Here is a 219,875-nt window from a genome sequence, read left to right as displayed (position 1 = left end):
CCACTGAAAATTATAATGCTGAGAATATTATTTCTGTCATTTACTATCATTTACAAAAGGCAATCTAGCTGTAGAGTTGCCACCTTGCCTTTTACATTTCATTTACAGGAGCTGTCACCATTTCTGAATTCCATGGCTTAATGGAAAACTGACTATGACAGATTCTTTCAGCTTAGAATACATAGTCAGTAGTCTCTGAATAAATTGGGCACAAATCATTACAAACAGGGGAGACTACAGGAATTCAAGGTTGGTCATGCAAGTTGTCTATTAAATGGCTAATAAAAATTTGGTCTGAGAAATCACCATGAAAAATACTTGTGTAATGCACCAAAAAGGACAATTAACAGGCTTATGCACCCACTTGATGTGGGTGACATGAACTAATGTCTCTCAAAAACAACATTATGTGAAGACATCTACCTATACTGTTTCAGACTAAGACTCACAGGTATCCACCTATATTTTTATCCAACTGTGCCATGAGACAGCTCACCTCAGGATATTACAGCATGTGAACAGCAGTCATTAAAAGAGGCTCCTGCATGCATAATAGAGGCTCTCTTTCAGCATGCAGTCATGCTGAAACTACTGAAACCCAAAGATCTCACTGAAGGTAGCATCTATTCTCACCTTCCACTGTCTCCAAAAACACACAGTCTTTAGGTTGTTTGGTTTGGGGCTTTTACATAGAATACATAGAATACATAGAATAAACCAGGTTGGAAGAGACCTTCAAGATCATCGTGTCCAACCCATCAACCAATCCAACACCACCCAAACAGCTAACCCACGGCACCAAGCACCCCATCAAGTCTTCTCCTGAAAACCTCCAGTGATGGCAACTCCACCACCTCTCCAGGCAGCCCATTCCAATGGGCAATCACTCTTTCTGTATAGAACTTTTTCCTAACATCTAGCCTGAACCTCCCCTGGCACAGCCTGAGACTGTGTCCTCTTGTTCTGGTACTGGCTGCCTGGGAGAAGAGACCAACATCCGTCTGTCTACAACCTCCCTTCAGGTAGTTGTAGAGAGTAATAAGGTCAAACTAACCCTTGAGAAGTTAGTATCCTGAAAGCTTTTAGGGGCAGACATCAGTGATCTGAAGGAAGATTCTGAAATATTTCCTTCATGGCACTGCAAGAGCCATGTTGCCAAGAAACAGCATATCTACAGAAATGTATTTATGACTAGTTCTACTTAAATTGAACATAGCTAGAGAATCGCTGGTGACTTTGAATTAAGATGAGGCACTGAACTTTTCATGCTATAAGGGAATGGCTTCCCATGTCAATATGTTGTATTGGATTGCTTGCAACTGTTTGACTGGGTCTAAGGAGAATATAGAAGGAACAGTTCTCTGAAGGCTAAAATTCAGGGCATGAGAACACCCTGTCAGGTGATACTATGACTCATCATAGACTTCTGGTTAAGCCTATTGAGCTCTTAGTTTCACCATCTATAAAAGAAGGATAACATTTCCTAGAGTCAGAAGGAAGCCCTGAAGAGCAAATACAAAAATACTGAGCCATAGCAGCACTTACTCTGATATTTTAGATGTCTCTTCTCCCAGTCCTTTTGCTATCATGTTAACTTCATTTAACAGATAGAATTCCTTAGGTGAAAACGGTGACAGCGTAAGCTCTCTTGCCAAAAGCTTCTGTGAGCACTCAGCTGGCACAAAGCAGTAGAAACTACTCAGAAAACAACTAGAAGCTTTCCCAGTATCTCTACCTTTTCATTATTCTACTTACCTTCACCTGAGCTTACAGCTTGTGCTGCCCAAGCACAGGACTACATCATCACAAAAATGACTGGGCTACTGCCATTTTGCACAGTCTGTTGGAGAAAATGAAATGTAAATCAAGCCTTTATAAGATCAACTTTTGTCTTATCAAATTTAGAGTGTTTGTTTGGTTTGTTGTTTTTTTTTCCTTCTACAACAGCTTTTATTACCTAAAATAGTGCAATAACAGTGATGCATTTAACAAAGATTTGTGATAGATTTTACAGCATCTATTTACTGGAGGAAAAACAAAATCATAGAATCAATAAGGTTGGAAAAGACCTCAAAGATCATCAAGTCCAACCTGTCACCCAACACCTCATGACTACTAAACCATGACACCAAGTGCCACATCCAATCCCCTCTTGAACACCTCCAGGGCAGCACATTCCAATGGCTAACAGCTCTCTCAGTGAAGAACTTTCTCCTCACCTCAAGCCTAAACTTCCCCTGGCACAGCTTGAGACTGTGTCCTCTTGTTCTGGTGCTGGTTGCCTGGGAGAAGAGACCAACCCCCTCCTGGCTACAACCTCCTTTCAGATAGTTGTAGACAGCAATGAGGTCTCCCCTGAGCCTCCTCTTCTCCAGGCTAACCAATCCCAGCTGCCTCAGCCTCTCCCCGTAGGGCTTGTGCTCAAGGCCTCTCCCCAGCCTCATTGCCCTTCTCTGGACAACGATAATAATGCAACACAGAAGGCAACGTTGAAAGCTCTAGTGTTCTCTTGATTAGGCATATAAAATACTCTAACAGGTAGGTAAAGGAATTCATTTAATAAATATGGCATGTAAGTTTTAAAGATTTAGACTGCTTCAACTCATAGTGGTAAAACTAAAAGGGAAAAAAATCAGTAATCCATCCCTTGAGCCTTTATTTCAGTTCGAAAGTGCTTTACAATATTCTGCAGTGGGAATCTGGACAGAAAAATCCATTTTGTTTAAAAAAAAAAAATCAGTACAAGGACATGACTTTTGAAGTTAGCATTTACTCCTTACTAAAGCAAAAAACTGGGTCATTAGAGTATTAACAGATTCCCAGTCGACAGTGTAGTACCCTCTGTTATTCAGCTAGTCTTAATTAAAGGATTGGTGTGGCTCCCCAGATCAGAAACTCTGTTCAAAGTTTCTCCTCTGACAAAGAACATTCACCAGCACTTTCTCCTAAAATATTTCTGACCAGTTTGTGACTACACAATCTTAGAATCACAGAATTGTTAGGGTTGGAAGGGACCTCCTCCTCTCCAGGCTAAGCAACCCCAGCTCCCTCAGCCTCTCCTCACAGGGCTTGTGCTCCAAACCCCTCCCCAGCTTTGTTGCCCTTCTCTGGACACGTTCCAGCAAGTCAACATCTTTCCTAAACTGAGGGGCCCAGAACTGGACACAGGACTCAAGGTGTGACCTGACCAGTGCAGTGTACAGGGGCAGAATCACCTGCCTGCTCCTGCTGGCCACACTGTTCAACTTCCTACGGCTCAACTTCCACCCATTGCCCCTTGTCCTGTCATTGGGCACCACTGAGAAGAGCCTGGCTCCATCCTCTTTGGCCTGTTAGAAAATAAGAACTAAAATTTATTTAGATTTCTTTCAGCTATTCCTGGGGTGGAGGGGAACCAAAACAAAAAATCAGTTTCCTATCTTGCTAGGACACAAAACCAAGTCTGCTGCTGCTGCTTTGCCCAGCACAGATCTACAGAATTCTGCTGAAAATTTACCTGCACAATGCTGCCCAAGGAAGCCAACGTCTCCAAGGGCTTCCCAGCTACACCTCCTTCTGGTTCTCACACAGCTGGAAAAGCAAAGGCGATAATGCATCACTGTGTGAACCCTGTGGCCCCAAGTATTTGAACTGCTTGAAAGGAGAGGCGTAAACAAAGAGCAACATAACGGTTGCCCTGACCCATATGCATCTGAGAGCTCCTGCATTTTCAGTTACTTCTAGCTTCTACCATGAAAGAGTGTGAAGGCAACATAAATCATTTACCTCTATTACTACTTCTTTTTATACCATTTCTATTTCCAGCTCATAGCCTGCTTAGAGCAGTAGCTCTAGGCAGGCAAAAGGTCTGTAATCCTAGGTGCTTTTATTTGGTTTTTATATGTTTTGTCCCATTTACTGCAAAAGCATCTTAATTCCTGTAATTTATGACTGGCAGAAGTCCTAGGTAACAGCAATTCAGACATCCATTGGATGGTCGGGTTTTATTTCATTTAAAGAAGTGTCAGGTCAGGCTATGCTCCCAAAGCCATACACCTCATACACAAGGAAACAGATGGGTTTGGTTTGAATCACCATTGCTGTCACCTAATCCCATTTGAGGATGCAGTCACACTGAATAGGGGAGCCACATGAAAGGGAGAGCAACGCTGCATGGAGATCTGCTATACTGCTTCAGGCCACAGTTGTGAAGTATTTTACAGTAATACAAAAACTGCAAAGAAGCTAAACTATTTAGAAAGCATGCAATTCTCCCTGAATAACTCACTTTTCCCTCTTGGGTTACAGGATAATGTCCAACACCACCCTTATTTCCAGCAAATAGCAAGTTGAGTGCTCTCTTTCTGAGCTCTGCAATAGAAAAATCATGAAGATCAGAGCCAGGTTCTGCCTGATGCTCAGCTGAACAACAGCAGCATCAGACATTCACTTTCTAACCTCCTCCCTGATGTAAAGTCACAGGGCAGCCTTAAACAAAACATCTCTCAGACCCTGCCAGTACATGTAGGGGATTCAGCAGAAACACAAAGCCATTCTGTGCTGCCTCACACATTTGCTGTTCATTGTGTCACCACACAGACAGACACTTTGCTGGTGGCTGCGTTCTAGGGAGAAAAGGGCGGCACCAGCAGCTCACCAGCAAGGAGCCATGTTATCTAGAGATGCCCTCCCAGAGAAAACTGGGGGCCTGGTATTTAGTGCCTGGCATGGCACTGCAGCAACCTTCCAACAGGGAGGGAAGACATTTCTGTGTTTGCAGTGTCCACACTGGAGCTCAGGACTTGGCCTCACAACATGCACAGGAGCAGACCAGTGTCAGACATATCCACTTCAGGGTATGCTGTGGGACTGGGATTCCTGTGTTCCATTAGAGACTGAAGAAGTCAAATACCTCCATTTCCATCAGGATGCTCAAAGAAAGGCTTCTTCTACCTGAAACTGAAGCTAGAGCAGCCAGGCCTGAACTGTGGGGGGGGGCAGAGGGTACAGAGCCAGACCACATGCAGGGCAGGCAGCAGTGGCCAGCCTGAGAAAGAGCACAGGGGATGGGACCGGGGGATGAGTGAGGAGGGTGGAGGCCAGAGGGCAGCAGTTGCAGAGATGGTGTCTCAGAAGGGGGCTGCATATGGGTGCACAAATATTTGGGAAATCAAACACAGCATGACCAAGCTGGCTGCAGTCACCATGGCATGATGTTGGTGAACAAAATCCTCAGATGGCTCCACTGTCTGCTCAAGTTAGCAGGCAGGCCAGTGGCAAATGGCAGGGCTTCTAAAATTCAGTTGTCTGTAGCTGAAGTTGCCCTTCCTAGATGCAAAATTCTTGCAATTGTGTTGAAATTTTAATTCACCATAAGCTTTCAGAAAGCCTGTCATCTCTGGCAAATGAAGCTTTATTAAGGAGGGGGGGAAGAAACACAGTTATCTGCAGCTATCAGCTTGATTTCAAACTGAGCTTTTGAAGTAATAACATAACAAAAATGAAGTCTTAAACAATGCAACTGACTTACTGTCTGTTCCCATAGCTCTGCTGGTTGTCCACAGCTCACTCCCTCTAACAGACATTTCATGCTGCATATCAAGCCTGAGCCTCTACATCTGCAGGCACAGTTCATTAAATCAGCTAATTCAACTGCACAGTGAGAACTGCTACTTCATGGCTGCAGCATCTTCTGCAGGCTAACCTTTGCATGCAATAGCTGTTTGGGAAGTGAAATCACATCCTACCACAGTCATCTCTGGATTGATGCCTGGTTTGGTTTTGGGTTGGGTTGTTGTTTTTTAAATAACATAACATTCTCTGTTTTGAATGATCCTCTAAAAACCAAACCAAACAAGCAAGCAACTTTCCAATCTTATTTCCTGTCACCCCAGAACAGAGAGAGTCAAGATATTCTTTAACACTAGTAATGAATCTGAAAATCTATAAAGTGGTCACAAGTTCCCACTATCACCTTGTCCATACTGATTCAGTCAAAACCACAGCTGATTTTCATTGCTGGTATAGAACAAGTCCTGCAGGCTCTGAAGGTCACTGTGCTGAGTAGTGTGCGAACAATCTTCATCTGTTTGACATGGGAAGAACTTCATAAGGTGTCTAAAGTCACAGAATCACAGAATCACCAAGGTTGGAAGAGACCTCAAAGATCATCAAGTCCAACCTGTCACCACAGACATCATGACTAGACCATGGCACCAAGTGCCACATCCAATCCCCTCTTGAACACCTCCAGGGATGGTGACTCCACTACCTCCCTGGGCAGCACATTCCAATGGCTAACAACTCTATGAAGAACTTTCTCCTCACCTCAAGCCTAAACTTCCTCTGGTGCAGCTTAAGACTGTGTCCTCTTGTTCTGGTGCTGGTTGCCTGGGAGAAGAGACCAACCCTCTCCTGGCTACAACCACCCTTCAGGTAGTTGTAGACAGCAATAAGGTCTCCCCTGAGCCTCCTCTTCTCCAGGCTAAGCAACCCCAGCTCCCTCAGCTTCTCCTCTCATCAGCCTCATTGCCCTTCTCTCTGGTCTAGTTGTGAGGTCTGTCGAGACAGGTTGGACTTGATGATCCTTGGGGTCTCTTCCAACCTTAGTTATACTGTGACACGTTCAAGTGTCTCAGTGTCCTTCTCAAACTGAGGGGAAGGACCTCACATATAAAAAACCCCTTCTGTCAGAATGAAGTCCTGGTGACTTGAGCGTCACAGGCCAACAGCAGGCACTCTGAGATTTGTGGGACAAAGACTTCCTTTTCCCAATTAGTGTACCTTGAGCACTGTGTTCGAAGAGAAATCTGTTGCTGTTTCAAAAGCTGAGACCACCAGAAGTAATGTCTTCATGCAATATGCATGTAGAATAAACACATTCCACGGTGTAGGATATTACAGACTTAGAAACATTACAAGTATGCATTTGTGATCCGAATAAAGATAGGTCAGCTGCATCTGAGCTACATTTGCTTCTTGCAAAGGTTACAAGTGAATGTCATCTTAACTACATCCACATTGCCTTAAGGTAGGCTCCAAATTACTGAGTGAAGAAACAGGGGGAAATCATCCAGATTTAAAGTGCTTTCTGGAGGGCAGAACTGTCACAAAAACAGTGTTGCAAGATCTACAAGTTGGCCAATGGCAGGACTTACATTGAAAATAATGAAAAGCTGTACCAACAAAATACCCTCTAGTTCTAACTAAAGGCTGGGATAATTTTGCATACAACCAGAGATTTCAGCAGGAGAAGGCCGAACTGGCAAAGCGAGGAGCTGTTAATGAATTAAAATGCCAAAAAAAGAAAACAGACAAGAAGCAGAAACAAGGACAGGCAACAAAGGCTGAGTACAAAAGCATTGCTCAGGCAATTAGGGATTATATCAGGAAAGACAGATCCCAGTTGGAACTCAGACTGCTGATGGGCATACAGGCTGAAAGGAAAATAATTATGCAAGCATGCTAATAGAAAACTGAGGTTCAAAGAAAATGTGAAGCTGCTGGTGAACGGAGGAGACAACGCAGTGACAATGCAGTGATGGCTGAAATACTCAAAGAGATTGTTTTTACCTCAGTCTTCAAAAAATTCCCAGACAAGGAAATGTGAGAAAGGAAATGCAAAAGTAGGAGAATTAAGGACTATTTAGAGAAAGTGGGTGTATTCCTATCTGGGACCCATGGAAGGGTGGTGATGTGATTACGAATCCACATCACCCTCAGAACATGTGACGATCCAGGACCGCCCATAGGAAGGGGCTAAATACTACATTCATCTTTAAGAAGGGTGCTGACAAAGATCTGAGGAACTAAATGCTGACCAGCTTCAACTCAGTCCTCAGAAATACCATGAAGCACATCTTCTCAGGATCCACTTCCAAATAAAGGAGCGTTCTGCAGAATTCTCTCTCGGTTTCATCTGTGCAGATTTGGTCTTGTAAGTTCACCACTTTAAAACAAACTATTTGTCACACTCAGGAAAGTTTCAGCTTATTCCATCAAAATATCTCAGAGCAGTTCTTTGAAGCTATTTATTGAAACATCAAAAAATGCACCCGACAGGTTGCTGTCTTTAGAAGGTTTTTATTATTGTTATCATGGAAGTTCAAACCAAAATAAAATAATAGAACATTGCCATGTTTTTAGGGAGAAAAGAAAAAGATGAAGGGGAATTTAACTCGAAGAGAAGAGAAGAGAAGAGAAGAGAAGAGAAGAGAAGAGAAGAGAAGAGAAGAGAAGAGAAGAGAAGAGAAGAGAAGAGAAGAGAAGAGAAGAGAAGAGAAGAGAAGAGAAGAGAAGAGAAGAGAAGAGAAGAGAAGAGAAGAGAAGAGAAGAGAAGAGAAGAGAAGAGAAGAGAAGAGAAGAGAAGAGAAGAGGAAGAGAAGAGGAAGAGAAGAGGAAGAGAAGAGGAAGAGAAAAGAGGAAGAGAAGAGAAGAGGAAGAGAAAAGAGGAAGAGAAGAGAACACTTGATTACACCAGTAACTAGCAAAATTGGAAACACACCTGGGCTCAAAGCCTCATGCATCTACTGCCCTCTCGAGGTAATGCCAGCAATTAAAATATCCCACTGGGTGGGAAGCTGCAAATCCGTGCTACTGTCTTTTCCTGTAGCTGGCCCCCGCTCCTGCAACCCTACAAAACCACTGAATTGAAGCCTAAGTGTGGCAGGGCTTATCTGTTAGTATTAAGTACTGAAACTCATCTTGGAATGTAATATCTTCTTTAAGCAAAGCTCTGATCCTGCAGGGGATTGACTAGCAATGCATATTTGATCCATACACAGCAAAATAACTGCTCATCCATTGAGATCAAATTTGCAAAAGCAATTTACTCCGTTTCCTTGGGAGATTGGAGCTGTGAAAGTATTCTTTGCTTCTTGTAAGGACATTGGAACTGTCAAGAGCAACATGCAATTTCAAGTAGCGTACAGTATATACATATATCTTTATCAGCAAGCAAGACAGTTGTGTCTGAGATGAACATGCTGCAGGAATCTAAAACAGATGTCCTATTTATTCTGCTCAGCTTAATTTCAAGTTATTTCAGACTTTGCTTAGAGTGGTCAGCTTAGGGTTCCCAGCTCTAGGTGGCCCTGCTTGAACAGGGTGGGGTTGAACACGACCTCCAGAGGTCCCTTCCAACCTGAGACATTCTGTGAGTAGCACGCACAAATGGGACTCACTATCCTGCAGTCTTGGTGGATCACATGCAATTACCAAATCCACCTCATTTTCTGCAGGTATCTATCAGAGCTGTATTCCTGCTTTCTCAAGGAAAATTCCTTCCTATCCCTTAGCCAGAAGGAGGTTATTCTTAATAAATAATAAAATAACTTAATATAAGTTATTTAAACAATCACTTTAGCCTGGAAGATGCAGCCATCAATTTTGAGCACATTGCATCTGTGCTCAGAAGTATCCTCTCAATATGTAACTAACACACCCGGTAAGCACAAAGTGAAGCAATTTTAGTTCTTCCCAAAGGAAAGTTAGCAACAGCAGAACATTTATCCACTAGGACTTCAGCACAACCTTGTTTATTTTAGGGTTTTTTTTTCATTAACAAAATATAAAAATAGCAATCAGTGCACTTGGTTCAATTTACCTTTAATGGGCCACAAATTACAGAATAAAATTGACTAAGCACCTATTTGCCATGAACATGTTGGATAATATATTCTGCAAGGGCTGCAGTAGAATAGAATAGAATTAACCAGGTTGGAAAAGACCTTTGAGATCGAGTTCAACCTATCATCCAACACTATCTAATCAACTAAACCATGGCACTAAGTGCCTCAACCAGTCTCTTCCTAAACACCTCCAGTGATGGTGATTCCAGCACCTCCCTGGGCAGCCCATTCCAATGGCCAATCACTCTCTCTATGAAGAACAACTTCCTAATATCTAGCCTAAACCTCCCCTGGTGCAACTTGAGACTGAGTCTTCTTATTCTGGTGCTGGCTGCCCGGGAGAAGAGACCAGCCCCTACCTGGCTACAACAGGTAGTTGCAGACAGCAATAAGGTCTCCTCTGAGCCTCCTCTTCTCCAGGCTAAGCAACCCCAGCTCCCTCAGCCTCTCCTCATAGGGCTTGTGCTCCAAACCCCTCCCCAGCTTTGTTGCCCCTATTTGGACACGTTCCAGCAACTCAACATCTTTCCCAAACTGAGGGGCCCAGAACTGGACACAGGACTCAAGGTGTTGCCTGACCAGTGCTGAGTACAGGGGCAGAATGACCTCCCTGCTCCTGCTAGCGACACTATGCCTGGTACAGGCTAGGATGCCATTGGCCTTCTTGGCCACCTAGGCAGACTGCTGGCCCAGCAGTTCAGCCTACTATCAACCAGTAACCCCAGGTCCCTTTCTGCCTGGCTGCTCTCTTCTCCTCCACCCAATCCATGGCCCAGCTTTGCTTCTGGGGCATTTTTGTCCCTATAGGATGCCAAACAGGTGTTCATAACACCTGCGTAGAAAGGAAAGCACAGAAAACCTTCATCCATTATAATGATTTATTAGTCAAACAGTACTTAACTGCCAAATATATTGGAGAATTGTTTTATCTGTTTAGGAGCTAAAACAAAACAAAGTCAAGAGGGTTACTGATTTTTTCTTTACCTCCTAAACTGCCACTAGTGTGAACAATTCAGTATCTCTGGAAACTAAACAAGCTCGAAACAGATTATTACATGAATAAAAGTGGTGAACTTATTCCAGGTTTTATCTTTACTACCTTTATTTTCACATCTCCTTTCAAGCACTGACAGAAATCAGCACGATAAATACAAAAAGTGAGAGAAAAACACGTGGTTTATTTGTACCAAGGCAAAAGTATCTCATCTCATGTAGATCAAAGTATTGAAGAGCAATTGACTTAATCAAGTTTTTGAGCATTTTCAGGTAACAGGGAAAAAAACCTTCATGCTTGTCACTCCAGCATATGATTCAATTTCCTATGACAAAACTCTCTTCCTTCACACTTGGAACAATCTTTTATTGCCCACTACCACATTTCACATCTTTACTTATCAAAATGTCCTCTTACCTATGTAAACATGTTTTATGTGTAAACTTCAACGAGCAAGTGGGAAAGCCTACCAATTTCCACACCCCAAAAAAATCAAGTAAGAGCTAAATATGAAATCAATTACATCAGATTTTATGTAATACTGTTTCAACAAGCACTGTAGCCTGTTGATTCATAACAGAAAGGATGCAAGAAACAAAAAGCAGGTATGCAGTGTCATGCATTAGTGTAGTAACATTATAAGGCAATAATAAAACAAGGTAGATATAGATTTAAGTGTATTTGCCAAGACAAAAATCAAGGCTGCACTCTTAGTTCATTTTTTGGTAGTGTAGGCTTTCTTCCTAGCTCAAGCTAGAAGTCTCAACTTTGGAGCATAGTCCTCTGTTAATGCATTTGGCAACAGGTATTTCTGTCAAAAATAGAACATGTGGATTTCAATTTGCAGCAGTCACAGCATTTTTTTTTTTTACTTTTTCAGTTTCAAATTCTTTGTGGAGAAATAAAGAAAGAAAAAAATCTCCTAAGGGAAATTAAATACTCCTACGAGCACAGACAATAACACCTCCGCAGGAAAGAAAAGCTTGGCAGCCTAGGTCAAAAGACTAAGTTTTAGATGCTTTTATAGTTTTGTATGCTTTTTTGTTGTTTCTTTGTTCACTTTGTGCTCAAATCAAGTAAGCAAAAGTAATCACATGGCGGTCTGGAAAGCCCGACATCACCAAAGATTTCCTTTATTGTTCAACGTGCCTTTGTAGTGCACAGCAGAATCCACCTCAACCATTTCAAATGGGAACTGAAATCACATCTCCAAAGTTGTTATAAATTATCTCAGAGTAATTATAGCAACAGAGTAATCAAAATGACTGCCCTTTTTCCTCTAATTATAACTTAATCTATTACCTGTCATTTTTACAAACTGCAGTTCACATTACAGCAGTTGCTGATAATAAAAGCTTTTCTTTGAAAACACTCTTTCACATCCAGTCAGGCAGCTTGTGCATATCAGAGCATTCTGTCAAGAGAGACATGGAAAAGGATAAAGGAGAAAAAGCTGAAATATGGCTACAGCTTATCTGTGCCTTTAATGCACTGCAGAATCTCAGGCAGCACTAGAGACAGCAAGTTTCTTCAGATGATCCATAAATACTTGCAAGCTGACGTCATCAGTAAGAATGGGTGCTCCAGACTCCTATAAAATAAAAGGAAACAATGAGAACCAATTATACTGATTGTGAAGAGAAAAAGCATTTTAAGGCACAATACTTCCCATGAAATAAACACTCCATTGATTTAGAAAGACCTTAGAAGCTGAAATCCTCTGACAAAAAATAGCAGACTGTACATTTACATCAATTTTCCTGTTTACATAAATTCAAGCATGAAATACAGCTACACGGTTTTCCATGTTAATGTACACAGAGTGAGCTACAGTATAGCAAGATATCTACATCAACCATACAGAACTCCAGAGTTTTTGACAGCTGTCAAACACCAACTTGCACATTTTTAACAGCAAGTGAATCTTGATGCCACAATTCCTGTATCATCCCTGCCTCGGTGGAGCCAAGGCGAGACAAACAGAAATGTGCAAGTGACACAAGTAACCAATCAGCATTTGACAGTGATGCTCACACACATCAAAAATGGTGAAAGGAGGAAACAAAGCCACTAAGGGTCTGATTTGACATCAAGTAAAGGTCAATGATCTTTCTCTCAAGGAAAGGGGAGCCAGTTCTCTCCTACAGCTCTGTGTCCCTTCAGAGAAATACCAAAACCAATATCTGAAGGTCATGCCACTACAAAATCAAATCACAGAAGATTAAAAAACACCATTTTTGGGTGGACTTTTTGCAATTTATTTTTTGACCTCAGATGTAATTTTCACAAATCCAAGAAGCTCAAGATGGTCATCTTTTAATCACTAAACAGCTCTGAAGTCCTTTGAAATCAATCTGTCATTGCTTCAATTCGCAAATGCAGGAAGAAATCCTGTAATTCAACAGAAGTACAACCCAGTGAAATCAGAGCTCACTGAATTCTGACAAATATATCCAAAACACAGGCCTGAAAGCCTTAACTAAGATGCATAGAACTGCTGCCATTTTCTGAGAACTGGCCAAAACCAGAGCTCAGCTAATGCTCAAGGGACAAATCCATGAGCAATAACAGTTCCTAGATCACTTCAAAACACTTGACACAATACACAGCCACTCTCAAGGAATGACCACTAAATTATCAGCTGATTGTAGCAAAATGAGAGTAAAGGATGTTCTACTTCCAAGCCTGCCAAATGTAAGCCTGAGCTCTTTTATTTAAGAAGTCACAAGGAAATTGCCAAATAGTTTAATTCTAGGGCAGGATATGATTTGTCACTGTGTCATCCTCCAGAGGAGGATATCTGAGGAGCTGATAGACCCTCATGAAAAAAGAGATCCCTCATGATGACTGCTGGTGGTAAACCAGGGCAATTAAAGCACAGACTCTTACTCCTGAAGCCGAAAACCTCCTCCAACACATGCACACAGGTAGCTGCTGTCAGCACTGCTACCACAAGCAGCAGCAGCTTTCCTGTGATGACTGGGAACCCTTTATTGTAGTAGGTGAATAGAATAGAATCGAATCGAATAGAACAGAACAGAATAGAATAGAATAAACCAGGTTGGAAAAGACCTTTGAGATCATTGAGTCCAACCCATCCACCCATCCATTGAGTCCAACTCATCCAACACTATCTAATCAACTAAACCATGGCACCAAGTGCCCCATCCAGTCTCTTCCTAAACATCTTCAGTGATGGTGACTCCACCACCTCCCTGGGCAGCCCATTCCAATGGCCAATCACTCTTTCTAAAGTAGAGTAAAGTAGCAGAGCCTTTTATATGGGGGGGGAATAAAGTGAAAACTAGCAATGTACAAGCATGAAAAGTACAGGAGAACTTGCCTTGGGTTTTTGCAGACCACCTTAAGTTTTATTTTCTGCTGATTTAAAATTTTGATTTAAGACACACAACCAGAATTTGAACTTAATTAACAGCAATTGGGTGACAGCCAGTTGGGAATTTGCTAAGATTTGTGCCATGGATCTATTGTTTTTTCTTTCTAATGGCAAATTCCCTACAGTCACCAAGACAAAAAAGAAAGCCAAACCATCACACACCCCCCACAATATATATATTTATTTATATATTAAAAATGCTCTTATACACCAATAAAATACGTTTTATGTATGGATAGAAATACATAGAAAGTGTATTTTTAAAGGGCTGAAAATAAGAGTCATTCTCAAATAAATGCCATATCCAATATAATCTGAAAATTTCAACTCTATCCTCAAAGAGTAACCCACATAACAGAGCTGCATGAAAAGCTCACCATTTTCTGAAACATTTTCCATGCCACATAAATCACCCACTTGTTACAGTTTAAAAAAAACAACTCCTTTCCTTAGAACATCAAAACTCACAACTCATCAATTCAGCACCTCCTGAAACATGGTTTCAGCGGTGTGTGGGTGCCCTCTTCAGGTGACCGTGCAGTAACAAATTTAATGTAGCTTTTCAGTTATGCACAAAACCTACATGAACTAATCCATGAAACCCATGAACAAAACAAGCAAAACCAATCCAGTTTAGAACTTTCTCCCAGCAGCTGCACTCCTCATGTCGTTATTTGTACTTGATTCAAGTTTGTTTTCACACCCACACCCCTCCTATCTCCCCTGCAAACACAGCAAGATATTATGTTGAGCACACAGGCTACAATGTGACTGGGCAGATTAACAAACCACCTCTTACCTTACCCTGGCACTGACTCTGGTAACTGGATAAAACTCCCTGACAAAATATCAGTGCCATGAAATTGCTAGAGCTTTCTCACTTGCAACTTGGAGACTGTGTACGCTCTTTAGTAAACTACTCTCAGAGTACAATTAATGTGTAACTGATGTTATTGTATTTTCATGAGAAAATGGCACTCTACTGGCATTCACTCACAGCAGTGTTTCTCTTCTTTCCCATGTGGAAGGAGAACATGGTACTAGGATGCAACTGCTCCACAAACACGACTTCTGAATTCTTAGGTAACTTCCTTGCTAAAGACAAGATCTGAAAAACTGCTGCCCAAGCCACAAAAAACCCTGTCACCAAAATCCTAGTGTACTTAAATACTAATGGGCTTTTCAGTTCTTGCTCACAACTTCAAAATTTATTTCCACTATTGCAAAAGGGCCTCTTAGCCTTTATGTGTCCTCATTCTACACAATTTGAAGGTATCTGTCCAAGAAAGGTGGCTAGGGATGAAAACAGCCTAGCAGAAGCTTACAATACCAAACCAGATCACTTCTGTCTGAAGAAGTGAAATGCATTTCTCTGAACCTTTGCAATTTCTTCTTCAGTTTTAAAACTTGGCATTGTTACTTGCATGTACACAATGTGTCATTTGGGTTCTGAAAGAGGGAAAAAGAAACCTGTGCATACAAGCTACAGCATCCATACTCACCTGTCCCCATGCATACATATTGTTGTGAGTCTGAGAGGGATTTACTTTTGAAAGCAGGAAACGAGCCTTTAAAACACAAAACACAGGCAATACATTAATCAAACAGAAGTTTGGTTTGCTCAGAAAAAAATTTACATGTGCATGAAATATGTAATTTCTATTCTTTGGAGGTAAAACCATGCACAGATAAGCTCTTCAGAAGAGCAAGTAGCATCTCTGTTAAGTAAAGCCCCTGCCTGGATCCTACAGCTGTAATACAGAACTGCTAACAACTTTTCAGTGAAGCAGAAAGTAAGCTTTTGGGATTTTCTAACCACTAGTAAAGCAAATGTTAGTATCAATAAGGAATTAGTTGGTAAGTTTCAAAAAAGTAACACCAAGAATAATTCAGGTACTGACACAGAGACTCTGACAAGGACTGTCTGTTTTTGTCCTGCCACAAAAATGATCAGGGGGTGAGAGCACCTCTGCTACAAGGACAGGATGGGGTAGTTGGGGTTGTTCAGGCTGGAGAACAGGAGGCTCCAGAGAGACCTAATAGCAACCTTCCAGTACCTGAAGGGGGCCCACAGGAAGGATAGAGAGACACTTGACGAAGGCCTGCAGTGACAGGATGAAGGGCAATGGCTTCAGACTAGAGAAGGGCAGATTTAGATTGGATATTGGGAAGAAGTTCATTACCGTGAGGGCAGTGGAACACTGGAACAGGTTGCCCAGGGAGGTGGTTGAGGCCCCTTCCCTGGAGATGCCCTGGGCAACCTGGTCTAGTTGAGGATGTCCCTTCTGACTGCAGGGAGGTCAGACTAGATGACCTTTGGTGGTCCCTTCCAGCCTGAACTATTCTGTGATCTCACACAGGAATCTGAGAGTCCAAGTCAGTATGGTAAAAACCCTAACTAAAAAAAAGATTAACAAACTGGACAAAAATCTACTATTAAATATATGGCTCTGTAAAAGCTTGGAAATTCAAAATATTCCCCCTCAATTTACATCAACTCCAGCACAGAAATGCATGTTTACTACCAAAAAAATCCCACGACATTACTAACACATCACTCCTTAAATTATGCAATATTTGTGTCGCCGTACCTGGCTTCCTCCATGCTCTGTATCAATGTATCTGGGCATTGGAAATCTGGAATGAAGAATTTCTTGGGCATCATCTATTGGAGCTTGCAATAAGTGGTGGAAGTTTTCATATTCTGGCATATCCTGGTAACCTGATTTACGCCACTGAGCTATGGTCTGGGGGTAGGGGGAAGAAAGAAGTTTAGAAGTGATTCACCAAATCTTTCTTAGAGGGTACACAGAGAAAGATGTGTCAACACTCACCTATTCTCTATCACTCATCTCTTTCTGTCCTCTAGAATGGAAGCCTATATTTAAATGCCAAGATTTGCAAGTAACTTGACAACAGATTACTTTCAAACTCCCCAATCTGGGGTCCATCTGTGTCTCCTTTTTGTTGTCATTCTTTGTATGATAAACATTCAGCTCATAAGGTCAAGGACACTGTTTACAGTTCTCTATCTGCATGTTTAGTATTTATCTTTCAGGGCCTGCAGCACAGCCTCCCAACTTTCTACCAATGAAGCTTTCTGATCAGTCAGCTCACTGATACAGGCTGTTGTTAGGAAAGACCTAGAGAAACCCTCAGCAGGGTTAACCCCCTTCTTTGCTTGGCAACAGTTTTAAGCTGAGGCTCTCATTCTTGGCTCCAGTCTGAGCTACATTGCAGCCATGCCTGCACCTGGCCATGCTGCCCACTCATCTGCACCCCAACCCAGAGACTTGGATTCCTGGCTTGAACCAGGATCTGCTTGACTTTCATAATGTAGCACTCCTACAGAAAAAGAGTATCTAAGTAAGAAATGACAAATCTTACCTCTCCATGATAAATAAGGATCTGGAAAAAGGTGTCCATAAGGAGAATGCGATCTGGTAAGATGCTGCTGCTATCCAGAAGAACAGGCTATGATTTAAAAGTAAATTAAAGTTACCATCTGAAGCAGAACTGAGCAATCACAGGGCACTACCAGCTTCTGGACTCACTGAGTATAAGGAACTTTTTCATCACTTACTAAAGCTCCCTGTCTGTTTTCATGTCATGCATCTGCAACCAACACAACCTCATCCTGAAGTTATTCAGATAGTTTCTGGATACATAACTTCAGGAAAGTGATAAAACAAAAAGTACTCAAAAGCTGAAAGCTCTTTCATTATTATGCACTTTCCTAGTCTTTCAAGTACCTACACATTTACCTACCAAATGCCATTAACTAGAATGGTATTTCAATGGATAAAGATTCAGCAGTTATTCTACTACAAGATTTAGGGGTGGTTTGTTGTTTTTTTTCCTTGTCCCAGCAGCTATTATTACTGTGCATAGTAAATACTACATAGACTGTATAGAGTAAATACTCATGACTTATGAAATCTAATGTAGTATTTGACTTTTAATGCATCCCTCTAAGGGCAGGGACACTATATTAGCACTATTTGATTTAACTGCATCAGTACCACACGATTTCACTGGGTCAATTTTATTAGGGATACCCAAAATTTTAACTATTTCAAGAATAATATAACACCCCCCCCCATATTATGAGGTGTCAACTCCATCATACTTCCACTTTGCATCACTCATGTGATTGTTACTCATACATGAATGATCTCATACCTGTGAGCAGCTCTTGATAGACCACCTCATTACATTAAACTCCACCCTTAAGTCTTTTTCCCTCCCCTCTATCCCCATGACATAATTTTAGCAGAAACAAACAAAAGAAAAAATGCTAACAGAAGTTAGAATCCCAACCTGCCCAGATCTTTGCCTACTACGTTTATTTTCACTTCACTGTTTTTTCTCACTCTCTCTTATCTGTCAGACTGCTTTTGTTGTCTCTCGTCTTACAGTTCTTTCCCCAGCTTTATTTTAGGTATATATAGAATGTGGCATGGTTGCATGGTTTAGTTGGTTGGGTGGTGTTGGATGATAGGTTGGACACGATGATCTTGAAGGTCTCTTCCACCCTGGTTTATTCTATTCTATTCTATAAGGTCAGCTGGAAGGCTCTGGACAAAAATCTACACATAGTAGTAAGCACACCAAAATTAGAAACTTTGGAGGAGGGCATTAAGACAGAGGGGATTTTGCACCTTTGGGAGGCAAAAAAAAAAGGGAGAGAAAAAAACAACAACAACAAAAGACAAAACTAAATACAAACACACAAAAAACACCCAAGCTTTTCTTCCAAACTCTAAAGTACATTTTCAAATCACATTTGTGGTGGATCACAGTATCACCAAGGGTGGAAGAGACCTCAAAGATCATCGAATCCAACCTGTCACCACAGATCTCTTGACTAGACCACAGCACCAAGTGCCACGTCCACAGTATCACAGTGTAACTAAGGTTGGAAGAGACCCCAAGGATCATCAAGTCCAACCTGTCTCGACAGACCTCACGACTAGACCACGGCACCAAGTGCCACGTCCAATCCCCTCTTGAACACCTCCAGGGACGGTGACTCCACTACCTCCCTGAGCAGCCCATTCCAATGACGAATAACTCGCTCAGTGAAGAACTTTCTCCTCACCTCAAGCCTAAACTTCCCCTGGTGCAGCTTGAGACTGTATCTTCTTGTTCTGGTGCTGGTTGCTAGAGAGAAGAGACCAACCCTTTCCTGGCTACAACCACCTTTCAGGTAGTTGTAGAGAGCAATGAGGTCTCCCCTGACCCTCCTCTTCTCTAGGCTAAACAACCCCAACTACCTCAGCCTCTCCTCACAGGGCTGTGCTCAAGGCCTCTCCCCAGCCTTGTTGCCCTTCTCTGGACACGTTCAAGTGTCTCGATGTCCTTCCTAAACTGCGGGGCCCAGAACTGGACACAGTACTCAAGGACACAAGGATGTTTACATTCTGTACCCTAAAAACAAAAGCAAAACTCCTACAGCTCTCAAAACCTAACAAAAAAAGTACCATTCCTTAGTCTAAAACATCACCTCTTCACAAGACAACTTGTTCTCAAGACTATGCTACATCAAAATTTTGATATGCCTTGTTCATAGCATGTTCCATAATAAATAAGTGTTCTTTCTCAAGCAATAAACCAATCCATTTAATAACATGTAACAGTGAGGACAACAATCACCTCCCTCAAAACAGCACCTTTTAACCTACTATCAGGTTACACATAACGATACCTCTGGAGGTCCATTGAAAGAGTAGGCATAAAGGATTGGCTGGACCATGATAAGCGACTGGGTTAGATCTTGACGCATGAAATGATGACGATAGTAGGAGCTCTCATCCGGACTGTTGTTAAAAACTTGCAAGAAAGGAGATCTTCTCAAGTGAAACATAAACTGCAAAACAAAGAAATGTTGACAGGTAAAAAGAGGAGTAGTACAATGACAGCAATGTTTTCCACAGACTTCATGAGACCAATGCCACAACGCAGCTGAATTCCAAGTTCTTCAACGTTTCTAACTTACACATGCACCTTTACTAGTTTTTACATATGCTTATGAGAGCAAGGCAGAGATCAGAATGGACAAATCTGCAAAGCAGCTCTGAATTGAGAGAAATGTATTACTCCTTGTTCTCACAAATAGCATGTGACTGAATACTGTCAAATCCTTCCCTTACTGTGAAGTTCTACTGTTCCTATGAGGGAGGCTGCCGTGCTTGAACGCACAAGATGCGAGCAGAAAAAAACAGAACATTAACCACAGCAAACCTGAACATCGTTTGTAAAAAGGAAAAAGCAAATCAAGTGACTGCTGAAACAATCTCCTCACACTTAACACCTTCAGACAGACTGGTAGATTGATATCTCAAACCATAGAAGCCTATGAAGAGACCCAAAGCAACATATCTAGAGCAGTAAGAATGGAGAAATTTATCAGAATAGAATATTAGTGAAGACATTGCTCAATGCTTAATATACTGAAGCTCAAGTTCACTTCACCAGAGAAGTGATTCTTTCAGGTCAGCATTATCCAGGAAACAACAAAGTAAAACTGTATCTTCTTCCATGTTTTCTGAATTCCTTCATGAAAACTGCCCATGGAATAAACCAAGAGTATCATTATCTGAACTACAGCCACAGGTAAGATGAAGATTCCATTATAGAGGGAAAATAAACATACACAGGGGAAGTTTAACTGTAAGGACAGAGGGAAAAATGGGACACAGCAGCACAGACAGTGGAAGTGATTTGATGAATGTCACATGCCAGACAACAACTGGGAGCAGGGGGTCTTTTCATTCTGGTATTCAATGTAAAGCCTTATTTTACTCTGTGCTAGTTGTCTTTTCCTTCACTAAGCATTCTCTGTTTACCATTTAGAGACAGATCTTCCTTTTACTCACCTGTGGGTAAAGTGAAAATGTTTCTGAAAATCTGAAAGAGCTGGGATCATCTTTATGATAGTCTCCAAATTTCTGGCACTAAAGTTAAAGGGAAAATTGTCTTAATTAAGAAACATAATTGCTCAGTCACACCATTACTGTGCTTGTTTCTGAGACACATGATCTGACCTGCTTATGGTTTTGCAAGCAAACAGAAACCTAGCAAAAACACTGGAGAGCATGTTTAGAATTAAATCATTAACAGCTACTTAGAAGAAATGAAATGTTTTTAAACCACCCAAAAAACCAGAAAAGCCACCAAACAACCAACCACCACCAAACCCAAAACCACAGAAAATTGAATTTCTAAAAATAAAGGAAAAAAAAAAGACATTCTATACTTTCTAGGTATTTGACTTCTCTTTTAGTTTTGTCTCACTATTTCATCCACAATATTATCACACAACAGCATCTCAATTATAAGGAAAGGCTAAGAGCTCTGGATCTGTTTAGCCTGGAGAGTACTGAGAGGGAATCTTCTCAATGCTGACCATTACCTAAAGGGGGGGGAGGTGGGGGGGTGGGGAAGAGGACTGGGCCAAACTCTTTCTCGTGGTGCCCAGTAACAGGAAAAGGGGCAACAGGCACAAACTGGAGAGAACTTCCATCTGAACTTGAAAAATTTTACTTTGAGGGTAGAAGAGCACTGAAACAGGCTGCCCAGAGAGGCTGTGGAGTCTCCTTCACTGGAGGTACTCAAAACCTGCCTGGGCATGGTCCTGGACAAGCTTTCTCTAGGTGAAATTGTTTTTAGCAGAAGGGTTGGACTAAATGATCTCCAAACATCCTTTTCTAACCCCTGCTATTCTATCATTCTGTAATATCCATCAGAGGCAGCAGAAAGTAGAGAATTTCTGCTAATCTCATGCTAGAATTCCTCTCAATTGCTGGCAGTTAACAACTGCTGAGAACTGAGGAAACATCAGAAAACAAACTAAAACCAAATCTGCCTAGTTTTCCCATTCAAAGTGAAAAAATAAAACATCTTAGTTAATCCTGCACAGCCACTTGTAGAAATGTAGCATTCAATTTAATTTTGGTTTGGTTTTGAATAAACAGTCACTGAACAGCAGTCACTTAAGGATTACATGTCTGGAGACAAAAAAAAAGCCCAATCTGAGGCTTTTAACATAGTGCTTTTTACCAGTCGTATAAGTTGTCTGTCCAGCCACCTAAGCACGTCAGGCCCCTCTTCTGTCTCTGCCCTATACACTGCCAATCTGGCCATGAGAATTGCAGCAGCCTCCTGGTCAAAAGATGCAGCAATGTTTTGAATCTGTGTCTGTGCATCTGCCCAACTGCAAAAGAGAAGAAACACCACTTTATTTGTATCGGCGGCGGAGATTGGAATCAATACGGCTGACCAATATGATCGAGTATCGATCCTTTATTGTTCCAGTATTGCAGGCCGATGGCACAGGCCTATGGTGTGAGCATAGCACAGTAAAGTAAAGCATAGAAAGAGAAGGGACAGGAAAGGCAGAAGTGCCTAGCAAGGGAACTGCTACAACTTATATAAACTTGGAGTGCCTTGTTGGCATGGACTGATTGGTTCCCTATGAGTGACCACACATCACACTATTAAGAGATTATTGGTCCAACTACGGATGACACACGAGGTTTGTTGATGCAGGTGCATGTCCTGTTGTCCCAAGATAACTTGCTATGTTTATAGCTACCAGTGCCCTGCTTTAGTTACAGTGCTGCAAGACAGCACTGTTTTGGTACACTGATAGCTGGCTCTGCACCCATGCTGAGCATGGCCTACCACCATGTCAGGCTCTAGGCCTGCACTGCCAGATTGCTCACACCACTCGTCGCTGGCATTGCCACATATTTGCACCACAGTGAAAGACAAGAGTTTCAGTCTCAAAATATCTCCTCACAAGGCAAAGAAAGCAGCATTAGCAGTTTGATAAACTCATGCTGGAGTTTCAAAAAGAAAAATACAATCTACGGGATGTAAATGAGCAGCCTCTCAGTTAATCATTCTCTAATTAGAATGATTTTAGAATGTCCCTGATTTGCACAGTTGCCATGCAACCAGTGAAGGAAAATATGCCACTTAGAATACAGTTATTTAAAAAGTCTAAATTACAAAAGATAAGGGGCAGAACACACTGTCCATTAAGCTAATAGCACAATCTCACACTAATAGCTTTCCTGTGCACCTTGCTTATCCTTTCCAATTCACAAGGTAAATTTTTTATCATAGTATCAGTCAGGGTAGGAAGGGACCACAAGGATCATCTAGTTCCACCCCCCCTGCCATGGGCAGGGAAACCCCACACTAGAGCAGCCTGGCCAGAGCCTCATCCAGCCTGGGCTTAAACACCTCCAGGGATGGCACCCCAACCACCTCCCTGGACAACCCATTCCAGGGCTTCACCACTCTCATGGTGAAGAACTTCCTCCTCAAATCCAGCCTGAATCTCCCCACCTCCAGCTTCATTCCATTCCCCCTAGTCCTATCACTACCTGACATCCTGAGAAGTCCCTCCCCAGCCTTCTTGTAGGCCCCCTTCAGATACTGGAAGGCCACAATTAGGTCACCTCAGAGCCTTCTCTTCTCCAGACTGAACAGCCCCAACTCCTTCAGTCTGTCCTCATAGGAGAGGTGCTCCAGCCCTCTGATCATACTCATGGCCCTTCTCCGGACACGTTCCAGCACCTCCATATCCCTCTTGTAATAGGGGCTCCAGAACTGGATGCAGTACTCCTGGGGGGGTCTCACCAGAGCTGAGTAGAGGGGGAGAATCACCTCCCTTGACCTGCTGGCCACACTTCCCTTGATGCAGCCCAGGATTCCAGGCTGCAAGTGCACACTCAGGGCTGCTTTCCAGCCAGTCACTGTCCAGCCTGTATTTGTGCCTGGGATTGTGCCTCGACCCAGATACAGGACCCTGCACTTGGTCTTGTTGAACCTCATGAGGTTGGCTTGTGCCCACCTCTCCAGCCTGTCCAGGTCCCTCTGGATGGCATCCCTTCCCTCCAGCGTGTCTGCTGCACCATCTGTCCTTGTATCAGCCGCCAAGAAGACTTTACTAATGTAAGCAGTGTAAGTTGACAAGACCTTCGTATCGACCGTAAGGGCAGTGATTTTTTTGATAAACACTATTTTCCATCAAATTAACCAACCAATAATTTCCTTCAGCTTAAAGAAAATGTCACTGGATATTGAAAAAAATGCCTGTATAATATTAAACATTACTTTCTAAAGCTGCCAAGTAAATTGAGCCAAGGAAGGCACAGGTAAAGGTTATAGATGGAAGAGCAGGTATTTACACTCACCAGAGCAGCAGTTGACACTATGGAGTTAAGTTGTGATCTTTGCCATTCTCTAAGCTCAACTATCTCTTCAATTTAGACCATAGAATTTTACTCAAATATTCCTCTTCATCTGAAATCATTTGGATTACTTCAGAGCACTCCCACAACATTATACAGCCACTGCAAACTCTCAAGAGAAGAAACAGCCCACGGAACAAGAGAGGCAACTGTCTCAAAGGTATGATCATGCCTTCACCACCTGCGGCACTGCATATACCAGAACCATAGCCCTGTTACAAAATCTAAAGATTAAAAGGCACATAAATATAGCCTGCTTTTTCAAAACTGATTCATCACAAGTAAAACATACTTTCTGGCAACTGTGGTCACTCTGATACGTCTCTGTCCACTGGAATGCTGGTACTGAGTCACAAACTGGATTGCGCCACGTCCTCCTTGAGGAATGGGAGCATTGTGCTAAGTACAGGAGGAAGAAAAATAAAAGGAATCTCAAGATTTCACAGTGTAATTTGAAAATGCATCAACTAATTACTAGAAAATGGTACAATTATTTGGAACATGCAGCTCAAGTTATGTGAATGTATTGTCTGGTGCTTTTACTAGACTATCATTACTAAACATGGCAAATAAACTTGGAGAGTGTTAAGGAATACTGGGAGCAGTTGCTAATTTGCTTTATTATCATATTCATTAAACTGTTAGTGTCCATCTCTAAGCTTTGACAACACCAAATGGCAACATCACTTGTATCCTTGCTACTGTGCTTGAAAGAACCATACAAAAAAGACTGTTTCAGCAGTCGCACAAAGTTAAATTACTACCAAAAAAACCTGACAAGGGAGACAAAGATTTATTACCTGGTTGACCACCTCAAAGTACAGTGCAAGTGTTGTAGTAGGATTAAGTCCACAAATCTTCCACTGACAAGTACCTCCTGTTCCAATCTCCTGTAGAAAGATTTTATAACACTTTAACAAAACAGAAGTATTACCTTGCTCATGAAGTTCAACATCTGGCTATAGGTAATTGTTTACAACTACTCTGTCATAAGTTTTCTCCCTGCTCACTCTGACAGTCTCACCCAAAGCTCTTTCAAAATTGCAGCAGTGGAAGCATTGGGAGGAAAAAAGACAGTTGCAAATGATGCAAGGAGATGGCATCAGAAAAAGGCTGTTCAGAAAGAGGAAAAAGGATTTGACTTTGCTTAAAGAGTCCTAAGAAAAGAGGTAAGCAGCACATCATCTTTAATGTCTTTATCAATGAATCTTGTAGAGAGAGGTTCTCAGTCAGACTTGATGATCCCCAGGGTCTTTTCCAACCTGATGGTTTCTGTGATTCTCTGATTTAAGTGGAATGACTCTTCTAAGGCAAAACTAAGCAGAACTTCAAACAGATTGCTTACACAGTATTTAATATGTACTTACATAGTTTCAACTAACTAACATGGTAACTGTATACAGATAGTGATGCATTTCAAGGGACAGTTCCTTTTTGCCATCCAAACAACATAAATGCCCAAAGAAACCAATTAAAACAATCTGTCACCTATAATGGACTCAGTGAAACCAAACAAAAGATTCAAGGGTAATTATACTGGAGATACAGTCACTGTGCTTGTATTCACTGTTAAAAGCATTATGGCTAGAATAAAGTTACCACTTTAAACAAGCTGCATGTGCCTATAATATAATTTCATTCACATTTTGCCCCAAATATTTTAATTCAAGCAACAAAAAGGTTCTTGAAGTAGAAATAAGTCATGATATGACTGCAAGGCAACAGGCATGAATTCACAATTGAATTGTCTACTACTTCCTATGATTTACATACATAGCTTAAATAACCAAATGTGCATTTAATTGGGGTTTAACTTTTGTTGTAATACATAAGGTCCTGCAGGTGATGAAATAAAATCTGAACCACAGCACTAAGACAAAAAACCCACTGATTATATTGAGATTTTTAGCTCAAAAAGATGCAATCCTCAACATAAGACAAATTTAGATATGAAAAAAGTTTGATTAAAGCATTGGTAAATACTTTCACACTGGAAAGTGATCTATCATGAAGACTGTTAGGAACAAAGTGAGACTTTTCAAATGTAAGATATTTTTGGTTACCTGCAGGAATTTTTCATCATTAATCAAATCCTAAATTAAGTTGTAGTAGCATTATTTGATAAGAAAATAAGTGATTATTTAAGTCTGATGTGCATTTAAAGGAATTACTTCAGCAACTTGGAATAGTTGGACATTCTAATCAATTAATTAAATGTGCATGTGGTGAAACAGCTACACAAATGATAAAGGAAACTATTTCCAGGGTCTTACAGCCTTGTGCCTTGTTGTCTCAGTCTTTCTAAATAAAGTATTTTGATGGTTCCCTTTAGATAAAAGAACATAGCTCTGATTGTAATAATAAAGCACATTAACTCCCTTTCTGCTTGGTTTCTGATGAGCCAGCATGTCACTTCTCTGTAACAAAGCAATCACTCAGTGGACAAAACTGAACACATTACAAGGGATCTGCAAGGCCTAGTACAACTTGAATCTAATCTATCAGTGAACAGAAGCTTACCTCCAAAAAACCAGCCCTTGTGTGCACTTCATTTAAAATTGGTAAAAAGTCAAACTCTTTGTTCCATTTATGGAAAAGTTGAAGCCTCTTTTCAAATCCAGAAATCCTAAATCCTGGGTTTTCCCAGTAGTTTATTACCTTCATTTTCAGCAAAGTTTACTTACATTTTCAGAGACACAAGGTCCTTTAGAGTTGAGGGAGACACAGGGTCCAATGGCTCCAGAAATCTTTACTTCTCTTGAAGTCTTTATATTTAGAAGAAAAACAAGTATTAACATGCCATACACTAAGAGAAATTCCTTCTTATTTTATCATTAGTTAATGAAAAACTCAATGCATATCAGACTCTTGATACCTTTAGGAAACACTATACATAGAATAATGCTTGGTAAATTTAGAGAAACTTTTCACATGCTCACTTTGTACACTTCATCACACATGTTTGCTGTATCAATTAGTACAGCTGAAACAACAGCATGAACATAAATTGGATCCTGGAGAAAAGGTGCTGTTGTTTGTAAACCTTTAACACATTGCTTTAGCATATTCTTAAAAATCCCTTAGAGGGGAAAGATGCCACAGTTTGTAGCCATCCTATTCCAGTGTTTCACTAACACACTGCATTCTTGTATTCTTACCTTTATTTCTAATGTGCCACCAAATCCCATTTTAAATTGGCCTTGCATATCTTTTGTGAATACCCTCTGAAAGGTTTGCTTGAATAAAGATGTATTGAAAGAGTCTCCCATTACCATGTAGCCTCTAGACAACAAAAACAACAAAAGAAACACAACTCTTCAGTTAAAATACATTACTTACTACAGAATAAAATAGAATAGAATGAGCCAAGTTGGAAGAGACCTTTGAGATCATCAAGTCCAACCTATCATCCAACACTGTCTAATCAATTAAACCCTGGCAACAAGCGTCCCATCTAATTCAGCACAGGGAATTTATATAGCTTATTAGAGACTAAAACTAAAGACAATTCATTGCAAGGCTCATTTTTGCCCTCTTTAAATGGATTATCATCAAATTAATATTTTGCTGCAATGTTAGAATTAACTGTTTTACAAGCTTCTTGCCCCACTGGCATCTTAAAGTCACTGTGATTATAATGAAATCTGTCACTACAAAAACTGTAATACTGAACTTCAACACTATGAATGTCTCATAACTCTGCCATGCAAGGTCAGCTTAATTCCAATATTCAATATTTCAGCCTTATTTCCACTTCATTTTATTTTTGTGCGGCTCACTCATCAGTTCAGGCTTAAATCTGCGCTCATGAAGCATAATTTACTTTTATGCTTAGCAATGTTCTGTGGATGTAACTGAAACAGTTGCCACTTACCATGAAATATCAGGCACTACATTTAGGAAATAGTAATGGGAGGTGGTATTTTTATTTATCCAGAAATATCAACTATAGCATGTTATTAAAATACTTCAGTAGGCTAAACACTGCACCCAAAACAAGTTAAGTAAGTTTCCAGGTAGATGCTCAAAGACAGAAGAAAATAGACACAGGCACAAGTAAATTCCTCCCTGTATGCAGGATGTAATCGGACAGAAAATAGCAACAGCTGTAGGAGAAATAAACAAGACTATACATTAAGACAGGTTTTGGTGGGCAAGCAGGGCAAAGTGAGTAATGAGAGCAGACAGGAAGCAAAATTACACTGTCATAAATTGAAAAATACAGCTGGAATTTGATACAGAAAAGCAGCAAAAGTCATAAACTTGAAGCTCCAGAGCAGTGGAAACTCACAAGTTAAGACTATACACACAACTCTGAAAAGAAGCAATCCAGCAGTGATTAGCATGGTCAAGATGGCTTCAAACTCAGTGGCATATATCTACCACAAACAGCAGCTCCATCTCTCATTCTCCCAGGCAACCAGCAACAGAACATGAGGACACAGTCTCAAGCTGGACAGGGGGAAGTTTAGGCTTGATCTTAGAAAGAAGTTCATCATAAAGAGAGCTTGGCCATTGGAATGGACTGCCCAAGGAGCTGTGGAGTCACTGTCCCTGGAGGTGTTTAAGAAAAGTGGATAAGGCACTTAGTGCCATGGTCCAGTTGATTAGATAGGGTTGGGTGATTGTTTGGACTCGATGATCTTGGAGGTCTCTTCCAACCTGGTTGATTCTGTTATTCTTGGTATACCTAACCATTAGCATATGTTTAGTACCCTCTGTCATATGAGAATACTCACAGGCAACTGAGAAGGGCTGTTACCAACAGATACACCAGTTATTAAACTGATAAGCAAAGATGCTACATTTAATTTTACATGAGGATGGTATCGACAGAGCTAGAAGTAGCAAACAAGAAAGATTAGCTTGGCAAAAAAAAAAATCCACACTGGATACAGACATCCAACCTAAAAAAAATAAATCAAATGGTTATGTAAAGCAGGTGATGATAAAGGCAAAGATAAAATATTATGATTGTGGAAGAGATGTTCAGAAAGAAAATACCATCTTTGAAAAAAACACAGAGGAAGAACTGCCAAGATATACAAAACGAATGAGGTCCTGGGCACATGAACTAGAGTCAACAGCTATCCCAGACTGCAGATCTGCTAACAGGAAGGGTGAGACTGTCATCTACAGGGACAGAAAACAGGGGAGCAGTTCCATAAGAAAGACTAGGGCTTGCTTTAATCACATCAAAAGGAACTGATGGCAAGACAAGCTGGAGGGAATAGAAGAACATTTCTGGAATGTAGAACAAAAATCAAGAGCAATGGATGTACCTGATAGTCACAGCAGTTAAACCTATGAGCAACAGCACATAGAAGAAGGGCATAAAGAAGACACACTACCACAGGGGGTTCTACTGCTCTGAACAGCAACAAAAAGGATGACAGGTTCTTATCTTTATTGAAACCTGCAGCTTACATACAGAGACACTGAAAAATAGCAACAGTGCATAGGATAAATTGCCTGTTTAAAAGAAAAACAGCATATTCCCTTCTGATTAAACCCACCAATGTGACAGCAAATTTCTCAGAGGCTGAGAAATTATTCATAGTATCAGTCAGGGTTGGAAGGGACCACAAGGATCATCTAGTTCCAACTCCCCTGCCATGGGCAGGGACATCCCACACTAGATCAGGCTGGCCAGAGCCTCATCCAGCCTGGTCCTAAACACCTCCAGGGACGGCACCCCAACCACCTCCCTGGACAACCCATTCCAGGGCTTCACCACTCTCAGGGTGAAGAACTTCCTCCTCACCTCCAGCCTGAATCTCCCCATCTCCAGTTTCATTCCATTCACTACCTGATATCCTGAGAAGTCCCTCCCTAGCCTTCTTGTAGGCCCCCTTCAGATACTGGAAGGCCACAATTAGGTCACCTTGGAGCCTTCTCTTCTCCAGACTGAAATTCCAAATATCCACTACAAATGCAACCATCACAATATACCACAGAAGGTTTGTGCATTGTGGGTTGCTTTTCTGGGGGAGAGGGGTTGCTGGTTTGTTTTTGTTTTGAAGAGGCACAACACTTTTGGTGTTTCCCATCAGTGCCATTTAAAAAAAACCAAACATTTAAAACTACATATTCATGTACTATTTAAAAATGAGCAGGCACATACCCAGTGTAGTTGGGACAACACTTCATCTCCAGAAGACCAGTCTGATCCAATGCACACGCATATATGTCAATAACATGACCATTTGTGGCAGCCCGATTAGCCAGGGCTTCGAAATGCTAAATCCGAGATGAAAATACAATTCATAGCAACTTAAGACATGAATTCTCCTCACCTTCATATTAAATCCTAAAATTCCTGACATTTTTCTTAAACAACATTATAGCATCATATTCCAATACAAGCCAAAAGACTTTTTTTTTTCCCCTGAAGTTAAAATTGGGGGTGGAATTTTCAACACTTGGGATGTAGTACTGTCCATCTGAGAACCTGACTCGCACTAGACAGACCAGTGGCTGCTATCTAAACTAGAAAATTACCTTGATTTTTCTTCTTCAGTTTTGCATGAATCAGGAGATCCAACACAGAGAATTGAAGTTACCTCCCTGATCTCAAGGATCTATCATGACAGGAGCCCGTGGCCAAACTTGTTGTTTAAGGTCCCATTATAATCAGTTAAGATGAATTCAACAGATTTTGAATGCAGTTCACCAGACCAAGGTACATTTGCAATGAAATATACCTAAAGCCCACCCCCTAAACATCCCCTAACTACAGAGACTGTTTTGAACAGCTGTCTTAGAAGCAGCCTTACTCTAGTTACACCATAAACCTTTCCTGACACAAACCAGAGTAACACTTCTAAAAATTTTAATGGGAGCCAAACAAGAGTCCTAACTCACTAGGCACTGTAATTAGTTAATTACTGGTAAGACATCTCAGGACCACCTCTTACCTTAGTACCCTTTTTAACATATTTGGCATTGTCTTTTTCAATGTCATGCCATGATCTTATAGGTAACTTCAATTCATCCCCTACAACCATGCCAGGTCCTTGGGTGGCTGGTCCTCCAATGAACATCATTATACGCGCACCAGTGTTAGGGAAAGTGCACTGCAGGAAATAAAAAGACAAAGAAAAAGCATCAGGCTTTGCCTTATAAAACTAAGTAAACCCCTGTGATTAACTGTAATTAAAGCCATTACCTCCAGGAGTCCTACAGCTATAGAAAGAGCCACTCCAGAAGAACGTAAGGGCCGTTTTCCCTGTGGAACAGGCCAAGGATCCCGTTGCAATTCACCCAAAAGATCAGTAAGATTCATATCAATTTTCTGCACTGGTTGCAAAAACCTGTAAACAAATACATGAAGTTAGTTTAGAAACATAGAATCATTTCAGTTAGAAAAGATCATCGAGTCCAACCATCAAGCCTACCAGTGAAGTCTCGTGCTAAATCACACCCCTCAGCACCACACCTATGTGTCTTTGCAACACCTCCTGCGATGGAGATTGAACCACCTCCCTGGGTAGCTTATTCCAGTGTTTATTACCCCTTTCAAAGAGGAAATAACTTCTAATATCAAACCTAAACCTCCAGCATTACAATATGAAGTCATTTCCTCCCATCCTATCACTTGTTACTAGGGAGAAGAGACCAACACCCACCTCACTACAACCTCCTTTCAGGGACTTGTAGAGAGCAGTAAGGTCTCCTTTCAGCCTCCTTTTCTCCACACCAAACCACCCTGATTCCCTCAGGGTTTCCTCATAGGAACTGTTCTCCAGATCCTTCACCAGCTTTGTTGCCCTCTCTGGACCCAATCCAGAACTTAAACATGTTTCTTGCAACAAGGGCCCTAAAACTGACCACAGTACTCAGAGTGTGGCCTCACCAGTGGTACGTACAGGGTAGCAATCATTTCCCTGTTTCTGCTTGTGATGCTATTCCTGATAGAGGACAGGACAGTGTTGGCCATCTGGGCACACTGCTGGCTCATCTTCAGCCAGCTGTCAATCAATACCCCTGGGTCTTTCGCTACTGGCAATTTTCCAGCCACTTTTCCTTCGGCCTGTACTGCTGCATGTGGTTTTGGCAACCAAAGTGCAGGACCCCGAACATGGCCTTGTTGAATCTCATACAATTGGCCTCAGCCCATCAATCCAGCCTGTCCAGATTCCTCTGCAGAGCCTTCCTATCCTCAAGCAGATCAACACTCCCTCCCAACCTAGTGTCATCAGCAACCTCACTGAGGGTACGCTCCATCTCCTTGTCCAGATCATTTACATGCAAATTGTTAATAAACATTCAATCAGTTGCACATCAGCAATACATTTGACATACATTAGGAATATTTAATTCTAGATTCTGGCCTGGATTCAGAGCAATGTCTCTGCCTCACCAAGATAACAGAGTTTGGTATTACCACACACACAGCACACTCAGCTTAAGTAGTTCAGCAAACAGCCTGTAAAACAAAATCTTGCTGACTTGAGATGCTGCCACTATCCAGAAAGAATCCTACACAGTTGAAAGAAAGATTAGATGATAACTTATGAGTCTCAAAAAGAAACTCATGTTTCACTACTTCAGTCAAAATCAAAGCCATGAAGAAGACATTCATGCTCTCTGCTACAGGATGCCTTCCAACACACATCTGCACTTGCAGGCAAAGACTGTAAAACTCTCTTTCTTACTTCATCAATTTCTTCTGTCACGATGGCATATAAAGGGAAGATCACACACAAATTCACAATTTCCAAATGAGAGACAGAAAGGAAGGGAAGAGCAGGAGCAGGGGAAGAGCAGAGCAGGGGAAGAGCAGAGCAAAAAAGAAAGGCAGAACTGGATATTCACATAAGAAAGGGGCATTAAAGCAGCTATTAACACTTCCCAGCAGAACAACCAACACAAGCATCATTATTTACAGACCTATAGTCTGCCTACATAATGTTCTCTCAGAACATTTCCAAAGCATGATGCAGGTGATTTTACCATCACTTTTCTTCCAGGTACAAACTGCAGGAAAGAAACAGGCTATAACCATTATTCTCCTAGCAAATTTGTGTCTGTTCAAAAGGGTTGACTGTCAGTTGATTGCCATAAAATAATACATTTCCCAATAAATCAGTGTAGTCAAGGTGTGTGGTCTAGAAGTTTGAAGCACATTACCTGTTAGAAGGTGGTGGCTGCTGCACTTGAGGACCCCGACCAACTTGTGAAACAGCTACTTTTGTAAGCCCTAGCATTTCCTGCAGTCAAATACATAAGATATTATTACAAAATTTGTTTACAAACTATCTGAAGTTCTTCATCATCATCACCTTGCTTTCTGTTGTGTGTTACCTGAAGCTGTTTTGCAGATAGGTCCTTTGTTCCTCTGAACACATAACTTTTGGATATTCCTTCACAGCCGAGCTCATGAACTTGAACCATTCGACCAAAGGTAATGAGACCTACTAATGCAGTTGGTGGCAGAAGACTAAGAGACATTTGCATGGATTCCTTCAGAGCTTGCAAGTCCTCATCTTCCATGCATGTGTCCACAACATAAAGAAATATTAATGGCATCTGAGGACCACGCTTCAGAAACAAAAATAGAATCACATGAGAAACGAATCCTGCAGCATTTACAGCATCAAACATGAACAAAGGACATTTTGCAAAAGGTTTTATTTTAACCATACCAACAGAATAGAATAGGATAGAATAGAATAGAATAAAAATAAACTAGGTTGGAATAGAATAGAATAGATCTTCAAGATCAATTCTATTCAAGAATTGAAGAGATCTTCAAGATCATCATGTCCAACCTATCATTCAACACCATCCAATCAACTAAACCATGGCACCAAGCACCCCATCAAATCTCCTCCTAAACACCCCCAATGATGGTGACTCCACCACCTCCCTGGGCAGCCCATTCCAATGGCCAATCGCTCTCTCTATGAAGAATTTCTTCCTAACATCCAGTCTAAACCTCCCCTGGTGCAGCTTGAGACTATGTCCTCTTGTTCTGGTGCTGGTTGCCTGGGAGAAGAGACCAAGCCCCACCTGGCTACAATCTCCCTTCAGGTAGTTGTACACAGCAATAAGGTCTCCTCTGAGCCTCCTCTTCTCCAGGCTAAGCAACCCCAGCTCCCTCAGCCTCTCCTCACAGGGCTTGTGCTCCAAACCCCTAACCAACTTTGTTGCCTTTCTCTGGACATGTTCCAGCAAGTCAACATCTTTGCTAAACTGAGGGGCCCAGAACTGGACACAGGACTCAAGGTGTGGCCTAACCAGTGCAGTGTACAGGGGCAGAATGACCTCCCTGTCAGTGTTCCATCTAACTTAGCCCTCTCTCAAGCAGCAATCAGTATCCAGGGCTAAAGGGGAATGAAACCCCTACCATAATGAACTCTGCACAAAAATGAAAAGCTTACTACAGAAGGAAAGAAAAAAATCCTTTGAGGATGCCATGTCAGTTTTGAAGCATAGGCCAATTATATAAAGCTTTTAACATGCAAGGAGATTTTATTGCTCCAAGTGAATAGAATAGTTACAAAACTATTCAAAATTACAAAATACTCCAAGCTGATGACATTCTGTGGCATTTCACTTCACAGTTTTGCTCTAGAGATCACCAGTTCTTTGTATTCTTTCTAAAGAACCATGAGCAAATATCCCCTTTTGTTTGCATTACAAAGTTGGCAAAAAAGCAGAACTTCTGTTGACTGTTCACTCCTCATAATCTGAGTGCCTCCCTGAAGCCTTACAGATTTTAATTCTCCAAAATGTAATACAGAAATCACATTTGCAATTGCAAATGTTTGGGATTTGGGGGTTTGGGTCCATTTTTAAATTTCTATTCTATTCAAGGATGACCATTACATTTCAAACAACTGCCCTGAATATAGATGCCTTCTTTAAACCAGCTGTAACTAAAACTCACTCATAGTCACGCAAAACCAAACTTAAATTCAAGTGATTAATGGGAGATGGACCAACAGTCAGCCAAACCTAAACTGAAATCATTTGAGCAAGCAACAGAAGCAAGCAGACCCCTGGCATAAACAATTAAAGTCCTGGTAAATAAACAGGTAAATAACAGAAACCTTGTCTTTAAGACATCTCTCTCTCCACCCCCCCTTGTTGCTGTTTTGGGTTTGTTTGCCACCCTTGTGATCTTCTAAGAATTTTTGGTTTCCCTTTCCAAACAACTAACAAGCACATACAGACTCACAGTCATTAAAGTGCAGTGAAGAAATACACTTGAAATGAATTATTTTTCTTCATTGGAAGGCTACAGATGCTCAAGATTTTATTTAATGATTTTACCTGTACTACGTATTCAATACTGGAGAACTGAGGCAAAAGTTCAGCTGGCTGATTCATTTCAGATATGCCAGCATAGGTAGGAGGAAACTGCAAATAAACACACAGAAATTAACTATAAATAAATAAAAACAAAGTACAACTCCTACAGAACATTACACACTGACTACTTTCCTTTGCAACAAATGTTCACTATCGCCACCATTTAAAGAAAAAACTCAATGTAATCTCTGAAGAGGTAGCTGCACATTTCAGTTTGCTACTACAGCTTGGAAAATTAAGATTCTTCACTTTTACCTTATATGAAAGATTTTCTATATCCTGAACATTTCATTCTCTTACCTGATTTCTCTGATAACAGAAGTTACAAGCCCAGAGTTTTGCTCGATAATCCACTTGGCTATAAAAATACAAAAGGAAAAGTTTACATAGCATGAACAATTCATTTTCCTCCACTGACCCAAGAATACACTCTCCTAACATACTTTCTCCTAGATACTCCCACTGCAAATTCAAAATAACTGCCAGATCAGGTAAATTACTGACTTGACAGAGGAAGAATTGTCTTCAAGGAAAGGAAGCAAATAAGAAAGCTAAAATATCGACTCAACACCTTTATTAGAGATGTGGAGTAGAAGAGAAGAGAATAGAGTAGAGTAGAGTAGAGTAGAGTAGAGTAGAGTAGAGTAGAGTAGAGTAGAGTAGAGTAGAGTAGAGTAGAGTAGAGTAGAGTAGAGTAGAGTAGAGTAGAGTAGAATAGAATAGAATAGAATAGAATAGAATAGAATAGAATAGAATAGAACAGAACCAGACCAGGTTGGAAGAGACCTTTGAGATCATCGAGTCCAACCTATCATCCAACACCATCTAATCAACTAAACCATGGCACCAAGCACCCCATCAAGTCTCTTCCCAAACACCTCCAGTGATGGTGACTCCACCACTTCCCTGGGCAGCCCATTCCAATGGCCAATAACTCTCTCTATGAAGAACTTCTTCCTAACATCCAGTCTAAACTTCCCCTGGTGCAGCTTGAGACTGTGTCCTCTTGTTCTGGTGCATGGGTTTAGGCAAATCATTTTAACTCTCTTTGCCTTTGCATTTTTCTGCTTTCTCAGCCTATACCAATTAGGTGCCAGAGTATGGGACTAGCCTGAATATACATTATGCCCTAAAAAAACCAGGGTCCATTTCAAAAGCTATCTCTTCTGTGAAAATAACTGGGTTTTTTCAATTGAGTCTACCTCCTTTTATCTACACTTTTATCAATATTCAGGTAATTAAAAAATCCTATTTGAATCTTCCTGCCACACAGATGTCTTACAAAGTCCTACTCAAATCTTAAGGGAAAGTAAACTGCACATGCTTTCAATGTACACCTCTTGCTGTCACATCTTCTGCTGTCTACAGGGCCTAAGTCTTTTTAAAGTATCATTAAATCTTTGGGCAAGTCCCAGCATGCTGTAAACACAACACAGCTCTATTGAGATCAAATGACTTATACCAATCTCAGGGGCTGCGGATTATCTACTCAATACAACATGTCACACAGGTTTCAAAAGGTCCCCACAAACTGAGTCTCTAAGCATAGCTTGTTAAAAAACAAAGGAAAAAAAAATCCACTCATGACTTGCATACATGATACAGGAAAAATGTACACAGTTCACTGTAATATCAGTGATCTGACTGGCCCCTTACAGCTTTGTCTTTCCATTGTTTTTCTTTCAGCCCTCAATAAAAGACAATGCTTCTGAAAAAGTTAGCTTCTACTAAGTCAGACTTCCAGTATAATCAGCCACTGTCTCTGTTTGACATTGAAACACAATCTTTGAAATTGTCTTTTTCTCCCAAGCAGGGATAAGTTGTTCACAAAACTGAGTTTGTTTCACAGGATCATCTTCATCATGTCTAATTTCTCACTATCATTCAGTACCTTTCCCGTACCTATCAAACTCCACTACAGAAATTCCTCTGCTTCCAGTCTGAACTTATCCACGACCAGTCTACAATTACTTGTGATTCTGTTAGCACCACCCTGTAGCTTAAACAGCTTTTAGATCAGCAGTAGGCATGAGAGAGTGCTATCTATCAGTCTATCACGCATTTTTCAGCTCCTGCTCTGGTAAACTAAAGCAGCTAATCTGCTTTGGTCTACAAAGGAACTAAGGTGGAGTCACCATCATTGGAGGTGTTCAGGAGGAGACCTGATGGGGTGCTTGGTGCCGTGGTTTAATTGATTAGGTGGGTTGGATTGATTGATAGGTTGGACACAATGATCTTGAAGGTCTCTTCCAACCTGGTTTATTCTATTCTATTCTAAGGTCAGTAATAAATACAGTTTATTGCATTTGAATATTAAACTGTATCAGGACCCACCTGTTAAAAAGCTACAGCCTACAGCCTAGTAACTTAACCCAAGTAAATTTTCTAGAGTCAAAATGCAGTATACTAACTTGCATGATGTGTAATGGCAGAAAAACTACATATCTAAGCATTTACTAAATGAAGTGCATTGAGAAGACTTGTGAAATGAAAGCTACATTTTAAATGTATACATGTTATATATGCAAATCTACATGCAGAAACTTCAAAGACCTGGAAGTCTGAGCTGTACACTCATGTGAGGAATATCTGAACTTACAAACACCAGATCTTTTGCATAGTTTAACTGGCACTATTCTAAAGACTGTATGACATAGCATAGGTATTGGGTTTACCATAATGGATTCAGAACAGCTCGGCACGTGGTCCTACTGCACAGAACTGGCTCATACTGGATAGGAGGCAGGTCTGGCCGTTCCTTCAGTGGCGTGAAGAGGGCGGCCACTGGGACCACCATTCTTGTGGCTTCAAGACGGCTTGAAGGCCAAACATTCCAGCTGAATCGAACTCCATCTCTGTCCTCATTCTGCTGGATAAATTCCAGGAAGGTTGTCATGGTCAACTTCTGTGTTTAATCACTAAAACAGAAAGAGTAACCATTAGCAGAATGTTGAGATCCTGGTATTTTTAACCACTAAACACTGAATGTGCTTAGTGACAGGCACACATTCAAATACTGTAACTGAGATACAAACAGCATGGAGTAGTGCTTCTTAAATCCTAAAAGCAATGCACAGAATTCTAAGGTGAAACTAGAAGAAATTAAAACTCCTCAGAAGCAGCAACTTCTCTGAAGTAACAAATATTTGACATGAGGCAAATTAAATGTATAACATTAGATTAGTTAATTTTCTGATCACTTCTTGACTTAGGTAACAAACTCAGGTAAGGAATATACCTAGAGTAATCACTCTAGGTAGGTCAGAGTACAGAATATGCAGCACACTGACTGAAAAACTAGACTTGTTCAACAAAAGAAAAACACACAGTTTTAAGGACTTTCATTAATGTGTTTAGTTATCCATTCTATTCATTACTCAAGGATCATTCATTCTTGCAAACTGTTTAATCCTCTACCTTGTTTTAAAAAAGCAATGTCCAAAAAGTATTTATACTAAGTGTACAGGTCTTACATCTTCTGCTGTATGAAATTTTCTAAGTTATCTAACCAGTTTTTTGGTAACTCATGGTGTGGCCTACATGCAAGTGTAAAGGAATAACTTGACATACCAAAAGAATACATCCCTACAGCAATGCTAACAAATAACTGTGTAAGAAATACAAGCATCATATTCCACTGCATTATCTACCAGGACATGCCTTGCAACAATTGTTTGAACTCAAATTTACCATTTTGGGCACTGACCAAGGGCTTTCAAACAGTCACCTTGTTACTCTGAAACTGGAGCACTGAGAAACACACACACACATTTGAAAAGATCAACAGGAACCTGTGAGCACCTGGTAAAGCCAGCAAGAAGTGTGCTACCTCTCCCCAAGCCAGAAACCCTCAGCCATGTACACACTGTTCCTGAATACCTGTTGCATGCTTCCCCATAATATCTCCTAATAAATCAAGATCCATCAGTAAAAAATGTGAGGGAATAGTATCTCTGAGAAATAGGGCATTGACACAACAATTTGCATGAGGCAACTGAAAAATCTCTTCTTTTAAAATTGTCTCCGAAGAAGAGAGAGAAAATTGTGATTTAAAAGCCATTTCAGCCATTCCACAGGCATCTGCTACAAAGTCCACCAACTCCATCTCCATGCACTGCAATGTAAACTCCCATATTCTGTAATGGGCTTTAAGGTCTTCTCTCCACATTTTACTCTAGCTACATTTGATATCATTTACATGGACATTACTTATACCACTCAGTGCTCCTCAGAGAGCAATGTACAAACACCAGTGTTCAGTGACTAATGAAGTGCACATATGTACATAAAATTATTTGTTGGCCTTACTGAGTTAAATACCATTACTTTCTAGTAATGTATTTCCTACTCAGAAGACAGAACCTGCTAGTAACCAGATTTTCCTCCATCTTTTCTTCAATCCTTTTCTTCCTTTCCAAGACCAAATACATATTTCATGATTCATCAAATGTGAAACACCATCTGACAAGCTACCTTCAGTTTCATTATAGCTATGCACACACATTTCCTAAGATAGGTGTGGAAATGTACAACCCTAAATCAGAACAGCAAATCCTCCTGACTTACAGGCTGCACTCCAAACTTCATACACCTGAATGACACAAAATACATATTGCCAGCCTCAGAAAACCACAGAGAAGTGATTTTGAGAACAGCTGAAGAGTAACAGCTCCTATGCTGGGACATCACTGCTTTAGCTTTGCTGAAGAACAGGATCCGGAGAAGACCAGCAGTCCTTCCCAGCTTGCTTCTCCTACTACTAAGGCTGAATATGCCTTGCATCCCTGCACTGTGGCAATCTCACTGTGTCACACAAAGAAGCCACACCTGAAATGCAGAAAGTGTCATGGGCTGACTATGCCTGACTATGAAGGCTTGATCCTCAGGTAAGTAATAGTATTAATCTAATTACTCTGACCAGATGCAAGAGTACAGTTAGGGCCTTCTAACCATCACACATATCAAACATGTTTGAGAGACCATTCAGAAAGCTATCCTGTAATTCAAGAGATGGTTTTGAAATACTTTACTTTGAAATGTCATTATTTTGAAATGCCTCTAGAAGCAACTGCAAACAGTAATGGTGATTTCTTCAAAACAGATTGTTCTAAAAGCTCTCCTTTCATTACAACCCCTTTAAACATTTATGCACCACATGTAAATATGTCTCAATACAGAATATCACCAAAATAACATCCACAAATCCTTGGAAACACACACAAACATTTCTCTCTACAGCATAAGAGTTCCAGCACAGATAGATGAGACTCTCTCATATGACCTTGTATTAAAATACCACTAAATCAATGCAGCTCACTGTGTACTTTCCATACACCAAACCTCTTTTTTCCTGTTTATTATGCATTAACACTCTACTAAACCAAAAGAGATTAACAATAAAACTCTGTTTCAGCATTTCAAATACAAATCCATTTCAGCTTCAGGGAGGAACTCAACCAAGAATGACTTAGTACTTACCTAAAGCAACTGGAAACTGTCAAACTGACAATGTAAGAATTTGATTCTCACTACTCAAAACACAGACATCCTACAAACCCAGTTCTGTTCAGTGAGGAGGGTGGGGTCTTTTACAACACAACCAGTGTATGCAATAACTCACATAAATTTAAAACAACAACAACAACATATATTCAAAAGCAGCAAGGCAACTATTTTTGGTTACCTTTACCTATACCGCAAGGCACCTGTCAGCCCCTGGCAGTGGCACAACGTCGGAGTACAGAGGAGCTCCTGGACAGAAAATCTCCAGCACCTGCCAGAATGAGCCGCACTTTACACCCAGTGCAGCGGCGGCTGTGCAAAGGCCGTGCCCCGCCGGCCCTACCCCAGTACCGGCAAACCCAGCTAAGGTCGGGACTCTGCGGCTGATCACGCCACCCCGGCCGGACTCCAGCACGGCGGCAAGGGTGGGTGCTCCCCTCTCTCGAAGGGGTACACAACACCCCTGCTCCGGGGCCCAGGAAGTCGCGGACCGTTCTGGCCAGCTGCCGGCGGCATCCTCGGCCCCTCAGGGCAGGCCGGTGGGGGGCCGAGAACAGTTTCGGGCTGCCACGATGAGCGGGGGAGCGCCCCAAAGCCCAGTGAAGCGAGGCGGGTTGCTCCCCACCAGGATCTCTCCTGGCCAGGCAGCCAAGCGGGCCCCCACCGCCCCGTACCCACGCATCGCGGGGAGCAGAGCTGCCACTATGCTGCCAGTGAAGGGCTCTCCTTCCCGTATAAACCCCAGTTCACGCCGCCGGACATCCCCAGCTCCCCGCGCCCTCAGCTGCCCTCCTCGGCGCCCGCCCTGCCCGCCTTACCCCACGTCCCGGCCGCCGCCGCCGCCTCTCTCGCTCTCCCCCACACGCACGCAGCCTCCCCCGCGCTGCCGACGCAGGCAACATGGCTGATGGGAGCGTCCGCGCCACGTCAAGGGGCAGAGAGCAGCGGGCCGGGGCAGGCGGAGCTCCGCGGATCCCCCCACCGCCGCCCCTTGGCGCAGCGGCAGCCCTCGCGGCGGTCGGCCGTGAACCCGTTCCGCCGGACTCGGCCCGCCTGCGCCCCGCGGCCCTCACCGGCGACCGGAGCGAAAGGGCCCGGCCCTAGTCGCTGCACCCCGCTCACCTTTGCTTCACCGCTTTGACGACTCCTACCGCCGTGGTTACCTCCCTGCTCGGCTTTCAGATTTTTGTCCTAAAGATCGCTTGTCTCAATCTTGCTCCTTTAGGCTTTAGCTTTTCGGGAAAGGCGGCATCCCGGCCACCGGCGTTAGACTTGCCGTCTCTCCCCGCTTCGGCTCTACTCGGCTTCCCCGTGGTGCGCCTGTGTCCGCAGTTACCGGAGCCGTCCTCGCCCCCGCCCGTGGGTGTACCGCTCTGCTGCTGCTTTGTGCTCTGCTTGGGGAAGCTGCTTCGAAGACATTCTCGGGACTAAGCCAGCCGGGCTGCTGGGAGTCCTTCAATTCACCCCGCTTGCTGCCCATCTCTAACCATGCATATTTATGGCAAATTGTTAATCTGGAAGATGGTGTACATGTTTCTTCTGACTTCTGCGGAAAAAAATAGACTGCAATTACATTCCTGGTGGGTTTTAGCCTGAGACAATACCTTATGAATATTAAGAAATTTAACAGGTTTATTTACTGGCTGCACAATAATTTTCATGTAGCCATAATTGTACAGTTTGTTATTTTTTTGTTTGTTTCTGTGGTTATCTTTGCTTTCCCCCAAATCCAAGTTAAGTCATGTGTAGATTTCAGGGCACTTCAAAATCGTTTCAGACAAGCCTGCCACAAAAGGCTAGAAGTGTACCTTCTGTCTTTTCTGAGGTACCTTAGTGCAACCCATCTGGACAGAGGGGAGGACTGAAAAACACAGCTGCCTATAATGTCCTTCACTGCAGCTCTGAAAACACACTATGACCACCAAACAAATGCAAGCAACTAGAAACATCCTTATAATTACATTTCTCATATAAGAAATGAGGATGATAGAATTTCTGTGGCTATTAGTGCTTCCAGTATTGTTTTCCAGTCCTCCTCAGTCTAAAAACACGAGCAGGTAAACAACAGCAGAATTTAAAGGGAGGAGTTTTCCATTTCCACGTCCACAAATCTCACTGCCAGTTGTGGGAGTGCTAAGCAGGATCTTGCCAAGGACACGTAACCTCTAGCTTGAGAAAAACACAAATAAACAAAAACCACCACCAAACCAAAACAAAGGCACAACAAGGCTAACTTCAAAGGGGTGCACAAAGATCAATCCAGTGTTATCATTTCAAAAGTACTCAAATAGTCTGAAACATTTTCAGAAAGTTGAGAACAGTAAAGTTGTCACGTCAGAACTGCGTATTGAACTCTCTACAGAGGTAACAGGCAGTAACATGGAAGAAGGAAGAATAGGTAAGTATGCTAGTTCTGAAAGTTCACTACAAACAAATATATGAAGCATTTTCAACCAGTCATTAGCATTCAATGATTTAAACTTCAAGAAGTGTCTTGCAGCTGTTAAGGTGATGCAAACCACAGAAAGCAAGGAGAAGCAAAACAATAGAGAATAGAATCCTACCATGGTGTATACTCTTAATTTTAGTTTATATATTAATTTTTTTTATTCATCAGTACACACCCACTGATGCCAACTCACCCTTTCTTTGGAAAAGTGAATGCTTAGGCACTTGAGAAGAAAGCATATTAATTTCCAATTTCTTTTTCCTCTTCCTCCACTCCACTCGTATTTCATAGTAGTATCATAGTATGGTTGGAAGGGACCACAAGGATCATCTAGTTCCACCCTCCTGCCATGGGCAGGGACACCCCACACTAGATCAGGCTGGCCACAGCCTCACCCAGCCTGGTCTTAAACACCTCTAGGGATGGCACCCCAACCACGTCCCTGGACAACCCATTCCAGGGCTTCACCACTCTCATGGGGAAGAACTTCCTCCTCACCTCCAGCCTGAATCTCCCCACTTCCAGCTTCATTCCATTCCCTCTAGTCCTATCACTACCTGAGATCCTGAAAAGTCCCTCCCCAGCCTTCTTGTAGGCCCCCTTCAGATACTGGAAGGCCACAATTAGGTCACCTCGGAGCCTTCTCCAGACTGAACAGCCTCAATTTGCTAGGCATTGCAACAACATTGTTGGTACAACTCATTAGGAATAATTTTGTTATCCATAGAAGACTCCCTGCAATAATCAGAAATATCTTGCTTAGTTTAAAAAAAAAAAAAGTATCAATGGAAAGTTCCAGGAAAAGTGATCTAAGGTATATCTAAAATATATTGATAACTGGGGATTCTCTTTCTGTCAACAGTTCTTGACTTCATGGCAAACAGGAAAAGAAAAGAAAAAAGTTCTGAATATTACCACAGAATTAGAAAATAACATGTTACAGCTGGACTCACCACAATTTTTGTCTTGATCATTGGCCAGCCTTTCCAGAGGTATCACTGTGGTTTTACCTAAGCAGGCTTTATTTCCAGTGGTGACTGCAGCTGTTGCGTACTCAACTAGGGCGTTAGATCCGGGTTTCAGAATTAAAAGTGTTACACGTAGGTGAGGTGGCTTTGGGAACACCTTAACAAACAAAAGCCAGGGGAGAGGAGGAGTTAGGGTAGAAGTTTGCTCAGAACTGCCAAGATACAGCCTTGCAGAAAAGCATTGCTTTTTTTTTTTTTTAACTTACATCAGTAGTATTTACAGCTGCTCTGATCTACTAGATGGGACTGTGGGTAGCACTAAACTGACCTTGCATGCAGAACAAATAGGAAAAATGATACATATTGACATTTTCTGAAACAGGAATTTTGTAATACACAACATAAATGATACCAGCATTAGCCATCAATTTTCTGTCTTAAGAGGCCACCCCATTTGGTTTAATGCTACCTTAACAGGCAGATATTGCCACCTAATTGTATTTAATTCACAGTGATTTACAGCGCTGATTTCAACCATCCATCTCAAAGCATTTCACAGAAAGGATTAAGTGTTACTACTACTGGATGTCCACAGGTAGAATACAAAATGGTAAAGGTTAAAGAACCAGTTACAAAAACTAAGCCGTTAGAATAATGGCACAGGGCCTGTTATTAAAGGTTTGCACTAATCCACTGTATAAATAGGCCTAGTTTGGCAGGTACGACCTGGTACAACCCCTTTCTGTACTGCTCTGTGGACAAATTTCCTTTTATTCTCCTCCTTACATTTCTAGGGCAGCCAAAACCTCTAGGGCAGGAAGCCGCCCCGGGCTCGGCGCTTCCCCATAGCACAGCCCCAAGCACATTCACGGTATCGCTTTCACGTCAGAAGGCAGCACCTGCGCACCCTTACCGGGGCGCAAGCACTAAGAGGAAGGGGCAGGGGGACGGCGAGGCGTTTATAACAGCACAGGTCCGAGGATGCTCTAATCCCGAGCGCCCTAGGCCATGCCAGTTCCCATGGGGCAGAAGTCACCACGACGCTGTCGTGATCACCCCCACGACCCGGCTCGATTCCTGTGCTCTCGCGAGAGCAGCCAGTTAGCCCTCCCAGCGCGCCTGCGCGGCGGTGGGACGGCCCCCAGCGCCTCCCCGGCAGGCGGCCCCCGGGCAGGGGCCGGGCCCGAACGCTGCGGGCGGCCGTGGTGGTGTAGCCATGGAGCCGAGTGTGGAGGAGCTAATGCCGCGGCTGCTGCCCGTGGATGACTGTGACTTGGCTGAGGACTTCGACCCCACGGTGCCTCCCAGGACACCCCAGGAGTATCTGAAGCGCGTCCAGTGAGTGGCGGAGGGGAAGGGCTGCCGGTGCCGCCCGGACCGAGCTTCGCGTTGGGATGCGCAAGGGCGGCTGTATCACGCTCACCGGCCATCCGCGGCCAGCAGAGCTGCTTCCTCAACGCTCCCAGTGCGTTGGGAACCCGTCCGGTATCGCGTCTAGACCCATCCGCGCTCTGCCAGGCGGCTGCGTCTCTTGAGCTGCGTAACGCCCGCTGCACGCCGCGGGCCTCGGCGGGCTCGGTTCTGCGCAGCGCCCCGCAGCTCCGAGCGCCGATGCAGCGCAATTTCCCGTAGCAATGGAGGTCCAGTTCTTGGCTCTCCGTACCAGCAGCGGTGGCCTCTCTGCCCCCAGGTCTTGTTGCGGGAAGCGTTGCCGCACTTTGGCAAGTTAAGATGTAAGCGAGCTTCGAGGGGGCGGGAGCAGTCGTGTAGAAACGGAGAACGTTTGGTCTGCGACTCGCAAACCTTCGCTAAGAACTGCCGGTAGAGTCAGGGGTTTACATACCTAAAGATTTACATAGGAGCAATATTTCAGAGACATCCAGCATATAATGACTTGTTACAAAAAAGGAAAAAACGTAGCCACTTGATTTTGTTTTGTAGGATTGAAGCAGCTCGATGCCCAGATGTGGTAGTGGCGCAAATAGACCCCAGAAAATTGAGAAAAAAGCAGACAGTAAACATTTCAGTAAGTCTGAGAGCTCTTACACATTTTGAGGGGGAGGGGGGAAAGGAGGAAAATGTTAGTATCATAATGTTTGTACTAATGTTGGGTACTGGTTGGCATAGTTAAATAGCACTGTTGGCTTTTTAAAACATACAGAATTAAATGTGTGGTATGAACTGCTGGCTAACAAGAGTCTTTATAACTGATTTAAATTGATAATATCCATACTGTTTGATAGACAGCAGACTGATTTACTGAGGAAGTCAAATGTTGCAGTAAATTTTACAAATACTTGATCATAAAACTTGAATGAACTTTAGAAAAAAGGTATCTCCATACCTATATTTAATTATGTACCTAGGGTAAGGGTAGTAAGTGCAGCTGAGCTTTTCTAAAGTTAGATGAAATTATAGCATCACTTCTTTCCTTTTTGGTTGAACTCATCAGAATTTTTCTTTACTAGCCAAGCAGATTTTCCTGTTGTCACACTGCCCAGCCATCTAGGTTTTTAATCCACTTGCAAATAGTTCAAGGCACCAAGTTTGCCACTAGTCTGAAATCTACCTGATTGCTTAAGAAAAGCTGCTAGTGCTGTAACTTCTGTGACCATGCTCTTAATTTTTCTCAGAATTTCTTTCCTAAAATATATTTTTGTGATCCTCTCTGTTCTTGGACCTACTGTCTTGGTGAGTAGAACACTTAAAATCATAGAATCAGTAAGGTTGGAAAAGACTTCAAAGATCATCAAGTCCAACCTGTCACCCAAGACCTCACGACTACTAGACCATGGCACCAAGTGCCACCTCCAATCCCCTCTTGAACACCTCCAGGGATGGTGACTCCACCACCTCCCTGGGCAGCCCATTCCAATGGCTAACAACTCTCTCTGTGAAGAACTTTCTCCTCACCTCCAGCCTAAACTTCCCCTGGTGCAGCTTGAGACTATGTCCTCTTGTTCTGGTGCTGGTTGCCTGGGACTCATTGCATCTGTCCAAGATAAGGAAACAGCACCCTGCTTTTTATAAACAGGGGAATTAAGGCAGAACAACTGGTAAAAACCATGATCTTAAATAATTCTTTTTCAGTGTATGTTGAATACTTAGTTTTCCTGCTTATTTGCTTATGAGAAGAGTCAAACAGAAGCAATATTTTGTCTAAACTAACTGTTAAAGTCAGTCTTCAATGTGGTCATGAAATTATCCTTCTTAAATGAAGATCTAAAGGACATTGTTTATTTGATAGTGAACATTTGTTAGTTCTTTTGTTCTAAGGTTTCTTTTTATAAAGCTTTCTTTACATTATAGTTAATGCCAATATTTTCTTAAGATTTCCAGATGTCAGCCTGCTCCTGAAGGATATTCTCCAACACTGAAATGGCAACAGCAGCAAGTGGCCAATTTCTCAGCTGTTCGTCAGGTACAGAATGGCCTTTGTGAAGGGGGACTTGCACTGTCTAGGTAGAAGGCATCTGTGCTTTATGGGAACAAACTTGTATCTGGGACAGAAATGTTTTGACTTTATAGTAGGACAGATGTTTGCAGGCAAATGTTTTAAGTTCTTGAAAAAGAACACACTCTGTAGCTTTTTGAATCATGTTTAAAATAACTCTTTCAACTTCAGTGAAAACACGTCAATATTTAGATTAAATGATACGTGGAGTAGCTGAGGAAAGACAAAACTCCCTATGATGTTCTGCAGTTTTACTAAAACCTAGTGCTAGCAGGAAAAAGTCTAGAAGACTACTAAAACTTAGTACCTTAACTTTATGTAGTAGATTTCAAACTCTTTCATCTGTAGCATTAACATCCCAAAACCCCAGCATGAGCAACCTACGTTTATATTGAGGCATATAAAATATGTAGCCAGTTATGCCTCTTCATGATTTACATAACGCCGTAAAATATGCTGCTTTGTACATTTTAAGAACAGTGAAGAGCAATTGTGGCTAGACTGAAACAACTGCAAAGTTAAACTGTGATTTGGCTTCGTTTTAATTAACTCAGAGCCTGACCAAGCACAGAAATCACTGGCGGTCACAACATTTGGACAGCAACGTCAGCATGGTGAGTAGAGTCCCTAATGGTGCTGTTTTCATCCACTTACTAAATCACTGCTTAATCTTGTTTTAGTTTAATGCAGGAACTTCTGAATATCATCTTTCCTTCACTGTCTTCAAGACAGCAATATTTCACAGGTTTTCCTTTATTTTTATTTACTTTCAGCCAAAATCAGAGGATGAAGAAGGCTGGAAGAAGTTCTGCCTGGGTGAAAGAGTATACTCAGAAATAGATGCACTATCTGATAATGAAAATCTAGGAGTCAATTACGTAAAGGTGAGCATAGGACTTCTAACTAGTTTTTAGCTGCTGTGTTCTACTGTTTGTTACCACTTTATGCTAACAGGAAGTGCCCTTTGGTGAGACCAGAAGGTGCCATTCTTTTTCCAAGTGGAAACTGAGTGAAGCAGAGAACAAGTCTATCCCTTCAGTCAGAAAGATGATGAATTCCTTCATTTATTATCAGCACAGGACTTTGTTGCTCATCGAGCTGAAAGCTTTCTGCATAGCTTGCTTTAAGTCTTTTGTTGAATAGTGATACATGGTTGCTCTTCTCATACATGCTGTCCTACAAACATATCCTTCACTGTATCACTTTGAAAACTAACAAAACTAACAGTAAAAGCAAGGTTCTCTGATGCCAAATTTGGACCTTACTTGAAGATATCTTTTAAAATACACCTCAAAGCTCAGAACAAAACTTACAAATCACTATAAATGTCTGAGCATCACTTCAGACTATGATAATACACATTTTCCACCTTGATTTTTCTTTCTCTTCAGGTGGGCTTTCCTCCTTTGCTGAGTATTGTAAGCAGAATGAATCAGGTAAGCCTACCCCTCAGAATCACAGAGTAATATTGCATAAATGATTATTTTTCATATTCTATCTGTTGCAAAAACCTTACCTTATTTTTCTGTGCTAGAGTAGGGGATTGTGTATAACAACTGCTACTCATTGTACAGGGAAAACATCATCTCACCTTCAACTGCAAACCACTTTACTAGCAAACACTAATCATGACTAGTTTTAAGAGTGCTTTGTCTTTTCAATTTCTCTGTAAAACCTGTAACACTTCAGCTTTTGCTGAATGCCTCATTAGGTGCCTGACAGTTTAAGATGTCTTATTTATGTTTTAAATACAGTCCTTCAACTTGTGAACCCTTAGGTATCTTGTAAGGCTATAAGAATCACACTTAATCTTTCCTTTACTACTGTTTCCCACAAGTCACCTGTGGTGGATTGAGATTTCCCCCCCAGTATAAACCAAATTTTAAAGGTATAGCCTAAAACTACCACATGACCTCTGTATCATTCCTAATCTGTGGCTACTTATCCATAACTTTAACACAGAAAATAATTTTATATATAAAGTCCTTTCCAAAAAATGGTGCTTAAATACTTTATTTACACTAATACATAGAATAGAATACATAGAATAAACCAGGTTGGAAGAGACCTTCAAGATCACCGCGTCCAACCCATCAACCAATCCAACACCACCCAAACAACTAACCCACGGCACCAAGCACCCCATCAAGTCTTCTCCTGAAAACCTCCAGTGATGGCAACTCCACCACCTCCCCAGGCAGCCCATTCCAATGTGCAATCACTCTTTCTGTATAGAACTTTTTCCTAACATCCAGCCTGAACCTCCCCTGGCGCAGCCTGAGACTGTGTCCTCTTGTTCTGGTACTGGCCGCCTGGGAGAAGAGACCAACATCCGTCTGTCTACAACCTCCCTTCAGGTAGTTGTAGAGAGTAATAAGGTCACCCCTGAGTCTCCTCTTCTCCAGGCTAAGCAATCCCAGCTCCCTCAGCCTCTCCTCACAGGGCTTATGTTCCAAACCCCTCACCAACTTTGTTGCCCTTCTCTGGACTCGTTCCAGCAAGTCAACATCCTTCCTAAACTGAGGGGCCCAGAACTGGACACAGTACTCAAGGTGCGGCCTAACCAGTGCAGTGTACAGGGGCAGAATGACCTCCCTGCTCCTGCTGGCCACACTGTTCCTGATGCAGGCCAGGATGCCATTGGCCCTCTCAGCTGCCTGGGCACACTGCAGGGTCATGTTCAGTCTACCGTCAACCAGCACCTCCAGGTCCCTCTCAGCCTGGCTGTTCTCCAGCCACTCTGACCCCATATATGTAACTTCAACCTGAAATAAATACCAGATAGTGTCACAGTGCAGTAAAAATACATCATGTGTATTTTAAATCCCATTGCTTTTTATATAAACATAATCCTTCGGGTAGCAGGACAGCAAAACAAAACATGGAAGGTATTGTATTGTCTCTTTCTGTTCCTCTTTTGAAGGCAACAGTAACCAGTGTCTTAGAATACCTGATAAGCTGGTTTGGAGAGAAAAAATTTACTCCAGAACTGGTAATTTTTAATTTCTTCTAACTACTTGCACATGAACACATCAGCAAAGGGATAAATTGTCATAGTTTGCTGTGAAGTTATTTTAGTTTCTGAAGAGCTCTCTAGATGCATGTATCATATTCAGTTACTTTCAAAACCTTTTTTATTAGATACTAAAACAAGTATTCCTGTACATTTTTGTAAGGCTTATTAGAAAACATAATGGATACAGATCTACCAAGTACTGCCAACACACCTTTTCCTTTTTTATTGCTCCCCATGCTAACTTGAACCACAAGGTTACATGAGTCTTGGTGCTGGGGAGAGAAGATGCTCTGACTGCTGCACCTTTGGTTCTGACCAGTTGAAGCTGTCAGGGTGCTGAACATTATTTACTGACACCTCAATTTTAGTCTGAAGATGCATGAAAATGTGCTTGCAGAGACACATTTAATATTTCCACATGGAGCATAGACCAGAAACCTGAGCTGTATTAGTGTGGTGACAAAGTAGATTGACTAGCTATGTAATGACATCACAGCCACAAAAGACCTTGGTGGATTCATCTCATTCAGCAGAACAAAGCAAGAGAGTAATGAAAAATTAAATCTGTAATACTAAAGAGTTTCACTATTTGAGTCACTTAAAGGCCTTTCATGTCTGTCCTCTTCAGTAGGCCTCTCTTCAACTAACATGCTGCAGAGAATGTGTATTGACTTTCAGTTTATTCCCATAATGAAAGTCACTAGACACTGGAATGAAGTTAAACTGGTAGGAAAAATTACATTTATAAGAATGCAGGAGAAAGGAAAATGCAAAGGATGTGTCTACACAGTGGTACAAATCTCAAAGCTGATTTAACAGCATTAGTTCCACAAAGATCTGACTTGACACATTCACTTTCCAGGAATGTTCTTCCACTTTGCAAAGTGAAAAAATAGCTAAGTAATAATCTTTAGCCATTACTAAAACTATCCTTCTCTTAAACTTTAATAGTGTAAGCTGTATTATTATATATCTTTGGCAGTATTAAAAAACAATTACCAGGCATTCCAGGAGTACTGCTCACAAGCTTGTCTTGAAATACAAAATTCTACTGTGTAGTGTCTAATTTGGCTTTCAAATGTTTCAGTTCTGGCAGCAGAACTTAAATTTTGTTTTGAGACCTGTGTTCCAGGCTTGCTCTCTATAACAAGAGTTCACAAATCTTCAAAGAAATGCTTTTAATTAAAACTTTGTTATTGGAATCCACACAGGGTAGATGGCTTTATGCACTGTTGGCCTGCCTTGAAAAACCTTTGCTACCTGAAGCTCACTCCCTTATTCGACAGCTGGCAAGAAGATGCTCAGAAGTCAGAGTACTAGAGGTAAGATTTAATGAAACATTGTGCAAAGGACTTGTTGAACTTCAAGAACAGAAAAATCATCCTCCTAGTAATTTGTGAAGTCTTGCCTGAGAGTGAAGGGAAGATTTCAAGCATGTAACAGCTTTTCCATTTGACCTAGGTACCAAAAGAACTGTTCTTCTATTTATTTCTCTTTCAGGAGAACAAGAATGCAGAACAGATATCAGCACTGAACTTGATAATCTGCTTAGTTAGCAGGTAATGCAACCTACATGCCTAAAAGGGTAAAGTATGTCCAGAAAAAAATGTGTGATTACTCTTGGTTTAACCTAGATTATTCTACAGCAGAAGTCAAAGTACCCTGGGCCTTTACAGCTAATGTACTTAGTTAAAAGGATTTAAGCTAAACGTAAGAGTAAAGAAGGTTTACTGATTTCTTCATCAGATGAGCCCCCTCAACTCCAAAGCTGTAATTACTATAGAAACACTGAAAGAAGAGCTAGGAAGCAAGGGGTCTAACAGCTCAGAACAAAGTAGGGAGTATGTTGCATTAGAGGTTTCTTACAGTATTTTACTTCTCTCCACTAGGTACTTTGATCAACGCGACTTGGCTGATGAGCCTTCCTAGACTGTTTCGAGACTACAAAGTATTGTGCAGAGCTAACAGCAAGACCCTGCACTGTTCAGACCTGAAGTACTGTAAAACCCCTTCAGAACACCATCATCATCATGCATTTGGGATAGCTATGAATACCTTAACATGAGCTTTATTTAGCATGAGGTTGTCAGTGTTTCAGATACCATCATCATCATTGTAAAATGGTCAATGAACTGTCTGGCATCATCTCTCCAGCTACTGTCTCTGTAAACTACATTCTTGGTTAGAAACTTCCACCATCTGAGTAATCCTGTGGACACTGCCTTTAGGTGAAGTCTGAAGTTACATTACAAATTGTTGTCCTTTATCTAGAACACACCTATTGAGGGCTTTTTAAAATAAAACTGAAGTTGTAAAGTGTTCTTAAACATTGTGGCTCTTCTCATTCTTCATACTACTTAACAGACTTACTATATATAGAAGTCTACATATTAGGACTGAACATTGGGTTGTGTTGGTTTTTCTGGGGTTTGTTCATTTTCCCCAAGTTTTGCTTCCTAAGCTTAAGCAATGCTAAGCAGTTCACCTCTAGCCAGTAACTTATTGAAACAATTATTTTTAGTAAAACATTACTACTTCTGATCAATAATACTATTTTTTTTTTAGTAAAAAGTGGTAAATTTATGCAGCTGTATTCAATGCTTTTAATAGAAGCATTTCTTAAACAGAACAAACAACCTTACGTTCTCTAGGGTACCTTGACAAATACATTAGCTTCCTTATCTATATATTCAAAGTGGAGTGCTTCACCATGGGTATCAGCACCTACTTGGTACATACATGACTCCCTCAGTCCCTCTGATTCTAATTATCTTCAAAATTTAAACATCCATGTTACAGGAAGTATAAATTCTGGTGACAGCAAATTGATACACAGTATTGACTGACATCTCCTTCCTGTATATTGTAGAATCTAAAAGTCCCTCACCTCACTATTAAAAATAATCATTAACCACAACCTTTATTACGTCTTTGAATGATTGCCACTTCTGCAGGTGGAAGGGTAGTCTTAACCATCAAGTGAAAAATCAAAGTCAATTGTAATAACTACTGGAGTTTAAAGTCTGTAGATGGAAGTTAGCAATGGTTATGTTGATTCTAAATGTCTACCACACTAATGTGATGACATCAAAATATCCACCTATTAGACATACAATGCAAATTATTTATAGTCTCTTTAGAAACATTTTCAGCATGTTGAAAGCAGGATGAGCTGGCAACTGAAGAACCCAGGAAATGCAAGAATAGGAGTTAGGTAATTCTCTAGCTCTACAATTTTGAATAAATTTTGAGTTACAAAGGTAAACAACCACCACAGCCTTTCTATAAACCACCTGTATAAGAACACAGTGTTTTCAGTCAACTGTAGTTTCATCTTTGCTATTTCATAAACAGTGGGGCAGCATTCTGCTACTTTTGAGCTAAGTGTTTCCTGGATTTGTCATACTATTCAGCTACAACTAACTAGCATTCACAGTACCTCAAAAGCTCAGAATTTGGTCACATATTAAGCTCAAGTGTAAAAGCCCTGATTATGTTTACAACCTCTCTAGCTCGCCAGCTTCTAACAGCTAACTAGAAAAGGCTTGCTCAGTTGCAAACTACCCAGCTTCCCCAGAGCTTAGGGAAGAACAGCTTCCACTGTTACTTGCCAACTATGCAACTGGACAACACAAACTTCTCCCAACACAGAAGGTAGTTAAAACAATCAAAGGTGCTATTTTGGCATGTCAGCTGTTCCAGTTAGCCTGTTAGTGGTCTCAAAGGAGAAACCGAATCACTACTACACAGCATTCTTGTACTTAAACACCCTAAGTTTCCATCTTGATTCACCCGAAGCCTGAACTTGCCAACAGAAAAGTCTTACATCAAAAATCATTAAATACTTGGAGATGTTTCCATGCTTACCTACAGCAAGATATGTATTGTTATGAAAATCTTGTTACAAGTAGTATCTAGCAAACCCCCATGTCCTGGAGAGTCTTGATAGCTTCTTGCAGGCCTAATCATCTTCCTGCATACAGTCATGACAGGAGTTGTAGCTAGCAATTAAAAAACAATTCAATTAATACTGAATTTATGCACAATAAGCTACAACAAATTTCCTTCTCTTTCCTACTGTCCCTTATCATTCCAACAAAGAAACTAAGCCTGCACTGCATACTGTTAATTAAGGTTCATAAACTAATGGCTTCCTCACAAAAGCTACTACTGCCTCACAGTTTAGAGGGAAAGGCAGCAGTCAGGCACTCAGGTGACACAAAACACATTAATTTCTTACTCCAATTTAGTCTTGGTCAGGCTTTTACTCAGTTCTCAAAACATGCCTCTGGTCTTCCATCTGTGCTGTTTTGTCAGCTGAAGCCTTTTGCTGAAAACTATATAGGCAGTTTTTACCATGTGGACATCAATACCTTGGTATAGAATCAATTTCATACCAAGACACAAGGATAGTATTATTTTGATGAATATTTATTATATATTTTGGAATTGTGCTGCACACTGCTGTAATTTACAAGCTACAAACAAAGCTGAACCGAGACACTGAATCCACACAAAAAGGATTTGTAAGGTAGATACCCAGCTTGAAATCTGCTCTACATCTTCTGTATCATCACCTGAAATTTACCTGCAAAGAAAAAAAGCAGAATCAGATCAAAGTTATCACCTCTTACAGTCATTTTTCCAAGTAATCATTTTCTTGTAATAATTTTGTTAAATGGAATAGTAAGGAAGTTTTCAATCTTGGGGTCTAATTATGAACAACCTAGCCATTATTTAAAGTGAAGTTCATCTGAACAGATTTCTTTCTCTTCCTTTTTTTTTTGTTGGTTTAAGTTAATCCATATCCCCCCATCCTAACAGTTTTGACAGCTAAATATAAAATTTGTGCACCCTTTGGAAATTTCTAAACCCACCTTAGGCAGCTTGGGCAGCCAGCACCAGAACAAGAGGACACAGTCTCAAGCTGTGCCAGGGGAGGTTTAGGCTGGATGTTAGGAAGAAGTTCTTCATAGAAAGAGTGATTTCCCATTGGAATGGGCAGCCCAGGGAGGTGGTGGAGTCACCATCACTGGAGGTGTTTAGCAAGAGACTGGATGGGGTGCTTGGTGCCATGGTTTAGTTGATTAGATGGTGTTGGGTGATAGGTTGGACTCGATGATCTCAAAGGTCTTTTTCAACCTGGTTAATTCTATTCTATCATGTTCTATGCTATCCTGTTCTAAAGGGCATGTTATCTAGTTGTTTTTTATCTCTACTTGTTCATATAGCCTCCTGGACACACATCCTTATGCATCTGATGCTTTCAAATGTGAATACAATTCTTGATTTTGCTTTCCAGTCAATATAACGGAGGTTCACTCTCTCAGTATTTTCTAAACACTAAAGCATTTAGTGACAAACTACATCCTCCTGTTCAGACTGACTCCTGTGGCACAGCAGCTTCAAAATTCGACCTTCATAAACAGTGGTAAGTCAGTACAGACAGTTACCCAGTGAGCTCAAAATTGAGCTACAAAAGGAACTACTTACATGCCGGCATAGATGAAACTTCAGCTGTTACAATACTCTTTATTCCCAAATTCGAGAGGCCACCTCTGATTAGTCCACAGGTAAATGCTAAATACTAAATACAAAGTTGCACTTTCAATATGTGTCAAGGGTGAAGCTTGTTACTAAAGACAGAAAATAAGTTCTCAAAACTCAGCCTGGATAGCTGGGCAATATAAAACTATGGGGGTCTTGTGCTTGAGAGACTTCATCATGTCTAATAGATTAAAGCTCCAATATTTGGAGCTCACAATACAGATTTCTTGCTAGAGCCACTACCTTGAGTCACTTTTTTCTATTTCCAACAAACTTGCAGGAACTTAATATCCTTAAAACAATTATTCCCAAGACTTGGCTGAAATTATCAACTGCTGTTAAAGTCAATGAAGGAAAACCAGTCCAAGATGGCATTCTTGCACAGACTATGTCTTATGTAAGTCAAGAGCCTGCAGATGTTTTATGTTGCAAAAGGGAGTAAGGATCTCACCAAACACCCCAAGAAAAATAATAATCACAAGGAAAATATTCTGAAACTATGATGACAAAGAGGATCAAGAATTAAGAAACCATAACATGGAACTGCATGCCCAATTTCTTACATTCACCTGAACCAAAGTGCTTGCAAGAAGTTCTGCAGAGGCATTGATTTTACCTATCCTAACTCAGCATTCAACATTCAAAACAGTGGAAGCTCTCTCTGAATGTTCACATAATCTCAGAAGCCTGTTCTAGGTAATAAATAGCATCTTCTTAATATGGTTGGGAAGTGTTAAAAATGTTTCTAAAAGCACATGCCTTACAAAGAGAAAGAATCTGTCTGACAGTGGCAGATAATGGCAGACCAGCTCCTACCACGAAGTAACTGGAACATGACAACAGCAAGTTTCACCACAACTGTGACCACTTCATGAAACATAAATCAGATCCACTGTTGTGAAACAAGGTGAATTTCTACAATGGAGAGGTTTTGGAGACTAAACTTTACCCTGTGAAGACTTCACATCCATTCAATGAGAAAATGCAAAGTTATTATTATTAACAGATAATTCAGATCTGGTAAATCCTAAAGGTGGAACTGAAGAGTACCTTGGGTGCGTGTTCCAAGTACTGCTTTCCCGCAGACATTTGTGTCAAGAGACGAAATTTATTGTCTTGAAGGACATATATACCCTGTTTAAAAAAAAAAAAAGAAAAAGATTTTTTTTTAGTTGAATATGCAGCATCATGAAATCAACAGTTTTGTGAAGAGTTTGGATTTGTTGAAAGAATAGGGCTGTTCTCAGGTTGAAAAAATGAAATTTTAGATTAAGGCTTACGTTTCCTTCTCAAATTCAGTGAAAATTATCTTCCTTGATAACAGTAGAGGCAACAACAGCCAGCAGATGATCAAATTAGAAGTCTAGTGTTTTCTATGTTACAATCTTGTGCCACAATATACATTTCACTGAGCTGAGTATGAACAGAGTACAGCTTAATCTGCACCTATCATTTCAATTCCTTTGCTAATGGCTCTGCTACCTTGGAATTTCATAACCCTTGAAATGAAATTAAGGCTGCACTTACAGTTGAGAACTAAGCTAAATACTCCAGCTCTCCTTGAACTCAAACACAGATTTCCAAGGTAACTGCTAATGATTGAAGACATTGGAATGGGCTGCCCAGGGAGGTGGTGGCGTCTCCGTTCCTAGAGGTGTTCAAGAGGGGATTGGATGTGGCACTTGGTGCCATGGTCTAGTAGTCATTAGGTCTTGGGTGACAAGTTGGAGTAGATAATCTTTGAGGTCTTTTCCAACCTTGTTGACTCTATTCTGTTCTAGTCTATTCTATTCTACTCTGTTCTAGTCTATCTTATCCTATCACTTGATAAGACAGCTCACTGAACAATAGAACCTATTTTATTTGGCACGATCCTTGTTCGTATTTTGATACAACAGGAAAATGTCTATTAATAAAGGGGAAAAAAAAAAAGTCATTCAAAAGGAAGAAGATTTTTCAATTCTAGTAAAATAGCTCCTTAAGTTATTTTGTTCCTGCTTTAAGAACTGTGGCTGGTGATAAAGGGTAGGACATAGACACAGTGCAACGTTTCTGGCTTGAAAATCTGGGAAGTTTTTCAGCAGTTTCTTAGTGCAATTAAGTGTCTTAACTGATGAAAATTAAGTATTCCTTAACAAAAAAAATGCTTTAAGGCAGCCATTCTATTTAAATGGATGTTAAGACAACAATACCATTTCCTCATGCTACTTTTCTACTAAACTAAATTGATTGGGAAATACATTAAAAAGCTCCTGATAAGTGTTAATCAACTGGAACCATTACTGTCCTGTCAGTTTGTAACTCTGACATCATATATGAAATGTAGTCTTTTCAAACAGACTGGTAACAAAGGCATTACAAGCAAGTAGTAAATTGTATTCTGAAGCTACCCTTAAAAATCTGCTTGCTGAACAAATACAGAACATTTTGGATTTCCTATTAGGCAGTCAAATCTATACCAATAGAAACAAAAAACTGCACTAGTAACTCAAAGCAGCTTCAGATTTTTTTTCAATCCCAGACACAAATCCAGGCTGGGTGCAGAGTGGGTTGAGAATAGCTCTGAAGAAAGAGACTTAGGTGTATTAATTGATGGGCTCACCATGAGCTGGCAGTGTGCTCATGCAGCCCAGAAGGCAAATCATATCCTGGGCTGCATCACGAGGAGTGGAGCAAGCGGGGTAAGAGAGGAAATTATTCCCCTTTATTCTGCTGAGACCCCCCTCTCCAATACATCTCTGATGTCCCCATTATAAGAAGGACACAGAGCTGTTGGAGAAAATCCAGAGGAGGGCCACAAAGATGATCCAAGGTATGGAACACCCTACCCTATGAGGATAAGCTGAAGGAGTTGCAGTTGTTGAGCCCTGAGAAGGCTCCAGGGGAACCTGAAAGGTCCCTACAGGAAGGTTAGAGAGGAACTTTTCATAAGGATGTCTAGCAACAGGACAAGAGGAGAGTAGGTTTAGACTGTATCTTAGAAGTTCTTCAGTACAAGGGTGGCAAGACTTTGGAACAGGCTGCCCAGGGAGGTTGTGGATGCCTCCTCCCTGAAGCTCTTCAAGGTCGTGCTGGATGAGGCCTTAAGCAGTCAAGCTGAGTTGTGTGGCATCCCTGCCCATGGCACGGAGGCTTGAGAAGATGATCTCTAAGGCCCCTTCCAACCTAAGCCAGTCTATGATTCCACAGCCATAGTACCTGGTGATTAGTCCTTAGGTTATCGATTTGTTTCTTGAATACAGTTGTCCAAAAATCTTTGCAAATGAACTTCATAATATCTAATTCATCCTTGAACCTGGCAGTATCTTTTGTAAACCTAAGAGGTAAGTGAGAAATACATCAATAACAAAGGTCCACACAACAGAAACAGAAAAATACGGGGGAAAAAAGGACTATTTTTGAGGCTGTTAGAGCAAGTAGTTTTCCAACCATTGTACAGTATCATTCCAGCATCACTCTGTATGTTCATCAAGCATTTTAACAGCACCACAGAGTTATCTTAATACCTGCCACATGACAACTGAATAAATGGTTTTACTTATTGAAGACAGTTGAAGTACAAAAAGATGCAAAGCACTCCGATAAACAAAAAAACTCAGGCCTTGTTATGACTTGGAAGGAGTCCTTCAGACACACAAAAAAGCACTAATGCACAGGGACATAAACCAGGAAGTATAAAAACTTATTCCTGGTTCCCAAAATGTGACCTCTTTTCTCTTGTTTATACCAGAATTCTGTTTATCCTCCTTCAGGATCTTTATCTGGCACCAAAGCACCACTCTGTTCAATGAAAGGACGGCTTTGGAAGCTTAATAGTCTCCACATGACCTCAGAAAGAGGGCAATGAAGTCGGATGTGCAGCAAGTTATCTTGCACCCCTAAAGGGCCTGGGGAAACAAGGAGGCAACCTGCTCGGTCGCAAAGTTCCAGGGACTGAGAATTAGTTAGAATAATGAAACCAATCATAAATTACATTTAATAAATAGATTAGGAAGCAAAGAAAATAACGAAATGCACCAGAAGTGAAACACTACACAAAAGTAGGTCTACACAAAGTGCAGTAAAAATCGTAAGTATTGAAAGCAACTATATAATCTGCCACAGTTTTCATGATGAAAAGCACAGGGGAAATACATAACTGCCCTGTGGTATTCAAACGCAGGTCCTCACAAGCATGAGGTGCCAAAGGAGACGATGCCAGAACGCATAGGAGTAACATACCCACAGAATAGTTCTCTGTCCACCCAAAGCACCCAGCGAACATCCTGCCCCCAGCCGGCCGTGTAAGAGGGGGGTGTGGGCGCCCGCAGGGCAAACGCAGGGGAAAGCTCCCTAGGACGAGCAACACCCTCCGGCTCTGGGAGCAGGAAGACGGGCGCTGAAACGGGCCGAGGCTGCAGCGGGGACTTACCTCTCGATCAGCCCCTGCCCAACGCGGAAGCCCATGCTCTCCAGTTTGGTGGTGCAGCGACCGTTCTCCTGCAAAACACAAGACGCCACCGCCGCTTTACCCCGGCCGCTGCCGGGCGGCCCCCAGGGATGCCCCGGCCCCACTCACCCCTTCGCCCTGCTCGGCGGCGCGGTAGAGCCCCGCCACCATCTCGTTGTGCAGCAAGAGGAAGAGTGCCTCGTCTGCCATCTCCGCTCCGCAGCAGAGACTCCCTCCTGCCGCCGCCTCTTCCTCGCCCTCACCCCCCAAGCTCGCCCGATGCCGCGGCAACCGGCACCTGCCGCCGCGGCCCCTCCGCCGCCGCGCCGCCTCTTCCGGTTGTGCTGAAGGTGCGGGCGGGCTCCGTCGCCCTCTGATGCTCCCGACAGAGGCGGGGCAGCCGGTAGCTGCCTGTAGAGGAACGGCTTGGCGTTCCCGCCAGCCGCCAGGGGAAGGCCTGCCACAGCTGGCTAGCGCCGGCCGAAGCCTCTGCTGTGGAGGAAGAAAGCCTTTTACGTTATCGCCTTCCGGAGCGCGCTGCCTCGGGCTGTGGCGCGAACAGGGGCTGCACAAGCGGGTGTCATGAATGGGAGCTCGGGGCTGGGGCGCCCCCGCACTCCTTACTGCAGAAACTGGACGAGGGGTGGAGTAATTGTTTTTTTCAGTGCCTTCAGAAGGCCGCTCGTTCATTCGCTTTCCATTCTGCTATTAATGGGCGGCGGCCTCCGCGCCCGGGAGCTCTCCCCGACCCTTCCATAGAAATGTCACCGGCTATTCACCGGGAAAGGGCACACCCTAGACGTGACGAATAACGCCCAATAACGGGTATTTTACAGCCGCTGTATAGAAGCCCAAGCCACCAAGTTTCGGGTGACGGCCTGCAGGCATAAGGACCGACGGAGAAGCGACAGCGCCTCCTAACGTGTGGCCGTCGCCGCTTGCCGGCCCGGTTAGTGACCAAGCCTTCAGTAACATCATCGCCTATTGGCTTGCCTTGCGCGGCAGCTTTTGCAGGAGAGCGGTGATTGGCCGCCGCCAGAGCCGCCTGGGTGGTGGCTTGGCAGCCCCATGGAACGTGGGAAGGGACGATGCGTCCTGGGTGGGTGGGGATAAACGTCCTCGACGTGGCTTTCTGATTGGGCTGCAGGAAACTGACGCACGAATTCTCGTTAGCTCTGAGGGATGTCACTCCAGCGGTCCTTTTAGTGATTTGTAGAGCTGGCAGGAGCTATTGGCTGCACCTTCCCTGCCCGCGGCTGCTGGAGTGGTGGGCCACGCCGCGTGTGGGCGGGGCCTCTCCCCGCCGTTACCCAGCGGTGCCTTGCGCTGAGCCCCGGCTAGGCCGCGTTACGGGCGGGATGGCGGTGGCGGTGCGTGCGCTGCAAGAGCAGCTGGAGAAGGCCAAGGAGAGCCTCAAGCACGTGGACGAGAACATCCGCAAGCTCACGGGACGGGACCCCAATGATGTGAGGTGAGAGGAGGCAGGAGGGGCATCGGTGAGGTGAATGGCCTGGCGGAGGGGCGTGAGGAGCGGCCAGGCCCGGGGAGGGAAGAGGAGGGGGTGACGGAGGCTGCTCCGCGGCGCGCTCTTCTCCCAAGGAGGGGAGGGAGTGGTGTGTAAGGGCGCACCAGGGGCGGGCGGCGAGAGGCTGTTCGAAGGCCGCCGCAGCCCGCGCCCTTTTCTGGGCCATCCTCCCTCTTTTGGCGCAGCGTGGGGCGGGGGCTGGTGCGGCCCCAATCCCGCCGGTTTGCTGGCGGCGTGTGGCCCTTGCGGCGAGACACAGCAGTGGGATGCGCGACGGAATGGCCGTGGCCGTGGGTTCCTCTGGCTGTACGAGTTGCAGCAGCCCGGGGAGGCTCTTTGCAGCGGCTCGATGGGCCGGGACAGGTTAACAGCGCTCCCTGTCTCTTGCAGGCCCCCTCAAAACAGACTGTTATCCATCACAGGCCCTGGTGGAGGTAGAGGGCGTGGGAGCTTATTACTAAGGTAAGTAGCTCAGAAACGGGCGTGGAGTTTCATACTCCCGTTACCCTGGCGTTGGTTTGCTGCCCATACACTGGGGTGTTTTCTCTTTCTCATCCGACCCTGTTGCTCACTGTACTGCTGTTTCAGCAAGCAGCCGCCAAAGATGGCCTGCAGGCCATTTGCAGTTTTATGTCACAGCCTGAAATTTATTTCAAGTACCCTCTCGTTCTAACAGTTTTAAATGGGTAGTTTTCCCTAACCTTTTCAGCCATTAGCCTGAAAAATACACAGGAACAGGGAGCTGTTATGTAGTAGCTGAGATCTTGGTGCTTTTAAATGGTCCAAGATCCATCTCTTGATAATTAAGAAAGTGGTATCTTTTTTTCCAGGAAGAATAGGGAAAAGTTGAAGTTCAAAAAAACTTTTAAAACACAAGTTGGTACAACCCACTAGTGTTTTGTTGTGGGATTTCCTTTGGTTTTTCCTTTTTGGTTTTGTGTTTGTTTGTTTGGGTTTGGGTTTTTTTTGTCCTGTTTGTTTGTTTTTTCCACTATCAAGCTGCTGTTTAAGACAGTACATGTTGAAAACTATTGCAAATATGAACACTTGGATGTAATGGGGCTCCTTGTTTGAGTGTAGCTGCACAGCTGGGTAAGGGCAGAAATTTGTTGGTCCACGAGAAGTATGTTTAAACACTTTATTGCAGTATTGACAGTAAGTGATGATAGATTTAAGTGCATTTTTTTGGTTACATCATCACTCCAAAGGCAAAATACGGTTTCATTGTGCAGGTGCTTAAGGTGGACCTGGGGCTTGCCTAACTTGTTCTGAGTTCTCAAGTGTTTTCTTTCTAGGCGTGGATTCTCGGATAGTGGAGGAGGACCCCCAGCCAAGCAGAGAGATCTTGAAGGGGCAACCAGTAGGTGGGTGCAAAAAACTGATGCGGAGAACTTGCTTTAACAGAATGAGAACTGGTAGCAACTGATGATTTTTAGTGTGTTCTTCAGAGATTACATATTTAAGATTTGTTGGAAATGCATCTTTGGATTATAGCAGTGAAATCTTCTGGGTTTTTTCCTTACTACTTTACAGCAATATCAAGATTACAGCAATATTGTAAAAACAGAGCAATACAAAGTTTCTGGGAATTTTCTGGTTTACTTAGCATCCCAGAATTGTTTTACAAGTGGACACAAATTGAATTATGATTGAGATCTTCAATTAATTGAATGCCTGCAGTGTGACAATAGGCTCAGATTTTGAGCTTTCACATCTGGATGCGTATCTGTCAGATGTGACTGACCATGGGGAGTTGCCTTCATTCTATTGGTACTTTAGTGCAGTGGAAGCAAGGCTTGCTGGGGAAATTTTGCATTAACACAAAATGGATGCTCTGAAATGGCTTTACCAGTAGTGAAGTTATGGGCCACAAAGCTGAGAGTGAAAGCTGAAAATAACTTAATACACTGTTTAGTTGTTCTTTGTTAAAGCCTTAGTTTATCAGGTCCTGAATGCTTTGCCCCTTCTCATCTATTTTTTAGTTATTTGGATAGGTTTTGGATAGTATTTCCCATTTGATAAATCATACCAACCTTTATGTTTGGAGGCATTTAATCTCATGATTCTCTGATACCAGCAGTCATTTCAGAGATTCTGGAAGAGGGGAAAGCAGAACCATTGAAAACAAGACCTAAATTCCAAAGGTTTTCTAAAAAGCCAGTGTGGCAGTAATGTGGGTGCTTAATTAAAACTTAAGCTGCTTTGTCTCACTGATTTTTACCAACAGTAGATTCTGCCTGCAGAATGCTTCTTCCTGGTCGTTGTGGGGAGATTCTTAACTGGAAGTGTTTGTTCTTCTGACTAGTTATGCTGACAGTCTCACGTTGGAACATGCTGTCACGCAAACACATTCTCTGGTGTCCACTAATGCTTTTCCTTTTGCAGGCTGGGTGGAGAACGTCGGACAAGAAGAGAATCACGCCAAGAAAGCGACGCAGAGGATGACGATATTAAAAAGGTAAGGCATGATAAATGGAACTGTGCAGGAAGAAACTGACTTATCTGGAACACAAAGAAAGTAGTTTCTTCTTCTTTGTTGTAGCCAGCGTTGCCATCTTCTGTTGTTGCTACCTCCAAAGAGCGAACACGTCGAGACCTTATACAAGATCAAAATATGGATGAGAAAGGAAAACAAAGGTACGCAGAAATCTTCTCTCCAAATACTTCACAGTAGTAACAACGCATCACTTACTCCACACATGGCAGGGATTCTACTTGTCAAGCCACCTACAGGAATAAGTTTGCTAGTGCCATTGTAACTGGTCATCTTTGAGTAAGACGGAAGTATATATCCCCTGGCTGCTTAATTTTTTGACTGCTACAGCTGTCTTAGTACATAATCTATTTTGTTGATTGGAATAGGCTTTTGAGTGTAGGTTTTTCCCTCATTTTTTTTAATGCAGTAGCTCTGTCATGTGTTCTTTTTATCACTTTCAGTGTTGTTTGCGCAGTCTGATCTTTTGTCTACTGCTTCTCATTCTCCTTTGTATATTTGCCTTTTTCCTATATTTGTGTTGAGGTAGCTTATAATTTTTTTGCTGAAATGCAGCTCTATCGGGAAGAGGTGGTGTTGGAAAAGCAAGTTTGCAATTGTGTCCCACTTCTTGGATTTCAGTTTGCAGTGCAGCTGGTAAAATAGTAACCCATACCTCAAATAAACAGAATGAGAGCTGGAATAAGGAACTATACATAACTGCTCAGATAAGGATCACGGATCAGTTATCAACACCACTAACAGACTGATCTGGCTTCCATGACCAAATCCCAGCAGCTTTCCTCGTAGAGAGATTTTCAGCATTCTTAGTAAACTTCCTAGAGATTCAGGCACTAAACTTCTTGTTTCCTTAGAGTTGTAGTTTTACTGTTGTGCACTACAATAGTCTTCTGGGGAGATGAGAAAACCAGTATTGATCTCTCTGTGACTTCTGGTGGAAGGAGGCTTCTGTGGATCCTATCCCCATACGAAGTTTTGATTTTGCTCAGGGTCTTCTGGGATGTTATTCATGTGCAAATAGTAATCTCTATCTCTCAATTACTATTTTTTTGTTCCTATTTCTTTTGTCTAATATACATGTACCTTTATCTTTCCATGTCAGGTTTGTGCCTCTGTAGTAGAGTGGTACTGAGAGAAGAGAGTAGCATTTCCTTTCCCTCTTAACTCAGTAAAAGTTCAAGGCAGATAAGAGAGTGTGCTTCTTGCTGTAAAGCTTAACTTGCAATTGAATGAAAAGAAAGAAAAGGTGCAATTGAAAATTGATTGTTGTTCAAAAGAAGAGAATTCTTTTAAGGATTTTACTTGTATTGTTTTGACAAAATCGAGCTTAACTGGATGAAAGTAGTTCTGATTTTGTCCCACGGTGCAGTGTCTCACTGTAGAAGATACTGTTAGGCAAACTGTGACACTCCTCTGTGTCTCCATTTCTCCTTTACTCTTTGAGCAGGGCTGAGGGTGGGGGTACGTTCTTTTCTCAGAAAGCTCAATGACCTTGCATTTCACTGCCTTATTTACTCAACATTTTCTTCAATACTCTCTGCTTCAGGATTATTTAGATTTTCAGTATTTACTTAGTGTCATTTATTCCCAGATGTAAAATGTGAGAGCTTCCAGTTTTCCCAGTGCTGACTGTGCTGGTTATGGATAAGAGCTGTGTCTTACTCTTCCAAAATACGATATGTCCCTGTAAATTATATCCGTGACTGTTGGCACTGTCAGTACGTGTTCTATTGCTAGTGGCCTCGAGTAATACCCAGTTTGCCAAGGGGGAAAAGTGTTTTGTTTATCTGTTTATGCAAATGCAAATTTCAGTATTGGAGCTGAATCTCACACCTGGTTTTGTTCTTGCTTTTTAGGAATCGACGTATATTTGGCTTGTTGATGGGCACTCTTCAAAAATTTAAACAGGAGTCCACAGTTGCTACTGAGAGGGTACTTGCTTCTATTTCTATCAGATTTTAAATAATAAAGCCAAGCTGTGTGGCTGAGCTGCTTCAAATAGGAGTGAAAATTCCCCATGGTGTAGGTTGCAGAAGCAACAAATTGTTAAGAGCACATGTAGGTTTTTGGTTGGTTTAGTTCAGTGGAATTGGGGTAGAAGGCTGGAAAGGGACTCAACAGTTTCATGACTTCACCATGCTGTTTCTGGCCATTGCAGAAGTGAAAAGGCAATGTTTTGTTGCTTGGGTTATTTTTTAATGACTGTGTATTTTTTTAAATGTGAAATACAAAATAGGTTCTCTTTTTTTCTGTTTACATTATTTGGAGATCATTTAAAGTAAATAGAATTTAACCAGGTAACAATTTAATAGGTCATAGGCTGCTTCTGGAACTATTGGTGATTCAGTACTGCTGAAGCAGTGCCCTCCCTGATGTGTTCCAGATGTTGACGTTACAACCCAGTTGTGGTAGTTTTCAACCCGCCACACAAGTGAAATGTGTGATTGTGTCATGCCACCTGTTTGACTGCAAATGGCTTCCCCCTCCTAATACAGTTAAGAAGAATTCCTGGTTTTAATAAATGGTTATGTGATTGTACTCAAGCCAAGGCTTTGCATGGCTTAATGATAACTTCAGAATAACTTGTAGAGAGCTCAGTGGTACCTTTGCTCCTAGGATGCTCTTTTAAATTGTGGAAGGTATGGTGTTTGTTTACTGTTGCCTTAAATGGATTATTCAATTAATAACCTTTAGATTAAAAACTGTTTGGCTGTTCTGCTTTCAGCAGCTCAATGGAAGCAGATTCAAAGTCTTAAAAACCTTTTCTGTGTAGTGTTAGCATAGCTGGCTTTCAGTGTTGGTATTGATCACATTCAGATTCAGTATTTGGACATCCTGCTGTTTAATCTGACTTCTCATGGAGCACCAGAGAGGGCACCAAACCTCTCTGTTGCCCACTTGCCTTTAGAACAAGAAACTAAGAATAAGGATGGTCTAGAAGCATGGAATCCATGTCTAATTTAACAGTAGTATGTGTACATGAAGAGACTTTGTCAGGTTGCTGCTCTTTGTGGTGTTTTTGGGGAATTTGTGGAGGTATTGTTTTCTTCATACACAAAAATTTGTTATAAAACTCATCAGGCCTCTGCTTTGATTTATGACACACGTTGTGTTATCCAGGTACTAAATTGTGAGGTTTCTATTAGGCAGCTATTGTACAATCTTAACAGCATATGGCTGCCTAGGACATGCAAACAGGGCATTCCTGGATTACAGTAATGTATCTAATTGTGATTAATTTACTGGAAGTATTCACAGTGTAATTTGCTTTGTTGGTCACAAACACCAGTCTTCAGTCCTTCATTTGTTTCTGGGGGGAGCTGACTTTTTTTCCCCCCTCACCTGAAATGCATTCTTTTTTTCTGCCATTGGTGAGGAGCAGGGGAAGCTTAAGCTTGTGTTAAAAATTCAAATCCAAACTGAATGATAGAAAAGCAGACAGAAATCCACAGGGGCTCAAAGTTTATAGTTAACCCATAAAAAAATTAGGTACCAGCAAGCAATGACCCTCTTTTCTTCCAGCACCTGTAAGTTAGGAGATGTTTCTTAATGTGTGTTAGAAATGCCTTTAATGGTGTAAAGAAGGAAAATGCTAATTGAACCAAACTAGAACACTCTGTTAACTTAGAAAAAGTCCTGAAGATACTTGTTTGTTTATCTTAGCAAAAGAGACGACAAGAAATTGAACAAAAACTTGAAGTGCAGGCAGAGGAGGAAAGAAAGCAAGTTGAAAACGAAAGGCGAGAGCTGTTTGAAGAAAGACGTGCTAAACAGACAGAGCTGCGGTTGCTGGAGCAGAAGGTTGAGCTTGCTCAGCTGGTGAGTTTTGCGTTTTGCTCTTCGTGCTTCTCTCGTATAAACCCTTCTTGTGTGTCTTAGGGTGGTTTTCTTTCATTCCTCAGCAAGAAGAATGGAATGAGCACAACGCTAAAATAATTAAATACATAAGAACTAAGACAAAACCCCACTTGTTCTACATACCCGGCAGAATGTGTCCTGCTACGCAGAAGCTGATGGAAGAGTCGCAGAAAAAGATGAATGGTAAGTGGCCTTTGCGATACGGAGGCCCTGGTTCTTGCCTCCCTTTCCATGCTCACAAATTTCTTTTTAAGTATAGCAGCATAAATAGCTGTGTTTCGTGCTTAGGACAAAGTGTTCTTGCATGGGTCTTCATTATAAGTGAACGTTACTCTTTCAGTGGCTTATTTGTAAGTTGGATGTGCTTTGATTCTCTTGCAAGAAGTCCAAAGAGGTGTATGCATTATCTCAGAGGTATGTATTTAAAGTACAATCCTTTTGTATTAGCTTCAGTACCCAGATGTATGTCAGTGCAGCAACTTAGTTTGAGGAAGAGCGAATTCTATGGGTTGAAGGTTCAAGGAAATGCATTTTTTTAATGAAGGATTTAAGAAACATTTGAAGGACAGCACTAGAACTTTATGATGGCTTTGGTTTTTTTACTTTAATGTGTACTCATTTCTGTTTCACAGGATGACTCTTTTTCTTTTGGAAAGCAATTTAAAATACTGCAGTTGATGGTAGTCCTACTGTTCTCTTTTATTAAATTTAAAACATTTTGCACTGTTGGTTTGGGTTTTTTGGGGTTTTTTCAGGAGCCATCATTGTGTGGGGCTGGGGGATAAGAAAAGCTAGCTCACCTGTCTGAACAGCTTAGATTATTTAAGCTTTCTTAATACTTAACAAGCTTTTTGCTGATTCTTAACTGCCTTTTGTTTACCTTAGGGAATATAACCTTGTTAATAACATAAATACTACAAAATTAAGGTGGTGTTTGGATATACTGTTGGTTGTATTGATTTTAATGAAGTAAAAAAACCTGTTCTTGTTAGCTTAGATTTAGGACTTTACTGTTCTGATATGCAGTTGGGCTATCTCCTTTGCTTTGTATCTGTTATCAGAACAGTTGGGCTATCCCCTTTGCTTTGTATTTTTTTAAGGTAACTAGCAGTCTCTTTCCTTATGCATGAATGGCTTGCTCTTTCAGAATGGTTAAGTTAAAACAATTTGATAACTTACTGGCTCACAGTTAAGGGGAAATAGACTTCAGTGTCTGCAGATTATCTGAACCTATTATTTATGTATTTAATCCATAGCACTCTTCGAAAGCAGGCGAAATGAATTTGCAGAGCAGATTAACAAAATGGAGGCCAGGCCCAGAAGACAATCTGTGAAGGAAAAAGAACAGCAGGAGGTGCAGAATGAAGAAAAGAAGGAAGAACAGAACAAGGAGCAGGAAGAGGGTAAGGTGGCTCAGCAGGTGGAAGAGTTGGAGACAGGTAATCAGCACAATGATGTAGAAATGGAGGAGTTAGGGGAGGAAAAGGGAAAATCAGGTTCAGGGCATAGCGATGCAGAGAAAGAACAGGAAGAGGATGAACAGAAACATGAAATTGAGATTAAAGTAGAAGAGACTGCTGAGGTGAGGGAGAATGACATGCAACAGGATGGTCAGCATGAAGAGATCACAGTTCTAAAAGAGGAAAGTGAAAACATTCAGCCAATGGATAATGAGCAGGATATGGCTGAAATGAATGAGGCAGATAGCGTAGAACCTGTAGAAAATGAAAATGGCAAAGTGGAACCAGAAACAGAGTGTGATGCTCAGCCAGAAAAAGTGTGCAATGCTCCTTCTCCTGAGAAGGAGAAAGGTATCAAACAAGAAATTGAAGCTGAACCTGAAGAGAAACAGGAGATAGCACCGGAAGCTCAGACAGAACCTGTAACTGAGGCTCTGTCTCAGCCACAGTCTGTGCCATTGTCACAGTCACCTCAGTTGTCTCAGTCCACTCAGGATACAGAGCCCCAGGCAGACAAGGAGGAAAACGCTGTGGTGTCTGTAAAGGTGATTGAGGCACAGACAGAGCAGAGTCAGGCACCAAGTGTAGAAATTAAAAATAAAACTAGGAGTAGAAGCAGGGTTAGAGCAGGGAACAAAGCTGGTAAAAGTCACAGCCGTAGCAGCAGCAGCAGTAGCAGCAGTAGTACTTCAAGCAGTACTACTAGTGGAAGTAGTTCCAGCACTGGCAGCAGTACCACGCGGAGTAGTTCCACCAGCAGCAGCACTACAAGTGGCAGTACTAGCAGGGACAGTAGCAGTAGTAGCTCTAGCAGTAGTGAAAGTAGAAGTCGAAGCCGAGGAAGAGGGCACAACCGAGACAGAAAGCGCAGAAGGAGCACGGACAGGAAGCGAAGGGATGCTTCAGGAGTAGATAGGAGTCACAAGTCCTCAAAAGGTGGCAGTAGAGATACCAAAAGCTCAAAGGATAAAAGTTCAAGATCTGACAGAAAGAGGTCTATATCAGAAAATAGTCGGTCAGGCAAGAGAACTTCACGGAGTGAAAGAGACCGTAAATCAGACAGGAAAGACAAAAGGCGTTAACAGAAGAGACCAAGCTTCCTTAGCCTAATCTTTGCAGCGGAAGATTATTTGAGTGAAAGGATTCCTTGTGAGGAGGAGGAGAAGGCTGCCTTAAGAATTGCATGCTGTAAAAAATCTTTTGGAAAAATGCAGACTGTTTACCAGGCATTCTTGTACTTTTTACATCATTTTGTAAAAGGTTGCTTACCAAAATTATGTGAAGTTCCTGACAACTGTAAAAATAAAAAGATTAACACTCCTTGGCATCTTTTTTTTTTTTTTTTTTTAAATATATCCTGTACTCATGAAGATCCTCTGTATATTTTAATAGGCAAACCTTTAAGTAGATGTGACCACTTCTGTACCATACACTTTATTTTGTAGAAATAAATGTCCGTTTTAAAGAAATGGTTTGAGACGTCCTGTTGACAATTACATTCCCCCTCTTAGATCGTATGTAGGGAGGCAGTGGTTGCAGGGAATGTAGGATTTTGCTTTTCCTCTCTGTTCCTTATGAGACTGGGAATCTTTTAAGACCCAGTTAAAGGCAGTAAGATCCCAGTGCTGGGTAGGAAGGGAAAGTAATTGATTTGGATCTATACTTACTGTTATCTTCTGTAATCACAAACTCTTACCCAATTCTATCTTCCTGTTTTATAAAACTTTTTCCTATCCATAGGCAAGCAGTGATTTAGTGGGAAATGTTAACACTGGCCAAGAGAGCACAAGTGAGTCTGCAATGCCACCGTTATCTGCCTTCTGCAGGTGCTTTGGTAGCATTTACATCTGTGTTCTGGAGACAGTTAATCTGTTTAACAGTTACTTGCTTTGATGGCCAGTGGAGGAAAGATTTGAGCTTGCATCTTAATCAGGATTTTGGTTTAGTTGCAGACTAATCTTTGATCCCTTCATACCACTAGGAATAATTACAGTGCAGTGTTGGAGTTACCTGGGACTATCTAATACTAATGTTGTGTGCGTGCAAGAATGCTTTCTGAATGTATTTAGTACAACTTCAAGTGGTACAGTGTTATCTATGAAGGTGAATACTGGGTTTATATAATTTTGTATGGAAAACAGTAACATCTGTCTCTCTGTTCTGTACATGTGCAAATAAATGTGGCTTTGTAGACTACTCTCTAAATGCCTATGATGTTTTCTATAATACAGGTGTATTACCTTAGCCTTTCTACATGTAAAGGATGAAGCTTATGTTCTTACAGGTGTTAATTAAGTTAACTGACTATGAAACACTGCTATAATCTGTGTTGTCTTGGCAGGAAGAGAATTCTCAGATCTCATGTGCCACATTGCAGACCAGGAAGGCCCTAGACAGATTTCAGAATAGAAATCACATGTAAGCTTGTTTTAGTGAATCAAATGCCATATATACCTAACTCTTCTGGAACACAGAGCAGTCTATTGTGAACTTTCACTGTGGGAGGGTGTCAGTTTTCAGAGCAGTGACAGACCTCTGTTCTAAAGTGCTGAACTTCCTGGCTTAAAGAAACATGCCTAGCAAGCGATGAAGTAGAGTGTTCTTTCAGCAGAAACTGGGGGAAATCTCAGATTTCTCTCTTCTCCACAAGCTCAAAAACTTTTTTTTTTGCTGCTTCAATACCCTATCTGCCTCAGCATCTCTACAGCTGAGAATCACTTTCAGTTCTTGCCAGTAGTCTCCAACCATATTTGCTTCCCTTTAGAGGAATGTGGTGGTTTAATTAGCTTTCTTTATTGAAGGACAAGCAAAAGTTCATATGCCTTATTGAAGGTGTTAAACCCAGCAGTTTACCACAAAGAACAAGCTCATGTACTGAGTACTTGAGTAAATGTTACTGGTTTGTCAACTTCAACTAATTTAACATTTCCAGTTGCTGTTGGAAGCTGTTCTAGTTTTGTTCACTTGTTTATATTCTTCTGACTTTTTTTCAAGGTATTTACTGTGCAGATTTTAATGGCTGATACTGTAGTCTTTATGCAAAGCTAGAGAAGAGAAGTAGGTTGCTAGTCAGAAGCTGCTGTTTCAGAGCAACATCTTAACAGGATTCCTAAAAACAGTATGTTGGGCCCTGGTAACTGAACTAGGGACTGGATTCATTATGTTGTTTCAGGTCGTATTACAGGCAGCAATGTATTTTTGGTGAGGTGAAACTAACAGGAGTTTTGTGGCAGAGTACAAAGTTAGTGATGTATTTGGCAGTTCAATAGTAGAAGAAATTGCCATGGTTTTAACCTGTGCCATTGGTTAGCCTTGCTAAATCTAAATGGCTCAGTGCAACAGCTGTGCTCCAACCAATATTCCACCACAGAAATAAGTATGTGACAGTAGTAGACCTATCCCACTATTATATAAAGACCTGTGTCTTTATAAAGTAGTAATACTTCTAGTCATTACATTTGCCTTCAAGATCCTCTCACCCTGAAACAATTTCAGGGCTGCAGACAAGGCTAAGACCATAGATGCAGTTTCCTTCCTATTCCCAGTCTGCTGTTACAAATAGCTTAACAATTTCAGGACAAATTGATCCAGCAGTTTGGGCTGAGAATTAAGCACAGACAGCATAGGGGTAGGAAACAATTAAAACATTTCTTATTTCCCTTCCATACAGCAGTGAATAGAGGATCAAATGAAAGATGTCTTCTCTTTTTACTCAAGTGATGCAGAAAAAGGAATGATAGAAAAGGGATAAAACCTAAGAATGAAATAGAGATGTGAGTGGGCACCATACCATGTGTGCCTGTCCTGTGGAGTGCTCCATCAGATGGTCCCTTCTAGCTTTTAACTTCAGCAGGCAGTTCCTGGTTTGGTTTTTTTTTCCCTGAGCTTTTATGTAATCCACTGACTCTATACCATTTACTTGTCTTTTTCTTCAGTCCTGATGCACAGATAAACATGAAGGCTCTAAGAGTGTGTTTTCCCCATGATGCTCCACTTGGAGTCCCTGTCAGAGTAGATTTTATGCAGACTGTTCATAAATTATAAGCTCAAACCTAGCTTCAAATTCCTGCTCCTCAAGGTGATGTCTTTTGTGCTTAGAACAGCTTCGCTGTATGTATTCAGAGGAAACCCAAACATCATTTTCCTGCAGAACTAAACACACCCCTCCAGCAAAATTAATTTCCAAACCCAGTAAACCTGCAAATGGATTTCTAGAACATCCTTTAGCAGAAAAGTAACAGTCTTGGGGTTAGGTGCCAGTTATAACTCTGAGACTTAGGTGCAGCTGCTGGTTTTTGTAGCAATCACTGTGGTACAACAGGACAAACCAATTCATATGTCCCAGATCTTTAAAATTAGTTTCCCTGCTCAAAGAAATGTTTCTCTGAGACTACATTTAATGCTGAGAGCGAACGCTGTCGCAGTGGTGCACGAGTAACACACAGAGACTTGTATTTTGTAGGACGTAATTTTGCTCTGACTTTAATGTCTGGGTTTTTCCTCCCTCTGTATCTCAGAGCACACCTGTGTTTTACCACAGCCCTTGTTCAAGGAGTTGTTAGATGACAGTATTATGACAAAGTGTTAGGCAGTCGACACTTGGAAACACATTGTCAAGATTCAAGGTAATGTTAAGTCACAAGTTGTGATTTTCTAGAACTGCACTGCACGTTGCCATCCTTGTAACTGCCTTCCTGATATGGAAGCAACAATGGATTTCTCTTGGTTATCCTGGTCTAAAAAGTTGGTTTAAATCTGGAGAGTGAATGACTGTTACCTGTTTAGATTTGTCTATCTGCAAGAATGAATTGGTATTCCTTTTCTTCCTTTGACTTATTAATTCTTAGAAGATAAGTATTTTAAGATCAAATAAAATCTTTTTGGCATGAGAGTTGATTCCATGAAGTTGATCTGAATTTTCATCCAAACATCCCAAGTCAAGAGAACCACATTTTTAAAGGTTGGGGGGCTTTTTTTGCTGTGGAATGTGTTCTTCCATGTTTTAGTGCAGTATTCTACACAGTGAAACCCTACATTCAATATGGAGCCTTTTGGAGCTCTCATAAGAATATAACCAAAGCTGTATTTACTGTTATTATAAAATAGATGTTGACTTCAATATACTTAGCAAATCCTAAGTAGGTAAAAATCCCTCTTTGGGATCTATATTGTTAATGCAGACACTAGTCTAGGAAATGCAAAACCTTTCACCTATACAAAACCACATCTGAAAAGACCCATCCAGTGTGCTAGGTTTATTTGAATTAACCATTAATTCTGAGCTGATTCTTCTGTGAGCTTCATGTATCATCATGGATTTCTACATTTCTAGCTCACTAAGCTGTTACTGCAAATAAAAGATTACCAGTTTCATCCAAATGAGAGCTGTTGGAAACATCTTTTCCACTAGCATTGTTTGTCTTTGCATGTGTAATTTACTCACATTTGTTGTTTCAGTTCTGCAGAACAGAAAGTGACTTAAGTTTCACTCCATCTGCTATAAAATATTCAACTTTGTCCTTTGGAAGCTAGCTATTATATGCCCCATGAATCTTTGACTTCAGTTCAAAGGTGATTAGAATTTATGCTTGTGTAACAGCTGCAGGTATAGTATTTACATCCAGGAGAAAAGAGTATTTTATATAAACATGATCTATTATTGAAGTTACTGGAGGAACAAACAACTTGGATCAGAGATCAGCTACTCATCAGCCTTTTAACAGCTTCAAACTTAGAAGAATGATGGTTGAGACTGAGCTGCACAGTGAGCAGTGCCCAGAATAATTTGAGAATTGCAGGTGCAGGTTAAACTGAGTAGCTAAGATGAACTACAACATTTTATCTCCATATAAAAACTTGAGAATTATGAAGCTGAAGTCAGAGCCATTACGAAGCTGAAGTCAGAGCCATTTGCAGAGCTATTTTGATAAATAGAGTAATAATGTGCAAATCTCAAGGTGTAGGTTCCTTAGTTGTTTTCTCCCACACAAACTTGCTAAAGAACATAATTTCAGGTGTCAGAATACCTGCCTTTCCCATTTTTAGGTGAATCAGTTCATGTTACCCATCTCAAGAAGGGACTGCTAACTTTTCTAGGCCCCCTGGGGTTTTTGTGCTACATTACAACAGACTCTTCTGATTAGCTGTTAATCCTGGTGGAACACAATTATTGTCCTTATTATTTTGCAGTACATATAAACCCTCCATGGCATGAATTTCTTGTATGTGCCCTCTCACTAATCTGTAGAGATTTGGGAATGAGAAAATAAGAAAGCCCATCCTATCTTTTTGTTCACCAGGTTTCTTTGCATTTGCCATGTTTTAGCTGCCTGGTACTCTCTTTCTCCCCTTTCATCTCCCACAGGTAAACCTAGAGGACCCTAGGGAAGTTCCCAGATCACAAACTCTTTAAGCAACACATGATTCAGGGGAGTGAAGAGGAGACAATGTTGATGCTGGAGACAGGCCTGCTTCAAAGCTAGTCAGGAGCATGGCAAGGGGACTGGTCTATATTGTCTTTCCTTCAGTGGCTTAACTAGCAGGAGAGGCAACTGGTGTGCTGGGTCATAGGATAGGCCTGTCTGACTATCACACCATGGAGCAAAGGAAGGGTCCAAAGTGTTAGATTGCAACTGGAGACCATGCCATCTACTGATTTTTTTTGTTTGCTGGGCATTGCTGGTTAACGTGACCCTGGCTCACTTTGTGCCCTCCCAAGATCTCACCTTCCAGTAGGTGATCTGTTTGCTGGCTTAGTAGATCAGACTAAGCACCAGTGTCTGGCAGGCTTGAGTTGTAGAGCAGGAGGCAGGGGGAACAGTGCTGCACATAGGAACAAGAAAGCAGAACAATTTCTGTGAGTCAGGACTGAAGGAGGGGCAGGACGATTAGGAAACGAATGACTGTAAACATTATCAGGTTGGGAAGGAATGCAACTTCTTGAGGTGCTATCAGGAAGGGAGAGAGAAGAGACTACCTCATGCAGGAGGGTGGGAAAAGAAAGATGAAGCTCCTTTTGTAGGTAAATTAAGACATAATATTTAGGTTACTAAGGAAGTGCAGGACAATGCAAAGCCTTTGAAGCACAGCTTCTTTCTAATGCAAACCTCTGCAAGACTTCATTTATAGCACAACTTCATACCTATACAACCAGTCCACAAACAGTCCTGCATAATTACTACTTTAAAGCAAAACTTGTATCTGAGAAAAGATTTTTTATAATTCTGTATTAGCTAATAGGTTGTTAAGAAATAGAGACTGTTCCTTGAAAAGCAGAACATTTCACCAGCTTAGCTTTGGTATGTTGCTCTATGATACGTGATGTAGACATAGCACATGGATTTTCTAGTTGTCTGAAGAATCTGAAAACTGCCAAGCATCTTAAAAGACTTTGGAGGTGAGTAAGTATTGCCCATGCTAAAGGATTGGACTTATCACCTAGCAGCTGAGAAAACTCCAAAAGAGTTATGTGGGGAAATTTTCTGTTCTGAGTTTCCAGTGACCACCTCTGAATAATCTAAAAACATATCAGTGCACACCAAATACAGTTTTATTACATGAAAAAGCTAAAATTTGTCAGCAATATTAACAGTCATGCAAATCACTAAAGCATAAAGGTGATAGTTCACCATAAAATCAGATGGGAGATGTATATTAATAATGCATTCATTAAAAAAAACTCCACAAAACAAATGCAACTCTTGTTCTTGTTCTTCCACCAACTCAGCACAAAAGAATCTCTCTGATAGAAGCTAAGCTTTGATGTGCCCAGAACTAGTTTCTTTGTATTCAAAACAACAGTTTAGCTATCAGAACATAGTTAATTATTAAACATATGTGGTATAATCAGGACATCTGACTTTGCAAATTGTTAGCATAGTGTACCTTTGCTTAAGCAGATGAGGGAAGGGAAAATAGGATCTTAAGTTTATTTGCAATGCTTCATTAGGTTAAGAAAAATAACATAAAATATTCACACTAACCCCACATTGATGTGGTTTCCAGAGTTTCACTGCATTCTAGATTTAATCTAAAATGTCAAGGATCTTGGATCAGAGAACTTGGCTGTTAGCAATTTCATTTGTAACAAGTCTGAAGAGTACAAAGGTACTTTCAGAATGGAAGAAGTGTGGCGATCGGGAATGCGAGGGTAAGTAAAAATGGGGTGGTTTTTGGAAAGAGTCTGTGGTGCTGCAACTGTTAGGAAGCAGAATGTCAAAATTAGCAATGAGACTGAAAATGAGTAGCCAGAAGAAACATTTGCTGTCGATATACTGAGTTTATGGGCAAGGGACTTAAACTTTTGAAAGAAAAGGAGACAAATACTGACGTATTCCTTTGTTTGAGTAGATAAAAATCAAAGTTCAATAAAAAGATTTTTGAACAGTTAGTGTTTCTCAGGCTTCCTCAAAATGGCCAGTATAAAATAGCTTTAAAGTATGGGGTTTAAGTCTTTCTTTACAGTTAGAAAAGAAAATAAAAACTAAAAACACAACAACAAAAAAAGGAAGGCTATAAAGAGAAGGCAGGCTGGCTTGTGTTCATACTACATTCACAGCCCATTCTGCAAAACTCTTATTTTTTCTGCTGTCAGTAAACTGTTTGGTTTGGGGTGTTTTTGGTATTAAAAAAACCCTGTTAATATATCCTCTTTACTTATTGGTTTTCTTCTTTTACATGAAGTGAGAGCAGCAACTGGTTACAGAATTCCTGGGGAGCGAAATAGCTCTGCAGGTGTCAGAGTCGCTGCATGACAAGTGGGCAGCAGTAAATAATGCCCTGTTTGTTACCTGTCAATTACCATCGTGAAACCTGTCCTAATTGGATGTAGTTGAAGCTATTTCTAAGCTCTTTCCATTGGTTTGGCAGCCTTAACTTTTGCTTTTTCAATGTGGATAATTTGTCCTGGCATAGAAGAAAGCTTTGATTTCCCCACATGATGGATCTTTATTCTCCTGTGGAGCCATACTCACTTCAGTGGCTTCTTGATGCTCAGAGATGTGGAACTGTGCATGGGATGGATTCCAAACTGACCAGAGCAAATCACTAGGGGTTTCTCTAAGGGAATAAGGGTGGAGAGAGAGAATTTGAAGTCATTTAAAATTAATTGGGAACATTGTTTTTGAAAATGTGTTTAAGGTTTACTTTGCTTAAACTTGGCTATTTTCTTCTTAATATAAATGTGTTCAAAACAGAGGACAAAGTCCCTGCAATAACAACTAGATTTAATGCAGGCTTTCTACATTATACAATTATGAATGTACCTCTGAAATACTTCTAGCTGTTGAGATGTGGCTTTAGCAGTTGAACTTGCTAGTTCTCCACACACATTTCAGCACTGAAAGCTTGGCTCAACAAGGACTGGGCTATGCCCACACAGGACAGGAGCTTTTCTGCCTGTAATAAATAGGAAAGAAAAGAAGATAGGGCTGCTTTTTTTTCCCCGTTAATTGCTTTCCACTTGATGATATAAATGGATTAGTATCAAAATAGATCATGTATCAATGTACTGACAAACATTTAAATGTATTTTATGTTCTTCAGTAGCCTGACTTCAGACAAAATGCCTGCTGTACTTGTCTTTTTCTTTCTCTGTACTATTCCAGCGGCAATGAGCAGAGTTCAAGCCACCACAGACTACGTGGGGCCTGATTGCCGGTATCTTAACTTCAAAGCAGGGGAAGAGATAATAGTATACTCCAAACTTTCAAGGATAAATGAAAACTTTTGGACAGGAAGTGTAAGTATTTCAGTCTGGAAGGCTTTCCCTATAAATAATTTAGATGGCACGATAATAACAAAACGAACGCAGTCTGTTTGCTTCTAGGGATCTGCCGTCTCATTTGTAACCAGTCACGGAGTCTCCTCACTAGTCCAGTGAGGAGATAGGTCATTGCTACTACATTTATATAGGAAGTAAGAAAATAAACCTTGGCAAGGATCATTCAAAGTCAACATTAGAGTCCAAGTTTTCTATTTCCTTCATCTAATTGTTTGACTATAATGAGTTCATCTGGTTCCCTTTAAAAAAATCAGGTCGGCCTGGTCAGGCATCTTCTTACAGGTCTGCGGGTATGAAAGTTTTACAGTTACTTAATGCCCAGTATTGGGACATGACTTCACACCTCAGTGCTTAAGAAAGGTTCCCAGAGAAGTTACCACACATATTTAACAATTCAGAACAGGGGACAATGAAAAACAACCATGTAGTTATGTTGCAGTTAAAAAGAAACAGATGCACTGCTAGATCCAACTGCTAGTAAAACTGTGCTTCAAAACCAGAAGATATTGGTAAATTTGTGGTTGGTTTTGTTTTTCAGTAACTAATCTATCACATTTATAGTTTAACAGTGAAATTCTGACCTTCTTTTTTTTTTTTTTTTTTTTTAATCCTAGAGTATCTTTGCAGGTAACTCACTCCCCTTTGCTTTCCAAAATGCATCCCTCCATTAAAGGCTACGTGCCATGGTTTGGAGTAAAGCTAGTGGTCAATTTCTTGGTCAGACTGACCCTTGATTCTTTCGGGCATCACCACCAACTTATTTTCTGTAGTGTTGCCATCTTCATTTCCATTTCTCTTCAGCTGCAGCTGGCTTCATACCTAGATTACAAGCCCTAATTTTCTTGTAGGTTAATGGGTCCTTAGTTATTGAGGCACAATTTTTCTCCCTCTTCAGTCAATAGAAAATTTGCATCTGATTTTGGTGGGAGCTGCCCGAGCCCATCTGTGCACGCAACAAGGCCTTCATCTGAAGCAGTGTTAATGCTGCTAGTTTGGTTCTGAACAAACACATGTTCATAAACATAACACAGAAAATAATAGCATGGAGTAATATATTTCTCCTTGCTTTTTGAAGTGGAAAATGGAAAAACAACCCAAACTTCTGGCCAAATAAAAAGCAGGCTGTAAGGGGCACTACTGTAATCTTACTACTTGTTCAGTCATACTTTTCTAGCATATATGCAAGCACCTAATGTACTTCTCACTGAAGTTTAAACACTCTCTTTCCTTTTCTGTATTTTCTAGAAAGGAAAGGATTTTGGCTATTTCCCCAAAGATGCTGTGAAGATTGAGGAAGTTTTTATTGAAGAAGAAGTTGAAGTGCTCGCTAAGGTAAACCCGCATCACCAGATTTTCCAGTGTAGTTCACAGCAATTGAAAATTGAATATCTAGACAGAAATTTGAGTGTCAATGCAGATTTTATTTCAGATTATTCAAAACATGCTTTTTTTTCCCCATCATTGCTCCAATTGCATGCTTATTGTCCTCTAAAATAATTTTTATCTCATAAATTGTACAGAACCGTTAGGAGTAATACCTTTACTTGCAGTCCTTTGTGTAAAGTTATGCCCACACAGAACCACACAGAAAGACAGACAGACAGACATACTTCTGTGCTACACAGTGCTGTAGAAAATTACACGTGGAAACATTTTAAAAGTTAATACTGTTCTTCTAGGAAAGTGATTTCCTTTGCCTTCATGGAGATAAGTATACTTTTGAAAACGAAGAGAGCATGTTACATGATCACAACAAAGAAAGTGAATATTCATCACCTGATGCAGAATCAAAGCTGCAGGAAAATGAAGTCTTAAAATATACAAAGGATTCCATGCAAAAGGAAGGAGGAGTTGAATCAGTTTCTGAAAACGATTCCGAGGAATCTCACACTCGGGAGGAGTCTGCAAGCAAAAAGTTGCTCAGAAAAGATGAGAACAGGAGACATGATACTGAAGACTCACAAATGCAGAATAGTCTCCCAGTGGAACCCATTCCAGCTCAATCCAGTTGGATTACTGGATGGTTCACCACAGAAAGTAAAAATGCTGAAGAGCCATCAGAAGGCAGTACTGAGTACTTAGCAGAAAATACATATAGAGGCAGAAAAATAGTAGTAACTGTTGAAAACGAGGAGCCAGATGATAAGGAGGAACAAGAACCCTCAGCATCTGCTTGGTTTCAAGGTGGACTGACAGACTTTCTGTATTTTGGTGAAGAGAACGTGGATTTGGCATCAGAAAAAAATGATCAACAAATGCTTGACGTTTCCGGTGTGCCTGGGCAAGAAACAGCAGGCACAGAATTACCGACAGAAGAGAGTGAAAGCCAAGAATCCAAATCAAATTGGTTCAGTTTGGGTTTAGGTGATGTTCTTAATTTTGGCCATTCTGAGAAAGATCCAATTGCCATGGAAGACCAGAAAAGCAGAGAAACAGAAGATGAAGCAAATGAGAATGAAGTAGTGCAGACTTTAGACCAGAAAGAATCACACACGGGTGAAGAAACAGAGGGGAGACTTAAAGCAGTGACAGGTGAAGAAGATGAAGAGAATTGTGCCCAAGAAATAATAGTTTCAAACAGTAACATACCAAATCCTGGGGAGATGCCAGCAAGTGTGGGTACTCTTAATGACACCAAAGGCACATCAAATAGAACAAAATCATCTTTTGATATGCTAACAAGTGACAGAGAGAAGCCAACTGAACCTTCCCATTCAGAACAAGACTTGGTATCAGAAGGCCAGCTGCTGAAAAACACTGAAGCTAAAAAGAGAAATCAGGAGTCAGAAAGCAAACATGGACAGTCAGGTTGGTACATAAATCTCTATAATAGCTTTATTAATTATAATATGGACACACATGATAATCAACCGGGACATGAATCAATTGTATCAGATGAGATTTCTTCTTTTCCTAGCTTACCTCAGAACTGTGTTCCCTCAGACACAAAAAAATAAAGAAGAAAAGCCTGACATAGCTGAAAAACAGAGCCATTTCTTCTCTTTTAGTCATTTGACAGACACTCTGAAGTTTCAGAGTTCAACAGCCAAAGAGAAAGTGCAGACTTTGCAAGATCATGTGGGTTTTACTGAAGAAACCCCTCAAAATGAATACTATGATGAAATATTACAAGGAAATAATAACAGATATATGAAAGTACAACTGAATCAGAGAGTTAGTGAGGAGCTGTCTGAGAAAGATGAGGGTGCAATCCAAAAAAGCAATTTGTTTTCCTCACTAGCTGTGCACAATAAGGAACACAGTAATGAAAAAGCAATAGATCTTGTCAAATTACTTAGCAATAGTGATGCTTCACAAATTTTATGGGCTGAAATGCTAGTACAACCAGAAGCACCTCAAAGACAGTCTGTACCTTTATTTAGTTATTCCAGTACTGAAGAGTAGTGAAAGTCAGGAAAGCACCAATATGAAAGGTTATTATAATGGCTCTGTCTCCAAAGATTCTCTACATTTACCTTCAAATTTACATTTTGAAAATACAGCAAAAATTGGAACTTGTCTGCAGGGAAAATCAAAACTGGAAACAGTTGGCACAGTGCAAAAAGCACAAAATAACCCAAACACTTGTATTCAAGAATGTGTAAATTCAGAATATGAATTATCAAGTTATGGGGAACTACCAGGTACTGCAGATAATCATCTGGATGTCAAGACCTCATGTTTCTGTGAACTTATTCTGGAAGCACCTGAGAAAGGCAAACCAGTCAAATGCTGTGATATAGAACAAAACTCAGCATCAAAAAGCCAGTTCAAAATGGATGATGATGTAAACCAGAAAATTCACAATCCAGAGAATAAAAATGACCCACTGGGGTTTTATGAAAACACCATTAAAGATTTCAGTCAGGGTATTTTTAATAATGAACAGGATGAGAAATCTGTGGAGTCCTCAAAACTGACTCCAGGCCAACCTTTATGTCCACACTCCTCACCTCTCAGCTTCAGTTTAACAGGCATGGAAACTTCCAAAGAAATTGACCACCTGGAAGACATATGGAGTTTCAGGATGGAAGGTAAAACCTGCTAGCTGAGAAGAGAAGAACTAAGTTTCTATGATGAAAAAGGTCCTCAGTATAAGCCTTAATAAAATAATACAGGGAAAAGAAACTGAAGGTGCCCCAAATCAGAAGGTTAAACATAAATCAGATAACAGTAATGCAGGTATCTCCCAAGAGAATCATCCTTCTCTTCAGCAAACAGTGCAAAACACAGCAATGGAGAAAAGAAAAATCCAACAAAATCTGCCAGATTAGTCAAAGGCAGGACAACACTTGATGCTCTTACTGATACCTTGTCAGGAGAAAAGCTACAAACCGAACAAATTTCTATGGTTATGCAACATCGTCAGAAAGGTGAAGCAGAAACAACACAAGAAAACTGATGTTTTCTGCAGCCAAACCAATTCTATGTTCCCAACATGAGCTTCTGGTTTTAGCATGAGTCAGGGGACAGTCTTAATATAGATCTTAGAAAGAAACAGAAAAATCACATTTGATACAATAAAAGATTCTCCTGGATCCTCAGATTTAGGTCCATCAATTCAAATCGTTATGACAGTGCAAGATACAAAAACACACTTCAAAAGGCACAGTAATACCAAAGTCTTTGTCTGAATTAAAACAATTTATAAAGAAAATTTACTGATGATAAGAGAAACAGAGCTGTCACATGGTATTAGTCTGACTGCATGTGAACTTTAAGCCTAGAAGCTCCCTAAAAGACAAGACTATTTTAAACAAAACCAGCATTACAGTTAGTGCCTCCTAAAACCCTCCGACTGGAAAGCCAGACTGCTATTAAAAAACCTCCAAATTAATTACATCTTGGCAACCTGGGAATGCTCAGAAACCTGGCTGATAAAGTGTATGTTGAAAAATGTTGTAGCTAATAATGAAAAATTAATTGTTGCTACTGAAAGAAGAAGAGGGAAAGGGAAAAAAAAGCGAATCTGAAAATCAGAGAGCCAAATTTGAGTAAACTTGAGTAATAAAAATTATATTCTATCAGAAAGTGTTGCAGGTAATATTTTTAACAGACTATGACAGTTCTTTGCAAATATATTTAATAACATTAACAATTAAGCCTGCAGAAATAAACACTATCTGAGTATACATGCTTTGTCCAAAAAAACCCTCAACAAAATAAAACGGGGATGATACTTGGAGCAGTAGAACTGAACACTGCCACAGAAGAATGAAAAGGCAGTTCAGAGGAAAAGAATCTGAGCAAGAAAAACGTGCTACTAAATCTGAAGATGATGCAGAAAATTAAGAAATTAATTAAGGAATCATAGGAGATGAATTTGAGGAAGGACAGCTTGGCATTTGGGAAAAAATACTGCTGCAGAACCCACCAAACCCACGGAATCTGACAAAATAATAGTAGGGCAGATGGAGTGCACACACCTAAACCCAAGGAAAAGCAGGCAAATATTGTATGACAAACACTCAGATTTACCAGACCTATCGATTAGATTCCAATAAATTCATTTAATTAAAACAAGATTGTAAGCTATCCTTAGAGCATCTGTGTGAGGGAGGCTGCACCTGCAATTTGAAAAGATCCATCATGAAATCACAGCTTCCTCACGTACAGACAATGTTATGCAAGGCAAACAAGGGATGGTGTCTGCACAAAAGGGCATGATTTAACACTGGGCAGTAAAAATGTAGGGTTAAAAAACCCAATGTTTTTCTAGAGCTGCCAGAGCTTTTGTCTGATGTAACAATTAAGTGTGCAGCCCAAACTGCAGCTAAAGGTACTGGAGGAATGCTTAACTAATTGTGATCTAGCAAGAACAAAACATGCTTTGAGGAAAAAAATGTAACAGAGACAACACTGTCTGCTTCTGGTGGTTTAAAATCAAGAGGTAACAAACCTTACTCATAGTATTTAATTAATGATTTATGGTATTTTGAGGATCTCTTAATGCAGACTCAGTTAATACAATAGCAACGGTTTAAGAGTCAGTTACTCTGAGGTTTGATTGTTGGGCTATTTGTGATGGGTATCTTTGATCAGTACTGGCTTGAAGCACAGAATTAAATTGCATGTTTGTTTCTACAAGGGTAAGCAAGGCATGGGGTTTTTTTGAAAGCAGTATTTTTATTGGCTTCAGGAAATTTAAGTTACTGAAACTGAGGCAGCTAGGTGCTCTTAGTCATACTTCTGTATGAGCATGCCTGTGGTATCTTGTATTCTACAGTGGAGTTTGTTACCTTGTTGGGGGAAGTTGTAAATCCTTGATCCTATATGGCATATTTAATTGTTCTTTTTGTAAAACTTTTCCTACTTGTATTTGAGTAAAATATAAGAAAGAATCCTACTAATCCTGAGCAGCAATTAGATAGGCTAACTATCAGAAGATAGGCTAACTAGATAGGCTATCAAAACCAAGCATTTTTCCCCCCTGAACATTAATTTGCATTACTATACTCTATCACTAGTTTTGCTTAAACCTTTATCCTCCAAACTCTGTTCTGAGACCATTATTTGAAACAATTATTTCTCAAATCATAAATCTGAGTGTATTTTTACTCTGATCTACCATCCCAGTGTTTGGAAAATAAATTAAACAAAATCAAAATCTCTATAGAGGTTAACATCTTTAAAAAGTGAGAGTGTGTGTGTGTGTGTGTGTGTGTGTCTGTGTGTGTGAGAGAGAGAGCACAAGTTGAATCCTTTGAAAGTAAGCATGATTTCCCTTCTCAATTATTTGCAGGGGTAGGCAGAAGGAAGCTGCTAGAAGAAACATCAGGGAAAGAACATGAAATGGATACAGCTGTAGACAATGAACATGACAGTGACCAAGATTCAGTAAATTCTGAAGAAAAAATGGACAGTTCAGTAGCTGACTCTCCACTGGATGATACACAGCCTATCTCAGATGCCATCCAGACCTATGTGCCTAATAATGGTAAGTGTTAAGTTTCTTAATTTTAAGGAAAACAAATTTGCAATCTTAAAAAGAATTAGTTGGAACTGTATTAAGTTGATAATTGTAACATAAAACCTTTTCTTTTTTTCCCTTATGAACAAACCAGAAGGAGGATGGATATATCAGATCCTTCTGTGCTTGAATGCACTTGAGATCGGGGAATTGATAAAATCTGTGTTTTCAGCAGTGCTGAGTATTATCAAAGAGGTAAGTTGGGTTTTTTTAGTGTGTGATATATTACAGAATCACAGAATATATCTGGTTGGAAAAGACCTCCAAGATCATCCAGTCCAACCTTCGACCCAGCACTGAAGGGTCAACACTAAACCATGTCCCTAAGCACCAGGTCCACAGGCTGCTCAAACACCTCCAGGGATGGTGACTGCACCACTGCCCTGGGCAGACCATTCCAATGTTTGAGAACCCTTTCAGTGAAGAACTATTTCCTAACATCCAGCCTAAACCTCCCCTAGTGCTGCTTGTAACCATTTCCTCTGCTCCTGTAGCCCGCCATCAAGGAGAAGAGGCTACCTCTTCTTCACTCCAACTCCCTCCAGATAATTGTAGAGAGCAATGAGGTCTCCTCTCAGCCTCCTCTTCTCCAGTCTGAACAATCCCAGCTCCCTCGGATGCTCCTGACAGGCCACATGCTCCAGGCCTCACTGAGCCTCATTGCCCTTCTCCGGACAAGCTCCAGCACCTCAATATTGCTGACACTAGTACAAAATTAAACCAGTTATTGGTTATGTCCTACAATGAGGTTCCTGGGTGGGGAGGGATCCTTTTAAATAAACCTTCTGCACTCCCCTTGGTGCTGGGGGTGCGACAGAGATGGAACAAAATAACTGTCGTTAGCTGCTGTTCATCTGCTGCTGCTCTTTGCATTGCAGAACCTAATGAAATTAGTGTGTTTGGTTGGGTTGTTTTACAGAACAACTATGAAACACCTCAGTGGTCAAAAAGAAACTCAGATTCCCTCTAATTTCAATGACTGGGGAAAAAAAACACCAAACCACCAAACCCAAAACCATTTAAAGTTTGGGTTAGAACAAGTAAAATACTCAGAATACTTCCAACTTGAACCCTTGCAGCAGACTGTCAGGCACTGAATCTCATTAAGAAAAAGTAACAGAAGGTTGTATCAGCAGGGTCAGCTCAAGCTGGGTGCTTCCAAAGAGGGATCCCCTATTTCCCTGTGACTCAGTCTCATACATAAGCTGTTTATGCACCTGTTCACACAAGCGTCTGTCTTGTGTTTCAAAGTGTTTAATGGTTACTTGTCCTCTTCAGTGGCTGGAGTTTCGGTGTAGGTGACTTTACTTACACTGTTTCGTAATCTTTGGTTCCATCTGCACTCAGATTTCATTATTTTGCTGATTCCAGGGAGAATGGTCTCTTTCATCATTTCCCTGAATTGTAGTTCCTCTTCCTTTGATTGTAAGGGTCACTCTAGTTCATATTGCAAAACATACAATCTTCATTAATATTACTTCTACAATCTGCTTATGTTAGCCTAGTTACAATATATCAGGATATACATACAAACATATATATGCATAACTACTCCTGGCTGTTCTTCTTGTGTCTGAGAAAGAGTTCAGACTGAGTTCACCAATCTCCAGGTTACAGCTTGTGGCCTAAAGCTAAAGCAATCTAGCTAAGCAAGCTAGTTACTCATGTTAACCAAGGCACCTAAGTCCAAGAGTCAGATTTAAGATTACTTTAACTACCAACAGAGATGAAAAGAAGTCCGCTGCTGTGTGGCATTGCAGCTACCGTTTCTTGCACCTTCCCTTACATTCTCCTTCAGCAACTCATGCACAAGGCTTAGATAAATGTACTCTGCACTGGATAAAAAAACTGTCTGGCTGGTCGGGCCCAAAAAGTGGTGGCAAATGGAGTTAAATCTCATTGGTGCCCAGTCAGTAGTGATGTCCCCCAGGGCTCAGTCCTGGGGCCTGTCCTCTTTAATGTCTTTATTAATTATCTAGATGAGGGAATTGAGTGCACCCTCAGTAAGTTTTGAAGATAACACCAAGCTGGGTGGCTGTGTTGATGTGCTAGAGGGTAGGGAAGTTTTACAGCGAGATCTGGACAGGTTAGACCGATGGACCAAGGCTAACTGTGTGAAGTTCAACAAGGCCAGCAGGTACAGGGAGGTCATCCCCTTGTACTCTGCACCAGTGAGGCCACACCTTGACTACTTTGTGCAGTTCTGGCCCCCTCATTATAGGAAAGACATTGAGATTCTGGAGCATGTCCAGAGAAGGGTACTGAGGGTACTGAGGCTTGTGAAGAGACCAGAGCACATGGGATATGGTCTAAGGGAGCTGGGGTTGTTCAGTCTGGAGGAGGCTGAGGGGAGACCTCATTGCTCTCTACAACTTACTTGAAGCGGGGCTGGAGCGAGGAGGGGGCAGCCTCTTCTGTCAAGTGACAGGACTAGAGAAAATGGTTACAAGCTGCACTAAGGGTGGTTTAGGCTGGATGTTAGGAAACATTTCTTCACTGAAAGTGTTCTCAAACATTGCAAAGGTCTGCCAGGGCAGTGGTGCAGCCACCGTTCCTGGAGGAGCTCGAGCACCATGTGTAGGGACATGTGGTTAGCACCATGTGGTTAGTGTTGACCCTTCAGTGCTGGGTGGAAGGTTGGACTGGATGATCTTGGAGGTCTTTTCCAACCAGATATATTCTGTGATTCTGTGTGCCTGCAGCCCCGGCAGGGTCATTTTTTAACAAAGAAAACTTAGCCGAAGCAATCTGGTTTAAACGACGTTGCGCGACTGCCAAGCCCAACGCGGCTCGGGCCAGGGCCTCACTTGCGCAGGTGAGCGGCCGCCGCCGGTCGCTGATCCACCTGTTACACCCCCTGCCCCGCCCCGCCCGGCCGGGCAAATGTCAGCTCCAGCTCTCCGCCAGGGAAGGCGAGCGGCCAGGTGCCATGTCTGCCCGCCTGGAGCCAGACCTTTGCCCGGGAATCCTGCCCAGAGTGTTATTTTTGTAAAGAGCTGCTGCTGCGCGGGCACAGATGGAGGCGAACGACAGCACAGGGCAGGTGAGTTTCCCTGCCCATAACTTCAGGAAGGAACAGTAGTAGGTTCGTGGCCAAAAGGCCACGTCGGTACCGGCGGACGGGGACACGGCGTAGGCAGAGGGAAGGTGGCCAATCTTTCCCGCCTGCGAGCGTAAGCCAAAGGAGGGTCTGCCGGGAGGGGTCCTGAACACCAGCGGCTCCCTAGATCCGTAACACCCCCTACCCCCGGCGCCGAACGGCTGCACGGGGAGGGAGGGGAGACAGCACCCATGAGGCACACCTACCCCTTGGACGCTCCAGCTCTGGAACTGTCAGCCGCGTCTGTGAGGCACTGCCGATCTGGGCCGAGGCAGGGCGGTGAGGCCCTGGGCCCGCTGCCGCCCTCTCGCATTGCCCAGCAGTTGTATCTCCCGCGCCCCCCCGCCCCGGCCGTGGTGTAGCTCCCCCATTCGGGTCGCAGTAGTCTCACCCCCGTCGGGTGCCAACGGCTGCTCCCACCTATGTCCCCCGCTGCTTCTCCCCCTTCCTGCGACGGTAGTGGTTCATTCCCCTTCGCCCCGCCGCGCAATGGTACAGGCCGGTTGTCAAGCGGCTGGCCGGAAGGGGCCGCGCGTGGTGGGCCCGTGCGCTGCCGCCCGCGGTAAGATGGCTGCCGGCGGCCGCGGAGATGCTTCGGACGCCGCTGCTGCCAGTTTGTGGCTGGGCCTGCGGGAAAGTGCGCAGCACTACTGCGGGTTAGCATTGGAAGGGGTGCGGACGGTGAGTGCGGGACCCGCCTCCGCCCGGGGCCGGGGTCTGGTGTAGCGGCGCTTTGGCGTGGAGGGAAACGGCGCTGCTGGGGCTTGCGAGGGGCTCGGGTCAGAGAAACGGCCCCCGCACCGGCGCGCACAGCTGCGGTACCGTGCTGGGCCGTTCCTTGTCGGCGTGCGTCGGGGCCCGCCTGCCTACTGAGAGCTGCGCGTCCGGGACCGGCGAGCCGCCGGGCCGTTGGGGGTCCTGTTGTAGGTGGCCGTTTCCTCGAGAGTAGCAGAGGTCTCAAAATCCCAAACCGGTGTGACGAACGCTCCCCGATTCCACACTCGCACATCCCTCTTGGTTTGAGCTGGGGGTAGCCTGGCCGTTCTGTTACAAGAAATCGAGATGAAGACTCCGCTGCAAAGTAATGAGTTCTTAAACGCGAGTTCACACGTAGTAAATGCGAGCAGGTTGTATCTTTGAGAAAATAATGATAGCCGTTTACATTATGTGAGTGTGTTTAAGCTTTTAAAGCGTGTTAAACCATTGACTGCGTTAAGTATGTTATTTCAGCAGGAAGTTGGGTCAGCAGGTTCTTCTACCGAACAAATTTTCTATCAATAAATCAGGATTAGTGCTGGCTCTTTCAAGAGTGAAACGTGTATGCAGCGCAAAGGGCAATTTGCCGTAACTAGTAGGTTCAGAAGGAAAAGTTCTCAAGAGCTTTACCTAGCCATCATCCCATCTTGTTGTAAATTTTGTTTGTTTGTTTTTTTCCTGGTAAATACGGAATTTAAACCCCCAAAGCTTCTGTTCAACCATTTTTTCAGAGTTTTGAAAAAACTCTATGCAAGCCTTAGGTGGAAACCAAGTCAAATGTATAATGTCTGTTTCTGTTGAAAATATTTCTCTTCCTTGAGTTGAAGCCTTTCGCTTTATTTTTCAGGCTATGGCTTCACTGCCTGAAGATATGAGACCTGGTCCTGATTTGTATGGTTTCCCTTGGGAAATAGTGATTTGTGCTGGCGTTGTTGGAGCCTTTGCAGTTCTCTTGTTCCTCTATCGAAGTTATCAATCAGTAAGTGTGCAAATTGCATGCAGATAAGTAGAGTGCACTAATGGTTTGAATTTAAATTGTAACCCTGTTCAAGATATGGAATGCTTCAGAGTTTTCAAACTGCTGTGAGTGAATTTAAAATCCCACTAAAAGAGAAATTGAGAATTAAGGCTGATTTTTTTTTTTTTTTCCAAGACCTTAAATGCTTGGATGTGTACTGAATGACTGTTACCATTAAAGGAAATGCAGTGGAACTCTTTGTTTCTACACCAGCCTTTCAAAGTTGGTCCTTAAATTATTTTTGAGGGCTAGAGAAGTTTTCCACAGGGTATTTATTGCAGTATGTGTTGATATGTCTGTGACTACCCTGGCTATAGCTAGACCAGCTCAGCCCTTTAAAGGTAACAGTAAGCAAAAGTAATTTGGGTGGATTCCTGAAGGCCTTTTAAAACTCTTTAGAGAGGGACCTTGGTTCTGTTTATTGGAACACTGAACCAATTTTGCTGTGTGCCGTTCCTGAGCACTAAGCTGATGACTTTGGGAAATGCAATACTGAAACCTTTTAATGCACAAATCAGATTATATTTTTTGAGGTGGGGGTTGTCTTTGATGGTAAGTAAGAATCTGAGTGGTGGCAGCTGCCTACCATAGTCTCTGCTAGTGAAGTAGGGTCAGTGGCCATGGTTCAGTACCTCAAATTTCTCCCCCTGTTTTTGCATAGAAAGTGATTCTGGCACTGGCTGTGGTGATGCTCATATTTGAAGAGTGGTTGCATAGTGATTTAGTTTTTCATATGCAAGCAACTGCATTTTTAGGATTCTGACATCAACTTGGATCTGGAAAAATGCCATCTTACTCTGCAGCAGCGATTCAGTCTGGAAAGGGATCTGTATTTGTATAAATGCATGTTGCAGTTTGGGTAATTCCTTCTGTTTTCTGGCAGCATCCTCGTAGATGGTACAAATGAGGTGTTTCAGCTGAAATCAGTCAGGCAGCAACTCTAATACTGTTTTCCACCTGCACATGTCACTAAGCATGAAATATTGCAGAGGTTCTTGATAGCTTTTTCAGTCATCATGGAATTCACTGACTGCTCTTTGAAGAATTAATGGTTTACTTACTCAAAAGTAATGGGGTTTGGGGTTTTTTGGGGTGATAGGATAAGGTGTGCTTATGACTTTTTTTTCCTCCTTTTTCTCTATTACTCAGACTCCTTGGCCATCCCATGGCTTTAAATGTGGAGGGGAAAAAGAGGAAAACAGGTTATGTTAGGCACATAATCTGTGCTCAGCCTTGAGAGGAGCAGTGTGTGTTTTAAAAGTCCTTGAAGTTCAGCCAAGTTCTGCATCTCCAGGCCATTTGTGACAATTTTTGTCCCACAGTTTGTTAGATTTTGGTTCTAGGGCACTCTAGCCCATATGGCATCTGCTGATTGGCACTCATACTGAGTTGCATCTGGGCAGCATGCCCAGCAAGTAGTACCCTCATTGCAGTTCTGTTACACGTTATAACATGGGGCTTTTTCCCCTCACAGGAAGTTAATTCTGGGCTGTCATGATGAGCTTCCCCTTTCCTTGCTCTTCTGGCTGTGCACATTGACTACCACTTTGTGTTGGCAGTCCTGGTTATGTGATTACTGTTCAGAAGTGTGTTCTAAAAGTGATCCAGGTGAAAACTAACTTCCTCTCCTCTCTTTGTTTAATTAGAGTGGGAAAGAGGACAGGCTAAACACACATGCATAAAGGGGGTAAAAGCAGAGGATGCAATTGCTTAATTTAAACAGCAGCCTGTATTTATATTCCTTTTTTTGAAGTTCCATGGTTAAATTGGTCATGGAACCACTGTTTAGTTTTCAGATGCTATGAAAGAGTGATTGAGGAGAGATTTTCAGTGTTTATTCTTTTTGTTCCAGGTTAGAAGTCGGCTTTATGTAGGTAAGCTTATTTTTCATACTGTCTCTTTGAAGCGTGACTTTTCTTTTTCTTCCTTTATGTCCCCCCTCCGTTATTTGGATATTGCAACACATAACTGTCTGTCTTCCTTTAGGGAGGGAAAAGCAGCTTGCCAAAAAAATTGCTGAACTAGTTGAAGACAAATGCAAAATTCTTCAAAAACTCAGCCTTTGCAAAAAAGAGGTAATGGTCCTTATGTATTGCTTTCAGATGTGGCTGCATTTATCAAGTATTTAAAGTATTAAACTTATATAAAACTTTTAAGAGTGATTCTTCCAATGCCTTTTTTTTTTTCCCCTATCAGTGGCTTTAAGTGCAGTGAAGGTGCTAGCAGGTTCTGCCTCTCATAATACAATGTATTGCACTGGAAACTATTTGAAAGTCTCTTTGTTTTATGCCACAGGGGTAGTTTGGTAGGGCTAAGGCTTTTCTGTTTCCCAGCAAGGTGCATTTTTGAATGTTTTTGTTGTGGCTGTGTTCCAGACCAGGGCATCATAAATTAATGCTATGACTTAAACAATTCTTTACATGCTCCAAACTGGTGACACATGGGTTTGATGTGTGGACCACTAGATGGATAAAGAACTGGCTTGATGGCTGCACCCAAAGAGTGGCTGTCAATGGGTCCATGTCCCAGTGGAGGCCAGTGACAAGTGGAGTCCCTCAGGGATCAGTCCTGGGACCAGTCTTGTTCAACATCGTTGTGGGTGCCATGGACAGTGGCATTGAGTGCACCCTCAGCAAGTTTGCTGATGACACCAAGCTGTGTGGTGCAGCAGACACGCTGGAGGGAAGGGATGCCAGCCAGAGGGACCTGGACAGGCTGGAGAGGTGGGCACAAGCCAACCTCATGAGGTTCAACAAGACCAAGTGCAGGGTCCTGCATCTGGGTCGAGGCAATCCTAGGCACAAATACAGGCTGGGCAGTGACTGGCTGGAAAGCAGCCCTGAGGAGAGAGACTTGGGGGTGCTGGTGGAGGAGAAGCTCAACATGAGCTCTCAGTGTGCACTTGCAGCCCGGAAAGCCAACCAGATCCTGGGCTGCATCAAGAGAAGTGTGGCCAGCAGGTCAAGGGAGGTGATTCTCCCCCTCTACTCAGCTCTGGTGAGACCCCACCTGGAGTACTGCGTCCAGTTCTGGAACCCCTATTACAAGAGGGATATGGAGGTGCTGGAACGTGTCCAGAGAAGGGTCAAGAGGATGATGAGAGAGCTGGAGCACCTCTCCTATGAGGACAGACTGAAGGAGTTGGGGCTGTTCAGTCTGGAGAAGGGAAGGCTCCGAGGTGACCTAATTGTGGCCTTCCAGTATCTGAAGGGGGCCAGCCTGATCTAGTGTGGGGTGTCCCTGGCCATGGCAGGGGGGGTTGGAACTAGATGATCCTTGTGGTCCCTTCCAACCCTGACTGATACTATGATACATTCTGACACTCTTTTCTTTTCAGTTTGAAGATCTAGAATTGTCTCTGAAGGATAACAATGTTATGGGAGAATCAACAGATGCATCTTTTTTTGAGGTAAGAAGAGAAGTGAAAATTATTTCTACAGCTTAAAGCAGTCTTTCAGGAGAATGCTGCCTGCCTTTAAAAAAACCACCCCAAACAAACCCACACCAAAAACAACAACAAAAAATCCAAGTCAAAACTCCCCAAACCTTCATTGTGTTAATGAAGAGCACGATTATTTCCCTTGTTTTCATTATATAGTATATGTAAATAATAATCTATAATCAAGAATGCTGTGTATTAAGACTGTTATTTTATGACTGTATTATTATTTTGGTCTGCACTACTGGAAATGACCCAGAAGCAAGGTATTTAAATTAAGAGAAGTTACCTTAACAATTGCATTCAAGATGATTGACAGAAGAGCAAATGGCATGTTAGGCAATATTTAATTCTTTCCAAAGTAAATCACACTTATTACTAGGAGGGAGAGAGAGAGTAGTGCATGAAGTATTTTTTTTTTTCCTTACATCTGATTTAATTCAAGTCAAAATTGAATTCCAATTCAGATCCAGTATTGTGCAGAACACTGGAGCACAGTTGTAAACAAGTTACACTACATTTTTACTCCCCAAGCTGAGAATACCTTTGCAGAGGACTTCACAAAAGGCTGAGTATTTGATTCATGCCCTCAATATCAGTAAGGGCTAAAAAGTCAATACCTAATGTAACAAAAACACCCCAAATAGATTAATTTTGTTCTGTACCCCAGATCCTGTAGACCTACGTGTTACAGGTTTTGTTACCGTGCGAGAATCTCTAGAGATTTATCCTTGATGTGGTGAAATCTGTTAAATGTACTTTGTTGCCACATTTAAAACATACCCGTCAGCTTCATGTATAATTAATGTCAAAAGTTTTCTATTAACTGTCATAACAACTTGATTTAGGAAATGCACGAAAGACTGAACAAGTCAAACTTGGAGCTCAACCAAGAAATAGAGAATCTAGAAAAAGAACTGGAAGAGGAAAAATCCAAGCAGTCAGAAAATGATAACTTGGTAAGAAAAAGCAGAATCCTGCCATTGTTACTATTAAAAAAAAAAAAAAAATCCATCCAATTGCTGTCTTTAGAGAAGACAAACTATTCTCCTTGGGGGTTTTGGGAACAAAACCTCCATCTCCTGCTTTGTCTCCCTTCATACTCCCTGTAACATAGTAGAGAAATGACACCCATCAAGGGAAAATAAGCCAAAAGAATAAAAGCTGGTTTTGCTGATTTTGCACTAGAACTTTCTCAGCTTTAAGATGAAAATAACTTTATTAATTGCCTAGACCTTTTCAGTCAAATCTGTGGAAGGAGCTATATGACAACTAATAATTTTCAGGTGGCTGAAATTGAGATGAGAGTGGAGTCTTTAGAGAGTGAAGCGAAGTCCATCCAGTTACAAATTGATGAGGTAAGTCCAATCTTGATAGTTGCTGGTTTTGAATCCTTGCAATTTCTTTGTTCTCCTTGTAGGTATGGTGTGGTGGTTGGTTTGTTGGGGTTTTTTTTTTCTATTAGGGGTGCAGAAATAATGCGTTGAGTAAGCCAAAAGACTTCGTAAGGCTTAGTACTTTTGTGGAACTTGATTTAGCAACTTTGAATTTTGTTCAGTGACTCACATTTATTGGGAAATATTTACCTTGTCTTCAGCCTTTTACTCCACAGTAATAGATAGTGTGGCAAAACTACAGTCAGCAAGAACTGTTGAAGTTGTAGGGAAAACATGAGGTTATTTAGCATAGATAGAAAACCAAAGAGTAATTCAAATAATATCATCGTGACCCATTTAGATCTTTGCCTATACTGTTTAAACAGCACACTTCTGTTTTGCTTAGGCCAAGTCCACCCTGAAAGTATATGAGATTAATACAGAGAGACTCAAGACCTCTCTTCAAGATGCAGTAGATGAAAACTGCCATCTCCAGGAAAGTGAGAAGCAGGTAGGTTATTCCTGACTGTCCTTAGAAATGCTTTGTTTTCTTATGATACTGCCCCAAGGAGCACCTCCTCAATGTGTTTGTTAATACCCCTTGCATGCTCTAGTAAGAGGATATGGCTTGAAAATAATTTTGTGTCCTGTTATAGGAGAAATTTAGTAATTGGAACTTGTGGGGAAACTTGGATAGAGTTCAGTGGGAAGGAGAGTGTATGGTAATGAAGACTAGAAAATTTTGCTGAGTCCTCAAGGAAAGCAGAAAGATTTAAGGAAGTAGACAGCTGGGATCCTCTCCAGAGGCAGAGAGAAAATGCTTAGACTTGATCCAGAAAACAAAAGAAATTAAGAAATGATAGAGCATGCAAAACACAGGCAAAAAACTTAGTGTAGTGCCACTATGGATTAATTAATGAAAAGTCAGATAGGTAATAGGCCAGAAAATACTCCCAACATTGTAGTAGTGTGGTTTTTTTCTGAGTGCCATAGCCAGGTCCCAAAGAATGCTTGTTATTTTAGAATGCTCAGCATGTGCAATTGATGCCCTGTGCAATATCTAATTTTACAAACAAATCACTCCCTTTTTTTTTTTTCACTAACAAAAATACACTTTCTCTGAACATTAAATGTTCTGTGGAATGTTTTTGGGTTTAGAGGGTTGGGTTGGTTGGGGTTTTTTTACGGTTATGTGCTTATTTTCTGACAAACTGATGATCTCCTTCTCTGAGCAATAACTGATATCTTACAGGAGTGGGTGAGGGGGTAGAAGTACAGGCTGCAGTCTTATAAAAAGCTGGGAAGTGCTTTAGACCTCTCTGTCAAAACATTGTGCATGTCAGAATTACTGATTCGGGGGGTGGGGGGGAAAGAAATTAAAGTGACTGGAAATGGAAAGTTTTCTGCAGCAAGAGTGTTCCAGTCCTGCGTAACTCTCACCAGTAAAATTTCATGGTTTTCTTTGATTTTTGGGAAGAGCACAAGTTTGTGACTACAGGAAAAGGAAAAGACAATTTTGTTAAATGCTGTTAGTGGAGGAGCACAGAATCACAGAATGTCAGGGGCTGGAAGGGACCTCAAGAGGTCTAGTCCAACCCCCCTGCCAAAGCAAGATCACCTAGAGCAGGTCACGCAGGAACTCATTCAGGCAAGCCTTGAATATCTCCAGTGAGTGAGACTCCACAACCCCCCCTGGCCAGCCTGTAGAAGCAGATTTGGGTGTTAGTAGTACGAAATGAAGTTGCTTGAGAATTGTTTCTTTCAAGAGTTGTCTTCATTTAATCTGTACATCCTTTGTGTTTTTGTGGGAAGGAGGGTCTGGTCTCGGTGCTTTACTTCAAGTGTGACAGCATGGAGTAAATTCGGAGAAGCAGTATATGAAGTTTTAATAGGGATATTTAGTTATTTCCCTCCCCCCTGGTTATTTCTTGAGTCCAAACAGAAATAATACAATTATTTCTTTGTGTATGAAAAGAATCTTCTTTCCTTTTTATTTAAAAGTAGTAAAAGTAAGAGACTACTAAGTGCTGATAATCACTCTACAATTTATAGACAGTCATTTTGTATCGAGCAAACTCAGGCCAAAAGTCAGTGAAAGCAGCTCTCAAAATGTGATTAACTTCCCAGGATCCTAGATAAAAATAAGGGGTTGGGTTTTTGTTTCTGTTTGTTTGTTGTTGGTTTTTTTTTAATCCTTCCAGATAAAATAACCTGAGTGTAGTAGTTCCTCAACCCCACTATTTAGTCAGAGTTTCTACACTTTGTAGTTAGCTGAGCTTTGTTGCATTATTTCTGTAGCTTGGGAGTGTTTGTGGGTTTGTTGGGGTTTTTTTGCTATGCTTTTCAGTAGGTAAATAACCCAGTCAGAGTTGATGCAACCAGATCAGGAAAGAAGAGGTAGTGCCTGCTTTGCTAATTTTTGTTGTCTTTTACAAGGCAGTTGGTAAGCACATGAGTTAGTTTGCTGTATTAAAATATCCATACTCCTGTTTTTATTTTTCTTTCTTTCTTTTGTTATTTTTTTCAAGATGGAATTTCACTTATGCTCAAAAGGTAACAAAGGTATTATTTGCTCACAGAAACCAGAGTACCTTCTGTCCATTTACCCTAAGAGGTCATAATCTTCTGGCACATCGTCGCTTAAACATTGCAACAGATGTGCTGTCACAGATATATGATGTGTCAGAGAGAGGATTGGGCCTTTTAGCTTGAACAAGGGAACTGGTGATGAGCTCCAAACTTTCTGTGCTTTGTTTTTTGCAGGAACATTAGCCTGCAGTGTGCCCAGGCAGCCAAGAGGGCCAGTGGCATCCTGGCCTGCATCAAGAACAGTGTGGCCAGCAGGAGCAGGGAGGTCATTCTGCCCCTGTACACTGCACTGGTTAGGCCACACCTCGAGTACTGTGTCCAGTTCTGGGCCCCTCAGTTTAGGAAGGAGGTTGACTTGCTGGAGTGAGTCCAGAGAAGGGCAACAAAGTTGGTGAGGGGTTTGGAACACAAGCCCTATGAGAAGAGGCTGAGGGAGCTGGGGTTGCTTAGCCTGGAGAAGAGGAGACTCAGGGGTGACCTTATTACTCTCTACAACTACCTGAAGGGAGGTTGTAGACAGGCGGGTCTTGGTCTCTTCTCCCAGGCAGCCAGCACCAGAACAAGAGGACACAGTCTCAGGCTGCACCAGGGGAGGTTTAGGTTGGATGTGAGGAAGAAGTTCTATACAGAGAGAGTGATTGCCCATTGGAATGGGCTGCCTGGGGAGGTGGTGGAGTTGCCATCATTGAAGGTGTTCAGGAGGAGACTTGATGGGGTGCTTGGTGCCATGGGTTAGTTGTTTAGGTGGGTTGGATTGGTTGATGGGTTGGACGCGATGATCTTGAAGGTCTCTTCCAACCTGGTTTATTCTATGTATTCTATATAAATATGCATTAGTTTAGCTTATTGCAAACCCTTGCTATTTCTCTTTATTGTAATTCTTACAGGAATATAAAATCATGTCAATTTATTTTCTCTTTGGCTTCACAAAGTAGGAGTCTCTTGAAGTTTAGCTTCCCTTGGAGGATGACGTTTAACAATAAAAGTAGTTTCCACCTGGAGTACTGTGTCCACTTCTGGAGCCCCTATTACAAGAGGGATATGGACGTGCTGGAACATGTCCAGAGAAGGGCCACGAGGATGATCAGAGGGCTGGAGCACCTCTCCTGTGAGCACAGACTAAAAGAGTTGGGGCTGTTCAGTCTGGAGAAAAGAAGGCTCCGAGGTGACCTAATTGTGGCCTTCCAGTATCTGAAGGGGGCCTACAAGAAGGCTGGGGAGGGACTTCTCAGGATCTCTGGTAGTGATAGGACTAGGGGGAATGGAATGAAGCTGAAGGTGGGGAGGTTCAGGCTGGAGGTGAGAAGGAAGTTCCTCACCATGAGAGTGGTGAAGCCCTGGAATGGGTTGTCCAGGGAGGTGGTTGAGGCCCCGTCCCTGGAGGTGCTTAAGGCTGGATGAGGCTCTGGCCAGCCTGATCTAGTTTGGGGTGTCCCTGCCCATGGCAGAGGGGGTTGGAACTAGATGATCCTTGTGGTCCCTTCCAACCCTGACTGATTCTATGATTCTTGTGTACATCTTCTGAGCAATGTTAGCATAAAGAGTATTCTTGTTGTATCTGTAACATGTAGTTTGCATGATGCTGCAAATTCACACATGGCTTTTACTGCTTAAAAGGTGCAGTTGTGTGCCAAGTGGGGTTCATCCAATTCTAGTCACACACCTTTTATGCCTTTTAGTTTATCTTTGATAAATAGTGTTCAGGCTTGCTTGTCTATTTGCATGGCAGTTTCCCTGTTTTAACTACCATTTTCTGGGTTTATTTTTAGTGTGACTGGCTGTTAAGTTCTTGTTGCTCAGTGTAGTTGTTCCTTTTGTACGTTCACTGCTTTAAATTGATTGCCTCTTGTGCAACTTGAATCAAGAGGCTATTGTCAGGCTCTACACAAAGAGAGTGATTGCCCATTGGAATGGGCTGCCCGGGGAGGTGGTGGAGTCACCATCACTGGAGGTGTGTAGGAGACTTGATAGGGTGCTTGGTTGCATGGTTTAGTTGATTAGGTGGTGTTGGATAATAGGCTGGACTCGATGATCTCGAAGGTCTCTTCTAAGCTGGTTTATTCTATTGTATTTTTTTGGTACAGTACCCCATGTTTCTGTGCTGCATGTTTTTGTTGTAACAGAAATTTGCACCAGTTCCATTTTGTTCTCACAATATGAAGGCATGCTTTAGCCAGTTAATATGTTGCAAACAGTTATTTTTTAATAGAACAGAGAATAAACCAGGTTGGAAGAGGCCTTCGAGATCATCGTGTCCAACCTATCATCCAACACCACCTAATCAACTAAACCATGCAACCAAGCACCCTATCAAGTCTCCTCCTGAACACCTCCAGTGATGGTGACTGAACTGATGTTTAAATACACTGATTCCTTTCCTGCTGTAAAATTACTTTTGTGGAATGAGATTTTACTGCCGGGTGTCTGCCAAAGGTAACCTTGGACTCCCTGCCTTTTTAGTTAACCACAGTTAATTACAGAGATAGGTGCTAGTAGGTACTAATTACATGCAATTGCTGTGGCTTCCATTAACAAGGAAGCTTTTCTAAAAATACTTTTTTTTAGTTACTTAAAGTGATATGGAGGAGAGTAGGAGAAATGATAGAGCTTTGCAAGTCACGTGAATTTCAATAGCTGTCTAAAAAGCTTCCTGGTGTCTCTTACCTTATCAACCTCTTCCAGGTTGAAAAGACCCAGATACAGTTTCAGAAGCGTGCTTGCATGTTGGGGAACGAAGGTTCTCTTCTCCATCCATTCCCCAGTGCTTGTAGCTGTTAAACAAGCTGTCATTATTTTATATGCATTGCAATTGTCACAGAAGGGTTTTTAAACTGAATGGAATGGTTAAGTGAACTGTTCTTAGAAATGCTTAAAAATATCCTAACAGCTACCTACAGTGGAGAGCAATTGCAGCTAAAGCAACTAGAATCATAGAATAATGGAATTGTTAGGGTTGGAAGGGATTGTCCACCTCCAACCCCTCTGCCATGGGCAGGGACCCCTCACACTAGATCAGTTTACTCAGAGCCACATCCAGCCTGGCCATAAAATGTCCAGGGATGAGGCTTCTACCACCTCCCTGGGCAACCTGTTCCAGTGTCTCACCACCCTCCTGGGGAAGAATTTCTTCCTAACATCCAATCTGAATCTACCCATTTCTATTTTTCTTCCATTCCCCCTACTCCTGTCATTACCTGACCCCCTAAAAAGTCCCTCCCCAGCTTTCTTCTAGGCCTCCTTCAGACACTGGAAGGCCACAGTAAGTTCTTCTGGAAGCCTTTTCCTTTCCAGACTGAATAGCCCCAGCTCTTTCAGTCTGTCTTCACAGGAGAGGAGCTCCAGCCCTCTGATCATCCTCATGGCCCTTCTCTGGACACATTCCAGCAAATCCAGATCCTTCCTGTAATAGGGGCTCCAGAACTAGACATAAGTCTTACTTTTTGACTCTGGAGGTTGAACTGTCATGCAGTCTGTCTCTGTTATTCTTACTGATGGGTTAGAGGTTAACATCTGGCTTATGTATAGATAATGTACATAGCAGGCTCAAGTACTGTTCATCCTTGACTCATGGTTGTGGTAGACAGTCACACTAACCTGGTATTTCCCTTTTTAGCTTTTACAAGAAGCTGAAGGATGGGGTGAACGATTTGGTGAACTAAACGAACAAACCAAGATGTTTGAATCATCTAAAGCAGATATAGAAGAAGTACTGAAAAATAAAGAGAGTCAAATCAAGGTAAATGCTGTCAGCTGGCATTGAATCAAGTAACTTAGACTGATGATAATTTTGTTGTGAAAAAACTAATGACCTCTCTTTGTCTTAACATGCACTAAGCTGGTTTGGGTTTTGGTGTGCTCTCTCTATCCTCCACTGTCTTCTTTTCTGCTAAGCAAACAGAACAAGGGTTGCTCAGCAGCACAGTGGGGCAGTCTGATAGACCTGGAAGCCTGCATGATAAATAAGGAAAAACTTCTAGTTCTGATAGAGTATTTTTTTCCACTTTGGAGCACAGGAGTTGGGAGTGAATTTGTACATGTGTGTACAGTACATACACAAGCCCTGCTAAAAGCATGCATAAAGCCTTCACAAGGGCACACCTCTCGACCTGCAAGTATATATTTTAGTAGAAAAAGTAGTATCAGACCTCTAGAATCCTGTCTGTGGAGCTCACTTAATCTACTGAGGAAACTAAATACAGGACAGAAATCCTGAAAAAGTGATCATAATGGTAACTACATTTTTATAGTGTGTGTTTTTATTTTCTCTGATTTTTGTGGGGTTTTTCTTAGTCACTGACACAATACTTACTGAAGATGAGAGACTGGAGTTCAGCTGTAAGAGAAGATGACAATGCTGAAGATAATAACTGGGACATGGATATAAAGGGTGAAACAGAGAATGGAGAGCACTTAGGTATGGTTTGTCTAGCTTCTCATCTTAAATGTTAATAGGTGTTTTAGAGATGCAGAACCAACAAACTTGCAGGGCAATGGAAAGATTAGCTTATTAAATTTCTACAGAAGCTGGATTATCAAAACTTGCCCAATGTTATTCATGTCAGACAGCTAACTGATACTTGGCCACCTCTAGGGTAACCACCTGTGCAGCTATTCAACTGCCTGTGGTTAGAGCTAAAGCACACATGTTATCACAGAGCAATGTAAACACTCAGTGCTTAGTCTCTTCACAGAAATCACAGAATCATTGAGGTTGGAAAAGACCTTCAGGATCACCAAGTCCAACTGATAACCCTACTCCACAAGGTTCACCCCTAAACCATACCCCCAAAACACCTTTAAACACATCCAGGGTTGGTGACTCAACCACCTCCCTGGGCAGCACATTCCAATGCCTGACCACTCTTGCTGGGAAATTTGTTTTTCCTAATGTCCAGTCTAAACCTACCCAGTTGTAGCTTGAGGCCATTCCCTCTTGTTCTGTCACTAATTACCTGTGCAGAATGCCTTTAGCCTATGTTAGTGCTAAGCAGTGGAAGTCCAACATTTTTAGGTGGAAATCCTGCTTTTGTTTTGTTCTTGAAGCTCCTTGCAGTGGTAGTACTGTGGGTCTTAGGAACCGAATTTCTGCCTCCTTATGCAGCTGTTAGTTGTTGAAGGAAGTATGGTAGCACCGAAATCAGATGGGTATAGGTGTGGGTCTCCTCAAAACAGCCACACAGAAGAACCTTCCTCCTTTTTCTTGCTGATGGAATGTGTCCAGAGAAGGGCCATGAGGATGATCAGAGGGCTGGAGCACTTCTCCTGTGAGAACAGGCTGAGAGAGTTGGGGCTGTTAAGTTTTGGAGATGAGAAGGCTCTGAGAAGACCTTATTGTGGCCTTCCAATATTTGAAGGGGACCTACAAGAAAGCTGGTGAGAGACTTTTTAGGGTGTTGGGTGTAGTGATAGGACTAAGGAAAACCAGATCCAAGCTAGAGGAGGGGAGATTTAGACTATAGGAGGAAGTCCTCCACCATGAGGATGGTGAGGCACTCAACAGGTTGCCCAGGGAGGTGGTAGAAGCCCCATTGCTGGAGGTTTTTGAGGCCTGGCTGGATGTGGCTCTGAGCAACCTGATCTACTGTGAGGTGTCCCTGCCCATGGCAGGGGTCTTGCAACTGTATGATCCTTGAGGTCCCTTCCAAGCCTGACAATTCTGTGATTATACTGTAGGGCACATCACAGTAAATCTTACAGCATGTGTCTAACATCTCACTTCTAAGATGAGCACGCTGGATGTGGAATACAGGCACATCATCCCCCCACCTTTTTGGTTTTCCTTCAGATATCCTGTGCCTATCACAATATGTTGGGGGATTGGGGTTTGTTTATAAAAACAAGGCAAAATAATAGTAAGCTGTGTCACAAACTTTGTTGTGCTTTTTGTGATGGGTTATTCTGTTCTGCCCATCAGATGATCAGCAAAAACGAACTGTGAAGAAACTGATCTATGCTGCAAAGGTATGTGGTTGTAAGAGACTTGTGGCTCCAAGGGTGGGAAATGAGGGAACATGTGAAACTTTCATGGCAAGTTTAATTGCACATATCAATATCACAGAGTTCAGCATCTTTTAGTGCTTAATTAGGGTTTTTTTGTGTGTGTGTGTGCAAACAGTTTCTGCTAACCTTAAAAAAACCCTTTTTTTTCCTTAACTTTGATTTTAGTTAAATGCTTGCTTAAAGACCCTGGAAACAGAAAGAGACCAAATGTATTCAAAACTGTCTGATGAAAATAAAGCTAAAGGAGAAATTACAGGTAAGGAAATGTTTTGCCATTTAAGAAGGTGCTGCTTTTATTAAGTGGTGTTACTGAATTAAGTTTGCATTAATACCTCTACTTGATTCTTAAAAGGCTTGCTTGAGTTCAAGTTGTTGAGCTATTTTAAATATGTGATTTTAGAGGTAAAGCAGTTGAAGCTGCTAAAGCACCCCTTGCACATTTTCTTGTACTCTTGGAATAGTTTTGAACTGTTAAGTTACAGAATCTTAAGCTACATGGGCAAAGTGATGTTAATAAATACACCACCTTTTCATAATTTCAGGACAGGAAACAATGAAGTTTTAATCTAAACTGGAAAACCATCTATTAAAAATGGTTGCTTAATTGTGGTTAATTTGTAATGGCTGCAAACAAAACCAGCAACCAGCACCAGAACAAGAGGGCACAGTCTCAAGCTGCAGCAGGGGAGGTTTAGGCTGGATGTTAGGAAGAAGCTCTTCACAGAAAGAGTGATTGGCCATTGGAATGGGCTGCCCAGGGAGGTGGTAGAGTCACCATCACTGGAGGTATTTAGGAAGAGACTGGATGGGGCTCTGGGTGCCATGGTTTAGTTGATTAGATGGTGTTGGGTGATAGGTTGGACTTGATCTCAAAGGTCTTTTCCAACCTGGTTAATTCTATTCTAAAACACTTACTGAAATCCAAAATACTGCATAGAGAGAATTGTAACTAGAAGCATCTTGCTCTGTTTTTGTTCCTTTGTGTGGGACACACTGAATTAAAGCTTATGAAAGGGAAACATTCCCACTTTAATTCAAATTAAATCCTGTAATTAGCTGTTGCTTTCATAGATAAGAGCAGCAAAGTAGCCATCACGTTAGCATGTACTATGCTTTATTTGGGTGATGAAATGCTCTGTTGAACTGTAGTTTTCAGGTTTGGGTAGTCCTTTAAAAGTGACTCATTGTGCTGATGTATTCTCCAAAGTAATAAATAGGAAAAGGAATATGATTGATTTTAATCTGGAAAAACAAGGTAGTTTGACAAATCTGAGTTACTCCTTCAGCAAGCCTTCATATGGGTAAATCCTCAGGAGTGCAGATGGTTCTGATTTAACTCACTAGAATAATTACAATAAAAACAACCCTAAATGAAAATTTTCACTGTGAATTATGTAACTGTCTTGTTTGGAGCAAAGGCTAGAAGAGACTAGATGAGGCGCTTGGTGCCATGGCTTAGTTGATGAGATGGTGTTGGGTGATAGATTGGACTTGATGATCTCAAAGGTCTTTTCTAATCTGGTTTGTTCTGTTCTGTGTGCCTGCTGAGACCTGCATTGTGTGGCAGGTAGAGAGCTTAGTTGCTGGTTTCCCACCAAAAGGTATCTTTAAATTGTTAGGGTTGGAAGGGACCTCAAGCATCATCTAGTTCCAACCCCCCTGCCATGGGCAGGGACACCTCACACTACATCAGGTTGCTCAGAGCCACATCCAGCCTGGCCTTAAAAACCTCCAAGAGATGAGGCTTCTACCACCTCCCTGGGCAACCTGTTCCAGTGTCTCACCACCCTCGTGGGGTTGAACTTCTTCCTAACATCCAATCTGAATCTACCCATTTCTATTTTTCTTCCATTCCCCTTACTCCTATCATTACCTGACCCCCTAAAAAGTCCCTCCCCAGCTTTCTTATAGGCCCCCTTCAGATACTGGAAGGCCACAATAAGTTCTCCTGGGAGCCTTCTCTTCTCCAGACTGAATTAGCCCCAACCTTCAGTCTGTCCTCATAGGAGGGGTGTTCCAAAGGAGCAATACTGCTTCTCAGTTTGTGTAATTTAATGCAATATTTCAATCTGTTACTGCTGCTGCTATTAAATCGACATAGGATCAAAGGGTTTTATGCATTTGTGTACTAAAATACTGCAAAATTTTCATTTTTTAAGTGAAAATATCCTGATGTGATTCTCTCTAACTCTGACAGAACGCATAGAAAGCCTTCAAAGTCAGCAAGCTTCCTTGCAGGCCGAGAATGAACGTTTCGAAAGCGAAGTTCAAAAGCTTCAGCAGAAACTGAAAGTAATGACTGAACTTTATCAAGAAAACGAAATGAAACTACACAGGTTGCTGCTTCCTTTTCTTGTCTTTGATGTTTCCTGTCTGATTTCAGTGTAACTCTTTGATTTTGGGGGGTGGTGGTGAAAATTACTGAAAATTTGCATAGTGCTCTGCGGAGTTTTCTGAGCTGTGAAGACCCTGTTGTGTTGCACCTCTGTGGCCTTTTGTGATCACAGTAACTTCATACAGCTTGTTTCTGTGAAAGCAGTAGTGTATTGATTAAGGACTTCTTCCCTCAGCATGTACAGAAACAGAGCTCAAACAAGAAGTAACAGTATGGTAATGCATGAAATAATGTGGGTAAAATGGGGAAGGTTGTTAATGAACTGAACAAACTAATATGAATACAAAGTAGTGCTATTTATGCCGCTTCGTATCTTGTGTTCATCACACCCAAGCAACTGGGAAAGTTTTATCCTGACAGACCAACTACAAAACTGTTGACTTGAAATTGAGTTAACTGTAGTTTTTGCATTTCCTTAAAGGAAGCTGACAGTAGAGGAGAGAGAACGCCTACAGAAGGAAGAAAAGCTTTCCAAAGTAGATGAAAAAATCAGTCATGCTGCTGAAGAACTAAACAGCTACAGGTAATTACAGTTCTAGTTGCTGTAATCATTTGTTCCAAAGTGAACAAAAGGTAGTAGGGCATTAGTAAAGACACCAGCATAAGTGACTCTATTTTCTTCTGTGCAGTTTCTTTGGTGTGTGTGTTACGTGCTAGCTTGTGTGTGATAATCCATCCTAAGGGAGTTTTTGCTTAGTTAAAATTGAGTATGGGAGATCACTAGCAACTTTTCTTCCATTGGAATGCTAATTGCATTAATGTATTAGATTTAATGGAGTAGTACAAGTGGGTCTCTAATTGAGTTCCCTTTGCTCTTAGGGCTTGTATCACTAAGGTTGGAAGAGACCTCAAGGATCATCGAGTCCAACCTGGAGGGATTGTAGGGAGGGAGAGCCTTAGTATTGTGAACATATCACAGACCACTGAAAAGCTGGGGAGATGCTGAGGTTTTTTTGGGTCTGCCCTTTGTTTGCCTTCATTTAGGGCCTAGAATTTTCACTGTTACCATAATTTTAATGTATCTCATGGCCCTAAGTGTATTAGAAGGGGTGTGGTTAGTAGGTTGAGAGAGGCTGTCTTCCCCCTCTGTCTGTCATGGTGAGGCTGCATGTGGAATGTCGTGTCCAGTTCTGTGCCCCTCAGTTCAAGAAGAACCTCAGGGAGCTGCTTGAATGAGTCTAGGTCAGAGTCACAAAGATGATTGAGTAGAACATCCTCCTTATGAGGAATGGCTGAGGGAAGTGTGTCTCTTTAGCTTGGAGGAGACTGAGAGGTGGCCTCATTCATGTTTACAAATATGTGAAGGGTGAGTGTTGGGAGTAGGGAGCCAGTCTCTTCTCAGTGATGCCCAGTGATAGGACAAGGGGCAACAAGTGCAAGCTGTGGCGTAGGAGGTTCCATGTGAGCACTGTGAGTGCAATAAAACCTGGAACAGGCTGCCCAGAGAGGTGGTGAAGCCTCCTTCTATGCAGACATTCAAAACCCACCTGGATGTGTTCCTGTGTGACCTGCTCTAGGTGATCCTGCTCTGACAGGGGAGTTGGACTTGATGGTCTTTCAAGGTCTCTTCCAACCCCTAACATTCTCTGATTCTGTGTAATACAGTCTCTTGGACAAAAATAATCTTAATTATACCTTATTTCTACCCTTGTGTTTAGTGTATGTACAATTACTTTCCTACACATTTTATTACAGTGTCATAAATCCTAATTTTGTTACAGACAGCGAGCCAAAGATCTTGAAGAGGAGCTAGAAAGAACCATTCGTTCTTACCAGAATCAGGTATGTGCTTTGTGCTACCGTCAGTGACAAGTAGGAGGGATGCCATTGCAATTGAAAGGCTGCTTTCATCTGGATGGTGATAACTGCATTTGGCTTGGCTTTGCTAGGTGGGGTTTTATGCCCCTTGTGTGTGTGTGTGTCCCTCCCCCTTTTCACCCCCTTTTAGTTATCATCTTTTGTTATTTTTATGTTAAAATGTCTGTGGTGGGTCTTACTATTTTTGTTATTCTGGGAGGGGGTTGTGTTGGGGGGGTTTGGGGTGGATAGTTGGGTTGGTGTTGGGTTTGTTCATGCTGTCTCATCTTAACTGATACAAGCTCATAGAGGAACAAGAGGACAGTCTCAAGTTGTGCCAGGGGAGGTTTAGACTGGATCTTAGGAATTCTTCATAGAAAGATTGATTGCCCATTGGAATGGGCTGCTCAGGGAAGTGGTGGAGTCACCATCACTGGAGGTGTTTAAGAAGACACTGGATGGGGTGCTTGGTGCCATGGTTTAGTTGATTAGATGGTGTTGGGTGATAGGTTGGACGCGACGATCTCAATGGTCTACTCTATTCTGACTTTAAGGGCATATACTTTAAGGTTTATTCTTTAGATGAATACAGCTCTCATGAATGTCTCATTTCACAGATCACTTCACATGAGAAAAAAGCTCATGATAATTGGGTAAGTTCCAATTACTGAAATTTCTGACCTCTGCAATGGGCTGCCCAGGGAGGTGGTGGAGTCACCATCACTGGAGGTCTTCAGTAAGAGACTGGATGGGGCGCTTAGTGCCATGGTTCAGTTGATTAGCTCGTGTTGGGTGATAGGTTGGACTCGATCTCAAAGGTCTTTTCCAACCTGGTTTATTCTGTTCTATTCTTTGTGCATCTTGAATAGGCTGCTTTAGCCCTTTTTTGTTTCTTATTAAAGCCAGATAACCAAATCTGGTAATCTGTTACCCTGACACACACGTATTTCTTGCAGAAATATAGGAAAACATTGAAAATGTTTATATGTTGGAATAGTTAAGTTGGATGCTTATGAGCACAGTAGAATAATATTGCAATATTATTTGCCCTGGCAATAAAACTCCAAACACCCCTCCTCACCCCCAAATTGTAGAACTGTAGGGCTTGGAAGGGACCTCTGAAGTTCACCCAGTCCAACCCCCATGCCAGAGCAGGTCACACAGGAATGTGTCCAGGTGGGTTTGGAATGTCTCCAGAGAAGGAGACCACAACCTTTCTGGGCAGCCTGTTCCAGTGTTTTGCCACTATCACAGCAAAAAAGCTTTTCCTTATGTTCAAGTGGAACCTCCTGTGCTCCAGCTTGCACCCCCTGCCCCTTGTCCTGTCGCTGGACATCACTGAGCAGAGCCTGGCTCCATCCTCCTGATGCTCACCCTTCACATATTTGTAAACGTAGATGAGGCCACCTGTCAGTCTCTTTCAAGCTATAGAGACACAACTTCCCCAGCCTTCCCTCACAAGGAAGATGTTCCACTCCCTTTAGCATCTTTGTGGTATCCTCTGTGATGGATGCAAGGCTCTGTTTCATAGGCTTTGTACGCCAGTCAGAGCTTGTGAAAATACAGTCTGCACACTTCAGAGTCAAAAAATAAATGTTTTGGATCTAGGACCCATCATACTTATGAAGTATTAATTAATAAAGAGCAGTTTTCTAAGCATGTGATTTTTTTTGTCCTTCCCCAAAGCTGACAGCCCGAGCAGCTGAGAGAAACCTCAATGATCTGAAAAAAGAGAATGCGCACAACAGACAAACGTAAGTGCTGTCCTGCTCTGGTGCTAGACAAACACACTCTGGCCTGTATGCTTTGGGGCTGTGTGACTTGGTGTATCTAGACCTGTGTTAATCACTCCTAGCCCAAACAGGGAGGAGAGAACAGAGTGTTCCCCTGGAGTTCTGGAAAAGAGGGAGTCACGTGAGCATTTCTGTAGTAGCAACAGGCAACAAAGAAAGAACTATGAAGTGCTCCAGGAGAGAAGCAGAGTGCAGTGCAAGAACTCAAAGGCCTGGGGGCTCGTTCATGTTTGTTAGCTTGAAATCAGTGTGTATCAACCAGGTGTCGTGGTTACCTCATGGAGTTTTACAGTTTAACTCAGAAGTTAACGCTGAGCTAACAGATCAGGTGATGGTGGCTGAGATGAATGTGTCTGTGAAGCTAACGTTTGAAATGCAACTTGGAGTACTCTGAGTAATGTCATGCCAGGGTTTGTGACGTCCAACATGCCCCTTCAACTTCTGAATTAGAGTTTAAATACAGCAGCATAGAGAAATGCTCTCAGAAATTCCTGAAGTCAGAGTTCTGTGACATCCTTTGTCTTTTTCTTTAGGGAATAAAATGCTTTGCTTTGTTAACCTTTTAAGTGGAAAGCCTAGCAGGAAACGGCGTGTTCCAGTAAAATGTCTGCATTTCTTGGTTATTTACTGTTTTCTTTTTGTTTCTTTGCAGATTAACTGAAATAGAATTTAAACTTGACCTTTTAGAAAAAGACCCTTATGCTCTTGATGTTCCAGTTAGACCATTTGGCAGAGGTACAGTATTGAATTGGCAAATGGAGCCTAATTGTTTCGGTTTATGGTTTTGTTCCCCAAGACCACACATATGTAATTGTTTGAAAACTCTCTTGGCCATGGGTATTTACAATAACAGTCATCCTAAAAGAAATGGGTCATAAGTGATTCTAGGTCATGTGGAATATTTTATTGAAACTAGGCGTGTTTGTAGTGCTCGGTGAGAGCAGACTGGGAATGTGTAAGTGCTATATGGTGTGGCTCAGTTGGTAGCACATAAGACCTTTAATGGGGAAGGTTGTGAGTTCAAGCCTGCAGTGGGCACTAGTGTCCTCCCTACTCTAGTCATGAGGTCTGTGGTGACAGGTTGGACTCGATGATCTTTGAGGTCTCTTCCAACCTTAGTAATACTGAATACTGAATACACGCGGTAATGAGAGCACAATTGTTATGTCACTTACACCACTTAAACGTCACCTGAGAAGTTAATTTACTTTATACAGTTTGCTAAACTAAACATTGTGAACTTGAGTATTTTGTTTTAACTGTTCCAGAGCATTCCCCATATGGACCCTCACCAATGGGCCGGCCTTCATCTGAAACAAGAGCTTTTCTTTCCCCTCCAACTTTATTGGAGGGTCCTTTAAGGCTTTCACCTATGCTTCCAGGTGGAGGAGGAGGAAGAGGTACAATTCTTAAACTTGAAAATGTATCTATTCTGGATTTCTCTTTCCTCTCCTATAAACCTGTCACACCTTTTCCTCTTGCTGGTGACCAAAACAAAAAGTCTTAAAACAACCAATTAAGTATCAGTTGATTGGGCAAACTCTCCCTGTTTATCAGCTTGCTGTGCAGTATGTAGCAGTGTGTAGAATTGCTTAGTTGTTACTAGCAGGTTGAGCAGTGGAGTCACTTTAGAAGCATAAATTGAGGAAAGTGAACAACTCCAATCACTCTTGCTTTATTTCTTGGACAAATGGGATTCTGCTGAAGTAAGCTCGTGATTTTAAAGTAAAGAAGAGTCTGTCAGCTTTCTGGAGAAAGAATGCTGCCCCTTCCATCTCATTGATCTACAGTTGGTGGGAGAAGGAGAGGCTATCTGCATTGTCAAAAACAGGAGACAGTTTTATTTGGGTTAACTCTTCAGTAAGTTGTTTTCTGCCCTTTGCCCTAAATTTGAGGCATGGAGACAGTTTGTTCCTTAGTGATAAAAGGGACTGGGAAGGTTGTGTGTAAGGAGTAAAATTTGGAGGTTGAGGAGTAAGTGAAAGCAAGCCATGGTGTCCTGGGTTGTAAGGGAAGAAAAACACTGTCCCTTTGTGGTTGAGATGTTGATGGAAATAGCACAGATAAATGCTAGGGTAAAGAAGATGCTATTTAATTTACTGCTACTGTTAGAACTTTTGAAACCTGCACTTATTTTATGGGCAATAGGACCAAATGTCTCTTTTTCAAAGGATTTCACTAATCAGCACTGATTTTTGGAAGAGCAGCATACATGGACTACTTTTTACTTTAGTTCTTTCTTTAAAAAGGAAAAGGCACATCCAGGAGCCTGTGAAAGTTGATTCACTTTATAGTCACTTTTCTGACTTTATAAGTCAGAAAAGCTGGAGGTTGAGTGTTCAACTGTATCTATAACACACACAAGCAAAATCATGCTTGACTACTTGTATATAGTCAGTAAGTAATGAAATTGATCTGTCTAATGCATCTTTAAATTGAAGCTCAGCTGTTGCTGGTGAGAAGTAAAAAACTGGGTTTCAGGATGCGGTAGTAGGCTGGAAAGACTTTGCAGTGGCATAACTACCATGTTCCACAATGGAACACTAACTTAGGCAGGTTCAACACATGATGTGTTTAAATAATGCCAGCTAGAGAGCAATTACAGTACTCATCTCATGGAACACAAAACATGAAATGGCTTCAAATTTTAGATTGAATTTTAGGATGGAAAACTAGAGAATGACTCCAGAATTCAGTATTTGTCACTTTCCAGGCCAAGTCTGTTTTAAAGGAAGCTTGCAACCTAAAATCCCTCACTGTTACAATTTCTCTTGCACTTGGTTATGTGTTGACCAGGTCTTCTTTTATTGTTTTTTTTTCCCTTGAATCAACAATTAGAACCAGAAGAGTGTTGAATGTAGTGTGATATTTTCTGAGGGTGGGAGTATTAACTTTGACAGTGCTAATTTTGAGTGTGGTTAGAAGCAGGGTTTTTAGCACTACAAAGATTTAGTGTGAGGACACTGGTGTTCCTCTGCTTCAAGTAAACCTAAACTCTTAAAATGTTTTAAACAAACATTGCAGGTACTCTTAAATTACATTCTTGTTTGTTTGGAATGAAAAAGTCTTAGTTCAACCTTTTAAACTCTTGTAGTAAATGTAATAGGTCATCAGAAAACAGCTGGAGTGTCCTGTGGAGCCATGAACCTCTCATACCTTGCCAGTGCTGGCCTTCCATGATTTATTTTACTCTTTTCAGACTTAATGAAGAAAGCCATAATAGAGGATTTAAAATACCTAGGTAAATAGTTACCTGATTTCTTCAATTAGGATCCAGAGGACCACCTGGCACGTATGAAGGTGGCAACGAAAGAGGAGAGCTGAGTTCTGACAGATTAACTGATCCTCACAGACCGCCATCAGACACTGGATCCCTCTCTCCTCCTTGGGATAGAGAGCGCAGGATGGTTCTGTCTCCACCAGGTATAACAAGCTGCTTAGCTGCTGTGTAGATGGGTAAATGGAGCTCCTGCCATGCAGTGTCTGTCTTGCACTTCCTCTATGCTCTTTTAAATACACACTGATGCTAGCACAGTGTACACTCACCTCTCTGCTTTCATCATTTTGCTGGGACTTTTCTGGGCTGGATAAGTAAGAGATCTGAGAAAGAAAAATGTTTCAATGGTACAGTAGCCTTCAAAAGCTATTTGAAAAATTAGTGCTTTGCTTTTGTTGGTTTTGCAAAACACAGCATCCTGCTAGCAGCCCTGTGGTACACTCATCCTGTTCAGTACACAGGGTTGTGTTGGTACTGCCTCGTGGATAATTAACACCACCACACTCAGTCTTGCTTCTTCAAGCTGAACAACTGTATTGCACATTATCCTCAAGGAAGAGAGAGATGATCAGAGGGTACTGCTGATACCTCTCAAGTCAATGATGCATGGGGCAGGACAACCTTTCTGTATATCTGTAAGAAAGAAGCAAAAATGCTACAAGTACAGGGATTAAAGAAGCTCATTTCTTAGATGCCACAAGCAGTATTGTAGTTGGTACACATTTGTGTGGAAGCCTGAGTATAAAATGCAAAGTCTGCTCCAGATGCAGGTTCTCATTTGACAGATCTGGTCTGTTGACAGGATACTGCAGAGAGGGAGACTTGTTTCCTTGCCCCATCTTTGCACTCGAGTCTCACTGATGACAGTTTTATCTTGTAGCTGTATGACTGATTGCTAGATCTGATTCAGGAAAGTTGGTGGAAACACACTGCAGCCCTTTGAAACCTAACAGAAAGCAGCACTCTTACCTAAGAATGGCTTAAAACAGTCATTACCTTACTTTGCTCTTGACCTTCACTGCTATGTTGAGCTTCTTTGTTCCAAGGTCCCACCCTTTATAACACAGAATATTGAAGGTTATGATTTTCTACTCTATGTCAATCCAAAGAGTAATGAAGTTCCTCACTGGCAGCTCCTTAGAAACATAAGCTGTGGAAGTACAGCCTTGATGGGATTCCTGTGTTTGGGGACTGTAAAGATTTGTTTGCTCCCCCTAATTTGTAGTTACTTTGGATATCTACAAGAGCTTAAGATCTCCAGAGAAGTTTTCTGGTCTAAAATGGTATGGAAGGGAGGGAGTAAGCCTTCACTGACCTGTTTTGTGATTCTTCCATGTCAGGTGAGCCTTACACTGATCCAATCCTCCCTCCTCGAAGGCAAGAAATCTTTTTCCCTAATCTTCCAAATACTGGAAGACTTTCTGGACCAGCAGAACTACGCACTTACAACATGCAGACTTTTGATAGAACAGGTGGGAATTGCTTCCATGACACTATCAAATGGAGAATGTCACTGTGAGTTGACTGTGTGATGTAAGCTAGGGCAAGAGGACAACTTTATAGGTACCACAAACCAAATGTTCCAGTTTGCAAAAACATTTTAACCCCAGCTGGCCTGGGTCCCATCTTTCCCTCTTATCAACCACAGCAGTCTCTGCTGTCAGGTGGATTGGATTCAGTGAATGGTAGTCATCAGGTGTTTTATTATTGTCCCTCTTCATTGTTCTGTATGTTAACTGTTCAGGACTGGCCTTGAGTCTGTTCTGGTCTCTCCCATGATGCTCACCACAGCATTAAAATATCACCAACCCTTCTTGCATTTCCCTGCCACCTTTGGTGAAGTTAGAATTAAGAATCACAGAGACTGAAAGAACAACAGCAGAATTTTCAACTATCCACTGGCTTTGTGCACTGAACAGGTCCTTAGGTCTTGTGCACTGAACAGGTCCTTAGGTCTCCTCCTTCAGATGGTTTGCCATATCTGCAGCTTTTTGTAGTTGATAATGCAGTGGTCCCCAACTTAAATCACACATCACTGACCCTGGTATCATTTGTTTTGAATGGATTGATTCTATAAATCCTAGCCAGAAGCCCAGAGGCAAAGTTTTGATGACTTAAGCCTCATCACTAAAAGAGTTTAAGAGCTTAACATCTTAATACTTATTAAGCAGTTTTCATCCTTATTTAATGCCTGGTAAGTCACATGTGTCTAGCTCATCAGCTGGGCTGAAACCATTAAACTTGCAACAGAAACTCTGTATTCAGTTACTCCCTGATGAGTAGCAAGTTACTGTCTTTGCCCAGTTTCTGGCAATTGGAGAGAGAACCTTTGTTCTTGTGCTGTCAGAGGGTGAGAGCTGAGAACACTGAATTCTGCTTCACAATGAAGGTTTAGGCTTTACAGAGAGTTGCTTTTCTACTAGAAGACAGTTCTGTTCCTGCACAAACATTCACCTTCCTACCCTCTTCCCCAAGTCTGTGTTTCCACTTCTGCTTTTCTAATACTTCCTGATGTAGTTCTGAAAGTCTCTGTGAGGGGTAGCAGCTAAGGAAAGAACCAGTTTTTGTCAGCCTTGGATAGGATTGCTGTCAAGCTCTCTGTATGGTAGTGCACTCATTCCTGGAGTGGGACTTAGCAAGCAAATTAGCAGGAGGGAGGGGAAAAGTGGAACTGCTACAGTACTGTTAAGGTGTATCACTAGGAGAATGCACTCTAAACCAAAACAACCCCCGAACCTAAAATGGAAGTAAGAGCCTTATTTGGATACAAGAAACCTTGGTAAAAGCTGCAGCCTTGTGATTCTTGTGCAGCTTGGACAGAAGCTGAAGAAAATGCTCAAGCATAGCTTTGTCTGCCTCAGTTGTCTTTCAGTTGTCTGCCTGGTACAGCAAATGGATTTGGATATTTATACTTGTCTCTGTATTCTGAAATCAGTGGTGGGAAGGAGGTGGTCAGCAGTGAGTAACTTGTTTAAATTTTGCATACAGATGGACAAACCTCTTCAGAAAACAGCCCACGAACAGAGCCAAGCGGTAGTGACACAAAAGACCATTCCACCATGAGTGTAAGTACCTAAGCAGAAACTTGATTTAAAGCAGTTTTAATGTAGAAAAACCTGTCTCTGTTCCTTTGGTCATTGCATGGTGCAGCCCAAACCACAAACCCACACCTTCCCTTTATCACAGCACTTACTGCCTTGTGAATTAATTTTGATGCATGATTAATATAATCCCTAACGAAAACTTAGCCCAAAAAGATGAAACTGTGGTCAAGCTGATGATCAGTGCACATAGAGAGCCTTGCTGAGGATTGTACCATAGCTGAGGCAGAGTTGGAACTAGTTGTCAGCTTGTGGCACAGTCCACATCAAAATGGGCCTAAGGGGACTGTAGGTGTTCCCTTTCGTTATCCCTTTCCCTGGAGTAACTTCCTTGTTTCCATTGCGTTGCAGAACTCCCTACCTGATCAGTCGCTGGTATCTGAAAGTGAAGCTCTTGGTTCAGGGTTTGCTCCTCCTCCACCTTTCCCTCCAGTCAGGCCTCCGTTGATGCCTATGGATCCTAGACCACCTTTCATGCGACGAGGACCTCCTTTCCCTCCTCCTCCTGCTGGCATGTTTAGGCCACCTGAATGTTTTCCAGTACGAGACTTTGGGCCTCCGCACCCTCCACTGCCATGTACGTAGACACAGCCCTTGCTAGCACTTACTTCAAGGTGATGAACGTGAATGCTTCGTGCAGGGAGTGAGTTGCCACGCTGGGTGAACACTTACATCTTGCTTCCCACACACTACTTCTCATTTCAGCTACCAGGGATTATCTTTTCTGGTTAAGACTAATTGCCTCGCATGCTTCCTTTCTCACAGTTGCTGACCTGGATGATGTTTTTACAGATACTAGCTTTGCTTGGGAGAGCCCCATTCCCATACTGCTCAGCATTTAAAGGACTCTTCTTGAGGGCAGGAGAGCAAGTAGAAGCTTTGGGGATGCACCCATTGCTGGTTTTCCTCAGATTCTGCATTAGTGGGGCAAGATCAAAGCATCAGCACTATGCCCTTGTGGGCAAGAAGGCAAATGGGATCATGGGGTGCATTAAGAAGAGCGTGTCCAGCAGATTGATGGAGGTTCTCCTCCCCCCTGCTCTGCCCTAGTGAGATCAGACCTGGAATAGTGCATCCAGTTCTGGGCTCCCCAGTTAAAGAGGGAGAGGGATCTACTTGAGAGAGTCCAAGGGAGGGCTACAAGGATGAATAAGGGACTGGAGCACTGCCTTACGAGGAAAGGCCAAGAGCCCTGGGGCTTTTAATCTGGAGAAGAGAAGACTGAGAGGGAATTTAATAAATATATGAGGGTTGGGTGTCAAGAAGGGAGGGACAGCCTCTTCTCATTTGTGCCCTGTGATAGAACAAGGGGCAGTGGATGTAAACTACAGCATAGGGATTTCCACCTCAACATGAGGAAGAACTTCTTTTACTATAAGGGTCACAGAGCACTGGAACAGGCGCCCCAGAGAGGCTGTGGAATCTACTCTGGAGACTTTCAAAACCTATCTGGATGCATTCCTGTGCAATCTGCACTAGATTCTATGGTCCTGCTCTGGCAGAGGGGTTGGACTCCATGATCTCCAGAGGTCCCTTCCACCCCCTAACATCCTGTGACCAGGCTCCAGCTGTTCTGATTAACCTGTGAAGAATGAAGCCATTTGTGTTCTGAAATAGCTGTCAGGTATGACAGCCACAGGCTTCTATAGCAGCCCAAAGGTAATGGTGGCAGCAATAGCCCATTAACAAGCAGCATCTGGCTGCTGCTGTGAGCCTGTCACGGGTCACTGCTGAGGCAAGTGATTGTTTCATCCTCCTCCTCCATAGCATCTTTAGACTGTAACACCTAGCCTGGGTCTGCTATTGAGGCAAGCCATTGCTGAGGGATAGGAGAAGCAGATCTGTGTTTACTCTCGTGACTGATAGTAACTGGCCTCCTCTTGCTTCTCTCACAGTAAGAAATCCATTTCCAGTGAGATCTTACCCTCACTACCCACCTCAACGACCTGGATTTTTGCCTCCACCACCACAGCCTCCTGACAGTAGAATGGAGCCGCCTCAGTCGAATCCATCAGCTGTAGAACAAGCAGAAGCACAGCAGGAGACTTGACAGTCACTTGAGCAGCGTGCTGCTCTGAGGGCATCTGTCCTTCCATTAAGTAACCCTTGTTACTTAGGTCTCTACAAACTACTTTGCTCAAATTGAAGCTTAATAGAAAATTCTCAGGATAGTATTTTGTAAATAAAGAACAAAATAACTATTAATATTGTGACTGAGTTCAGCTGTACAATAGTCCTTTTAAATTAAGTATTTCTAACTCATCTCTTCAGAGGTGTATAAAATTAAATCATGTGAAACTGTATTTTACAAGTCCAGCTGCTTTGTCCTTGTGGAGCTGTACAGGGACTCTTTCTGCATGCCAAAAGTGATGTCTGCTGCTTTATGAATAGAATGTGAAAACAAGCTGAAAGTTAATAAAAGTCTACGGAACATGAAGGCAGTGTCCCTGTTAATGTGGTACCACAGATGGAGGTGAAGAGGAATGAACGGGATTCCCTACTACATCCATACTCTGTTAGTGACCTTGTAGGTTATCTTGCAGTTATCAAAGCTTTAGAAAGTGGCAGTTACCCTGCCAACTGGGTAGGGGAGGGAGAGGGAAGTGGAAAAGTAGAGCAGCTCTCCTTCAGAACGGATGGTGGGGAGTAGTGCTTCATTGAAGATGTGTGTATTCGTGACATGGGAGGAAGGAGTCAGAGCTATGTCATGCTTCAGCACCATTCCCCCCTTGCCTCTGAAGATGCAGGTCTGTAGCAAACAGATTAGTGAAGCTAGGTAGAACAGACCCACAGTTCCCAATGCATTCAGCTCTCACAGGCTGTCAGCAAACTGGCTGCTTGGGCTAGGACAGGAGCTTTCTGTAAGCATGCTTATCCCAACACGTAGTACAGGTAACTGGAACTGCAAGGTGAGGTGGAATGAATTCCTTCTTTAGAACAAGCACAGGACTATACCCAATACACTTCAAGAGAAGTCAAGAACACGCCATGGCAAACATTGAGACACAAATTATAGTTGGGTTTTTTAAATGGCTTGCCGTGGCAGCATGTTCTGACTGCTTTTGTTTTTTTGTAGTGATTGCTATGATTTGCCAAAAAAAGTGTTATTAAAGCCCACAAGAACTAAGTGGCAAACTGCAGCACTAAAGGTTTTGTGCCAATCAGTGCATTTTGAGCATTGCCTCTTCCTGTGACGTTACTGTTTACATAGAATACATAGAATACATAGAATAAACCAGGTTGGAAGAGACCTTCAAGATCATCGCGTCCAACCCATCAACCAATCCAACTCCGCCCAAGCAACTAACCCACAGCACCAAGTACCCCGTCAAGTCTTCTCCTAAAAACCTCCAGTGATGGTGACTCCACCACCTCCCCAGGCAGCCCATTCCAATGTGCAATCACTCTTTCTGTATAGAACTTTTTTCTAACATCCAGCCTGTATCTCCCCTGGCGCAGCCTGAGACTGTGTCCTCTTGTTCTGGTACTGCTTGCCTGGGAGAAGAGACCAACATCCGTCTGTCTACAACCTCCCTTCAGGTAGTTGTAGAGAGTAATAAGGTCACCCCTCAGTCTCCTCTTCTCCAGGCTAAGCAACCCCAGCTCCCTCAGCCTCTCCTCATAGGGCTTATGTTCCAAACCCCTCACCAACTTTGTTGCCCTTCTCTGGACTCGTTCCAGCAAATCAACATCCTTCCTAAACTGAGGGGCCCAGAACTGGACACAGTACTCGAGGTGCGGCCTAACCAGTGCAGTGTACAGGGGCAGAATGACCTCCCTGCTCCTGCTGGCCACACTGTTCCTGATGCAGGACAGGATGCCATTGGCCCTCTTAGCTGCCTGGGCACACTGCAGGCTCATGTTCAGTCTACCGTCGACCAGCACCCCCAGGTCCCTCTCAGCCTGACTGCTCTCCAGCCACTCTGACCCCAGCCTGTAGCTCTGCATGGGATTGCTGTGGCCAATGTGCAGAACCCGGCACTTGGATGTGTTAAATCTCATGCCGTTGGACTCTGCCCATCTGCCCAGCCTGTCGAGGTCCCTTGCTTCAACCCTTGTGGTGATGGCCATTACAGGAGGCATAGTGCTCTTACCTGTAGGCTGGTTGCAGACACTTCAGTGCCCTGCTGGGTCTGGACAGAGCCTAGCTCCATTTTTACTGTTTCTAGGTGGTGTTGGCTGGTCCAACAGTTTAGCTTCAACCTGAAAACCAACCATGTCATTACTCAATGCAGCCATCTGCTAAGGAACCTCTTCTGATAACAAAGGAAACTTTACAGACAAGTCCCCACTTGCAGTAGCAGCACTGGGCAGCTCTGTTGCCATCCCAACACACACACAACACAGCTTCAGCCTTTCATGTAAATGCAGCCACCACACCCCATAATTAGAAGTTACCAAAAAAAACCCTCCCAGCCCATTTTTTGTTGTACTTGCCTGGGTCAAGGCTGCCAAGGGAGCTGCTTCTTTCCCAGCTCAGTATTCCTCCTCATACCATTATCTCTAGCTAGGCTTAATTCAGCTGCAGAACTTTTCTATGGCTCATTCCTGCAATTTCTTCCTTCTTCCTTCCACTTCAGTCCTCAAAAGCTCTCAGATAAACCTTTATACTTGAGCTACTCGACAACAAATTCTGACAACAGACAAGGTAAAGCATCATCCATGTTAAATTAACTGTTAGTTTAATTCAGCTGTTGCAGCATTTTTAGCCAATTAGTTGCTTTCTGACTCTTAAGTCCCTTTTCCACCCTGAAAGAAAAAGCAATTCAGTTAACAACTAAAGGCCTGTGTTCCAAGCCCTGCTGCTGAATCTAGAATGCAGCAAGGCTAACTGACAGCCCTGTTAGGAAAAACAGAGGGGAGAACAATAATTAAAATCCCATATGGGATTATGCAAGCTCACAGTTTGTAAGGTCCCACTCCCAAGTGCAAGTGCACCTTCTACAATGGGTATATCCTTGTCTCCCAACACTTAGAATATAGAATACATAGAATAAACCAGGTTGGAAGAGACCTTCAAGATCATCGCGTCCAACCCATCAACCAATCCAACACCGCCCAAACATCTAACCCACGGCACCAAGCACCCCATCAAGTCTTCTCCTGAAAACCTCCAGTGATGGCAACTCCACCACCTCCCCAGGCAGCCCATTCCAATGGGCAATCACTCTTTCTGTATAGAACTTTTTCCTAACATCCAGCCTGAACCTCCCCTGGCACAGCCTGAGACTGTGTCCTCTTGTTCTGGTACTGGCCGCCTGGGAGAAGAGACCAACATCTGCCTGTCTACAACCTCCCTTCAGGTAGTTGTAGAGAGTAATAAGGTCACCCCTGAGTCTCCTCTTCTCCAGGCTAAGCAACCCCAGCTCCCTCAGCCTCTCCTCATAGGGCTTGTGTTCCAAACCCCTCACCAACTTTGTTGCTCTTCTCTGGACTCGTTCCAGCAAGTCAACCTCCTTCCTAAACTGAGGGGCCCAGAACTGGACACAGTACTCGATTTTAGATTGCTTCAGCTTCAATCTCTTCATCCTGGTATCACTAAGTCATATTGTTGCTAGAAAATACAAACAACAAAACCAACTTCTAAGTATTTCTAAGACAACAATGGAAGTGTGTTTCCCTAGCACTGTTCAAGGTATGGGTTTCACTACACACTCACACTTCGCTGCACTCCTGAGACGTGGAAGGAAGATGACAGTAGTCTTGGTGTAAGTACATTGATTTTGTGCCTGGAACACAAGCCACATCCAGTGATGAAGATGTCAGGCTGTATGAAAATTTTAAAACCATGTGAAAAATCATCACTGGAGTAACAGACATTCATTGGTACAGCCTCTATCAAACACTGTGGCTAAAGCTGCAGCAAATGGAAGGACTGCACGTCTCTCTACCATGTCTTACCTTTGAAGATCAAAATAATTAAAACCAAAGCAGGCAATAGGTTAAAGAGAGGTACTCATTTACATACAGAAAGGTAAACAAGTTACCTCCCAGCTGTGTTAAGTAAGGCAGTTACTCATAGAAACAAAGTAATCTGCAGAGAGACAATTAACAGCCTGCAACTGGAAACCAGCATTTGCTTCAGGAAGCCACATGGAAGAAACCAGAAATCTTGATCTTACAGCCACAGTTAAGGTCCAGATGATGCTGGACAACCTTTATCAGATTTAACTGCTACAGAAACGTCCCTCCAGAGGCTCCCTGAAAGGCTCTGAGACCAAATCCTGCTATTTCACTTTGCTGGAACAGGAGCAGCTGTCACTGTATTTACCTTCTCTTTATTCCCCTGGCACTCCTTCAGTAAGTCAGTTGGTAAACGATCACGCTTACCAAATCTAGAAGATCTGGGAGACTGCTTCCACAAGCAGCAGTCCAGTCCTAAAACTTGGTAGCAGTTTGGACTCTATCCTGAAACAAAGTGCAGAAGTTCAGGCCAAATCCATGCTTGGCACACACAGACACACACACACACCCCCCGAACAGGCATTCTGACAATTGTCAGGGCACACTCAGTCACTGCAGGGCCTGACAGCTCCTCGACAGCTCACCAGGCACCTGCAGCTCTCATTCGGGATGCAGCGCTGCGTACTCTGGAGCAGGGATAAAACGCCAAACCGAAGCATTGCAGGTATTCAGAATCTATTTAATAGTGGGACACCAAAGAAGTACTACACATTTTTCTTGAGCACATTAGATTTTGATTTAAGCAGTTGCCAACGGATGCAGGAATTTCTTCAAAAATAAAGTCTTCTATATTCTACAGTCCACAGTTTACTGTATCAGTCTAGTACGTCATGAAACACTGCTTGTGTTAACTGGTCTGGTAGGCTGATCTTCAGCAAAGCATACTTCCCCTTCCCCAACCACCAAAAAAAAAAACCCACCCCACCCAACCCCAAACTAAAACCAAAACCCAACCAAACTGATGTTGACAAAATTCAGCCAATTCTTTTTTGGGTTTGTGTTTTTTTTTTTTCCCCTTCCAAAATTCCTGTACTGCTGATTTTTAAGACTCTTCTGCCGACCCCAAACACAAGGGGAGCTACCAGTTACACACAGCTTATGAAAACGATGTTGCTTTTTAAATCCTAAAAAAAAGCCTCCATGCTGATACAATAAAATATTTTATACAGCCATCAATTTTTAATGCTTTATTCGTTGATTAAAAGAATATACATTTAACATAAACCATACAACATCAGTCATCAATTCAAACATTCGGCTGGTTTCCTTACATTTTCTGTCAGGAGTAGTTTTTTTTTTTTCCTGTTTGCTTCTCATTCTGATCACGTTTCCCCAAGATAAAATCTCACCACATCTGGCATATACACACACTGTGCCAGTGGATTCACTCTACTGATGTACATATAAAATCCGCATGGTATGTGCTCACTGGAGACAAAACAGCGCACACCTGTCAAAAGGTCATTTTTAATAGAAGATGGTAAAACCATTTGTAAAACACATATAAACTTCTTTTTTTTTTTTTCTCCATAAATAGAATCATATCTGGACATCTGTTGCATAAATTGTGTGGATTTTTCTTCTTCTTTTTTTTTTTTCTTATTTTTTTTTTTTTACTCTTTTTTTTTTTTAGTTTGTTTTTTTTTTTTATCAAAAGCTTACAATATAGCAGCCAGGTCTCAGCACTGCTGGGCACCCACGTTGGCCACTTAACTTTATTATTGCAGACTGTCCTTTAAACATTAAATGCACAACATTCGTACCACTTAAAACTGGGGTCAGGTGGAAGTCTCACAGAGACCACGTCTGTACCGCGGTTGCCCTGAAACAGTTAAATTCGGCTTTTAAAGCCTCTCAGATATAACAAGATTTTAAAACATACTTCATGGAATGTTCTTCATGCATCGTAGCAGCTCATACCTGTGATAGAACAAGCTTTGTATTTGTTTCCTTTCCTTCCTTTACATTCACTATTCACAGTGAAACAGGTGCATGTTTGTTAAGAGTTCTGAGGTTGCTGACTGAGCCACAGCACAGCTGTGTACCACAGGTCGAAATTCGACCTTATATATTACAATCTAGCAGTAACTGGCTGGCCAAAAGTCGGCCTGCCCCTGCCAGCATGTGGGCACTTCTTCGTTTTTAATCTATTCTTTGGCAGCTGACACAGGCGCTGACAGAGAAAATCCAGTGACTTGGTTGCTAGGGATTTCACGACTAATGTTGGTTTGCAGGTGTATACCTTTGTGTTCAAGCCTTCCCTGTTACGTTTTTACCTCGTCGGAGTGCACGTTCTCGCTTCTAAACTTTGGCCCAAAGCTAACTTTTAAGGAAGATGACAGAACATGAGCATAAACGAGGAAGAGTTTGCAAAGAATCCAAAAGGCTACGGCTTATGGAGTGAACCTGGAAGTGCAGATACCTGAAAAGCTAGTGTTTCACATCACTGCTTAACAGCTGAGAGTGGTCCTAAGTCATGCTTCAGAACCTGCACATGAAATAAAGCGAGGGGAGAGTCTTAACAATGAACAGCCCTGGAGAGGCTTCTCTTCCTTTAAGCCTATTAAGTAGCATGCTAGCAGATTAAGCACACAACGAGAGCACAGAAATCCACTGGGCTATGGATATGGGTATTAAGGAGTCAGCTCCTGAGCATAGAACTCCGATACAATAAGAAAATAATTCAAAACACAGTTACTCAATAAAAATAAAGTTAGCTGGCAACCTCAGCCAGCCTCTGGCTGCATCTCTCCAAGGTTTGGTAGACAAGTCCATTAACCGTGAAAACCCTAAACACTGCCACTTTCAGCTTCTAAACCAATACCCGACTACGTTCTTTGATCAAGAAGTAGAATACACATATATAATTCTATATAGCTAATACTGATTAAACACAGCACAAAAGGGGTTAATTCACGCTACTGAAAAAACATAATAGGACCCTACTTGCATATGTAACCACAGGAATTGTAAATAAGGAGCTAAATGCCTTCGCTGAAGCTCTGCATCTCTCTGTAGAAGTGACGGGTTGGCTCAGTGAAGACACTGAGCAGCTCTATGTCCATGACTGCATGCCAAGGTCGACCCAAACCGAGAGATACTTGCTCAATGAGATTGTGTACTGGATCCACATCCTGATCTGCCAGTTCTCCTTGGTCAAAATCGATGCTTTCTTCTGTGACTTCCAGAACTTTCAGGTCAGAGCCACGAAGACGAGCAATTGCTATAAGGTTATGAGCCCAAACTGTGTAACCTGGAGGGACAGAGGAAGAAAACAAAGTTGCTTTGTTATTTTCCTAGAAGCAAGTACTTGATAGCAGAATATCCCAGCATCCTTCACAACCTCTTTTGTTATCTTCCATCTGGTGGAATGCCCCTACGGCATGTTTGGGTGCTTTCGGTGGGTTGATTTTTGTTGCAAGTGGTAAAATTCTCAATAAGGAAATACCACAAATATTTCAGGTAGCTTGACCAAGCCTTTCCAGATATGTTTTTTCCCCCCTCTACCATTTGTAGAAAATGGCAAGAAAACAGATTTCTTTGTTCCAACTCACAATATCTACATTTATATATAACTCACATTACAATTTCAAACCTCCTATGATCCACTTGGTAGTACAAATAAGCAGAAGGGAAAAGTGAGTAATCAATTGTTTTAAGAGAATGTATAAAAGGATTGTTTTAAAACCCTGCTTTTGCTAGGGAAAAAACACCCCAAACTGCAGTTTGCTTTTGTAGACTTAAAAAAACAACCAACCAACCAACCAAAAGCCAACACATTAAAACAAACAAACCAACCAACCCACCCACCCCAACACACACACACAAGCCAAAAGCATCTGCAGGAAACTGGTCACACCGGTCTAAAAACAAAGCTATTTAAAATCTATAGGTATCTGGTTATTCTGCCTGAGGTTGAACATAATTACAAGGCTTTTTCCTCCTACCATCAGCATAAATTGGCACCCCCCCCTTCTAAAACACCCACTCCCCAATTACCTTTTAGCTCTCTGTACCCTGGCTAAGGCAAATGCTGAACTCCTCCTTATTTGCAAACCACAGATGATCTGGGAATTTCCCTCTTTGTGGGAGCTCTGCCAACTGACAACTCTTCCATTGCAAAAGAAAAGGTTCATTTCTGCCTTCATCACCATTCCCACAGGTGCTAAGTCTCCTGGTGAGATGCTCACTTGGAATTCAAGCAAAGCTGCAATTTGCACACTATTTTAACTGGAAAAGCTAAGCTACTCAGAAATGAAAAACAACTGTGGTTTGGTCTTCCACAATGCAGTTTATGTGCTCTATATCATAATGTATCAAAATGAGACAGCTAGCTACAGACTGAAGAAAACTCATGCCAAAGCAGTAAGTAAAGGAGAACCAGAAAATTTCTCCTTTCCTCTTCCCTACTGCTTTTCTCTAATGTTTCCTGTGACTAGGTTGCTCAGGGTAGGTTTTCCACAAAGAGGCCTGCATGCATCCATATGGCTCATTTCTGGTGTATGAGCCATTAGCAATGCATGAATTCCCCACAATTTTCATCTGCTGATGGTTCACCTCCAGCACAACTGTCCAGAGAAGATGCAGCTGTCAAATTAAGGCTGCAGGACATTAAACCAAATGGAAAATTCCACCTGTAAGAGGACACTCCCCCTATCAGGATTTGAAGGAGCTCACAACACCTTCCAGTTATCTTGATGGTAAAGGAAGAGCTTCCCAAAGAAACTCAGGACAGAAAAATGCATGAATGAAGGGAACAACAGGTGTGGTGCAGTTAAGTCTCCTAGACCATCCTTGTGGTTCAGGTATATGGCTGTATTTCCACCCCCCCCCAGTCAGATCCTAACTTTTGCTTTGGAGCAACCACCTTCTTCTCATCTTAATCTCATTTTAAATCAACTCTGCTTTCAAAAGTTTTATCTGAAGTTTCTCAGTAACCTTCTGGCAGCCAAAAATCTCCTGGCCAGCTAAGTATTCAAAGGTAACAGGGAATGTATCACTGAACAAGAAATTCACCATGGGCATGCCATAATTCATTTTGTCTTGCCAGTACACATTTCCACTTCAGTTTTGCTCATGGACAGACTAAAACTGGGAATCTCATAGGTAACAGTCGGTTTACAACACAAAGTCTTGAAAAAACAAATGATGTGTCCTTCTCTTGAGGGGAAAAAAATATAAAAGGAAAAAAAAAAGGCTTCAACCCCCACAGGTAGGTTTGTGCTTCTTTTTTCATCGTGCCAGATCATAGCACTCTGACTATCCTGCTGACCCTATCCCAATCACTTGTGCCCTGTGATAGGACAAGGGGCAACGGATGTCAACTACAGCACAGGAAGTTCCACCTCAACATGAGGAAGAACTTCTTTACTGTAAGCACCACAGAGCACTGGAACAGGCTCCCCAGATAGGCTGTGGAGTCTCCTTCTCCAGAGACTTTCAAGACCCCTCTGGATGCATCCCTGTGTGACCTGCACTAGATTCCATGGTCCTGCTCTGGCACGAGGGTTGAACCTGATTTCCAAAGGTCCTTCCACCCCCTAACATCCTGTGATCTGTGAACACCACACACCCTTCATACCTTTCCTTCATGCTGCAAGAATGTTTTTAAACAGCCTTCAATCAGCTATCCTTTGCTTCAGAAGGTTCTAGCTTGATGGAAAGATACTATGACTTCCCACAAAAGACAGAAGAGAATCTTGAAGCACCTAAGGAAGAGTGTGTCCTCAGGATATATTTTTCCCCTCTTCCTTTGGTCAGCGACAAGTAGTAGCCAAAACTAGAAGCAAACCAAAGCTTCTTTTGGAGCAAACCAATAGCAAAACAGGAAAAACCAACCAACCAAGCAGCACTAGCAACTGAAGAATAAGCACTCCAGGAGGCAGGAGAAGAAATCTGAGCACCTACATATAAAGTGAAATAAGACACCTTAAATAAAATCACCACTTTTTTCCTGAAGAAAGTTTGGTGGTATCATGAAGAATATGACCAGTTAAGCCCATTATTTGGTAAGCCAGAAAATACATGGAAGTACAAGACCAAAAAATACAAACATGAGGCTGAGATGCTGTACTGAAGCATCACAGTATTCTAGATCTTTCTTCCTGGTCCCATTCTTCTCAATTGCTACTCCAGAAGAAAAATATTTATGCTGGTATAGCAGAGAAGTCATTCACAACTTAAAGAAAGATTAGGAGGCATTTGTAAGCAGCTTAGCTAGCTTCTGCTGCAAGAAGGGGAGAAAAGGGGAAAGAATCCGAATCCCAGCATCAGAGCAAGGGTGGTATTTGGCCATTCTCTCTCACAGGTATGAACAGCATCCCTCCAAAGAAAGAAGATGCAGCAACAACCATTGCTGGACAAAACTGCAGGAGAGGTTTGCTGCACAGACTAATACCTGCACAGACTAATTCCTCCTACTGAATAGACATATGCTGATATTAAATGATACTTATGCTAAATCATATTCAGATAATTTTATCAAGTTTTTAAGTTTAGATAATATATGACAGGAATTCCTTGTAGTAGGAAGATAAGGTAACAAATGGGGGGTGGTTGTTTTGGTTGGTTGGTTTTTTTAAAGCTCTTCAAACTTGAATCCAAATGTTAAAAGAAACTGCTAGGATCTGCTAAAATCCACCTTTAGTGACAGTGGCAGTAACCAAAACCTGCCAGACCTGGAAACTACAAAGGGCAAACAGCTGAACTTATTTTTCTTCCCCTCCCTGTAATTTTTCAGTAAAAGAGTGGAAAAACCTTTCCCAGCAAATACAGCAGGACCTTTTTACTTAAGCCAACAGAAATCTGGATGTACAGCCTTCACTGCTGAAGGTCTCTCCTATTTGTGCTGAAGGACTGAGGATTCACTCCCCTGCAATTCATTCATTCTTACGCAACACAACAGGGAGTCATCACTTAACTCCTTTGTGCACTGGCAAACTTGGTCTTGGTAAGCTGATTCCAGCACAAACAAAAAGAACTATTCTGCATTATTTCAGTTTCAGGTGCCTTAACATTTTTGCCAGACTACTGTAACTTCTGGCAAGTACTACACCAATGAGAGCTGAATGCAAATGCACACCTTAAAAGTGTTATTTCCAATTATAGTGCAAACAAATAAATGGGTTAAACCCAGTCCTGGTATTACTGGTGAAACCAATGCATCCAGCCAGGCAACCTGCTCCATATTGGACTTTTCAGCCTTTGTCTGCTGGCAAAGTCTTACCAAACTGGTAACAGACTTCCTTCCCATAACTTTGGAGCCCTTAATCACCTAATCCTGCCAGCGTGAGCTCACAGTAAATTAGCAAACATTTGCAGTGTTCACACTCGCACGACCAGCCCCACTTGGTGGAACTTGCATGTTGTACACCACTTACAGGATGAACCTCGTGGAATGCCCAGTTCTTAGCTATCCTCATTTCTGTAAGCAGCCTAATAAAATCCTATGTGACTGTCCAATACAAACTACAAGAATGTTTAGACCTCATACACAGATTCACAGAATGGTAGGGGTTGAAAGGGACCTCCAGAGATCATCTAGGCCAACATCCCCTACTAAAGCAGGGTCATCTAGATCAAGCTGCACAGGATGTATCCAGGTGGGTTATCTACAACTTCTCAGGGTAGCCAGTGCTTCATCACCTTCAAAGTGAAGAAGCTCTTCCTGAAGTTCAAGTGAAACCTCCTGTATTCTATTTTATACTCACTGCCCCTTGTCCTATCACTGGGCACCACCGAGAAGAGCCCAGTCCCATCCTCATGGCCTCCACCCTTTAAATATTTATATAAATAAAAGACCCTCTCTCAGTCTGCTTGTTTCCAGGCTACAGAGTCCCAGGGTCTCTCAGCCTCTGTGCTTAAGAGAGATGCCCAGGCCCCTCATCATCTCCGTGGCCTTCTGTTCGACTCTCCAGTAGCTCCCTGTCCCTCTTGAACTGGGGAGCCCAGAAATGGACATAGTAATCCAGGTGTGGCCTCACCAGGGCAGAGTAGATGGGGAGGAGAACCTCTCTTGACTTGCTGGCCACGCTCCTTTTCATGCATTCCAAAATACTACTAGCCTCCTCAGCCACAAGGGCACATTGCTGGCTCATGGTGAACTTGTCCACCAGTACTCCCAGGTTCTTCTCTGCAGACCTGCTCCCTGGCAGGTCAACCCCTAACCTGTACTGATGCATGGGGTTATTCCTCCCCAGGTGCAGGACTCTAGACTTTACATAATAAACAGCTTTGTCTTTTCAAACAGGAAAATACCAGTATGAAGTACAATAGCATGCATAGCAACCATGCAGCAGACTTTAGACCATCACTCCACCAAAACACATAATGATTAGAAAGGTTGAAGTGTAGCAAGTATTTCGAAGTCACATACTACACCCATGAAATGTATTACCTACCATGAACAGCTAGAAGAGACAGTCTGGTGCATCTCCAGGCTAACAAGACAAGCGGATCTTCATTGCGGTTGTCACTAAGATCTGGGAAGCCAGACATATCTATCACATCATTCATTAGAATAAAATGAGTGAGGAACTTGTCATACTGCCTGGATATGAGGTCAACAACGGCCCCTGAAACGCAAGTGATGTAGCTGTCAAAGTGAATCCTCTCTAGGGGGATACTGGGCTTAAGAATCCTTAACATATCATCACTCTTGACATCAAAGGCCATTATGTAGACCCGAAGATTAGCGCTGTTGCGAGTCAGTGCCTTCCAGTTCTCATCTTCTGGCATACTGTCCAATGACTTGTGCATTATGGAAACACTATGGACCAGGAGAGACAGTCGATGCAAAGGCACATGGTTGCTGTCAGCCAGGACTCTTGCCATCTCAGCTGTAAAATCACAGAAATCCAAAGCGAGAGAACGCAGATTTACAAAGCGCTCCAGCTCAACCGCAGTGATGAGAGTGGTATTACCAGGGATGTGGTTGTCCAAGAGGCTCAGATGTTCCATGGTGTTGGCTATGGGGTTTGACAAGGAGGACAATGATGTGGGAGTTACTATTTGCAGCATAAACCCACAAGACAGCCATTTCAATTGCCTGCTATTGCCTAGTATCTCTTCAAACAGCTGCTGGATTCTGCAAGTAAACAAGAGAGACAATCATCCCATTAGACACGGACCAGTCTCACCACTTAGGTACACCATTCTAGTTTATTCTGCTTTCATTTCTGGCCTTATTCTGCAGCAAGGTGCTATTATTACAGTTATTGTGAGCCACAGAGGAAGAACCAGGTCCTGCAGACCTCCCACAGCAACTTAACCTTCACTGTACTTAAGAGGTTAAAACTGTAAAGCATCCTGAGAGAAATGATGTACTTCATCTTTCACTAACAGCGACGCACTGGGAACCTTCACGTATTTTCCAGCATACATTTAACACCCTCCCACACACATTTTAAGGTTATGCAAATAAGAAAATCTGTAGTGCTTTTAAAACAGAGCCCTTGCTTTTGAAAACAGCTTTTCATATTTGCTAAGCTCTCTGGAACTGCAAATTCAATATGAAAAAGTAAGAAGTCATTTTCAATGAAAGGTTGCTTAAAGTCAATTTTCTGCACTTTGAGGATCATGCGAAACTACCTCCTTGATTTTGCTCATTAAAGGGCAAAGAACAGACTAGCAAGAAGCAGATTCCTTAAATAATTCCAAATGTACAGCTAACTGGATTTTCAAGTGTCAACAGGTTTGAGTTTTACCAAAACCACTTGAACCTGGTAACATTTTGATCTCATGTGATCAGTGCAGATGATGCTATTATTCCCACAGACATATCTTTTAATCCAGACACAATCAAAGGCTCACTTAGCCCAGTATGCTAACTGACAGCAGACAAACACTAATGCCTTAAGAGGTGCAAAAGAACAAGGGAAGCACATGGGGATACTTTTCAAGTATCATCTTGGTCTCAAAAAATTCGTAACTCAGAGCTCCGGACCCAGACATGGCTTTCTGTACTTAGTAACCATCAGACACTTCAATTCTACAATTTATCTAGGTTCCTATTTGAGCCAAGTAAGAATTTAGGAACAATAATTAAGACCTCTTCTTACTTGCTCTGAACATGTCACCTACTACCTTTGATGCCCCATAATCCTTCTGTTGCAAGTTAAAAGACCAATCCATATTCATCCTCCCCCTCTGCAAATCCTTATTCATCCTCTCCCTTGACTACATATCCTTTCTTCCTTCTCCTAAGAATGTACTGGGTTTGCAAGGTCTGACTTCTCTTTGTAAGCAGAAAAGTTAGTCTGGCTACTCTATCTAATAAAACACCTCAAAATAGTTCCCAGGGTTTTGCCTAGCATAGTCATCAGATTTAAAGACCTCAATTTTTCCAAACCTCCTCTGAGTGTTTTGGTTTTTTTAAACTGAGGACTGGCAACTGTGACAAATGAAACAGTTTTAAACAACAGGTGAAGAGTCATGGACAGTGCAGTTCTGCTATTTCATTCCTCAATTCTTCTACAGTTTAGATGAACCCTGTTTGATCCTGGCAACAGTTTGGTTTGGGGTTGGTTTGGTGGGTTTTGGTGGTGGTGGTTTTCTTGTTGTGGGGTCTTGTTTGTCTGGGGGTCGTTTGTCTGTTTTGTGGGGCTTTTTTGTTTTGCTTTCAGAATTATTCCTGACAATGCTTAAAACAAAGCAGATTCTCTGATGAGCTCCCAAAGAAGAAGGTTCTACCACGGGAACCACCCTTATTTCTTCCAAGTGACAATTATTCTTCCCTCTCCCCTCCAACCCCCATCCAAGAAAGGTACTGTAATGGTTGCAGAATTGGTGTATTTTATTTTGTCAATCTTAACAGTGCTTGTTGTATCTTACAGAACAACCGGAAAGATGACAAACCAGTTTTGAGATCTCAGTAGAATACCATCATCTATATACCTCACTGCACTAAAACATCTGTTTAAACTGTGCTTCTGATACAACTTAACTGTACTAGTACTCACACAACATAAATAGGTATGATACAGAACCCTGGAGCTGTAGGGTGGGTTTCCCCCCCCTGTGGGAATTGCGTGAAACAGCTATTTGAAAGAAAGATACTGATTTGATGCTATCTACACAGACTTCAGGAAATGTCCCCTTTTCTCCCCTGACTGCTTCATCTGCAGAAGTTCCTCAAACAGCTAGTAAGGTTTATCATCATACAGATTTCAAAAATCCTCAACTACCAGTAACACTATCTCCAAAGGTTGCTCAGTATCTTTCAGTGTCAGTTATCAGTATTCACGTTTTGCAACTTAACCCCAAGCACAAAAGACAAGACTAAGGCACCATAAAGATTTACTTCCTGAAGCAGGTCTGCTGCTAGTGCTGATAAAACTTGAGAACACTGAACAAAACACTGCCAGATTTACCTTCATGTAGGAAAAGACTAGCAAGTCCCAGATATATCCATTCATAGAATGGGGTGAGTTAGAAGGGACTTTAAAGATCGTCTAGTTCCAACAGCCCTGGCACTGGAAGGGACACCTTCCACTAGACCAGATTTCTCTTGGCCTCATCCTGCCTGGCCTTGAACACCTCCAGGGAGGGGGCATCCATGACCTCTCTGGGCAAGCTGTTCCAGCATTTCACCAACCTCACTGTAAAAAAATGTCTTTCTGATATTCAGTCTCAATCTGCCTTCCTCAAGTTTCAATCCATTCCCTCTCATCCTATCAACACAAACCCTTGTAAAAAAGTCCCTTCCTGGCTTTCCTGTAGGCCCCTTTCAAGTACTGGAAAGCCACTATAAGGTCTCCCCAGACTTCAGGAATTCTGCGAATACACAGTTTTTGAATGCAGTTTCAAGTAAGTTGATGTTTATGCTCTCTTTCAAGTTTACAGGCCACAAGTCCTCAATGCTTGTGAAATACAACAGATCACTTCCTTTGCTAATTTCTTCACGTACAGTAAATAGTAGAAGTGCTGGTAACAACCCTCTATCCCTCCTTCCCTTTTGTTTCGTTAGCATAACATTGTTTCTAGAACACAATGAGAAGAGGAAAAAGAAAAAGGTTCTCATCTGTCTGAGAAGGGAAGGGAAAAAAAACAAAAGCAAACCACAAAACCAGACTACTTCATGTAAATAGTGGGAACAGAAATTAACTCAGGTTCAAGAATTGAAATTCTCATCCTACTGAAAAAAAAAAATAAAGCTTTCTCTTTCACCTATTTCAGACATGAAAATCTGTATTCTGGTATCTATTATTGTAATGTATTTGATAATTGACAGATGTAACTTACTGCTTAATCTTCTTGCCATCAGGGTCAACCTTGCCGAGGTATGTATTCGACATACTTCCGTGTTGCTGCAGAATGCTTATATCCCCAAAGAGACTTAGCTTCTGGAGGTTCCTATAAAATGACAAAATAAAAAGGCATCTGTACACAACATTCAAGCAGTCTGAGAAATCATCCTGGCTGAGACCTAAGAATGTGTTATTAAAGCGAACTTGTAGTCTGTTTTGAGACAATAGAATACAATTAACCAGGCTGGAAGAGACCTTTGAGATCATCGAGTCCAACCTATCACCCAACAGCATCTAATCAACTAAACCATGGCACCAAGCACCCCAACCAGTCTCTTCCTAAAACACCTCCAGTGATGGCGACTACACCACCTCCCTGGGCAGCACATTCCAATGGCCAATCACTCTTTCTGTGAAGAACTTCTTCCTAACATCCAGCCTAAACCTCCCCTGGTGCAGCTTGAGGCTGTGTCCTCTTGTTCTGGTGCTGGTTGCCTGGGAGAAGAGACCAACCCCCACCTGGCTACAACCTCCCTTCAGGTCGTTGTACACAGCAATAAGGTCACCCCTGAGCCTCCTCTTCTCCAGGCTAAGCAACCCCAGCTCCCTCAGCCTCTCCTCATAGGGCTTGTGCTCCAACCCCCTCCCCAGCTTTGTTGCCCTTCTCTGGACATGTTTCAGCAAGTCAACCTCCTTCCTAAACTGAGGGGCCCAGAACTGGACACAGGACTCGAGGTGTGGCCTAACCAGTGCAGTGTACAGGGGCAGAATGACCTCCCTGCTCCTGCTGGCCATACTGTTCCTGATGCAAGCCAGGATGCCATTGGCCCTCTTGTCTGCCTGGGCACGCTGCAGGCTCATGTTCAGCCTACCATTGACCAGCACCCCTAGGTCCCTCTCTGCCTGGCCACTCTCCAGCCACTCTGACCCCAGCCTGCATGGGGGTTGCACTGCATGGGATTGTTGTGGCCAATGTGTAGAACCCAGTACTTGGATGTGTTAAATCTCATGCCCTTGGACTCAGCCCACCTGTCCAGCCTGTCAAGGTCCCTCTGCAGAGCTCTCCTACCCTCTAACAGATCAACACCTGCCCCCAGCCTACTATCCTGAAATACAGGCATACATGGAACCGTAGCAAATGAGACTAAAGTATAAATGGGAAGACAACTATGCACACTGCTGAAATCCAGCTATAAAAACAAATGCCAGTTTTCAGCCATCACAGGAATATTTTTAGTGAGCCAGTGCCCTAAAGAAAACTGTTAGTAGTGCTTTCATGCACTTTTTAATCCTTGGAACATATGTACTAAGTGTCACAGATGAATGCCTCACATATCTATTCCTTTTAACACAACACTGCATTTAATGGCCAAGTGGAATGCAACCAGGAACAAATCTGTCTGAGCACTTAGGTACTGCAGCTGGGTTACAAATGGGAGCCCAAACCTGCCTCAGCTGAGGCAACACAAACCTCAGACAAGAAATATGTAATCTCCTCACACCCTAATCAGTGTCTAATTTCTGTTACATCGAAGTAGGGCATGTTTTAGTATTTCCCACCAGTGACCATAAGAGGATGAGTGGCCCACCATGATACATACTTTTAATTTTTGGAAGTGATGCCTAAAAAGATGTGAAAGAAGAATTTTCAAGTTTATGCTGGACATGATTCAGCGTGCTAGACAGTCAGTTTTCGTTTCCCTAGACAGTTTATTTCTGACTTGCCTCTTTTCTACTCCTAAAAAAAGACCAAGCAAGAGAAATGAAAAAAACTGCAGTGTTAAGAGTAGCTATGTGGCATTTATTTTCAAGATTCTTAAGTAAGTTTCCAGTCAACATTTTCTTTCATTTATACATGCTGTAAATTAGATTTACTCCTAACATGCAAAGACTAGTCTGCACTCGGTAATTAACATGGCACAAACCCCAGTTTCGCCAAAAATGGATACAAGCCCACATTCATCTTGAACGAGTAGATCCCCATTAACCTGTAGCTGGCAACTGAGTTACTTAAATCCTTCTTTCTGCTGGCTTACAAATCATATGCTAATACTTCAGATCAGCTTTGAGGATGCAACAATGCACCCTCAAATAATGCAGTTAAATTACACTGCTTAAAACAGAGAAACTTTGGTGCAAGTTCACTACCTCCACAGTATAAGCTGATAACCTAGGCTGGGGGCAGGAACAAGGGGAAAAAGTCTCAAGTAGTCAGGTTTTCCAGTTATTAAGTATGAATTTGACTATGTAATCATTATCCACACATACAAACAAAATAATTTTTTAAAAAATATATACTTGGCTTGATCATACTGAAGAATTAAGTTTGGCAGAGAAATCTAAAGACGCTGGCACCACCACCAAGAGTATTTCGGACTCCTCTTTCCTCAAAAGCTGTATGAGATAGTGTGGTATGACAGGGAAAGCAGCAGAAACTTCCACCTGTTACAAAAGACAGTGTTCATAGCCAATGCTGTAATTAAGCTTTTATCTCCTGATCTCAGTGACTTAATTCTGAGAGCTATGAGACAAAATGCAATCTTCAGAACATGGAACATTCTCTGGAAAATGTCCAGAGAAGGGCCACAAGGATGATGAGAGGACTGAACACCCCTCCTGTGAGGACAGGCTGAGAGAGTTGGGATTGTTCAGTTTGGAGAGGAGAAGGCCCCAAGGAGGCCTTATTGTGGCCTTCCAGTATCTGAAGGGGACTACAAGAAAGCTGGGGAGGGACTTTTTAGGGCATCAGGTAGTGATAGGACTAGGGGGAATGGATCCAAGCTAGAGGAGGGGAGATTTAGATTAGACATCAGGAAGAAGTTCTTCACCATAAGGGTGGTGAGACACTGGAACAGGTTGCCCAGAGAGGTGGTAGAAGCCTCATCCCTGGAGGTTTCCAAGGCCAGGCTGGATGTGGCTCTGGGCAACCTGATCTAGTGGAAGGTGTCCCTGCCCATGGCAAGGGGGTTGGGAACTGGACGATCCTTGAGGTCCCTTCCAACCCTGACAATTCTGCGACTCTGAATCATCTGCATATTCATACACAGGTCTTGTTTTGTGCTATTCATCCGCCCAGTAAATGCTATTGTAAGCAGGTATTAATTTTAGAGCAACTAAGCTACAGGACACATGAAACACTACACATCCCACACATTTTTACTACATCGATTTGACTGCCATTTTGTGTGCTACAGAGATGTAAGGAAAAGTTCTCCACCTCAAAACTTAGGTAATGAAAACATTCTTTTTTCCACCCACAGCACAGTTATTACCATCAACAAATCTGAGCACAGTTCCAACACTATGGCATTCAGCTCCCATCTCACCTTTATTTCAGAGAGTTAATAAAGCAATCCATATTTAAGTAAAACCACTTAGAATTGTCAAGCTTTTGCTTAAAATCGTAAGGGAATCTTAGTCCCCTCTACTACCCTTACAGCTGGAGAAAAATATATATAGGGGGGAAGGGAGGCTTTCTAAACCTTTTGTTTTCCACCAGCTCAAAAAGCATACTAGAAATATGCTGCATCTTCAATTCTGGTTGGCCTTTTTAAACACCCAATGGTAAAAAATAAAATGCCCTTGCTTATGTTCAGCATGAATGAAGTGGTAAGGCACATATGGTCTTATTATACCAGTATGGGCCAATTTCAGGACCTGCTCAGAAAGGAGCCATTGGAAAACCTCAAATACAGATGCTGTCTACTATTTTGAGTGATTTACCAATTTTTGGTGACTCCTAAGACAGATACCATACTTCACCAAGATACCACGGATTTACTACAATCTGCATTTTAGTTTCCATAGCAAAGATCAAACAAAGTCACACAAATGAAGACTGTCAAGGAAGGAGGGTGTGGGGGAGGTGGGGAAAGCACTACCTTCCTAGCTTCCCATAAGCAGCTAGAGGATTTGAGTTACATTAAAAAACACAGAATTCTCCTGCTGAATGATCAACAGTTACTTATTAGCCACACTGAAATGACTCACACAAAGTTTGTCGTCCTCCCACTTACCATCCAGAATTTAGCTTTGAGAGATCAATTTGAGAAGATGCAGATTACAAGGATATCTTAAGAGTCACTGAGAAACAATTTGTCCCTCCTGATACTGCTACAGATTATCCCATCTGCCCCCTCTTATTTTTAAATAGGAAGTAGAACATCAACTGTTTAAACAATAGCATGCCTCATTCTTCTGCCTCATTTACAGTCATAAACACAACAGCTCATACAAAAGTTACAGAGCACCATAAATGCTACTTTAGCACCTTTTAATTAAATAAATGATAGATTTTCAGAGCTCATCATGGTCCTGGCACTATTAAAACTACATTTTGGGAGTAATATGCTGCCACTTAGCAAAATTGTTTGCACCTTGAGCTCTACCTCAAATACGAGGAAGACCTTGAATGTACCTTCTGGGATGATAACTAGCTGTCAGCAGTGATACTTGGCAGAATATTATCAATTGGTTTCAAACCAAATTGCAGACAAGTGGGTATTTCCTTCATTCCATCACAATTAAAGGTCACTCCAAAATATTTTTCTAGACTTACCATAGATTTTCTTATAAAAGGGCAAGTTGTAGAGAACATACTTTTATTGGCAAAACTAACATCATTCTCCTCTACCCAAAAGGGCATCTAGAAATTATTTTTAGTCATTACTTTTCGCACATAGAACACATCTGACTGGAAGAGACCAGTGAATTCTAAAGCTGGGGTTTTTTTTTCCTGCAAGAAGGGGGTTTGCTACTATATTGCTTAATAAGACATTTAAAAGCCTACACAAGACTACACAGTTAAGAAACAGCATAATGTTTCACAAAAGTAGATTTCTCCCTCCCTAGTTCTGAAGTGTAAGATGGAAGTTCTTTCAACCTCTCTGCCAAAAAGCTGTCATAAGAGCTCACAGGAGTTATGAAAGAACCATCCAGCTTTAAACTTAATTCCAAGAAGAATGCGTTTACAGGGATTCAGACACTGAAGAAATCAGTGCTGTTTCCATGATTTTGGAAATTACAGTAGATATCCCACGTATGGGATGTAAACAATGCAAACAGCAAACACAAGAAGAAATTGTTAATTATCCTCGAGCTATGGATGAATCAACAGAAGCAGAGAAATAAAGTGACTGGGCTGCAGTCATTACTTGAACAAATACACCATCAAGCAGGTGACAATGTCTGCAGTTCAGACGTGCAGTCACAGTAAGGACTAAGCAGCAATTTGGTATATGCTAATGCCCCTCCCCTCCTTGTTTCAATCTCAAAAGTCTACTTCAAGAGCTAAAACCCTATGTTCTACATGCAAACTAAATGCAAAGTAGTTACCTTGCAGGAAAAGCAATACAACCAACAAAAAAATCTTCTCTGGTAAAGGGGGAAAATTAACTCTCTTCAGAAAGTAAATCTGAATCAAGAGGTCAAGCGTTTCACATGAATTCTCTCACCCTAGTTTTTTTAACACACATGGAAAAAAAAGAAGCCTGCTGTAATAACCAGGTATGCCATGTTCCTCAGTCATACATTCCTCATTTCAAAAGAAAAAAGCAGCATGCAAGGCAGCTGCAGGGCAGCAAGAAAATACAGTAAAAACTAAATGAAATTAAAAAAATCAAAGTTGATAACTTTTCACCTCTCCCTTATGACCAAAGTGACACTAATCAACCAGAGGAGAGGTACTGGTGAAACGACTACTTCTACAGAGTATTTTCATGCAGTCCTGAGCCACTCTGTGCATGCAGAATCAGTAAGAACTACTTTAGAAAGCAAGCGTCCTTGTACAAGTTTCAAACAAGGACACGGAGAACGAAGCTTTTGCAGAAGAAAAAGCGCACCAAAAGTCTTCTCAGAACGCATTTAATTTTGACAGGCTCACGTTTTTCTGAGGCAGACTAAAAAAAAAACCACCAACATTCTCGTTTTTCCAGCAAAAAAAAAACAAACCTCAGGCAAGGTCTCCTGCAGATACTGTTCATTTTAAAATTCAAAGTCCACGTAGTTATTCTTGCCTCAGATAATCACCAACATCTCTTCAGCATTTTTCCACTTGCAACATTAACTGGATTTCCCAAAGATTCAACGGTTAAGATCAATCCAAGACAGATTATTTGCACACCAAGGACTCACACAGCAAGAAATAAATTGAGATAAAGAGGAGCTGGGACTGATGAGCCATTTTTAGAAGTAAGGTTTGTAACTCTCAAACACTGCAGTTGCACTACAGGAAGTACCTGCTAGGCACAGCAGAGGAACTGAAAATGAGACTTCATGTACCGCATTTGCATTCATTTCAAACCACCCAGGAATTACATTTAAAGTTCTCTCGCTACAGTTCAAAATAAAGAAGCAGGGAAGGCCTCAATCCACTCTCTAATTCCTCCAGAATCAAAGAGGGGCTGTGACCAGACCATGACTCAGTTGCAGACAGTTTTCCAAAGGCAATCTACAATGCATCCTAAATATACCTTGAAATACTTGCAGCTGTTTGTTGGGGTTTTTTTGGCATTTGAAACTATATGCACAATGAAGGGAAATAATATTAACCATTTCCTGTCCTCAGAGCTTCATGGTTTTCCAAGCACATCATAACTTAAGTGTAATATTCTTGCTTTTCTGCCCTAGGTGCTGACTAGAGGCCATATATTAGGATTTTAAATTCTTTTTAAATAAATCTTGATCACACCCACACAGGGTAAAAAGAATGCCAGTATTTTCATTTTAAAGAAGTTCAACCTGAGAAAATTACCTAACCTGTGTAACGCTGTGGAAAAGCAGGATCTAAACACATCTGAAGTCCAAGCCACAGGAAAATATTTCTACTATTTTAATTCAATTTGATCAAGAAGCTCCTATGTCTGAAGCTTTTTTTCAAACAAACACACACAAAACCCTCCTCCTAATAAAACCTGAACCAAATCTCAGTTTAGGAGATAACGAGAGCTGGCATGCAAGTCCAGCTTTTCAAAGGCAGCACCCCTCACAGCTGGAAAGACGAAAGTACGATGGTGGGGCAATAATACATCCCTTTTCCTCCAGAAAAGCGCCAGCGCTGTAATTTTAACCCCTCCACTAATTTCTCATGCTAATTATCTTTCAGTCATGAGGTTTAAAGACTGTCTGTAGTGAGGCTTACACCAGCAAGGTGCTAAAAGGGACATCGAATTGAAAATCCCCAGCTTTTCACTTGCTCGTTTTGAGCCACATTCCCTCGTCCTTCAAAACAACGAATAAGTTTTTATTATTGCGGCTGTATCTGCGCTGCATATCGACTAGCCGCTTACCCGCTGAAGATCTGCGTTTATATTCGCCATCAAACTACAGAACACGACAAAAATTGAGTAGTTTCAAGCAGGGCGCCTCCGCTTCCGCTCAACTCGCAGTCACAGGAACACCCCCCGGCTTACCCTGGCCGCCTACGCGGGGCTCCTCCCGCCCCGGGGGGCTGCTGAGGCGCAGCCCCGGCAGGGACCGGCACGAGCGGGTCACCCACAGGCGTCGCTCCCGCCAGCGGAAGCGGACGGGACGGCCGGACCCCGGCCCTGCGTAGCTCTTGAGGGGCTTCGAGGCTCCGCCTGCGCCCCCCGCCCCGCCGCCTTCCCTCACGCTCCTGCCAGGCAAGGCGCGGCCCTCTCCCCCGCCGCGGGCCCGGCCCGTACCTGTTGTTGCGGACGCTGCTCAGGACGCACAGCACCAGCTCCAGGTAGGTCCTCAGCAAGTCGAGCCAGCGCGGGCACAGCGGCGGCGCCTCCCCGTCGCCCGCCGCCGCGACGCCCTCGCCCGCCACGGCCGCCGCCGCCCCCCCTCCGCCGCCGCTGGGGTAGTTGTCGGCGGCGAACTGTACGCGGAGCTCACGGACGAACCAGCCGCACTTGCGCATGAGGAACTCGAGGCGCGGGCGCTCGGCCGGCGAGACGCGGAGGCTGAGGCGGAGGCGCGGCCAAAGGGCCGGGTAGAACAGGCACTCCCGCCAGTGCGAGCAGGCGGCCGAGGCCCGCAGCCGGTCGGGGCCCGCCAGGAAGGAGAAGATGTGGACCACCAGCTCGCTGGGCAGGGAGCCGGCGCCCACCGTCTCCCCGCACACCGACATGCCCGGCGCCGGCCCGAGCCCCGCTGCTGCTGCTGCGGCGACCACAGGCGGCGGCAGCGGCAGCCCCGGCCTCGCCTCCGGCTCCTGCGACAAAAACAACAACATCAATGACAAGGCGGAGGGGGCGGGCGCCGGCCGGGACGCGGCTGCTGCCGGGACGCACCAACAGCGCCGCCGCCGGGGGGGACGAGGGGAGGGCTGGGCCCTACCACCGCCGTGCGTGGCGGGGAGGGGAGGGGCGCGAGAGGGGAGAGGTGGCCCGAGTCCTCCGGCTGCCCGGCGTCGCGCGGGACCTACCACCCAGCCCGCCGCCGCTGGGTGTGAGTGAACTCACCGCGGGCGCCACGCCCTGTTTCTGCGCGGCGGAGACAGGAGGAGTTACCCCTCGGGAAAAATGGAGCGTGCCACCGGTGGAAGGGGAGGCGGACCTAGTGTAGGCTCCTCGGGGGAAGTCTGGCGTTAACCCCTCGTTGCCGGCAGCGAGGGGCTACTTTTACCGCCCTGCCCTGTTCCGCAGCGCAAGCCCTGACACTTTGTGGCGGAGACTGCGTGCTTCCGCCCCAGCCCTGCAGCGGAGCTGGAGCGATGGGCTGAAGCGCAGCTCCGCTGTCGAGGGGAGCGGGAATGCCAGGTTGCCCCTCCGGCGCGGCGCTCTGAGGGGGCCGGTCCTGCAGCGTGGGCCCTTCTCACCTCTAATGCCTTTTTCACCCTAACGCAGTGCGGCGGGAGGCCCGGGACGGGGGCGAGGTTCTGAAGCCAGCTTCCATGCGGGCTTCGCAGCTGGCGGGGTCGGGGCCGCGGCCGCTCTCTGTGAGAGTGCCAGGCCCAGCCTAGGGTCAGGCGCGGGAGAGCCCCCACTGGCCGCGCCTGCTCCGGGCGCTTTGTGGTCAAGAAAACTAAAAGGCTGTCGGGTCGCGGCGGCTTAGGGGCCAGTATCTGACCGCACGTACGCCTTTAACCAGCGAAACTAGCAGCATTCCAGCTGCCCCTACGGGAAACGCGCTGACTGCGCAGGAAAAGGGAAGCGCGACAGAGTTCCACATCGTGACACAACTGGATGCGACTGGGACACATAAGGAAATGCTCCAAATCTTAGTTCTCTCACTTTGTTAAAACTAACGAGCTTTTCAATACCCACGCCAACATCATCTGTAAGTGTGGAAACGTAACTTATCGTGTACATACAGAGTTCGGAAAGAAGCTAGGAATCTGTTGCACACTAATGCTGGAAAGGCTGAACATCAAAGTGAAGTTATTGTACATGTAGGTTTTTAAAACGCTGAAAGAAATTTGAGTACTGCCAGTATATTGGAATAATGCACATGTTTTTATATAGGAATGTAATAGCTGACTGTACAGAAATGTACACATGAAAGAGCAAAAGATGCATTAAGAGAAATAAAGACATCTCTTTGCATTCAGAATAGGGTCCCTTTATAAACCAATTTATCAAAAATCCAATTTTGAACACCACTCTCTACTCATTCCATGACTAGCCATTGTCTCTCAGCAGGGGTTTCTGTTTTCTTCAGTCTGGTCATGGGGGAAATATGACTGAGTCTTCTATTTTTGCTTGATTATAAAGAAGGATCCCAGAGGGGCAGATGTTATTGAGAAAGTAAGGCTGTAGGAGATTCCCAGTGGGACAACTCTCTCATCTGGGGCCAGTGCTGCTTCACACACCTGTGCACGTAATTTGGACCCACATAAACAATTCAGGCAAGTGCTGTGCTACTTGCACTGCAGATTCCCCTACCAGATAAGACAAAAATTCCCCAGGCAGTCAAGATGCAAGCTCTGAAGCAGCCAAACTCATCTAACCTAGAAGGATGCAAATGAAAGGAGCGTATGCGCCTACACGTCTCCAAATTTTAATACCTACTCAACAATTCCACATGGTTTGGCTGACGATGAGTCAAAGGACTTCCCAGATCACTGAGTATCTTGGTATAACAGAATCAAGCTTTACAGTTCAGTGCCCTGGGATTACTGAACTGTCATCAAGGAAAAAATATAAAGTTCTGCATTTCTGGTTGCCTTTGTTAAGGATTATATTGGGTCAGCAAATTTGGAACGCTGGGCTCATGCCTGTGATAATAAACACAATGGTCTTTGACCTTTGCATGGTCACTTATTCAGCTCCAGTTTATTGAGGTTATGTTACAAAAACTCCAATCTTGGGAGATGTTACCTTCAGTTTTGTAGGCTTGAGTAAATAAATGCATCTGTCTAAAGCTTCAGGTCATCACAACTACGGCCAAGTGGTCTGACATGATAAAAGCCAGACTGTGAGATTACGTGATTCAATCTATCTGCATGGCCAGTGTGGCACTGGGGACAACCAAATCTCTCAGGCGGCCAGTTCTTCAGCTTGACTGAGAGTTGGTTTCATGGGGCAGGCTTTTGTTAGTACTAATGTAGTCACTGCAAGTTGATGGAATATCTCAAATTACTGAAAGTCAGAGGAGCCATGCTACACACACTGGAATGGCTGAAAAGAGCAAGCCATTTCAAAGCAGTTTACAGGCAGATGATGATGGTAATTTCCTAGGAAGTGACCGGAGGTTCTTGCACAGTCCACCATGGGTAAGAATGGGCTCTGTGCATAGGGAGCTGTGGGGAACTTTATTTTGCCATCTTCAGCAGCTCCTGCTGGTTTACTTTCATACTGCCGGGATTCTCATTGCTCACCAGTGCCAGTAACGTCCCACGAGCAGCTGTTCTAAGTCAAGAGTTACACGTGGCTCCAATGCTACACACTAGTCATAACTAAGTTAAAGTTTACCAGACCTGAAGGTCACTGGTTCAGCAGCTCATGTCAAGACCAGAAGCGGCCAACCCTGCTACTGAAGGAGCTCCTGTTTTTCCTGCTAATGTGCTGATACCAAAAATATGGCTAATGAGCAAAAGCCAAAGTGCAGGCTTTCTAAATTGCTCAGTTCCTCCTTGGGTTTAGGGCACGGTGTTAATACATAGGCATTTCTGGAATCAGTAACTTGGTATGTGTCTTTAGTGAGCTGCTGTGAACTCGGGAGTTCTCCATCACCACCTGCAAGGACACACCAACTCAGAGCAAAGCAAAAAAAGAAACCAGGTACCGGTAAGAAAATAGTTCCCACGTGTGCTGTAACAAACTAAAATAGCACGTTTGCTGCGGTGATTTAGTTTGAAGAAACCCGCTGTACTCTGCAGCCCGGTAATGACCGCGACGGAACCGGGGGAAACCCACACACCGAGCTGCGACTGTTCTGTCTCTCGTGGCCGAGGGAGACGGCAAGATCCCTGCTCGCGGGGCAGGCGGGAACTCCACGCACAGGACAACGTTAATCCCTGTGCAGGTTTCTCGGGAAGTCCGGCCCCAGGCCGGAACGGCGAAAAGGCCCTGAGGGAGGCGGCGCTGCCGCGTAGAGGCAGCCGTGGAGGCGGGGGCAGGGCTCTCTGCCCGCGCAGCCGCCACGGAGCCCTGGAGGCGGCGGCCGGAACTGGGGGCGGCGGCCGGAAGCGGCGCTCCTTACGGCTCTCACCATCGAGCTGGGGGAGAGGCGCACACCCCCGAGCCATCGGCATTTCCAGTCGGAGGTTCCGTCACATCCGGGCAGCTGAGATGCCGGTAAGGCGGGAGGGGGGCAGCTGGGGGCCTGGGAGCTCCTCCCGGACTCGTCGCCTTCCGCGGGACACAAGAGCCAAGCGGTCCGGGGAACAGGGGTGGGCGGCCTGGCTCCCTCTACTGCCGGGGGCCGCCCCTCACGGCGGCAGTCCGGCCCCCGCTGGGGGGATAGGGGTGGCGCACCTGCCCCGCAGGGGGGAGGGGCGCGGTCTGAGGCAGGCCTCGGCGCTCCGCCTTGCCCTGTGCCGCCTAGGTCTTCGTTTCCCTGCCACCGGGCTCCGGTTGTCCGCCTGGCTGCCTTTGTACCCTCTCGGCTGAGGTGCGGGCAGCGGGGCCTGGCAGCCCCGGCTGCTGTCCCCGTGTTTCGCTCGGGGCCCGCCCCCGCCGGGTGCAGACCGCCATGGGGCAGCGGGTGAACAAGCGGGAACGTTCCCGAACCCTGTCTGCGCGCCTGGGTCCGACTGGCGGTTTCCGGAGTGCTTGGTATCGTGTCCCCGCACAGTAGAAGGTGAAGCTCCTGTTGGGGTACCCTGTGCCCCACAGCTTGGTTTCATGAGTGCTGGGGACCACTTTTAGGTTCTCTTTGTAGCTGATCCAGTACTCTCATTATTTTTATTTTTTTATATATATATATTCAGTGGATTTGTAATTATGATGCAAACAGGCGGAAAAGAACTGTACGAAGTTCACTTTCTTCTCCCATGCTAGTGTCTGAGTGCTTTCCCAGTAGGCAAAAATAGCTACAAACGTTCTCATTCTCCTTTGTAGCCCTAAGAAGAAACAATGTATGGACATTTGTGAAATAACTGCTAACCTACCTGTGTTCATCAAGATACTTAACATAAGCAGAAACATCTTAACAGACAAAGAAAGCAGAGGTTTCATGGTGACAGGTTGTTTTTATATGCTTGGCTTCCATCAGCAGTTTGATAATTGCACCGTTTTGCAGGCTGGGAATTCAGCCTCCTTGTCACTTCCATGTCCTGTGTGATTTTTTAGTTAATCCCATAAGTTTCCAGGACAAACAATTCATTTTTTTCCTTTGGAAATGAGCTACTGCAAAGAAAGGGTGGCAAAGAGCCTTTGAAAAATCAGTTTTGCAGTGTTAGGATGTTCTTTTGCTGACTCAGTGGCAATGAAAATGCAGGAACCTGGGTAAATGAGTTTTCCCAGTGGTTCAAAGTATATTTTAAGGTTGCATACAACCTCTGCCGCCTTCTTTTATGTTTTGCTTTGCTTTAGGTTTTTTGGTTCCTATCTCTTTGTATTTCTTTTCTGTTGTTGTTTTAGGTTAAAGTGAATATTTGCACAACACAGCTGCTTGCAGAAGGACCACCACACTGTTTTATGCTTAGGAAAATATGAGAATAAGCAGGGAGTGTGGTTCTCTCTGAACTGAAAAAAAAACAACTGTGCCTTGCTGAGGACAGCTGCAGGAATTGGACACTTGAATCAATGTTATCGGATGAGCTAGAATCCAAACCTGAGGTGAGCAGTTATGAACTGGGTTTGGGTCTCAGAAATATTTATGGGCAACATTTAGATGAAGTTCAAGGAGTTTACTCAGTCTGTTTCTTATATGTTGAGAATTCTCAGAGTGTTTTCAGTGGAATCTTCTAATGCTTCCATGTTTTGATTTGAATGGTAAAAAAACCAGCTAAGTATTGTAGTATTTTTCCCCTCACTTTCAAGTGTCAGGCAGTACTCTTGATCATTCTCAGGCTACATTGTGGTTTTTTCATTATTGTATTGCTCTTTCTGTTACAAGAATAGAATTATTTACTGTATCGACTACTTCCTTCCCTCAAACCAAGTTGACTTGGTTTTGGGGAGTCTGGATTATTCTGCTAGCATCAGCCAGTTCTGGCTTTTAAAGGACTTGTGTTTCTATTAAGCAGTTGGAAAGTTCTAGCACCGTAGGCAGCAGTACTCAGGTGATCCTGGCTGCTCAGTGTGAGGATGCTGGACCATTCCCAGGCTCAGCTGGTAGCACAGCCAAGGGATTGCAGTGATGTGTGTGTGCAGCTGGCCACAAACAGATTAACACATACGCTAATACCTTTAAGAGGTGAGCACAAACAATGCTGAAATTTGTTAGTGGAATATATCTATACCCTCATCACTCAACTCTCCTGCATGCTTACATTCACAGATGCCTCTGGTCTCTGCCAGGCCTAAAGTCTTCCTGGTGTATGTGCCCAGACCCAGAGATTTTTAGCCAGCATCTTGGTCGTTTGGTTTTTTTCAGGTTATGGTTGTGTTCTCCTCACATGTTAGTCAATTAGAAGTTCACTAGCAGTACACTCAGGTAGAATATTTAGGAATATGTTCAGTAATTAGAAGGGATCACAGTGCTCAAACACAGCAGTGTACTGACCAGCAGTCAGTGAATGTGCAACAGGAATCTCTTCTCTTCCCCCAACCCGTGGTTCTTTCTCCACTTACCCACCTTGATGCCTCCTTTGATCCTCCCTCTAAACATTGCATAATAAGTTTTGTACATCACGCAGTCTCTGTTGCATCAGATACTAAGTTTCCTTGGTCTTGTCACCCAAGATAAGTTTGTGTTCTTCCCAGTTACAAAAGTTCTTGTTGAACCTCTTCAAGATTTCACTTCAGCAGTGGTCTGTTGATCAGTGTTTGAAGGCTTCTGGTCTTTGTAACTGTTACCATAATTTGGTAAATAGAACATCATTACATCGAACACAACTGACCAGTGTGTTCCATTTATTATGTTTCCCTTTTCTTGCCTTTGTCCTTCAGGATGAGTAGCTGTTAGACAGTTATGTATGCATCCTCCCACTTTAAAGCGCAGAGAACCGTATTTGTTTGTGTCCTTGCTTTTCTGGTTCTCAGCTTTACCTCTTTAGAAGGCTGAGATCCTAGTGATGAAGAATTCTATGTAGTATCATTTGAGGAAGTTTGCAAGTTTTTAAACTTGGTTTTACTGACATTTCTGTACCTTTTCAGTCTACATGCAATATTACAGGTATCTTAACATGGTGCTATAAAGAATATGGTGATACATTCTGGTAATTTGTCACAGGCCAGGTGATGTGGTAAGGTATTTATTAGTAGGGCAGCTGAAACCCTTCCAATCACACTATTCAGGAAAAGTAGCTTCAAATTTATAGTAGCCCTGAGTAGTCTCAGCATGGGCTGCAAGGATTTCCTTTCCTTTGCCTTGGGTTGATGCCAGTTCTGAAGGAGAAGGTGAGGGACTTTGTTACTGCAGTCTGTGAGTGGGTGGATTCCAGTAGATTTTTTTCTGACAGCCAAGGACCAGAATAGTTGGCATGCTTGTTTCCTGGTTGCTCAAATAAAAAGCTGTAAGTGGGCTGTGTCTTTTCTTGACCCCAGTGAGGTATTTGTTAATTAGGCATGTTTACATAATAGTTCTATTTCCCCATGGCAGAGTTGCATTTTCTTCCCAGCATGCCCAGAACAGAGTGGGCTGTTCCTCAGTGGGAATACCCTGGATGTGTGAAAGCTACAGTGGTTGCAGAAGGCATCTTTTCCATAGGTGCTGTCTTCTTGATCATGGTTATTTTGTACTACAAAATGAGACTGATTTGCATCATCGCTTGCCGGATCTGTACACACCCTCTTTCTGGCTCTGATTGTGAGAATGTGAGGTTAGTACTATTTCCTACTCCCTTAATGTGCAACTGGGAGATGCCCTTTTTGCACCTCTCCTAAGCAGCAGTTCAAGTATTTCTGAAAGTCAGTTGTGATTCTATATCCTCTGGTGAGCCATGGCACCATAATTGTGATAGCCACAGATATCCTTTCATGCTCTACCATGTGAGAAAGCTATTAATTAAGAGCTAACTGTATTTGTATAACATCTAGATGATATTAATCAAGGCACTACAGATGGATTGCATAAGCTTCTTTGCTAGTGATTTTTATCCCTAATGAAGCCACCAACGTGCCAGGAAATCTTTTAATGCTCGAGTAGAACAGAATCCTCCTTTCACAGGATGTTACCAAGTTGTTTGGAGGCAGCTTGTGCAAGCAGATAGATCTGCTTTTGTTTTCTGGACTCCCTGCCCCCAAAGCCGTATTAGCAGGATTCCGTGGGGAGCTGATAAGATCTGTGTTTTGCATACTTTGAGCCTTCAGGGTGATTTGTTACAATTGCAAGTATTTTCAGCCACCTCTACCGCGCTGCTGTACTGCAGGGTGCTTTCTGCTGTTGGGTAGGTCTAGCGCGATTAAGTGAACTACAGCTCTGATCTGTAAATGGAGTTTGCTATTGTAAAAGGAGTGGAGGGAGGTATTTTAGCCTCTCCTTTCTCTCCTCAGTACCTCGCAAGGAGGGACTCTGGTGAATGAGTTAATTCTCCAGAGGTTGTATGGGAGGAGGGCATCCTAGTTTCTAGCCAATGAGCCTCCTGCCCTCCCCACCCATCGGCTTCAACCTTTCTTTTTTCCACCCCCACTTCCTCTGGTCTAACCGTCCTCTTGAACTCCCTATTTTAACGAGGGAACCACTGAAAAATAAAAACTGTATCGATTACAAGTCTAGTCTAGCGCTCCAGCTGTCCAGTGGGAGGATAGATCTGAAAGTTAGTGCCCAAGAACCGTCCTGCCCTGTCCCTCCCAGCCACTCCTCCCTTCAACAAAGCAGCTCCCTGACACCTCTTGGCTTTTGAATCACCTGGTGAAGGGCATCTGTTACAGAAGGGAAACCAGCTCAGTCCCTCCCAGAGGGACATACTTTAATTTGTTTCTGCACAAGTTTGTTTTTGTTGTGTTTTGTTTTGGTTATTGTTGTTATACTTGTTGGGTTTTGGGTGTTTGGTTTTTTTTTCCCCTAAGGATCTCTGCCAGCATTACATACAGGATTTTCAGAGGTCTGAAATGTTTTGGCAAGAGGTGTAAAAGGAGGGTATATTCAGGAAGGTGATATTCTTCATAGTGAGATGCAACTGAACTTGGCCCATTTTGTCCATCTGAGGCTTATAGGTTGTCTCTGTATAACTCATGTCTGGCCTATAAAGTTTGAATCTCTTACCTGAGGATGTGCTTTTGCAATTATCAATATCAAAACTTGTTTCAAATTCCAATGGGTCTCTTGGCTGTGGAGTAAAGCTACCTCACACCTCTTACTCTCTTCCTTTTGTATTCTGTTGATGTTATGTATGTTGGGTCTCCCTGATTATCCTTATTTAAGTGCCCCAAATTATTCTGTCTGCTTGGTCACTTTGGTCATATATGCAGAAGGATCAGTTCCTTCACATAGGGGTTCTATAGTCACCATCTTGGGAATACTTATGTCCTATCTGGATCCTGTTTGTGATGGCAGATATTATTTGGTTACAAGATCTGATCAGCTGTAGCATCCAGGGGATTCCTCCCCTCTTAGTCCTTCAGACAAGACTATTGGGCTGTTCCCAGGTGTGCAGAGAAGTGAGGCTGAGCCTGAACTGCAAATATGTGCCCATGCACGTGTAGATAGTATAGATATGTATGGCTGTAAACACTAACACGTGGCAGGACAGTACTTTTACAGGCACCTGCAAGTATGAGTGGCCTTCACGTGGAACAGGAAGATCACAGATGGCCTAATTTTCTTCCTACTCATTGGGTAACCAGCCTTGAAATTTGCTAGGAGATCACACATGCAACTGACATGGGTTCTCACAGTCATGCCTCTGTCCAGCCTCTGTCAAACCTTGAGTCCTTCCAATATCCATCTCTAGGCCCTGGGCTTTTTAATCCATCCTCTGGCTGGGATCCTGGGTTTCCAGAACGTGGTTTCCTCCTATTCACAGGCTAGTCCAGTGTGAAGTTAGCTAGATGAAGTACTCAGAAACCTAGTTAGGAGCAAACAGCATTTGAGAGGACAGAACAGACTACAGTGAAGAGAGGCAGAGCTGTGGACTAACCTGCAGCCTGCTAGCATGGTTGACACATATCCCCCACCCCCTTCCTGTGGCTGTTCCTCTCCTCTCCACTTTGTCCCCTCCCTTTCCCTGCCTTTGATCCTTTCCCTAAACAGTGGTAAGTTTCTCACATTCCCAGTTTCCTCTTAATACATCTTGTTACTAAGTTTTACCTGGTTCCCACATATTCCATAAGAAGGTCACTCTTGCCTGTGAGATGTGTTCTGAACAGCCATGATAATAATGTTCCCATTTCTTACAAAGTTTCTGCTTGAATTTCTTCAAGGTCACATTCAAGTCTGTCCTGTAATGGCCCATCCATCAGTGTCCCAAGAGTTCTGCTCTTTGTTACACTCTCATCTGCAGTTTATCACGGTTTGTGTAGCTGCGCATTTGGCACCTCACCTGTTCCTTGGCAGTCCTGTATGCTGAAGGCCTGATTACCAGACACCCTTTCAATTTCCTGTTTACTTTCAGATGCAAAACCAAACTGAAAGAAACTTAAAGCATGACAGCATTTGCAATTATTTCCCACACCCCCCCCATATTTGAGCTGCTGTAGTTGTCACAAAAGGTATTCAATGATCTTGAAGAGGAAGGAAGATTTATGAAAGTCCTTAGCTGCCAAGGCAGAGCTGTAACAGGAAAAGATTTATTTTTTCTGAGTTATTTGATACAGAGTTTGGGATTGGTTTGCTTTGGTGGGTGGGTTTTATTCCAAATTCTAATAGTGAGCATGATCCCCATCTTTTTGTTCAGTTGTGTTGCCCCCGCTTTAATTCTCTGTACTACCTTGTTATTACTTTACAAAGTAATTAAAATGTTACAAGGATCTTTCTTCTGAGCATCTGCTTATGGGTGCTGCATTTTGCTTTGACCTAGGGACTTAAAGCTGCTGTGTGGAATTGGAGGGTTTGCTTTCCTGTTGTAGGAGGAAAGTTTTATCTAAGGCTTTCTGTATCAAAATAGAGCAGACTCTAAAATAAGTGCATTGTGGTGGGGTAGGCAGCTATAGTGGCCATGAACAGCTTTTAAGTGAAAGACAGTGCACTAATATAGAACAGTCTTGCTGCTCACATTTTCTAGTCCAAACTTCTTTCTTCTGGTTGCCTTGCTCTGTTATTTCTGCTTCTCTTCTGTTTTTACCCATCTTTCTCCTGTCTTTTAGAATCTTAGATTACTTTGCATGGCCTTGAGGGAGGGACTGTCTTACTGCCTATGTATTTCTGTGACAATAGTTCCCTCTTCCAGCTGGGGCTTCTGGATAATCTTATACCTAGGAGGAAGAAAACAAAATCTAACCTTTCAAACTGCAGTCTGGCTTGTGGGCAAGTTCAGGTGGCATCTGAATGACTTCAGACTTAATTTTTAAGTTCATAGTTGTCAGTGATGACAGACTGCTCTTAAAGGAGGGTGAGCTCAGAGCCAAGTGTGATGCCACCCCAGGCAGTGACAGGGTACAATACTGCAGCACCTGAGCACAGCAGGCAGAGGTGGGTGCTGGAAACGGGATCCATCCACAGCCCTGGAGGATGCACACCTAGGATCTATCCAACGAGTCCATTTAGACATACCAGAGATACTGATGCAGTAGAAATCTGAGGTCAATCCAGGAGACAAGGCTTGAGACAGGTAAACCTGCAACACAGCTCAGGAAGGGACTAGGGAGCCCCTGGGGAGGGGGTGTGAATGGGGCCCCAAGTTAGACCACTCAGAGCAATTACAGCTTCAGGGCTCTGACAGCAGTAACTCTGAGGTAAAACTTGGAGGAAGTATCAATATTTCCAGTGTTTTCACGAGAGGAAATAAGCCTAGAGAAATCAGAGCCCAACCTGTTAACTGTTCTTGGCAGTTTCTTTCAATTTAATGAACATTGTCCTGTTGTGGGAGGGGCTCTAAAGGCTGATGTCAACTATAGAATTAATTTGCATTGGATGGCAGGTCCAAGTGAAAAACTATGACAGTCACAACATACCAAATAACTAAACTGTTAGTGAATGTTTGGTCTTAAATGACCACCTTGGTGCACAGGCATGCTCTGCACGAATACATGCTAAAGCTTGTCACCATGAGGGTAGTAAGGCACTGCCATGCCAGCCCTGGGGACTCTAAACACCTTCTCCCTTAGTAGCTTTTGACTAACTGTCTTGTACATTTTCCTTCTAAATGCCAAAGAGAAAGGAAGCCTGTTGCACACAGCTGTTTGCTAGACAGCAGCAGAACACAAGATTGTTATGTCAAAGTCTCCTAGAGAGAAGGAGTGCTGACTTAACCCTTAAGTTCTTGGTGTGTTGTTGTCCATATTTCATTAATCTGTGGTTTTAAAAAGGAATTTGAGAATGTGAGTATAGGAGTAAGTCTGTTGGACAGAACTTAACAGCCAAACAAGTAGACCATATACATGGATTTCTGAGGCACATTCTCTCTTAAATACGGAGTATGTGTCTGGGTCTGTTTAAAACTGATCCTTTTCAGCCTTTCTGGTCTGCAGAAGTTTAATTCTGTGCAGGGGAGGGATTTGAGACCATGTTTGTTTGAAAAAAAACAACCCTTGTGGAGTTCACAGAAGAATTAGTCCAGTCCATTGCAAAAGATCTGTGTTATCTTCTAACTCCCAGCAGCGCTTCCTTTGTTTAAGAAAAATATTTTGGTATGGGCTGCTTTGGCACTGGTAGCAGGGGAGAAAAAGAGAGAGTCTCATTTCAGTGCCTTGGAGATAAAGAGGAGTCCAGCATTATATCCAGCAGTCTGGGCAAAAGCCTATGATGTTGTCAAGGGGACAGAATGAATAAACAAGGTACATGCTTTGCTGCTCTGAACTTGGTTAAATATGGGAAAGACTTTCAGGCTAAGGAAAGGCATTTCTCTGCCTTCAAATTCCCTTTCAAATGTCAGGTTCCTTTTTTACAACTCAAGATTTTTCTGGAGTTAGCCAGGAGTAATTTGTGTGTTGCCAGAGCTAAACCAATGTAAAGGATAGCTGAATGATTCGGGCATCACTCACCTCGTGGGTCCATCAAAATGAGGACTGCTCCCTATTTCTGATTTTAGGTCCAGCCACTAGTGAGGTTTAGTACAATTTTCACTGTACATGAGTGACTGGTGCCAAACAGTTAAACACAGGTAGGATGCTGTAGCTTTGCCCACATGAATACAGGCAGCAGGAAGTACCCAATTCTGTTTCCAGGGGTTGCTGGCTAGAGAAGACCTTCATGGGTTTCTCCAGGCTATGTCCATGCACTTCTTGTTCTGCTTGCCAACTAGTCTGGCTTAGAATTCACTAGCATGTGCCCCACACAGCCCTAGAGAGCAGGATCATGCAGAAAACAGTTAGGAATGGAGTCCTATAGGACGAAAGAACAGTGCACAGTGGTTAGGCTGTGCCAGACAACTGAATTGACCAACTTCCTACTAAGATGTACTGAGGCTTTTTTATCCTCATCTCTCCATTTCCCTGTGGCTGTTCTGCCTTGATCCTCTTTGATTTCTTTTTTTTCCTGCCTTTGGTCTTTTCCTTAAAACAATGTGTAATAAGCCTTGTACAATCCACAAATCTCTTGTTTAGTCCCAAAGTCCTCTCTGGGGAGTACATCTGAGTACAAGTTCTATAACTTTTCACGCAATAGTCTCCCTTATTTTACATAATATTCTGGAGAGGGTTTCTACTGTTGAATCCCCTTAGTGGGTGGTTTCACACTAAGGACTATGACTTTAATTGCCAGTCTTTTCTGGTCTGAGGAGTAGCTGGTTTAGAATAGGATAGAATTGAATTAACCAGGTTGGAAAAGACCTTTGAGATCATCAAGTCCAACCCATCACCCAACACTATCTAATCAACTAAACCATGGCACCAAGCACCCCATCCAGTCTCTTTCTAAACCCCTCCAGTGATGGTGACTCCACCATCTCCCTGGGCAGCCCATTCCAGTGGCCAATCACTCTTTCTGTGAAGAACTTCTTCCTAACATCCAGCCTAAATCTCCCCTGGCACAGCTTGAGACTGTGTCCTCTTGTTCTGGTGCTGGTTGCCTGGGAGAAGAGACCAACCCCCACCTGGCTACAACCTCCCTTCACATAGTTGTAGACAGCAATGAGATCTGCCCTGAGCCTCCTTTTCTCCAGGCTGAGCAACCCCAGCTTCTTCAGCCTCTCCTCATAGGGATCAGGCTGGCTGTGTTCTCCCCCTTGTCACCCCAGTCTTATTTCTCTGATAATTATCTGCTTCTTTTTAGTAGCCATTGGCTGGATATCTTTGCAACTAGTCTTTTGCTTGCCTTTTTTCTTCAAACAAACAAAAAACCCCAACACTTTCTTTATGTTAAGTGGTTAAAAGACAGTGATTGTACCAAAGCCAGGGTGTGGAAAGCATTTACTTGGAAGGTAATTTATCAAGTGGTAAAAGATGAATGAAAAAAGGAATATGAGCTTTAAAAAATGGCATAGATTGATAACATTTGTCTTGGTAAAAGGTTAATTAAAAAGGAATGTAGCCTAATGAGCCTTCAGAGTAGTCTGCAATGATCCTTCAGGGGTGACAATTCTAAACAAGTCCTTCTTTGTCTAATGACAAATGTAAATTGCAAAGCTTCCATTTGCTTTGATGTGTATTCATAGAGTCAATAAGGTTGGAAAAGACCTCAGTGTTTCCTACAAGACAGTAGGGAATAATCATTTAGTTTAAACGTTTTGTGCTGCTTTTGACCTAATCCTCAGTATCTTTTTTCAGCTGCTGGTTCAGTTTGTTCAGAACACTTCTATTCCACTGGGGCAAGGGCTGGTGGAATCAGAACCAAAAGACATCACCTGTCTTTCTCTCCTTCCTGTCACTGAGACCTCAGAATGCAACAGACTCATGTTGCCAGGTAAAATCTATGCGTCAGATCTTTGCAATCGTGCCCTTCACACAGCTGTCTTTACTGCGCCACTGTGGTCCACTGCCTCTTGCTGATAAAGCATTCCAGAGATGGAAGAACAAGTTCAGAAGGGTGACTAAAACTTTTCTCATTTAGTAGTGAAAGCTGACTAGTTAGAAAATTCCTTCCCCTTCTAACTTCTCTCAAGTTCTAACCTTCTTTTTTTTTTTTATCTTTTAATTAGAGAAATAAGTTCATAGATAACCTTTTAGTCATAGGCCATTTATTCTTTTATTTACTCTGCCTTCACTTTCTTCACTAGATGATGAAAGAGATCTCACTTCTCCAAGTCACACTAATTCTTCCAAAGATATTTCTTCATCTGCTGTCTTGAGAAGTCTTCAGGTAAATGTGGGCCCTGATGGAGAGGAAACAAGGGCACAGAATGTACAGAAATCACCTGAACTTCTGTCAACTCCAGAGACTTCCAGTTTACTGCAAGACCTCCAGCCCAGTGACAGCACTTCGTTTATTCTTCTCAACCTAACAAGAGCAGGTAATTCTTCTGTTTGTCATCTGTTCTGGATATGTCTTAGAAAGCAGGATGCAGGAGATGGTTGATGGGTTGGATGCGATGATCTTGAAGGTCTCTTCCAACCTGGTTTATTCTATGTATATAGATACAACTATGTCCATGCTGCCTATGAAGGGAAAAGATAACAAAACTTGGTGGGCATTATTGGATATTTCAGGAGCATCTAATCATCAACAGCTTTGTGCAGTGTAGAGGTCAGTGCAGAGTACAGTGCAACTGCTGGATCTGTGCTACGATGCTGTAGTTGCACTGTAGTCTGCAGTGTGATTCTTTTGCTCTGGGAAGCACAATAAATGTCCCTTTCTTAGGTTATTACTATGTTTCATTAAGTTGCCTTCTTTTCTAGGGCTGGGGTCTCCAGCAGAGCACTTGGTGTTTGTTCAAGATGAAGCAGAAGATTCTGGGCATGACTTTCTCTCTCATGATAGCACAGACAGCAGTACCCCATGGTTCCTGCGAGTGCAAGAATTGGCCCATGACAGTTTGATTGCTGCCACTCGGGCACAGCTTGCTAAGAATGCCAAAGCAAGCAATAATGGTATGAAATCCCCTGATTCTCTCTCAAAAGTTGAGTGTTTCATACAAGGCCCCTAGTTTCAGCATGCTCATTTCTCTCTTGCTTTTTGTCTGTTCTGACATCTTCAGATCATCAATGCCAGTCTTATACAGCACAACTATGTATTTTTTCTGCAGTATAAATAAGCTCCTCAGTTTCTCTCAGGGAATGAACTTCAGTGGAGCCAGCAGTTCCATTGCTGTCTGCCTGTTCTCTGGTACTTGTTAAGAGTGTCTTCTTTCTGACTGCTTGTGTTTAAGCTTTCACTTCCACTTTCAAGGGTCTATTTTTAATACATACTGTAATTCATACTTTCTGAGCTGTAGTGGTCAGCTTTCTAGAGGAACAACTGCAGTATCTTTTTTCTTTTTGAGCTAAGATGCTTTCAGAAAGAGTTTCCTGGCTGATAATTAAAGTTTCTTGGTTGATATTGATAGTTTTGATGCATGTTGCATTGGCTTTCTGTTTTTATGATAAGCATTCAAGCACCTGCTTGAGTACAGACAGCTTGTTGGGAATGGCTTATGGACCTGGCAAGGTTTGCAAATCTGTGTCTGATCCCTGTCATGTGCTAGACAGAAGCTGTAGAGTATGACCTACAAGGAGTGTCTGAGGGAGCTGGGGTTGTTCAGTCTGGAGAAGAGGAGGCTGAGGGGCAACCTCATTGCTCTCTACAACTACCTGAAGGGAGATAAGAGTGAGCAGGGGGCCAGCCTTTTCTCCTTGGTGTCAAGTGACAGGACTAGAGGATGGTTACAGGGTGCACCAGGGGAGGTTTGGGCTGGATATTAGGAAATACTTCTTCACTGAAAGGATTTCCAGTATCTGAAGGGGGCCTACAAGAAAGCTGGTGAGGGACTAGGGTAGTGATAGGACTAAGGAGAATGGAGCAAAACTAGAAGTGGATGGATTCAGATTGAATGTTATGAAGAAATTCTTCACCATGAGGGTGGTGAGACACTGGAACAGGTTGCCCAGGGAGATGGTAGAAACCTCATCCCTGGAGGTTTTTGAGGTCAGGCTGGATGTGGCTGTGAGCAACCTGATGCAGTGTGGGGTGTCCCTGCCCATGGCAGGGGAGTTGGAACTAGATAATCCTTGAGATCCCTTCCAACCCTAACAATTCTATGCTTCTATGACACAGTATAGTAACCTGTATCTGGTTTTAGGTTTTGGTGGGCTTTTTCTTCCAGGTGAAAATGTTCATCTTTGCTCAGGAGATGGGCAGCAGAAAGATTCTAGCCCCATTCCTCATTTGTCTCGCATGGAAAGGAAGCTGAAGTGCACAGTTGAGGGCTGCGACCGGACGTTTGTGTGGCCAGCTCACTTCAAGTATCACCTGAAAACGCATCGGTGAGCAGAGTAAAGCCCTCTCTTGTCATGGCTTTGAAGGACAGTGCTCTGTGTTTGGAGTACTGTTAATTTTTGGTACAGACAAGCTGTGAAAACCTGGTGTTGCCCTTAGAAATGCTAGGCCTGTTGCTTGCTTCAGGTCATTTATGTTGAAACACTTCGCCTAGGTTTAGGTTATTTTTTGCAGGTCTTTGGTAGTGTTTGGCTTGGAATGTACTCAATAAGGAGCATCGCTGTCACCTCTGCTATAGTGAACGTTAGGACTTGTAGGCTGCTATCATGTTTTTGTATCTCCTTGAACAAAGTTGCTTGCTCTGACAAATTAATAATGTGTTAGCTAAGAAATTGGCAGTCTCTAAGGCAAATTGTGGATGTGAAGCTTAAAAACTGGGGTAGATGTGAGCCTATCACCTGGCCCTGAGACAGGGCTGGCAATAATTGCATGTTTTATGTACACTCAGAGCAGTTTTTGATCCTCCAGTGACTGAAATTTCACAGCATTCCTATGTAATCTGCACTGCTTTACTACATCATTCTAGGCAGGGAATAGGCAAGGTAATGTGATTGAAAAGGTACAAACCCTTCCAATGGGTCACCCTGACACCTAGCTCAGATGAAGTGACCTAAATTAGTCCTAAGGAACTAGGTGTCGGGGTGGCCCACTGGAAGGGTTTGTACCTTTTCAACCGTGTTACCTTGGCTATTCCCTGCCAAGAATGATGTAGTGAAGCAGTGCAGATTACATAGGAATGCTGTGAAATTTCAGTCACTTCATGTGAGCCTTTCCCTTTTGTGACACAATTAGTATTGTTTTAAATGTATTTGCTTTTTATTTCATGGTAAAGTGTTCATGAAACACGCACTGCAGTAGCTGGTGATGAAACGGCTGCTCTGTTGCTTTCTAGGAACGACCGCTCCTTCACCTGCCCAGCAGAAGGCTGTGGGAAAAGTTTCTACGTCCTGCAGAGGCTGAAGGTGCACATGAGAACTCACAATGGTGAAAAACCCTTTGTGTGCACAGAACTGGGCTGTGGGAAGCAGTTCACGACAGCTGGAAACCTGAAGAACCACCTCCGAATTCACACTGGTGTGTTTTAGACCTCACCTATTTGTGGTCTGCAGAGGTGGGGTACTGACTGAGGAATAAACCATTTCCTCCTCAGTCTTCAAACTTTTCAGACTACTATGTTGTTTAGCTTTCCCCTCCACTAATGTCTCTTTTCTATCAATTCACATTGATCTACTGCTTGACTCCTTTACTGTCCTGTATAATTTCACCCTGGCGCTGTACTCTGCTCAGTCCCATGCTCTGCAGGTTTTCGCCCCACCTCAAGTTGTTTGATGGAGGGAGGGCTGTATGTTGTTCTTGAGGAGAGATAAGACTGTTCTCAAGGGAATATTTAGTAAACACAATTGCTGTAATAGTTTTTGGTAGAGAAGCTATTTTAAATTCCTGAAAGGCACAACAGTTCAGGTATTTCTCCAGGGTGGAGTCCTGGTGGACACAGTCACAGATGTACTAGCATCTGGGTGAATCTAGCTAGCTTGTGTTACCTGTGGTGGTGGGGTTGTTCAGCCTGGAGAAGAGGAGGCTCTGGGGAGACCTAACAGCAGCTTTCCAGTACCTGAAGGGGGCCTGCAAAAGGGATGGAGAGAGACTGTTCACAAAGGCCTGTGGTGATAGAAGGGGTAATGGCTTCAAACTAGAGAAGAGCAGATTTAGATTGGATGTTAGGAAGAGGCTCTTTACTATGAGGGTGGTGGAACACTGGAACAGGTTGCCCAGGGAGGTGGTTGGAACCCCATCCTTGGAGATATTCAAGGTGAGGCTTGACAGGGCTCTGGGTGGCCTGGTCTAGTTGAGGATACCCTTGTGTGTACTGCAGGGGAGGTTGGACTAGATGACCTTCAGAGGTCCCTTCCAGCCCAGACCATTCTACAGTGCTTATAGAATGACTACATTTGGGAAATTTAGGGCAACAAGAAATACAGTGGAATGAGTAGCAAAAATATAGTAGCAATTTCTAGTAGAGAAAGGCAATAATTAAAAGACAGCATTTTGGCATGCAAACTGCTCTGTTTGTGCTGATGCTAATTTGAGATGCTACCATATGCTGGAGCCTGTGTGCTCTTAACTCTTGCTCAGTTTGTATTGAATAAAACAAGATTATTTTTTTTCCCCCCATACTGCTGTATTTCATACACAGTTTGTGCTGTCTCTTCTGGAGAATTTGATCCTGCCTTGTCAATATTTTTAGAAGCTGGTCTACCAGCCTCTTGACAACTGCATGAAGTGTGTTAGGTGTTTTTATCCTAGAAAGGTGAGAAAGGCACGTGAGTTACTGCTGAAATGATGGGCAGTTTAACAGTTTGCAAAGTTCATAGTGAATATCCTAATAGTTTTGAGGGTTTTTTGGGGTTGTTTTTTGGTTTGTGTTTTTCTAAGCCTCAGGGTTATCACACCACTTAAACTATTAGCCCAGTTCAAGCCTCTCAGAATATTGGTAGAGATTCCCTGATGACCTCGGAACGTAGCCTTGCATTACAGTTGGTTAACATGTCAGAATGACTTTGACAACTGCAAGGGCACAAGGCCCCCTCTAGTCAAATGCAATCACAGATGATGTGGGCTGCCAGCAGCTGTTTGTGCCTTCTGTCTTACTTAAACACCACCGTCTGGTGCGTGGCTTGGAGATACACATGCCAAAAAGCTGCTATTTTAAAGACTTTGCAGTCTAGCTAGAGCACATGGTTTGGGGGCAGATGTTGGAGCGTAGGTTTAGGGGCAGATGTTGGAGTGTAGTTTAAAATTATGTACACCAGGGGGGAAAAAAAATCATGACTATGTGGTAACAGCAGTTAGAGTTTAAGCAGTTTTTCCTTTGCACTTAAAACTCCCAGCCAAGGTGGAGATAAATAGGCCCAGCTGACACATGCACAGTCCTCCATGACAGAGCAAGTGTTCTGTGACCAGCAGAATTGTAGCTTCTGGAGGTGTAAATAAGTTTTCTTAACTGAAAATTGCCAGAGTGCCATTAGGAGTTTAGTCAACCCCAAGGTGTTATAGAACTGCAGGTGTAAATGGATCTTGAGCTCCTAATAGCTGCAACTGTGTGCTGTTATTTTTGTCAGCAGTAGTTTTTCTTCCTCCTTGCAAAGTTTTAAATATTTATAGCAAGCCAGAAGGTGCAATGAGTGTTTGAGAATCTGCTGTATAGTTTTGTAATGCCAAACCAAACATACTGTGTTGATCCTTTTTGCTCAGATCTGTTGAATGTTATAGTAGATAAGAAGCTGAGGCAAAAACTGCTGTAGGGGGGGAAAAAAAAAAACCACCAACAACTTTACTCAGAATTGTGTGTTAGACAATGAAATAGCTTGTTTAATCTCCTGTGGGCTTGCTGCTTCTCTTTAACTAGACTACTTGATATCATAAGTGTTAAACTTGAGTTGTGTAGTGTGATGTTGAAGGCAAAAGTTACCTCTGGTTTTATTTAAGGCTTTATTAAGAGGCTGTTTAGAACAGACTCGCTATACTACACTGCATTACTGTAGTCACCTCCCAGTTTATCATCACTTAGACAAATGCAAAAATAGCTGTGGAGATAGATAAAAATAACAAATTTCAGCCAGGGAGGACAAATTGTGCCCTCAATTGTTCTTCCACACAGAAATGACTCATCTCTCACAGGATTTTGGCAAGTTCAGCTTGATCTGAAATAAACTATAGAATCTGATATTGAGGGAAATAGTTAATGGGAGTGTTGGCGCTGAGAGGCAGAAGAAGAAACGGGATCTTGAGAGCGTGTGAAACAGAAAGCTGGTTGTTAAGAATTACACATAGAAACTGTATCATAGTCCAGGTGCTTTTGTATTGCTTTTTTGGTATTTATATACTTGAAAGATCTATTTAGGAACAGCAGGCCCTTCAGTGAATCAGGATCTAAGAATGTTTCAGAAAGCCTGCCAGTGTTTCCTCTCGAAAGCTCATGAAGAGAGGGCTGTAAAAGCCTTAGGAAGCACGTGCATAATTTCTGTTGAACTTTGTAAGGCCTAAGGGTAGAATGAGTTAGAGATATCCATGCTGTTCTCAGAGACTTGGACAGTCAGATCAAGTTGTGATTCCCCAGATCTAAGCACTACGTTTCCCTTATAGGGGAGAAACCCTTTCTGTGTGAGGCGCAGGGATGCGGTCGCTCTTTTGCCGAATACTCCAGCCTCCGGAAACATTTGGTTGTCCACTCAGGTAAGAGTCTTCATCTGGAATTCTGTAACCTGTCTGAGAAAAAATTTTTACTATAAAATTTAGATTCCCCCCCAAATTTCCTTAAGAAAAATCCCCTGGTTTCTCCAGGACTTCTGGTTATGGTGTTTCAGAGTTTCCTCCGAGGTGTCTGTAGCCTGTACCCTTCGATCTTTTCAGTTGTTTCTGAATTTTACCTTGCTACTCAAATTACATTTTTCAAATGTGGTTTTTAACCCTGTTTCTAAAATGTCATGAAGTTGCATATTTGTTTGATAGCTGCCATTCTATTGTTCAAGAGAGAATCTAGCACCAGTGTATGTTAATCAAAGCCATTCAAATCTGAAACCCCTCGTGAGCAGGTTTCTGCTGTAGGTAGGATTTTCCTTTATTTTTCAATACTGTGTGCTTATAATAGGTGGAAATGTATTTTACAGGTGTTTCAAAGCTTCTGTCTTGATTTGTCTTCAGTATGATCAGCACATGATAAATGTGGCTGTTTGAGGAAGAGGAGATTTTATTGGGGCAGCCATTTTTTGGGACTACCCAAGTTCTCTGTATGTCTTCTGTGTCCTTGGCTTTCGTGCTGTTTAGGTCAAATGTGCAGACATCATACCAAGCAAATGACAGACTATCCTTTCACAGGGGCAAGTCATCATCTTGTCTCTGCTCAGTAATGTAAACCAGATGCTGCTGTTTCTTGTGTGATGCCAGGAGACAGCTTCCCTGCTTCTGTGTCCTTGATTTTGGTCATTTTATTCTAGATACGGGACATCTATGAATCAAGTATCTCCATGCCGCTGAGTAAGAGATTTCAAGTAACTCGTTCCTTCTTATAAATCAAACTTCAAAGCTTTATGTTACTTTTCAGGATTGAGTTTTCCAACAGCTGACAATACTGATACCTAAACCATTTCTGTTCTAGGAGCTTATTTTCTCTCCAGGAGCTGGGAATATGTCTCATTTGTTTTTTCCACTGATAATTAGCACCAGTGGTGTCAACAGCCATTTCAAATCAGTATTATCTGCTTCTTAGTGGATGAGGTCTTTTATTCCCAGTTTTGTAATTCTTGGGTTATTTTTTTTCCTCTTTCTGATCCAAGGAGTGAAGCCCCATCAGTGCCAAATTTGTGGGAAGACATTTTCCCAGAGTGGTAGCAGAAACGTGCATATGAGGAAACATCACTCCCGAGTTGGAGCAGCTGGCAGCAGGGAGCGAGAACAGCCAGGTAAGGAAGGAGGGATACTCTCTGTGGGAGAGAGGTGCAGGAAAGAACTGGTGAGTGGTCACAAAGGGGAAGGTGTTTGTCCTGAAAATAGCAGGCCACAAGCCAGTAAGGAATAAAAGACTGTTCCTCTTGGAGATGAGGATGGGTTGCTCACCCTCTCCTTTTCTAGGATAGAATTCAAAGATGCATTCCTGTATTGTGGTCAAAGGGCAGGTAGGTTTGTTGTTCACAAATCAGCATGAATCTAATTTGTTTGGGTTTTTTTACACACAGAATTTATGCCCTTGGTTGGTTATTCTTTTTGTAAGCAGTCGGATTTTTTTTATGCAATGTGATTTAAAGAGATTAAGCCTGAATGACATCCTACTATACTAAGGTTCGAAAGAATAAATACAGAAGGTAACCATTCACTGGAGTGCTGGATGCCCAAAGTGTAGGACTGGATAAAGTTAGGTGTCTAGGAAAGAAGTCTGTGATGTGAAGCAGGGCAGGGATTGTGTCTTATATTGCAGTATCATTACATCATAAGAATTTTGTTTTACCCTTTTTTTCCCCCCCCCCCTACAATAGAATCACTGATGGGCAGCAGTTTGCTGGAAGAATCTACAGTGCATAGTAAGAATCTCATCTCCATGAACTCTCAGCCCAGCCTTGGTGTTGAGTCTCTGCACCTGCCAGATACTGAGTCTATTATTGGAGTAGAGGAGGGTGAGACCAGCTGCTCTTTTTTCCGCCCTCTTATATGTGGTGACTGAAGTGGGATCTATTATTCCTCCTAGAGGCTCACTGTGTTGCAGTGGAATGAGTGAACATTGCTTTTACTGTGCAGAGCAGGTGGGTAGATGGAGAATGAATCAGAAAACTGGAGTTGGAGAAGACCTACCGGACCAAGTTTCTCTCTTGGAGAGCTTAGAAGGTGAAGTCCGCTGCTTAGGTGTCATTTAGCCCACGTTGTGGAATGCCATTTCAAAACTCTTTATGCAGTCCATTCTCCTAAAGCCTCAAGTGTGGGATTTTATTTTATTTTATTTTTGTTTGGTTTGGTTTTTGCTTTTGTTTTGGGTTTGTTGTTTTCTTTTTTGCTGGAGCACCCAGAAGCCCCAGTTAAGGACCAGGACCTCATTGTACTAGGCACTGTACAAACATTGAGTATCAGGCCTTCCTTCCATCCTTTACCTTCAGAGACTATATTCTAATACATCTCACTGTCAGAAACTGACTTACTATCTGAAATAAATGTACTACTTGATATCATTTAATTACAATTGCTATGTTCTTTTTCCTGCTGTCTCCAGTCAGGTTTTTCTTCCCAAATGTGTCTGGTGTATCAAGCCTTTTAAATGAGTCTTACCATGTAGATGTTGTAGATGAATTTTTTGTTAACCTACAGACTTTCTTCAAAACTGGCATTAAGAAGAACACAGAGCTTTGCTGAGCTATTGTCTGTAACAGCTCTAGTGTGAAGAGAATGCTCTGGGGTTTTATTGCTCCCTAGCTGAATGATAAGGTAGTGCTGAGGTTGATAAAGATGTCATTTGGAGGTTCTTGCAGAATGATCTGATGTGGTTTGGTTACCATCTCATTGGCTGGTGGGAGGTGCTCCAGTGACAGGTCTTCTTTACTGCAGTATTATTTAAAGGTTAAAAATAACTAAATATTTTCATAAAATGCAAAAATCCAGAGCAGAAGTGGAAATTCCTTATTTCCAGACCATATTTGAGATACATTAAGAGATTACAGATCTCCTTTAGAACAACACTTGGTTTAGCAGAAAGGTGCTAGTAAGTTTCAGTTACTAAGTTCGATGCTTTTGCTTTCATCACCATTTAGTAATTTTTGTTTATGGACCAATATTAAGACTTGGATTTATCTGTCACTGTAGCCATGTCACCTTAGTATTTGTTAAAGAGAGATGGCATAATACCACATATTAATGTAGAGTCAAGCCCTTGTGCCCCCTTTCTTAAGGCTTTCCTTTAAATTTCACATACATGGAAATTGCCTTTTCCAGCAGCCAATTTTAGTAAATACTCCTTAAAATGTATTGGTTAAAACTGCAGTCCCACTGCTCCAGATATATCATACAAGTCTCAGAATCATAGAATCAGTAAGGTTGGAAAAGACCTCAAAGATCATCAAGTCCAACCTGTCACCCAAGACCTCATGATTACTAGACCATGGCACCAAGTGCCACATCCAGTCCCCTCTTGAACACCTCCAGGGACGGTGACTCCACCACCTCCCTGGGCAGCCCATTCCAATGGCTAACAACTCTCTCTGTGAAGAACTTTCTCCTCAACTCGAGTCTAAACTTCCCCTGGTGCAGCTTGAGACTGGCCAGTGGGCTTTAAACCTCAGACTTGGAGCATGGAAGAAATTTACTTTCCTTCCTCTTTCAGTGTGACAAGGCATGGTGACAATACTATGTAACCACCCTTTCCCAGGGGATGCAGGAGAAAGAACAGCCTTTGTGTCTTACACAATTAAACCTAAGTAGAAACTGGTACACTGATACAGCCTTCCTTGAACCTTTCTGGATGCTTAAGCCTCATGGTGTGGAGACTGACTCAGTAAGACTGCTGCAAACCAGTGCCTTCAGCTACCTACTGATCTCTGCAGAAGTGTAACATGGCAGCCTGAAATCCCAGGGGCAAAAGTTCTGGATCCAGTACTTTGTTATGATTAAAAATGTCATTCTCTGTCTTACATCTTTAATGTGGTAGCTCTGACAGGTACTCTATTTCTGATGAGTTTTGTTGTTACAGAAATGGATTGAGGTGACAAGGATGAACAGTGATACTGCAAAGGATGATTGATAAAGAAGGTGAACAATGCAGAAACACTACAGCCTTTTTTTTATCATCTCAGAGTGCTTTAATATAATTCTCAGAAAGCATTCCAGGTGGTTAAGGTTTGTAATTTTGAGATCATTATTACTGTCAGGTAAAGGAAGACCACTCATACATGAAATACAGCATGGAAGATGTGCCAGGCATTTGAGTGCAACATGCTGACAGGTAATTCCTAGTCTTTCTTCCACTGAAATCCATCTTTACTATTACAGTAATGGTATAATTATGTCAATAGCAATCCAAAGTGATGCACTGTTGAATGATGACTTTCTTCATAATTTTGGTTGGTTTTCAAGTCAAATCAATGACCTAAATGGGTAGGATCTTAAAACAGCTTCAAATACTGAAATATGGGAGTGTTTTCATTAGGAAAGGAGCAACAGTCTTTCTATGTGGGAGCTGGTAATGAGTGAATGAAAAGAACCAGAGAATGTGTTCCCTCTGAGTCTTTTTTTGAAGCAGTTAAGGTGGTGTTTTTTTAGAACTACCTTGTTTAAAAGCCTTCTACCTTTTAAACTTTTGTTGCCTGTTCGAGAAAGTGAAATAGCTCACATGAATGCTTGTGAAGACTAAGGGAGGTTGCAGGGTTTGCTGGGCTGGACAAAATGTGTTCTAAACATCAGCTGGTCTCTTTTTTTCCTTTACTAAGTTCTCACATCTTAGGTGTCATCCTAAATCAAAGTTCCCAAGGATTAACCTGGAGAATCTTGATTAAATATGAAGAGATGACAGGATTCTTCTGCTAGACCTTTATGTCGCCATTTCCTTTCCATTCTGTTCCTCTTGAGGCTCTCATTCCTCTATGGTACAGTCGTCCTTTCCACCCCGAGGCCTGGACACTCTGCAGAGATAATGATTGTCTAATACAGCTAATTTCTATTTGTTAATTGCTGCTTTGCCCCATGCATGAGAAACAGAGTGCTGGAGCCACAGTAGTTAAGATAGAGAAGCCATGATGCTTAATAAGAGGAGCGAAGGTGATTTATTGCCTATATTAGTCGATATAAACTGGAATGTTTTCATGAACATGGAAAATTATTTTTAGTCAAAGGCTGAAGAGTTCTACTGCATTGGCTTTATTACCTGTGAACATCAGATTCTTCTTCCAGCAAGTCAGTGGCATCTTTCCCTTTTTCCCTTACAAATTCTTCACTTAGCCCAGCCTGCTGGAGGGTGTGTCTATAGCGCTGCTCTGCTCCCTGACGAGCATCACGCTGTGAAATCAAAACTTAATCAGTAAGCACAGAACTGGGGCTTCCCCATAACACTCAGGTTGTTTTGAAGTTCATGGCTGACACATCTAACAAGAACAGGAGGACAGCACAGGCCTTATGCAAAATGTTTGTCATCCATACAGTACAGTCCCCAAACTGAATACCAGGACAATGTCTCATGTCTCTCAAAGCCAGAGCACCTTTTTTCCTGCTCCTGTTCTTTTTTCCTTTTGCTGCTACAGCATTCCAGTCTCACCACATTAACATACATATGTCTGACCCTGACATTCACATTGAGGCTATGTGCAAAAGAAAGGTTATGAGAAATTCTGGGAGCATGTTTGCCTGTAATTTGTAAGCAGTAATGAGGGTGGAGTTCAATAAATGGAGAGCACCTGTGAAATAGCTTCATACCCACTTAGCTTCATGAAACTGAAAACCATGCATCCTGCATTCTATACCCTTGTTGCCTCCAAATAAATATTACAAATCAATGTAGTCAGAGGTGACATTTTACCACAGGAACTGGCCAGTTGCAGAAGGATAGAAATCTTGTCTCAGCAGGAGTAAATGCTATTGATACCAGTGAATTCTTGCCAATATGGCAAACAAAAATGTTACTAATGTTTATCATACAAATGTGTTCTCTGCCTCCATTAATGACTCATCTGAACAGAAAGCCTGACCCAGAAGGGTACTTTCTATTGAGAAATTTTGAATCAGCATGTTATCAATGTGTCACTGGGTCTGTAACCAGATATCATCCCTGCAAGGTGACAGAACTGAAAAAGAAATAGCAGGGGAAAAAATACCTTGCAAAGATATCTGCACTTCAAGTGCAATACAGATGTGCAGCTGGTACTGTGTGATGGATGAGATGTGCTGAGTGCAACCACAGATAGCAGAGCTTCAAGGTGATAGAAGCAACCTAATTGTTGTTAATGTTTTTTCTAGTAGTACCAGAGGCACAAAGGAAAAGTGCTCAGCTAGAGAGGTTTTTAAGACATAAAAAAGTTTACAGTTTCTAGAGTGTAGGTGCAGAATAGCTGTTTGTGTCATAAGGCCTTGACTTTCTTCAGACTGTATATTTTGATTGCAACATACACTAGGGACTGGAAAGATCTATAACCAAGAAAGAAGCTTTAGTGTCTTTTCTAGTGGTGTGAAAGAATCCAAATAATACCTGGGTTGCCCTTCTCTGTGTTAATGTTGAGCGCAGGCAAGAGACTGTGCAACTGTTTGTACCACCTTCTTCACAAATTAACTTGAGATGGTTTCTTAATGCCTGGCTTTAACAAAGGATAACATATCCTGTCACCCACAAACACTCTGGAACTCTGACCAGTTACCTTGGTGACCTGTTCAAAGAGGTATGGTCTGTCCTTCATTCGCAGCTGCATTTCTTCCAGCTCCTTTCTGTATTCCTTTGTTCTCTCTCTCATATTTTGCCTGAAATGGAAAAATTGTCTGTCTAATACAGGTTCCCTCTGACTGCAGCTGATAAAGAAGAATACATGCTCAATAACCATTTTTCCCTTGAGAAATAGCTGTGGTGATTCTCTTGATTCCAAAAGCTGAGCAAAAAAAAAAAAGCAAGCAAATCCTATTGCTGGCAAGCTGTGACCCATTAGCAAAGCTTTATTACTAGACTGCAAGCAGAGACCCAGAGTTGAGATGTTCAGAAAACCTGGTCTTTTGTGTGCTTTACCAAAAGACACATTTCAGTTGGCTTGTTTGTACAAATTAGTGTCCACAAATGTTGATCTAAAGGTTCCCTGTGGAAGGGGCAGCGTGAAATTGTGAAGAAATCCAAATTAATGTGGAATGGGTATGACAGCCAAGTTAGGCTGGGAAAGTTCTTAGACCAAATTCCTCCTAAGGAATTGCCTGATGATCCCCAGTTAGTAAAGTAAATGGTTATTTCTGTGCCAAATAGGATACTAACCAGTTCTGTTTCATCTTCTCCTTGTGTGTTTCCTCCAGACTTTGATGTGGATCCAGAGCTTTTGCTCGGCTGTTTACTGACTTTTGGAGAGCCTGACACTTCTTTTTCTGTTTTTCCACCCAATTCCTTCCTTCTTTTTCCCCTTCCTTTTTGGTATCTTGGGAGTATCTGTACAGAAAAGAAGTTTACTAACGAGCTCACACAAGGCTGTCAGACTACATGCAAGCAGAGAATTTAACTTTTGGAGTACTCTGAGGATTTCATAATCTCATTCATCATTTCAGACATACAAGTCTGCAGCTCTGAAATCAAGTTGAATGCAGAGGAGGAATTAGCAAAGAAAGATGACAGAGAAACATTTAGGGAAAGTATTTTCTATGTGGTTGATGTGATGAAGAAAAACACCAACGTATTTTCTTCCATTTTGGTCATTAGTTGGTGTGTAGCCTTGTAGGCAAACTTTTCTACTCACCTAATAGCAGATTCTCTTTTTCTAGTTGCATCTGTAATGTACACTGGAAGGGTGTTGGAGGAGAGAGAGGAAAGGCCAGTCAAAGAATGACTTCTTTGCACTGAAGCCTTGGAAAGTGGCTGAGAATCCTGGGAGCAAAAAAAAAAAGGGGGGAAAAAAGGAACTTTATTCAGTGTGTTTGTTTACACTACAGAATCTCCTCTGTTCTTGGTCTATGAAAAAGAACAGTTGGGGAATGTGGACAGTGCACTCATTCTTCTCTCTTCCATCAGCAGGGATTTACACAGAGAGGGGCTGAGGGGAAGGAGAGTGCTTATAAGCATGGAAGGGTGGCTGAGCCTTAGCTGTCATAGCTCATCTCTTTGTATAGAATTTTGTTCTCTCTTTTGTCCTCGTGTTCTGCAGTACTCCCAAAACAAGGACAGAGGTCACAGGATGTTAACCATCTATAAACATGATAAAAAATTAAGCAGTTGCTATTTTGACTGGAGAAAGCAGTACCACAGAAACACCCAGCCATCTCACCTTTGTCTTGTCATTAGCCTGCCTCTGCCTGCCATGGAGACTGGAGGTTCTTAGCTTGAATGGCTTATTACGAGTTGCCTCTTTGATTTCTTGCCTCCTCACTGCTTCCCTCTGAAATGCCCAGTAAAGTCCTTCAAAATCCGGTACTGTTGTATTAATCCTTGGCTTGAAGCTGAAACTTTTGTCCTGCAAGAAGCCAAGTCTTTCCTGCTTAGTTTTAGTGGCAGTCCGGGACTGAGGCTCTCTCCGACAGGCGCTCGTATCTATGGGAGCTACGGAGCTCTTAAGCAAATCCTTTGCTCTCATTTGAATGCGGATTTCTCTGTAGAGTTCAGCTTCTAATGGATCAAAATCAAAGCAAGGAGAAGAATGAGTGACATCAAAGGCTGTGAAATTGCCATTGCACAACTCTAAACTTTTCTGTATGGGGGCTGCAGCTACTTGTATAGGAGACAGCAGGCATCCTGTGTCTCCTCTCCTTGCTTTCCAGCCACTCTCTTTGCCTCCCAGGAAAAACAAGCTTCAAAGATACCAGAGTAATCATGGTAGAATCTATTTCTTAGGCACTAATTTCTAGATATCTCTTTCACTTACTCTAAGTTACTGAACAGGCCTCCTTCTCCTATTCTTAGGTAGCTTGTGCCCTTAGTCTTGCAGAAGTGTTGTGTTGATTAATCAGGATCCTACTTTTCATGTGGGACTTTGTCATTACATTGACTGTGTGATCCAAATAGCCTGTTCAAATGTAACAGACGATGGCTTTCCTCTGTCATATCCAGCAGTGTTTGTCTATATTGGAAAACATTTTAAGTAGGGAGTAAGGATGGACTCTTAGGACTTCTGTGAAAAAATTCCCCTGGAAAGAAGATGTACAGCACCAAAGTGAGTCCATTCCTGTGCAGCACTAAATGCAAGCAATTGGCTGTGGGTTGGGCCTTTGCTTTTTAGAAAACAAATAAACAAACAAAAAAATCAATACTGCTGTTTGCAAAACTAAACTTTTTTTGAACCTATTTACAAATTTTCATTGACTTCAGGTATGAAATGTTCATTGCTCCTCCTCTCTTGGAACAGGGGTTTGTCTCCTTTGCTCTTTTCTACCTTTATAGTCCGTTTAATTTTGCACACCACAGCACGATGTGTGCTGATGAAAACCGAACTGGTGTATACTCAAGAAGAAAATACTGGGGAACAGTGGAGGGGGGAAAGGGTAAGAAAGGCAATGAGAATTATCCAGAACTGGCTTATTTCCTATATTGAAGTGTGGAGTCTGTAGTGCTTGCTTCAAAACTGGGGGGGCTTAAGCCACCTGAAAGAAGGTGAGCATCAGGATACTTGCCTTGTCTGGTTCTCTGTCTAGAATGGTCCTAGCACCTACTACCTGTTTTAGCACTTAACAAGTTGGAGAGCAAGTGGGAAAGTAGTCATTTAGGACTGGGCCTGATTTAGACTCAGGAAATACTTTTCCTCTAGGGGTTCTGTGCAGTACAGATCATTTGTGTTAGGGTAAAATTGTTAGTGCCAAGATGGACCATGGACATTTCTGTTTTCACGCTTGTGCCACAAATCATTCAAGTCCCTTTAGGCATGGAATCCAAGGCAGGGAAGGATTCACAAACTGTTAGGATTTGCAGCAAAAGGGGTGCGGAAATCTCTCTTGGTGTACACATGTATTCTGGGGACTGGTACAGAACTGCTGCTGCCAACACTGATGCAAGGCTACTGAATTTAGGACATTCTACTGTACTGTAAGGCTGTCTAGATGAAATGTAATGACCAGTGGTACAGAGGAGACTAGGCAACACCAGGGGATGTAATGATACTGGCTTTATACTTCAGGTAATGCCCTAGGAGCCATGATCCTACCTCCCAGCATGGAGACAGTGAGGGACAAGCAGGGAATTGTGTGTTACAGGAGAAGCCCTGGCATTTTACCTTTGAGTTTATCTCCAAGCAGTGGATCATAAGTAGATTTAGGAACTTTTTTACTGGCTTGCTTCTGTTTGGAGCTCTGATTTGGGGTTGCTGCTGCCAGGAACTTTTGTCTGATAGCTTCTTTCTTTTTCTCCTCCTTCTCCAGGAAACTGAAGGGCCGCTGAGTTGAAATTAGCAGCTCCTTTCTTTTCTGTGTTGCTATTTGCCTGCGAATCTCATTCTGCTCCATTATTTCCTGATAAAGGGGCAGAAACACATGGGCAGGTACAGGCTGTGCCCGGAATTGTTTCTGACATTCAGCTTCATCCTGGCTTTGCCTTTTATCTCTGTGTTTGTCTAGTTCAAGAAACATGTATGCCTTCATCAACTGGGACTTTCTGCGAGCTTCCCGCAGCGTCATTTTGAAAGGCTGAGGGATGGTGATGGAAGGAATCCAGGGAGATGAAGCACTTTTTGGCCTCAGGCAGGATTTAGGCTTTTGCTGCTCCCAGGTACTGTCCAAGGTGAGGTCAATCAAGGAACTGGACTGCCTTTTGTTACCAGATGTATGACTACGACAAAGACATTGTGAAGGGGAAATAAGTGAAATTGTTAAAAGAAGGGAGAGGCTGCTGATTAGGATAAAGACGCTGGAGGCTGAGCTGCTCATTAAAGGACAGGCCTAGGGCTTATCCTCCTGAGGCTCTATATTTTGCTTTGCTACCAAAGTTCATGAGCAGAGCTTTGCTTGTTTTCAACTTTCACATATAAAATGGCAGTTATGCCTACTTAGCTTTGTAATACCATTGATGATGTTGGTAGCCCTCTATTGCCAGAAAGGGCCACATAAAAACCAGGAAGTCCCAATTTTAGGGATATCTGGCTCATAGCTATTCAACATAAAAGACAAATTAGGTACATAGATGCTAAAATCTTAACAAGTAGTACTAAATGCCAGCATTCTGAAAATGCTGATGGAAGGGATAGTGCAAGGAACTGCCTTAATGCAACTCTTAAGAGGTTCACCTGGCAACTTTGAAGCTGATATTTGAGAAGAGCACATAATTGATAATAGTGGGTCTCAGTGGAACAGCAAAGTCTTCATAGGCTGTTTGAGGGTGATTATGAAACTAAGTAAAAAGAGATAGGTAGGGAAGGAATAAATGTGGGTTAAAGGAAGGATCAGGTGGACTAAGAACAGGAAAAGGGGCAGGGGGGAGGGGGTAAGCAGAAGGTGGTAATCACATGTAAACAGTCTCCTGGTCAATACACTTCCCTAGCGATTGCTGCAGTCTGTCCCCCAAACTATTTCCTTTGCAAGAGGATGAGTGTGTGATCTGCTAGTGAACTTCCAAGCTGGACTGACCACAAAGACAAGAGGCCTGAGAGTAGAGGGAGACTGGACAGCGAATAGAAACATGTGATCTGCTAGCAAATTTTAAGTGTGATTAACTGATGAGCAGGAACAGGATTCACACTGTTCATGTTTTATGTGAATATAGTTGTGGACAGTTTCAGTACCATACACGTGTATCTTAGAGCATGAAGTGATCTCGTCACTGGCCAAAAGTGGCAGGAATCCCCCATGCCATTCTCCCATCCATGCCGGCTACCCTCCTACCTCAGAGCCTCCCGCAGCTTTTCACGCAGGACTGCTGCCTCCCGCATGAAACCTTCGAGTTCCTCATCCTCTTCGAATAGCCCGAGATCACCGCTTAACTGTGCCTGGTGCGGTAAGCTGGTTTCTAGTGGAGACCCCCGACCTCCCATACCGCGGGGCAGCTCCCAGCTTCTCGTCTCTTTGGCGGGAGATGCAGGAGTTGCTCTGTTACAGCCCTGAGGGGGGTCTGCGTCACCTGGAAGGAAAAACAATCGACAACTGCGCGTTTCGGGGATAAGACCCCAGCATTCCTGCCCCCCAGCCTCGGCGCTCCCCTCACCTGCAGGCCGCCGCCTCCGACCTCCAGCGGCGCCTATCGCGGCTCCCACCAATCGGCAAAGCCGGCAGCGTTCTGGCGCCGCCTTTTGGTCTGCAAGAATCCAATCAGACTTCAAAACGGAGAGCACCTGCCCATCGCCCATTGGCCCTCGGGAGGAGGTGTGGCGTGCAGTGCCCGCCCCCAGGCGGGCTGCGTTGTCCTGGTTTCCCGGAGCAACTTCCGCTCGGAGGCGGGCGGCGGGCCGTCACTTCCGCTCTGATGGCGGTGGCGTGCGGCAGGCGGCTGCTGGTTCCGTTCGGTGGGCGGCTGTGGGCCGGCCGGCGGGGTCCGCTCCGGTCTGTAGCCTCCGCTGCGCCGCTCTACGATGTGGTGGTGTCGGGCGGGGGTATGGTCGGAAGCGCTATGGCCGCCGTGCTGGGTAAGGCTGTGACCTCGCCAGCGCCGGGCCGCGGCGCAGGTGCCGGGTTTACACATACATAAGATACGTGTTGCTTATCTCAGTGAGAGGCTTATGGTCGTACCGCTTTAAAATGCAAAATTTTACCTGCCTGGTCAAAACTTGTATTGTAAATGCCTTTCCTTATTAAGCTTTGCGTCTAGTCTGTTTTATTACAAAAATGCATACAGAAATAGGATGTTACAATGTTCTTACCAAAAATATACTTGCTTATTTTAGGGCATGATAGCCACTTCCAAGATAAGAAGATTGCTTTGCTGGAGGCTGGTCCTAGGAAAGAATATGATTGCATGCCAGACAGTTACAGTAACAGGGTCAGTTCCATCTCCCCTGGATCAGCAACCCTCCTAAGCAGTAAGTATGATGTCTTTGTGTTTCAGACAGTATATCTGAACGGGTTTTATTTTGTTTAAAGAAAATCTCTGAGCATGTGCTGCCATCATCTGAAGCTCAGAGTTATTTGCCTTTGTCTCTCAGTATTGCGTATGCTGCACTGTGGTGATTAAATCAGGCTCCCCTTGGATTTATGTTCTGGTATCCTCTTGCATCCGTGTCCCTCTCCACAGGGATCTGTGTTCTGGTATCTGGTTTGTTTCATGAATATTTGTGATGTTAGGCTGGTGAAAGGCTGTAACTTGCTCTCTGTAGCATCAGGGATGTTCTGTTCACAAAAGCAGCATGCACTGAGTGCTCTGTACTCCTGACTCATTTTCGTTTTAGAGGGAGATTTCAGCCTTGATTCCTTAAGAAGAATGAAATGTTCTAAACAACGATGGCTATGCATTTCTGTGACTGTTTTATTACTTGGTGATACCTCAGTGGAATTCACTGTTAAGTCACAGTGTTCATGGAAAGCTCTCATTTCTTTTCTACTGGCTTGTGTTAACAGTGAAGTAATGTGGGATGCTGGAGCTGTGGAAGTATTGAGGCAGACCTGACCCTGCCTGGGGATGGTGTAAGCAGAGTCTGGGCATTGATAGCCCGGGAGGGAGGAGGAGAGTGTGGAGTGAGCTTCAGTTTTGTTGGGGTCTCAGTGTCTCATGTGAGCTTGTCTCCCTGCATATGTGTCCTCCTTCTTTTTCAGGTTTTGGGGCCTGGGATCATGTCTGCAGCCTGAGAATGAAACCATTCCGGCGAATGCAGGTGCCTCACTTAGGGCTGCAAATATGTCTGTCTACTTTGAATTCTCAGGAGTGCTTCTATTCAAGGGCAGATCATGCTTATAATGATTCCTGTTACTTTTCTGGGGAGTGGCAGCCTGCTCAGAAATAGCTGTCCTCAGAATCTTGATGTTACAGGATGAAAGGCTGCTCCCTAAAGGAAGCTGTAGACATGGAGGCATGGGTACTAGTCAGGAATGACAGGAATAAAGACACAGGTTTGTATTTGGTTTGGCTGAGATAGAGTTAATTTTATTCATACTAACTTACATGATGGTGTGGTTTGGATGTGTGCTGGAAACAGGGTTGATATCACAGGGATGTTTTTGTTGGTGCTGAGCAGTGCTTACACCAAGCCAAGCCTTTACTGCTCCTCACACCACCGCACCAGTAGAGTGGGGGTGCAGAGGAAGCCAGGATGGGGGGGCAGCCAGGACAGCTGAACCCAACTGACTTAAGGATTATTTCATAACATACAATGTCATGCTCAGCAATAAAAGCTGAGGGAAAGAAGGAGGAAAGGGGGACAGTTACAGCATTTGTCTTTCCAAGTAACCATTCCATGTGATGGAGCCCTGCTTTCCTGGAGAGGGGAAAGTAGGGAATTAATTCCTTGCTTTGCTTTGGTGCAGCTTTTGCTTTACCAACTTTATCTCAATCCACAAATTTTCTCACTTTTACCCTTCCAACTCTCTCCTCCATCCCATTGAGGGGGAGTGAGAGAGGGACTTGGTGGGGCTGAGCTGCCTGCTGGGGTTAACCCACAGCAAAGGGGTAGGGTAGCTTTATATGTTCTTGATGTAACAGGAAGGTAAGGATAACAACTTTTCTTTCCAGTTAGTTTTTAAGGTGAAGCTAGCTCACTGTGTGAAAGGAATTACACAGTGTACTTTAGCAGCTGAGAACAGATGCTAGTCCAGGATGTGTCTTGTAGTTCTGTGTTTTTAGATTGCCACATTCTTTCCCTGTTCAGATGGGTGTATCCATTCGTGGTCCCTGAGGAAGAGTACTTCACGGTGTAGCTTCATGTCATGTATTTTTTCTTTGTAGGTGTGGGATGCTTGTTCAGAAGCCATGATCGTTTTTGAGAAAGATGACTTAGATGACATGGGTTACATAGTGGAGAATGATGTCATTATGTCTGCTCTCACAAAACAGTTAGATGCAGTAGCAGGTAGTGGACAACTTCTTTAATATTTCATTTACTGTGGAGAGCTCTCAGTTACTTGCTTTCTGTGGTGTGCACTACTTTATGAGAGGGGGAAAAAGATAATTTATCCAGCAAGTAACTCTTGAGATACAGGCAGCTTCTTGAGTGGGGAGAGAGAAACTTGTCTTCTGGAAGGCTACACAGCAGGAAAGCAGTTCCATATGTAGCTCTTCAAAACATAGTCTCTCCAAATGTAGATTTTTTTTTTGCTGGAGTAGGCTGTGCAATGACAAAGGGTTGGCCAGATCTGTCCTTCCAGACTGCCTTGGGAATGGAAGGGTCAGTTCTTTGGGCGCCATTAGGGCATGTGTGGCCTTTGCTGTTACAGGGATGTTTCCTTTGTCATGTCTGTGTCACGCTGTGACCGTGGTACTCTGTGTTCCCATCAGACCGGGTGGAGGTTTTCTATGGAAGCAGAGCAGTGGGCTATACCTGGCCCCTTCCCTCTCCCAGCTGTGACGCGAGCCCTTGGGTCCAAATTGAGTTAGCTGACGGACGCAGACTTCAGACCAAGTTGCTGGTAACTAGACTTCTTATTTCTTGTTGGTCAAGGATCATCGCTCACCCAAGTCCTTTCCGCTGGATTTGGTTCTGATCCTTGTGTGCCCCTCCACCCACATGGAGGGCTTGAGTGAGGTGAGTGGCTGACTCTGTGAGAGCTGCTGGGGGGCACAGTGTGTGGCCTTTTCTGTGCCGGACACAGTCCCAAGCTGTGCCAGGGGAGGTTTAGACTCGAGGTGAGGAGAAAGTTCTTCACTGAGCGAGTCATTCGTCATTGGAATGCGCTGCCCAGGGAGGTGGTGGAGTCACCGTCCCTGGAGGTGTTCAAGAGGAGATTGGACGTGGCACTTGGTGCCATGGTCTAGTCATGAGGTCTGTGGAGACGGGTTGGACTCGATGATCCTTGGGGCCTCTTCCAACCTTAGTTATACTGTGATACTGTGGATGAAGGTGACTCTGCTGAGCTGGACAAGAGCAGAAGGGTTCAACTCTTCTGGTTTGGGGCAATTTTTTCCTTTTTTCTTTTTTTTTTTACCTTTTATTTCCTCCTGAATAAACCAAACATGTGGATGTGCAGGCTGAAGTTTGTAGACTGGAATGTTGCCTTTCTTGGGAGCTGCTGAAGAGGTTGCCTTGTATCCCTGTTTTGCAGATTGGTGCAGATGGTCATAACTCGGTAGTCCGGAAGGAAGCTGAAATTAAGAACATTGAGCATCAGTATGACCAGTCAGCTGTAGTGGCAACCCTTCATTTGTCTGAGGTGAAAGTCTGCTAACTGACTCCTCCATAAGCAGCAGAACAGCTTAAACAGGTGATCCAGGCCACCAGTCAATAACTGTCCGCTTGCTTCTTTGCGTTGTAGGCCACAGACAATAATGTAGCGTGGCAGCGGTTCCTTCCCACGGGGCCAATTGCGCTTCTTCCGGTAAGGCGATTCGTGGCCTCTCTCGTTTACTTAAAACCCTTTGTAGCCTGTTCTTATCTAGTAGCTTGCTTTCTGTCTGTGCCTTTCTGTGCTAGTTCTCTTAAGAATCTGTCCACCTGCCCTTTACTTTTCAGTCACTGCATTTGTTTTCCTTTCCTGCTCTCTCACTTTGTTGTAGCGAGTTGGGCTGGAAGAATAACGTGCAGGGGGACTGATGTGGGACAGGGCAGAGGGGAAATCTTTGCTCATTGTTGGGTTTTTTTTGCTTCCTTTTTCTCTTGATACTTACCCTTGACGTTCTCTTAAACTAGCTGTCTGACACTGCCAGCTCTCTGGTCTGGTCTACATCTCATGAGCATGCATCAGAACTTCTTGCTATCGATGAGGAAAGTTTTGTGGATAGCATCAACTCTGCCTTTGTGAGTATCAGCCTTGTGGTAGGTATGAGGCTGAGTGCTGTAATCACGAAAAACACCGTGGAACCCAACAGTCTAAAAGACAGTAATGAGAGAGGTGAATTCTCAAGTTCCTTCCCCTGGTGAGGATGATACTGAAAAGGCACATAGCAGAGAAAAGATAACCCCTTGGGACTGAATTAGTTTTGTTCAAAAGTCACAAATAAGCTGCCCTCAGTTTCCAAAAGGTGGGAAGGGTAGGCTCATCTTAGCTGGAAGCTTATGCACCCTAGAACTTATTTGTTCTACTGTATGGTTTTGTCCAAGTGGCTAAAATTCAGTATTTGCAGCATACTCAGATGGTTTTTTGTCAGCTGGATTCTCCTGTACGTGTAGTTTGGGTTACCATCTAAAGATGTGGTTTTTTTCAGTGGAGCAACGTAAACCACTCCGACTTCATTGATACAGCTGGGGCCATGTTCCGCTCAGCTCTTTCGCTCCTGAAGCCCTCAGGGACTGCAGTCCGACAGTTGCCCCCAAGCATTGCTGAAGTAGAGCCAGAGAGTCGAGCCATGTTCCCTCTTGGAATGGGGCATGCAACAGAGTACGTCCAGCACCGCCTGGCTCTCATCGGGTAAGGTCAGCAGCGGATCCTTGAGTGATGGGGGTGGACTCCATGATCTTCAGAGGTCCCTTCCAACCCCTAACATCCCGTGATCTTGTGAGTGTGTGGTGTGTGCTCAGAAATTATGTGAGAGTAGCAAGTCCCAAACAGTGTGGTGTGTGCTCAGAAATGATGTGAGTATAGCAAGTCCCAAACAGTGTGGTGTGTGCTCAGAAATGATGTGAGTGTAGCAAGTCCCAAACTGTGGTGTGTGCTCAGAAATGATGTGAGTGTAGCAAGTCCCAAACAGTGTGGTGTGTGCTCAGAAATGATGTGAGTGTAGCAAGTCCCAAACTGTGGTGTGTGCTCAGAAATGATGTGAGTGTAGCAAGTCCCAAACAGTGTGGTGTGTGCTCAGAAATGATGTGAGTATAGCAAGTCCCAAACAGTGTGGTGTGTGCTCAGAAATGATGTGAGTGTAGCAAGTCCCAAACAGTGTGGTGTGTGCTCAGAAATGATGTGAGTATAGCAAGTCCCAAACAGTGTGGTGTGTGCTCAGAAATGATGTGAGTATAGCAAGTCCCAAACAGTGTGGTGTGTGCTCAGAAATGATGTGAGTGTAGCAAGTCCCAAACAGTGTGGTGTGTGCTCAGAAATGATGTGAGTATAGCAAGTCCCAAACAGTGTGGTGTGTGCTCAGAAATGATGTGAGTGTAGCAAGTCCCAAACAGTGTGGTGTGTGCTCAGAAATGATGTGAGTGTAGCAAGTCCCAAACAGTGTGGTGTGCGCTCAGAAATGATGTGAGTGTAGCAAGTCCCAAAGAGTGTGGTGTGTGCTCAGAAATGATGTGAGTATAGCAAGTCCCAAAGAGTGTGGTGTGTGCTCAGAAATGATGTGAGTGTAGCAAGTCCCAAACAGTGTGGTGTGCGCTCAGAAATGATGTGAGTGTAGCAAGTCCCAAAGAGTGGGGCCTGTGCTTAGGAATGATGTAACAACTCCCAGCCAGTGGGGCCTGTGCTTAGGAATGATGTAACAACTCCCAGCCAGTGGGGCCTGTGCTTAGGAAAGATGTGAGAGTAGCAACTCCCAGCCAACACCCTGGACAGTTCCACACAAGTTATTGTTTTGATGTGGTTTATATCCAGCCTCAATTTTCACCCTGTGCTCTTGTGTCAACAAAGTTCTTTTGTGTGCTGTGTAAATTGTGAGGGAATTTCTCTTTTCTGGTTTGTGTGGTCCCATGACACAGTCTGGTATCCCATGCGGGACTTGTTCTTCCCCCAGCCTCGTTCTTCGTGTACCAGCTTGAGTTTTAAACCCCCCTTTCTTGAACACAAGTTGCTCCAGATGGGATGGCATAAGCTTTTGTATGGGGGCTTACAGGAACAGGAAATGCCTCACCTTTTACTTTCTAAGCTTGCATGTCTTTTTCTCTACCACAGCTGCAGTACACTGGTAGTTGATAGTAGTACTTGGATGCTCTATAGCGTTTCAGGTACCCTGTGCCTGTTCAGAGTGCATGACCTTAATTTCATGCCCAAACTTCATTTCCCTAAGACTCCTTTATCAATATGTATGGCTTTGCCCTTTGCAGGTATGTCTGGTCATAAAAGAACCTGATTTTTGTTTCTGTTCACTGATATTCCACTTCTTTGCATTCATGATGGCTATGTGTTTGTGAAATGTCCCAGAGTCACAGCTCCTGCTGTGCTGAGGGCACTTAGAAAGAAAATTAAGGCCTGTTCCACATGTGGAACTGTCCTCTGAGGGAAGACCTTGGCTGGTCACCTACTTTTATGTTATTTCCCCTTTGTCTTGCTGCTTACAGCTGCAGAGGCAGTCAGGTAGTTGAGCACAGCATGCAAGGAGGTAGTGCATGCAGCATGTATGCTGCTGTAAAGTGGTGCTTACAGGAGAGAGATGAGGAATGCTGTACTGATCCCTTCTGGGGCTTGCCAGCCCTTAAGGCTTTCTTCAGGAAAGGATATCAATATCTGTCTTCTCTTGCTCCAGGGATGCTGCTCACAGAGTCCACCCACTTGCAGGACAAGGTGTGAACCTGGGCTTTGGTGACATTGCCTGTTTAGCTCATCACCTCCGTGCAGCATCCTTCAACGGGAGTGATCTGGGTAAGGATCCACGGTAATGAAGTGGCAGGAAGCTGATTAGTCTGACAGGCCTTTGTTGCTAACACCAGAACAAGCATTGCCTCTGTGCAGGTTTAAGCATGCTTCAAAAGTGTCTTTGAAGCAAAACTGTTTTGCTGCCAGTTGGCTGTGGAGCAGTTAAAGAATCTTGAGTGCAGCTCCCATGCTACAAATCTCAAAGCTGCTTAAAAGTAAGTAAATTCTGCAGGATGGAAGTTAAAAAGGGGGTGAGATAGAGCACTAACTGAGGGAAGGAGGCCTTTATACCACTTCCCCCTTTCTGTGTTTTCAGTTGTCAGTGGAGACTGCTAGAGAGATAAGAGGCACAGTTGTTTGTGGCAGTCCTAACCAAAGCATTCAATCATCTCTTCTAGGCTCCTTAAAACATCTCTTAAAGTTCGAGACAGAGCGACAGAGGCACAATGTCTCCTTGATAGCTGCTACTGATATGCTAAAGAGGCTTTACTCCACGAAGCTGACTCCCTTGGTGTTGCTCAGGACATGGGGATTGCAAGCCACAAATGCCCTGCCTCCTGTCAAGGTAAGAATCTCACTTCAGTGAGAGCTGTAGGAAGAGTCCAGAACTATTCATTGAAACATACAGAAGCTGTGAGATTTGTTTTACACAAAACCTTTTTGTTCAGAAAATGTTACTTGTTCAAACTGAGATTTTTGTGTCCTGAAGGAGCCTGAGGAGTTCCTAAACAACTGACAGCTCAGCAGTAAGTGTTTTCTCCTACAGCAGAAGGAAGGGATCCAAGTGTCCATACTCTATCAGTAATTAGAGGGTAGAAATCAGTAGAAATCTTTATTGTGCTACAGAATTAAAATGTGGAACCTTGAATTGCATTCCAGAAGTGCACTATGAAAAACCAGCTCTGCAAAGCACCTGATGTCTAAGAATCAGATCAGGTGCCTTGACAGCTGTGGTGTGCAGCTCAAACAAGTCACCTGTTTATGTGCTGTTTTGCCTTGTGGAATTGCTCCCTCATGACAGAATCACAGAATGTTAGGGCTTGGAAGGGACATCCAGAAATCGAGTCCCATCCCCCTGCCAAAGCAAGATCATCCCAGGGAGGTTTTGAAAAGTCTCTGGGCCCCTCAGTTTAGGAAGGATGTTGACTTGCTGGAATGTGTCCAGAAAAGGGCAACAAAGCTGGGGAGGGGTTTGGAGCACAAGCCCTGTGAGGAGAGGCTGAGGGAGCTGGGGTTGCTTAGCCTGGAGAAGAGGAGGCTCAGAGGAGACCTTATTGGCTCTCTACCACTACCTGAAGGGAAGTTGTAGCCAGGTGGGGGTTGGTCTCTTCTCCCAGGCAACCAGCACCAGAACAAGAGGACACAGTCTCAAGCTGCACCAGGGGAGGTTTAGGCTGAATGTTAGGAAGAAATTCTTCACAGAAAGTGATTGCCCATTGGAATGTGCTGCCCAGGGAGGTGGTGGAGTCACCATCACTGGAGGTGTTTAGGAAGAGACTGGATGGGGTGCTTGGTGCCATGTTTACTTGATTAGATAGTGTTGGCTGCTAGGTTGGACTTCATGCTCTCAAAGGTCTCTTCCAACCTGGTTAATTCTATTCTATTCAGTGAAGGAGGAGCCTCCACAGCCTCTCTGAGCAGCCTGTTCCAGTGTTCCATTACCCTCCCCATAAAGTAGTATTGCCTCGTGTAGAAGTAGAAAGCCCAAGTCTCTGTAATGGAAGTTACCTGAGAAAGGCAGTGGTGAGGAGGTTCAGTCTTGAACACAGTCTGCCTAAATTCTGCTGGATTTTCATGAGGTTCCTTAAGCTACCTGCTCTCAAAGCTCATAAGCACATTTAAATTAGATTCCTCATGTCTGCATTTGAGTGTTTTATTTCACCAATTCAAGTCACCTTCTTCCTGTTAAACAGGGGTGACCTTTTTCCTTGATGTTATGGTCACAGTTAAAACACTGCTGAAGAGCAATAAATTCTTAAGGCAGAGCAGCTGCCACTAGCAAGATGTCTGTCTTGGGTTACACTAGGGGAAAAAAAGGACCATGCTGTTGCTTCAGTGTGGTTTTTTTCTGTTTAAAGCAGAAAATCAAATGAAGACCTCTACTCTGAGTAGAGAACCTGTTGGTAACACCTCTGTTTTGTGCTGCCTGAGAAGGAAAGGAATGCTGCATCTTTACTTTCCCAGCACAGAGGGCTGGCTGCTCTGCACTTGGCTAGAATGGCTGACCCAGAGTTGTTGCCCAAATATATATAAAGGGGAAGGAGACTATAACTGCTTTCTAGGATGTGTGCTTCATACCAGCTTATAAATCCTTTACCCTTTTCTTCTCTTTCAGGAGCAAATCATGGCTTTTGCCAGCAAGTGATCTCTTGTCAGCTTGGAACAGCAAGTCACCAGTGACTGCATTGCCATTATAAGGACTGTGACTCACTTAAGTTAAAATAACAGAATTCAACAATAAAAGCAAAGGGTTGAGCTGTATATTGCATCATCCACTCCTTCCTGCAAAAGTTCTGCTTTATCTGCTCTCCCCAAGAGGAGTTGGAGTCTCTTCCTGTAGCACCACGTCTTCAGCCACAGAACCATGTACATTGTGCTTTTAATTTGGGCTCTCTGATTTCAAAACTGAGGTGGAAGCAGCTGTCTCTTTTTTGGCACAGGGCTGAATTTTGCCAGGTGCAGCTTTTGCTGATTGGTTATTCTTGGGTTTCTCTGATGTGATTTCTAGGTCTGTAGTGTCACTCCTGGGTTCTTAGCACTAGACTTAGAAAGAAGGGGTAGTTTTCATGAGAGGGAGACCACTCACAGTGGCAGCTGGAGTTGCTCTTCCTTTCACCCTTTCCCTTGGTGCTTTATTTGGAATAGTGGGGGTGTGGAACTGGCAAGTCTAAGGGCTCCATGAGAAAGAGATGCAAGGCAATAAGATGATCTAGGAAAGAAAACTGCACCACACTCTCTTGAATATTGTTAAAAATGCTTTAATTACTAAAATAGACATTCAAGATACTCTGTCTTGGGTTCCAAACCCCAGCCTCCTGCATTAGACATTTGACACTCAGAAAATCAAGTGAGCACTGCCCATGGGCCAGCTTTACACATATGCTTGACCAGGATCAGAAATTAACATCAAAGAGAATGAAACCTAAGTTTTGAACTGAAAGCCATTATTTGTGCTTCTCCAGTCACTTCTATTAGGCAGTTCCTGTTAGTGACCAGCTAAAAGACATTATGAAGAAGGAGGAGATTAAAAGCCAGGGCTGTGAGTAGAACTCCTCTCTAAAAAGGCTGCTTAGTTAAGCTAATAAATAATCTCATTGCACTAGGGTGAGGGCTTGACTAGCTTCTCTAGATTCCTCCACCCACCTTGAGTAATTCAGATGTAAACAGCAGGGGCTCAGTTCTGCAATTCCTTGCAAAAGCAAGCTTTGAGCAGAGTTTTTGTTCTTCTTGTGACTGCAGACTCAGGCCCCTGAGAGAGAGCAGCAGTTTTGCTACAGTTAACGACATGTACCGCTGACAGTTCAGACAATACCCTGAGCATTCAGATTTCATGCAACTTTGGTACTAGAGTAGGGGGTAGCTGCTTCCCAGTACCAGAGTCTGAGGCAAAGAAGACAGAAAAGAATCTTCCTCTGTGTGGTACCTGCCATGTTCTAGACCATCCTCCTCCCCTCAGACAAAACCAAACTCCTAAGTACTCCTCAGGTCCAGCATCTCTCCAGTTGGCAGATCTGCTGCTGCCTGTTCCCTGTATGTAACACCCCACCTTCCTTTCCAGTGACAGCCTTGCTGCTTACAGCTTTTAGCCCCAAGATCCAGTAAGAGTTTGTCACAGCACTGGATCAGACTGAAAGATGACCTTTGGACTATTCAACTGGCTAGTGCTCAGGAGCAACACAGCCTGGCTAGGAACCACTGCATCCCACTTTGTGTTCTCTGAGAATGCAAAAGTCAACACAGGGGCTCCCTGAAGACAAAATGAACACATGTGCAGTCACCTTGTGCAGACAGACCATACACCAAGTTTTGCCAGACACTAGAGGAAGGGAATACCAAATGTTTGTTGTGGTTGAGAAAAGGCCACAACTTTTTTTCTGTGCTCAAATAGAAGCTCTTGGTGAGGAAGAAACAGAGGTTTGGAGGAATTTCCCAAGATGGATCTCAAAACAGATTCTGGCGAGGAGGAACACAGGATACATACTGCAAAGAAACAGCCTGAATTTGGAGCAAGGTGTCAGTGGTTGGATGAGTATGGGCAGCTGTTGCTGACTGAACTTACTCAGTGAAAGGCACACCTTGCACCCTAGTGCCATAAAAGCTGAGACAGGAGAAGGGGGTGTCTTCATCAGTCACAGTCAAACTTGTGCTGCTGACTCGAGGAAGTGGACTGAGGTACACAGCAGGGCATAAACTTCCGTAGCTCCAAACTGCTTGGCAAGATCAGTGAGGGCTTGAGTGTGCTACTTCCCCCCCTCCCCTTGCTGGGAATTGCTGATTATTTTCAAGTCCAATCTGCAGAGCAGGTAGCATGAGGGCAATCTTTGGTTTTACAGAAGTAGGAAAGGTGTGGGATATGAAATGGGTAACTGCAAATGCCTGACAGTGACATGTTCATCACAAGAGGCCAAGTGGATAAAAGCTTTGCTTAGTCACACAAGTAATAGCTCTCTATTCTTATGATGAATAACTTCATCTTTACATTTTGTGATGAGGAGAAGATACACATTTTTGGTGAGCTAGCTGCCAACTGTTGTCTCTGTAGCTGTTTCTATTTAGGACAAGGCAGGGTTTGCACTTGGAGACTAAAGGTATTCAAGCAACCTTGATGTTCTCCACAGCCAGTTAGACAAGAAAACCAGGATCCTACAGCCCAGCTTTTAGCCTGTTGGACAAAACACTTTCATACATACTGATCTTTAACAGCTTCTGTGTGTTTGGTGTGAAAAAGATGGCAAGAGCCACTTTAAATTGCCACTCGAATAGCTTCTTGCTCTCTGACAGAAATCTTGGGCTTCCTTAACAGCTGCAACCCTTTTTATTGGATGCACTGCTCCTAGAGACCTGTTGTATATATTAAAGATAATTCCAGAGCAATGCAGGGCCACAAATGCTATTTCATGGGTCCAGCTCCCAATACATTTAAAGATAAATGAAGTTTAAAACAATTTAAAACGTACAAGGGATAGGTAAACAGGATAAGAAAGCAAAGCTACTTCTGCTCATCTCCCTATTTTCATCTGTTAAACAACTTAAAACCCAATTTGTTTCCTCACAGCTCTGCCTTCAGAGTTGTTCCCTAAGGAGAGTGCAGGAAACAATAAGCCCAGATGGGAAACCACACCTTAGAGCTCACTTGGACAGAACAGGCTGTGATAAGATCAGCAGCTCACTGGCCCAGGTCTCCCAGGCTGTGCAATGCCTGTCTGCCTTGTGCTAGCACTAGACTTGATTCTTGGGTGAGGGGATTTAACTAAACTTTGGCATCATGAATCGGTTCACAAAAGAACCTGAGGAGGACCAGCATCAGAGGAAAGGTGGCTATGGAGGTGCTTTGCTGAGAGCAAGGAAACAACTGCCTCTCACAGCAAAGAGCCACTGGATCAGCTGCTTCATCTGCCTGCACCCTTAATGTCCTTGTGGGTGTAATGCAACAAGCATCTCTTCTGGCAGTGGAGTTTAAATAGCTGTCCCTGCTGCCTAGCTGTGCCAGTACAGCTATGTGCTATGACCACATGCTACATGAATCCAGTAGTCAGACTGGGCAGCCACATGGACTTGTAGCTGCACAGACTTGTAACGGGCAGCAAAAAGAAACTAACACTTCCTGCTTAGGAAGTGACTGCTGCCTAAAGAAATGCTTGCTAAATTACAGCCTCTGTTTTGGTCAACACCTTTCCCAAACCTGTGCCTCAAGTGTCCTTACAGCAGGCCCCTTCTTGAAAGACTGGAGTCAACTTCCAATGTATTAGCCAAGCTAACAGCCAGGTACTTGGAACACTGATGTTGGCAGCGATTGCAGGGTGGTTCACTCTGCTCTGAATGACTGCTGCTGCTACCTTCAGTTTCTGTATTTAACATTTCACTAGCAAACTTAAGTTATGTATGTTTAAAAAAAAAAAACACAACAAAAAAGCCACAAGGGGAGGGGAAGTCAGGTCTCTGTAGTCTGCCACCACGGGCCAGGTACTCTCTGCTCCTAGCATTCGCATCCTATACAAATGTGCAGGTGAAAGCTGGCTTTGAGCCCCTTACCGATTCTCTGTTGGGAGTTTAGGCCTTTTGACTTTCTGGAGGCAGCTTCTGGATCATTTATGGCAATCACAATTATAAATTACACTGCAGCAACTCTCATTGTGCATGATCTGGGGTGAAGGTCTGTGACGATCTGAAGCTCGGGCCCATGTTCTGCTCCGTGATCAACTCCAGCCCAATGGCATACCTGAAGATTTCAATTTGCTTTCTCAGCCTTTCACAAATGCTGAAGTCCACAGGAATGTCACAGCTCAATAGGTTATCCCTAAGGACTGCAGTACATGAAAGGTAGCACCCAAAGTCCAGCTTGTCTCTATGTTGTTTACTTTCTTTGTTAGCTATAAAGGAAGACAAAAACATTGTTTCTAACGGTCCTAGATTCATGTTACACATGGTGATAGTAACTACATGTAACAACCCTAGGAAGGCTCAGTAGATAATTAGCTGGGGGAGAAGTTAAAAACAAGAGACTAATGTGTGTTGATTTATACTGAAATTGTTACTGTGCCCACTTCTGGGCCTCTCAGTTTAGGAAAGATGTTGACTTGCTGGAATGTGTCCAGAGAAGGGCAACACAGCTGGGGAGGGGGTTGGAGAACAAGCCCTGTGAGGAGAGGCTGAGGGAGATGGGGTTGCTTAGCCTGGAGAAGAGGTGGCTCAGAGAAGACCTTATTTCTTCTCTACAACTACCTGAAGGAGGTTGTAGCCAGGAGGGGGCTGGTCTCTCCTCCTAGGCAACCAGCACCAGAACAAGAGGACACAGCCTCAAGCTGCACCAGGGGAGGTTTAGGCTGGATGTTAGGAAGGAGTTCTTCACGGAAAGAGAGATTGGCCATTGAAATGTGCTGCCCAGGGAGGTGGTGGAGTCACCATCACTGGGGGTGTTTTAAGAAGAGACTGGATGGGGTGCTTGGTGCCATGCTTTAGTTGATTAAATGGTGTTGGGTGATAGGTTGGACTCAATGATCTCAAAGGTCTTTTCCAACCTGGTCAATTCTATTCTATTAACTGTTTTTCTCACCTGTAAGACTGTGTTGTCCCTAAATCCAAACCCCTCCTTTAGTAAAATAGTGATGTAAGTGAGGTCCATGCAGAGGAAAGGACTGGCTGAGTTGTACCTCTCCATGTTATCACAGACTAGAGAAGGAAGGAAAAGCAAAAAAGGGATCTCAGCAGCATAAAGGAGCTTAAAGGAGCTTTTACCCACATCATACATTTGAACTGACCTCAATGCAAAGCCTAGGTAAACAAGCCCCCCCACTTCTATGTGCAGCTACATGAGACACATGATACATACTACACAACTGTTCTACAAGAAAGGTTGCAGAATAACCCACAGAGTACTTCCAGTTTCTCTTTGCTCCATCATAAATACATCTCTTATTACAGCAACATAATCCCATCACTCTTCTGCAGCAGTTAGAGGTGCTGGCTAACAAAAGGCCAGTAACATAACAAGGTGTAAGTGGAATAAAGGTTAAGTAAACTTATTCTTTTGAAGTCAAACTCACATGATATGCTGCCTATACATTCAGACTTTTGCTATTTTTTGTCCACACCAGTTTCCCAAGTCTTGTGACAATTACCTTCTTTGGCTTTTCTTTCAAAGTCTCTCACTTCCAAAACACCCCCCTCTTCATAATCTGAAAAGGAAGAGGTGAGAAAACACCATTATGGACCTGAAAGCACTGGAGTTCTGTATCTGAGCTGACCCTAGAGTGCAACTCAGTGCTGCTAGGCTAGGAATGAGATGTTGGTAACAGAAGACAGAGCTGCAAGTATAACTGGAGCTCTGAGCATAAGTCTCACCAGAACATCAAAACACACTGTCAGCTACAAACTCATTCCCTGGAGGCATATGGTCTATTTCCTCTTTCTCAATACCATTTCTTTTTCCTCCTTCCCTGTCTGCCTGCTCCTCATGGCTCCAGCCTCCAGGGTTCCTCTGGCCACCTTCTGGTTGACACCCTGACATGGAGTAGATTGTGCCAAACCAATTTACCAATTAGGTTGGTGTCAGCTGCTCGGTCATAGTAATAGGAGAAGGCATAGAAGGAACTTCCACGGATCTCTTCTGGTTGGTGCAGTTTCCCTTTGACAACCTTGAGCACTTCTGAGTAGCAAGGCTTGAATCCTGTTTCTCCTGTCAGGAGACACACAGATAGGGTGAGCCGAAGGGGCATACCCAGGAGATGGAAGAATCAGCAGCCATGGGACCAAAAAGGGAAGAAGCAGGGATTAAAGCACAAGAAGACATGAGAAGATCTTAGCTATCACTTCTGTGATCCAGCATGGCACTTGCATGCAGGCAAGGACTCCAAATCACCACCACAGAGTGGAACTGGTTAGAGCAGATCATGGCAGTATGTGAAAGGTGCACTGTGCAAACCAGTATTAACTGCACGAAAAGCTTCCTCCACATCAGGCAAAACATCCACTGCTACGTTCTGTGGTCAGCAGAATCTCATTTTGCTGCCACTTACTACATTTGCCCTCCCTATCACACGAATTTTATCAACCCACTTCATACACTAAACCTCCAGCTCCGCTCTCGTGCTCCCCATTGCAAAGCAAAGCAACGTCAGTCACCAAAGGGGCCTTGTTCTAGTCACTGAGGGTAGCAGCATCACCTGGTTTGCAGCACTAGGGAAAGTACCTCATGAAACAGCTCCACAAATGATACATTTTGGCCTGACATTTGATGTGCCCTAGCACAGCTGAGGGTTTGCACTCAGCTCCAAGCCTCAGAAAAAGCTCTCCTCTCTGCACAAGTAACTCTTAACCTTTACTATGTAGTTTCCATTTGTAGTGAGAGATCACAGACAGAACCTGGATAATACAAGCCACCTACTCTTACAGCTTCAGGTTTTACTTTGTTGTCAGGAATTCACATCTGTGGCCGGACAGGTATCCTTCATAACCCAAGGTAGCTGACGGAGCATTTGCCAAGGAAAACTCAGACTCTAGAGAAGATTTATGTTAGAAGAAGCAAGAAGTCTGCTTGGTTTACCTTCTCTGTTGCCACCATAGCGGTATTTCACTCCCCCAAAGTGCCACTCTGCCTCCAGCTGCTTTGGCAAACAGGAGCTGCGAAACATTTGTCCATCCACAGCTGGAATGAAACCAGAGGGGAGAGTTGGAAAGGGTAAAACTTAACGCAGCTGTCAATCCATATGCGGAACCAGGAAATAAAAGGCCGAAAGATCTTCATTCAGGTCTCGAAGCAAACGTAGGGGAATCTGAGTCAATGGATGCTGCACAGACTGAGTATGAATTATGGACCAGTTTCAGTCTGGGAAATATCTGGAAGGTGCCCATTTTGTCCTGCAAGCTGCAGAGCAGCTGGGCTTGTCATTTGCTAATGAGAGATAAGTGGTGCAAAGATATCTGCGTAATGGCTGTTAAACCACACAAGACAAGAAGGGCAATAAATCAAACACACAGATATAAAATCCCTGACAAAGAGCTGATAAGCAACACAAATACAGCAACTGAGCAATGAAGACAGGAACTCCTACAACACTCAATGGCCACTACCCTTGAAGGGTTCAGGCTGCATCTGGTGAGAGGAAAACATGATTGCTGTGGCAAATACAGCTCTCATAGAGCCAGCAAACATTACAGAATGATTGCAAAAGAACTGTGGAACCGTGCAAAAATTACTATGGGATGTTTAGGAGAAGGATCAGAGGCAGGGAAAGGGGGAATCAAGGGATGAGAGAACAAGAGTGTGGGAAAATGGAGGGGATTAAAAAAAAGCAAGCACACCTAGATGGAAAGCTAGAATCCAGAAGGCGGAAAGAAAGACTCCAGGTCCCGGACAGAGACTGGACAAAAGGCCCAAGGTCTGGCCAGGAAGACTGGGTGAACTTTAAGCCTGGGTCAGAGATTGGGAAGACTCTGGAATGCGAGTACACATGCAGGCTAGGGAGTGGCAGTGTGTGCAATATGCTCGTGGACTTCACGCTGGACCGGTCAGTGAATGCAACAGGAGGTCTTGGGGAACCCAGCAGGCCAGACGGGTACCAGAGAGACCTATCAATTGGGTTTAGCCTAAAGAGCAGTCCATAGGAGAAAGATCTATTCATACTGTTTGTGTTTCTGTGGATGCTTGCAAAGCTGTGCATTTGTGCCTGGCCATATCTATATAATGTGTGTATGTTCCCATGTCAGGAATCTGCACTTGGGCCTCACTGCTGGCTGAACCTGGATCTAGGGGAAAGCAGCTGTCTGACAAGACAGCTCCTTAACAAGTGGTCCTCTGTTTCCAGACTGATCTATAACAGCAAAATCCCCCCAAAACAGGAAATGGGTTGCTGACACAAGGCTAAGACTAACCATCTCTTCAAGTATCTTGGATGTTTCATCATATGAACATACCTTCCACATTCAAAGCTCCAAGTATTGCTAGTCTGGCAGCTTTTAGTCCAAACCCCAAGTAGCTGCAAATGAAGAAAGACATGACAGTTTGAATTCTTGCACATCTGGTATGCTTCACTCATAGCTTCTTCCTGAATCTTGGAATACTTAAACTAAATTTATCCCCTCTACAAAACAGAGTTCCCTTTGCCAAAATAATGCCAAGTACCAAAAGAGTGACAGAAACTCAAGAATCACAGGGCTGTGAAATGGATAAAACTGCAGAAGGTGGGAAGAGCTGATGTGATATTTCTACAAGAAAGTCATGAAAATGCACAATCTTAAAGGGAATGGGAGGAGTGCATGGGGAAGAGGATGGCCATTCCTGTGTCACACACTAAGACTATGTGCTCTTAGGGCAGGAGAGCTGCAGAACCTCTCACTAAACAGGAGCTGTGCTTTGTGTGATATTCACAGTATCACAGTATCACTAAGGTTGGAAGAGACCTCGAGGATCATCGAGTCCAACCTGTCACCACAGACCTCAAGAGGAGTCTCCCAAGCCCAGCACAGAGGCTGTGGTGTCTGAGGCCACACCTGGGCAAGAGCAGAAGAATCCTGAACAGTGCAGCTTAAGCCCACAGCCATTTCCAACATGCAACCAGCCACGGTGGAAGTGTTTTCCATCCACCCCAGAGTCTGACCTTTAACTCCTGCATCACTAGGAGAGAAGCCAGCAGGCAGAGCAGGGCTGCTCCCACAGGCCAGGACAGCTTCTGGCTTATCTCTTACCTCCCAGCGTGCGGCGGTGGCACCGCCGCAGACACACAGCCTGGCTCAGGAGAGGCAGCAGGCTCCAGCCAGCCTTGATCCCTGGACTTCCACTGCCCACCGCTTCCCCTCTGCACGGCAGGGGAGCTGCCCTGCCCCAGCTGCTCACCTGTGACTCCACAGTTTACCACTATACTCATTGCAAGCTAGCATGTGGCAGTGTCATTACATATTATTGGCTTCAGCAGCATCACAGAATTTTCAGGGTTAGAAGGGACCTCAAAGATCATCCAGTTCCAACCCCCCTGCCATGGACACCTCACACTAGATCAGGTTGCCCAGAGCCCCATCCAGCCTGGCCTTAGAAATTTCCAGGGATAACTAGATTAAAAACCTGTTGGTCTTTCATTCCCACCTCTGTGTTTGGTTACTTACCCTTTTGTCATGTCAATACAGATGTCTGCAGAAGAATCAGAGTTAAACTCACCTCCAGCTGCCTCATTTTTTATTAGATGATTTTCAAATCTCAATTATTTTAAGTGATCTAATGGAGTGTAGAGGTGAATAGAGCAACCAGCTCCATTAGTAAATGTAAGCAGTTGGAGAGGACAGCTATGAAACCAGCTTTGTGGTCAAGTAAACGTATTCTGTAACTGAGAAGATAATCCTCACCCCACTAGTTGCAGGCTGACATCATCGCTTTTACAGATGGTCAAGTTTTCAACTGGACTGTAAGTCATGCAGGTAAATTCTGGGTTTCACTGCAGACATCTCAAACTCATCAGTTTAACCCAGCAAGCACAGTTACATTATTCCAGGCCAAGAATCACCTTCAATTGGTTCAAAACTCTGTTGAGCTCCACGGTCTGGACTTAGCTGCCTCTGGTCATCTTTCTTTGGTTTACATCAGTATAGGTTTTACTTTTGGTCCAGATGCTCATGAGATGTGCCATTTCAAACTAAGAAGAGAAGTCTCTGGAAGATCCTCTTTGCAAATCTCTGACCAGATTCAGTTCTGACTACTGGCACAATATCCACCTTTCTGCTTGGTACAGGATATTTGCCTTGAATCCATCAATAAGCATTCTTCTCCATAAATACAGTGACTCATCATGAGCTTCCTCTTCATGTGACAGGCCAACTAATATGTGCTTGCAGTGATACTAACTACAATCCTGGAAAGCTTCCAGCCAGCTAATGTCATGCTCCACTCCAGCTAATGTTTCAAGCACAAAAGAAGTAGTCTTGATCCCAACAGCTGGTAATAGGGATGACATGGCCATCTGTGGTTGGCTCTGGGGCTGCAGAAAGATTGATCTCCCCAATGGGAATAACAGCCTTTATGCTCCTTACCTGTGAGTATAGAGCTTGTAGGTGCCATTAAACATGTCAAATGAGGTAATGAAATCTTTGGGGGTTTCCTTCAAAGTTTCCTAAAAGTTAAGTAAAAGAAGAAATCTTTTTGTTTCTAGCATGCAAGAAAGAATAACCAACACTGATGTAATACCACAGATACACCCACAGGCTTTACTGCAGACTCATCTGATCTGCTTTGAAAACAAAGAATAGTTTTCCAACTGCTCTAATATCTGTAGTTTTTTTTACACTGAGGTTATTTATATACGTCTTTGTGTTACTTCAATGTACAACAGGGAAACACAACAGATCAGGATGAAAATACTTTCCAGTTCAAGATACCTGCATTTTCCAGAGCACTTATGTGCTGCTTTTAAATACACAGAGCCCTGGCCAAAACCAGCTGCAGTAGAAGCACTCCAAAGTTTGCAAATCAGACCAGACATCTCAGTTCAGGAACTCAGAGGAATTAAAAATTCCAAGGGAAGTACAGGCCCCATTTTCACTATGCTAAATGTCTGGCTGATACTCAAACACTGTGACTCCAAGTCTTACACCTGGCTTCACCTCCTGGTTTAAGTGCCTTCCTCTAAATTAACCTCTTGTCTCAATGCCTTGTGTTCCTCCTTTCAAAGTACTGCTTCTGTGTGCACCTTGACCCCACCAGTACTCAGTCTCTAACTTCTTGCCAGACCAACTTCCATATTCTTGTAAATCTGAACCAGTTTAGGGCTCAGTTTACTGTTCCTTTGTTTCCAGTCTATGAGATCTCAAACTGTTTCTCTCCATCCTTTGCCAGTGATCTCATTCTCCCATCCCTTCTTGGCCCTGTGTATTCATATCACACTGTTACTCCGGGCCAAGCAGCACAGTCTCAGAGAGGACTGAAGCTGTAGGATCCCAGTAGTTACCCTTCAAGTAACCAGACGTACAGCAAAAACCAACCAAAAAACCCAAACCAAAGAAACCACTACCAAGTAAGATCTGGAGCTGTAGAAACTTAGCCACAAGCCTGTTTAAAGCTGAAATGTGGCAATATTCAGCTCAGGTTTCTCCTGAACAAGAACAAATTGAAATTTGTTTTGGGTGTCTAGCAGATTTTCATTGGAATGCCAGTCACATCCTTGACCTCACACACTCAGGCCTTCCCAGATTCTGAGTTCTCTTTGTAAACCTGTCTTGGTTGGAGCACACAGAAAGGTATTTTACTTCAAAGGAGTAAAACAAAAACACTCACACAGAATCTGAGGTCAAATAGGAAATAAGAATACTATTTACAAAAATACACAGAAAAACAAAGGGTATTCAGGGGAAAAGGGAAAATATATGTGTGTGTCTAGGCACAAACACACAGATATATAGGACATTGAGACTCTTGAACGTGTCCAGAGAAGGGCAACGAGGCTGGGGAGAGGCCTCGAGCACAAGCCCTACCAGGATAGGCTGAGGGAGCTGGGGTTGCTTAGCCTGGAGAAGAGGAGGCTCAGGGGAGACTTCATTGCTCTCTACAACTACCTAAAGGGAGGTTGTAGCCAGGAGGGGGTTGGTCTCTTCTCCCAGGCAGCCAGCACCAGAACAAGAGGACACAGTCTCAAGCTGCACCAGGGGAAGTTTAGGCTTGAGGTGAGGAGAAAGTTCTTCACTGAGAGAGTTGTTAGCCATTGGAATGGGCTGCCCAGGGAGGTGGTGGAGTCACCGTCCCTGGAGGTGTTCAAGAGGGGATTGGACGTGGCACTTGGTGGCATGGTTTAGTAGTCATGAGGTCAGACTTGATGATCCTTGAGGTCTCTTCCAACCTTATTGATTCTATGATTCTGTGTGTGTGTTTGTGTATAGACACACACAGATAGAATACATATACGTGTGTGTGTGTGCGCGCGTGTGTGTACACACAAATGGACAGAATCAGTTTGGGCCTAGCTTCCCACCTGAGCCCACCCAGGCATCACTGCTAGGCTAAAACCTTCTGAAACCTCACACACACACATTAAGCCTCAGTAGGCCCAGGAATAGGCCAACTGCCCCACCCCAGACAGGCTTACCAAGCCTCAATGCCTCCCCACTAGGACTTACTGCACACACACCCCGCACCCCTCCCAAGCCCAATTGGCAGCAAGAAATTAGCTTGCCAAGGAGGGTGCAGAAGGTTGCAAACCAGGAGAGGGAAAACCTGGCTTTTAAATGATTTACTTTCATAAAAATGTAGAAATCCTCACATCCCTCCCAAATGAGGCAGGCACCAGACAGGAATTTCATAATGATGATTGGGTTTGGGTTTCTTGTAACTTTGGTAATAATACCCCAAAAGCATAACACTAGCTCAAGACACCAATGCATGTCCTCTCTTTGCTTGTTATCTGCATTTAAATGATGACTCCTATTATTCCAGCATTCTGTTACAAATTAATACAAGAGCAAACATGTGGCTGCCTCAAATTGCTGGAAAGGGAAAAAACCCAACAACCTGCAAATCAAAGGGAGAAATGCCTGACACTTCTGTCACATGGGACAAACTCTTCAGAAACATAACCTGAGTGTGTGCTTTCTGTATGAACTTAACAATACAGACAAGAAGCAGACATAACCTACAAGCAGGCAACATGGCCCTTGACTCACAGATTGCATTGGGTTGGAAGGGACCTTCAAAGGTCATCTTATCCACCCCCCCTGCAGTCAGCAGGGACGCCTCCAACTAGAGCAGGATGCCTAGGGCCACATCAAATCTGATCTTGAATGTCTCCAGTGAGAGGACCTCAACCACAACCCTGGGCAACCTGTTCCAGTATTTTACCACTCTCATTGTAAAGGACTTCTTCCTTTTGTCCAACCTAAATCTAAACTCTGCTCCAGTTTCAATCCACTGCCCCTAGTCCTGTCACTGCAAGCCCTTCTAAACAGTCCTTCCCCAACCTTTCTGCTGGTCCCCTTCAGACTCCACACTGCCTGACAAATTCCCACCGTTGGTCCTAGTCAGTAGCAAACTCCCACGACCTTTTCTTGCAGGGCTCCAAGGAGATGTTTGAATCCTGAGCTGCAGTTCAGCCTGCTTCACAGCTCTATTTATTCTCCAAAACCCTGACATGCAACACCCTTTCCTGTTGGTCCAGTGCCTACTTCAGCAGGTGTTATCAACACAAAACAGAGGACAGGCCCTAGAGTATTTTAGGCGTTGCTGAGCAGGATAAGGTTGCACATCATGTTTCAACATGACTTGCCACGGCACAACAAAAATAACCTGACATGAAAACCACGTGGGTTTTGTGGTCTCCACACATCTTTTGAGAATCTTCATTTCTGTAAACAACAAAAAAAGTCTTGAGCAAAGGAAGCCTTTAAGAAATGGGGACAAAGCCAACTTTGTGATATCAAAGTATAGAATATTACAGTGCTCTTCTAATGTCCATGTGAAATCAAAGTATAGAATACTATAGTGCTCTTCTAACATCCAGGTACTCTTCCCATGCAAACTATAGACATGAAAATCTAGCAGAGAGAGGCTAAGGGGCAGAGAGGGGAACTTTCAAAGAAAATTAGAAAAGAAAATGCTAAAAAATACATAGAGGGACTGGCTAGGTATTATAACAGATATTTGCCCCATATCACAGAATCACCAAGGTTGGAAGAGATCTCAAAGATCATCAAATCCAACCCATCACCACAGACCTCATGACTAAACCATGGCACCAAGTGCCACATCCAATCCCCTCTTAAACACCTCCAGGGATGGTGATTCCACCACCTCCCTGGGCAGCACATTCCAATGGCTAACAACTCTCTCTGTGAAGAACTTTCTCCTTACCTCCAGCCTAAACTTCCCCTGGTGCAGCTTGAGACTGTGTCCTCTTGTTCTGGTGCTGGTTGCCTGGGAGAAGAGACCAACCCCTTCCTGGCTACAACCTCCCTTCAGGCAGCTGTAGACAGCAATAAGGTCTCCCCTGAGTCTCCTCTTCTCCAGGCTAAACAACCCCAGCTCCCTCAGCCTCTCCTCTCCATGAGACAACCACCTCCAAAATTTAATGAGGATCTGCTCTCAGACTTAAATTGTAAAGAAAAACAAACACAAAACCACACAACAAACAAACCTCCCTAAAACAAACAAACCCCACAACAAACAAAACAACCCACAAAACTCAAAGTAATATTCATGTAGTATGCAAGAATAGTCCCTGGAAACACTCTTCATTTATTAAATAGAACATAATTGTCTGCATCAATGGAGCTTTCCCAGCTGTCTCCCTTTGGTTTTACCCACTTGCTTGCTTTTTTCTTCCTTGCTATGCTGGCTCCTTTGTTTGCAAATGCCTATCAGCCAACTGCTGATATCAAAGGGAACAGAAACACAAGATATTCTGTGTGCCACAGACACTCTGCTTGTGACAGTGATGAAAAAAATATCTCAGAGAGCACAGCAGTGTTCAAAGGTCTTTCCACTGGCCCTGCAGTCCCAATCCACGTGCCTTTAACCACTCCTCACCTCAAATCGTGGCAGGAATGTGATTTGGGTTGAGGCTCCTCCCAAGTCCAGAATCCCAACAGTATGCTGATTCTGGCCAGCCAGCTGCCCTGCAAACAACATCATGCTCAGAACAGCTCCAAGTGCAAAATACTGCATTCATGTTTGACAGCCACAATCTCATCACAACATCACAGCAATACAAGGTGGCTGAGCTGGCCTTCAAAGGCAAAAAGTATCACAGAGAAAAGGTAGGCAAGCAGAAGGCATTATGAGAAGATTCACAGGACTTTCTGCCTTGATTCCAACTTCACCTCCAAATCGACAAAACCAGGTAAATCTCTAGACATGCAGCAAAAGCTGAAAGGAAGAGACAAAAGCCTCTCCTGCAGGAGACTGTCAGGGAGAGTACATGAATTCTGGCACCACCAGGCAGCTGGTCAAGAACAGTAGGAGAAGAAAGATATCAAGAGCAGAACCAGCTATGATCCTCTCTCTTCACCCAGAGCAGCCTTTTTGCTTGCTCCTGCATCTGCTGGAGTACTGATTTTCTCTCCTTTTCAGTGGATTGCATTCCCAGAATGTCTTAGAGGGCTAGGGCACCAGTGCATTCCCTGTTACACCACTGCAGTTGCATAGTTCACAGTGGAATGAAGATCACCGTAAAATCTTGCCTCCCACCTAAAATCAGATTAGCAGCACCACTCCTCTAGCATGTTAGAAGCACCAGCTTGCCAGTGCCTCCTAGGCCTTCTGGATAAAGAGGCCTCTCTCTTATTACAGGTGTGGCTCACTCTCTGGAACACAGCTTGCCCAAGACAATTCACCACTTGACCAGTGGTGCCACAATGGGGAGAAAAAGCAGGACATGGCAACCAAGGACGAGTGAGTTTGTCTGCCTCCACAGAAGAGACTCAAGTTCATAACTAGAGAGAAGTTATATAGAATTAACTACCTGTCAAAAAGTTCACAGTGACCCAGGCTAAAATTCCTGCAATGAAAAGAAAACAAAGTCACCACTGAACACTCCCACAGCCTCCTCCCCACCATTCCCACCCTTTCACATGTTATTTATTTACCTGAAAATCACTACTAACTTAACACAGCTGCCCTAAACTTCAGAGGTTAATTCCCACTTATACATATGTCAGGATATTAAGATGAATGTAACATCACAGATGACACACAGGAGGATTATTACCTGCCTGTTCTCCAAGTTAATACTGTCTGCAAACAGAGCCAAACTGTTACAGCAGTCTGTTCTGCACTGCAAAACCATCACCCACTCCAAACCTACAACATATTTCACATCACCCTGTAATTTATGTTACCTCTTTCGCTACTTCACTAGCTCAGGTTTTTTTCCTCATCAGAGTATTTTTATTATTTCTTTCATTATCAGTTTTTTTCACTTGCCAATTATCCTTCATTCTCCTCTAACACTCACAATGCTCTCAACTCTAACCCAAAAGTTGTTGAGCTATTGATAGGAGGTTATTTTTAACGCTGGTATTGCAGAGTTCATGAGGCATTTTACATAAGCTTCCTATATATTGCCATGTACACCATCTTTTTCCACCAGTTCCCAAGAGCAGGCTTCAGTTAGTTAGCTTGCATTCGTCTGCATAATTATTTCTGAGATGAGGTCCTGTTCTGGAACCTCAGAAGATTTCAGATGAACCTTCCCTAGCTAATTCATAAACCTCTGTGTATCTGCATTTGTAGCCTAACAGATGACCAGGTAGTCAACACCACCTAGGTAAAGCCAGACTGCATTGTTTCAAACAGGGTTGAACCCTTCTATTTATTCCCCTCAGTTTAGGGACCATTTTTCCTTCCATCCCACATTCATAAGATCTCTCTAGTATCTCTCTTTGCTTTTACTTTTTCCTCCTTACAAAATGTACCTTCATAAGACCCATCCATGATGCTAACACTGTCCTCTGGAACAAGAAATGGTGATTCCTCAAACACTTCTTTCACCTGAAGAAAGAAGAAATCTAATCATTGTTTAGTCCTACAAGTCTTGTTCTTCTCAGAGAGTGACAGAGAAAGTTTTCTTTTACACTGGAGTATGAAATAAAACAAGTGTGTGGAGCAGGCAGTATTCTTCCTCTTTCATGGATCAGGAAAGAAAAAAGAAGTATCATAGAATAGTCCAGGCTGGCAGGAACCTCCATAGGTCATCCAGTCTGACCTCCCCACAGTCAGCAGAGACATCCCCAACTAGATCAGGTTGCCCAGGGCCTCTTCAAGCCTCACCTTGAAATATCTCCAGGGAAGGGGCCTCAACCACCTCCCTGGGCAACCTCTTCCAGTGTTCCACCACACTCATAGTGAAGAACTTCTTCCTGATATCCAATCTAAATCTGCCCTTCTCTAGTTTGAAGCCATTGCCCCTTGTCCTGTCACCACAGGCCCTTGTAAACAGCCTCTCTCCATCCTTCCTGTAGGCCCCTCTCAAGTACTGGAAGGCTGCTATCAGGTCGCCCCAGAGCCACCTCCTCTTCTCCAGGCTATAATAGCTCTCTCTCCCCATGCTTTCCATCCAAATCAAGACAGAGGATTTCAGGGCCATACAAGAAAATCTGTGAATTCTGTGAGGTTTGTGCTGTGATGGGATCACAGTCAATTTTCATAGCTGAAATACTCTCATGGTAAATGGAATGGAGAAATGAACCATGAAAGATGAAACAGTGTGAACAACTGGCTGAACCCATGACCAACAGGAAAAGCAATACTAAAGATTAAAGTATCCACAAGATCTTCGTATTACCTCCAAAAGCAGAGCCTGAGCTTTCTCCTCTGACAGCAAACGCAGTCCAGCTGTGGCTTTTAATACTACGGGGGTCTTCTTCCAGAGATAAGGTGGCACAGCATCTACAGCTATGTCCAGCAACCTTTTGACAGATTCAGCACCCTGAATGAAAAAGAAAAAATATTTCTCACCATTTCCTCCTACAGGGCAACACAAAACAGACCTCCCAATTCCCTCTCAACACTAGTGAAACCAATGTTCATTCAACAGAGATACTTCACCCACTCCCAGAATAAGTCCAAAAACTGTTCTACACATCTCAGTATCACAGTATCACCAAGGTTGGAAGAGACCTCAAAGAGCATCCAGTCCAACTTGTCACCACAGACCTCATGACTAGACCATGGCACCAAGTGCCACGTCCAATCCCCTCTGGAACACCTCCAGGGACGGTGACTCCACCACCTCCCTGGGCAGCACATTCCAATGATGAACGACTCGCTCAGTGAAGAACTTTCTCCTCACCTCGAGCCTGAATTTCCCCTGGTGCAGCTTGAGACTGTGTCCTCTCATTAGAACCTGTGACATATCTTAGCTGAGAGAAATGTCACTCGCTGTGGAAGGTATCTTTTGGAAAGGATGAAGGGAGGTGAGGGAGCTGATTAGCTGACAATCCTAAACACCTTGCAGTGAAACTAAACAATGCAATTACTGACTGAAGTTACAAAGGTCAAGGGGAAGGTCTGGAGATTTCACTGAACGCCACACAAGAACTCTGGTGTGTCCATAGTAAATAGTGTTATTAAAATGCTACCTGTAAAATTATTACCACATGAGCTACAGCTGTCACTGCCGGGCTCTCAGTTATTTACAGTGCTTTCACAACCACAGTTTGGCACTAGGGAAAAAATATTCTGCTGTGACATTTCTAGCAATTTCTTTTGGGGTGAACTCTTTCTCTCTCCTACACAACACACACACAAATAATCCCAAAAACCAACAAACAAAATCCATAACCCACAAAAGATGTAGTGAAATGATGGAAGATTTCATAGGTTAAAAAAATCCAGAGCCATTTGCTCTTCCATACAGTTTCACACTCAAATTTCTGTAGCACTGAACGCAACTGAGAAACCTGAAACTCCCCTTATGCTAAGGCCCTGACTCCAAGGCTACTAGAGCACACAGAGCAGAGTATCTAATCTATCATTCCTCTGGCATCTTCTTTAGCCTGTGAAATGTCTGACTGTCAGTGCAGGGCATCTGGAAAATGACAGCTTCCTTCAGGACTGGCCCTGTATGTGACAACAACAGGATCAGAATCATCGAATCAATATGGTTGGAAGAGACCTCAAAGATCATCAAGTCCAACCTGTCACCCAAGACCTCATGACTACTAAACCGTGGCACTAAGTGCCATGTTTAATCCCCTCTTGAACACCTCCAGGGACGGCAACTCCACCACCTCCGTGGGCAGCCCACTCCAATGGCGAATGACTCGCTCAGTGAAGAACTTTCTCCTCACCTCCAGCCTAAACTTCCCCTGGCACAGCTTGAGACTGTGTCCTCTCGTTCTGTCACTGGTTGCCTGGAAGAAGAGACCAACCCCCTCCTGGCTACAACCTCCCTTCAGGTAGTTGCAGACAGCAATAAGGTCCCTCCTGAGTCTCCTCTTCTCCAGGCTAAACAATCTCAGCTCCTTCAGCCTCTCCTCATAGGGCTTGTGCTCAAGGCCTCTCCCCAGCCTGGCTGCCCTTCTCTGGACATGTTCAAGAGTCTTAGTATCCTTCTTAAATTGAGGGGCCCAGAACTGGACACAGTACTCAAGGTGTGGCCTAACCAGTGCTGAGTACAGGGGCACAATGACTTCCCTGCTCCTGCTGGCCACACTATTCTTGATGCAGGCCAGGATGCCATTGGCCTTCTTGGCCACCTGGGTACACTTCTATTATCACAGTATCACCAAGGTTGGAAGAGACCTCAAAGATCATCGAGTTCAACCTGTCACCACAGACCTCATGACTAAACCATGGCACCAAGTGCCACGTCCAATTCCCTCTTGAACACCTCCAGGGATGGTGACTCCACCAACTCCCTGGGCAGCTCATTCCAATGGCTAATGACTCTCTCCATTAACATGCTCTGCTCTGTTAATAATTTCTGACTCCTGATCCAATAGAGTGGCATGGAATGAGTGTGCTGTGCACAACCAGCCCAATTTGAAAATAAAGAAGGCAACTCACTCCAATATTTTATTAAAATTATCAATGTATGTGCTAATCAATACATCTGATAGTGTAAGATGGCACTGTGTATATAAACAAAAGAACAAAAGTCCTGTAGAAGAGTAACTGCCTGTACATAAACCATTATTCATCTAGAACTGTTACCAGAGACTTGAACTGAGCATGACTGAAGCGAGTCCTGCACATCACTGAGCACTTGCTACTATGCCATGATTCCAAAGATAATAGAAATTAATCAAAACAAGTTACTGGAAGTCTGAGGGTAGAGGCAGAAAATACACTTAAGGACTAGCTTAACCTCCCAAGTCCATCTTTATGCTTCCCCTTCTCCATAACTTATGAACAAAAATTAGCTTTCATAGATCTGATTTATACAAACCACAAAAACCCCAAACCTGAACATTTTTAAGAGTCAGAGAAATGCACCCTCTTTGCTTGACAGTGCAACATGACTAAACAGAGAAAACCCTCACAGTCTTAATCCCTTATTGACTTCTAAACTAAACAAACCAAACCCCATTTTGAACATGGCCAGCACTGAAAATTTCAACAAAAAGGAGAAAACTACTAGTAAATGAGACAGGAGTATATATTTACTCATATTTGGGACAGCTACAGGGGAAATAAACATTGAATATGGATTCTGCTAGAGCAAAACCAAAAAAAAAAATCACTTTGTCTTTGAAATTTCTCAAAGACATATATAGTCTGGTTATATATAGCATTTAAGCAATCAATTAAGCCATTGATCCACTGATGAAATACATAAAACAACAGCTCCCTTTTCACTGTGTAGAAATTAACTCACAAAAATAGGCTTAGAGAGCCAGCAGTAGGACTTGTGCATTTTTTTTGGACTCTCTGCAGTTGAACTTGGTAGAGTTCAACTGCCATTAGCAGAAGCAAGACCTACTTGCAGAGACTGAAGGAGAGCCTTACCTTTTCAGGCTGATCAGCATATGCAGAAAGACCTGGCTTCACAGACTCAAAGATTTCCCCTTCTAATTCTGGAAGGCTTTCTGCACAAACAAAACATTGCATGAAACAGTCAACCACTAGAATCTTTTTCCTTAGCTGCACAAGAAAGAAGTTTGCCTGCAACTCCTGTAAAATGACTGTCACTGATTTCCCCTTGCAAACACCACCATTCCCCTTCATAAACCAGTGACTGCTCCTTCACTTCCGGAGCATATCTAACACAATGCTACCCATGTGTCCCCCAAGTTCATAAACAATTTGTTAACAGCAGGCTGTTATAATTAGAAGTATGTCCACTGCATTTATGAACTACAATGAGCTACAGCAACGTGGTATGATGCTTGCTTCATCTTAGTAAAATTTCTTTGCCCTTCTGTCCCCAAGCTAATTGTGAAATATTAATTCACATCAAGACACAATTCATATGAAGTCAGCCCGTGATTATCCTTAGGTGATCCTTCCAGTTCAGAAACACAGAACAGAGTTGACTGGGCTCAAGCTATTGGTTTAGTTGATTAGATAAGTGTTGGGTGATAGGTTGGACTCAATGATCTCAAAGGTCTTTTCCAACCTGGTTAACTGCTCTGCTCTGCTCTGCTATGCTATGCTATTCTAGCACTTGACTGCAGAACCAAACAGTTGCTATTCCCAAACAGATGCAGCTTTTGTGCAGAGCCTGTCTCCAAGTACTGCAAATTACAAGTCAGGCTGAGTTCATCAGATCTGGATGTTGCACTAGTCCTTCCAAACAAAGGCTGGAATCACATGTAGGCACATGGATACTGTGGCCCTGATGACCAAACTTCAACCTTTGCAAATTGGCTGACTATATGTACCCAAGATAATCCACCCTCTTGAATCCTGTCTTGGGTGCAGCCAACTCAGGCACCTCTGCACTGTGTCAGAAGCAGATACATTGGAGTGTGGTGTGTCTGCATAGGGGAACTCTCATGGAAATGGCTCTGACCTTCACTGCTTATCATTCTTTAATCTATTGATTTTAACTTGCTACAAAATGTGACATATAAACATATGCAGAATTTAAGTATCTCTTGCTGGTAACATGTAACTTCACCAAAAAAAGGGCATAGGCCTCTTTCCAAATCAATGAGACATTAATTTAAACACCTGGATAGATTGAAAACTCTGGAAATTCAGAATTCTCCAGTATATCCAGAATTAAATCTCTCAGTTTCAAAGGATCTGCCAAAAAAAACCAAACCCACATTTTTGAAGCAAAACACCACCACAAAAGGACACTAATCACAGAATCACCAAGGTTGGAAGAGACCTCAAAGATCAACAAGTCCAACCTGTCACCACAGACCTCAGACTAAACTATGGCACCAAGTGCCATGTCCAATCCCCTCTTGATGACTCCACCACCTCCCTGGGCAGCCCATTCCAATGCCTAACAACTCTCTCAGTGAAGAACTTTCTCCTCACCTCGAGCCTAAACTTCCCTAAACTTCCCCTGGTGCAGCTTGAGACCGTGTCCTCTAATCATCTGTTAGAGGACCATTTGAAGGCCAAACTGTAGAAGGCTTCAGTTTTTCCCAAATGCTGTGTTGGGAGAAAAAAAACCCAAACAACTCTTTTGGTAAGCATGAACATAAGTCAACACACTCCAAGAGCCCAGACTGGCAGAAGGTATTACCTGGGCTCTTCTGCACAAAGGTGTAAATGTGAATCCGGGTCCCAGTGCTTCCTGCGTCAAACATTATGCCATAAAAAGTGTTGTCTTTGGCATAGAGAGGGCACATGTTAGGTGGAAGGAAATCCTGAAACCACATCTCCCTGTTTGAATGGGAAAGAACAAAGGACAAAGAGGAAAATGCCAATGCTAGAAGGATGGGAAGTCTAGAGGATGCCATCTTGCCAGGACTTCTGGAGGCAGTCAAGCATGGATCAGCAATCACAGAGCTGTAGTAGGTCCTGTAGAGAAAAGCAGGAGTGGAAATTACCAAGAGTTTTCTCCTTAAAAAGTCTGTAGCAAAAAACCACCCAAACTACAGCACAACCTGTACAAATACATTCTGCCCTTTAAATGCTTTTCAGCACCTCATCCAAAAGACATGATTTACTGCACTTAGCGCTACAATTATATCAAAGCGATTTATTCTTTCAGACTGAAGTTTTCTCCACTTCTCAAATGCAGAAGAGCTAAAGCAGTCTGCTTCCCAGTATTTCTAATGCTGAGATTTTTTTTCTCTGATTTGGCTTGGAGGTCCCCAGAACCTCTCAAAAGCCAAAATGCCAAATTCTTCTGAAAAGAAGCATCGCCGAAGGGAAGCTCAGGCCAGAACCACTTTACCCAAACATTTACATGATTGAGATGCTGTGGCAGAACACAAGTGTTATTCAGAGTCACAAACAAAGAGAATTTCATCTTGAGCTAGGAACAGCTGCTGGGATAGATTAGCACACAGAGAGTAAAGGCACATCCTCGCAGCAGCATCCTCATCCCCAAGAGAAGCCTGTGATGCATAAGAGAGTGAAATAAGAGGGTGCCCCTGGGTTTTGCCTCTCAGTATTTTCATACTTTTCTGTCTTCATTTTGGGTTTTCATCATTTTATCCTGACACAGTTTTCATTTTCAGAATTACAAAAAGCCCAGCAAAAATCCCACCACACTCTCACACCTACACCAATTGCCCTGAACACTCAAGCTGCTTATGCAGCTTGTAATAACAGCTTAAACAAGCCAAGGCTCCAAAGCTGTGTGACACAGTATTGGATGCCAAGACCACCAACTACACCTCTCTGTTTACATCTCTCTCTTTGCATCTATTTTTTCCTAAGAACTGCTAATGAAGGAAAGATACAGGCACAGAAATAATAAGAGTTCATTGGCTACCCAGGCAAAAAGGAGAATGTACAGCTTTGTTATTTGCCTTCCAACAGGAGAAAGGAGCATGTGGCTGGATGCCTCACTATATGCAGTACTGTCTCCACTGGCATACACACCGAGTGCTCAGCATGCAGAAGGTGCAAAGAGCTCCTTATCATTCTCCAAACACTTGGTAACGTATCCAACCGTCCACAGCACTGAACATTCTACTTCATAAACCTGTTCTTCTGCTCTGTCCAAGACCCTCACACACCTCTAGCCCTTACATGTCATTGTCTTCTAGTGATCTGCTCAGCCCCACTATACTAATTCTCTTGAAATCTTTATTTGCTATCTTTATATTAATTCATTCCTAATCCTAACTTTTCTCCTTTCCTTTCTATGTGAACTTGACATAACCTCTATTTCCACACTTCCTTCTTCCACACCCAAGGAATTCACTTATCCTCCACTACCTTTTATCCCAGATTTAGCCCTTACATGGCTTTTATTATTTCCGTCCTTCACCTTTGTCCCCAGTTACAGCAAAGTGAGATTAATTTTTACCCATTCTCAGTAACCAGTATCATGCTAGGGTCATTCCTCAAGTGTCTAAATCACTCAGGCATTTAGCTGTCTCTAGGGTGAAAAAAAACCTCCAACAGGCAGCCCACTGCAGAAGTGTAACTTTGCATGTCTTCTGTGGCCTTCATGTTCATTCTGTTCCTCATAAACGCAGAGAGCTGTAGGCAGCAGCACAGCCTCTCAATCTACTCTGCCTTAGAAGTACACTCTGAGAAGAGGAAGAAATGACTTTTCAAATCCACAACTAGGCAATAGCCCTGGTCACTGTGAGACAGATCAGCTGCAGGACTTTCTAAACAATTGACATTTTGTGTGGAAATGAGTATACACTTCCTTCTAACCAGTAACAACTTAAAAGCCCTATCCTGAACAGATTTCATGAACGGTGATGAGCCTTTTGGCAGTTTCATAGCTGTGGATTTGTGCTAAGATGTAGCTGGCATTACTCACCTTTACTTAACCATAGCAAAATCCAAGAAGCTGTGGCATTTTAACACCACACACAAGCTGCAACAGTTAGTGCTACCTTCCCGGTGGTCACAGGAGGTGTTGTTATTCTCATGCAATTTAAGGAGTTTGCTTACTGAATCATTACAAATACAACACAAGCACCTGCAGTTAACAACAAACTCCAGAGTCCTATTACAAACAGGGCATGTGACACTTACACAAGCCTCAGAATCTCTGATGATCCAAAAATATCCAAGCAATTGCCATCGTTAACACATACTTTTCTGGCCAAATCTACTAGTGGAGGAGCCTTAGCTTCTCATTAAACACTCCCTCAATAAGCTTCTCTATTCTTTCTCAGACATCCACCACGATTTCATACTTTCCATTCTCTATTTCTCCTCTGACTTTTTTTTTTGCTTTCCACGTTAAAAAAACCAACCAACCAAAACCTTACACAACCAACCTTGGAATTAATTTTTCTCCACCCCCATTAAGAATTAAAAAACAAACCAACCACATTGATCTTCAGCAATGACTGGTGAAGACCATTTAATCAATAACACTAGCAAAACAGTGTCCACATGAAATATAGAAATAGATGAGCAGAGGGAAATAGGCAGAACATAACAGAAACAGCAATGGAAAAGGAATCTGGAAAAAGACAGAAGAAAGAATGGGAGAAAAAAAAATGGGGTAGACAGACAAGAGATTAGTTACTGAGAAGGAGAAATATTTCCAGAAGAGTTCCTCTAAAACAACTTAAACTCCTAGCTGCAGTATACAGTAGGGTGGATAAAATGAACAACCAAGGGAAAGAACAGGGTAACAGTAACACGAGCATGAGTTCATTAATATAAGCAAGCAGTTGAGCAGGTAAAAGGCACAGGCCACCATCAGTCAGCTCCAGTTACTGCCTTTATAGAGGAGCAGTACTAAATGTGAATACATTAGGCACACACCTGAAGCAGGACAGAAGCAACAGCTATTCCACTCCAGAGACTCCTAATTAAAACCACACCAGAGGGCTGCCTCAAGAGACACTGCGCCTGCACTTCTCTTTTTCACCTTTTTCTTTCAGCTAGTGGGAGTGGACTATGTATCAGGCAAGTGATGAGGTCATAGAGGCACATAAAACATCAGTCAAGTTGCTTTATTCGAGTTTGAGTTTATCATTGCTCAACAGGAGCAATGAAACATGCTTAGGTAATTACAGGGGACCGGTTTCAAGAAGCTGGAAGTTAACTGAGTTCAGCAAGTTAGTAAAACATTTACATGACCATTACAGATAGGCACAACAGCAGCAGCCTGAGTTCAGTGACATGAGGTGGAAAGCTCATTTCTCAACCCACAAGAACACATGTAAATATCATCTGCATAGATACTAAACCAAAAAGCTGAAGCACATTCAATATGAAGAGTTACACAGATTGTACAAGCTGGAAATCATGGAATGCTGCACAGAGACTGCCAAGACGGAAAGCATGAAGAGGAAGAAAACCACAAACAAACAAAACAACAACAACAACAACCCAAACCAACCAAACTCTCCTTAAGCAACAAAAGTAAACCCAATGCCAGAATAATAACAACAAACCTTAAGATAGCAAAACACAACCTCACTTAAGAGTTCACGAGAGACAGAGAAACGCTGGTAACTTTCAAGACAAGAAAGCGTCACCCACATGCCTGAATATCTCTGATAGAAGAAGTTGCAAACCCCAAAACACAGCAAGAGGAGCATCTCCCTGCAGATGGAAATCTGTCCGCTCTGAGGGGGTGGAAAAACAGTCTACCTGACACACAAAAACTTCCTTTCCATTTCCTAAAATATTACTGGGAAATATGTGGGCACAAAGAAAAATATTGGAAAACACTGAGAAATACTCACAGCATACAAATATTTAGGAAAATATTCTAGGAACCCAAACAGACCAAGTTATTCAGTTGCTATTGTTGCTGACTGCTAAAGCACACCAAAAATAATTCCGAATGGAAAGTTAATTTCCTGCACTGAATCAGGAACAAAATCTATTTTCCAGATGAGCAGCTCTCGTGGTAACAAGATCCGTTTCCCAGATGAGCAGCTTTTACACTTAACATTCATGACTAGACAAACACTTCAAAGAAGCAAAGCAATTATGTTCTTTCTGGGCCCCTTTTTTTCTAGGGAAAAAGAAAAAATAATAAAGCGGCTTTCTTGGATTTTCTTGGCAAAAATAGAAGCTTCTCAGAAGTACACAAGTTTAAAAATCACAACAGAAAGAACAGCTGAACTCACTGGCAGAATTTTCCAGCATCTCTGTGAAGAAAACGGCACAATATTCTTTGCACATACACGTTTTGGCTGAAATGCTGCACCTAGAAATTTAAACTCTAGGGGGGAAAAGGGGGAAGTAGAATCAACGCACAAACATGCGTTATCAGGAGGTTTTATCTTTATTACTTATTCTCATTTCTGCCCAAGTGGGTTTTCAATTTTCCTCTTTAATTAGAATGGGGCAGTTCTCCGAGGGGCTGCTTCGTTGACCCCCCCTCCCCCCGCAGCACGCCGGCGACTCTGCCTCCATTCACAGCTCCCGCACCGAACACTGCGAGAAGTGTCTTCTCTTGGAGCAAGCGGTGTTCCTAGAGAACAGACAGCAACCTCTCACGGGTGCTGGCAAACTTCGAGCGCAGAGGCGCCGGCTCCAGTCCAGTTCTGGGGAAAACTTCAGTTTAAATTTCAGCAGGCCGCTCTGAGCTGCGAGTCTTGAAAGCGTCAACCGGAGCTTCACCAGAACAACTTGGAAGCGTGAACCGTAACACCTCCAAGTCTAGCTGCCGACAGGGCTGAACCTCCAAACCTAGCCACTGATAGGGCTGAAGGCTTCGAACTTTTACGCACCTCAGCGTCAAAGCTTTCCGCCTTCCTCCTTGTCAGAGGCAACCTGAACTCTCACACAGAACACACCTCAAAAACTTCCCCTGCCTACAGGATCCTGTGGCTCCCTCCCGAAGCCGACACCGGTAACATCAGCCAGAAATACTCGCAGCCACATTCGTCTTTGCCTCGCTACCCACCCACGGCACTACTCGGGCTGAGGCAGGGCATCCTTCTATCCGCCCCAGGCGGCAGTGCCACCGAGAGTAACGGAAACGCCGCAACCCTCTCGGGCTTTCTCGGCTCTCACTCACGCCGCTCCCAGCTGCCTCCCAGCGGAGCTCCCCACCCCGGAGTGAGGGGAACAAGCACGGGGGGTCCGGGGGGCTCGCCCAACCTGGGAATGGGTCAGTGCCTGCTCCTATGCCGCGCCGGCAGAACCCCGGCGGGACGGCGGCAGCGCCCGCGCTCCTCACCCTGGGGCGGCGGGCAGGGCGGCGGGGCCGCGGTCTCCATGGCAGAGCGGCGCTGTCACGCACCTCCCCCCGCCCCGCGCGCTCACCGGCGGCTCGGGGCGCTGGCGGAGCCGCATCTCGCCGGTCCTGCGTGTCACGTCAGCGCGCCCACCTGACATGCCCGTCGCGGAGCTTGCGCGTCACGGGAAGGCGCCGTCCGGTTGCCACGGGAACGGGCCGCCGCGAGTTCCTCACTTCGGCTGCGGCGGGCGTCCCGAGGAAAGCGGCGTGGCGGCCGGTAACTGCGGTCGTGGGGCGAGGCCTCCGCCATAACGAGAGAGATGGGCTGCCGCGGAGACGCGACGGCAAGGGGTCATGGCGGGCGGGCGTCGGTGGCTGTGTCGCGTCGGCTCCTCCTGCCACAGGCTGCCGCTGGTGGAGCAGGCGGGCCGGGTGTCCGAGGAGAAACGGGACGCGGCTGGCGTGGCACAGTGGGAAGCTGGGCTGGCGACGGCCGAGGCGTCTCGGGCTGAGTACTCTGAAGCCACCCGCCGGGCGGCCTGGAGCGACGTGGAGCTGCTGCTGCGGCGGCAGCAGGACGCGGGAGGTGAGGCGGCGGGAGGTGAGGCGGCGGGAGGTGAGGCGGCGGGAGGTGAGGACGCGGGAGGTGAGGACGCGGGAGGTGAGGCGGCGGGAGGTGAGGCGGCGGTCGTGACGGCCTGCCTCACGGGGCAAGGCCGGAAGGCGGAGAAGGTATGTGCGCAGCGGTGCAGGCCCCTCGCACTTGCCTCGGTCTCCAGATACAGATTCTCAGTGCGCTGCCATCCGTAATGAAACACCTAACGGCGGGTCCTTGCCGCCAAAGACGGGCGGGACGGCGTTATTCCCCGCAGGCTCTGCCCCTCCCGCCGCAGTGCCGGGCAGCGGCGCGGAGGGCCCGGGGGAACTGGTGGCAGGGAGGCTCTGGGCGGGCTGGGCTTGCAGGGGCTAACCCTGGTACCCGCCCTGCCTGAGACCCTCTGCCTCGCAGAGGAACCCGACGTCCTGTTTTGCTCCCTCGCCTGTACGAGGGAGGGAGCAATATCCCGGAATGACTTCAGGGGAGGGGCACCGACACGGTCGGGGGCTTTAGCACTTGATGTACAAGAAAAGGGAATAGTTTGTAACATCTAAAATAGTGCTAGGAACCAGCAGGGTAACAGTGAGGCCAGAGGCACAGCAAAAACATTTCATGTATACTGAGATAAACAATAACTACCTTGAATTATTTTATACTTCTCATTCCTTCATTACCATTGAACCAAGAATTCTTAAAAAGAACTGAGAAATCTGTCTTCAGTAAGAAACACAGAACTGTGCTTATCTGCACTTTGTGACAGTCATCTCCCATCAGGCAGATTCCACAAAGAATTCCTCAGGTTATAAAGATCATAAAAGATTATTATAAATGTGTTGGGTTGACCTTTTCTGAACTCCAGATGTACACCAGAGCTGCTCTATCACTGCCCCTCCTTAGCTGGATGAGGGGGGAGGGAAAGAAAGGTTCCTGAGCTGAGATAAGGACAGGGAGAGATCACTCAGCAATCACCATTCCAGACAGAACAGGCCACTTCTTCCTGGGCTCAGCTTCACTCCTGATTACCTCCTCCCCCTGAGTGGTCAGCTCATGACACGTCATCTCTGCCACTCCTTCTTCCTTAGACGGAGGACTCTTCACATTTATCCTGCTCCAGCATGGGGTCCCTCCCACAGCAGAGAGTCCTCCATGAACTTCTCCAATATGAGTCCTTCCCACAGGCTACAGTTCACAAACTGCTCCTGTGTTTGTGCTCCCCACAAACTGCACTTCCTTAGGAATAGCCTGCTCCAGTGTGGGTTCTCTACAGGGTCACAAATCCTGCCAGCAAGCCTGCTCCAGTGTGGGCTTCTCTGTCTCCAATGGCACTGTCCTGTCCGTTCTCCAGCATGGGCTTCCCATGGGGTCACATCCTCCTGCAAGCATATCCACCTGCTCTGGCTTGGGGGTCCTTCATGGGCTGCAGGTGGGTATCTGCTCCACTATTAACCTCCATGGACTCTGGGGAACTGCTTGCCTCACCATGGTCTTTGCCATGGGAATCTTTGCTCTGGTGCCTGGATCACCTCCTCTCCCTCATTCTTTACTGATCTTGGTGTCTGCAGAGTTGTTTCTCTCAAATATTCTCACTCCTTTCTCTGCCTGCAGTTGCACAGTTTCCAACCCCCATTCTTAAATATGTTTTTCACAGAGATGCTGCTGCTGTTGTTGAAGGGCTCAGGCTTGGCCTTGGCCTTGGCCAGCAGAGTCCTTCAAGATGGCTGCCACTGGCTCTGTCAGACATAGAGGAAGCTTCATGCAGCTTCTCAGAGAAATCACTTCTGTAACACACAGCCCCCACCACCAGCTACCAAAACCTTGGCACATGACCCAACTACCATGATTTATGGATGTTGCTTTAAGCTTACTTATTAATTTATGGGCTTGTTATTTCACTGGAGGGAAGCTTCTGCTGAGTTTGCAGTATTCTAATGAGGAATACCTTGTGTTTTACAAAACACTGCAGCTCAGTTCTGTGTGCTCTGGGGGGTTTGGTTGCAGTAATCAGTGCTTGGCCTCTCTCTCTTTTGTCTGCTTCTAACTGAGAATTTCTGATTTGCAGGCAGACTATTGTGACCAACAAATAAAAGAACTGGAAGAGACATTTCAGGAAAAAAATCAGAGAATATGGCCAAATTCAGTCTGAATTGCAGGGTGAAAGCAGCTATGGAGAAAGAGCTGGAAGATGTGAGTTTGTCATAAATACACATTTGAAATACTTACTTAAAAACAACTTTTCTGTCTGCGTGGCAGCACAGGGTTTCAGAGACGAGAAGAGCAGACGTGGCCAGTGTGCTGGATTGTTTTCTTCACAGTTTGCAGAGAGTGAGGAAAAGCACTAGGTATCAAAATGCAGGTTCTGTAGCCAAAAATCCCTCCTGTAATGGTCCAGTGCTGTGGGATTGTTCTGGTTTTTTTGAGAGTAACATGGAATCATACAAACAGATATGTGAATGGAGTAGAGCATTTAGTACACACTTCAAAGGTATGTATGGAGGAGCTAGCAGTTGATTATAAGCAGTACAAGCCTGATCTCTCACTGGTCAGCTCAGGGTGTGAATGCTAGCACTGTACCATCTTTTCAACCACATAAACTAGAATATTAAACCAGGGACTGTCTTTCACCAAGCACTCAGCTCATGCCCTAATCAGACATACTTGGGAGCTATAACAAATATTAAATAGTAGTATTGCCTGTAAAACATCTCACCCTGGGATAAAAAAAGACTGTATTAATCCCAAAAGTTACAGTAGTGGAATTTTAGAAAATGTTGTTATTGCAGTGGCAGTAAGAAATGCATAGTGAAATGATTCAGCCCTCAGCTTTTATGCATGGATTTCACTCCTTTTATCAGTATTTGCCAACACGCAAGAGCGTGCGTAAAGCTGTAGAGTAGGAAAGCTTGAGGAGTGGAAGAGAAACATTTAATTTAAAATTGACATGTGATTAAACCTATCAAAAACAGCACACTTGTTTGCTTGTTTGTTTCTCCTCATTCCTTTCTAGTTGTAATGATTTTTCCACCAACACAGAGTTCTGCAGTGAACTGAACTGGTGTTCGATTCACTGTGCTAATTTTGGGGAGTGTACCACAGCAGCTCAGGTGCCCTGGCATTTCTTGCTTGCTCTGTTCAGAAAACAAATTTGCTGTGGCATTTAAACCTGGCTGACCATATATCACCATCAGATGAGGATTATTTTGTTGGTGTGTTTTTCTCACAGAAAATACATGAGAGTTTCCACTACTTTGGCTCCAGCTCCTGACAGTACTGAAGGAGAAAGCAAAATGGGGTAAGGTTATAAATTACACCACACTATCTGACATCTCCTTGTTATATATAAATGGATGCAATTGTTGCTGTCATCCCTCCCACTTTCAAATACTTTGTCTGAAGATTGGTAGGTCTATGCACAATCTGTACACAATAAATGTATGTACAGAAAGAGAAGTGAAATCTTTATTTTTGTAATGTTGATCTGTTAGCAGCAGGTATTTAGACTCAGTTCTCATTGGGAAAAAATCTTATTCCCCCTTCAAGCCTCTTCTTATTAAAAACCAAATTTATTGTTTTGGGAGATTGTCTTGTGAAAGGCCATCACCACACAAGGAGATGCATTTTCAGCTAGCACAGTGGGTTTTGATTAAAAGGCAAAATCCATTAAGCTGATACTGCATTCAGTTTAAATTCACTTAGAGAGAATGGACCAGGATGAAGAGTGATGTGCCTACTTTTCAAATACAGACTTATATCACAGTATATTAGAGGTTGGAAGGGACCTTAAGAGATCATCAGGTCCAACCCCTCTGCCAAAGCAGGATCAGTTAGGGTAGCGTGCACAGGAATGCAGCCAGGTGGGTTTTGTAAGCCTCCAGAGAAGGACACTCCACAACCTCCCTGGGCAGCCTGTTCCAGTGCTCTGTCACCCTCACTGTAAAGAAGTTTATCCTCATGTGAGGTGAAATCTTCTGTGTTCAAGTTTGAATCTGTTGTTCCTTGTCCTATTACTGTGCACCACCAAAAAGAGCTTGCCTCCCCTCCACTTGACATCCATGCCTCAGGTATTTGTAGGCATTGATGAGATCTCCTCTGAGTCTTCTCTTCTCAAGACCAAACAGCCCCAGGGCTCTCAGTATCTCTTCTTAGGGGAGATACTCAAGTCCTCTAATCATCCTCATGGCTCTCTGTTGGATTCTCTCCAGCAGTTCTGTCTTTCCTGAACTGGGGAGCCCAGAACTGGACACTATTCCACGTGTGGTCTCACCAGGGCACAGTAGAGAGGTAGAAAATCTTCCCTAGACCTGCTGGACACACCCTTCTTGATGTGTCCCAGGATACCACTGGCTTTCTTGAGACAACT

The 219,875-nt window shown here is 43.2% G+C and overlaps 11 protein-coding genes across 15 annotated transcripts; 5 read left to right on the top strand and 6 right to left on the bottom strand.

Moving 5' to 3' along the window:
* Positions 1-11,454: 11,454 nt before the first annotated feature.
* SEC23A (SEC23 homolog A, COPII coat complex component) lies at positions 11,455-42,226 on the bottom strand. Of its 2 annotated transcripts, none has more exons than XM_054162054.1 (20): positions 41,904-42,226; positions 38,259-38,501; positions 35,884-35,941; positions 35,545-35,631; positions 33,571-33,807; positions 33,397-33,476; positions 31,433-31,577; positions 31,182-31,340; positions 30,389-30,504; positions 27,423-27,546; positions 26,949-27,029; positions 25,065-25,154; positions 24,557-24,663; positions 22,061-22,214; positions 20,878-20,955; positions 19,707-19,868; positions 17,387-17,473; positions 16,591-16,746; positions 15,502-15,567; positions 11,455-12,193 (listed from the first exon to the last, which is right to left on the bottom strand). In XM_054162054.1, the coding sequence occupies exons 2-20, from the start codon at positions 38,477-38,479 to the stop codon at positions 12,104-12,106; spliced, it is 2,298 nt and encodes a 765-aa protein (XP_054018029.1). In that variant the 5' UTR covers positions 38,480-38,501; positions 41,904-42,226; the 3' UTR covers positions 11,455-12,103. The 2 variants fall into 2 exon arrangements, with proteins under 2 accessions (XP_054018029.1, XP_054018031.1); XM_054162056.1 differs by lacking the exon at positions 41,904-42,226 and adding an exon at positions 41,273-41,346.
* A 3,459-nt stretch (positions 42,227-45,685) lies between these two features.
* Positions 45,686-52,931, top strand: GEMIN2 (gem nuclear organelle associated protein 2). Of its 2 annotated transcripts, XM_054162052.1 has the most exons (10): positions 45,686-45,840; positions 46,444-46,528; positions 47,834-47,923; positions 48,511-48,570; positions 48,730-48,840; positions 49,348-49,392; positions 50,880-50,948; positions 52,184-52,294; positions 52,473-52,531; positions 52,862-52,931. In XM_054162052.1, exons 1-10 carry the CDS (start codon positions 45,719-45,721, stop codon positions 52,899-52,901), a joined length of 792 nt encoding a protein of 263 aa, XP_054018027.1. In that variant the 5' UTR covers positions 45,686-45,718; the 3' UTR covers positions 52,902-52,931. The 2 variants fall into 2 exon arrangements, with proteins under 2 accessions (XP_054018027.1, XP_054018028.1); XM_054162053.1 differs by lacking the exon at positions 50,880-50,948.
* A 2,459-nt stretch (positions 52,932-55,390) lies between these two features.
* Positions 55,391-61,238, bottom strand: TRAPPC6B (trafficking protein particle complex subunit 6B). Its single transcript, XM_009906609.2, has 6 exons — positions 61,078-61,238; positions 60,931-60,998; positions 59,718-59,835; positions 57,570-57,653; positions 56,466-56,559; positions 55,391-55,560 (listed from the first exon to the last, which is right to left on the bottom strand). The coding sequence occupies exons 1-6, from the start codon at positions 61,156-61,158 to the stop codon at positions 55,529-55,531; spliced, it is 477 nt and encodes a 158-aa protein (XP_009904911.1). The 5' UTR covers positions 61,159-61,238; the 3' UTR covers positions 55,391-55,528.
* Positions 61,239-62,176: 938 nt separating this feature from the next.
* On the top strand, positions 62,177-72,496 carry PNN (pinin, desmosome associated protein). Its single transcript, XM_009906608.2, has 9 exons — positions 62,177-62,419; positions 62,864-62,935; positions 63,769-63,837; positions 64,859-64,931; positions 65,016-65,110; positions 66,824-66,899; positions 68,631-68,786; positions 68,870-69,008; positions 70,082-72,496. Exons 1-9 carry the CDS (start codon positions 62,307-62,309, stop codon positions 71,365-71,367), a joined length of 2,079 nt encoding a protein of 692 aa, XP_009904910.1. The 5' UTR covers positions 62,177-62,306; the 3' UTR covers positions 71,368-72,496.
* Positions 72,497-78,044: 5,548 nt separating this feature from the next.
* Positions 78,045-120,106, top strand: MIA2 (MIA SH3 domain ER export factor 2). Its single transcript, XM_009909375.2, has 29 exons — positions 78,045-78,434; positions 79,891-80,024; positions 81,312-81,398; positions 81,746-82,874; positions 86,809-87,003; positions 87,131-87,231; positions 91,740-91,871; positions 93,763-93,784; positions 93,897-93,985; positions 95,248-95,319; positions 96,198-96,308; positions 96,636-96,707; positions 97,132-97,236; positions 102,928-103,050; positions 103,605-103,728; positions 105,229-105,275; positions 105,480-105,570; positions 107,512-107,650; positions 108,131-108,232; positions 109,431-109,491; positions 110,124-110,159; positions 111,193-111,260; positions 111,952-112,034; positions 112,568-112,699; positions 114,570-114,722; positions 115,917-116,048; positions 117,565-117,641; positions 118,029-118,254; positions 119,573-120,106. Exons 1-29 carry the CDS (start codon positions 78,320-78,322, stop codon positions 119,725-119,727), a joined length of 4,113 nt encoding a protein of 1,370 aa, XP_009907677.2. The 5' UTR covers positions 78,045-78,319; the 3' UTR covers positions 119,728-120,106.
* Positions 120,107-125,278: 5,172 nt separating this feature from the next.
* On the bottom strand, positions 125,279-144,119 carry FBXO33 (F-box protein 33). The gene is made up of 4 exons (XM_054162048.1): positions 143,548-144,119; positions 135,882-135,992; positions 132,041-132,726; positions 125,279-126,894 (listed from the first exon to the last, which is right to left on the bottom strand). The coding sequence occupies exons 1-4, from the start codon at positions 144,081-144,083 to the stop codon at positions 126,623-126,625; spliced, it is 1,605 nt and encodes a 534-aa protein (XP_054018023.1). The 5' UTR covers positions 144,084-144,119; the 3' UTR covers positions 125,279-126,622.
* On the top strand, positions 143,482-167,324 carry ZNF410 (zinc finger protein 410). Of its 2 annotated transcripts, none has more exons than XM_054162050.1 (10): positions 143,482-143,591; positions 148,876-149,073; positions 158,203-158,338; positions 158,652-158,885; positions 159,271-159,462; positions 160,674-160,833; positions 161,739-161,920; positions 164,990-165,079; positions 166,180-166,305; positions 166,876-167,324. In XM_054162050.1, exons 2-10 carry the CDS (start codon positions 149,041-149,043, stop codon positions 167,058-167,060), a joined length of 1,338 nt encoding a protein of 445 aa, XP_054018025.1. In that variant the 5' UTR covers positions 143,482-143,591; positions 148,876-149,040; the 3' UTR covers positions 167,061-167,324. The 2 variants fall into 2 exon arrangements, with proteins under 2 accessions (XP_054018025.1, XP_054018024.1); XM_054162049.1 differs by lacking the exon at positions 143,482-143,591 and adding an exon at positions 147,471-147,588.
* A 1,850-nt stretch (positions 167,325-169,174) lies between these two features.
* LOC128897245 (protein FAM161B-like) lies at positions 169,175-171,814 on the bottom strand. The gene is made up of 3 exons (XM_054162051.1): positions 171,721-171,814; positions 170,241-170,371; positions 169,175-169,998 (listed from the first exon to the last, which is right to left on the bottom strand). The coding sequence occupies exons 1-3, from the start codon at positions 171,811-171,813 to the stop codon at positions 169,950-169,952; spliced, it is 273 nt and encodes a 90-aa protein (XP_054018026.1). The 5' UTR covers position 171,814; the 3' UTR covers positions 169,175-169,949.
* A 457-nt stretch (positions 171,815-172,271) lies between these two features.
* LOC104308203 (FAM161 centrosomal protein B) lies at positions 172,272-177,192 on the bottom strand. The gene is made up of 5 exons (XM_009909373.2): positions 176,849-177,192; positions 175,249-175,799; positions 173,314-173,651; positions 172,789-172,916; positions 172,272-172,484 (listed from the first exon to the last, which is right to left on the bottom strand). The coding sequence occupies exons 1-5, from the start codon at positions 176,995-176,997 to the stop codon at positions 172,289-172,291; spliced, it is 1,362 nt and encodes a 453-aa protein (XP_009907675.2). The 5' UTR covers positions 176,998-177,192; the 3' UTR covers positions 172,272-172,288.
* A 233-nt stretch (positions 177,193-177,425) lies between these two features.
* On the top strand, positions 177,426-187,180 carry COQ6 (coenzyme Q6, monooxygenase). The gene is made up of 12 exons (XM_009909372.2): positions 177,426-177,585; positions 177,844-177,978; positions 178,709-178,767; positions 179,835-179,958; positions 180,384-180,514; positions 181,148-181,255; positions 181,358-181,420; positions 181,732-181,839; positions 182,247-182,449; positions 184,434-184,549; positions 184,942-185,108; positions 186,879-187,180. The coding sequence occupies exons 1-12, from the start codon at positions 177,426-177,428 to the stop codon at positions 186,906-186,908; spliced, it is 1,404 nt and encodes a 467-aa protein (XP_009907674.2). The 3' UTR covers positions 186,909-187,180.
* Positions 187,181-190,718: 3,538 nt separating this feature from the next.
* Positions 190,719-215,073, bottom strand: ENTPD5 (ectonucleoside triphosphate diphosphohydrolase 5 (inactive)). Of its 2 annotated transcripts, none has more exons than XM_054162045.1 (14): positions 214,921-215,073; positions 209,374-209,651; positions 207,678-207,757; positions 204,511-204,654; positions 203,642-203,717; positions 202,690-202,725; positions 201,756-201,844; positions 197,279-197,358; positions 195,176-195,237; positions 193,806-193,907; positions 192,798-192,938; positions 192,382-192,438; positions 191,817-191,932; positions 190,719-191,133 (listed from the first exon to the last, which is right to left on the bottom strand). In XM_054162045.1, exons 1-14 carry the CDS (start codon positions 215,034-215,036, stop codon positions 191,047-191,049), a joined length of 1,464 nt encoding a protein of 487 aa, XP_054018020.1. In that variant the 5' UTR covers positions 215,037-215,073; the 3' UTR covers positions 190,719-191,046. The 2 variants fall into 2 exon arrangements, with proteins under 2 accessions (XP_054018020.1, XP_054018021.1); XM_054162046.1 differs by lacking the exon at positions 214,921-215,073 and adding an exon at positions 212,544-212,650 and having other exon boundaries at positions 190,721-191,133.
* Positions 215,074-219,875: the final 4,802 nt, after the last annotated feature.

This window comes from Dryobates pubescens, chromosome 5 (assembly GCF_014839835.1).
Source record: "Dryobates pubescens isolate bDryPub1 chromosome 5, bDryPub1.pri, whole genome shotgun sequence".
Classification (NCBI taxonomy): Eukaryota; Metazoa; Chordata; class Aves; order Piciformes; family Picidae; genus Dryobates; species Dryobates pubescens.
The sequence above is the reverse complement of the archived record's forward strand: the minus strand, read 5'-3'. Positions and strand labels throughout refer to the sequence as shown.

What these genes read in the sequence shown, in the direction of transcription:
- SEC23A (XM_054162054.1), bottom strand. Translation starts at nt 38,479, where the DNA reads ATGACAACCTTCCTGGAATTTATCCAGCAGAATGAGGACAGAGATGGA. An exon ending in GCTGTTCTGAATCCATTATG is followed by an intron (nt 35,942 to 38,258) that starts GTAAACCCAATA and finishes GTATTTTTATAG; the next exon opens with CCAAGTGGATTATCGAGCAA. An exon ending in CAGCCACCACCTTCTAACAG is followed by an intron (nt 31,578 to 33,396) that starts GTAATGTGCTTC and finishes ATTTGTTTACAG; the next exon opens with GTTTTTGCAACCAGTGCAGA.
- GEMIN2 (XM_054162052.1), top strand. Translation starts at nt 45,719, where the DNA reads ATGGAGCCGAGTGTGGAGGAGCTAATGCCGCGGCTGCTGCCCGTGGAT. An exon ending in TTGTAAGCAGAATGAATCAG is followed by an intron (nt 49,393 to 50,879) that starts GTAAGCCTACCC and finishes CCTCTTTTGAAG; the next exon opens with GCAACAGTAACCAGTGTCTT. An exon ending in AAAAATTTACTCCAGAACTG is followed by an intron (nt 50,949 to 52,183) that starts GTAATTTTTAAT and finishes GAATCCACACAG; the next exon opens with GGTAGATGGCTTTATGCACT.
- TRAPPC6B (XM_009906609.2), bottom strand. Translation starts at nt 61,158, where the DNA reads ATGGCAGACGAGGCACTCTTCCTCTTGCTGCACAACGAGATGGTGGCG. An exon ending in GGGCAGGGGCTGATCGAGAG is followed by an intron (nt 59,836 to 60,930) that starts GTAAGTCCCCGC and finishes CTTACCTCTTAG; the next exon opens with GTTTACAAAAGATACTGCCA. An exon ending in ACTTGGAACACGCACCCAAG is followed by an intron (nt 56,560 to 57,569) that starts GTACTCTTCAGT and finishes CTTTGTATTTAG; the next exon opens with TATTTAGCATTTACCTGTGG.
- PNN (XM_009906608.2), top strand. Translation starts at nt 62,307, where the DNA reads ATGGCGGTGGCGGTGCGTGCGCTGCAAGAGCAGCTGGAGAAGGCCAAG. An exon ending in CGGGACCCCAATGATGTGAG is followed by an intron (nt 62,420 to 62,863) that starts GTGAGAGGAGGC and finishes TGTCTCTTGCAG; the next exon opens with GCCCCCTCAAAACAGACTGT. An exon ending in AGGATGACGATATTAAAAAG is followed by an intron (nt 64,932 to 65,015) that starts GTAAGGCATGAT and finishes TCTTTGTTGTAG; the next exon opens with CCAGCGTTGCCATCTTCTGT.
- MIA2 (XM_009909375.2), top strand. Translation starts at nt 78,320, where the DNA reads ATGTCAAGGATCTTGGATCAGAGAACTTGGCTGTTAGCAATTTCATTT. An exon ending in TGCTGAGTATTATCAAAGAG is followed by an intron (nt 87,232 to 91,739) that starts GTAAGTTGGGTT and finishes TTTATTTTTCAG; the next exon opens with GCTATGGCTTCACTGCCTGA. An exon ending in GATGGTTCTGTCTCCACCAG is followed by an intron (nt 114,723 to 115,916) that starts GTATAACAAGCT and finishes CTTCCATGTCAG; the next exon opens with GTGAGCCTTACACTGATCCA.
- FBXO33 (XM_054162048.1), bottom strand. Translation starts at nt 144,083, where the DNA reads ATGTTGTTGTTTTTGTCGCAGGAGCCGGAGGCGAGGCCGGGGCTGCCG. An exon ending in AGCAGCGTCCGCAACAACAG is followed by an intron (nt 135,993 to 143,547) that starts GTACGGGCCGGG and finishes GTCATTTTATAG; the next exon opens with GAACCTCCAGAAGCTAAGTC. An exon ending in GATGGCAAGAAGATTAAGCA is followed by an intron (nt 132,727 to 135,881) that starts GTAAGTTACATC and finishes GTTTACTTGCAG; the next exon opens with AATCCAGCAGCTGTTTGAAG.
- ZNF410 (XM_054162050.1), top strand. Translation starts at nt 149,041, where the DNA reads ATGTTATCGGATGAGCTAGAATCCAAACCTGAG. An exon ending in TCTCAACCTAACAAGAGCAG is followed by an intron (nt 158,886 to 159,270) that starts GTAATTCTTCTG and finishes CTTCTTTTCTAG; the next exon opens with GGCTGGGGTCTCCAGCAGAG. An exon ending in TATCACCTGAAAACGCATCG is followed by an intron (nt 160,834 to 161,738) that starts GTGAGCAGAGTA and finishes GTTGCTTTCTAG; the next exon opens with GAACGACCGCTCCTTCACCT.
- LOC128897245 (XM_054162051.1), bottom strand. Translation starts at nt 171,813, where the DNA reads ATGAGAGAGAGAACAAAGGAATACAGAAAGGAGCTGGAAGAAATGCAG. An exon ending in TCTTTGAACAGGTCACCAAG is followed by an intron (nt 170,372 to 171,720) that starts GTAACTGGTCAG and finishes TTGATTTCACAG; the next exon opens with CGTGATGCTCGTCAGGGAGC. An exon ending in GAAGAATCTGATGTTCACAG is followed by an intron (nt 169,999 to 170,240) that starts GTAATAAAGCCA and finishes TTATCTCTGCAG; the next exon opens with AGTGTCCAGGCCTCGGGGTG.
- LOC104308203 (XM_009909373.2), bottom strand. Translation starts at nt 176,997, where the DNA reads ATGGGAGGTCGGGGGTCTCCACTAGAAACCAGCTTACCGCACCAGGCA. An exon ending in AGGCTAATGACAAGACAAAG is followed by an intron (nt 172,917 to 173,313) that starts GTGAGATGGCTG and finishes TTTTGCTCCCAG; the next exon opens with GATTCTCAGCCACTTTCCAA. An exon ending in AAAAGAGAATCTGCTATTAG is followed by an intron (nt 172,485 to 172,788) that starts GTGAGTAGAAAA and finishes TTTTCTGTACAG; the next exon opens with ATACTCCCAAGATACCAAAA.
- COQ6 (XM_009909372.2), top strand. Translation starts at nt 177,426, where the DNA reads ATGGCGGTGGCGTGCGGCAGGCGGCTGCTGGTTCCGTTCGGTGGGCGG. An exon ending in CGCTATGGCCGCCGTGCTGG is followed by an intron (nt 177,586 to 177,843) that starts GTAAGGCTGTGA and finishes TGCTTATTTTAG; the next exon opens with GGCATGATAGCCACTTCCAA. An exon ending in GGCCAATTGCGCTTCTTCCG is followed by an intron (nt 181,421 to 181,731) that starts GTAAGGCGATTC and finishes CTCTTAAACTAG; the next exon opens with CTGTCTGACACTGCCAGCTC.
- ENTPD5 (XM_054162045.1), bottom strand. Translation starts at nt 215,036, where the DNA reads ATGCGGCTCCGCCAGCGCCCCGAGCCGCCGGTGAGCGCGCGGGGCGGG. An exon ending in GCCCTGCCCGCCGCCCCAGG is followed by an intron (nt 209,652 to 214,920) that starts GTGAGGAGCGCG and finishes TTTTCTCTACAG; the next exon opens with GACCTACTACAGCTCTGTGA. An exon ending in CATTCCTGCCACGATTTGAG is followed by an intron (nt 197,359 to 201,755) that starts GTGAGGAGTGGT and finishes CTTAACTTTTAG; the next exon opens with GAAACTTTGAAGGAAACCCC.